We start from the raw sequence: 288,358 nt of genomic DNA, 5'->3' as shown, positions 1-288,358 counted from the left end.
ACATAGCTACCCTTATCGCTACCCTTATAGCTATTTTTCCATAAATGATAAAACCATAGCCAATATTGATGATTTTTTTCTTGTATTTATATATGATTGTTGCAGATTATAAAAGAGGTTTTTAGGATTAAATAGGTTTTTACTTGAAGTTTTCAAGAGTTCACAAAGGCATTGAAATAGGTTATTTGAACTAATTATTTTCGTAACACTTATATCTCTAGGAGAACCTCTATCATTCCTTCTACCACAAAAACTATCTATTGAATTTGACCTTCTTAATGCTGACTACCTTCATTGTTGCTCATTATTTTGATTTTAAATTCAAATGACATACAAATTCAAACACAAAACATAAGTAAATAAATAAAACCCTCTAAAATCTTTGAATCTTTAACATATGAAAAATAAAAAATAATCTATGAAAATGAATAATAGATATTGAAATTGCCTCAAATGATGTATATTTTTTACTATCTTGCCCCCTTCTCAATTTTGGTCTCCTCTTTCCTCATAGTCTTTCTCGTCCATTATTTTTGCTCTTGAAAGTATAAAATAGAAAAATATGTTTCTTTTGTTATTTTAGATATTAGTGTTTTAATTTTATGCTTAGGTTTTGCAAAAAGAAATGTTGTCTCCTTCTAGGCCCCAAACCTTTTATTTTTTATTGATTATATTTTTTTCAAAAAATTGTTTTGAGTGATAAAGCATATGAGCATGTTTAAATGTTCCCAAGCCCTCATAGGGATAACTTTCCATGCCATGTTTCCTAGTATTTTGAAAATCTTGCAATGTTAAGGATATTCCCTACCCATTCTAGTGTCCCTAAAATATCCACTATAAGGGACAGACCCTTTTTTAAAGGTAACACATCTCTAAGATACATAGGTTGTTACCCTTTGAATGGACCAACTAGGATATATATTACTAAAATTAACAAATAAAAAATAAAGATTTCTCTTGAGGGTAGCCACTTTCCAAGGGCTGTGGCAAAACTAGCTCCAAAACTGCACTTTTGTACCATGGAAAGTCAATAACATGAAGTTAGTTGTGCATTACAAATCGTTGATCGTGCAAGCTACAATTGCAATTTTTTGAAGGAGTCAATAACATGAAGTTTATAGTGCGGTTTTGGAGCCAGTTTAGCCGCATCGCTTTCCAAGTAGGGGAATATTTATTGATACAATGCATTGCTATGCTAAAAGACATTCACACAAGGGTTGAAAAATTTATGGTACCACTACACACTTGTCCACCTTGTCATTAGCCTCGAAAATGTCATGACCATGGATGTGTGGGAAACGTACAAATCAATGATGCTACCACATTAAATCCATCTAAAATAGTAAAAAGACAAGTGATGCATGTTTGTTGTGGGCTATAAGAAGCGAAACATGATCAACTAACCCATCTTTCTTGCAAGGCTTATATGTGGCTACATAATTGATATCCGTTATTTTCTTTTAAGTTATTACTTATAGAAATAAATATCTATTATAATTCGATGACAAACTACAATTAAAACACACATATATGGTAGGAAATTTATTAGTTTATATGAAACCATGCAAATACAAAAGGCACTAAATGATTGTAGGTTTGATCGCATCAAATAATTTGCTACACCCAAGGATAAATTAAAGGTTTTCTGACAATTAAACTTTCATCTCTCCTTTAATGTACTAAGATCAATTATCACAAATTGCTCTATCCTGTCATGTAAGATCTAAACTATAAAAGACTTGATGACTTGCACCCTGCATAATAACACCTTGCTGACTTGTATGTTATGGGTTGAATTTGTGGTTCACTAGTTGTTTATGTACATAATTTCTAGGAAAATGACTAAAGGTGAAACTATTGATAATTTGAATTGGAATGCAACTAATCTCTAGGTAAAGATCTCACCGAAGTTGCAATAATAGGTATTTCATATTAATATTAGTGATACATCTCAAAGATTATGAATTTTAAACACTCACAAAATAATAATTTAGTGAAAAGAAGACTGCAAAATATTTACATAAACTGATAGGCAAAACAATGATATTGAAAAACTTGAATGTAAATTACAATAACAAAGAATTGTTTTCATAGATAATTACTTTCTAAGAATAAGAGAAAGAAACATAAACATGAACTTAAACTAAAAGTTGAAAAGTCTAATCCTTCGTGGATCATTCTTATCTTCAATCCTCCTGAATGATCAATGGAGATGAGTCCCAACTGATTTATGAAGGTAATAAAAGTTGCTACTGGAAGATCTTTGGTGAAGATATTAGCAACTCGTTTAGATGAAAAACTGTAACTCCACTTGCTCATCTTGAACCAAGTCACAAATGTAATAATGTTAGATCTCTATGTGCTTTGGTTTGGCATGAAACAAAGAATCCTTTGTCATGGCAATAGTGCTATTGTTATCACAATAAATGGTGGTTGGATGTTCCTGAATCAAATGTACATTTGTCAATATTCGTCTAATCCATATTGCTTGAAAACTTGTTGATGTAGCTGCAATGTATTTTGCTTCTGCTAAAGAATGATCCATTGTTGCTTGTTTCTTACTACTCCAAGAGACAAATGAGAAAACATAACCAGATTTAGATTTTCTATCATCCACTGAACCAGCCCAATCAGAATTTGTATAACCAACTAGATCAAATTTTTCAATGGGAAAATAATGAATATCAAAATTTTGTGTACCACCTTCTAGCAACTTGCCATGAGACTTAAGTGGATCCTTTATGAACCGAGAGATTAGAATCATAACATACATAATATTAGGCCTATTAGTTGTGAGGTACACGAGGCTGCCAACCAAACTTCTATATAGAGTAGCATCAACCTTGGGACTGACATCTTCCTTGGTTAGTGTTTTGCCAAGTGCTATGGGGTTTGTAAGTTTTTTGCATGCCACAATTCTAAACTTCTTCAATAAATCAACTACATACTTAGTTTGGGAAACAAATATGCCTTCTCATCTTTGTTGTACCTCCACACCAAAAAAAAATAGTGAATGAGTCCCAAATCTGACATTTCAAATTCTTGTTTCATTTTGTTCCAGAAACTTCTCTATGAGAGATTTTTTGTTACTTGTATAAATAAAATCATCAACATAAAGGCAAACTATGAGAATATCATTACCAATATGTTTGACATACAAGGTAGGCTTTGAGTGGCTTTTGTTGATTATGTTCTTCATAAAATAGCTGCCAATCCTATCATGCTAGGCACCAAGGGCTTGCTTCAACCCATAAAGGGTTTTCTTCAACTTGTAGACTAAGTGTTATTTTCCTAAAACTTCATAACCTATAGGTTGTTCCACATAAACTTCCTCATCTATAAAACCATTCAAGAATGTTGATTTCACATCCATCTGAAATTTTGACCACTTGTATTGTGTTGCAATAGCCAATATAATCTTGATTGTATCAAATCTAGCCACATGAGATATTTTTTGGATAATCCACTCTAGGAGTTTATACAAATCCCTTGGCAAGTAGTCTTTCCTTATGTCATTCCACTAAACTATCTATATGAAATTTGACTTTATAAATCTATTTCACACCAATCGCCTGCTTATCTTTGAGAAGTTGAACGAATTTCCAAGTATTATTATTATGAATGGAATTCATCTCATCATTCATAGCATTAACCCATATTGGTTCTTTCACTACTTCATACATAGAGGGTTCAACTTGAATTGTACTAAGCAAAGCGAAATTAACAACTAGATTTATATTTGCACTCCTCTGATAAATATCAACCAAACTCCATACCTTTCTTGGTGTTGATGTGGGAGTTGATGTTGAAGGTGAATCTTTACTTGAGTTTGTGCTACTACACGAATTGGGTGAACTTGGAGGACTAGAATTGGAGTTTGAACTTCCACTTGAGCTTGTGGAAAGAGGAGGAACACTATTAACTTCCATGTTTATGATTATTAATGGATTTTGCTGCACAATATCTTTCCACTTTCATACTCCCCCTTCATCAAAATTCACATCCCGACTAATAATCCATTACTTTGTGTAAGGATTATAAAATCCATATCCTTTAGTTGCAATAGAAAATTCCACGAAGATAAAGAGTTGGGATTTGGCATCCAACTTCTTCCACTATTGAATTGTAACATGCACATATGTCGAGGAACAAAAATCTGAAAGATGAGCTACTGAAGACCTGTGACCACTCTCGGCTTCCTTTGGACTGATGTTTTGAACTCATCCCATGGGACTGCAGTTCAAAATATATACTATTGTGGCAACTGCTTCTCTTCAAACACTATGGAAGATTTTTGTCTGCACCATGCTTCGTGCCATTTCTATAATGGTAGGAATCTTTCCTTCAGCAATACCATTTTGTTGAGATGTATATGCAATTGTAAGTTGTTAATTTATGTCATTCTTAATACAAAAATCAGAAAAATCATAAGAAGTGAACTCTCCCCCTCTATCAAGTTTGAGTATCTTGACAGGATACCCACTCTGTTTTTCAGCCACAACTTCAAATTTTTTGTAGCATGTAAAGGCTTCAAACTTTTGCTTAAAAAGACAAACCCAAGTGTAGCGAGAGTAATCATTAATGAAACTAAAAAAAAAAAGGTTTCTACCCAATGATTGCTCTTGCATGTCACCACAAATATCAGCATAAGTTCTAGAAGAGATTTGGCACTCCAAAATTTGTTCACCAAAAAACTGTCTCGTGATGCCATAACTATGAATTATCTGTGCATAATTTTAGTACATGCAACTTACCAGAAACCAATGTGAGAGAAAATAATCTATCTTCTGTCATATAAGTCTTTGCTACAAGATGTTGGTTATCAAATTTATCAAATATTTTGCTGTAGTTACCTTCAAATTCTACTTTATAGTTTTTTTTAAGAAGCTGCCCAATACTTAAAAGATTATGTTGTATCTTTGGTACAAAGAAAGTATTATGAATATGAGTAGTTTATCCTTGCTTTGTCTTTGACTACAAGGGTGCTTTTTCCCAATACATAAACCTCCTTATCATCCCCAAATTTAACTTGACTTCTCATAGAATCATCTAATTTGACAAAGGGATCAGATTTACCTGTCATGTGATTTAAGCAGCCATTGTCCAAGAAACAAACATCCTTTTGGTGTTCTTTTGCCAAGTTGCATGTGAAGAATGTAGAATGTTTTGCTTCAAAAGACTCTTATGTATAATCAAGGCTCTTTACTTATTTAGGTCAAATTTCTTCTTCTTGCACTTTGATTCAAAGTGTCCATATTTTTCACAATATTGTCATTGGATACTCTTGTGATCCACAAAACTTCATCCTCTTCCTTTGTTATTTCTTTTTCATCTTCCTCTACCTCTTCATCTGTTATTACAAGAAGATTCACCTTGAGATTTAGTAGTGTGAGAGGGAGGAGATTTGAATTTTTCTTCAATGTTCACTAAAAATTGGAAAGGTTGCACAAAACTTTTTGTAGAATGCTGCATACGCTCCTCATGAGATTGCAAAGAGCCAACGAACTCTCCAACTTTGAAAGTAGTTAGATCTTTACTTTGTTCAATGGAAATCACCACTCGATGAAATTTAGAAGGACGAGATCTCAAAAAAAAAATTACAATTTTTTTGTTCTATTATAGTTTCTTTGAGTCCTAAGCTAATTCACAATACCTTGAGTACTATTAATAAATTCATGAATGGACTCAGATCGTTAAATTTTCAAGTTCTCTTCAAAAAGTTTGAATTCTTACGAATCTAATTTTGCTTGTACCTTGGTACACAATTTGTAGAGCCTCCCATGCATCATTTAATTTTATCGTAGTGGCAATTTGAGGTAAAATTAAAACATCCAATGTAGATTGAATAGTTTGTTGGTATTAGATTGTAATTGATGATAACAATTGAGAAGATGTAGCAGAGAAATTCGATTAACAGGTTGGCAAAAGTGTTGTTGTAGTATCATATAACACACCGTGCTATACGCATAAGTCGATATAAGAGGAATGCATAGAATGTGTCATTGGGGCATCAAAATGGACTCAGAAAAAAGTTAGTTGCAGTTGTCAATAACATGCTATGTTAGTCGCATGCAGTTAAAGTGAGTATCAGTCACAGTTGTCAATAATACGCAGGTTATTGCTACCTATAAAGATGCAAAACTGTGATAGTAAAATCAATAACATGATGGTTATGCGGCCCCCACTATCTCGTAGCATAAACAATTGAAGATAAGTGACCATGCGGGATAACGCTGCATTGTGGCGGATGAAGTCAATAACACGACGGGTTTGTCGCCCTGCCATCCCACAACAAGAAACACCTAAGGCAAAACACTATGCGGGCTAGTCACTAAACTGTGACTGAAATGTGAATAACACGCAAGTTATGCAACTCGGCTTATCCTACGACATCTTATTCGATGTTAGATAACCTTGCGGGATAATACTTAAGTTAACCTCGTTATCCCGCGACATGTTATTCCCTGTACGATAACCTTGTGGGGTAATGCTAAAGTGTGATGGAAATGTCAATAACACGTAGGTTATACTGCTCGACTTATCCCACGACATATTATTCATTGTAAGATAACCTTGCGGAGTAACGCTAAAGTGTGATGGAGATGTCAATAACATGCAGGTTATGCTACTCGACTTATCTCGCGACATGTTATTCGATGTAAGATAACCTTACGGGGTAACAAAAAACAAAGGCAAATAAGGCACCTCGTTATCTCGTGTCGTGCAAACTTGGAGAGAGATGGTCATGCAAGGTAAAAATACCAAAGGGAATAGATGGATTCCGTTAGCCCACGTGGTAAGAAGACCTAAGAGGCAATGATGTGGGACAAGGAAATCGGTAGAAAGTGTGTTATCCCGCCAACTCACATGAAGGAAGAGTTGTTGATTCACGATGTGTTATATGATCCACAGAACACATTTCAAATCCAACGTGGATTTTTCTTTCACGCATGGACCCTTTGTGAGATGAGGTTTTTGTTAATGGGTCCCACCATTCACCAAGTGGCTGAGTGACAGGTAAATGTTAGGTGGACAATAAAATCTTTTTGATTGGTCGATGAAGCAAGAGAATACGTATCAAATAAGATTTTCTAGTCTGAGTAGCACACAGAAACATAAGTAAATGTTGGGCAGAGTTGCAGTTAAAAATATATTCTCGAAATGAGAATTGTGTACAAATAAAATCTGATCCTGAGATTGCTAAAAATAGAAGGAATGTGAAATTTAATATGGGCAGCTGCAGACAGAGATGAAGTGAGATACATTGTAGAAGGTGGAGTAGCTCCAGAATGATCTGAAGATCTTCAAGTGGGATGCAAAATCCAAGATTACTAAATATAGTAATCTATGCTCAGAGATACAATCTGATTTGAGAAGGATTCCAGGGATCGTTTATTATTGATGGCTAGTTGTCTGGATAGAGTGTTCAGAGGATCAATTCAACAAGTAGAATTGGATTTCTTAGATGTCGAGAAAATTAATTATTTAATTCATCCTTGGAGGGAAAAATGAAATTGGATGTAGATTTCTTCTTAGTGAAGTTTGTGAGCAGTTGAAGATATTGATGTGGAAGAGAGTTGGAGGAGTGAAAAAGTGTAGCTCTACAAAAACTGAGAAGGAGGGAACATAGAGTGAAAAAGGAGACAGCAGAAAAGCGTATTCCGGAGGTGTCAATAACACAAAGCCGGAGCAGTCAATAACATCGCAGAAATTACTGCTAGTAGAATACTCAGAAGGTAAAGAGAACATAAGTGGCAGCAAAAGGTCGATGTAGAGAGCTAAAATAGAGGATTAAGAAGGCAGAGCAAACAAGGCAAAAAGATATAGCAAAGATGTGAAGAAGTTAGAACTAGAAAAGGGAAGAGGTATACAAGAGAAGAGAAATTAGAGTAATAGCATAACACAGTAGCAAAACACGCATAGCTTTCTGTGAGCAAGCAGTTGGAAATCAGTAAGGTGTTACAAAACTCTTTTGTAACAAGGTCTTTCATAGTATCAAATTGCTTTTGAATTATTGTAAATCTCAGAGTGGGTGCTCAGAGCAGAGGTTGGTGCTCCTTTGGGTTGGTTCCCATAAATTACAAGGGTTGGTGCTCTTTAGGTTGGTGCCCTAAAACATATTGTAATCGGTTTCTCATTGTGAGGCTGGATTGGAGCAGTAGACTCCAACAACATTTCTCACCGAGGTTTTTCCCCACTGTGAGTTTTCCTTTTCCTCTTATATGTTTGTGTTATGTGGTTTGCCTCTTGTTTGCAAGTGTTTTAGTCAATTTTTCTTATTTTTGTTGGCACAATTTAATTTAAATTTTTAAATCACTGATTATCACTGATTCACCCCCCTCTGAGTGATCATTTGTGTTCTTCATAATGTAAAGAGCCTTGTTGTCCTTTTTGTCTTCTCTCAGCTGAGTTTTTTTAATTATGTTGTCCATGCATTCAATGCATTCTGATCTGTAGGTTCTGTGTAACCCCCTTCCACTAATTTCGAAAAGTTCTTGGGATAATAGTAGGATCTTTATTTTGATAATCGAATAATCATAGTTGACTTTGGTAAACAACGGAAATGTAAATGATAAATCTTTGCTATTAGTCATTTGAAGATAACCATTTCTCTAACCTACTTTGATACCAATTGAAAGATGAATTTTAAAAATATTTACAATATAATATTTTATTGAAAAAAAGACTGCAAAATATATTTTTTTGTATTAAGTATCATAGAATCACAAATTTATTACAAATACCAGCTCCTTTGGGAGTTGAACTTGGGTTTCCACATTGAGAACTCAATGCTTTAACCAAGCTCAACCCCTTGGACCTGCAAAATATATTTTCATAAACTGATATTCAAAATAATGATATTGAAAAACTTGAATGTAAAGTACAATAATAGATAATTGTTTTATAAATAAAACTTACAAATGAAAACCGAAAAGCATGATCCTCTGTGGATCATTCCTATCTTCAACATGACTCTACAAAAAATTCCCTTAATCTGTTTAAACTATGCAAATTATTTTCTGAATACTTCTCGATTTCGATATTTGTTTTCAGACATTCATAGCAAGATATGTTCTGTCATATTAGAATCTTGTATATTTTGATTATACTAGTTCTGCAATTATAGGATGTGATTCCAACAGTTGTGAAAAGTAGTGGCAATATGTTGGATGTGATTAGAAACTATGCAATTGGCAGCTGTAAAGCCAAATTTTCCCAGCATCCTCCCTGCCTGTGATAAAATAGGCGCTTTGAGTTTGGAACAAGGTATGGACATCCATCAAAGCATGATGAAAGGTTGATTTTTGTCAGATATTATATTTAGAAATGATTTGGTACACATATATGCAAATTTTCTAAGCGTGGACAACATAGTGAACTGTTTGCAAAATGCCTTAAAGAAATATGATCTCAAGGAATGCCTTGACAAGCAAATGCAATTGTCAGGTTTAAAGCCAAATTCCACAGTTTTTGTCAGCATCCTGCCTGCCTGTGTCAAAATGGTAGCTTTGAAACAGGGTATGTACCTCTATCAAAGCATAAAGGAAGGGGTATTGGTGTCATATGTTATAGTTGCAACTGCCCTGGTAGACATGTATGTAAAATGTGGCAGTATAAACAAGGCGCATGAATAAGCAATTGGTAGGTGTAAAGCAAAATTCCATAACCTTACCCAGCATCCTACTTGCCTGAAGCTTTGCCAGAGGGTATGGACTGCTATCAAAGGATAAAGGAAGGAGGATTGTTGTCAAAATGTTTAATTGCAACTGCACTGGTAGACACGTATGCAAAATGTGGAAGCATAGACAAGGTCTGTCAACTATTCGACCAAATGTCTCAAATCATAAAGGAGAGAAATTTCGTTATGCCATTTTTCTTGGTTCCTATTGTTTCTAAAAGCTTTGTGTATTGGTTCTAATGCTATAAAGATAACTAGTCTTAATGGTTGTGGATAAGAATATGGGTATTGTAACGACATTTTATCAACTTTGATAAAAATTCTAAGAACACTTGCAACATTTTTAGAGCAAGTACATAAGTTACATGTTCTAAAAATTCATGACTATGTTCTACCCCCTGTCCTATAAGAAGCCTCCACCCCTTGCAACTTAAGACAACATCCTTATTGTCAGGATTGTACGTTTAACAACCCATTCTTTTTATTGATAAGAATATGAGTGATCAGAGAATGGAATAAGGCGATCTATTGCAGAGGACAACCTCTTAAATTTGAAATCTTTAGAAAAAAACCTAAAAATTCGAGGCATGTGATGTTACCTGCCATGAGCAGAAACAGAAGCATGTAATGCACAAGGAACAAAAAAATATCAGAGATATTTTCTACGTTTCTGTTAATAGACACACCTTTTAAGAGAACCACTTGTCAACGGGCAACAACTGGAGTTCACTAATCATTTTTACTAATAGTTGGAAACTAGACAATTTGCATGCATTGTAATTTGACAGAATCTTTTGGGGTCTTGTTGCTACCATGCTTTGCAGTAGCAGTTGCATACATCAATACAAAATGCAGAAATTGATCATGATATCATGGATGTACATGTTCTGTAGCAATGTTTCAGTTTTGCCATAAACTACAATTATGTGCGGAAATATTGTACTGGCTGGCTTTCATATGTCAATTCCCTTTGCCTGAGAGGTTGGAAAGGCTTTTCTATAGAATTACACACAGTAGTAGCGATGTGTTTAGCTTTTCTGCTAATGACTCGCTGAACAATTTTGATTACATTCAGTCAATTGCAATTGACAAGAGTCAAATCAATTCCAATTGGCACAAGTCAAGTCAATCTCCATAGCTTTATGTAGCGTGTTTTTATCTTTGACAGGATTAAAGCTTTGGAATAGGGTGTGGACGTACATCAGACCATAGTCAAAATAAATTGAGATCAATCCATAATTATACCAAACCACATTGGTTCAGTTTTGCTATAGACTACAATTATGTGGGCAAATATTGTGAAGTCTGGCTTTACACCTTCCAATTGCTTTGCCTGAGTTTTTGTAGGCTTTTATATAGAAGTAGTAAGTTTTAGCATGGGCAACAAATGGTCGTCCTCACAGAAATAGGGAAAATGCCAGTTTCATCAAACTTGTAAAACATGGTATTTTGATAAGGTATTGTTTGGACTACTTATGGGTTTTAACTTTTGTCCCAATCAGAGAAATGAATAAATCTGGCAACCATTTTCTCCATTGGATTTGATAGTAACCAGAGATAGATGATTAGATATGATCAAAATCACAATTTTCCATTCGATTAAGAATTTTAAAACTATGTATCAATACACTCATTTTAGGAGACAAATTCATGCTTCTCCCGTTGCATAACAACGCCTGAGTTGAACGCTTTGGTGTCTACCACATGCATTTATTTCCCTTGATTCAATATTTATATGCAATCACCACGGATTAGTCAACTCCTTATATAGATAGAGGAAGAAAACTGAATTTCCTTGAGGAAGGAGCTGGAGAAGGCTCAACTAAACAAAACTTTGATGTTTGAGAAGAGCACTAATATCCTAGATGATATCCTCAATTACCATTCGTAGAGGGGTCTTGGCTATGAATAAATTCATAAAAGAAGATTAGGATTCAAAAGCTACTAAACCTCCAAAGAAGACATATTCAGGTGCACTCAAGAAGACGGTCAAGAATGAGGGTACCAAGAAGAAAGAATATGATTTTACCAGCAAGCACAATAATGGCTTCAAAAGATCAATTCCTCCAAGACAATCTCATATGACCATGTTTCAATACTCTTTCTCAAGTTATAACTTTTTTATTATTTTTTTTATAATCAATTTGATCATAAGGCAATAGATAGGCAAAATGTAATAATTATTGTATATTTAATAATAACAAAAAAATTATAGGTTTTTTATATAGAAACTACAATTCATTTGCTCTTTAAATGGATTACAATCTCATAAACTATAAATCCAACAATTTTGGTCATATGGCACTATTTTGTAGAATCTCCTAGACAAGACAGGGGAGTGGATATCATTGCTAAATGTAAGAAAGAATCTATAATAGTATGGAAGATGGAAAAAAATAAAGAAGAATTGTAGAAAGAGAATTCTATGCTTGTGAAAAATACCTTTCATGCACAAGATGAAATAAATTAATGGTACATTGGTATTGGATGTTCAGGCCACATAACATAGGATAAGAGTACCTTTCTTAGTTTGAAGAAATTAGTGTTAAGACCTGGAGGCAACTGAGGGGGGGCGAGGGAGGGGGGTGAATAAGTTGTCTATTAATTTCAACCCAAATATAACTTAACCAAACTTAGTGCATAATACTGGTAAACCAAACTTAATGCCGGTAGACAGTTTAACAGTTAATAACAGTACCAGTAAAGTTTAATGCATAAAACAAAAAGACAAATAACATCCACAACACATAACACAGATATTTGTACGTGGAATCCCTGTAAGGGGAAAAACCACGGTGGGAAACCTTACCCACAATTAGATGATACTACTGCAGATAGTATGTGTGTACAAATGGGATCTGCACACGCAGAAAGGCCAATTGCCTAGAGCTCACTGCTCAATCACAAAATGGGAGTCACACTGACTACAATTGGATGGTGAAATCCAATGATAATGTATTGCTTAAAATAGCATCTTCATATGTTGGATTTAGTACCGGTTAAGCTCTGATTGTCTTCTTCATACCTTCCTTGAATCTTCAAATGATGCCTGCGTGTATAGCTCTACTTATATTCACATATACCTTATTACAATCCTCTCACACACCTCACTGTATAATCTCACAAATGAGATCTTACATATATACCAAAACCTAAGACCAAATGTGTAGGTCGGCTCACTAAGAATATTACAATTAAATCAATTACAAATGAATCAATATGTGATGCATCATGTTGACTCAATGCATTTACAACAATAACCAATTGATAAAACATCTCTATAACGTGTTGTGCTGATCTAGAATAGATAACGCTTGTCGGTCTATAACCTAGACCTATTTGCCGGTAACAACAAATATGCAAACTCGATTAGACCAATAACCAAATCGCCAAAACCAAGTGTCCAAACAATGTCTTCGACATAACCAAGTAATCTTCAGATGATAACAGATCATCCTTAGTGCCGGTGAACAATATAACCTATCGGTGAACAAGAAACCGGTGACTGTGCATAAGTCACTGAACATGCCGGTGAACATAAGCAAAGATCTTCAGTGCTGATAAACGTTGACAAGTGTTGACAAGTGTTGACATCAATGACAAAACCAATGCAACACATCCATAATACCAACAATTAGATAGTGTTACTATGAAATTTGGTGATAATGCTAAATCAAGGATAAAGGGTAAGAATATTCTAAGCACTAATAATCGTAAGAAAAATATTAAATGTTTTGTATGTTGAAGGATTGACACACAATATTCTTAGTGTGAATCAAATGTGTGATCAAGGATACAACCTCACATTTTATGCTCAAGGTTATGAGATCAAGAAGTGAATTATAGGAGAATTTGTTGTTGAGGAAATTGAAACAACAAACAACTCATACAACCTCAATTATTTCAAGCGAGAAAAATATTCTATGACACAAATAGATGAAAATTGGTTATGGAATAGAAGAATGGGACATATGAACTTTGATAATCTTGTTAAGATTAGCACCAAGCAAGTTGTAGGTGATGTGTCAAAGATTGTTAAACCCTCAAACGCACTGCAAACAATGCTAGATTAGAAAGCAAATAAGAGAAAGATTCAATACAAATGATTATTTAATAAGAAAGTCGCTAGAACTTGTCCATGTGGACCACTATGCTCCTACAAGAATAAATAGTCTATAAGGTGAAAGGTGCATTATGTTGTATATTGATGATCATTCTAGAATGATATGATTTATCTTCTTGGAAGAAAAAAATTGAGGAATTTGAAAAATTCAAAATTTTAAAAGCTTTGGTTGAGGAGGAAACTAGTCTAAATTTAGGTGCTTGAGATTAGATAGACGAGGTCAGTTTACCTCTAATGAGTTTGAATAAATATGTGATTTTCATGGTATAAAGATACATTACTCATATGCAAGGATGCCACAATTGAATAGAGTTATAGAAAGGAAAAATAGGATTGTCCAAAAGATAGACATGAGTATTTTAAACAAATCAAAGCTTTTAGACATATTTTAGTGAGAAGATGAATATACAATTATTTACAATCTAGACAGAGGGTAGATTAAAGTGAACAACAATAAAATATCTTATGATTTGTGGAATAAAGAATATGCAACAATTAGTAACTTCAAAGTGTTTGGAATTAAGTGCTACATAAGAAGAGTTGATAAAGATTTGGGCAAGTTTGATTTGAGATATGATGAAGGTATTTTTTTAAGAAGTCATTTACCTTAGCTATTCCTCAAGAAGCAAGGCCTATAGATATTACAACAAAAGATTGCAAAAAATCATAGAAAGTGTCAATGTAAACCTGGATGAAACAAGGCATCAAATAGAAAATCAACAGGACAATTATCAATCAGAAGTTTCAAATTATATAGAAGATGATTAAAAACAAGAAATAGAAAGAAAGGATAAAAAGAAACCATCTAAGTATGCTTCGAGGAATCATTCAAAAAGTCAAATTCTTGGGGATAAAGATGTTGGAAGATGAACTAGAAGAAAATTAGCAAGTACGATTGGACAAGAAAATTTGTCCTTGCTATATGTAAGGAAGTTAAATAGCAAAACAACTTCGTACACTAACCTTGAGAGGAGGGTAATGCAAATTTTTTTATAGATCGTTATAGTAGTTACAAAAACTTAACAAAAATAGATAAATAATCATGCATACCAGAACACAACAACACAATGATTTACGTGGGGAAAACCCTTTCCGGAGAAAAATCTCACACTCCAAAAGCAGCTCAATATATTATTCAACAATCAATAACAAATTATAATATACTTACAAAACAAACTCTTTGTAGGAGTACCACTAATCAGAGACTCAGAGGTAACTCAATAGCCATAAGACTCTTACACAACCTCTATCTCATGCACCTCAAATATAAGAGATACAATACAAGAAACCGTCAAACATTATTACAAAACCATGGGCTAAAACCACCCAATAAAGTGGAGCCGACCTTATCTCCATTCTAGATGCCCTATGACGTGTCAAAACACATATCAACACGTGTTCCTTGTTAGGTCCCGAAGACAACTGAGGGGGGGGGGGCGGTGAATCAGTTGTCCAATGAATTTAAACCAAAATCAACTTAACCAAAACTTAATGCTTAATACCGGTAAACCAATCTTTATGCCAGTAGACATTTTATCAGTTAATTGCAGTACCAGTAAAGATTAATGCATGAAACAGAAAGGCAATAACATCTACAACACATAACACAAATATTTGTACGTGGAAACCCTGTAAGGGGAAAAACCACGGTGGGAAACCTTACCCACAATCAGATGATACTATTGCAGATAGTATGTGTGTACAATAGGGGGTCTGCACATGCAGAAAGACCAAGTGCCTAGAGCTCACTGCTTAATCACAAAATGAGAGTCACACTAACTATAATTGGATGGCTAAATCCAATGATAATGTACTGGTCAAAATAGCATCTTCAAATGCTAGCTTCAGTACCGGTTTAGCTTTGATATGCCTTCTTCAAACCTTCTTTCAATCTTGAATGATGTCTGCGTGTATAGCTCTGCTTATATTCACATATACCTTATTACAATCCTTTTCCTTATCCTTGCCTTGCATATCTTGATCTCACAAATGAGATCTTCGATTATATCATAACCTAAGACCAATTGAGTAGGTCAGTTTACTAAAATATATTTCAATAAAATCAATTACAAATGAAACAATATCTGATGCATGATGTCGGCTCAATGCATTTACAATAATAACAAATCATCTCTATGATGTGTCGTGTTGATCTGGAATAGATATGCTTGCCGATGCATAACCTGGACCTATTTGCCAGTAACAATAAATATGCAAACTCGAATATACCAATGAACAAATCACCAAAACAAAGTGTCCAAACAATGTCTTCGAGGTAACCAAGTAGTCTCCAAGTCATTCCAAGTGCCGACGAACAATATAACCTGCCGGTGAACCAAATACCGGTGACTGTGCATAAGTCACTTGCTTGTCGGTGAACATAACCAAATCTCCAAGTGCTAATAAGTGTTGACAAGTGTTGACATCAATGACAAAACCATATAAACATATTCAAAATACCAACAATCTCCCCCTTTGGCATTGATGGCAACACAAGATGACAAAACCATCAAAGTGCCAAAACAAAAATTTCAAAAACCAATCAATCGCCAGAAATCAGAAATTACAGATACAGAGAGTAATCAATCTCTCTCCAAAATAACAATCTCTCCTCCAAAAGATAATGTGTTTTTCCATATCAATCTCTCCCCCTTTGACATCAAATGCCAAAGCAATACAAAAACTAGATTTAAATACAAAATACTAATTCATTACAAAATACCAACTACTCCCCCTGAGAAGTAGCTCTCCTCATCAAAGCCGAAACAAAAGATTTCTCTGTTAATTCTGGCGGTTGATGACAAACATCAACTATCTAAGTCTCTACCGATGGGGGTAGAACTCCAAGCTGCTCTATGAGATATTCAAATGTCTCTTTAGGCAAAGGCTTAGTAAAAATATCTGCAATCTGCTCTTTAGTATTCACATAAACCAATTTCATTTCTTTTGCTTCAACATTTTCTTTTAGAAAATTTAATTTGATAGAAACATGTTTAGTTTTTGAGTGAAGTATCGGGTTCTTAGATATATCAATTGCTGCCATATTATCACAGTAAATTGTTATAGGTTCCTTGCATTTTACCTCTATGTCTTTCAACATTTTCTTAATCCATAATACCTGTGTGCAATTAGTTGTTGTTGCAACATATTTTGATTCTGCTGTTGATAAAGATGTGCAACTTTGTTTCTTGCTCAACCAAGAAATTAATTTGCTACCAAAGAAAAATGCTCCACTGGTGGTGCTTTTTCTGTCATCTACATCTCCTGCCCAATTTGCATCTGTGTATGGACATAATTCAAAGTTTTCATCTCTAGGATACCATAAGCCAAGATTTGTAGTGCTTTGTAAGTACCATAAAAATTTTTTTACAGTTGATTCATGATTTTCTTTAGGATTACTCTGAAATCTTGAAACAATACATACTGCATTCATAATATCAGGTCTTGTTTTTGTCAAATACATTAAACCTCCTATCATAGACTTGTATCTAGTCAGATTAACAGGTGCCAATTCATCCTTCAATGATAATTTATCAGTTGTAGTCATAGGTGTTCTTATCGGTTTAGAGTTTTCTATGCCAAATTTCTTTAGTAATTCCTTCAAATACTTAGATTGACTCGAGAATATACCTTTATCAGTCTATGAAATCTACAATTCTAAGAAGAATTTTATCTCCCGAATCATAGACATTTCAAATTCTTCCTGCATTTCACTAGAAAAGTCTTTACATAATCCATCTTCTCCTCCGAAGATTATATCAACAACAAAAACTTCTATAACCAAGATGTCACTAGTACATTTGGGTCAAAATTTCCACGGCCAATCGTTGAAATTCCGACCACATTTCGTCGCACTACCGACAAAAAAAGGTCGTTGAAAACTTTGTGTCGGAAGTTCCGACTATCCTTGTGGTCATCGCAATTTCCGACATCACCTCCAACCTTTCCGACGGCCACCATGGATGCTCATTCCGCGAAAGAATACCGTCGCCATCTTGGGCTGTCGTCGGAATTCCGACTCCAAAGTATAAAATTCTGACAGAGGAGTGTCGTCGGATGCACAACATCCTTGTCGGGCGTTTCATTAGTTGTCATTGGAATTCCGATGGCGAGAGATGATATGGGTCAAACGGTTTTGTCGTCGGTGCATGAAAGCATTGAACAAGTTCTATTTTTTAAAATTGCATTAAACATTTTAATTTATTTGATTCAGTGTTGTTTGCAAAAAATGATTATCAATGATGTTTCCTTTCTCCAAGAATTGTCTTGGACCTTTCCGTCAGATAATATGTAACATTGAATGACTAAATTTTTTCTTTACAATTGCTTATTTAATTTAATTATTATCTGAGCGTGAATTAAAATTTATATCTGTACGGAAGCAGAACATACAAGTTGAAGACTCTCTTGCAAGCAAATTTCCTAAAAGAAAGCAAGCAGACATTATTTTGAATGACATGGAAACAAGCTCATCAGCTGCTTAGAAGAGAGCAATTGGAGAATGGCAGAGGAAAGTGTTTAAGGGTGATAAATAGATAGATAGTATGCAATACAAACAAACAATGTCTGGAGTGTTTGATGTGACGTCTCTAATTTATGTCCGGAGGGACTAACTGGTTTTGGAGTTCCTGCGAAACCTATTGGGCCACGCTTGGAGGAAATCAATGTGTTCATGCAAGGAGCACCTTTTTTCTATTACGAGAATGATACTTTTGCATTGAGGGATATTTGGAGGTCAATATCCAAAAATTACTATAGTGTGGAACAAGAGTTGGCGGACTCGAAGTATAATTGTCAGCTTTCAGAAGACCAAGAGGTTATGTACACAATCTCCCAATAGAAGAGCGATTTCAAGAATTACCTCCCCCCCCCATGACTATTCAGGAAGCATTTCCTCAAAAAGAGGACTATTGGCTTCCATGGGATCAAAGAAAAAAATTAAAGCATAGACTCTAGATGATGTGGTGGTGTCCTTCGTGAAGAACTCTACACTATAATTGAAAATTCATGAGGGAAACTGCAAGATATTGAGGAGAAATACAATCTTGAAAAGTGGGAAGAATGGATCTTGGTTTGGGTGGGGCCAAGTCAGGTGGCTCCTCTAGAGGTTGACGAGATAGAAATCATATTAGGATTTGAAAAAGATCACACTCGTGGAACTTCGTGTGCGAGTGATCGATTGCGGTGTTTGGGTAATGCATTCCAAATGGGTAATGTCTTGATGGCATGCAACTGTATCTATTTGGAATGCATTACCCAAACACCACAATCGATCACTCGCACACGAAGTTCCACGAATGTGATCTTTTTCAAATCCTAATATGATTTCTATCTCGTCAACCTCTAGAGGAGCCACTTGACTTGGCCCCACCCAAACCAAGATCCATTCTTCCCACTTTTCAAGATTGTATTTCTCTTCACTATCTTGCAGTTTCCCTCGTGAATTTTCAATTATAGTGTAGAGTTTTTCACGAAGGATACCACCACATTGTCTAGAGTCTATGCTTTAATTTTTTTCATTGATCCTATGGAGGCCAATAGTCCTCTGTTTGAGGAAGTGCTTCCTGAATAGTCATGGGGGGAGAGGTAATTCTTGAAATCGCTCTTCTGTTGGGAGATTGTGTACATAACCTCTTGGTCTTCTGAAAGCTGACAATTATACTTCGAGTCCGCCAACTCTTGTTCCACACTATAGAATTTTTTGGATATTGACTTCCAAATATCCCTCGGTGCAAAAGTATCATTCTCATAATAGAAAAAAGGTGCTCCTTGCATGAACACATTGATTTCCTCCAAGCGTGGCCCAATAGGTTTCGCAGGAACTCCAAAACCAGTTAGACCCTCCGGACATAAATTAGAGACGTCACATCAGACACTCCAGACATTGTTTGTTTGTATTGCATATTATCTATCTATTTATCACCCTTAAACACTTTCCTCTGCCATTCTCCAATTGCTCTCTTCTAGGCAGCTGATGAGCTTGTTTCCATGTCATTCAAGATAATGCCTGCTTGCTTTCTTTTAGGAAATTTGCTTGCACATGACTCTTCAACTTGTATGTTCTGCTTCCGTACAGATATAAATTTTAATTCACACTCAGATAATAATTAAATAAAATAAGCATTTGTAATGAAAAGATTTAGTCATTCGATGTTACATATTATCTGATGGAAAGATCCTAGACAATTCTTGGAGAAAGGAAACATCATTGATAATCATTTTTTGCAAATAACACTGAATCAAATAAATTAAAAATGTTTCATGTAATTTTTAAAAGTAGAACTCGTTCAATGCTTTCATGCATCGACAACAAAGCCGTTTGACCCACACCATTATGCATAATAGAACAAATCAATATAATAGGCTATTATAAAGAATATATACAAAAATATGAAAGAACATTAAATTATCATTACAAACCCATAAACCATTAAATAGTGAAAATAGATATAAATTTGCACATGTCTCCCTATAAACACCACAACCATAACCAAAACAAAAAAAATTCTTACCCATAAAAACTTAACTGGTGAGTTGCAAGTCTACAACATCTCTCAGATGATCAAACCGTTTCTTAATTTTGTTCTTCTGTTTAGTCAATGGATTTAGTTGCATGTTCAAGTTTTCTATTTGAAGCCTTTTGTTGCCCTATATTTGAGACATAATAAAATTCTTGTGAGTAGGAAATTGATTCAGGAGTTATGTGTGAAGAATTTGGCAAAGTAAATGATGACAATCAAACTCAAATTTTATCTGTCTTGATTAAAGACTTTTATCCTGATGGCATTAAATTAAAGTTCTTTCTCTATTTTTTGGTGATCTCTGGAGCAGAGGTTGCTTTGCATCGACCTGGGATACATTTAACTTGTGTTGTATCTGCGGAAATATGTATCTTAGGATGATGCAATGCAACCTTTGCTCCACCAATACCAAATAGAAGAGAAAGTACTTTAATTTAAAGCCATCACAATAGAATGCCTACCCTGTCATTTGAAGGGGTTTACCTACAATTCAAGTGATCTCTTAATTATAAAATCAATTCAATTCCAGGTGAACATGCAATCAAACATTCATCAAGAATTGAAGGAGAAATCAAGTTAATAAAGATATTTAATAAATATATCATCTTTTAAATTAAGAAATGGGTAGGAGATTAAGAATACAAACCTTCCATATTGCACACTTCAAGGTATATTAAAATCAGTTTAAAGTGTATTCATTTAGGGACCTTTCATAAAATATTCTCAACTTACATATCATAAAAGGATCTACTCCACCAATATTAGATAGAAGAGAAAGTACTTTAATTTAAAGCCATCGGGATAAAATGCTTTCAAGATATATAAAATCAAGTGATCTCTTAGTTATAAAATCAATTCAATTCCAAGTGAACAGGCAATCAAGCATTGAAGGAGAATTCAAGTTGGTGCAGGTGAATTTTGAAGACAAAAGGACTCAATGAAGCTATTAAAGACTTTTGAAGGTCTTAGGAGTGAAGAGCCAATCAATTATGATGTCTTAATGGGGCAGCCTTAAACAACACACACTAAGCTTTGACTTCTTAGGTGTGTTGTGGGCCCATTCCTTCCCTTGACGTCCCTTCCCGTCTGTTTCCATTAAAAAGACAATCACCGTTAGCATTTGAATTCAAACAGTGTTTTCGTGTTTGACTGCATAGAACAAAGAAAATGGCACAAGAAACTCTCATCTACCTCGCAACTGTCATAGAATACCTCCCCAAGGAGATATTGTCACGTCCTTTCCTGCTTTATGCTGTCGATGAAATACATAAGTGTCCTCACAATGCAGTCAATGCAACAAATAGATTTCCATTTCGATTAGTTTTATTTGCCAACGTACTCTCTACCTATGCCAAAATGGGAGCTTTGGAACAGAGTATGGGCTTCCATCAAAGCAGAAGGTAAGGGCAATTAATATTAGATGCTTACGGTTGGAAATGCTCTGTTTGACATGTTTGGAAAATGTGGAAGTATAGATTGCAGGATATGCACAAGATGTGTTTGAAATGGATTGAGAAACTTCCAACCAAATGTGATTAGTGAGTATAGATGTTGTAGTGCAACTGCCCAGGTACACATGCATGCAAAATATGTAAGCTTAGATAAGGCACATGAACTATTTGACATAATGCCTCAAAGATCACCCAATATCCAATGACGGTTGGGAGAAAGAAAACATCAATTTTTTGATAATCTTAAATATTTATTTATTCAGCACTATAAATCTATTATGAATATAGTCTCAATATTGCAGAAATTTATTCTATTATGAATGCAATATTTAGGGATGTAATCTTTATATATATTTTTTAATTAGGAAAAGGTCCTAATAGAATCCCCAACTAATTAATCTACAGAAAGATACCACTAAAGAAAGAAATTCAATCCTCACCACTATGGTCTTGAAGGCTTTTAAGACACTTGGATTCCTATTTTGGCCCACTTTTCCTTGACCCTATGTTAAGATAGTAAACTAGTTTGAGAGAATATATTGGGTGGGAAATTGTGTATGGTTGCAATTATTTTCATGCATGGAAAGTGATTTAAAGTTTGGACCAATAGAGGATAAGTATTTCTTGAACCTTCAAGGACATGTGTAGAGCACCGCATGGATGTTTCTCCATTATTGAACTCTTTGAATATGTAAGTAAATTATTTTTGGTTGATGACACAGTAAGTGTGGTATTTGTCTTTTCGATATGTTGTGGATAATATTAATCAAATATGGAATTTTTTTGATGCTATATACACTATGTTTTGGATTGAATTTAGGTAAGCGAAGAGGAAATGGAAGAATAAAAGAGGTACACAAAGGAAGAAGAGTGAAATAGGTGGTTTGGGATGGAGGTTACAAGTATATATGATAATTCGTATGGATAATATGGAATGATTACATTTATATTTTATTTGTGTCTCCTAAATATCCACAAAATTTGGAACAATAATACAATTTTTCAATAATACTATGAGCATCACTTTGATGAAATGAGTACTAAGTGATCCATTCTTATGAGGGGTTCATGTAAACTACTCATGAGAATGGGTCAGCTTGACTCTAAAACTATGCAAGTGAATCTTGATATAAATATCATAGTATGAAAGTCTTGTGAAAACACTCATTCTTCTAGCATTGAAAGTTGTGAGAGAGTTATTAAGGGGATTCTCGTGTGTATAGATTCAATGTATAAGTTCAAGATAGATTTTGAGTTGATATTTCTTTCCTTTTGGTACATCTATCTTTAAATTGGATGTTCTTTTGCCTTCATGGTAGGGAGTAAGTAATTTTTATGTGGGTTCCTTTTTTCATTCTTGGATTATTAAGGAAAACATAGTTTGTGAAGAGGAGGTTTTGCTTGTTATCTTATAAAAAAATTGGGTATTAGCTATTATAATAAATGATAGACAAAACAATGTCCTCTAAGGCTGTTGAAAAGAAATATCTATATGATGGATTCTCTTCCCAATTTATCTTCAAAGTTATTTAGTAAATATTTGGGAAACCAAAATAGGGTATGTTGATTTGCAAAGGAAGAACTAAATCTCCCAAGCTTGTTCCAACAACCATAAAATTTTATGATTGGGATGCAAGGGAGATTAGTGGATTTGATGGGTTGGCTTTGACTAGATTCACCTAAGACAATTGATGATTTATTAGGCATTGTTGCCGTCGATGCATTGTTAAGGTTATTATGGTTGATTATCAAAGCTAGTGGGATTCAAATATAGAGGCGTGTTTAAGATAATTCTTATCATTGGTTGGTTAATAAAAATATGGTTTCAAGATTGATGCACAAACATATTAGAAGGGCACTTTTATGATGGATGTGAAATAATCACATTATTAAGCAAAATAATAGGTAATCTATAGGCAAGAATACTCCATATATAGATATTCTATATGAGGGACATGACTAATTCCACAAACTATAAGATTGACTAGGCTTTTCTCATTAGTGGAATCATATAATAGCTAGTGTGTATTGTTGGCTAGATGCTTGAATTTGTAGTTTCCATACAACTAAGAAATGATAATGTTTCTAAGTACAAACCAAGTGGGAACTATGGACCCACTAATCTTATTTGTAACCACTTGCCACGACTATATTATGATAACTCTCTTATTGATAATAGAGAGTATCTAATACATTTATTAAGACCCTAATTATGGTCATGGTAGACAGCACAAAGAATGACTTCCATAGGAGGCTAAGAAGGTGATCCATGAACAAGAGTTTGTTTCATTCAATCCTTAACATTAACTATCATTAAGGTGGAGAAATTTTTGAGGTGAGAAATTTAGTGAAATATTAATTAATATTCTAACTGGAGATATTACATACTAATCATTAAGTGTGAGTTCATATGACTCACTGATATATAATGATAAAGTATTACATAATTAAAATTGTAAAAAACATTACCTACTTGATATTAAATTTATTATTATTCTAATGTGCAAAGAATAAACAAGATTATCTAGGAATTAAATCTGTTACGGTTTCATCATTAATAGATGGATGGATTGAATGAGTGATCGGTGAAGTAGTTGAATTTGTGCCTATAATTCTAGAGGTTGGAGAGTTTAAAAGCATTGCATGTACATCGATCATTGACGGAAGAATTAATGCATCTACTTGTGCACATAAAAGGCCCACATGAATGCATCTTAAAACTTACTCATTGGATATGCTTTCTACTATTGCTTTGTCAATCACATCCACAATATTTCCTCTCGCAAAAGATTTCCATACCTAAACAAGAATGACTAATACTCATCTTGATGAGATATATAATATAAAAAAATTGTTTATCTTGTATTTTCGCCACTAGCTTAACCTCGTTTAGAAATTGCTCCTTTCCTTGCATTGATTGAACGGAAAGTCTCTTTACTGCTATTTGTATTCCATTTGGCATTGTCCCCTGACAGAACGACAACACAATAATTTTATGATTATATCTCACTATTAATTTATAACCGATTCCAGAACTATAAATTGAGTAAAATACTGCTTGAAACTTGTTCTGATAAATTAATCGAGATTAGAAAAGAGGACCACTAAGGAAAACTCATTAATCCTATGTTTATATCTGACTATAAATTATAACCATTTCCGAAACTATAGAAAAGAGGGCCACTAAGGATTATGTTACCTTGTATACAGCGCCAAATCCTCCCTTTCCAAGCTTGTTATTTTCATGGAAATTGTTAGTTGCGGCCTTGATATTTTCCAACTTACATATTATCTCCTGCTCCTGGCCAATCGCTGTGTCTACCTCTCTGTCTAGATTCTCTGGATAAGTATTACACGGGGATATAGATTTATTTTCCGACCATAATGTAACGAAAATGAATCAAAAATTTTCTTGATTCTGTTCTAATACCCTAACTAGCAAGGAATTTTGTTGATACAACTGTAGCACAAGTTCAAGAAAATTTCACCGCAAAAATACCATTCCTCAAGAGCACTCGCATCCATAATTATTTCTCAAAGATGACTTCTTCGTCTGTCCATAGCTCTTATTGCTGTTGACGGAGGCCCGGGCGTCGCTGTTTACACAACCCATTTTGGGCTCCCTTGCGGTCGTCCTCGCTGGTTATGTGCCAGCCCTTGGCACATTGTGCCCGTGGCACTTTGTGCTCGTGGCACTTTGTTCCCCCATTCCCAATACGGCCATGTTTGTCACACCAATGATCACTACAGAGGCGGGACGAATGAGAGGCGACATTTTGTAAAGAGGCGGGATTTTGGTCTTTTCTTTTTTTTTGAAAGTAATGCACGCGGTCGTCGAAATTTCGACGAACACGGGCACTTTTTCAAAAAAAACCCTAATGTCATTGCATTATCGTCGGAATTCAGACGAAATCGGGCATTTTTCCAAAAAAAAATCAAGTTTGATCACAATATACCTTCTCCGTCGGAATTTTAGGCTAAATGTATTAGTGTGTCATCATTAGTAACTTTGTAATATAAGTTGTTGTCAGCATTACCTTTAGTAAAACCAATCTTCAAAAGATATTTATCCAATCTAGCATACCAGGCTCTAGGAGGTTGCTTTAGCCCATACAAAGCTTTCCTTAACCTGCAAACCATATCTTTGTCATCTGTCAAAGAAAATCCATCAAGTTGTTCAATATAAACTTCTTCTTCAAGATCTCCATTTAGAAATGCACATTTAATATCCATCTGATATACTTTGTAGTTCTTGTGTGCTGCAAAAGCCAAGAATAATCTGACCGCCTCAATTCTAGCTACCGGTGCAAAGGTTTCATTATAATCAACTCCTTCTTTCTGTGAATATCCCTTACACACTAATTTTGCTTTATTTCTGATTACCTTACCATCTTCATTAAGTTTGTTTTTGAATACCCATTTAGTTCCAATTACATTTGTCTTTAGGCCGGGGAACTAATGTCCATGTGTTATTTTTTTCAATTTGTTCCAATTAATCTTCCATAGATTTAATCCAAATTTTATCTTTACATGCCTCATTAACTGATGCTGGTTCAATTTGAGAAATAAGACATACCTCTTCATTTGCCAGTCTTCCTTTAGTCATAACTCCTTGATACTTGTTCCCAATTATCTGATCTTCAGAGTGGTTCAATCTTACATATCGGGGTGTCTTTGCTTGCTGATGTTCCTCAGTGACTGTAGAATTTTCAGATGATGCCGGTGTGATTGGATCATCATTCTGTACTGGTGTACTTATTGTAGGTTCATTTGATATTATCTCTATTGCCGGTTCAAAATCTATGTACCTTGAATTTCTTCTAAATTGTTCATCAATCTTCACATTTGTACTTTCAACAATTTTTTGCAATCTTTTGTTAAAACATCTATATGCCTTGCTCTTAGATGAATAACCAAGAAATATTCCTTCATCACTTCTAGAATCAAATTTGCCAATATACTCATCTCTTCTAATATAGCATTTGCTTCCAAATATTCTGAAATATTTAAGAGTATGAGTAATACCAAACCATAGTTCATGAGGGGTCTTACCGGTTTCACCTTTGATGTGAACTTTGTTGAATGTGTAAACCGCTGTACTCACTGCTTCTCTGCAATATACATGAGGTAGATTTGCTTCTGATAACATACTTCTAGCTGCATCTAAGATAGTTATGTTTTTCCTTTCCACAACTCCATTCTGCTGGGGTGTTCGGAGTGCTGATAACTGTCTTCTGATTCCATTCACTTCATAGAATGTATTAAGTTCCTTAGATGTGAACTCACCTCCTTGATCTGATCTCAGACATTTGATTTTCTTACCGGTTTCATTTTCTACCATCACCTTGAATAGCTTGAATTTCCCAAGTGCTTCTGATTTCTCCCTGAGAAAAGTAACCCAACACATTCTAGAATAGTCATCAATGATTAGCATAAAATACCTATCTCCTTGTAAGCTTCTAGTTCTTGCTGGACCACATAAATCAGTATGAATTAAGTCAAGAATATTATTGGACTTTTCTGGAATACTCTTAAAAGATGCTCCAACTTGCTTTCCAAATTGACATTCCTTACATATCGGATTATGAGGTTTGACAATTCTAGGTAAATCTCTTACTGCCTTGATTGTATCGATTTTCACAATGTAATCAAAATTTCCATGACAAAGTCTCTTGTGCCATAACCAACTTTCATCAATATGTGCAATCAAGCATGTTTTTTCATTGTTGTTCAAATGAAAAATATTACCTCTAGTTTGATTACCAGTTGCAATTTCCAAATCAGTTCTATTCATGATTTTGCATTTACCATTCTTGAATTGTAACTGAAATCCCTTTTCAACTAATTGACCAACACTTAAAAGATTATGCTTCAAACCTTCAACATAGTAAGCATTCTTAGTATTGTGCTTACCATAAAAAAATATAGTGCCTTTTCCTTTGATCAAACAAGCTTTATCATCTCCAAATCTCACTAGAACTCCATTGTATTCCTTAAAGGTTAAGAATTTACTTTTATCACCAGTCATATGATGTGAACATCCTGAATCAATGATCCATTCATCCTTATCTTCAATTCTAGCTACCAAAGCCTTTTCTATTGGTTGAACAATAGGTGTCGGTTGATCTTTTGTTATAGCAACAAAAACCCATCCATTGTCTGTCGGATCCTCATCAGAATCATCAGTGACTCCTTCATCAGGAAGATAACAAGATTTGTCTCTATTCTTCTTAAATTTGTATCTTTGATATTTAGGGTTAGGCTTGTAGGTTCTTTTAGCTTCTTCTTTCAATGTTGCATGTCTATCAAGACACCTGGATGCCATATGACCAATCTTATTGCAGTTAAAACATTTAAATGGTGGTTTACTTTCATACTTACTTCCAATTAGACCTTTAAGCATTTTCCTTGCAAATAGTGCTTCAAGTTCTTCCAGTTCTTTATTTTCTCTCTTGCTTTCTTCAAGTTCTCTTGCATAAAGGGCTTTCCAATCAGATTTATCAAATGATGATGATGAGATGATGATGCTTTGAAATATAAATTTGTCTTTATAGTAGCAACAAGACCAAATTCCTCAAGTTCAAAAGCTGAAAGTTTTCCAACCAAGGTGTCTCTAGTTATTGATGTATTAGACATTGTTCTTAATTTATTTATAGTAGTTACTTTCATTTTATATGTCGGTGGAAATGCTCTTAAAACTTTTGAAACAAGGTTTCTCCACAACATTGTATACCCAAAACAATTTCATTTACTCTTTCCATGAAAGCAGAAATCCTTTCATCTTCTTCCATTTTCAGATTTTCATACCTGACCCGGAAGCATTCAAGTTTTGCAATTTTGACTGTGGAATCTCCTTCATTCAATATTTCCAATTTGTCCCAAATAGCTTTAGCAGTAGACCTATCTGATAATTCCATGATTTGCTGATCTGATAATGCTCTCAAAAGTGTTTCTCTTTCTTTGCAATCATTTTCCTCATCTTTACCTAAGGTTGGTGGATTAGGTTGACCTTGAGTAGAGCAACATAACCATTCTTTGTAACTACCCATATGTCATTTCCAATGCAATTCAAATGTATCTCCATCCTGACCTTCCATATGCCATAGTTAATTCGATCAAGTTTAGGATTGTCCTTCCTGAAATAGTTAGAAGACACTGGATCTCCTCAAGTTGTTAAACTTCTGCAAAAAGAGGACTAGGCTCTGGTACCAATTGTTAGGTCCTGGAGACAACTGAAAGGGGGGGGGGGGGGGTGAAACAGTTGTCAAATAAATTTAAACCAAAATCAACTTAACCAAAACTTAATGCTTAATATCGGTAAACCAATCTTTTATGGCAGTAGGCAGTTTATCAATTAATTGCAGTACCGGTAAAGATTAATGCATGAAAGAGAAAGACAATAACATCCACAACACATAACACAAATATTTGTACATGGAAAAACCACGGTGGGAAACCTTACCCACAATCAGATGATACTATTGCAGATAGCATGTGTACAATAGGGGGTATGCACATGCAAAAAGGCCAAGTGCCTAGAGATCACTGCTCAATCACAAAATGGGAGTCACACTGACTACAATTGGATGGTTAAATCCAATGATAATGTACTGCTCAAAATAGCATCTTCATATGCTGGATTCAGTATCGGTTTAGCTCTGATATGCCTTCTTCAAACCTTCCTTCAATCTTGAATGATGTCTGCGTGTATAGCTCTGCTTATATTCGCATATGCCTTATTACAATCCTTTTCCTTTTCCTTGCCTTGCATATCTTGATCTCACAAATGAGATCTTAAATTTATATTATAACCTAAGACCAATTGAGTAGGTCGGCTTACTGCAGAGTATCATCTTACTGTGGGTAGGTTCCCACTGTGGTTTTTTGCTTAACCGAGTTTTTCACGTCAAAAATCTTGGTGTTGTGTGTTGTGTTGTTAATTTGCTTATTTGTTTATTGCTGCACTTTGTTAGATCTATTGTTGTGCTTAAAATTTTATATTTCCGGTGAAGACTGATTCACCCCCCCTCTCCCTCTCAGTCTTCCTTATTTGTTGGTGCTAAGAATTGGTATTAGAGATAGATCCTCTAGTAGAATCTTAAACGCTTGAGGAGATCCGGGATGGAAGCTCAAGTTATTTTCTTTAAGAAGGACAGTCTGAGGTTTGATGGAAGCAACTATACTATATGGAAGAACCGGATGGAGGTGCACTTGAAATGTCTTGGAGAATATTACTATAAGATTACAAAAAATATGAGACATTGAAGATGGGAGATGATGAGAACATATATTCTTTTATGGCCATTGTGAATGACCTTGTCCTAGGTATTAGTTGTGCTGGTAGAAGCATTGAGGAAGATGGAATTGTTGCTAAGGTGTTGAGATCTTTGTCTCCTGCTTATAAACATAAGGCTGTTGCTATTGATGATATCAGGAGTGTGACTACAATGAAAAGAGATGTGTTGGTTGGAAAGCTTGTTGCGTTTGAGTTGAGTGAGTTTGGAGAATCTCATGGAAAGTCTGAGATAACATTTAGAGCATCTGCATCTGTATTTGGTAAGCAAAAGTATGATCTTGATGAGTGCAGAATATCTAGATATGAGAGAGAGAGAGTAAATAGATTGAGGAGACAGAAAGAGAGCTTGATGAGCTTGTAGCATTGATTTCCTAGAGAGTGCCTAAAGGTGCCCGCTAAGTATGATGGAAAGTTTCCTTTAAAATGTTTATGTTGTAATAAGATAAGACATTTTGCTTTTAGATGCCCGAAGAGAATGGATAAGTATGGAAGACATGATAAGTTTGATAAGCATGATAGGAATGATAGATATGAGAAGCATGAGAAGAATGATAAGCCTTATAAGTCTAATTGGAAGTTTAGGAACCAGAAGAACTATTATTATGCTGCAGATGAAGGTGTTACAAATGATGAATCAGAAGGAGATGAAATTGTGTTTATTGCCATTAAAGAAGATAAACCTGTACCTATTGATTCCACTAGCTGTTCTATTGAGGAGAAAGCTTTGGAAGCTAAGGTAGAAGAAAAGGATGAATGGGTGATTGACAACGCTTATTCACATCATATGACCAGTGATAAAAGAAAAATTGTAAGCATGGAAAGGTATGATGGTGAAATAGTTGGATTTGGAGATGACAAATCCTGTGTAATCTGTGGGAGAGGTTCTATTTCTTTTGATGGTAAGCATAATATTGATGATGTCTTATATGTTGAAGGTTTGAAGCATAATATTTTGAGTGTTGGACAGATGGTTGATAAGGGTTATGATCTACAATGCAAGGATAGTAAATGCAAGATCTTGAATGCCTCTGGTATAGAGATTTCATCTAGGACTAAAACTAAAGGTAACATTTTTCATTTGAATGCTGGTGAGAAAAGTTGTTTGATTACTAAGATAGATGAGAGTTGGTTGTGGCATAGGAGAATGTGTCATGTAAACTTTAATTCAATGATTAATCTGTTCTACACAAGTTGTTAGAGATCTGCCTAAGATTGTTAAGCTTGCTAATCCGGTATGTAAGGAATATCAGTTGGGTAAGCAAACAAGAATTTCTTTCAAGAACAAGCAGTATACATCTAATGGACTGCTAGATCTTGTGCATAATGATCTATGTGGACCTGCAAATGTTAGAAGTGTGCAGGGTGATAGATATTTTATGTTTCTAATTGATGATTATTCTAGGATGATGTGGGTTGTTTTTTTTAAGGAGAAATCAGAAGCATTGGAAAAATTCAATATATTCAAAGCTAAGGTGGAAACTGAGTCTGGATTGAAGGTGGAATCTCTGAGATTTGATAGAGGTGGAGAATTTTGTTCCAGTGAGTTCAACTCATTATATGAGATGCATGGAATTAGAAGACAATTATATGCTCCTAGAACCCCTCAGCAAAATGGATTTGTTAAGAGGAAGAATGAAATTGTTTTGGATGATGCAAGAACTATTTTGATTGAAGGAAATTTTCTGAAGATCTACTCGAGAGAAGCCATTAGCACTGTTGTTTACACATTCAACAACATTCACATCAAAGGTGATACCAGTAAGACTCCTTATGAGCTATGGTTTGGTCATGTTCCTACTGTAAGATATTTCAAAGTATTTGGTAGAAAATGTTATATCAAGAAAGATGAGGATATAAGAAAGTTTGATTCTAGAAGTGATGAAGGTATCTTCTTGGGATATTCAACTAAGAGCAAAGCCTACGAGTGCTATAATAAGAGACTGATAAAGATAGTTGAAAGTGCAAATGTGAAGGTGGGTGAGAACCTTGGGAAGGAGATAAGAGAATGTGGTTATGATGATGGATAATATGTTGTTTTGCCTCTGTTTAGCCTGAAGAACCTAAGTAGAATGATTCGATACAGACTATTAATTTGGATGTTGCTGCTGCCGGTGAAGAAGTATAGTAACCAGAGAATCAGAACAAACAAAAGACTCTGAGGTATGTAAGATTGAATCATTCTGAGAATCAGATTATTGGTGATAAGAATAAAGGTGTGATGACTAGAGGAAGGTTAGCTGCTAAAGAAGTATGTTTTATTTTTAAAGTTGAATCTAAAGATGTTGCTGAAGCTTGATGAAAATTGGATGAGAGCTATGGAAGAAGAACTAGATCAGATTGAAAAGAATAATACTTGGGAAATTATGCCTAGACCTAAGGATAAGAATGTTATTCGCACTAAATGGGTATTTAGAAACAAATTGAATGAAGTCGGTGAAGTTGTCAGAAATAAAGATAGATTGGTATGCAAAGGATACTCACAACTAGAAGGAATTGATTATGAGGAGACTTTTTCTTCGGTTGCCAGACTTGAAGCTGTTAGACTATTGCTTGCTTATGTTGCTTATAAAGATTTCAAGGTATATCATATGGATGTTAAATCAACCTTTTTGAATGGTGATATAGAGGAAGAAATTTGCATTGAACAACCTGATGGAATTTCACTGTTGGGTGATGGAGACATGGTATGTAAGTTGAAGAAAGCCCTTTATGGACTGAAACAAGCTCTTAGAACTTGGTGTGCTAGACTAGACAAATACTTATTGAAATTGGGATTTACTAAAGGTGTTGCTGACAGTAATCTGTATTTCAAGATTGAAAATGATAACATCCTGATTGTTGAAGTCTTTGTTGATGATATTATCTTCGGTGGTGATGATGACTTGAGCATGAATTTTTCCGGTGATATGTAGAAATAATTTGAGATGTTTATGATTCGTGAGATGGAATTATTCTTAGGTTTGTAGATTGCACAGACATGAAAAAGGTATATTCATATCTCAAACTAAGTATGTGAAGGAATTGCTAAAGAAGTTTGGGTTAGATGACTGCAAACCGGTTGGAACTCCTATGGTGACTGGTTGTAAATTGTCTAAAAATGATGGATCTCTGAAAGGTAGCAGAGTTTGTATAAATCTATGGTTAGTGGATTGATATATCTTATTCAAACTAGGCTTGACATTATGCATGTTATGTGTATGGCTACTAGATATCAAGTTGATACAAAGGAGAGTCATGCCACTGATGTTAAGAGGATATTCAGATATCTGAAGGGAACTATGGATTAGGGTTTATGGTACCCGAGGAATGATGGTTTCATGTTGTGTGCCTACACTGATGTTGATTGGGTTGGTGATGTAGATGACGGGAAGAGCACTACCGGTGGAGAATTATTTTTGGGTAAGAAGTTGATGTCATGGGCTAGCAAGAAACAAGATTTAGTATCCTTATCTACTGTTGAAGTTGAGTACTTTGCTGCTGCTAGTAATTGCACTCAGGTGGTTTGGATAAAGCAAATGTTGAAAGATATCAGAGGTATTTATGATGAGCCTACTATTATTTACTGTGATAATTCCATTGCTATCAACATGTCAAATAATTTGGTGCAATATTAAAAGACTAAGCATGTGTCAATCAAATATCATTACCTAAGAAAGCAAATCAGTGAAGAGAAGGTGAAGTTGGAGTATGTATCTATAAAGGAATAGATAGTTGTTATTTTCACTAAGCCTTTCCCTACAGATACATTTGTCTATTTGAGAGACAAGTTAGGGGTATCCACCCCTCCTGATGAGAACTAGATGCATTGAGTTGCATCGATCTGGTGGATTTCAGAGCTTTATCTTTTTGTCCAGATTTGTGAATTGGTGTTGCTTCTCTACTGGAGTAGTATGTGTTTTGGGGAGAGAGATTCATGTTTCTATTTTGGGGAGTTTGGTTATCTTTTTTGTGAACTTTGGCATTGCTATCAAAGGGGGAGAAAGATCATGTGAAAAAATACTTTATCTATCTTGACCTTAGCGTTTGCTAGTGACATCTTCTTTCTTTGCATTGATTGTTTTTCACATTCATATGTTGCCATCAATGCCAAAGGGGGAGATTGTTGGATATGGTTGTTCATTGTTGCGTCTAGGATATGTTGTTGTCATTGATGTCAATATATTCCTATGATTTATTCCGGTGTGATTGGGAAGATTTTTTGATCCGGTTTTGTAGTTTGGTTTTGCTAATCACTATTTTGTAGAGGTTGATATTTTCTCTAGTATATTTCGGTGTGATCAAATCTTCTGCCGAGCTTTTGGGATATTGCTTTGGATGTTCTTGTGCATCTTCATTTCAAATGGATCATGATTTGGTGCTCCACAAGTTATCTTTCTCCGTGACAATTGTTGATTGGTTGTGCTCTTGAGTTTCTAGACATTGACAGATCAAGATTTGAAAAGTGGTGTTGGTGCAACTGTTTCGAATGATTCTAACATGCTTGTTGGTGTTTCCTAGTCGTGTCCTATTTGTTTTGGTGATCTGCATTGATCATCATTTGATTTTTTGGTGGTTTTCATCCACCATTTTTTTTTTGTGTGTTATGCGGTATTTTTGGTGGTGTAGCGTGTTGCGGTTGATCTTGGTGTGATTTTCGGTGAAGTTGATCATTTGGAAATTTGAATTAGGTCCATGTTATGCTATGCAAATAATTATATTGGTCTGGTGGTTGATCTTTGTATTGTGTGATATAATTTTATAATTGAGGGTTGAGGGTTTAGACGACCTTGTTATCAAAGTTGATGAAGTGTATATATAGGAGTTATTCATGTAGTTTGGGTGTCGATGTTGTGTCTACATTATCGGAGAGTGGTGTATGTGCGAACAAGTGATTTATCATTCGATGTTGAGGTTGAAGTGATATTGGTGTTACAGAACAAACAACTGTGCTTAATCAGAACTGTAATCAGGCATTTGGAGATGTTATTCCTTCAGTTCATTTCTTTAGGATTGTAGTATGAACCTTGTTGTAAGTCAGTGAGACTTACCTGAGGGTTGTAGCCTTACAGGCAAATATCTTTTGAGCAGTGTTGGTGCAGGAGCACCTAGGACATAGGCAATTTAACTTTCACAATTTTGGCTTGTACTGACCCTAGCCAAGTCAGTGGTGAATAAGGGCTCTAGGACGGTCAAAGAGTGAGTATTTTGTGTCAATGTAGGCCTAGGTTGAGTTCATTTTACTTAGGTTTGCATTTTTCTGTAAATAGTGAGTTTGAGTCTTAGGCATGTTTAATAAGTCATGTGTGATGACTTGGAATAGGTCTTATAGGTTGGTGAGACCAAAAAGTGCAAAAGTGCAAAGTTCCAAAAAGTTGTCATGACAACTTTTGTCCCGAATTTGTTAGTGTTGGAGTTAAGGATTGTTCAACGTCCTAGGAGGCCTCCACATGTGGGAAAGATATATAAACCCTCTCTTTCACATTTACCAAGGTTGGTGAAGTGTGTGTTGTAAGTTCAATAACTGAAACTACTCATTTTCAGTCTTGTTGGCAGTATTTTGGCTTGTTTTTCTCAATTTTACAATAGAATATGGATTGAATCCATTGATCAAGCAATGGATTGAGTTACTCTTGTGTGTTTTTATATTGTTGGTTCATTTTAGAGCTTTGTAGATACTGTACATAGGTGTTTTCTTGTTCAAGTTTGTAAACAACCAGTTTTGGCTTGTAAATAGAAATTTTCTTGCAAATATGGTTGGCCAATGAGTCCCACACGTGTTGCCATCACGGCTAGTTGGGAAATGGTTGGCAACCTCCTGTACATTGTACATATGCAGGTTCAAGTGCTGGAGAAGAGTTTAAACATTACTGCCACCTTATTCTAGGCGAGTCCAGGAGCAACCCGTCTAGAGGAAATAAGGTGAAAATGGAGTGCTAAGTGCAAGGGTGTGTGAAAAACCACCATTTCAAAGTTTGGAGGGGTCCAAGGGGTTGGGGCAGACTTTTCTATGCAAGGAGAAGCTTTGACAAATCCATTTGCTATCAAAACCCCAGCTTGCTCATTCACTGTCGGTTAAAGGCCTTATAAACCCTTCAAAACCCTCATTTTGGGGTTCACACATTGTACGGTCAAACCAGGAACTAAAACCACAAAAATCCTTTAGGGATAGGTGTATCATTGAATAAAATCCGAACTTGTTTGGGGGTCCTTTTATTCATTTTCTCTCAAGCCCTAGAAAACCAGTTTTGGAGGCCTAATTGGGGCTCATTCCTTGTAGCCCTTTTCCAGGCAAGATTGTGAAATCGGTAAGAAACCTTAAGGTTGCAAACCACTAATAAAATCCAAGTGCACTAAAAACATGTTAGAAGACCTCTCTACACCTCTACATCATCTCACAATAGCAAGAGGTCATTTTGACAAGTTGAGGCCAAGAGGCCAGAATTGAGCACTTGAGTAGCACAGTGAATTGATAGGGTTCCTAACCAAAACACCTGAAGAAAACACCTTAGAAAGGTCAAGAATCAGGCCCTAGAAGAGATTGAAAAGGACTTGGAGGTCTAGAGTGCAACTAGGCCTGGTGAGTTCGTGGAATTGAGCAACACCAGCTAGGTGGAGTGTTGAGCAGGCTAGGTAAACCCCATCAAATTGGTATCAAAGCCTATAAGATTTGGGATAGAAGAGTTGATGTCCTCAGTGGAATCTATAGGAGACAAGAACATGGTGACCAATGTAGAGTTGGCCAGGAAAGTGGATGATCAGGAGGAAGAGAATAGGCTCTTGAAAGAGAAGTTGATTGAATTGGAGAGTAAACTTGGTGCAATTGAAACCAAGGCTGATGAAGTGCTAGTAAAGGTTGAAGGAGCAGAAGGGAAGGGTAAAGAAGTGTTAGAGATTGACAAAGTGCCTGAACCAGATCCTGTCTTAGAGCAAGAACCTTTCCTGAAGGCGTTGAAAGTCTTGAGTGGTAAATCACTAGAAGGATTGCCATTGTTCACTAGTAAGATGGAAGCAGAAGTGGTCCTAGAATGGATAGAAGGTATGGAAAACTATTTTGAATGCGAAGACATAACTGAAGCTCAGAGAGTCAGAGTAGCCAATTCCAGGATGAGAGGAGCTTCCCTCACATGGTGGCAATTCGTACAAGAAGAGAGGAAGAAAATGGGCAAAGCACCCATCTCTTCTTGGAAAGGGATGTTAGTCAAAATCAAAGAAGTCTATCTCCCTGATGACTATGATGTGCAAATTCATAGGAAGAGACAAAACCTAAGACAAAAAGACCTTGATGTTAGTAGCTACACGGAGGAGTTTCACAAAATTATCCTCAGATCTCATGTGGTTGAAGAAGAGAGTCTCAAGGTAGCTAGATACCGAAATGGTCTACACTGGAACATCCAAGAAGAAATTAGTCTAATGAGCCCAAAAACAGTCTATCAAACCTTTCAACTTGCCCTTAAGGTGGAGGAAAAATTGAAAAGAAGACATGACTCAAGCAACAATAGGGGCAGAGGTAGAGGAAAAGACAATAGAGGCCATAGGGGAGGCTTTGGAGGAAGAAGTAGTGAGCAAAGAACACAAGGTGAGTCCAAACTCACAGAGAAGCAAGAGTTTGGCACTAGTAGAGGAGGATACAATAGAGGAAGGGGATCAAACAGTGGTTCCAGAGGAAGATCTAGTGGACAAGGTAGAGGTTCCTCATATTTTGCAACAATGAAGTGTTACCATTGCAACCAACTTGACCATCCAACATATAGGTGTCCAGAGAAAGGGTCATCATCAGAAGGTAGTGAAAGAAGAGTGAACTATTTTCAGAAAGAGTCTTCAAGGAGCGAGACTTCAGAAGTTGCCTTAGAGTCAAAAGTGGGTGACAACTTGACGATAAGAAGACCTTTGATCAAAGAACTGGTTAGAGAAGTGCCTAGTCAAAGAAGGTCCTTGTTTAGAATCAAATACAAGATTATGGACAAAGTGTGCAAGGTGATCATTGATTCAAGGTCTACAGACAATATTGTATAAGAAGAGGCAGTAAGTAAGCTCAAATTGCAAACAATACCTCACAACAATCCCTATAGAGTCACTTGGTTGAACAAAGGCCAACATATACTAGTCATTGAGCAAGCATGGGTGGATTTTACCATTGGGAGGTATAAGGACAAGGTGTTGTGTGATTTCCTACCCATGAATGCATGACATCTCCTATTAGGAAGACCATGACAATTTGATAGACAAGCTATCCATGATGGAGCCAAGAATGCATACTCATTCAAGAAAGATGGAGTCACATTCAAGATTCAGTCTATCCTTGAGGAAGGTGAAAAAAGGGCAGCAGGTCCTAATGTTCTTTTGGTAAGTGAAAAATAATTCTTGAAGACACTTGAGGAAGGTGAAGGTGTAGGGTTTGCACTAGTAATGAAGCCTAAAGAGGAAGACAAGAAAGAGCAGAAATATTTGCCAAAAGAGGTGCAAGATTTGTTGAAGAAATTCAAAGGCATAGTAAGTGATGGACAGCCAGCCACATTACCTCCTAAAAGAACCATAAGCCATCAAATAGACTTCATTCCCGGAGTATCCTTGCCTAATAAGGCAGCCTATAAAATGACTCCTCAACAAAATGTTGAAATAGCCAAGAAAATCCAAGAACTCTTAGACCAAGGCCTAATTAGGAAGAGTATTAGCCCTTGTGTTGTACCTATCATGTTGGTACCAAAAAAAGATGGTACTTGGAGATTGTGTACTGATTCTAGAGCCATAAATAGGATCACCATCATATATAGGTTCCTTATTCCTAGAATAGAAGACCTAATGGATTGTTTAGGGGAAGCCAAGTACTTTACCAAGATTGACCTTAAGAGTGGATATCACCAAATTAGGATTAAGGAGGGTGATGAATGGAAAATTGCATTCAAGACTACTGAGGGTCTTTATGAGTGGCTTGTAATGCCATTTGGCTTATCCAATGCTCCAAGAATCTTCATGAGACTCATTAATGAGGTGATGAAGGACTTCATAGGTAAATTTGTGGTAGTATATCTAGATGATATTATCATTTTCAGTAAGGATAGGACAGATCATATTTCTCATTTGCAAGATGTATTACAAAGATTGTATGATGTAAAGCTAACCATGAACTTGGACAAGTGTGAGTTTTTCAAGCAGGAGTTGGTTTACCTTGGGTTTGTGTTGTCTCAAGGAGACCTCAAGATGGATCCCAACAAGGTTGAAGCCATAGTAAATTGGCCTACTCCTAAGTCAGCAATAGAGGTGAGAAACTTTCATGGACTAGCTCAGTACTATAGGAAGTTCATAAGGCAGTTTAGTGCTATATCTGCACCCATGTTAGATACCATAAGAGGTAGAATGAAGGCAAAATTTCAATGGAATGAGGCAGCAAACAAAGGTTTTGAAACTTTGAAGGAGAAGATAGCTACTCAACCGATGCTAGTGTTGCCTAGTTTTGAGAAACTTTTCATTGTAGAATGTGATGCAAACAATGTTGCAGTAGGTGTTGTCCTAAGCCAAGAAGAAAGACCAGTAGCTTTCCATAGTGAGAAGCTAATTGATGCCAAGAAGAAATACTCTTCATATGATCTTGAGTTTTATTCTTTAGTGCAGACATTGAGGAAATGGAGACACTACCTTCTCCCTAAAGAATTTGTAGTCTATACGGACAACCAAGAATTAAGTTTTCTGAATTCACAAGATAAACTCAGTCACAAACACATGAAATGGGTGGAGTATATGCAAGCCTATACATTCACCATTAAGCACAAGAAAGGGCAGCTAAACCGGGTAGCTGATGCATTGAGTAGAAGACTTTTGACAGTCCAAGAAATCCAATTGAGAAGCATAGGTGTGTACAGTTTTAGAGACTTGTACCCAGAGGATGAAGACTTCTCAAGTGCCTACAAGGTGTGTAAGGAGTACCAAAATCACTTTCATAGTGAGTATTCTGATTTTACCTTGCAAAATGAACTATTGTTCAAGGGTGGGCAACTTCGTGTGCCTAGAGATTCAATGAGAGAAAATCTTATTCAAGAGAAGCATAATGGCAACCTTAGTGGACATTTTGGAGTCAATAAGACTCAAGAGTTGGTCCAGAGGTATTACTATTGGCCAAGGATGAATCAAGATGTGAAGAAGTATGTGGAGACTTGCATAGTTTGCCAAAAGGCCAAGGGTACTTCTACAAATGCCGGTTTATACCAACCTCTTCCCATACCAAATAGACCTTGGGAATGCATTAGCATGGACTTTGTAGTAGGTTTACCAAGAACAAAATAGGGATATGACAACATTTAACTCATTGTGGATAGATTTAGCAAAATGGCTCACTTTGTGCCTTGCAAGACTACCCATGATGCATGCCAAATTGCTCAATTGTTCTTCAAAGAGGTAGTGAGGATACATGGTTCACCCATGAGCATTGTTTCAAATAGGGACTCAAAGTTCATGAGTCATTTTTGGAAGACACTATGGCAAAATCTTGGCACTAACTTCTCTTTCGGATCAGCCTACCATCCTCAAACAGATGGGCAGACCAAAGTGGTGAATAGGAGCTTGGGAAACTTATTAAGGTGCCTTACTAAGGAATATGGTCAGACATGGGATCAAGTACTCTCACAAGCTGAATATGCATAAAATGATACCATGAATAGGACTACCTGCAAGAGCCCTTTCGAGGTGGTCTATGGAGTGAATCCAAGAGGCATTTTGGAGTTGAGAGACTTAGGTAGTGCAGCAACAAGAAGTGGATATGTAGAGGACTTTTCTCAATCAATGAAGGAGGTCCATGAATCAGTCAAGCAAGCATTGATGGAAAACACAAGCAAACTCAAGCAAAAAGTGGATGAAAAGAGGAGAAATCTACAATTTCAAGTGGTAGATCTTGTCATGGTACACTTGAACAAAGAAATGCTACAACAACGAGTGCTAGACAAGTTACAAATGAGGAGGATAGGTCCATGTGCCATTCTAGCCAAGTATGGAGAAAATGCATACAAGGTGGATCTACCTAGTGACATAGGCTTGTCATCAGTTTTCAATATAGCAGACTTAGTTGCATACAAGGGACTAGTTCAAGGTTCAGATTGCAGTCACTCAGAGGTTTCAGTTGATATAAACAACCTTCAGTTACCAGCCAAACCAAATCCAAAGGCCGAGAAGGTGTTGAGTTCAAGGATCGCCAAGGAGACAAGGCATCAAGTCTATTGGGAGCACCTGATCAAATGGCAGGGCATGGATGTTGTTGAAGCTACATGGATACTTGAGTTAGAGTTTAACAAGCATGGGATTGATCAGAAACTGATTCCCAAAGAGGTGACATGAACTTCTTTTGTTTGGGAGAATGGTGCAGGAGCACCTAGGATTTAGGCAATTTAACTTTCACAATTTTGCTTGTACCGACCCTAGCCAAGTCAGTGGTGAATAAGGACTCTAGGAGGGTCCAAGAGTGAGTATTTTGTGTCAATGTAGGCCTAGGTTGAGTTCATTTTACTTAGGTTTGCATTTTTGTGTAAATAGTGAGTTTCAGTAGGTATTTGACCTTTTTGTTGGTCAAAGTGTCAAAACCTGGTAAAATAATTAGAGAGGGTTAATTAGGTCTTATAAAAGTTTTAGAAGTCATGTGTGATGACTTGGAATAGGTCTTATAGGTTGGCGAGACCAAAAAGTGCAAAAGTGCAAAGTTGCAAAAAGTTGTCATGACAACTTTTGTCTTGAATTGGTTAGCGGTGGAGTTAGGGATTGTTCAACGCCCTAGGAGGCCTCCACACGTGGGAAATCTATATAAACCCTCTCTTGCATGTTTACCAAGGTTGGTGAAGTGTGTGTTGTAAGTTCAACAACTTAAACTACTCATTTTCAGTCTTGTTGGCAACATTTTGGCTTGTTTTTCTCAATTTTGCAATAGAATATGGATTGAATCCATTGATCCAGCAATGGATTGAGTTACTCTTGTGTGTTTTTGTATTGTTGGTTCATTTTAGAGCTTTGTAAATACTGTACATAGGTGTTTTCTTGTTCAAGTTTGTAAACAACCAGTTTTGGCTTGTAAATAGAAATTTTCTTGCAAATATGGTTGCCCGATGAGTCCCACATGTGCTGCCGTCACGACTAGTTGGGACATGGTTGGTAACCTCTTGTACATTGTACATATGTAGGTTCAAGTGTTGGAGAAGAGTTTAAACATTACTGCCACCTTATTCTAGGCGAGTCTAGGAGCAACCCGTCTAGAGGAAATAAGGTGAAAATGGAGTGCTAAGTGCAGGGGTGTGTGAAAAACCACCATTTCAAAGTTTGGAGGGGTCCATGGGGTTGGGACAGACTTTTCTATGCAGGGAGAAGCTTTGACAAATCCATTTGCTATCAAAACCCTAGCTTGCTCATTCACTGTCGGTTAAAGGCCTTATAAACCCTTCAAAACCCTCATTTTGGGGTTCACACATTGTACGGTCAGACCAGGGCCTAAAACCACAAAAATCCTTTAGGGATAGGTGTATCATTGAATAAAAATCCAGACTTTTTTGGGCGTCCTTTGATTTTTTTTCTCTCAAGCCCTAGAAAACCAATTTTGGAGGCCTAATTGGGGCTCATTCCTTGTAGCCCTTTTCCAGGCAAGATTGTGAAATCGGTAAGAAACCTCAAGGTTGCAAACCACTAATGGACTCCAAGTGCACTAAAAACATGTTTGAAGACCTCTCTACACCTCTGCATCATCTCACAATAGCAAGAGGTCATTTTGACAAGTTGAGGCCAAGAGGCCAGAACTGAGCACCTGAGTAGCACAGTGAATTGATAGGGTTCCTAACCAAAACACCTGAAGCAAACACTTTAGAAAGGTCAATAATCAAGCCCTAGAAGAGATTGAGAAGGACTTGGAGGTCTAGAGTGCAACTAGGCCTGGTGAGTTGGTGGAATTAAGCAACATCAGCTAGGTGGAGTGTTGACCAGGCAAGGTAAACCCCATCAACTGTTCTTGAATGCATGTGCATTCCCCATTGTAATATTTTCACATACTACTACATAGTATCATCTTAGTGTGGGTAGGTTCCCACCATGGTTTTTCCCTTAACCGGGATTTCCACATCAAAAATCTTGGTATTGTGTGTTGTGCTATTAATTTTCTTATCTGTTTATTGTTGCAGTTTGTTAGATCTAGCGTAGTGCTTAAAGTTTTATATTTCTGGTGAATACTGATTCACCCCCCGCCACCCTCTCAATCTTCCTTCTTTGTTGCTGCTAACAAGAAGATGGTGCCATGTTGCTCTTCAATGCTTTCTCTCCATTAGAGAGATTATTTATAGGAGTATTAGCTTTTTCTTCATTCTCATTAGATACCCTAGGAGAGGTACAAGTATTAGGTGTTTCATTAACATCTCTAGGATTGGTATCTACAAAATCCTTAATGTGATCTATATATGCAATGCATTTTCCTAATTATTTCACAATAAAACAACATGCACTATAAATAAAAGCTTTGAGATCTAATTGATTGAATGGAAGAAATTTGGAAAATCTAAGAAAGTAATATGCTAAAGTGCTATGAATGAAAAGAAGCAATGTGAAGTGAAAGAAGTGACTATCCAACACATGGTTATGATAAAATGTAAGTGAAAATAAAAGTAATCATATGATAAATAGCAAATAAATAAGATTTGTTAAGAGACATTATTAACTTTTTAAAATTAGATCTGAAAATTAAAGTGATGAATAATGCCACCCACAAATCTAATTAACCAAAATGAATTAGGCTTTTTATAAATTAAACCTCTAAATTTAATTTAATGTGATTAAAATGAGATCTATGAATATAAGTTTGAAATTTGAAATGTTTCCGAATCAGATCTAAAACAATTAATCCAAATTAGACAACCCACAACCTCAATTTTAGAATTTAAAACTTAGGATTTTTGTGAAATTAACATCTAAATTTTTTAAATTCAATTGGGAATTAAATTTGTAAATGTAAATTTGAATTTTGAGCTGCATAAACACTCAAATTTGAGAAAACAAATAAGAATTATATGTGTAAGGAGTTGGGTTCAACAAAATGTAATGGGTGAAAATATTAGGGTTTCCACCATAGAAGAATGAAAATCACTAATATTTTACTTGGGGACCATTACATTAGGGAAAGATAAGAATTTGATAGATCTAAACCTAAGAGGTCTAAATGCTTATTAGTTTCTAGGGATCTTGGATGATCACCTTCTTTCCCTTGAGTTGAATTGGTTTGTTGAAGATGTTGAAATTAGGTTAAATATGTTGAAATTGATGTAAAAATGAGTAATAGTGAGCTACACTCGTTGGATCGAGCCACGAACCTAGATTTGAGAAATATAAGTATTAGGACCTATTTCCATAAGGGGCTCTTGATTTGTTGGGACTGGGATGGTGGTCGCTTTGGTCCTCCGCACTTTTCACACTCGAATTGGAGATCAGTTCATTACTGTAAATAAAGCTAATTCTGAAGATCATAGCTTCGTACTTGTTCATGATCACACTAGAGAAGGGAAATAGGTTGGTCTGGTTTAGGAATTAACCTTGAATGAAATGTTACAAATACTAAAATAATCAATGGAAAGATATACCTCAGATCTGCAATGATTGATAATGATGCTTTGCTTCCTGAATGTAATCACATATGTTGTATGAAATGGCATGGGCATGACAAAACCCCAATTACACACACATGCTTGCATTTAATGATGTAATTTTCTCCATAATGTTTGAATGAAGGAAATGTAGCCTTGAAGATCTCTGAAAATGCTTGATGATGAACACTTTAATGCTTGAATGGTCGATCGCTTGAGTGTGAAAACTTGATTGAAATGAATTGATCAAATGCTTTCATATATGATGATCCTAGGTTAATTTACCGATTAGGCCAACCTGCAACAGTCGCATAGAGCCACCAAATTCATTTCCCACCGAGGTGATAGGTCTCATCCCTCCCTTGAAAATTGGGTCCTATTGAGGGGGACTAGGGAGTTAGCGCCCTAGTCCTCCTTAATGAGGGATCAGAATTTTGGGCTAGAGAGGAGGACACCCCTCCAAAAAGTCATTTGGTAGGTGTATGCAGCATAAAAACTAGATTTAAGGCACTGAACAAACCCATATAGGAGATAAGGGGGAGACACAGTAAAGTAGGGGAGCAAACATTAGGTGTAAATTGGCTTGGTGACAATTTACGACGCTACAATATGAAATATGAGATACAACATTGAAAACCTAAATAAGGGTCGACCAAAACAAAATAAGCAATATTAAACAAAATAAGCAACTCAAACATAAAAGACTTAGATCAGTTCACTCCAAGAGAAAGAGGGAACCAAAATATTTCACAATACATCCTTCCATGATCTATTGAAGAATCTACACACGCTAACACATACTCCAAAGAGTGTTACAAAGTGTAATGTGTAGACATAATCAACTAGTAGACCACATAGCCACTTCCAACAATGAAAAATACTTCATGTAGATCTCCACACACCAATGTGAGACCCAAATTAACATCTGAATACATTTTTCAACACATATCCAAACAAAAAGAATATGATCCATTAAACCGTAATATAATTTGAAAAATATCTGAAGGGTAGCAAAAGCATTTCAGACCATCTCGAATATAGGATGACACAACAAATACCAAAAGAATAACTCGACCAACGTCCATATAGATAACCAAGGTTTGACAAAGCATATCCAGACCAATATCCATCCAGGTAACCGGGTTTGACATCAATGACAACCATACAAGCTCATGCTATCAACAAACTCCAACAGTGGTGTGTGTTGGTTAGTATATTATGCAACACCATTTGTCTTTGATGTCAAAGAGGGAAAGAGTTGTTGTGAGATTTGTGGAGAGAGTTATTGTGAGATTTGTGAAGAGAGATGTTGTGAGATTTGTTTTGAATATTCAAGTATTGTTGAAGTGTTTCCATCAATGACAAAGGGGGAGATTGTTGGAAGTATGATCTTGTATGGTTGTCATTGATGTCAAAATTGGTTGTCTAGATGGATTTCAATATAGTTTTGCTCCTAATTGTTGCAGATGTGGTTTGTGTTACAGATTGAGTTTGGTATTTTTAGTGTTGGTTGTGGCACTTTGATTCAAATAGTTACTTTTGTTCTTTGTTAGTTAGTGTGTTTGTCATACTGGTCTGAAAAGTCTTTAGTGGCCTCCAGATTTATTACACATTGTGTTGTAGTTTAGTGGATATCATTTCATGGCTCATGCAGTATTCTCAGTTTGCTTCTCTGGTGATTTCTTTGTTCCATAAGAGAACTTTTATTGATTTATGTTTGAAATATTCAGTTGTGTTATGATTCAGTGTGTCTGACTGAGTTATGTTGATTGGATCATATTCCTTTGGTTCGAATATGCATTGGAGGATGTATTAAGAATTTTTTATGGGTCTCACCATGGCATGTGGAGATCCACATGAGGTATTTCACATCCGAAGATGTTATTTGGCCAACTGATTGTTATGTCTACACATTACGTTTGGTAATAAATTTGGATAATTTATTAGTGTGTGTGAATCATTTGATTTATCTTGGAAGGGTGTATTGTGATGTTTTTTGGTTCCCTCTTTCTTCTAGAGTAGACCACTTTGATTATTTTTGGTCTAGGTGGCTTATTTTGTGTAATAATGTTTATTCTATTTTTGGCTGAATCCAAATTAAGATCTCAATGATCTATCACATATTTAAGGAGTGTGTTTGGAGAATTTTTTATGATGGATTGTGTGTGAATTGATGAGAAAATTATGCAAATGATGTGCAAGCAGATTTGAGATTGTAGAAGTGCAAAAGTCAGAGCTTTGAAGGTGATATATTCAGTGAGAGAGTGTGATGTGATAGTGGTGACTATTAGAGATGTTTGTCATTATGTTGGTTGCGTGATCTAGTATTTCAAGGATAATTTCATGTTTAGGAGATCCTTCTCTATTTCAGTTCTATTATTTCCTTCATTGCTAATTGGTGGTGAGTCCTTTAGTAGCAGATTGTATCTTGCTCTAAGGCGGTATGCCTTAGACTTGCAAGTCCATCAAATTTTGTTGCTCCTTGGTAGTGAAACCAAAATTTTGTAATCATTCATATTCACACTGTGAGTTAGATTCTCATCGTGTGTTTTCTACATAAATTTGGTGTCCATGTGTTGATGGTTGATGTTCATGTGTTGATGATTGATGTGTTGCTTGATGTTGTTTATAATTAATTTATTTTAAAGTTTTAGACTGATTCACTCCCCCCTCTTAGTCTTGTCGCATGTTTAACACGTAATGCATAATAAATAATATATTTTTTTCCTTTTATTTTTCAATTTGTTGACTCTAAATGCAATAGACACTATTCACTCATAAAAATTAAAATCCTTAAAATACAATTGCATAGTAATAGGAGTCAAACAACCACCATTAAAATACACATTTATGGGTCTTCTATGACACATAGATACCTATATCACCATTGATTTAGATTTAAAATTATAGGCAAAACATAGACTCATATTACACTCAATCCAGTGTAGTAGTGGCTACAAAATACATAGGCATATAGTGACATCTACGATTAACCATATAGTGGGAAACAAGACATATCTATATAGCTTAGTGGAGAAATAATCTTGTACATCTAGCCACTCAATGAACATGTCAAGCGTACCTACTTATTATATAATAATTGTTAAAGGAAATGAACATTTTCTAATGGGTTTCAACATCATATAAATCATATAACCATGATAAATATAATAATCAATCATGAAATAAATTATTATGATAATTATAAGGCATAATATATGCATCTCAAAAAAAAAAAACAAAAAAAAAAAACATCAATTCCGTACTAATAAATTTGCACAATATCATACAAACATCTCAATACACACAAAACACCAACAACCAATATGTTGAGGAACCACACCCTAAAACACGAAGGTAGTAAAAAACAATATGAAAAAAGAATCAAAGCCACAAAAAAAATCACAATAAAAATGGTGAAGCCAAACCACCGATAAATAGACAAAGAAATAATCACAAGCATGACCTATGAATCCCTTGATACATATTTAAGAACAATGTCAAGATCGAACAACTCAAGGTTGCAAATAAAAAGGGCATTACATATTTCCTTTTGAGAAAATTATCTCCAACACTTATTTTTATCTATTATTTTTTACCCTTTTGAAAATCATGTTTTCATACACCTTGATATTGGCATGCTTGGAAATTTAAGCATCATCTTTTGTAATGTACATTAATTACTCATAATATACTAGAAGCTAACTTGAGCAAGGATTACAGAACTTTCATCACCAATGAGAAGCAATTCACATGGTTTCTTGATTCTAACAGATTTGTACAAAGATATAACTCTTATACTAAGAAGACACATATTTTTTCCTAGGAAAATATGATTTTGTGAGGTCTTCTTCTCTAGACTCAAATATTGTAACGAGATCTATTTGGATAATCTACATACCTTTCCATGCCAAAATGATTCGTTATGCACGGTATTATTTTTACAAGATTTACTATAGCTATAGTTATCACAATTATTATTTCACAAGTAATTATTTAGGTACATCAATATTACATTAGAAAAAACATAAAGTGCAGTGTTTATGATTTGAATACTTATGAATTATTATTATATCTATCATACAGTAACGTAGTTGTGAGATGTACGCTAATTAACACACTGAATGCTACTTAGTATCCAACCTTGTAGAACTTGGACGAACTCCATTGAATGAATGGATGAATGTTTTTAATAATGTCCATGAGTCCGAACAACTTATGGCAGATAGCTAGCAAAGCATGTGAAGCCAAAAACAAATGCAGACTGAAAATTGAGACTGCTAGGCCTCTTTCTCCTTCTGCAACTTGATTCTTTTGTTGTTTATCAAGTGATTGGGAGATCTGCAACTCTTGTTATATTTTCTTTGACAAATAGATTTCTCAAGGTGTCTCCAGTTAATGTCTCAACATAATTGGTCTGAATGTCATTGTAGGATGGACACTCCATGATGTAATGCCATTTTGTCTCCACTACCCCTTGAGTGCAATATCTACATCTTCTATCTTCCCATTCCTCTTTGGGTATCATCCATCTCCTTGTTTTGCATCTAAATTGATGTGAGCTAGTCCTTATCTAAGAAATTAGCATTTTTGTCTTCCATTTTATGTCCATTACTATATATTTTTTTTGTGTATGGTCATGTGTGGGATTGAAATGTTTGATATAGTATTCCTTTTTTCTCCCTATTTGACATGTCCACATGTTTTCTTTGAATTTGTGTTACACATATTTCTTTATTTCTCCATTCTTATTTGGGCAATCGTTTAAATTAATGCCCCATTTATTCATCCACTTAATGTTTTGTTTCATCCATGTGCTCTTTCTTCTATCTAATCTTTCTCCTGCTGCTATTTTTGGGCAGCGATGTACCTCCATGTTTCCTATCCTCCTTAAATAACTTAGCAATCGGAACATAGTTGATGCCTCAATAGGGAAATCCCCTGCCTCCGTTAGGATAATATCCTATGGGATAGATGACTTAATCTTGAGGCTAACTGTAATCAAATACTTTTGTAATCTTTCTATTTGTTTCCATTTCCTTGTTGAAGTGTTGTTGCCCTATACTTCACATCCATATAATAGCATCGGAACCACAAGAAGCCTGAAAAGAGTTTTCTTAGTTTTCCAATCCCTTAACAACTCTTCTACATCTATTTTGAAGTGAGTATAAGGCTTTCCAACCCCCTTGAATCCTTTTTGCCGTACATGTCTCCCAACTAAGTTTGTTGTGGAGGTGTAGGCTAAGGTTATATTCATATATCTTATTAATTCATTTTAAAATCTTCTCCCTAATTTACATGACTTGGAGCAGCTCATTCTTGCTATATTTTAACAACATGTCCCTAATTTACATGTCATGGGCCTTGAGTTTCTCAAACACTATTGTAGCTCTTATTTTTATCTCAATGAGAATATTATACAAACATTTGGATATATAAGGCTCTAGGATATTGTGTAGAATAAGTGGAATAACTTTCTGGTGCACGAGCACCTTGCAGGATTTGAAGACTATTTGAGCAATGAAGGCTCTTAAAGGTTAAGTTCCTTGAATTTTTTTGAGTTGCAATAATGTCTTTCAAGACTATTAATTTTGGTTTGATTATCCATGTAAGGTTGTGATGCCATTTTGTAGTGTGAACTTCTGAGGACCTATTTGGTCAACCATGGTCAAATGACATCCAAAATGCCTAAGTGAGGCAAGCATTGTATTTTGGCTCCAATGTGGCCTATTTTTAAAGTTTATGATGTGTAATAATAGGTTACATAGGCAAAAGTAATAGATTGTTAGGTTTTTGTAAAGTTGTCAAGTTTGGATGACAACTTTTGTTGTCAAATTGTAACTAATCTCCCTCCAATAGCTACCCAAGTCAAATTTCAGTTGGAGTTGGTTGAAGAGGTTGGAGAAACCTTTCTTAAGGCCTTGGAGGTCAAGGGGAAAGGATTGATAAAGTTTTGATGAAGTTCTGATGATGTTTGAAGAATTTTGGATGTAAAACAGTGACCAGATTCAATAAAACACTAAAAAAATTATTGTAATAGTGCCTTGTATGATCATTGTACGGACTCCATGTGAAGAACAAATCATTGATTTGAGTAGGAATATTTGTTTATGTTCATTTGGTTTTGATTTGGCAGGAAAATAGTAAGAAAGAAGTCAAATGTTTGCATTTTGGTAACAGGCGGTCTGAAAACCCTCCAAAACCAAGGTTTTATGAGGAAATGCTTTCTTAACCCCTCATTCCTCTGGCCAAATTGGCTTAAAATATGGGGAATGGTAGGGGAGACAATTTATTTTAATATTTCAAAAGTTTCTGAGTGGGCCGTTGAACTGGTGGATTTTGGGATCAAGCCCTAGGCTAGGCATCCTCATGTGACTAGTCGGTTTTGACTATTAAAAATTGTGTAGCAACATAACCAAGAGTGGTGAACCCTACATAAGGGTGGATTTTGTGTTTTTGGATGTGTGCATACCTTTTCCATCCATTGGTGTCATTGGATCAAGCCATTGGTATGTGGTTGCTTTGTAAAAGTAGCCTAAAAGCCCTATTAGGCCTCCTCTAGCTACAATGTTTGACCCAGTCAATGTAAGAGTTGGGGTCTGAGTTTTGGAAGTGTTTTGTGTCACCAATGTAGGCATCAAAAGGTGTCTAAGAGTTTATGGTGTCATTAGGATAATTTCAAAGTTTTGCCTTAAAAGTCCAAAATAGGGCTACAAGGAATAGGTGTTTTGTAGAGGGCAAGTCACATTGATTGAACCTGTGCAAACAAAAGGGTGTTTGTCTTGGTTGTGGTTAATATCCCTAGGGTTGGAAAAGAGGTTATATAGGGTCCATACTTTCTCTTCAATGGTGGGTGAGTTATAATCCAAGTTGGTCATAGGTGACTACAGGAGAGTTGGTGTCAAGGAGAGACTTGATGTGAGAAGTTGTATCTCAATGAGTTGTGTAGGGATCAAAAAGGGCTCCATTGAATAAAGGGGAGTGTAGAAGTGTCCTAACATGCTTTTGATAGGGTTTCCCAAGACTCTATGAATGTTGAGACCTTAACTGAGGGTCTTGTAGAGTGAGTTTGTGTGAGAAGCCTTTGCTCCTTGGGGCTTTGCATCACTTTAGAAATAGTATGATTCATTCCCATCATCACTACAATAAGTCAAATAACCAAGGTAATATAATTGTAATATTTACAATTTGGTGTCTTAGGTAAATTAAATTTCTTTGATCATATAATGCCTTTGCTATAGGATTGTATGTTTCTTCTAACTCTCTAAAGAGTTGAATACTTAATTATTTATAACTTATATCTTGATAATCAACAAGGAGTAGCACTTCTCTTGTTGTAAATATTTAACCATTATTCACATATATTTGGAATCCATATATATAGGGATTTTTTTTTCCACATTACTTGTCCAAAATAAAGCACATAAAGGGATCTTTTTAAAATATTATCCCCACAACATGTTTCTTGGGCCCTATAAGTTGCTTTAAATGAAGCTTCAACATTATTAAAGTTCTTGTTTCTATCATAATAATAAGATCATATGACCCTTTGGGTTCGTTTATCTCTGGGGTTATTGTACACATTAAGCTAAATCCCTATACATGTTTTGGGATTCATTGCCATGAACATAATTTATTAAGTTTGATCACCATATTCTTTTAGAACATCATACTTATCTTGTTTAAATATTGGCACCATAAATAAATAATATCTATCTATTTGAACATGTTCCCTTTGCTATGAGATTAAGCATTGGTTCATATCCCTCACATAGTTTTGTTTAATTCTTAGTAACATAAGATGATCAACAATGGGCAATAATTTTTCTCTTGCATATCGTTGTTCTACTTTTTGCATTGACTTAGAGTCTAGATTTGTATAGGTACTCAATCAAAGAGATTCTTATATGTCTTCTAGACAGATTGACTAAGATCAAGACCAAAGACAACTCTTAACTTATGAACATTTAAAAAAAAAATACACAAGGCATTGCCATTCCCATTGTACCATCACCCTAATGCTTATTAGAGATGAAGTTTGATAGGGGACTTTACCTACCAAATATTTTTGTGTGTTAGTTTTCTATTCAAAGTTGTCCTTCAAATGTTGATACATTTTATTTAAAATAAATATTGATGAAATAATTCATATAATTGGAGATATATTTTTAATTCAATGCCTATTGTCACTTGGATTTGTGTGAGGATTTGAAAATGATTGAAATGGATTAGGGTAAGTGTAGTGCTTTACCTATGAGATGGAATCAATTGAAAGAGAAGCTGATATTATATGCATAATAAATTAGGGAATTTTTAATCTCAATATTGGTTATTATCATGATAAATATGACATGGTACACATGGAGTAACCTTATAGAAAGTCTTCATAGGGTTTACAAGAAGCTTGAAAGATCTATGTTATTAACCTAGCTAAGTCTTTCTTCTCATTTTATAAATGTTTTTACGGTGTTTGAGCCTTCATTAAATGTTATATTTTCAAGCCACCATTTGATGTGGTTTGGTATTGGATAGGAAATTTCTAAACCAAGTACCATAAAGATTATTTTCCTTAAAATTGTTGTTCTTATCCCATAAGGCCATGTTGGTACATATTCATTATATTTGGGTTTCAACTCCACATCTCATACATGATACATATTGGAATGCTTGGTGGGATGATGATATGAAAACATAAATCTAGTTCATCTACATTTATGGGTGTTGGTTAGCCCATTTTTACCATCTCCCATATAGGGCTACCAACTTGGAACTCCATTAGGACACCACTTTGAAGGCACAACCATTTTATTTGGCTTATGTAGTTGTCTATTTATAAACTTGATCACTAAATGCATGAACTACAGATACTCATTCAACTCGTGGTGCCTATATTAAAGCTAGCTTCATTTTTTGAAAGTGGAGATAATCTATAAAGAATTCTTTTGTGCCCTATGAGTTCATTACATATCCCAAGCCATTAAAAAATAAAGGATGGTCAACAATTTTTATCAATTTTATTGAAACTCTCAAAGATTTTATTTGATCATACGATCTTTTTTTACTACCTAATAAAATTCTTGTAACTGGACCATTTTTCCAGTATAATTCTTGAATATGGTACCTTGTTAAGTATCTAACTCTCAACACATTCTTTGTAAACAAAATTTTATAATTGAATATTTATGCACTATTGAGGTTATGTTCACTTTATCAAATGATTTAAATCTACTAATAAATGTAATGTTAAGTTTATACCTAAAGTTGGTAAGTTGGAAGATATCTACGATTAATATCCCTTTTTAAATACCTCATACAATATCACTATCAAATATTATACCCTCAATCTAGTAGCTATGTTCTCTTCTTGATAAGGTAGTCCACCTTTATAAAATTGGTTTTATTAAGTTATGGTACATTCTCAATAACTTTATTATAGTCTAGGAATGGAGGGAATATGCTTGATTCTCCCAAGAAATTACGATGCTTCTCACTTTTTTTCTTCTTCTAAGGCTTATGACAATATTGGATTCTCTTTTCCTCTTGCTATACTTTAGACATTATGATCTAGGCCAAATTTTATTTATTTTGTTAAATGTTTTTTAAAATGTCTTTTCTTGCATCACCATTAACAAATAATAATCCAATCTTTTGAGATCTTTAATGTTATTTCCCAAGGTTTTCCACTAATCCCTACACTTTATGTACAACTTGCAAGTGAATGATTTGGCTATCCTTTGACCCATGCAATCTCCCAAAAGTTAGTTTAGGGCATTTACTTGTCTAACTCATCTAACTAGTTTGTAAATGGCCACTTTGTGGATAACTCCTTCCCTACTTTAATCGAGGACAAGGATCTTATCAATTAGGCCCTTTGTTGCCATAACATTTTTGTTTAAAGCTTTGGATTCAAGTATTTTTTTTCAAAAGAAACAATAGTTTAAACAATATCTCCTTAATAGATTTCTTAGCTAATGACTTATGGAAAGTTGTTATATCTACAACTGAGAAAAAAGTTTTCCTATTATACTATGAAGCATCTCTATTTAGCTAGTAAGTTTTAGGTGTGAGTCAATATTTTAGCTGCTACTCATATGTATTACTCCTATGTTGTGTTCCTTGTAAGGCTCCCTATTTGAAAATTAAAGAACTTCTTGAAGACTTTCCTTGGGCCTCTTTTAATGTAACAAAGGATTGCACCATACACATGGGTGAGGAATATTTTTATCTTCCTCATGATTTTAGGGGTTCAGGCTTAATCTTAATTTATCATCAAAACTTAGCACTATGTGTTGAATGGATTATTAGGGCCCTAAAAGTAGGGGGTGCTTAGAAGTTCTTCATTTAGTATTGAATTTCATCTAGATTGCCCTTCAAACATCAAACTTGGAATACCTTGGGCTTTATACTCTCCTCATTATGAAGGAATCTATTTAGATATAAGAGCATTTATTATAAAAAACATCTAGAAAGCTTAAGAATTCATTAAGCCATGGATTTTGTGGGCTAGTAGTAAATTCCATAATTATCATTTTATTAATCAATAGTCTAAATTGTAGTCTCTTTTTCTTTCCCAGGAAGACTAACATTTGGCTGAAGCACCTTATGTTTGAGCTTTAAAGTTTTAGAGAAGAAGGATAAAAATGTTGTTAGATCTTTTCAACAAAGTCACCAATAATTTTTTAACTTGGCTTAAGATAGAATTCAAATTAGAGTCGTCAAACTCTAGGATTAAAAGTCTTAACAAATATTTATGTCATTCCTCCTCATGTGGTTTACAAAATTGGGGTTAAAAATTTAAAGCTCCAGTAGAAGGATTACAAATTCTATCTAGATAAACCATATTATAAAATTATAGACCTTGTAAGGAATATTTGTGTCTTATGCCTCATCTCCTCATGGTGGCCTAATTAAATCTCCATTGATGCCTCTATTCCTCTTTAGGCACTTGGTATTATAGATTCTGAATTATTAGGTTGACTATTATTGAAAACAAGTTTGCTCATTTTACTTGGTGCATTGTTTATCAAGGCCTTTCATTAAGACATCACTTGTCTCATTTGGGAGTTTTGAATCTCGGTATCCATTTTATGAACAACTTAGCTTGACTCTTAAGTACCTTTATTGGTTTTGTACCAAATCCTAGGAACCTTGTACTCAGATTTGTGACTTTTGTATTGACCATTCATCTCTAATTCATTTTTATGGAAAAAAAATTTGTTGGGAGATTCCTTAGCTCCCTTTTAAATCTACCCAAAATTTGGCATACTTTTAGGTTGAAGATTTTTCTTAGAATTTGGAAAGACATAAATTCTACTATTTTTACTAGTTGTGTAGTTGATAATCATCTTTTACTTTACACTAATGCTACAATTTTCTCATGTAACATTACGAATAGATTCAAGTGCAAGTGAAAAAAATTACACTTAAAGTTAATCATCTACATGCATTTTTAGATCACTAGGGTAATAACCCTTATGTGATTGCTAGAGTTGTACCATCTCCTTCTACCTCCCATTAGGATCATTACCCTCCACATGGGTGCAAGTATGGATGTAACTAATTTGATAGAAGAGATCATGGCTTCCAACCACATGGTTGTCAATTGCTTTCTAAATAAGCCAATGATTGAGTCACTTAGAACTAGTTGCCCACCATCAACATCTTCACATGGGAGTGGTGCTCTTGGCTAGCTAGATTCTAGCAAGTTTTCTTTCCTAGATTTGACAAATTTTCTTGTTTGTGCCCAACAACCTATAGATAAAGATCAAGAAGGGAAGGGATGCACTCTCTACTTGGGGATTAATCAATATTTGTTTAATCTATGTTGATGTACATGGGGTAACCTAAATAAGTGTGATCTCCCTCGATAATTTAGTTTTGTTTGTTTGGACTAGGTCCTTATAGAATTTAATATGTTGTTTAGACTTAATCAGACATAAACATTAAAGATCCGGTTTCATGAATATAATTTGTTAAGTCTAGCTAATATCTTACCTTTCATATAATACAATCATCCAAGGGGGTAGTAAGGTGGATGCAACTATTTTGGCTCCAAAAACACAGTACGTTTGCATGGAAATTGCATAGCACAGAAATTAGTTGCATGTTATACACCGTTGATTTTGTAAATTACAACTGTGATTTTCCAAGAGGTCAATAATGCGATGTACAATTTTGTTGTTTTTGAGCCAATTTAGCTTCTGTCGTAGTAAGGTATTTATGTCTTGTTTGTACCACAATTAGGTGCCTTCCTCAAAGAGTATGGAATTGTTTGATACTTCTCACAAGAAATATGAGATAATTCGATACTTCTTGAAAAGAGTATGAGGTAATCCCCATATTACTATAAACCATTTATAAAACCATGTAGAGATGGCCTGATATCAAGAATTATAAAAAGCTAAGTGCTATCACATTTAAGCCTTACGTAGCACCTACTTTTAACGCTTTAACTATCACCGACTTTGTAACGCCATTTATTGTTGTGGATTTTTACCTTTCTCGAAACATCCACATTATGTCCTTTTCAGGCGGAGTCACTAGAATGAAGTTGTAGGTTGGTTAATAAAGCACGGGCGAACTTTTCCCTTTGCGGATTCGACCCGACAATGATGGAGTCCTCCCCTCTCTTTTCTCTATTTGGTTAAAAAGCAGCTCATTTCCTCCGTTGCAGGAGAATCCTTATATTTAACTTTCCAACCGAACTACTCTTTCCCCATAAGGGAATCCGGACAAATACCGCATGATTTGTCCCGCTCATCGTTCATCATGTCGAAGCAGGGGAACTTTTACGGATCCATGGCCCACCGCCATTGCGCTTTTACGGAATCAGACCATTAATGGAAATAAGGTAAGGCTTTCAGCCACAACTGGACTGCCGGTCATTTCAAAAGTACTTTTCGTCCAACATTAAATATATGAATGAGCTGTAAGCACGGACCGTTGCCCTATAATTGAAGCATTAAAGAATGCCTTAGTTGCGCAAATTGACTGATGTACTGTGTTCTGTGGAATGGATCTGCACCATACACGTTAGGAAATTTGAGCTAGCTTGGTGAAGGCCGAACTTTTACACAGTTTTTTGTATGCTTTACAGGATATTGTACAGTTTCCTCTGGTGCAATTTTCTGCGTATTTTGAGAGGGAGAGTCTTTGTAGGTTTTGTCGCTTGGTTCTCAGATGGCGCGTGAGAGAATTGAGATAAGGAGAATAGAGAAGGCGGCAGCCAGGCAGGTGACCTTCTGCAAGCGGAGGAGGGGTTTGATCAAGAAAGCGCAGGAGCTTTCAATTTTGTGTGAAGCAGATGTTGGCCTCATTATATTTTCTACATCCGGAAAGCTCTTTGAATACGCCAGTTCCAGGTACTCATTATTTTACTGATTTCAAAGAAAATACATTCAAATTTGATGAAATAACAGACATCTACAAGCGCAGAAAATTTATTATTTTCAGAAGAAAAATCTTTCTTCATTTTATCATAAGAAATAGAAGACATCTACAAGTGCAGAGGCTTTTTTAGAGCAAATTCTTTCTTCATTTTATCATATTTCTTATTACCTTACTGATTTCAAAGAAAATATAATGAAATTTGATGAAATAGAAGACATCTACAAGCACAGAGAGTTTTTTATTTTTGAAAGCAAATTCTTTCTTCTTTTTATCATATTTCTCACAATTGTACGTACTTCAAAGAAAATATAATGAAATTTGGTGAAATAAAAGAATTCTACAAGTATAAGAATTTTTTATTTTTAAAAGCAAATTCTTTTTCCATTTTATCATATTTTAAACCTATTTAAATTGCTTGCCGTAAAATGCACTTTCTGCTATGTGGATGTAATAATTTCAAGTTTCTGTTTGTTTAGTCCCTCCAGTGAACGAATTTTATACAGATTCAGACTTACATTGCTCTACTGAGAGATTTTGCTTTAGTCTCTCCAGTGTAGCAACGCGTAACCTTACCAGTCAGAGATGTCTTTCACCTTTTAATTTGTGCTAGCTTTTTTCAGCAGTATATTTTTCTTTATTATTTAATTTCCTGAATGAGAAGGGTTTAACAGAAATCTATGTTACTAGAAACCCCAAATTTATACCTCATTTCTCTTCTAAACGGATGAAACGCCGTTTTCATTCTAAACGGCCGTTTCAGGCATTTGTGACGGTATTTCTGTCTGCAAGGCAAATCCTGCATCGAAAACTGTGATTTTCAAGCATCTCTCCGTAATGCTTGGTGTCTTGGTAATAATAGCTTAGTAAGGAAAGGCGACAGCATAAGACGAGATATCGTGGAATTCGTTACATGAGTTTTTCTTAATTATTTTAATTTTTTAAGATCAGAATAAATTAAATCAGTAGTGGTAACTGCTTATAGCTATTGTTTTGTAAAGATCAAAAAGTACACATTTCAAAGTGTCATTTGATAAAATGTTTCAAAAAAATCTAAAATTTGAACAGCTATTAAGACATGTGAAATTTATTCATGAGATTTTAGTTATCATTTTTTTGGTTTATTTAAACTTAGTAGTTATCATTTTTTGGTTTATTTAAAGTTAGTAATTGGGAATTGGGTTCACAAAGAGTGTACCATTATTAGAATGTGCAAGGCTACTGGTGCTCTTCCCTGTAGTTATTTAAGTGTGAGATATTTTTGTAGTTTATAATAATAATAGTAAAAGTTTTGAAAACAAAGTCAATAAATGATCATTATAAGAAGAGTTTGAAGCTTTTAATATTTTTATAGTGTATGATAATAATAGTAAGAATGTTAAAAAACAAAGTCAATAATTTGTTATCATAATAGTTTAGGTAGAATTTGAATGTTGTTCGTAACAACAACAATGTTACATTTTAACAAATTTTGTATATATATATATATATATATGATTTTTTTATTCATAGAAGGGATTAAAATATGAGTTGAAATAATTTTTGAAAATTAAATAGATCAGCTAACAATTTTCAAAATGAAGAGTTTTCTTAATAAGAATTTTACAATCTTTAGAAAAAAATTGTTCAAAATTTTGAAGAAACTGAATATTTATGATGAAAAATTCTAGCAAATTATATTTATATAAAAAAAGATCATACAAATTATCATAAGCAGAAATTTTATTAAAAATGATGAATAAACAATTTGAAATTATATATCATATTTCTATTTAACAAAAAGAAATTATTTTTAATCTTATGAATACTTTTTCCAAATTCAAAAGAATTTCTTCAAAGTAAAAATAAGAACTAGACAAATCTCTTTTATGAATATTGGGACCCATTGAAAATAGCTTCTTCAATTTTCCCATCTTTTTTATTCTATTATCAACTAACAACAAATTTCTTATAATTATTTAACTAATTTTGAAATTTTCTAATATGTACCACTAAAACTTCTTAAATAGTTGTTAAAAATCATTAGAATCTCATTTATCATCATCGTCTTCCCTTCCCTTTTTTTTTCATAAATCTCAAATATCAATATAGTTTCCAAATAAGGTGCTTATTATAATTTACACTTTAGATTGTGATTCTATGTAAGAGGCTAGTTAAAATTTCACAAGATTATTTAAAATAAAAATTTATGAATTTTAAAAAGAAATTTTGATAGAAGTGAGATTTTAGATGGAAAATTACAATAATTATGTATAAATTAAAATTAGAATTATATAGAAAACAATAAAAATCATGAAAAAATTAATCGATGAAACTTTTAATATTTTCTTCAATGTTATCTTGTAGCTTTTGATTAAGATAAGTGAGTTTTTGATAGATTTCAAACCCTGTTGCAAAGTAAGATGATTACTGAAGGGATAACCAACACAAACCAAAAGATGAAACAACAAAAAAAACCAAACCGATAGGACAACCATGCTACAATGAGAACAATCTACATGTTAGAAACTATATGGGATTGACTTTTTTGTTTTTGTTTTTTGTTTTGTTTTGACGAGCAATAATCCAAGATGCATCATATTTACTCGTAGAACATTTTGGAGCAGTGGAGGAGGTGTCCTTTGAACAAACAAATGAACCTCCTTGACAAGTGCCTTGTTTTGAGGGAAAACTATACAGTCCGGATATAGACAGTCGAGAACCAACGAAGGAATAGGACAAAACCCAAGTCCCTAGTAGTGGGGGCAACAGAAGCAACAGCTTGGGTGGCTGAACCAACCAAAGTAATAGGAGGAGGGGGCACCGAATCTGTAGAGTACTCTGAATTGTCCTCTGAAGCAACAAGGAAGACAGTGAGATGGCAATGGTCAACATTCTATCACTAGGTGCAAAACATGTGGAAGAGACCCATAGGGACAAGAGGAAGCCAAATGAACCATAGGAAAGCACCATTCATAGTATAAAGTGATCCCCTCGCAGTCAATCATTTATATCTAAGGTCGTTCACACACCTTCAAAATTATCTTGCTTGGCAAAGCCTTTGAAAGATCAATGTCCACTAAGATACGAGCATGGGATTTGTGGGAGAAGTTGCTAGTATTAGAGTGCACCTTTAATGACAATAGCCTCACAGATTGATTTGAACCAAAAATGGAGGGTGAGGTAAGGCAACCTTACCTATACTGGAGAGACATTCGTAGATTCATTTAGAGGCTTGAAGGAGGGCGACCAGCGGTGAAGAGAACAAGGGTAGGGGCCCCATTGCCAATCACCCATGCTCAAAGCATCTTCATGATCTTCAGAGGAGGTAAAACATACGAAACAAAAACCACGAGCACAAGGGTAAATCTTAACCTTACCGCAGGGTTCCAATACTTAGTAATCCAGGTGTGCAGGTTTGACAAGAGACAAAACCTGCAATCCAATCCTTTCAGGCTCACAAAGTAGGAAATATATTCAAGCACCTCTTGACTCAGCACCACCTCCAAAGCAAAGGAGGCACATGCAAGGCACTTTTGAGCAGCACTAGGCGGAGCTTCATGTGAGGGATAATGCAACAGGTTAGCAAAGGAAGCTCTGGGCACTCAAGGAATGGACAAGCAGTTCACTGCAACCATAGGAACAACGTAATTTATAGAAGTGTTGGGGGTTTAGACTTAGTATTTCCAAAGGGCGATACTTAACCCATATTCGAAATATCATCTACTAGGTTGTAGGTAAGGTCGAGCAAGAATATGAAATCTAAAACTTAATTTATAAAGAAACATTCTTTTCAACTTTATAATTAAACATTTTAGTCTAAAAACTTAATTTAATTTCTTAACTTATTTTAAACAATTATCAAACTAAATTTAAAAAAAAATTAACCCCTCTCACTATTCATAATTGAAACATATTTCTTTAGTTTAGGGGTATCAAAATTGAAATATGCTTGGGTAGCAGTATTTCATGGTAGAACTAGAGCTATTAATCATAGCTACCAAACAAGGTTTAGACATTTTTTTTTTTTTTAGAGAACTTAATTTTAAATTAAAGTTTTGTATAAGTTATGAAGTTGGTGGATAAATTTTCTAGTTATCTTGTATTTTACAAGATATAATTCATTTAAATATTTTTATAATTACATTCTTTAATTCTTAAAGACTTTTTTTAGAATAAAATAAGAATCCAAACCTTTTCTATAGAATTAGATTACTTTTTATTATGCTATCAGTTAACAAAAAATCTCATATAATCACCTAGCTATCTGTTTAGTTGCTATTATTAATTTAAAAAAATAATTTAAGTAAAAAATAATTAAGTCTTTTAATCTCATAATTATTTTTGTCTATTTTTTTTTTTGATAGGTAATGGGCTGAAGCCGATAATATGTACATACCCTACCCGCTTGTGGGATTTGAACTTGTGACCTCCCTTTCAAGAGCACAAGTTCTCCACCACTAGGCCAACTCAGGTTGTACTTTTGTCTATTTATCTTTAAATAATCATCAAACTATTAATTCATAATAATTTCAACCCATCTCTATTTATAACTAAAATTTTAAATTCTCAACAATAATAATTTAAGTATTATTTTCTTAGTTTATCCAACAATACAAATGAAAATATGCATTAAAGATGCAATTTTTTGTTGTTACATGGGGACACTTTTGTTGGCAATATGTGTTGGCATTCATGTCAACTCAATATGTGTTGTCATTGATGTCAACTTGAGGTCATTGGTGAAGTTGAAGAGGCTAAGAAATGGTTAGAGATAAATTGGTAAGGCAATGGGCGATTTGAGAGAGATGGTTTGATAAGGATGTTGATCTGCATGTGAAGGATGATGAAGACATAAATGGTTGTTGTCTCTCTTGTACTCAAGTATGATGCATATGAGGGAATAAATGTTTGATGATGTGCTCCAACCTCCTACAGTGACACTATGTCAGTTTAATGCTTCGCATGTAGTAAAAGGTTCAGGATTATTGGCTAAGGCCTATGTAGTGATTTCTTCTTGCAGTTCTGCAAATAGGTTTATATAGTTGTAAACATGCTATTTTTAGAGTATTTAAGTGATGTCTCCCTTAGTTGTAAAAGATACTGTATGCTTAGATTGTGGTACGTGCAAAAGAGACACAAACAACACAAACACATCAATGGGATATTGCATTAGATATTAGAATCAACAAAACAAGTTAATCAATCAGATACTCTCAAAATTGTCTCATTGTCCTCTATCTCCAAGGATCCCTCAGATTCAAGGTGGCTCTCAGCTTGGAAGAGCACTTGATCTTGGGACGACTACTCAAAGAACGAGAGATAGTGTATGATCTAAGATCTAAATGGATGCAACTAAGATCTTAGTGAAAAGATAATGATATGCAAACTATGATATGTTACCAAAATGAGAGGATTTAGTATGAGATTAAGCTAGTATGAGAGTGATATGAAGATGATACGGAACTAGCATGAAATTAAAACTAGCATGATAAAATCTAAGCTATGATGCAATTAAAATGATCAATCCATGTAGGGTTTTCAATCCAATCTCATGTTGACAAGTGTCACCATGAGAAGGGTTGAGAGGAGGCTAAGTAAGCATTAGATGCTTAACAAGCTTTGAAGGTTAACCTCAAGAGGATGATTCATTGGATAAAGCTAATATCCAATGAGGAAGGCTATTATCCATTGGTTTAATTCTTGTGCAAAGTCAAATTTGTACAAAGGGGACAAGCCATTATGGTTGATGTGTTGAAAGGATGATGTCTTATAAGAGCCTTAAAGGCTCTTTGAAGACTTTGGAGGCTTAGCTTGTGTGAAGGGAGAAACCTTCAAGGCTTTTGTAATAGCCTTTAATAGTTTAGAAGACTTTAGAGGCTAATTTGTAAGAGCCTTACAAATTTGGGAGAACTCAACCAGTTAACTTGTTGAAGAAATAAAGTCTTTAATGCATTTAGAAGACTTTCTTCCAAATTTGGAGAAGTGTCTACCCTAAATTTAGGGATGTGACATGATAGAAGGATTAAGCTAGTTAAGTGGGATTTGAGATGTTCTAGAAGAATGCTTAGGAGGTTAATGGAAAATGTAGGAGAATGTAAGTGGGATAAATAGGAATTTTATTTATAATAAAAAGATTTATTTCAACTAAAATTATTGCAACTTGCATTTGTAGGAAGATGCAAGTGGGGAGAATCTATAAACAAATTTGGTTTATTTATATACAAGAAAGAATTTTAATTAAATTTAAATTGAATTAAAATATGGAAAGAGAATTTAATTAAATAAATAGAATTTATTCAATTAATAGAAGAAAGGGGATTTAATCAAATGTTGTATTTAATTAATGGCTAGATAGAAGAAAATGGGATATTAATTAAACTTTAGTTTAACTAATAGCTGAATAAGAAATAATTAAACAAATAAATTCATTTAATTAGATGTGCAAGTTTTAGGTGTCTACATTTTGCCCCTCTTTGAAGTGATGTGTGACCACATGTTGATTCAAAGAAAAATCGCTCGATATGTTGCCAAATTTTTCGATTTTGTTGTTGTCGCCAAAATTTTCGATATGATGCCCCAGATATGAATACTGATACCAATATGATGTTGATATGATGATGATGCCCCCTCGGGAGATCGTTCGTGCATTAAAAGCATGAATGATCTCTCGAAAAAAGAAGAATATTATATGAAAGAGAAGAGTGGATAGTTGATGACATGCATGGGTTTGATTGGATTGATAAGATTGATTGGATTGATTGGAATGAGATCAAGTTTGGTTTTAGAAATGACATCTCTTGTATAAGACAAAGATGATCAAAACGTTTGGTTTCAGGAATGATATATTTTGAATAAGATATGATCAAAACATCTGGTTTCAAGAAAGATACATCCTGTATAAGACATGATAGATGATAGTTGGATGAATGATGAAGAAATGAAAGTGAAGAATGATCCCATGATGATGCGATAGATATGCATATGATGGATGTAATGATGAATGTGACTAAATGATGATGATGATATGCAACTAAATGCCATGATTAAATGATATGCAACTAAATGCAATGATATGCAGCTAAATGCAATTGTAGTCATCTTGTCGATCAAATTTGTTGTGCTCCTTTTATCGTCATTGAGCCTTTGATATGTTGAAACTTGATATAAGCCTCATGGTATAATTGAACCATAATGACCTGAGTATAATTTACATAGATTTTGATATTGCAAGATGACACAAGCATCGAGGTATAATTGAACCAAGACGACCTAAGTGTTGCTTGCGTAAACAGACAAGAGTTAACCTTCGTCCTATACAAAGTGATAATATCCTCAGTGGTATATTTCATGATCACGTCGTAAGACAAATTTGCATAGTAATAGGCTTCGTTCACAAACAACAGACAAAGAAAATATTGCACTCCTTCCTTGCTTCTCTATTTTTAAGACATCCTTGAGTTGCTTAGGAGATATGATAACAAAAATAAAAAAATACCATGATAGACATGCATGGTACCCTATGTATTTTGTCAAATAAAACATCTTGCAAATAGATTTTTGTCTAGTTTGAACTCAGTTCTTGTTTTGATGTTTACCATTGATAGTTATGATCTTCATTTTTTTTTTAGGATGTCTTTGTTTGCGGTTGTTTGTTTGTCTAAATCCAAAAAGGCGAGATGCCCCCAACAAGGTCAAGATTTTGCCCCCAGCTATAGAGACTACTCTTGATATGGATATGTACATTGATCACCAAACCATGGTGAGATTATGATGCGGATAACTGTTCAGATAATCAAGGACAGTGACTACGCTAAGTGTGTCCAAGATAGAGATGCATTAAAAAGCTTTGTGAATCTTTGCCGATGGCTTAGATCAGATGGATGCAAAAGATATGATACATGTACTAATAGATATAAGAGCCGATGTATCACAAATAGTGTCTGGTTCCAGGTTTTCACCACTTGTTTTTATTGCACTTTTTGATTGTTTTTGTTTTTTTTCTTGATTTTTTAATTTTTTTTAATTTTTTGAGAGATGAAACATGTCCTGCCATCAATTGATAAAGACAAGACTAACTAGGACAAAATCCAATAGTCACACTAATCTATGCCATTTTTTTGATTACTCAATGATCGATAGGAATGTCTGGTTTCGAGTGTACCTTTCCCTATATAAGACATGTTGATGTTGATATATTTTGAGTGATGGATTGATTAACTAGACGTGTGATCAGTTTGATTATAGAGTTTGGAGAGTTTTCGTGTTGTTGATTTGATTTGATGGATGGTCCATGTTGTCATGCTTTGATTTTTAACCTTTTATTTGATTTTGTCGATTTTTTTATTTTTATTTTTTGGACATTTTGTGATTTTTAAAGCTTTTTGGATTAGAAGCAAGATGTATTTGTTTGCCCCAATATCTAGCAAGGCAAGGAATGGATGAATGAATTGTTGAGTTGAAGATGGATGGGTGAAAGATAGATGCATCTTATTATGGAACATGAAGGGACATGTCAAAAGCTTTTTGAAATCGTGTTTTTGTCCTTAGTTTTGATCAAGATCAGGGATGGAAAAGGGGATATGGATGGAGATAGGATATGGATAGGAGAAACAAGATCATAGAGAATAATGGATGGTGGGCGCAATGCATAGATAAGATAAGGAATATGGACTAGAGGGTATGGATAAGGTGAAGCAATATCATAGATAGTGCTGGATGATGGAAGCAATGAATAGGTAGGATATATGGTATGGATAAAGTGAAGCAAGATCATAGATAGTGATGAATTTAAATAGGGTAATGAATATTGGAGGAAGGATAATGGGAGATATGGTATGAAGAATAGAGTGGATGAAACTTTACCCCCAAGTACAGAGGTCTCCATTTGCAAAAAGGGCGATATGTAAGATTGTCACAACATCTAGCACCTCTTGAATAAATGTTCCTGAACATTTCAAAGATAGAGACCCAACCCACACTTACAACCTTCAGAAAATTCAACCGAACATGTCTAGTGACTAGGAAACATACTCAAAAGGGAAGAAGAATCCCAAATTGGATCAAGGTACTTAGTCTTTGATTACCCATGTGTGTGCAAGTGGGTTTATTCCAGCCCATATGATCATGGTAATCTTTAGAATCCGACGTGACTAGCTACATGAGTTACTTTGACTTCAAAAGCATCTTGGATAGAGCCTCGCTGCCAACGAGCGTCCATAGCCTCGACGAGATTATCTCTGTAGTCTCACAAATATTGCTCCATTGCCAGCTAGGCATCCATAGCCCCAATGGAGTTATTTGCATATTCCCATAGCCAAGCCTTTTGATATTGCATTTCATTGCATTTTTTTCTTTTCTCACTCATGCTTTTGATCTTTTGATATTGCCTTTTTCTCTTCTTATTTTGCTTGCATTGGCTTGTAAATAATGAAACTTACATGGATCGGATAATTATAGTGGCGTTGAAGTAGGATTTTAGATTTTTCACTAGCCACGTTTTCAACTAAGAGATCACAATGATTTAGAGCAATTGATTAAGTGTATGAAATATAGTAATCAAAAGATGTCGGTACCAAGATAGGACAAGTGGTTCTTTTTTGGATTGAGTGTGCATCCCAACCAAAAGAAAATGTTAAAAGAGGAACAACCTCGGATTCTGAAGAGTTTCATGAATAGATATCTAGGAAATGGACTGAACATGAGATTCGAGAATGGGTGAGCATGTGACAAAATGACAACAATGCCTATTTCACAGATGAAGGATTTATGCAAAGAATTGAATGAAAGGGATGGAAGGATAGAAAATAGGTGTTGGATAATAGATAGGATGTTGGAAGATTTGCGCTAAGGATAGATGAAGATGTCTTCAAGACAAGCATTGGTACACAACTTGAAAGGTGATGAAGTGATGGAGGAAAATTGAATTTTGGGACATAAGGACCCAAAATAGATAGAGGAAACGATGGAAGAATAGATTTGGAAAGTGGGAGATGTTTAGATAGATAGTTGAAGGAAGCTTTTGGAACAAGTCTAGATGCCGATTTTGATTGTTCTTTGGATTGTAATGCTTTTATGGGCATCCACATCGATTTTAATTTTTCTTTTTTCTTTTTTCTTAAAGGGTTTTTGTAGCCTTTTGGATATTGCTTTTTGCTTTTGGATCAGATTTTTCTTTGATTTGACATGTCTTTTAGATTGAACATGTAGATCTTTGGATGCATGTGGATATTTAGACTTATGGATTTTATTCTCAACATCCAAATTTCTTCCAAAAGGAATGGGATTTCATGGATGGGTAGGAATGATATGGAGGTATTTTGGATGGATGGATGTAAGGTCCTAAGATGGATAGAAGGAAGGAAGGCTTTGACTTTGGAATGAAAGGACCTAAAATGGATTTGGAGGATGAAGGGATACCTTGATCTTGACTTGGAATAGGATCATTTGAGTTTGCACTTTTCTCTTGATTTTCAATTAGATCTGTGGAGGATGTGGAAAGGATATCATGCTCTTGCTTAGGAGATGGATGTTGAATGGGACTCTGCTCTTGAGATGAAGGGGATCATCGTGGATGGAATACCAAAAGCTTAGGGTATCATCATAAGATTCTTGACAGGTGGGATCTTGATCGAAAATGGGATTAGATTGGATAGTCATGATATCTTGATTTTGATTTATGCTATGACTCATTTCATTTGACTAAGCTTCTTCTTTTCAAGCGACGAGGTATGGTCATATGAGTGATCAATGTTGTAGTTTTTGATAGGCTGACTTGATAACAAATACCTTATTTTGGACACCCAAGCTTACTAAGTCGAATAGAGGGTTCAATATTCCCATATATTGATGTGATTAAGTACGTCAAATGATATGATAAAGCTCCCCGATAATGGAAACTAGATAGATTTGACTAACTTGGATGCCTAGACTAAGTATTTGATATTGATACTTGTTGAAATTAGTGTAACTTAGATCACTAGTTGATAACCCTCTGATTTTTCTTGAAGAAATCTTGTTAGTGACAATTGAATCTTAGAGAAGACCTAAAAGGGTGTCCGAATCAATTTTTGGATCTTTGAAATTTGGTCTAGATTCTCTCTCATATGCGCTAAAAGATTGGTCATATGTGTTAAAAGATTTGTCATATGCGCTACAAGATTTGTCATATGTGCTAAAAGATTTGTCATATGCGTTAAAAGATTTGTCATATGCGCTACTCTGTGAATTTTCTGACTTTTACAAATTTTGACATGATTTTTGACTTTGTTGAGATTTTTGCAAGATGTTTTAGGATCTTTGACAAAAGACACAATAAACATTCATGAATACAATGGTCATTTTGCTTGTAAATCTAAACATTGAGTGTATGTTCTTTTGAGGATCTTTTCAAATCCTCGATGTTTTCATTGGTTTGGTACACAAAATACACATCAAGTAGACTCTTTATTCAAGGGTCATCAATAATATCATAGCCCACGCTTGATACTCCTTCAGCTCAAACAGCCGTGTCACCCCCTAAAGGGCGCCCGTTTTATTGCCTTTCCATAAATTGAAGCAAAAAGGATTGCTCCTCAATTGGATCGTTATTTTGGGAGATGTATGGTGAGTGTCTTGGGGGCGGATTCTTCCCCACTCTTGCACTATGATATTATCAATGTTTGGATACTGACTCGGCAAAAAACTTCTACTTTTAAGGGTCTTTTAGTAAAGGTTCCATTCAACGCAGCGAAAGATAAAATCCCTCAAGAGGCTTCCCAACCTTTAGAACAAAAACTTTTCATATCTCAAGGATATTGGAGGAAGGCTATCAATGCACACTGCTGTTGGAGGGGTTTTTCATCATCCTCCACATTTGATTATAGTGGGTTGGTAAACTTGGCGATAGAGACGTTCCCCACTTAGGTTGTTCCCCTCTCACCGGCCTTATGGGCTTCTCGGGAGGGCAAACCTGGTAAAGGTTGTATCTTACTTGCATGAAATGAAAGAAAGCTTGAAATAGTGAGTTTGGATTTTTGATCACCCAATTAAGGGACAACATATACCTATCACTTTCGAGACAAAGCAATCAATGGTTTATTTTAATCTTTCATAGCATTGGTTTTCTAACCTCTGTTTGGAGATGCTGCTCCGACAAGCATGTTGTTCAATTTTAATCCCACATAGCAATTTGTTTGAACTTGAAATAAATCTTGGTCAATAAAAGCAAATCGGGTGGTCAACAAAAGTAAATCGCTTGTTTGAAACAAAGGATGGCTTGTTCTTTTTAACTTGCAACAAAAAGGTGGATTGTTCTTTTTAACCTTTGCAAAAATTGAAATTTGTTGGTTCTTTTTAAAGCCCAAATGAAGATGATCCTAACTTAGAGAAAAACAATTGTGAAATTTGTTGTTCTTTTTATACTTTGCAAGAAAAGACAAATGTCGTTCTTTTTAGAACCCAAGTAAAGGTGAGGTTCTTTTTAGGTTCACTGAATAGCAATGAGATTCTTTTTAACTTTGCAAAAATAGAAGGTGAATTCTTTTTAAACCAACTTTGAAGAAAGCAAGTAAAAAAGTTAACCGATCTCCTCTACAACCTACAAACAACTGTCAAACCTGCAAAACCATGTTAGTAACAACCACAAATCAAGGTGGGCTAGACAAGCCTAGATTTTTCCAACCTCTGTTACAAACTTTTCTTGTTTTTTTATATGCGCTAGAACAGAGCAAATATGCGCTAAAACAACTTACAAATGCGCCACAAAACCTTTCATATGTGCCTCAGAATTCAGTAAATGCGCCACATAATGGTTTGTATGCGCCTCAAGAAACGGTATATGCGCTAGATGAAAGGTTAAATGCGCCAAGATAGTGGTCGTATGTGCCAAAACAGATGTTCTATGCACCAAACATAGTGTTGTATGCGCCAAACAGTGTGTTCAGAATCCTGTGCGTGAACCTGCGGAAAAACGTTAGAAGTGGGCGCCATAAATGCATGCTCACATTGTGGTACTTGCAAAACAGACACAAACAACACAAACACACCAATGGGACATTGCATTAGAGATTAGAATTAACAAAACAAGTTAGTCAATCACACTCTCAAAATCATCTCATTGTCCTCTATCTCCAAGGATCCCTCAGATTCAAGGTGGCTCTCAACTTGGAAGAGCACTTGATCTTGGGATGACTACTCAAAGAACAAGAGATAGTGTATGATCTAATATCTAAATGTATGCAACTAAGATCTTAGTGAAAAGAAAATGATATACAAACTATGATGTGTTACCAAAATGAGAGGATTTAGTATGAGATTAAGCTAATATGAGAGTGATATGAAGATGATATGGAACTAGCATGAGGGTGGCTGCAAGAAGTTGAGTCTCACTTTTGGGCAAAAAGTGGAAGTGTTTTCCCTATTTTTAATTTTTTTTGTTGATTGATGTCAAAATTTGAGGCACTTAGAGATTGAATCTGAAAAAACTTTAGTAATAGAAAATGTAGTGCTCAGAGTTAAATATTCAAATATGTAATTTATTTCAATACCCACATGCTATAAATTGCTTTTTAATAGGCATGTTTAAAAACCACTTTTTCAAAATGCCTGGTTCACGACCATACCATACGTGTACGACCACCATATTTTGACGTAAATAAATGAATTTTTGCAAATCCTTCTGGGAAAAGATACCTAAGACACCAAATATTTATGAGAATATTTTTTTATTTTTTTATTGAATATATTTTTTTTTATTAATTTTTAATTGACTATAAAGTACATTTTCAAAACATTTGGTGTACGACCACCATAATTTGATGAAAATTTCATATTTTTTAATTTTTTTTTTTAATCTTTAAAAGAATTGTATGTAGATTGATGTCATATAATTTATTTTCCAAAAACCTAAAAACAAAAAGTTATTAAAGTTTTATTGAACCTTACTATTTTACATTTAGGTGCCACTTTTGATTAATAAATAGTACAAAAATAGTAAAAAAATAATATCACTATGAAATTTACATTTTTTAAATCAGGAAAGTGAAAACTCTAATGGGTTTTCGTTTCATCAAAAAATATGATCAGGAAGACCTTCAAAAAATTACGGCAAGGCAGAAATGTGGTATTCTAGTGCCTTAGCCATTTTTTGGAGGTCCAAGCATAGGCTTGGTCCCACCAAGCTTAACCCGAAGCCAAAACCAAGGCATAGGTGTGTTTCCTGCTCCATCTTTTATGAAACGGGCACCCATTTTGAAATTTTTAGTATTTTAAGAAACGTGTGTTGGTTTCTAAAAATCGTGCACTCGTTTCTATATGGTGGCCCGATCCTAAACGGGCACCCGTTTTTCAAAACATGCACCTGTTTTATTTTTATGGTTTGGGGATCCAAAGCTAAACGGGTGTCTGTTTCTTAAAAAACGAGCATTCGTTTCTAGCGGGAAACTTTTATGCTCGCAGACTTCCATGGAATTGGGACCAAAACGGGTGCCCGTTTAGTTTTTATGGGTTGGGGATCCAAAGCTAAACGGGTGTCTGTTTCTTAAAAAACGGGCACTCGTTTCTAGCTGGAAACTTTTATGCTCGCAGACTTCCATGGAATTGGGACCCAACTTCTTGCACCCACCCATGAAATTTAAACTAGCATGATACTCTAAGCATGATAAAATCTAAGCTATGATGCAATTAAAATGATCTAAATGCTTGAAGATAACAAAATGAGCTCCTTGATAACTTGCACAAGACAAATTAACTATAACTTGGATGCAAAATAAAGATGGGATCTTTGGATTGAAGAAATGGGCTCTATTTATAGAGGAATTGGTCAAATGAATGACCAAGATTGAATAATCTTAACAAGGGCTAGGATTGAAAGTTATCAATCCATGTAGGGTTTTCAATCCAATCTCATCTTGACAAGTGTCACCATGAGAAGGGTTGAGAGGAGGCTAAGTAAGCATTAGATGATTAACAAGCTTTGAAGTTTAACCTCAAGAGGATGATTCATTGGATAAAGCTAATATCCAATGAGGAAGGCTATTATCCATTGGTTTAATTCTTGTGCAAAGTCAAATTTGTACAAAGGGGACATGCCATTAAGGTTGATTTGTTGAAAGGATGATGTCTTGTAAGAGCCTTAAAGGCTCTTTGAAGACTTTGGAGGCTTAGCTTGTATGAAGGGAGAAACCTTTAAGGATTTTGTAATAGCCTTTAATGGTTTAGAAGATTTTAGAGGCTAATTTGTAAGAGCCTTACAAATTTGGGAGAACTCAACAAGTTAACTTATTGAAGAAATAAAGTCTTTAATGCATTTAGAAGACTTTCTTCCAAATTTGGAGAAGTGACTTCCCCAAATTTAGGGATGTGACATGATAGAAGGATTAAGCTAGTTAAGTGGGATTTGAGATGTTTTAGAAGAATGCTTAGGAGGTTAATGGAAAATGTAAGTGGGATAAATCGGAATTTTATTTAAAATAAAAAGATTTATTTCAACTAAAATTAATGCAACTTGCATTTGTGGGAAGATGCAAGTGGGGGGAATTTATAAATAAATTTGATTTATTTATATGGAGAAAAGAATTTTAATTAAAATGTGGAAAGATAATTTAATTAAATAAATAGAATTTATTCAATTAATGGAAGAAAGGGGATTTAATCAAATGTTGTATTTAATTAATGGCTAGATAGAAGAAAATGGGATATTAATTAAACCTTAGTTTAACTTATAGGTGAATAAGAAATAATTAAACAAATAAAATTCATTTAATTAGACGTGCAAGTTTTAGGTGTCTACATATACAAGTTTCTATATACCGGATAGTGTTGTGGCGGTGTTATGTAGTTAGCAGTCTATTGAAATGCTTTGCATTCTTCTAGTTGGATGGTTGTTGTAATGTTTGACTAGAGGTAATACGTTCAGGAGGGTATCAGGGTTAAGAAATGTGGGTTTCACTTATTTTGGTACTTCGAAATGGAATATTCAATGTGTTGAAGTGTAACAGTATGATTGGATTGCTTGTTTTTTGTCAATTCAGTGGGTTTCTTCGCTAGTGCCAACACTTAATATTAATTACTTAAGGAGAAGGTTGCAAAGATGTTATAGATGGTCTACATTGATTTCATCTTGGTGTGCATGATGATTTTGGTTTCTACCCAGTGGTGTAAAGGTAAATAGTTAATAGTTTTGACAGTGATGATGATGTTTGAGTCAACAGGTTGAGTTCCTTCATTTGCGGTTGATCTTGACCTATCTTATTGGCTCTAAAAGATGTGCTGAGATGTGTTTGAGGTTCAGCTATGTCTTGCGTTCATCCACAACCTAATTTTATTTATGATAGATATGTTCAAAGTTGACATGTATTGTATCAAATGTTTCATATAAATGGTTCTTTTTGGAGCTCAAAAGCGAGAGATGCAATGAAATGAAAAAGGTACTTCATATGACTAAGATTAAGGACTCCAAGTGGCCCCCAAGTATTAAATCGGTCACATAAGTGCAATCCAGATTCTCCTTATAGGAGAGAAAAGAAGAGACAATGTATCCTCTCCATAATTAAGAAGCTGCAATACCGAAGATGAAGGCTTGACGACATATGCTGATGAAGATCCAAGAGTGGCAAACCACGTTCCTCTCCTTAGGAAGAAATAAATCAAGTTTCCAAGGCTGAAACAATTCCATGGAAGGAGATGGAAGGAAAAATCGCATGATGTGTGCCATGGAAGATTGCTCAAATGTCCAATTGTTTGCATCAAAAGACACCAAATCAACTAAAAAAAATCTAAACTGCTGCACGAAGATACCTACTGAACAACCTCTGAAGGCACTAAAGATGGGATGAAAAGGATGCTCAAGCTGCAATCAAGGAGGAATAGAATATCCTTAGTCATGTCCCCAATGTCTGGAGTGTGTGATGTATCAAATAACCCTACAATATCTAGCACGTACTCATCCCATTTTGCTAAAATTGGAAGAGACAATCAACTTGCTGAATCGAACTAATCTATGAAGGAGTAGGAGGTTGAGCCTGAGGATTAACACAAGTCTCAGGAACCACTGTGGATGACTAAAGCACACATAGGTTCAAGTGACGAAACCAGATGCATGCTCAATGGGAGCAACATTTGAGAACTCAAGCAATCATGATGTATGATCAACATTGCCAACTGCAACAAGCTCTCAACTATGTAGATCTCTAATAAGCACTGAATTAGTGGTGAACTCAATTGTCTTGCATGTCCCACTATTTTCCCACTGTGAATAATTTGGTAGATGGAAAGAAGGTTGGAAGATAATGTAGGGACACAAAGAACATTATTAAATGTGCCACCATCAACCTCAGTAGAACCACTCCCATTAACACTAATGTAAGTTTTATTATCCATCAAAATCAATGGAAACGTATGATGCTCAAAAGAAGAGAACATACCCTCTGATGATGCCATATGATGTGAAACTCTTGAATCTAGAATCCACTTGGAGGATTGAGAACATGTCAATGCAAAGAGAGCATGGCCTTTCATCTTATCTTCAACACGTGTCATAGATGAAGACCCAAAATGTCTAGGTCTTGAAGTGGTGGAAGAGGATGCAATAGATGAAGGCGGTTGAATATTATTCTTTTAAAGAAGTTCTTTCAGCTCATCAATCTGCTTCGCATAACACTGATGCTCATCATGTCTTGACTTGGTGTAATAAGCACACTTAGGCTTGTTCTTCCTGGATGAAGACCTCTTGGAAGAAGTGGAAAAATCTGAATTATGTCTATGGGACTTTGAAGTTAGAGGTGGTTGAGTAGATGTTTACCTCTGTTCTTTTGATTCTTTTGTTTCCTTGTAGATGTAGGAGTCTAAGCAACTAAGTTGAAACTAGAAACTGAATCAAGTTGTGATAGCTTGGCTTGATTACATGTCAAGTTCTCATAAAACACCTCAAATGAAAGCATAGTGAATGTAGTACCCAAAGCATTCATGGTGGAATAAAATGATGAAGCATAGAGTTGAAATTGGCCTTGAAGCTTGGACAAAATTAGGAAGATGCGGTCCTTATCAGTCCTCTACTTGCCACAACCTTGTAACTGTGATCTAATAGATTTGAACTTCACTAGAAAGTCCTCAACGAAATAAAATGAATCGGGTGTCAATAATGTCAAATTTATGTCAAGCTGAAGTGCACAAAACTCATGAATACCCCAAAAATTTGCTCAAATTTGAGCCACATAGCCCTAGGAGTGGTGCAAGAATCAATATAGAACTGAAGATTGTCTGAAACATGTAGGGCAATCAAACCCATAGCCTGTTCCATCATGTCCCTATGTTGAATGATCTCATACTCTCTAGTCAAGTTGGGTTGGGTTTGATCTAAACAAGACCATAAACCCCCAAACCAAAGCGATTTGATCATTGTAGTCTTCCAGCTATGATAGTTATGAGGGGTGAGTTTCTCAATAGAGGATTTGCCATTAGGATAGGGTTAGAGAAATATAAGAATCTTAAAGATGATTTGTTTACCCCTCATAGCAAGAAAAACAAACCCTTTTGCACTTGTATAGGCTCAAAAATCACAAAATTTAGAAATGACAAAAATTGAGATCACTAAGTACTTGGTGAATATTTTAGAAAAATTGACTACAAATATGCATCGAGGAGTCTAAGAACTTTCCAATGATATGTGGAAGTAAAAAAATGAAGTTTGTTTGTGCAAGTTATGGCCCTAGAAGTGCGAAACTAAAGGCTGAATTTGGAGATTTAGTATGAAAAATTGATGCCGAATTTGATCAAACCACCTATAGAATTGGATAGCCCTCTGAACCAGCGTTCCAACGATACCTTATTTGACTAATTTCAACTTTGCATGACGTAGTTATGAGAAAAACAGTGAAGGTTTCTTTTTAGGGCTTGGAAAGCTTGAAGGGACCCCAAAATGAAAACTTTCCAAAAATAGAAAGTTTCCAAAATAGGAACTTTCCAAAAACTATAAAGTTTTTCAAAAATAGAAACTTGTCAAAAAAAGAAACTTTTTGAAAATAGAAATTTGTTAAAATGGAAACTTGCTAAAAACGAAAAACTTTTTGAAAATGAAAACTTTCCAAAAATATTACTTTTCGAAAATGAAAATTTCGGAAATTTTTTGCAATGAGTTCTCCAATCTTCGATTTCAACAAATTGACAAGCGATTTTAAGGTTTCTGAGCCTCTTGAGCATGATGGTGAAGTCCATTTTTCCTCAAATTGATGATTTTTTTTAGCTACCCACAAAACTTCCCTCGAAAAAACATGCCCTCAGCGAATTTGACCCCAAATTTCAGTTGCTTGGATTTCGACAAAACGATAGTCAATCGTAAGATGTTTTGATACTGCGGATGCAATGGTGATATGCTCGTTTTGCTCTAAATCTAATAAAAAATTTGCCCACCTCCATATCCACAAAAAGCAAATTTGGGAGCTTGCAACGCTTTTGAGTAAAGAAACCCTCAAAACTTGAGAAGGGGCTTGCTGAACCCATGGTTTGATGCCATGTAGAAGTTTCAAAGCACTGATACCATGTTGAATTTTGCAATACAAGCACTTGCAAGATCAAACGATAAACAAGAACACTTTCCACAAAGAAGAGTTGCACAATTGAATGCTAAATTACTCAAAAGAAAAGAATACAAAATTGTAGGATGAATTACAATTGCACAATGATGTGTTTTTAAAGAAAGCGTAAAGCTAAATTTAGGAGAACTAAAGTGCAAGCATGAGGAGCTAAATAGAGCTCAACTCTAGCTAATCTAGATACATAAAAGCTAAACTAGGTGCACAACTAAAATAAGCACTCCTAAGTGAACTTAAACAAAAAAGAATTATTAGTTGTAAAAAACAACTAATAGCTAAATATGCTCTAACATGAGTTAATGCTCATTGTAGTTTTTTAGTCATTGGATTTTCCACATTAAAATCTTGGTGTTCATGTGTATTCATAGTTACTAGGAGACCCGACTCCTACCCCTAGAGACCCGTACTAGAATCGGAGATGCGTCTTTGGAAACTTGTTGATGCATAAGGTGCTTTTGGCTTCCGTCTCCCAAATCTCTTGACCAAAAATTGGTCTCCTCCTAGAAAACTTAGGGCAAAATGTAGTAAAAAGGCAAAAAAAATAAAGCAAACAAATAAGATAAGATTGCAGCAAAGCAAAGTCGTAAGGAAAAGACTAATAAGGATTTAACTGTTTCGCAGGAAGACAAAAATCTATGCAAAGTTATAGTGATTAAATCTATTGACATTGTAGACTTTTTGAGAGGGTTGATTTCTTTTCTTTCTTTATGTAGATCTGATTTAATGTTTAAATTGTGAATGGATGGTTAAGTTTAAGTTTATGCTAATTAACCAGGCCCTCTCAACATCCAGGTGTGTTCAACAATTGGTATCAGAGCAAGATTCTTAATTTAACAGTCTTACAACTGAGGTGGATCTTGCTTTTGAACACAGAGGAACTGGAGCAATGTCTAATAGTGAATTTCTTCTGGAAGTAGATCTAAAGGCAATTTAATCTAATGGCAGTTGGGACGTTGATCCAAATGATTGTGAAGTAGATTTTGAAGGAGAACTTCGTTCTTCTCTTGATGACTTGGATGCTGCAAGGGCAAAGTATGAAGAATACAAGACCAAATTCAATAAGGCAGAAAAGATAATTGTCAAAGAAAAGGCTCAAATTGAAGAAAGCAAGGAACGCAAAGACTAACTCAAAGAGGTAGAAGATTAATTTGTCAAATTGGAAACTAAGAATAAAGGAAGCAAAGGATGTGATGATAAACTCAAGAAGGCAGAAGATGACATTGTTAATCTAAATATTCAAGTTGAAAAAGGAAAGAAGATTGTTGATTGTTTGGAGACCAAGCTTCATGACAAAACTATTAAATGCAGTAAGCTTGAGGAAGAGATTGTTCCCCTGAGGAAAGAATTGGAAAATGCAAAGGAGTGGATAGACAAAAGTCTAAAAATCAAAGGTGGCAATGACCTCCTTGATGAGGTACTCTATTCTCAAAAACCACAAAAAGACGAGGGTAGCCTTGGTTTGAGAAAGGAGAACCTTCTAATACCGAAGGCAAGAATGAGAAGGGAAAAGAAAAGTCACTAGATGAATCCAAGAAGATAGAAGGGAATAGAAACAATTTCACACAAGTTCGGAACAAGAAGAACTTCAGAAAGCCAACTCCTAATCAAATTGCTCAAATCAGGTACTCTCAATCTTTGAATGGTAATTGCTATTCTTGTAATAAGGTTGGCAATAAGGGTGTTGAATATAGAAGTAGAATGAGCATGAATTCATTTAGACCTCCAAGGTACAATTCTTTAAACTCTCAACTATTTAATGGTCAGTTCTATGCTTGCAATAAATTGGGTCATAAAGATGCAGAAATAAAGTGATGAGAAATACGTTTATGAATAAGAACAATGCAATGACTGCTCAATCCTTCTATGGTTACTGCTACACATGCAACAAGTTTGATCATAGGGCTGCTGATTGTAGATATAATATGAGAAGTGAAATGCTCTGCAACATGGTATCACATGCTATAACTGAAATTAACTAGGACACATTGCTAGGTTATGCAAGGGAAAGAATGTGAGACCTTTTGCTCTACAAAAGAAGGTTGATCTAGTTGAGACAAGGAAGGAAACGAGCAAAATTTGGAAGAAGGAAGCAAGTGGGATGAGTACCTTTGGATGTTGTAGATGGATCTTTTGAAAACTAAAAAGATAGTATTGGTTCAGGTGGAGTTACAATAGCAGACTTTTCAAACCCTTGTGAATCAAATGATACTGAAATCTTCAGCATGCTCGTTAGAGGTGACATGGACATAATTGATTAGTAATATTTTGATGTTTGATCAAATTTTCAGAGTAGATTCTCTCTTTGCAGAGATTTGCGAAATGTTTTAAAGAGCCTTGACATCACAAAATAGTTTAAAGTTGCTGAAACCTAAGTGCATCCAATGCAGATTTGCTAGGGCAGATAGGAGTGGTGCTTAAAAGACACTTGATCATTTTTTATCTCATTCCATGCTTTCAAGAGTGATAAAGAGATAAGAAGCGAAGAAGGTTTTTCGAAGAGAAACTGCATGCAAACGTTAACGGCTATATTTCAAGTATTTCTCAATTTTCCTGCAAAACTCTTTCACAAATATGGCTACACCTTGGGTAATTGATATTGTAGAGAAGCCTAGACCTAAGTCCAGTAAGCAACTGTACAAACCTATTGAGACACATAAGAATGGGGCGTTTTCCTATATTCCCGTTAACGTTATTCACACTGAGGATTTTCTGTTGTTTAATGAAGAATGGATTATGATTGTTAACTGCATGCAAACGTTACTCATGTTGAAGCTAGAGTATGCTAGTATAGAGGAGAAGAAATTGGACATACGAAAGGGTTTTCTGTTGTTTAATGAAGAATGGATTATGATTGTTTTGAGCTGCATTCATGAAAAATTCATCTGCCTTGACCAATCCTACAGAATCACAAAAGAAGCCATCATACAAGTAACTGAGTTGTGCTCCACCAGAACAGTACTGACATTGAAGTCTGTGAATAATGATGTGACAAGACTTATTGAAGCCAAGTTTGACAGGAGGACACTTACAATGGATGATATCATTGACCTAGGGGTTAGGTATGCAACCATGGGCATTGCATATAAGATCTATTACACCAATAGAGAAGGTTCTGCTACTGCCACAACAATTCACACCACATATCAAATGGTGAAGGAAGGGAAAGATTTTGATAATATTTTGATCTTTGTGAGCTCTTGCAGCTGCAACTGATGGATAACTTGGAGAGGACAAAGGAGATAATATACAACTTCTAGTATGTTTTTTTCATTATCTATTTAATGCTCTATTTATGAAAGAATTGTCTGCAATACAGAATGCCGTTTGGAGAAGGGATATTCTGGTAGTGTTTCAAATTAGAGAACATATGCATAGCTTTGCAAATAGTAAAACATGTGATGCAACATATTTGGGATTCTTTAAGACCTTTTTGAGTGAAATGCAAAATAGGTATAGAATACCATCACAAGTTGTGGAGAGATATAAGGAAGTTATTACATTAATGGTAGACAAAGACAATTGTTACATGGAGGCAGTTGAACCTTGAACTGCATGGATTCCAAAATTGCCCTATGAGGTCTTTAGACATGACTGGATAACTTATCCTGATATTTTGGTTAGAAAGCCTAAAGATCTTGGTGCTGAAAAGTTTGGTACATATGAAGAAATAACAAGAAAACTAACCAAGAAGAAGGTAGATGAGAGATTTGAGAAAACCAATGTAGATTTGGAGAAAAAATTGGGAATACCATCTAAGAGTACTGTTAAGGTATCACAGGCTCCTATTGATGCTTTGCAATCTCCTCCGAGAACAAGAAGATCAGGTAGGTCTGCCTCTACCATTTTTACACTTATTAAGCCTTTTGGAATTGCTCAAACTCCCAGCAGAAGAAGAACTGCTACTGAGGTTCCGGTACAACCAGAGGCTCCTATTGAGAAAAAGAAACAAAGAACACAGCAATAGGCTAAGAGAAAAGATTGAGCCAGTGAATATTGATGATAATGATGATGACGATGATGAATAAGAAGAATAAAAGGAAGCCTTTATATAGAAGAGAAGATAGAAGAGAACAAGGCAAGGGAAAAGAAAAGAGAAAGGAGAAGGAGAAGGAGAAGGTAAAGAAGACCAAGAAGACTCCTTTAGAGACACCTGAACATGAACCTTTTAAACTAGATGTAATTCTCAATACAATTGAGTGTCATGGAGCCTTGAAACAAACTGTTGACCTCTATCCAGAGGCGCCTTTATACAATCGGGAAACTATTGAGCAAGCTATAATCATTTTAATGATGAATTGTAATTTGACTTTGAGTCATATTTTATATCAGCTTTCAGAAAGCCTTTCTAATGCCTTGATAGAGAAAAAAGATAAAGCTATCAAGCTAGAAGTAGAATTGGGAGAACAAGCTCTTATACAGGTCTGATCCACACTATCTAAGGATGATAAAACCAAGGTACTTTAGATGCAAGCTCTGGAATTAAGGACAAATCAAAGGGTAAACACCCTCATGAGCATGAGAGAGGATGACAAGGATGAAGTGCAGAAGAAAATAGAGGAGACCACTACAAAAAGCTTGAAGGAAATGAAGGAGGGTGAAGTGATGATTGAAGAACAAACCCCTCCAGGTGATTAAGATTTAGAAGAGATACCTGATGTATCCACCATTGATGTATCATCTTTTGAAGTTCGTTTGATAGGAGGTGATGGTGGAAAGAATGATGAGAAAAATAAGGAGACTCGGAGAAGACTATTGCAAGTGAATAAGGTGATGTGGGTGTCCCTCCTCTAGGGAACCCTAATTTTGCTGATGATTTAAATACCTCCCTTCTGGAGAATGTAGAGAATGTTGCAGCTAAGGAGAATATTGTGCGTAGTGGATATCAGCAGAAAGAGGATGACAATCCTAAGAAAGTTCAGGATGCTAGAGAAAAGGTAGATGAAAAGGATGATAATTCTAAGGGTACTCATGAAATAGGTTAGGAATAATCTTCAATAGACTCATTTAAGGACCTACTAGGGACTGCAAATGCAGTTTTAACTTGTGGTAACAGTACAGTTGCTGCAAATTCCAATGCATAAGGGACAAGTTGACTTGTCAAACATTTCCCCCCTTCATAAGTTACAACTTCATGATATCTTGCATTCTTTTGCAATGAAAGAGATTTTGCAGGAACATTTGAAGAGGACAATTTAATTGATGATGTAGTGAAGGTGATATAGGAGGGTTTACTAGAGGTAAACATTGATTCCTCTCTGGCTCGAGAGCAGAAATTGAAATTGTTAATGAATTGTGTTGGTTGAAAATTTTGTACACCCGGGGGATGTGTAAAATTGTGGTTTCAGCCAGAATGTGTGAATATGATACTCTCCTAATTAAGGGAAGGTTCCCCCTATCTATAAACTATTCTTAAATTAAAAATGGATGAGACAACAGTCTTTCTTCTTCTTTCAAGAAAAACTATATCCTTTTCTCTTCACGGAAAAGTGATAGCAATTGAAAATAACAATAGCAACAACCTATAGAACAAAGTGAGAGAAAGGAAATGTATTTTGTACACCTGGGGGATGTGTAAAATTGTGGTTTCAGCCACAATGTGTGAGTATGATACTCTCCTAATTAAGGGAAGGCTCGCCCTATCTATAAACTATTTTTAACAAAGTGAGAGAAAGGAAATGAAGTTTCTTGAAAGTACAAAGACTTCCGTCACTTCCTTCGGGACGTGACAGCAATATCAAGCTTAAAGTCTTGAATATGTGAAATCCTATCTACCGTTTTCTATATTAATGATAACAAGAACAAAGTATGGCAGCACAAAGTTTGAAATATCTTATTCTTCTCTACATAAAACAGTAAGAACTATTGTGAGCTCAAAGTCTCACAGCTATTCCTTATCACAAAATCTACTTCTAATTTCTTTCAAGAACTAGTGTAGGCACAAAGTCCTACAACTTCTCTCAACAAAATATCTACTCTAATGGATATTAGTCTCCAATGATTGCAACACAAAGTCTGCAAATCAAATTTTATTAAGCTCTTAAAGAAACACTAGCAAGAAAGATAATATTGAACACAAACTTAAATATTTAGCACAAAGTCTCAATCCTTGAGCAATCTTCTTCTATTTCTTTCTACTTCAATTTACATATAAAAAGCACAAAGTCTTTCATGCTGTAAATTTAGTAGAGTATACTTGCTTGCTTTCCAAAAGATAAAAGATACAATAGACCCCCTCAAGCATTTATAGGAGAGAGGTCTTGAGAAAAAGGTGGGAGGGTCCTAACTAATTTGAGAAAATCTCTCAACCATCATGACTTATTCAAACTACAAACGAAGACTTATTCAAGATTACAAGTCCTATTTTAAATTGACTTGTAATTAGCTTACTTGTAATTACTAAAGTGCAAGTTATCAACTTGCAATTACAAAAGTGTTTATACAAGTAAACTTGTGAAAAGAAAAAACTACAATTCTGAAATTACAATTCTGAATATAAACTAAGTTTTGAAAACACTTATATGGAAGCGTGTTTGGCCATATATCCTTGGAATTCTTGGATGATCTTTTGCAGCTCATCAGGATCCAGTTCATGAGTATTCTTTGCAACAATTGGTTTTTAAACAATAACATCAATGCAATAAAGAATTGTAGGGCTGTGCTTCTTAAGAATGGACTAGATTTCCTGCAAGAAGATTTGGTATTTCATCAAAGCTTGAATCGATGCAGCTGAAAATTGTTCATCCTCCCATTCCTGCTAAATCTTCTTTCTCAAATTTGAAAGGACCTCTTAATTTGACATCAACTACATATTCTGATTTACAATTCTACAAGAGACCTTCTCACAATGAGAAATAATATCTTGAAGCACTTCCATGCGCAATCCCAATGCGTCATCAATTTCTTCAATAAGTGCTTTTAGAACAAGGGATTTGTTTTCTAGCAGCTCTCCAAATTCAAGATACATAGTTCTAGTAGGTAGCCATTCTCCTGAATAACACTCAACTTCTCTTGGGGCATCCTATGCCAAACTCTCAAGTCACTTTCAACTTTCTCCAGATTTTGTTTGAAAGTTGCAAAAGTCTGATTCAATTTTTCTTTGATCATTTCCAGCTTGACTACTACTTGGAAAACTTCCTCCAAAACCCCAACACATGAATCAATAGTTTGACTTACCCAAGAATCTAGTGCTTGTACTTTTTGAGCAGCGCTTTCAACTCCTCGAACTGATTCATTGGCATTGAAAGAAGTTGATGGATTGGTCCCTTCTTCAGAAGACTTGGTGATCTTCTGAATGACTGAGATAAGCCGCAAATTTTCCTCCTCTAGTTGTCTTTTTTTGTTAGGAGTTCATCATATCGCTGCACTAATGAAGTCATTGAATGCTAAGTATCATGCATGATAACTGCATGTGTTCGCTTACCAAGCTCCACTCTGGTAATCTTGTAATCAGAAGCTTGCATCTCTTCATGTGGGTTGTTTACCATTGGCTCAACCATTTTTGCAATTTTCATTCTGTTGCTGTCAAATATCACTATTGAGACTGTCTTAGCTCTTTTTGCAACCTTGGGTTTAATTTGTTTGAGCTGCTGAAAATCAAAGAAGTCAGCAGAAATCTCTTGCTTCTTTCTTTTAGGAGTAAAAGAGCTTAGCCATGGAGGTAAAGCCATGGAATTTGTCTCAGAAGCAGCTGGAGGTGGGGAAGAAGCAGTTTCTGTTTGAACTATAGTGGTCACCCTGGGAAAAGTTTATGTTTGAACTGCAACTATAGTCCATTCAGTCACTGGAGGATGTGATGCTTGCATCATGAATCTTTCAAAACCAGAAGTAGAAGTATCAATTTCTGATAATGACAACCCAGGCAAGGAGACGTGTAGGATTATCCTAAAAAATATTCAGCAAATCCTCTTGCGTGTGATCAAGAGACGACTCTGTTGTTTAAATTGAAATAACACTTTCTGCATTTACACACAATGGAATGATCAATGTGGATGGTGGAAAAAGAATCCACATCTGTGTCAAAAGGAGACATAGGCAAATCCAAAGGGATTTGAGGAGGAACTTCGTGTGGTGACTCTGAAGTTGTGGACCTAGGGACATCCTCTTCTTGCTACCCTTCTTCTAGATCTTCATGATCAATGACACTAATATGGAGCTCAGGTTTCTCTTTCCCTTTCACTGTCACTTCTTCAGGAGGAATTACCATTGCTCTGCTAACTTTCAATTTGATCCTTGTGGAAGAAGAGGAAGCACCTTCCTTGTTATCAACTCTAATTTCAAACTTGCGTCCAATAGGCCCCATAGAATCATCTTCCTTTCCAATCATCTTCCTTTCCAATCTTGATTTTGATAAGTCTAACACCATTGCTTTTGAGCCAAGCATTAGTATTAACTAAGACAAGCTGAAATTATCAATAATGGAAGTACATTACTTGTGTGACCATTGAATCGATGGAAGTGGTGCTTCATCGACTCTTTTCTCAACATACTCGGAATCGAGTACATGCCCATCATCAACCATTCCTTCAGATTTGCTAGCGAGGTTCAAATCAACAATTTGCTCAAGAGTGAGCCTGCAATAGTCCATCCTACAAATCTCCTCTTCTGTGCGAAGATCAACCTAGATGTCTTCTATGCGATTCACATGGACGAATGATCTTTTAATCCTTTCTTTCATGCCTCTGTAATCAAAATTAACTCTTGCCTTGAACCTCTTGAGTTTAATCTCTTGCATCTCAATCTCCATTGCTCTGATCTTCCTGGATGTCATGAGAGAATATCGACCAATCTACAATGGGTTATTAGAAGATATTCCAATTCCAGCCTTATGTCGAATTGATTGCTGTGCATGAACTGCCATGAGTTGTCTATCCAATTCCATAAGAATGATTTTGTCAGTTGGATATCTTGGAAGCATGTATGGCTGTCCACTATAGCATCCAACTCTCAAGTAAGTAAATGGTGGGAATTGAAGGAAAAGACACCCATAATATTTACTTTCTCCCATGCAGCATGTGACACTCTTCTATTCTTCAATGTCTTGTCAAATAGACACATGTAGTGGCCATAGAAAGCATCTTGAACTCTTCTATAATGCAAGCTGCTAGGTCTCAAAGGCAGCTGATCATAGTAATCCCACATTGGTACAAGAGAGTGATCACCCTTGGTAGAGAGACCAGGAAAGTGTCTGAGTGATGCCGCTATGTACACTAAGTATGAGTTCATGTAGAATGTCAAAGTTGTGGAGACTTTGGCAAGCTGTCACACAAAGTATCACTAATAATTTTGCCCCAGAGGATGTGCTGCGATTGTCTAATGAGTACAATAAACTGGTTCATCCATGGTTCAAAAACATTGTAATGTTCTAAACCTATGATTCTGCTCAAAAGGGTAATTGTATCACCAATTTCCTCTTTGAAATCACAGTGGTACAGCTTTGCTCACCGGGTAAGGCATTTTCTAGGTTCCTGAATCCGCTTGTTGATATGACGTTTACATTCTTTCTCCCACTTCATGTAGCATTCTATTGCACTTTCCTTTGAAATCTCTACATAAACAGGAGTTGTGGGTATTTTGAAAATCTTTTCAATAGTCTCAACATCGAGACAAATAACTACTTCACCCTCATCATCCCTTATAGTTTTGGTTTCTTGATCAAAGTGCAAGGTGCAAGCAAGCACAAACTCTGGCTCTAGGGCAGGCACTGGAAAAGAAGAAGCAAGGTGGAGATGACTATTTAGGAAGAGTTGCATACTATGATCCATGGGATTTTTAATCCCTTTAAGAAAATTTGACATATCCACGTGTCCAATCTCTGTATCCTTAATCTCATCTAGTGAAGAAGAAACTTGGGAAGGAGAGATCTCATTCTGGTACTTGTCATATTTGTACTTCATCTTCTTTTTGGAAGATGATGTCGAGAAATCGGTCATTGAACAAGAACCTTTGACCAGTTTCAGATTTTGAGAGACGTATTACAAGTATGCAAATGGGAAAAGATATAATTCCAATCGGATTTTTAAATCCTGACTGCAAGTAAACTTGTAATGAATGAATGTGTGATAAGTGGTGAAAATGGGATTTTGGCATGTTGGAATTGAAGTTTATGACCAAGGACAATAAGTGCGGATGATTAGGAATGGAGTTTAGAAGAAAATTTTCATCTTGACCACATAAAAAATGGGAAAAACTTTCACTTGTAATCAAGTTTGAAAAACCTGAAATTGAATGGATAAGTTTCATAACAACTTTGAACTTTGAAATTTTGGCAAAAGAGGATAAAGTCTTTTCAACCAAAGGGAAAAATTGACATTTCCAACTTACATGCAATCTGGTTTGAAAAACCCGATTTTGAATGGGTAGGTATTTTCAACATCTTTTTAAAAAAAAAATGTTTGGTAAAAAGAATGTTAAGTCTTTTCTACAAAAACGGGGGAAAAACCAACATCTTCAACATACTTGCAGTCGGATTTTAAAAACCCAGATGCATGTAGATGAACAAAGAACAAAGGGGAAAAACAATGCAATCTCCAAAATGCAACCATGATATGGGTAAAATGGGAAGAACTCTCACATATCCGAATTGTAACAAGAGCAAAACACATATCTATCATATCATTCAAATAAATCAAAACAACAAAAACAAAGATAAAACAAAAACAAAATTTGAAAATAAAACATACCTTGCTTGGAGATTGCCATAGACCAAAGGAAATGAACTTGCAAGAAACATAAATGCTCCTTAAATAGGGAAGTAAGCTCTCATGTCTTGATTGCAACCAGAAAACCAAATTGGTTTTGCTTTTAAAGCTTTCGAGCAAAAACATTTTCTGAAGATCACCACGTTTTTTTGAAGAAGAAAGATACTTGGCTCCAATCACTTGCTAATGAAAGACGTGTTTACAATCAGCAAGAAACCGAAATGCAAGCCCCAAAACATGGTAACAATCAACAAATCCGTCTATAAAAATGTCTATAAAAACGCCTCCAATAATGCCTCCAACAATGCAAACCATTTTTACCCTAGCCGATTTTGGGAAAAAACGTGGCAAGAATCATTAACTTCCAACAATTTCGCATGTATCTAGGGCATTTTGGGGAAGAAAAGCTACCAATAATGGATTTGGAAGAAGAAAGATGCAGGTCGGGTTCTTGGCTTGCAACATCAAGTGATAAAATGCCTCCAAGGAGATGCAATCGGGTTTTAGAAACGCCTCTACAAGTTTTAAAAAAAACTTCACTTTTCCTCACACTTGGGCAAATTCGGGTTTTAGATGAGGAAGAGCATAAAAATACGGAGCATTTCGACTTGCAATGGGGAAATAAAACCCCTACAACTACTAGAAAATAACTTAAAAACTTGTGAAAGGGAAATAAAATTACCTTTACAAGTAAACATAACACTAAAACAAAAGAAAAAGAACTTGCAATAGGGAAATAAAATCCCTACAACAACTTAAAAGACATAAAGTAGGAACTTTTAGAAGAAGTTACAAGTTTTATTAAACTTGTATTTTTAAATTAACTTGCATTTTGTCCAAAAAGTTCTTACAAATGACTTAAAATGCAAAAAGAAAAAAAAACGAAAACAAAAAGCAAGTTACAAATTACGTATTTTAAATAAAGTGCACTTGTAACTAGAAAAAAACGCCTACAACACTAAAACAAAAGGAAAACACAAAAATGCAAAGGAAGGAAAATTCCCCACCTGCAGTCTAGTGAATAAAACCCGATTTTGAAGGAAGACATAGCAAACGAACTCGAAACGCGATGAAATTTGAAACGCGGATCAAGAATGTACCGAAGATTAGTCCAGTTTAACCAGAAGCAAAAATTTTACATCGGGAAGTGTGCCTTAGAGTAATTTTTTTAAATTTTTGGACAGTTTTTAAAGAGGTTGTCTATTTTTGTGAATGCAAAAATACGAACAACAAATTGTTTGAAGGAACAATCCTCTAATATTGAGCAGAAGGTAGAACAAGAGTCATTGATGAAGTTGAATGATAAGAGGTTGGTGGAGGCATTAGACAGGTGTCTTAATGCACACAATAAATTATAGCAAAATTTGAAGATGTTTAAAGATTGTGTTGATGAGGTGATTGTCTTGTACCAGTTTTGTTTGAGATCATCTAATTCAACAAATAACATTAAAGAATAGATTGACTCAATCGAGTCACAAATCTTTCAGATGGTAGGGGCATATAATTTATCAATAGACAAGGATGGATCTGTTGGCAAGAAACATTGTTTTGAAAGAGATTAATGCTTGAGGATTATTTAGGGGTTGTCATTGATGGCAACTCAGATTGGATGTGTTATTCGGTAAATGCAAATTCATTCTACCGGAAGTCCTAAGCCTATTTTACATAACTCTGGAAGGTGGAACACAGTGTTCGACAGAGTATGAGTACATTGAGCAGAACTCAATCTTGGGTGCACATTTTTGTTTGCGGTGGAAGAGATAGTTGATTTGTTGGTTGGAATTGCTTAGTCCACAATCCTAGCTTTCCGTGATGATTCTAGTGAAAGTTTGATGATCCAGTATTCGGTATTTCAGGAAGATCAAGGTTATTTTGGTATAGCGTGTTATGCGGAATCTTCGAGATGATTTTGTTGATTGGTACTGTGTTTGAGGTTGTTGTGCCGACTTGTTTGAAGCATATTATCAATTTGTTTTGGTTCGCATGAGCATTGGTGATCGGATTGAGCCAACTTCTTGTTATACGTTTCATATTTTGTGAATATGTTTGAAGCCGACATGTTGGTGACCTAACCAAGTGTTGCAGATATATAAGACCGATCTATTTAAGCATTTTTGTGATCGATGTGAGTGTGCGAAGATTGTATGAGTGTTGGTGCGCAGTTTCACGTGCACTATCCTAATATTTATGCTCCGGTATGTAACAGAACAGAGCAGAACAAAGCAGAACATAGCAGTGTGATAGAACAGTGGAAGAAGACTTTTTTGTGCTAAACCAAAATTGCATTTTGGTATTTGTACATGCTACTTCATCAGTTCAGACAATCAGTTATCATTTGTAATCAATTGTAGGACAATGAGTCCTCTGGGGCTTGTAGCCCTCTATTGTAATTGAGCAGTGAGTTCTAGGAAGTGTGCCTGAATGCATGTGCATTCCCCTTGTAATATTATTATACTCCTGATCATAGTATTATGATATTGTGAGTTTCAATCCCACCTTAGTTTTTCCTTTTTCGGGGTTCCTCGTTTTAATTCTTGTGTTATGGTTTTGTGCTTGTGTGTGTTGAGTTTCTGCATTTTACTTTTATTCTTTTGTATCCAGTGGTTTAAGAATAAGTTAAAGAAAATTATAAATTGCAGAACACTGATTCACCCCCCCCTCTCAGTGTTCATTGATTCCAACAATTGGTATCAGAGCCTAGTTCCTTCGAGGAAGCCTAACAACTTGAGGAAGATCTGGGAGAGTGAATCAATGGACTTCGGTTTACAAAAGCAACTCACTGTGGCACTTGAAGATCTAGATACAACTAGAAATAAAGTAAATAGCCTGAGAAGAAATCTAAGCGATGCTGAAGACTTCATTGAATCTTTGAAGGAGAAAGTGAACACATCTAGAGAAAACAGAAAGGAGCTTATGGACAAAATTAAGGAGAAAGAACATTGAAGCATTGATGACCAAGCCTTAAAAGACAAGACAGATGAATGTGAAAAACTTGCTAGAGATAATGCAGTCTTGAAGATTGAAATACAATCCATTATGATGAAGCTAGCAACGGAGATTGAAGACATGAAGAAGAATGAGGAAGGCTTGAATCAGTCACTAAAGGATAGTTTTGATGAATGTTGTAGACAATCATGAAAATGACCTGCTGAAACTTGAGTTGATACAATCTAGGAATAATGAGCAATAGCTTGAAAGACAAATCATAATTCTGAGAGATGAACTTACCACTGCCAATGAGTACAAAGAAAAATTCAATGCTAGCTCAGCTAAGCTGGATGAGATGCTACAAAGTCAGAAGAATAAAGGTGATATGGGGGGACTTGGATTTGAGAAAGGAGAAAGCTCTGGATCTAGTCAAAGCAATCATCAGAAGAACAAGAGATCTTCAGTAAGGAAGCCTAATGCTTATAAATTCAATGGTAAATGCTTTGTTTGCAATAAATTTGGTCATATGGCAAGTCAATGTAAAAATAGGGTAAATAAGAATAATTCATCATTCTCTGGACAATGTTTCAATTGCAATAAACATGGTCATAAATCAGTTGAATGCAAAAGTATGGTAAATAGGAGAATGTAAAATGCTATGCTTGTTGAAGATTTGGACATATTTCTCACCAATGAAAATCAAAGGGAAATCAAGGAAATTTCAGGCCTAATCAAAGAAACAACATTGTTTGCTTTGCTTCAAACAAATCTAGTCATATCGCAAAATACTGTAGAAGCAAGAATGTGAACAAGAATGCTCTGGCAGACAAGAACAAATCAGATGATAAGGGCAAAGCGAAGGTTGAAGAAATCAAAGAGTAGTACAAGAGGAAATAGGTCAAGAAGGGTGATTCAGATGCAATAGATGAGTCTACCCCTGATTTCGCTGTTGGATCCTCATCCGTTAACTAAGGCACTCGGCCTCAGGGGGAACCTTTCCATGCAGATCCTGAAAACCCCTTTTCTGAGATCTGTACCTTTTTACGGGAGGTTGCAAAGATTGATAACACCTGGTTATGGCATAAAAGGTTTTGTCATGTTAATTTTGATAATCTGATCAAGATAAGTAAGAAGCATAGAGTAAGAGGTCTACCGAATCTTGAAAAACCTGAGAATGCTATGTGTCGAGGATGCCAAATGGGCAAGATGACAAGATCCAGCTTTACAAGTAAGTCCTACACTTCTAAGGGAATTTTAGATCTTGTACACACTGATCTTTGTGGTCCTATGAAAGTTCAAAGTTATTATGGTGATAAGTATTTCATATTATTTGTGGATGATTATTCAAGGATGATGTCAGTAATGTTTTTAAAGGAAAAATCAGAAGGTTTTCAAATGTTTAAGTGGTACAAGGCTAGAGTTAAAAATGAAATAGGAAGACAACTGAAATGTCTTAGATCAGATAGAGGAGGAGAGTTCACTTCTAATGAGTTCAACCTATTTTGCAATGATCATCGTATTAAAAGACAAGTCTCTGCACCGAGGACTCCACAGCAGAATGGAATAGTTGAAAGAAGAAACAGATCTATTGTGGATTGTGCTAGAACACTGATGATTGAGAAGAAGGTTCCACAAAAGTTTTGGAGAGAAGCAATAAGCACAACTGTTTACACCTTGAACCGAGTTCAATTGAAGAAAGGTACTTTGAAGACACCTTATGAAATCTGGTATGGCAAGAAACCTAATGTAAGTTATTTTAAGATCTTTGGAAGCAAATGCTATGTTCATAAAGATGATAGAAATAGCAAGTTTGATCAGAAAAGTGAAGAAGGAACATTTCTAGGATATTCTTCTAGAAGCAAAGCATTTAAATGTCTGATCAAATCATCTAACAAAATAGTAGAAAGTGCAAATCTAAAAATTGATGAATTTGCAGAAAGAACTTATGACAGGAATCCCAAAGAACCAGAAGACTATGATGAATTTGTCTATGTGCAATCGAAAAGTCCTGCCGAGATAACTGTTGAAGGAAATGAGGAAGATATCCAGTTACTGAGTGATGAAGAGGATCATAGAGAGCCTACCGAGCCTGTATTAGCCAAATATGTCAGAAGACATCATGCACCAAGTCAGATTATAGGAGATAAGGATGATTTAGTGATGACAAGGAACAAACTGAGACATAACACATGTTTGATATCTGAATTTGAACCAAGAATAGTAAAAGAGGCATTCAACAGTGAAGATTGGATAAATGCTATGACTGAAGAGATTGATCAAATCAAGAAAAATGACACATGGACACTAGTCCCAAGACCTAAGGACAAAAATGTAATCGGTACAAAGTGGATCTTCAAAAACAAACTAAATGAGAAAGGAGAGGTCATTCGGAACAAAGCAAGATTGGTTTGCAAAGGTTATGCCCAAGAGAAGGAATTGATTATGGTGAGACTTTTGCACCTGTTGCCAGACTTGAAGGAGTTAGAACATTGTTGGCATATGCTGCTTTCAAAAACTTAAAGGTATATCAAATGGATGGCAAATCTGCATTTCTGAATGGAATATTAGAAGAAGAAGTTTTCATTGAACAACCTGAAGGATTTGTTGAAGACAATAATAAAGATTAGGTATGTAAATTGAACAAAGCTTTATATGGTCTGAAACAAGCACCTAGAGCATGGTATGAAAGACTGCACTCTTATTTGATTAAGATTGGTTTTATAAGGAAAAGTGAGAACAACAACATGTACATGAAGAATGATGAAAATGGAATACTAATCTTAGCCATATTTGTTGATGATATTATATTTTGTGGAAATCACTCTTTATGCAAGAACTTTGGTAATGAAATGAGCAAAGAATTTGAGATGTCATTAATCGGTGAGATAAAGTATTTTATAGGCTTACAGATACTGCAAATAAAAAATGAAATTTTCATTACTCAATCCAAATACATAAAGGAAATCTTGAAGAAATTTGGAATGGAGGATTCAAAGCCAGTAAGTACTCCTATGACTACAAACTGCAAACTATCAAAGAATGATGAATCTGCATCTGTTGATGAGACACTCTACAGATCCATGATTGGAAAACTACAATATGTTGTTCATAGCATGCCTAATATAGCACATGCAGTAGGTATTGTTGCAAGATTCTCTGCAGATCCTAAGGAAATACACATGACAACAATCAAAAGAATTTTCAGATACTTGAAAGACACTGAAGATTATGGCTTAGTATATCAGAAAGGAAATGATTTTGATTTAAAAGTCTATACTGATGCTGATTGGGCAGGCAACATTGATGACAGGAAAAGCACAAGTGGAGGAGCTTTCTTCTTAGGAGAAAGACTAGTGAGTTGGCTTAGCAAGAAACAAGGATGTGTTTCTCAGTCAACAGCCGAAGCTGAATATGTTGTTGCAGCACTGAATTGTACCAACATTGCATGGATCAAACAATTGTTGGAAGGTATAAATGAGAGAGAACCGAGCCAGTAACTATAGTCTGTGACAATACTAGTGCCATTAATATTTCAAATAACCCTGTTATGCACTCTAAGACAAAGCACATATCTATCAAATATCATTATCTTAGAGAAGAAGCTCATGAAAAGAAAGTGGTGTTGGAATATGTTAACACAAAAGAACAAATAGTTGATATCTTCGCCAAGCCACTACCAAAGGATACTTTTGAATATCTCAGAAGTAAGTTAGGGGTCCTACCCCTATCTCCTACTCATTGACCGTGTTCGGTGAAAGCATCACTTCGATGAATCTATTGAATATCTTTTAGGGAGCTGATGTTGGAGTGATACACTTTAAGAATGCTTTTCTAAAAGTGTACTGAAACAATATTGGGATAAAACAGAAAATGATACAGGGAACAGGAATTGTAAACAATTGCTCTAACCGAGACTCACATGATACACATCAGCAGAAAATAACTTCTTACAGAAACAACTTATGTTTTAGTTCTTTTCTTATTTTTATTTTTTGGCATTGTTGTCAAAGGGGGAGAAGACTACCAGGAGGAGAAGACTTACCCATGGGGGAGAAGACTACCAGGAGGAGAAGAAGACTTGAGAAGATTGAGAGAAAACCAGAAGAGAAGTTTGATGTATGGGGGAGAGCATTTCAGCGTTTCAGAATCACAGTAATCCGAATTCTTAACGATCAAATCAATTGGTTTTGCCATCAATGCCAAAGGGGGAGATTGTTGGCAATATAACAAGGATATTGAGAAGGTTGTTGATGATTCGGAACATAACTGATTAAAGATGTTTTACTGTCTTGATATTATTATTTTGTCATTGATGTCAAGAAATTGATTTTCTAATTCAGTATGATGTTGCCATATCTTAAGAAATATGATATGAAGATTATAAAGAAGTCGGTAAAAACATAGGAAAGAATATGATAAGTTATTGAATGGGCAACTCTACCGAGTCAGCCAATGATGAGATCTTGATGTTTTAGATTGTTTTAACATCATACATATGTTGTAAAATGTAAAGGTTAATACTACACTATGTTATCAGCCAAAGAACCTAGTCGGTAAACCCTAAGGTTATCGCGGTTGGTTAATGAAGACAGAATGTCTACCGAGTAAAGTTTAGTATTCACCAAGTTGTAACTGAGCTATAACAGAATGCATTAAATGGTTACATGTGATATCTAATGAAAGAAGCTGATGGGCTGAAGCGGATCAATGATTGGCAAGTCGTGGAAGAAGTTTGTTAACAAATCTAAGGCAATGGAAAGTCGGCAAGAAGATCTACAGCTCAGATTGAACAGCATTACCCTAACACAAGTTCCAAGATGATTGTGCAAAGTTCCGAGGCAGGGTAAATGTTTTTCAGATCGTAAGATACAATGAACCTGGACAAATTTGAAGATCTGATGGCTATGATTGATCATGGAAAATGTGATCAAGGAGATTAAGCGGTTAGATGATTGTTTATAAATAGGAAACTGTTGATAAACAATGCATGCGGGCAAGTGTATGCACAAGGATACTACATAGTGATCACCGAGCACAGAAGCTTGAAGACCTGTTGGACTAACAGAGTATTGATGCCTAGCAGATAGACAAGAATAGTTCTATGTCTAGATTGTGTTGAACAAATAAGAATCTGCTTTAGCATTTTAGATGTAAAGTTGCAGATAGATTGTATTACTGTTAGCTTGTGAAAGTAACATTAAATCTCTTAACCGAGTGGACTTAACAGTCTTATAAGTAAATCCTCTAACAAGGTGACATTCTAAATGAGTGTTTGAAATCCTTTGACAAGGTCACTTCTAACAAAGTGAAGATCCTAACAGATCTGAGGGAAATCCCTTAACCGGGTCACATCTAGCAATGTGTTTTGTAACCTTTAACAGGATTGGCTTTTAACCGAGCATACTCTAGAAGAGTATATTTCTTAGTGGGTCCGAAATCCCACAGTAGTTTTTCCCTATTTGGGTTTCCACGTTAAATCTGGTGTGAAGAGGTTTATATTGTTCATATGCTTTTGAGTTTGCATGTTTGACAGTTTTTATACTATGACTGATATATGTTACCGAGGTTGAATTTGATGTTTTCATTAGTGATTAAGTTTGTATGATTCACCTCCCCCCCCCTCTCATCTTGTTAGCTATTAGATCTGTACTTATATGAAGTATCAGAACTATCAGTTAGTGGTGATATTTTTGACGCATATGCTCAACACCTCTTGAGAAAGCCAGTAGACACAAATGAGGAAAGGTTTGGAACTTATAAGGAGAAAAGTTTGAGCTTGCACTCTCAATTTACCAATCTCAGAATGCAGAGGAGAGTAAGGAAAGAAGTGGAACAACTAGCAAAAGATATGGGAATTACAAAGGAGGCAGTTCAAAGACCCGGGGAGAAGAACATCCTGAAGGAAGAGGATATGGTGAAACCTAAGAAGACCAAATCGAAATCTCCTTCCTCAAAGACAAGGCAAACAAGGAAGCGAACACCTTCCTCCGGTGCTCAAAAGTCTATCCCTCCACCTAAGCCTCAATCCTAACCATCCGGTGGAGCTGAGAAGAGGAAGAAAGGGAAGCCTGAAAGAGTTTATGGAGTAGCCACTGCGGAAGAAGAGACTGAATCAGATGAAGCAGTGAGGGAAGTGAAGAAGAGTGCTACTGCTACTAGGGTTGTGAAGATGCAAGCCTCCGGTGGAAGTCAAACCAGTAAGAAGCCAAGAGTTCAAGTTGATCCATCCTGCATAACTCTTAAGCAAGTCAAGGAAGAAATCATAGAAGAAGGTAACCTTATATTGCTTTCTAAATTTTATGATCGTTTGAATGAGCAAGGGAAAAATTTTCTAGAAGAAGCTACTATTGTATATTTGAATAAGTATAGCAAGGCGCTTCTATAGATTGCTTCTGAAATCCCTAAGAGTCTATATGATATTTTGGATACTCTTAGTTTGATACTTAATGAGATGGTAAGGCGCTTCTAGAGAAAGGGTGCTTAATGATACTTGATTGTTTGATATTAGGTTAGAAAATTTTATTTTATGATAATATGATTTGACTTCATTTTTATTTTTAAATTTTACTTTGAAATCTGAAACCGAGGAAGGGATCTCATCCATACTTACCTCCTGCATATTAGCATCACTGTCAATGGCTAAATTAGCCAAGAAATCTGCAATCTTATTCACTTCCCTATAACAGTGGGAAATCAAGAAAGAATAAAAAAAGTCTAATTTTTGCAAAATATGATCAAGTATAGATTGTAATTGCCAACAATTCGACTTCTTTTTCATGACACTTTGAATAATAACCATAGAATCACCCTCAATTATCAAGTCCTTAATTCCCAAAGATATAGCCATATCGAAACCAAAGGACAAAGCAAAGAAATCTGCACAATTGTTAGACTTGAAACCAATCGCATGACAACGAGCCTGAATAAATCTTACCTTATGATCATAAATTACCATACCTGCCCCTGCCAGGCCAGGGTTCCCACGAGAAGCACCATCAAAATTCAATTTAAAGTGCCCTTGCGGAGGAGGTTTCTAGCAAGCAAAATTTCTCTTACTTTTAGTACTAGTCTTATTTAAAATAGATCCATGAGAAGGTAAGACTGGTAACATTCTCCAAACTCGAGTTACCCTACCATCCCAATGGGAAAAAGAGGTAATGGTTTCCAAATTCTTATACATAAAAGACAAAGCAACTTCAGAGATGGAAGATTCAATCCTCAATAAAACCTCAGCCAAGGAAGAACTTGTTTGTTTAAAAATCCTATTATTACGCTCTAACCAAATATTCCATATCACAATAGATGGAGAAATAATCCAAAGACATGCATAGAAAGATGAGCAAACAGGAGAGGCCAGGCTCTAAAGTGGGAAAGGAGATCCTTACCAATAACAAAGGAAAGATTAAGCTTTTCAAACAACCACTGCCAGCAAGCATAGGCAAAATTACAAAAGACGCAAGAGAATACTACAGTAATACCCAACCTGTCCAACCTCATTCCTGTAAGGACCTTGTCCTGCACTGCTAACCAAGCAAAAGCACCAGCCTTTGGGAGGCAAGCCATATGCCAAAACAGCTTGTATGGCCAAGTAGATAAATCTTTAGCAACCAAGAGAGAATTATAGCCATCCTTAACTGTGTACTTACCAGAGATATTCCTTGTCCAGATAAGCTCATTGTCAGCATCAGAAAGAATTATTACTCTCTCCCCCAACATCTTTTCATATTCCAATTTCACATTTTGATCAACTAAAAACTCAATTGATTTCCATTTTGCCACCTTAAGATTCCCACTATACTCAATTTCAAAATAATCAGCCACAAAGACACCCCAAAGGGAAGAAAGAGTGGAAATTAAAGGAGACCAATCCCTCGAGTTCACCAGAGAGGGATGTCCATTCCAAATTTCCTCCCAAAACCTGACTTTTCTACCATTATGAATAATCCATGAGAGATGAGGCAAAATCACTGATCTACATTTACATAGAAAATTCCAAATAGCTGAACCAGACGGTAAATTAGAAACTTGAAAAACATATTCTCTTGGTCTGTTATTTAAATATTTAGCAAACATAATTTGTGCCCAAAAGGAGAATGGTCTCTCATACAATTTCCAAACGAACTTAGCAAAAATGCTTGTGCCCCCAAGGTTTTTAGGCAAACAAACTTTATCCCATGCTACCAGAGGGAGTTTCTTCTTACCATCTTTATTATTACTCCAAAGGAAGGACCTAAGAATATCATTTACCATGTTTATTTATTGTTTTTCTACTTGAATTATTTTATTAGCAACATTTGGTTGTCAATGATTGTGTGCATGATAAAGAAGAGAAACATTGAGCTAAATGTGAAACTTACCCAAAATTATTTTTACTTCTTTATTTTTAAATGATGCTCTTGTTGTTATTTCATGCCCCCATTGCCCACCCATTATAGTTGAACTGAGAAATTCTAAATAGTTGATCTTATTTAAAATTGTGCATATAGATGTTGTATTGACAACTCTATTTCATGTTTTATTAATATACCCATGTTGAAAAACTAAAATTTTGTAAAAACCTTAAATTTCTCAGAATTATACCTTTGTCACCTATTCGAACTCCACACTCTAATCCTTTCAAATTTGGCTAAGTGGTGTGTTGTCCAAAGTTTCAGAAGCATCTATGCTTGCATTCCCTTCCTTTCAATCTTGAAAACATGCTTAGAAACCTTGTAAAAGTGACCAGATTTTTCACCATTCAAATTGCTGCGATTTCCCTTACATTCGTGCTTCCTTCAAAAGCATCCCCGACCCTTCAAGTCTGAGAAGTAAAATATTGCCTAAGTGTCGATTTGTCAGAGTTTTCTATTTTTCGTTACCCCAATACCTTTTCTTTGTAATTCTCGATCCTCGAAGCTCAAATGTCTTAAAGAGCGTAAGTCTTTGCATTCGTCAGGATTTTGGACTTCTTCATACCTTCAATCCCCGTTAGGCTTTTTATCTTGGTTGTGCTATCTGTTAGCAAGAAATTTGAGGGAGAGATTTGAGGGAGAGAGATAGGAGTTTTGTTTCTAAAGGATTTCTGCAGTTGTTGTCTTAAAACCTTGGACTCAGTGTTATTGGGCAGCAAAATAGAGCATTCCAGATCCTAGTTTAGTACTTAACTAGAAAGAAACATCACTCACATATATCAAACCTAAAATCGGATGTATTCATATTCATATATTAACATATCAAGTATATTCCTTATATCTCTTTTATATCTTACATCTTTTATCTCTATATCTTATCTATCTATCTATCTGTTTATCTATCTATCCATCTATATATCTATGTATCTATCTATTTATGATCTACTCTGACGAATAGATCTATCATCTATACTCTATACTTATATCTCCTAATAAGAGTACAACCCTTGGACAATATCCCTAACTAACATCCTATCTTCCAAATTATAAATTTTGAAACCTTGTTTTTGGATTATACCCTTATATATTTGGACCAGTATCATCCCCTCAATAAAACCTTGACTTGTCCTCATGACAACTTCCCTATGGCAAAATATCCTTGTAAATGACTAGAACTGATCATACCACTGCTTCTTTGTTGTTTGCAACTGCTTAATATGCATATGTAGTTGTAACAGTTGAGTTTTGGCTTCTAAAAGTGAGGTGGGTATCTCTATGTTTCGAAGGAAAGGTTTGCGTGTCGTTGACCAAGCTGATGATGTGGGCCAGCTGAAGACTAATCGAATCCGTCAATTGTCAGAATTTCCTCTTCGCCTTGTCATAAAGGTCTTGGACTTGTTGGAGTTGATCATGAAGGTCTTTGATCTTCACCCATTCTGCTCCATTCAGGTCTTTCATTGCATCATATTGCTTGAGGTTCTGTGAGATCTTTGTTTCTGGCTACACCATCTATTTCCACATAGGTTTCGAAAAGTTGGGCCATTGCAGTCAATATTGATACAATTCATTAATTTCTACCTCAGTTTTCTTAGTGGTGGCCAGTTTTGCTTCTAAGGCAGTCTATGTTGTTGCACACTCGTGTCTAGCCTCATCCTCCTTTGTTTTCTCAAACTCGCTCTGCACCTTTTATTTTAGACTCTTTACAGGGTCGAATTTTGAAAAAAGTTCATCAATGAGTAGTCGAAGGTGTAGTGAGGCCAGCTGAGAAGGGTTTTCCTTGACATGTGGATATTTCTCTTGCATCTCCTTGATGATTTTCTCTACCTTTTCGGTTGTTTGTACATGTTCTTTTAGAACCTCCTCCTCGGTTGATTGTTGTAAGAAGTATCCTAGCTGAAACTTCTAGATAGGAGTGACGATAACAATGTCTACCTGGTCCCCAGTATTGGGATCTTAAATATGTGGGTAGAGGCCTCAGGTTCTTGATGTATTTGGGTGAGAAAGGCCTAAATGGGCGTGTCTCCTAATAATGTGCTAGATGTTGAGGCCCCATTGTTAGTCTAAGGAGTTGGGGAAATTATGGTAGCCTTCAAAATTTTATGACTTCTCTTCCTCACATAGGTCTTCGTAGGCTTTGGTGGTAGCCTCGTTAATCTCCATTTGAACCCGTTGGATGAGCTAAGGTTTATCCAACATGAGTATATCTAGCCTTTGCTTTGTTCAAAGTTTAGTGCTCTATTTCTCATTAAGCTTTTGTATTTGTGGTGGTGTGAGATCTGAGACAATGGTGTCAATGGCAATCTTCTTGAGATTTTCTTCCTTTTGTTGTGTATTTTCTCTCAGGTCCCTTATATATGGAGGTCTCCTTCTGTCACTGTCTTGTCTGGCAATGATGGGGGCTAAACCGCCTATTGTTTTCATTGGGGTTTCCTTTCTGCGCTCATTTGGAGTAGAGTCTCTGACTCTTCCTTCTCTTGCTACTCTATCTTCACCAGTGTTGTCTCAAGCTTCCTCTTGATTAGTTGGCTTCGTTCATCTTTTGCAGGTGCAGTTAGAGGAATTGGGGTTTGCAACCGTCCAGATATCCTTTTTGGGGTAGGTTCAATTTATTGTTCTCCTTGTTCCTCTCTTTTTTCTATCTCCTTTTTCTCGACCTTAGCGTACGCTTTCTCCTTGGCTAGGGAGTTGAGGAACTCCTTTGATGTCTGATTTCGTGGTACCTCCAGATATTTTAGCAGCTTTAGGAGGCTCTATATATATACGTTGATCTATGTATCCGAGACTTCATATGGAAGTCGTGGAAGCTAGGATGTGCGTGTTAGACAGTTCAGATAACCAGAAGACAACTGAGAGGGGGGGGGGGTGAATCAGTTGTCACAGATTACAGGAACCATTAGCAATTTAAATTTTAATACCGAAACCCAAAACATTAATACCAGAAGAGCAGATAAACCAATTAAGCATAAACAATAATCATAGAATAAAAGCCATCCACATAACACCAAGATTTGTACGTGGAAAACCCGATTAAGGGAAAAACCATGGTGGGAAGCCTACCCACAGTCAGATAATACTTCTGCAGTAAGTATGTGAATTACAATGAAGTGGCCTGCACTTGCAGGAAGGCCAACAGCCTAGAGTGCACTGCTCATCACAAAAGGAGCCTCACTGACTACATACAAATCCAGACTACAATCCAAAGAAGTGTTGAACTGCAAAAGATAGCATCTCCTATGCTTGAGTACAGTTCTGGTTAAGCTCAATACCAAAGGTCTAATTCCTTTTACATAAACCCAATTCGATCTCCAATGATCGACCAACTCCTCTGCTTGAATGATTTACATTATTCGCACATTACATTCCTTGACCATGACCTCTTACATTATCCATGATGATCTACAAAACTTTAGACCATAAACAATTAGGTCGACCACCAGATAATAAACCAATTATATAATTACAAACCATGTCGGCCTTAGACCCAACAAATAATATCAACACATAAGACATCCCGGAAATACATCCATAGGTCTTATCCACACGTTACATTAAAGCTTGTCCATAACCTAGATCAACTGGGACCCCGTATAGGTCCGCATGATACAACAATGATCTCCAATCACCAAGTCTCGAACACGATCACCAACATCATTCTGAAACTCCACAAGAAGCTGCACCAACATCACTTATGCAATTCACCAAAGATCTCTATCAAAAGCTCTGTCGGTGAAACCCTCACTGGAACCAGAAACCAATCTTCTAAGCAAGCTGGATATCATCCAATCTCCACACCAAAACCAACCAACCAAATATGAGTATAAGTATCATGAACAAGCCAATTCCATCATCAGACTATACCGGAGCCTACCGGATCATGCCGGAACCAAGTTAACCAAAAACCACTCAACCTATCGGGACCGAAAGGGTGATGGTAAAGCATCCAAACAGCTAGTGTTTGCATCAATGACAAAACATCAATGCAACACATAATCAATTCCACCAAATGGCCAACAGTCCGAGGCTCCAAAGCATCCATGATGATGGAATATTTGTCTACCTAGAACACAATGCTATTTGTGTACTTTTGCACAATCTAGTTGGAGATCCGAGATCGGTCCTACATATTTTTCTCAATCCCTTTGAAGTATTTGTCAAAGACTTGGATGTAGGCATTGGGTTCCCAGGATCTATAAGTATCACTCCGACCACCATCTGGTATGCAGTATGTATTGCCACTATTATTGTTGATCCTTTTCGGTTTATAAATTAGATTGTGTAGGCAATGACTTTGGTTGCATATTAGATCCCTTTGTTTGTGATGTTTTCGATCAAAAGGCTCCAGAAATCAAATGTTGCTCCTGTGCGCTTCTCTACCTCTGTTCTTCATGCCCTTGTTGGGTGGCAAAGCTCCTTCTCCTAGGAGTCTATTAACTGCTTTGATTGCTTCTTTTGTGATCCAGTAGGGCTGATCGAGGCAGAGGAATTCATGGTTTATCCTACTTAGCACCAGTCAGACCCAATCCTTCTCCTTAGTGACGTCCAAAAAGTTTTTGAATATACCTAGTTTCTTCTTGCCTATCTGGGAAAAGTCCGCCTTGTACTTATTTTTGTTTTTATTCAGCGTCTCTTTTTTTAGCTCCTCGAAAGTGGTATGGTATGTTTCTTTAAAGGGAAGTGTATGCATGTGCTAACGTCTTTGGTGTAAATCACGTCTACTGGCACAGGCTTTCGATGGGTCAGTTCGCATGGCTTTATTAGGGAATTCGGAGGAATAGGTTAGTTACTGCTTTGATTGCTTCTTTTATGATCCAGTGAGGCTGGTCAAGGTAGAGGAATCCATCGTGTATGTTGCTCAGCACCAGTCAGACCCAGTCTTTCTCCCGAGTGAAAAAGTTTTTGAATACAAATAGTATCTTCTCGCCTATCCAGGAAAACTCTTCCTTGTACTCATTTTTGTTTTTCTTCAGTAACTCTTTTTTCAGCTCCTCGAAAGTGGTATGGCATGTTTCTTCAAGGGAAAGTATATGTATCTACTAACATCTTAGGTGTAAATCACATCTACTGTCACTCTTGGGAAGGCTCCTAATGGGTCAGTTCACATGGCTTTATTAAGGAATTTGGAGTAAAACGGTTGTGGTTTGGCCGCAACAGAAATTAGGGTAGGAGTAGCCATGGCGATTATTTGCATCTAAAGTAGCGGTATGCAAGTCTAGGGTTTGTGACGGAGATGCACAGAGTTGTTAGTGTGGGCGTATAGCAAGTGTCACAATGTGATATGAGATGTAAAGGATAGGTAAATGGTCTAGTGATAGCATGACCTTATGGCTTTTGTCGTGGTGGTCTCCTTAGCTCCTATAGCTGTTGCATAGACTTTTCCACTGTATTGTGCTCATTAACTGCTACGACAAGTATTTTTTGGTTGTTAATACCTGCTTTTCCTAAGCATTTAATGTACGATATGTTTCAATATGTTATGTCAGGTTATAATGGTGTACTTTACATCAATGTGTACTTTTATAACTTTTTCTAATGTCATTTTGAAGTTTCTTAGAGTTTTTGTGTCAATGTTAGGGTTTTATGCGTTCACCTTTCAATTTGTATCTTGTTAGTATGGTCCTTATGTTTTTGTGGATTATGCATCTAGACATATATTTTGTAGGTCACCCAAAATTGCCATGGTCCGGTGTGACATTGTTTAGTTAATGTGCATGTTGTTATTTTTTTTAGATTAAATGTGATGCCCTCTTAGTTTGTTTTGTGTTTATGGCTTGATTTTGTGCGAACTAAGAATGCTCTCTGGAAGCCATATACGCTCTCAGATGTGACTTCAGGTTCACTTTGCATCCATGCTTTTAAAACTTAATCGTTTTAGTACTGCCATCATCACTTTCTAGTTCCAATTTTCCTTCACTATTCAAGTTTGTTTCTTCTCATCCATTTGAAAGTCTAGAAATAATGCAAAAAATCTCAACATCTTATCTAACCTGCTCTTGTGCAATTTCTTGAATATAACTTGCATCATCCAGATCACCTAGAAGGATTCTGACTATTTAGGTCTTATCAACAAAAGATAATTGGCTTTTTCTTCCTATAATATTGTTCTTATTCTTTAATTTTTATTTTTCATTTTTTATTTTTTATTTTTCTTTCCTGTTATCAATTCCTCTTTGGAGTTGTCTTCTTGTGATGTGTATGAGGTCCACACATCCATCGTATGAGAGCCTTCTTTGGAGTTGTCTCCTTGTGATGTGTATGAGGTCCACACATCCATCTTATGAGAGCGTTCTCTGGAGTTGTCTCCTTGTGATGTGTATGAGGTCCACACATCCATCATATGAGAGCCTCTCTCCTTGCTGTGGCACTTTCCAAATCACATTGGCTCCTCTATGTTGCTCATCGCTCCAGGATGGTTGGTTATTGTCTTGATTAGTGTAAAAGATCTTGGCCTTTTTATTGGTAACATTGTATGATCTTATCTACGGAATGTGCATTTCCAGCTCTTATTTGCCTAACATTGTGATGCATTGTGGCCACTTTTACCATAATTAAAACATGTTTTGTCATTTCTTCTTCTATTACCTCGACCTCTTTTGTAGTTTGAGTTCTAGTTATCATCTGAGTATTCTTGATTATTATGCATGGCACATGCATTTCGGTTGTCTTGCTAGGAGGGAATTTGTTTGCTTGCTTTATCTCTCTCTTTTAAGTAAAATTGTGGTTTGAACAACATGAATTTCTTGCATTTCAGATTGAAGGTCTATTTTAAGGACAATTTTCACTGAGATGTAGATCTCACTCTTGATAGTAAGCACAATACATAGATTTTGGTTTGAATTCCCTTGTTGTTCCGAGTGTCTTCTCTTCTGTATCTTTCAAACAATCATTTTGGATATGTCCTTTTGTATTATAGTATGTACAACATATATGTTCTAGTATTTTAGGCTCAGTGAACCTTATTTCTTGTTGTATCACCAATCTCTAAACGTCCTCTTGCAGATCCTCCAAAATTTATGCATTCTTCTCTTTCTTTGATATCCTCCATAGTTGGGCCTCTATTTGATAGGCCATTGTCATTAGGTTAGCATACTTTTGAAAATCTCTTCCATCTAGTTCGACTTTTCAACATATCTATCTAGTCAAGAAATCAACCGCTCAATCTTTGATTTCTCAGTTAAGGGTTCTTCCAACGTTCTACAAACCTCCTTGAAATCTAGTCGTACTCCTTGATCGATTCTGTGCCTTTTGTCAGGTTTCTCAGCTTAGTCACACTCTCTATATGGACTATTGGTGTCCCAAAGTTTATTAAGAATTTTGCTTTCACAACATCCCATGTGGTTGCATGATTGGGGTAATGTTTGACATATCACTGTAGTTCATCATTCCTTAGGGACCCCACAAAGTCTAATAATCTAATCTTATCTACAAATTTCCCAATCTTTTCCCATATGATTGCAAAATAAAGTAGTGTTCTATTGCTTAATTGGTGTCAGTACCAAATAATGGGATTCTAATTACTATATCCATTTGAGAATGTACCTCAGGATACTATGTTGCTTTGTATACTTTTACTAGTTTATTTTTGGTTTTGGGATTGCTGGTTTCTTCTCCTTTTTATTATTATTTTGAGGCTCATCTTCTCTACCCTTGTCTATTGCTAACTTTATGTCAAAATATTCTTCTGCTAATATCTCACTCCAAGGTATCTCTTGTTCGTTGGTTGGTTTTGTTTGCTCTTGCTCTTCTCTCTTTTATTACTTATTCTATTCTTGATTTGGTATTTTCTTCATCTCATTTCTTCTACTTTTATATCTGGTGAGGTATGGGTCCTAGTTCAAGGGATGTGCCACTTCGAAACTTCTTTTCATTGCTTGGTTTGTAAATGACATTGCATTTGGCCAGACCTCTTCATTTAACCCTTGATTATTTCCTTCTTCTCTTAATCTTATTATACTTAACTATTTTCTCCAAATATTCATCAGAGTAAAGTAGTGGCAATATGGCTCCTACCCTACTACAACTCCCTAGGAAAGATTTTACCAATATTACAATCAGGCTAGACGAAAGATTCCAAGAGTTCTTACAAACTCCAGAACAACAATATCCTCTTTCCTTCATTTTCTTCTATTGTTGTTTGTATCTCGTTGACTAATCCTTGTACTTATTAAATTGCGAATCTATTTTTTTTGGGATTTCCTCTTACCCGATTCTGCTTCTTTTCTCCCTTCTTCCAACAACACCCACAATGGCGTGCTCAACAACACCCTCATTGACATGCTCATTTCTTCTCCCATGTGTTTCTTCTCTTCCCATTGTTTGTCTCAATCATCTTTCTTCTCCATTAGGTTTAGCCATTTTCTTTACCTTTATTGCTTCAATTTTCTCAAGATCTCTCTTGGGTTCTTTTCATCAGTATTTTCCATGGTTGTTTAGGATTTGGCATTACATTACTCCCTATTTGCATCCCATTGTGGTTATTCATTTGGTTATTCTAGTAGTCACATCTTTTCATAGGTCTCTCTGGACATTTTTATTGTTTCCACTTCACATCCCCTTGATGCCTAACCCGCTTTGATAGGGTAGACGTCAAGAAAATAGAATTTTACTGGTCATAATGTTATTTTTTATTTATTTATTTCTTTCTTTTTGATCCAATAGTGGATTGAAGTTTACAATTTCTTCCCAGCAAAAAACCAAGATAACCTAACTAGGGTCTTGACAACGAAGCTAATGTTAGGGAGATATTTAAGTGAGATAGGCCAAAGTTCTGTTCCCAAAGGATTTTTGTAGTTGTAGTCTTGAAGCCCCAAACTCATTCATATTGCGACGGCAAAAAGAGTATTCTGGATCCTAAGTGTACTTAATCAGAAAGAAACATCGCACACATAGATTAGACCCAAAATCAAATGTATTCATATTCATATATCAACATATCAAGTACATTGGACCTATATCTCATTTATATCTTATATCTTATATCTTTTATCTTTTTATCTCTATATCTTATCTATCAATCTATATATGATGTATTTTGGTAAATAGATCTATCACCTATACTTATATCTCCTAATAGGGATGTAGCCCTTAGATAGTATCCCCAACTAACATTCTATCTTCCAAGCTATATATTTTGGAACCTTGTTTCCGGTTTATACCCTCAAATCTCTAGAGCAATGTCTGCATACTGATTTCTACTCAACAATATCCTCAAAAGTTTGATTCTTCAACATTTCCTTTTTTTTTTCAGTACAAATTCTTCTAAGTATTTTGAGCTTTCAACCTTCCTTTGTTTCGACTTTTTGTTTACATCCATCTCTAAAAGTTTGAAACTCTATTAAAGTTCTTGAAATCTGCGTGAGTATTAATCCGCTTTTCATAGTGTTGGGTTTTTTCCTGTCTTCTCGTGTTCCCTTACTTCCTTGATTCTCCAAAAGTTTCTCTGTGTTTTAGACTTGTTCATCCATTCATTCTCTTTGGACTTGATATCTAAGTCATGCCTTCCCTAAAAGTTTGATCCCTCGAATGATTAAAAATTCACTAAATCCTCTATAACGCCTCTTGTAGTTAGATTTTTCTCTTTTCTCATCTCATGGTACCATATCTATCTTCCCCATCATATGACAAATTTTCCAATGGATTAATGATTTGTCAAGATATTGAAGGTTGACATGCCCACATCCTAGGCCTAATAGATATATGCAAATGAAATGGGGCCTAATGACCCGGTAGTCTAATAAAGTATTAGCATAAAAGGTTTATGTTGGGACATTATAGGATTTTATATTCCTCTTATATGGCTATGAAGGTGAGGATAGGTTCGATGGTCCATTGGCATCGACTATTGATAGAAGGTCGCTCTAGATGACATGATAATTATGTCTAGACCCAAATTAATATTCTTGCAATACCCACCAATTGCCATATTTTTTGAGGCCACAATATTGATTATTGTATGCTCGACTATAACTCATTTAATGCTATGAACATCCCTTCTCTAAAACATCATTCCCTAGGCCATATTTTTTGGCACACTTCTTAGATAGATTTGATTTTTTGACTATTCATTAATGAATAGAATGTTCTTACATGCCTTAGTTGATCAAATCATTGCACACAGGCTTGATGTTCATTTGCTTCTTTGTGGTGGCGAGGACTTCTCTTTGGCTTGCCTCATGCTTAGACAACTTCTAGCAACTATTCAAGAATAAAAGCACACAAAGCTCATTTGTAGGAGGTTACTAATCAACTTCTCTTAAGAGACTTGTATCCTTTGTAACTCTACTATTTTCATTAGGATTAATGTCTCCGTGTTAATAAAATCGCATTTTTCATCTCTTCTTACTTTTGGTGTGTTTTGTAGATTTTGCTTACATTAATGTTCAAGTAAGTTATATTACATTTTTTTTGAGAGAAAAACCATGTAAGAATGGTTTACAAGAACTATTTGTGGATTCCCTCTTTTCTACTAGTGACTGTTGAATCCCTTACCTCCATATCTTGTTATAGATATTACTAAATAGAGACTCATATGAGTTTAGGCATTTTTGTTCATTTTCTGTGATATTGTGAGCAAGGGGGAAACCCAATTAAATCTTGGTGCATCACCTATTTTCCTGTTTTGCATTATTTTCTCCCTTTTCCTTGACAAATTAGTAGAATAGGATTAGGCCTTAGAGTTAATTTGTGTTGGGTTGTATTGACATGTGCTTCTAGATTGAGAAAGGAAACAACCTTCTCTAGAGGTTTGATCTCATTTCAAGGTTTCCACACCTTTTGATAATTCTCATTTGTGTGATTGGAATGGTGAATTGTGTTCAACAAAAGGTGCAATTTCAAGTGATATTATTTCTATTATTAGTAACAAGAATAATTGACAATATAAGTTTAGTTATTAGTATCAATAGTAAATGGAAGCATAAATTTAGAAATTATATTTTGCATGGGAAGAAGACATATATTGGAAGTGGTAAATTAGACATAAGGAGATAACCTCAACTCATTTTATCAAATAATTTGTAGCAATGGGGTGGAAACATAATAGTTTGTCCAATTAGTGTGAGACATGGAGATTTATCAATTTATGCAAAATTATGTTTTAACTTTTAATATTAGGACACAAAAAAAGTAGATTAAATTTATTGTAGATATTATTTTTAAATATTATAGTACTCGCTATTTTAAAGTCAACTAGGTGTTGAAAATGATGACTTGTAGTTGAAAAAATGACAAACTGTCAAAAACTATTTGAATTTTGAACTATACTTCATATCGATATTTTCATTTAAAAGCAACAAAAAATCATATCTATATAAGAAGAAATATATACTAGGGGAAATTCTAGGTCTAAATTTTAGTTACCATGAATTAAAAGTAAATAGTAATAAAATTAATTAAAATTTACCAAAACATATCCATGCATTAGATATTGGAGTTAATAATTTATGTCAAAAAAGTGAGTTCAAATTATATAATGTCAAAAAAATGTTACACATTAAAAAAATATAAGAATGTATATGCCATATTTTAATGATAATTTTAAAGTAAAAAATTAGTTATAAATTTTTAAAATACTATTTTTTATAAATAATCTTACTAAAAATAAAATTCACTTAAAAAAACTATTTAAAATTTCTAAATATATTTTAATATATATTTAATAATTTATGTTAATATAGGAAAAAAATAATAACCATTGTAATAGGGCATTATAAACTTGGTAGAGCACAAGTCTAAACAGATATGAAGAATTGAGATACATTTTACCAACGTTAAGTTTACAAATGGGTGAAAGAAATTTAGAGGTATATTTTATTTATAGAGACAATAATAGTTATTTTTGTAAGATAAGAACTATTAAAATGTTAACAGTTTTGTAGTTATTTTTCTTTGTTAATGAAATTTAATTGTGTAAAGACAGATTTCAAGAATTGAAATGCATTTCATCAACTTTTATTTAAAATGAATAAAATAAATTTAAAGATATATTATATTTATAAAGACAATTATAGCTATTTCTTTTAAGATAAGAACATTGACAATCTTAAGTTCATTTCTTTTGTTAATAGAATAATGTACTCAATTTTAACTTAATGAAATTATGAATAATGTACTCAATTTTAACTTAATGTCAATTTCAACTATAAAATAAAACAATGATTGATTATCTTTTATATGAATATTATTATTTCAAATATTTATTTAAAAAAATAAATTATGTTGTTTACTTCATTCGATTTTTTTTTTATTGCAGTATGAAAATGATTTTGGAGAAGTTCTTGGAGAGTGATAAACAACCTAAACTCGAGGTATGTTTAGGATGCGTAAATTCCAACGTGTCATACACGTCATGGTAATGATTGTGTGTTTATTTTCTTTTTAATTTTAATTTAAATAAGATATTTTTTCTGCATTTTAACTTCTTGAATGAAGAAAGTACTCCACTAAAATTTTTCTTTTAAGCTAAGATATAAAGTAAATCCAATTAGAATATTGGAGAACGTTACACAGTTCTTGATATATCTTTTTCCACGCTAAATATTTGAGTAATATAGTTTAATTAACAATGACAATTAAATATCGCCTGTGTGTCTGATTATATAAAGTGTTGAACTGTTCTTTTGTAAGCGTTGTTGTCTGGTTGTGAGGTCTGTTTTTCTCACTTTTTTTTAGGTTCTTTTGTTGTTATTTGAGATCAGGGCCTAAAACAAGGACAATTAAGTATTTTTAGATATAAGAATTGAAAAAAATACTAAATAAACATTTTCTTAAATGCTTATTTAAACTGATTAATAAATTAAGATATTGACTTTTAGATTTGATATTGAATATATTTTAATAGATGATATTTTGCATTATGTGGTTGTGTTGGTCTTTAAAATTTTGCTAGATGGTTAATGTCATTTTATTAATCTCACTTTTTCAATATTTTGGATTATTTTTATATTTGGTAGGTTAAATTTAGGATGTACATATTCAATTTTTATTTGTAAAATAGATTTGTCTTCTTTTGTACAACAAATTCATATTTGTTTTGATATCTAGATTTGTGTCTAAAATTGGTTTTGTTGATGTCCAAGTGTTTGAACTTGTCATGTGAAGATCTTCTCTATAATAAAACCCATTAATAGTCTTGGATGAAATGATTTTGAATGAAATGGTTTTGAGTGAAATTGTTTTAATCAAACTTTTTTGAAACTGTTTTTATCCAAATAGTTAAATACAAAATATAGATTTTTTTTTTTGCATGCCACTTGTTATCAGTTTCAATTTTGATGTCCATTAGTTTTAGACGAAGAACTTTTTTAATCTGAAATTGCCAAAGTAGTAGCCCATGTGGCACCCTAGCACCTGTGTTTAAGCAAATTCAACAAAAGCCTATTAACTTTATATTTCTCCAACTAAAAATGTTGATAAAAATTATAAAATCTCTCTGTAAAGATTTGAAAACTGGAATTTTAGAATTCTTTATTATTTTAATAATTTATTGTAATGTTTTTAGCTTCAAGTTTGTCATCATAATTGAATATAAGAGCAATTAGAAAGTTAAAAAATATTCTAATGTTTACTCAAAACTTTTAAGAAAATATAGTGTACTATAATAGAGAATTCTCTCCGGAAGTGTGTTATTGTTTTTTGTTTATATGATATATAATTTTATTTTGGTTAAATTAATTATATTTTGAAGAAACATTACTTCTAAAACTAGATATGTATAATAAATTTAATCTTTTTATTCATGCATTTGATATTTAACTTAACTTGGTGAAAAAAATTAAAGAAAAATTGCTCTATTAAAAGTTTTGTCCCATTGACCTTATTTTTTAGATTTCTTTTAGCTACTAAAATATTTTGTTAAATGTATAAAAAATTATATTCTATTAATTTTAAAAATTAGAAACATAAACTACATTAAGTGTTTCACATTTCATTAATTTATATCTTTTTAAACTTAAAAAATATTATTTTCACTTGTTTTAAATTGAAAATTTTATTTATGTTATCCCTTCCTTTTATAAATAAAAGACATAATTGTAAATTTTCATAAAATCTTTATTTTATATAATAATTGAAAAGACAAAATAATCATACAATGGCTTTATAACGATGATGTAATATGCAATTGAATGAGCTTTCTAGCGATGATTGTATTGTATTTGCAACGGAGTAAGCTCGCTTGATTTTTCATTTTTATGTTTCAGATGAATTAGGTTTTTTATACAACACCGTATTATACAGTTTTAAATATTTTAGGCTCAAGTTCGCAAAAAAAATATATTTTGAAGGAATTATCTTGGGCCAACAGTTAGGTTAACTTTGCAAATGTGGTTTGTTTTCATGTTGTAAATTTGACCTGAGCTAATGAATGGGTAAATGTAGATCAAGATTGATCTGTGGAGACGTGTCAAAGTGAGATTAGCTTAATTGTTCACGTTTATTCAAAAGTGTGCAGCATTCGTATACAATTTATTACATTCAATACAAACAAGTCAAACTGACTCCAAAATATAGGAAAAATGTGTGATGTAATTTTTACAAGCAGTCACCATTAAACTAAACATTCAGACTCAAAAAGGATATAGATAAAGGTGACATACATATTCCTCATAATGGATACTGTCTATAACTGCAAGCACAAAGAAGTTTCAATACGAGGAATTCGAGTGTCTATATATAAGAATTAATAGCGGAAAGCTATTTGTTTGTAATAGTAAGTCATTTAAGGAAAATGATATCTATTAAGCATAGTAGGGGATATATTTGTTAGGTTATCAGGGAGTGATAAAAGGAAACTAATATATGTTGGGCATGGCAAGGCGATCATAAAGAAATTGATATCTGTCATGCATGGTATGCCTATAGGAGGCATTACAAAGAAAGTAATATAGGTTAGGAATGGTAGGAGCTATATCCCTTTATTATAATAGGATCTATCATAAACAAATTAATATATGTTATGCATGGTAGAAGTTTTATAATAGTTTAAATTAATATCGGTTGATGATGAATCATTATAACTATACAATAATTATAATCATTTTAAAGAATGTTAATGATATTAATTCTTCTTCCAATTGTTTACACATTAGATTCAAAGAATTGAAGGAGAGGATAAAATGTGAGATGAACAATATTACTATGTAGCTCAAGAAACAACTATAATGCACAATGTTAGGTGAGAATCAATAAATGAAATACCAAGATGTAAGAACATGTATTCAATGGAAAGAAGATTGGTGAAATTATTATTTTCATTGATGTGAAAGAGGGAACATGATTGCTGACGTTATATTGTTGTATTGTTGTAGTAAAAGGACATAAGGTGAGAGTCAGAAAAGCAAGCTATTCAGTGAGCATAAATCTGTTAAGAAGAATTGTGTGAAAATGTTATATCACTATACCCAAAATCGTGGTAAATATTTATTGCTTCTAAAGTCAGAATTTTTATTCCTAATGCTGGCCGACGTCCTCCATTTTGGCTCCCTAGTTAGAATTCAAAAGTTTTAAAAATAGACAAATTAATATTTATTTCAAAGGGGCTGACCCCTTAAGATGAGCGCCCAAATTTGAAAGGGTGTATATAAATGGATAGTTGTCCTCCTTTATAAATGACAGGTATTTTCTACGAGTCACCTCTCGTCAAGAATGTATAAATAAATTTTCTCGTTTTCGGTGAAGATTAGTGTGGTAGATAAAAAGATATATCATATATTCACCAGCATATTTGAGTGGTTAGAAAATTTAGAAGGTTATCAAGGCGGATTTTGTAAAGGAGTTATAGCCGAACTAAGAATTAATGCAGATTTGGAGTAGACATCTTAAAAATTCATAGCAGAACTAGGAAGAGAGTATTACAGATTTGGAGCAGATATTTTAAGGTGATTATAGGAGATCTAAGAGGAGAATTATTGCATATTTGAAGCAAATACTTTAAGGTGATTATAGTAGATTAATTTAGAGCAGATATAAGAGCCATTTTAGTAATAGATTTGAAGAAGATTTTGTGAAATAATTTATATAAGTAACGTTCATTAAAGGTGCAAGATTCAAGAAGACATACAAGATTAAAGAAGGAGATTGAATTGCCTATCTTTCGTTGAAATATCTAAGGTGGGACTTTTTTTTTTGGAGTTTGTGCTTCGCAAAGAAGAGATTGGTATATCTTGCTAAGTTGGTGCTAGCTAGGGGAGTTGGTGTCGTTGGTAGGTTGGTACTTGTAGTGTCATAAGTTGTAACTGTTGGCAAGAGACGTTGCATAGATGATCAAATGTTGTCATTGATGGCAACTAGAGTGAGATATTCCATTTGCAGTTCTTACCGAAAGACATATTGAGTTATGGTGAGGTCCGGTGAGTTTGAACAGGAGATCCAGTAGTGTACAGTGTTTTGGCTGGTACTTCATTTATGTTGGATATTTTGTGTTGCAGAACTCTGGGAAGCATTGTGGATGTGTAATCTATCTTATTCCAGGTTTGTGGCCTCCAGTGGTGATTCTTGAGTAAGTTGGAAGGTCTGGTATTCAGGTTTTTGAGTGAAACAATGTTCATCAACAGTAACGTGTGGATATTCGTTGCACGGATCGTGCGAAGTAATTTTGATGGTTGTAGTTGTATTAAGTTCGGATTGAGTCAATTTGGTATACACGTTTTATTTGTGTCTTATGCCTTTTGGGACCAACATTTAAAAGATCTAATTTGATGTTGTGGATATATAAGAGCGATTGATATTGTCAGTTTTGATATCGGTGATTGTATGAAAAGTGTTTATGAGCGATTGTGCACAGTTTCATGTGTGCATGTGAAGAATTTGTGTTCGGGAATATAGTAGAACAGTAGAACAGAGTAGTATAGCAGATCAGAGTAAGATTATGTGTTTTCTGCTTAACGGGAACTATACTTGGGGATTTGTTGATGCTATTCAATAGTTCAAACCTTCTTCTAATCTTTTATAATCATTTTGTAAGGTAGTGAGCCTTCCGGGGTTGTAGCCCTTATTGTAATTTGATCAGTGAGCTCTAGGTAGTGTGCCTGAATGCATGTGCATTCCCTATTGTAATATTTTATTTACTCCTAATTGGGTATTATCTCATTGTGGGTAGGTTCCCATCGTGGTTTTTTCCAAGTAATCAGGGTTTCCACGTATAAATCCTGGTGTTATGGTGTTGTGGGTAATTGCTTTATGTGTTTTCATCTTTTTTTTATTAATTTGCATTAAGTGATTGAAGAATCAGATTAATAATGTCAAAGATTGCAGAACATTGATTCACTCCCACCCCCCAACCCCCCCCTCCCTTCCCCCTCCTCTTAGTGTTCCTTGATTCCAACAATTGGTATAAGAGCCTTGTTCCTCAAAAGAAGCCTAATAGCTTGAGGAAGATCTAGGAAAGTGAATCAATGGATTCCGGTAGTCTCAAACATCAGCTTGTTGTGGCACTTGAGGATCTTGATCAAGCCCAAGTTGAGGTGCGACAAATAAAAGAAAACCTTAAAGATGCTAAAAACTTCATCGAATCATTGAAAGATCAGCTGAACAAGTCAAGGGAGAAGAGAAAGGAAGTTGTTGATAAATTGAAAGAAAAAGAAAGTCAAAGCATTGATGAAATAGCCCTAAAGGAAAAGAGAGAAGAATGCGAGAGACTTGCTAGAGCTAATGTAGTCCAGAAGAATGAGATGGAATCTATAGTGATGAGATTAACAAAGGAGATTGAGGAAAGGAAGAAGAATGAGGAAAATATTGCTCAGCTACTGAAAGACAAATCTGATAAATGTTGCAGACTTGATTGTGAGAATGGCCAACTAAACCTTGACCTGCAAGACTCTAGACAACATGAGGAAGATCTTGAAAGGCAGATCATTCTTCTTAGATATGATCTTGAAGTTGCAAATGAGTACGAGGAGAAGTTCAGAATCAGCTCAGCCAAGCTTGATGAGATGCTTGAAAGCTAGAAGAATGCTAATGACACAAGAGGTCTTGGATTTGAGAAAGGTGAAAGTTTTGGATCTTGTCAAGGCAATACCAAAGCAGCACAACAGAAGAAAAATTCAGGAAGGCATCCGGTAAGGCAATCTAATGCTCATAAGTTCAATGGTAACTGTTTTGTTTGCAATAAATTTGGTCATATGGCTAGTCAATGCTAAAATAGAATGAATAAGATCAGTCCATCTTTCTCTAGTCAATTGATGCAGGGGCATCTGGGAAATTTATCCGCTTGGAGTAGTTGACCATGGAGTTTCTGGTTATTGAGGATGTGACCTTGGAGATTGTTGCATTTCTTCATATTTATGAATTTAAAGCTACGAATCTTGATTTAGCATCTAGAGATACTTGACTTAAACATATTCGAAATTCATGGCATTTGGAATTGATTTTGGTGACATATCGATTCTGGTATTGGTCTGGTGTTGGTGTGTTCTTACCGGTTGTTCTTACAGTGTGTGGGGCGAAGGAGAATTGGGTTGCAGATGGTTTCCGTGACTTGTAGATCATATGGGAGTGTTGTTTTGGACCTTGCCGATGGTCGTGGGGGTCCGCTCGAAGTTATAAGAATTTTTGGAGGTGTTCTTGGTGATTTGGCTGACGTGTTTGTGTTTACACATTTCATCATAAACCGATACATTTTGGTCGGCTTGATTAAGTTGTCGAGGCTTGCAAATGGTATATAGGGGAAGTGAAGAGATTGATTTAAGGGGGCAGAGATTCGCGAAAAGATAAGATTTAGAAGAGATGTAGATTTCAGAGGCACTGAGGTGTTTTGGTACAGCAGACTGGGGTCCGAATCAGCAGACAGAGTAGAAGACAGAGTTAAAGGCATATGACCTACCGGATCAGGAAATTAAGTTGTTTGAATCATTTTGTTATCCTGGGCTGCGGTCTAGCATTTGTAAAGGTTGAGGGCATATGTAATTCAATAAATTATTACAAGGATTGCTCTTTTTCTGTTTTCCTTGGTTATATCTTGTGTTGTGTGAATTGGTTTCTGGTGTTATTTATGGTGTTATTGTTTCAGGCTGCAAGGTGGGGCGACCCTTCATTGGACCTCCCTACCTTGACTGCATCATCAATGTTTCAAATGTAATAAGTATGGTCATAAGTCAAATGAATGCAGAAGTGTGATGAACAATTTTCAAAATAGGAGAAATGTCAAATGTTATGCATGTGGTATGTTTGGACATGTTGCTAATCAGTGTAGATCAAGAGGAAATCAACTGAATTTTATGCCTACAAAAGGAAATGTTGTTTCCTATGCTTGCAACAAATCCGGTCATACTGCAAAATACTATAGAAGCATAAATATGAATAAGAAGGGTTCGGAAGATAAGAACAAGAGTGTGAAGGAAGATTATAAGGGCAAAGCAAAAATTGAAGAGATCAGAGATTAGATGAAGAAGACATGGGTTAAGAACACTGATTCAGAAGCAGGAAGTGGATCCGCACTTGATTCCGGTGCTGGACCAGGTCATCCGGTTATGAAAATCTTATAAATCCCCTATTTGAGATCTGTGCCTGTTTTCGGCAGGTTGTAGAAGTTGCATTTGGTGATGACAGATGTTTTTGAAGGATTTTTGGAAGAGTATGAGCAGATTTGAAGATCCGGAAAGGAATTCTTGAAGATGCAGAGTATCCCGAAGTATTAGGGCAAAGTGCATTTATAACAATAAAAAAGTTAGGTATGCAGAAGACAAAAGTGACTTAATCACTTAATTTTCATTCGAGGCGATAGTGTTTGAAGAGCTCTGAGAGAATATTGACAAGCGAGATCAAGCATCAAAGCGACTTCCAAAGCGAAAACCGAATCTGGTGGTAAAGGTATTTATCGGTGAAACTCCTCGGTTTGAAAATTGAAATTGCTAAAATGGATGCATCTGGTACTGCTACCCAATTGGTTGTTGATATCACAGAGAGAGCCTGGCCTGATTTCAAAAGCCATTCATTTATCTCCATTGAGAATGATCCAAAGAGTGTGTTTTTATCGGTCCCCTACGGTGTATTGCATATTGAGAATGTTAGGGTTTACATTCATTGCTATATCAAGGAATTGGGAAGCTCTAATTTGTTAAATCTCTATAACAACTAGTTATCCGACGGAAGTTCAACACTTAAACTAGAATTCTAGTTGTTGGAAGATAAGGGTTTCGCGCACTTTGTCCGATTCCACATGTTCGATGAACCCGAGTGGGTCCAGTACATGTTGAGCCGAATGCATGACGAGTTCATATGGTTGAACAAGCTCTACAAGATCACAACGAATGTTATTAAGGTTGTGATAGGGTTATGTTCATCCAGAGAGTTGCCCTCATTGAAGGCGGTAAAGAATGAGATTGTTACAAATGCAACCCGATCTAAGTTCGACTGTAGAGAGATGACTATCAATGATATCTTGGAGCATGATGTCAAATTTGCGTCAATGATAATTGGATATAAGGTCTACTATTTTGTCAGAGAGAATTATGTTTCCGAAACAGTTGTTTATGTTGCATATGAAATGATAAGGGAAGATAAAAAGTGTGACCTCTATGAACTGCTTCAGAGTGAGCTATTGAAAAACATGAAGAAGATAAAGGAGAACAAGAAACATCCGTTAAAGTATGGTACTCTGATCCTATGTTTATTCTTCTACTTTATGAATGAAGTTGCGGGAGTTGGTCTGGTACAGTGGGCCTTTGACAGACCTGTAGGTGTTCAATTCAGAGAATATTTATATAACTTCGGTGACTCTAAAATTTGAAATGCTAACCTGTGGGGATACTTTAAGAATTTTTAGAAAGAGATGCATGAGAGGGAAAGAATGCCCAACTCAATTATAGAGAAATATCAAGACACAATCTGTTTCATGGTAGACACTGACCAGTGCTTGATGGAGGGAGTTGAACGAAGAACTTCATGGATCGTGCCTATGGGATATGAAGTTTATGAGCAGATTTTGGAACTATATGCACAACACTTGCTAAGAAAGCCGATAGATCCCTCGGAAGATAGATTTGGTACATATACAGAGAAGAGCTTGAAGCTGCACTAGCAATTCATGAAGTCGATGATTCAGAAGAAGGTGAGGAAAGAAGTAGAAGCCTATGTGGAGAGCATTGGAATTTCTAAAGAGGCGGTTCGGAAGGTAAGAGAGAGGAACATCCTTTCTGAAGAGCAGATTGTTAAGAAGTAAGCTAAACCAGAAGCATCAACACCTAAATCAACACTATCAAGGAGCTCTGCTCCCTCCTGCGGTTCTGCAAAAATAGCTAAATCATCGGTCAAATTATCCAGTAAGGGAGAGAAGAGAAAGACAGTAAGATTTGTTACTATGGATGATGAAGAAACTGAGTCAGATGAAGCGGTGAAGGAGGTAAAGGCCTCTAAAGTCACAAAGGAGAAACCATCTGGTGGAGCAAAATCCTGTAAGAAACCAAAATCATCTGGAATTGATAAGATATCGAAGCAAGAAAAATTTGAAGTTAAACCTCCTATGTCCTTGAATGAAATTGTAAATGAGGTAGTAAAAGAATGGTAATTTGAAGCCTCTGACAGGATGGTATGACAATTTTGATGTGAATTGTAAAATATCATTAGAGGAAGCTATTGTTGAATATCTGAACGTATATAGCAAAGCTCTAATTGAATTAATATTTGAAATACCAAAGAGTCTGTATGATGTATTGGGTATGAGGAGAGTAACTGCAAAAGCGAGAGAAGAGAGATTAAGAGAGTATGTATTAGTAAATTTATGCTCCGTCATATCCAAGGAGGAGACTGAAAGAATAGTTAAGTTAGCTAAGAATGAATTCCCAAGTAAAACTAGAGTAAATAAGATAATGATAGGGAAACTAGGAGAAGTCATAAAAGACAAAGCAATTTTGAGAAAAGTTTTGTTACAGAACCAGTCTGAAGTTAATTCGGAAAAAGGACAAGATGATACTCATCCAGGAACACAGAGCATGCAATCACAAGATGAGCAGACATAGGATGGTACTTCTATTCTGGAAGTGCAGACAGCTGATCAGACAGAGATGAATGATTTGGAAGGTGCTGGAGATGTGGATGCTGCTGATAAGGGACACGGAAAAGCAGATGAGGTTGGGGATATTCAAAATCCTCCAACTGAAGCAAAAACAGAGAAGGATGCAGTGAAGGAAAAGGTTGAGGTCAAATAAGAATATATTCCGGAAGTAAGAGACATTGCAAAGGCAGTGAAGGGCAAGTTGATAGTAGATTATCCAGAATTTGTGGAAGGTCTGATTAACCTCACCTCTCTATTGCCTATCCAGAAGCTTCAACTAGCGTCATTTGGTCAAGCTAAGGCCAGTGAGGATCTCTTGAAGTCTAACACTGAAGACAGTATGCTGGTAACCTTGGCATCCGGTGTTCTGGAGAAACTTATGCCCACATTTCTAAAGGATATATCAGACACCCCATCCGGTCAGTTGAAGAGTTTAATTAACTCTGTGGACAATCACTTAGAGTCTTTTGAGAAATCTGCTAAAGTGAAGGTTCGGAATGAGTCCAATGCTAAGAGGCTTCGGACTTTCAAGAGGATGATAATTGATGGTAGAGCCACATTTGATACTTGTGTAAAGAGTATGTATGATGCATTATTACTCTCTGTCGATTGATCCACTGGCAGTTTCTGTGGCTAGCCATGGGGATAAAGTGATATCATTATTTGAGAAGATTAGGAATTTGAGCCATGATAAGGAAATAATCATTCCGAGAGTTTGTGATCTTCGGAGTTGCATAACTCCAAAGTTGGATATCATGCCTAGTGCTTTGCAAGATGCATTGATAGATCTCACACCGGTTGAAACTCAAGCCTATCTTTTCAGTGGCCTTATAACTGTTTTGGAGTGTCTGAAGAAAGGCTGGGACAACCATTTGAATTCATTGAAGAATGCTTATGTAGATATCTTTAAGTTTTTTATGAGTACGGATTGTGTACATATGTAAATAGAATTTTGGCTCGAATTTTGGTTTCTAGAACCCTACCGTTGCCATTGATGTCAAAGGGGGAGTATAGATTAGTGAAAAATGCTGATCTTAGGGGGAGTTTTTGAATTTTGGATTCTGACTGTTAGATTTTTTGAGTATTGCAGTGTATATAGTATTTTGGTTTTGGTCCGACACTTGGTCATTTTTCACTAAGTGTTGCCATCAATGCCAAAGGGAGAGATTGTTGGCAAGAGACACTGCATAGATGATCAGATGTTTTCATTGATGGCAATTGGAGTTAGATATTCCATCCGCAATTCTTACCGGAAGACAGATTGAGTTATGGTGAGGTCGAGTGAGTTTGAACAGGACATCTGACAGTGTACATTGTTTTGGTTGGTACTTCATTTCTGTTGGATAATTTTCTTTGCGGATCTTTGGGAAGCATTGTGAATGTGTAATCTACCTTATTCTAGGTTTGTGGCCTTCGATGGTGATTCTTGAGTAAGTTGGAAGGTCCGGTATATAGGTTTTTGAGTAGAATAGTGTTCATCAGCAGTAAGGTGTGGATATTCGTTGTGCGGATCGTGTAGAGTAATTTTGATGGTTGTAATTGTGTTTGAGGATAATTAGCCGACATATGGGAAGTGTGTGGACAATTCTTTTTTCTCCGTATATGCATTTGAGTTCGGATTGAGCTGACTTGGTATACACATTTCATTTCTATGTTATGCGTTTTTGGGCCAACATATAAAAGATCTAATTTCATGTTGCGGATACATAATAGTGATTGATATTGTCATTTTTGATATCGGTGATTGTATGAAAAGTGTTTATGAGTGATTATGCACAGTTTCATGTGAAGGATTTGTGCTCCGAAATATAGCAGAACAATAAAACAGAGCAACATAGCATCTAGCAGAGTAAGATTGTGTTTTGTGCTTAACCGGAACTATACTTTGGCATTTGTTGATGCTATTCAATAGTTCAAACCTTCTTGTAATCTTTTGTAATCATTTTGTAAGGTAGTGAGCCTTCCGGGGTTGTAGCCCTTATTGTAATTTGAGCAGTGAGTTCTAGGTAGTGTGCTTGAATGAATTTGCATCCCCCATTGAAATATTTCATTTACTCCTAACATGGTATTATCTCATTGTGGGTAGGTTCCCACTGTGGTTTTTCACTTAACCGGGTTTTCCACGTATAAATGTTGGTGTTATGGTGTTGTGGATATTTTCTTTATGTGTTTTCATCTTTCTTTTATTGATTTGTATTAAGTGGTTGAAGAATCAGATTAATAATCTCAAAGATTGCAGAACACTGATTCACACCCCCCCCTCTCAGTGTTCCTTGATTCCAATAGTAACCCCTTACAGTAATCAATCCTTCTTTTTCGGCCATTGCTTTAGTGTGCCTGCTTTTGGGTTTTTTTTTTAGCCTATTTTGGCCTTATAACATCCAAATTGTCATCATATGCTTATGAGGTGACCCGATCTTATGTCCTGAGCTTGTGCACTTTGCAACCACCTTTAGTTTTCCCTTTTTTGGGTGGACTAGTCCTTCCAAAAGGGGTCCAAATTTGAATATGTCAGAGTGTTGATTGTTGCCATTTGTGATCCCATCCTAATATTTTGATATGACTATTGGAAGTTGGCTTAAAAGTGAAAACATCTTGAGAAACTTATATAAAGGGATCATTTCTAGTTAATTTTCATCCTATCACAATCAAATCACAACCATTCCTAATTCATTGAAAAACAAATTTGTGGATAGGGATGGACAAGCTACAACAAGTTATCCTCAAGTATGTTTTGATGATGAATTTTTTTATGATTTATCATGTTATTGCATCAATTTTTTAGGTCTAATTTTGTCCATTCAGTTTTTCAATTTAGATTTACCCTTTGCACTACCAAGGGTAAGCTCTTATCTAATCATCCTTTGTTGTAGTAGAGGTTAATTCCTACCTAGGGTTTGACTTAGGCAAACTCCTATACAAAATAACATTTCTCTCTTTTTTGTGTCCATGTTATATATTCAACAGTTGAAAGTTATAGATTTGCAAAGAGTGGACTGAGACATAGTTCTAGATTCTGATTAGGTGAAAACTTATGGACTATGTCGATTAGCACATTTGTTTGTCACGTTTTGTGCCGAATTTCAGAGAGTAATCTACGAAGCATCTCGATCTAGACTCTGGAATTTTAGCTAATGGAAATACATCCAGGACTAATGCTCCTAGCACATTTCCAATATTTTTAGGCTTAGATGTCAATCATAGGTTCCTTTCAGCATCTCATTTATAGATCTAAGTTTACATTTTGATAAACTATTCTGTATTTGTTTGTTTATGATGTTTCTTGTCAATTTTATGCCATTTCTTACCGTAATCATATCTTATCACAATTCAAAATAGAACAATCAGTCATAGTGCTCAACTCTTCTATAGCATTGAAGTTTAGCCTAATTGATTTTTCCCCAATAAAAGGGTTCGGAAATAGTTCTTAGTTTGCATTTCTAAGGTAAAGACTATTTTCATCATTTCAATGCCTACGAAATGTGTAAGTGAGTTTCATATAAACAATATTTTGTTGTGGTTTTCTCCCATATAGGGGTTTGAACATAAATCATTTGTTCTTCCCATTTTGCATAATTGTTAGATCTTATGTGAATGACATTGCAAAATTGATATTATTATGGTTGTTAGTTTGAAAAATAAAATGTTTGTATTATATTGATTAGCCCCCCTCCTCTCTTTGTACAAATGTGTTCATAATTTGGTATCGAACCTGGTTCCTTCAAAGTATATAGCTTAATCGCTAGAAGAAAGATCTCAAGAGCACTAATTTGGCCTTCCAAGAAGGTTTCTTCTCTAATAGGGCTACACTTTTTTATGGAATAAACTAAGCTTTTTGGAGAATAAGAATGCATGCGTACTTAATGCTAGTTGGATTTGATATTTGGCAGTTGGTGTTAGGTGGATATTTTTCTTTGAATTCTCTAGTAATGGATCGAGTTGGAAAGAGGACTAACAAAGATAATGTCAAAACTATGAATACAGTTTTGTGTATACTATTGGAATTAAAAAAAATTCAAATTTATGCAATTTGTGCCAGTGAAGGAAATGTGGCCCAACAAACTTAATTTTATTTTTGGAGATGATAAGGTAAAGAAAGCCAATCTTCAAACACATATCTAAGGAAATTTTATAGTTTAAATATAAAGGAATAAATATATTGCAACCTATCTACTTAATGTAGGTATAAAATTATTAATATAATTAGAGACCTTGGAGAAAAAGTTGAGGATGTAATTATTGTGCAAAAAGTTGTAAAATCTCTTCCTTTGAGGTTTGATGTCCAAGTATTTGTTAGCAAAGAGATGGAAGATCTTGATATACTCAAAATGGATGAGTTTCATGGGATTCTCATTGTTGGATATTGTTAGCATATGATGAACCGGTATGTTGATATGATGATAATGTATGTTGTCATTGATGTCAATAAAGTTCAAGTGAACTGGTATGAAGAGGTATGAAGAAATGTAGTGAACTGGTGTCAGGGTTTCACTAAGTGTGACTACAGATTGGCAGTCTCAGCTCTATGGTTATCGGTTTGGTGATCCAGCTTGTGCGATGCAACCGGTGATACTCTTTGATGAGTTAGCTAAGAGATATGAATGAGATCGAGGTGCCACGTGAGCCCTATGCGCGTGAAGGATTGAGATATGAGAAGATCGACTGCGTTTGAAGTCTACCTCGAGAATGATCATTCTTCTTAGTGGTATGAGAAGAAAGTGTGATGGGTTACTGATTCCCATGAGCGGTGATGAATGAACGATGCAGATTGTCTTGTGATCTGTTTGAAATTGTAATACTCTATGCAATGTGTTTGGATGGTCATGACTGGACCGCCTGTGTTGTAAACCTAAGATGCTTAGGGTTTAGGGTTTATGCTACCGACCTATGTGTTGTCTAGAAGGTCGATGATGTTTGTTATTGAAAAGTTGTTGGCAAATAAGTGTATGTGTATCCGAGTGATGAGATACTTGCCAGACTAGTAAGAGGAAAACTGCAGAGTGTGATTGCAGAGTAGAGGAAATGAAAAGGATTTGCCTTGGCATGTAGTGCTGTTATCAGATCAAAAGTCTTTTCCTGTTGTCTTCTAATCATTTCAATAGATGGAAAATCCCTTTACAGGATAGCTTTAACAGGCTCATTGTAAAACCTGTAACCAGGTGACTCAAGATCATCGAGTTCTTCAAATCCTCTAGCGAAGTAACCTCTAAAAGGGTTTCAACCTTTAACAGGGTAAATAGCCATCCCTTAGGTTGGTGATCTCTAACAGGATTGGTTCCTAGCAGAACCTTATTGTAAAGTCTTTAACCGAACTAGGCTCCTAACAGAGCAAGCTTCAAAAGAGTTCAAAAACAAGCTTATGGGTATTCATCCCCACTGTGGTTTTTTCCATTTGGGTTTCCACGTGAAAAGTCTGTGTTATGTGTTATGCATTTTTCATGTGATGTTTATGAAGTATTTGGTTGAAAGACTATGCATGCAGAGTTAATAGGTTATGGTATTTCTAGTATACCACATGCATATATTTATCGGTGAAGTTGATATCTAGTATTGATCGTATTTGAAATGATCAGACTTATCAATTTATGGTATCTGATGTCTTACTGTGTTTAACCAGTTTGCCATTGTTAAGTTCAGTAATGGTGACAACCAATTGGTATTGCGTTAACTAGATAAGTTGTTGAGAAAGTTTTTTTGCTCGTACTAATTCACCCCCCTTCTCAGTACCGGTTGGGGTATTTGCTGTTCATCAATAGTCATCACTCACAACCTTTGAAATGAGTACTGAAGAAGAAAAACCATGTAAGCAAGAGGGAACCTTTAAAGCCTCCAAGAAGATGAAGAATAAAAAATCTAATCTAAGTGATAGCTCTAGTGATGAATTGGATACAAAGGAAGATCATTTTGTAAGGAAACTTTGTAAACAACTAGACAAGTATAAAGGTAAGTTACCTTTCAAATGCTTTTATTGTGGAAAGGTAAGACATCTTGTTGCCAAATACCCATATGCAAATAGTGAGGATGAATAATATTATAGTAGTAAGAAATATAACAAACATTATAATTATAAAAAGAGCCATAAGCATGGTAAAAATGAGAAGAAGAATTTTCACAAACATAAGAGAAGCCTCCACTCCATTGAACAAAGTAGTTCATGTGAAGAGAGTAGCTCATTAGGAGAACTTTGAATTTAGGGGGAGCTAATCATTGCAATATCTTTCAAGCTTCGTGGATAAGATATTCTAGAGGTTGATGAACTTGTCCATATCCAATATGAGGGTTTAATGAGCATCTCATTGACATTTATTTCAAAAAGGGGGAGAATTATTGAAAAGGGAAAAATGATGCCATTGTTGTCAAGAGGAAGTATTACAAAAAGAGGGACTTTTCTTTTTGAAATTATTAAATTTTCCTTTTCCATTATGTCAAAGGGGGCGTTTAAGAGTAAGAGGGAGCATTAGAGTAAGGGAGAGGATTATACATTCACATATTATTTCTCTATAGGGTTGCCATCAATGACAAAGGGGGAGATTGTTGGAAATATTTTTGTCGTCGATGTCAAAGAGAGAACATGATTGCTACCATTAAATTGTTTTTGCAAAATGACATAAAGTAGGAGTTAAAAATGAAAGCAATACAATAATAATCATTTTCTTTTGAATAGACCTGGAGGAGAAATACTTGAAGGAAAATTATGTGGAAATGTTACATCATATATATGTACAATTATGGGGAATATTTATTGCATAAAGTCATCATTTTATTCCTTATGCATGCCGACCCATGGGAAATATAGGAGCAACATTTATTAATTATTTTGAGCTCTTAACGCTTTCCGACCTCCTCCATTTTGGTGCCCAAGTTTGAAAGGGTGCATATAAATGTAAAGTTGCCCTTCTTTGTTAATGACATGTCTTTATAAGGAGTCACCCCTCTCTAAGCATATATAAATGAAGTTTGGGGTTTGTGAAGAGTACTGTAGAAGATAAAAATATACATCATATGTTCATCAACATATTTGAGTGAGAAGGAAGTTTAGACGGTTATCAAGGCAGAATTTGTGAGGGAGTTATAGAATAACTATGCAGAAAATTATTGCAGATTTGGAGTAGATATTTAAGGAGTTATAGCAGAACTAAGAAGAGAATTATTGTAGATTTGGAACAGATATTTTCAGTTCATTATAGCAGATCTAAGAGGAGAATTATTGCAGATTTGAATCAAACATTTTAAGGTGATTATAGAATTTAGAGCAGATATAAGAGCCAATTCAAAAGTAGATCTAAAAGTAGATCTAAGGAAGATTTTGTGAAGAAGTTTATACAACACTCATCAAAGGTGCAAGATTCAAGGTGGTGTACAAGATCAAAAAGAGTTTTAATTATCCATCATTCATTGAAGAAGCAACATCTAAGAAGGTGAAATTTTATTTTGGAAGTTGGTGCTTCCTAATGAGGAGATTGATGTCTCTTGCTAAGTTGGTGTTGAGATATGGGGGTTGGCTTCTATGAATTATGGGGATTGGTGTGTCTAGTAGGTTGGTGCCTCAAAATTTTGTAAGAGAGCTTCATATAAGTAATATTTGGTTGTGGTTTTCTCTTGTAAGGGTTTCCACATAAATATTGTGTTCTTCTTGTGTTGCATAATTGTTAGATTTTATGTGAGTGATATTGTATGTAATTGATATTATTGTGGTTGTTAATTTGAAAAACATTTTTTTTATATTATATTGATTAACCCCCCAAGTATAAGAGTATGCCATCAAAGATTCCACAAATTGTTCTCTCAATGGTGAGGGTGAAGAAGAAATAACTTGAATGCTAGATAGACGATTTAAGAATAAAGTAAAGCCATCTAAGAAGCAAACATGGTAAGCATACATGTATTTTATATAGGTTATAAAAATATAAGCATGTGAAAATATGGACATGGAATTGTAAAATATGTATGCATGATAATCGTTATGAACAATAAGATGAGCATCATAAAATATAACTAATATGAGTTTGTAAAATTTATAAGATAATATCTTGTGTGTATATAACTATCATAAAATAAGATCATGTCATAAGATAAATGTAAGACACCAGATATATAAACATGAAGGAGATTCCCCGTGTAAATAAAGATGTCACATAATCAAATAAGATAATTAAAGATACAAGTATGAAAGTTTGAGATAGGTAATTATAAAGGAGATGCGCTCAAGTAGGAAAACATAATACATTACATGTGTAAAGACACAAGGTATACTCTAAAAGATGAAAAAAAATGAAAGATATGAGAAAAATACACTTTACAACAAAATGGCTTAATAAAAACGCTAAACAAATTTAGAAGATAAGATAATAGAATATATGATAAATGAGGAGCACGAAAATTAAGGATAATCAAAACATCCAATGATGTTGAACTCAAGGAAAATAAAGAAATATTCTTTATAGACATAATGAGAAGGGTCATAGTCACTCCCTATTTTGTACTATTCTCAAATTCCATAAGGAAAATGTAAAAGTAAATGCAATCACAACATGAAAATTGTGACATGAACCACATATCGTATGTTCAAAGTCACATGTTGATATGCAGTACCAAAGGTATCTTATCATAAGTCATATCTAACTAAGGACATGAAAACAATACAAATATACAAATAAAGCTAATAAAATATAAGATATGATCGTTAACAAGATCATGTTAAATTAAGCAACAAGAAAAAAGTCTTTTTTTTTAATCTTAAATATTTTGACAAGTACTCCTTGTTTTGCCCCCTGAGTTAGGGGTTTCCAAAGGGAAACATAAATTCTAGTGTGTATGCTTGTTTTTTCCTTTAATTTATAGTTTAATTAGATATTGTTCAACTTCAAAAAGATAGGATAATGGTTCAAATTTGAGCATATAAATATTCTAGCGATTCAATCATTTATAAAACAAGAGCTGCAAGGCAGCGAAGTTCCTGCCAATCCTGGAAGAACAATTTTGATTAGTTTTGATTTGTTTTTGTTTGTGAATACATGACATTCGCTTTGGCAGAACAATTTTGTTTTGTTTTTATCTTTTTTATTTGTGAACAAATGGCATTCGTTTTGGCAGAACAATTTTGTTTTGTTTTTATAATACATAGGTAGTGGCTACAGTTTCTTTTTGGTTTTCAGTTATTGCCTTATTCAAATCTCTGGTTGCTCTTCCCTTTGAAGTTGTATATATGCACTCATCTTTCCAACCGAATTTACAAGCGGATACCAGCAGTATAACAGCAGACATATTGATCAGGTTAGAAGATTTTTGAACAAAATACATAAAATATCAGACAAAAAATGGCTCAGAGCCGAATAAATCGGAATATATCTGTTAAAAGCAGTTTTGACATTCAAAACAACATCAGAAATATTTCAGAAGTGACAATTGCGTCAAAACATGAGGGAAGAGTAATCCAACACACTCCACCTCTCTTTGCATGCATCAAACAAAAAACCCTTATTGCCAACTGTTCATTTGGTCTGCAGCCTCCTGTGTTTGTTATCTGCAACCTCATCACCTTGAAATGTCTGCAGTCCTGCAAAGCCCAGAGCAGGCTCTTGAGAGATGTGCGTTCTCTGGCACTCGCATTGGGAGCATGTAAAGCTTGTCTGACATCCCCCACCCCCAAACACAGCGGAAACCTGCTCCCTTCTGCAATCTTGCAGTGACGAGATAACTAGCCAATAAGCAGCTTAGGCATTTAAGATAATTCTCGTTTCACGTGAAGGAGTTATATCGCTCAAATAATTTGAGCCAATCAGGATACATAAAATTCTTTTAGTAATCCATTATGGTTAAAAATTGATTAGTTTCAATAATCTAAACATTGCAAAAAAGGAGACTGCATTTGATGAAATTTCTTGTATGAAACAGGATTGGTTGGAACAGCAAAAAAATTATTCGGAAGTTAAATCTAGCCCTCGTCAATAGTTTCTAGAAAGGCAGGAACTAATAAGGCTTGTAGATGATTACTAGTCATTTTTGAAATAAAGAAGTACAAAATACACCTCCTACTCTAATCTATGAGAGGAGGTATGTGCAAGAATTAAAATAATCACATAATTGTAATGAAATAAATATAAAAGAGATAGTACCGTAACACAATTACTTATTGGGGAAAACCCTTTCACGAGAAAAATCCTAAACAAACAAAAATCAATATCAAAATAATTAAAATAAAAAGGCATAATAGGTTACAAAGCATGAGCAAATTTTAAGTCATTATCAAAGTATGACCAACTACAAATTCAGAGAAATTTTGCCAACATATTAATGCCTAAAAAACTCACATCAAAACCTCTAACTCAAGCACCGATAAATAGGAGATGTAATAATTGTAGTTATATCAAATGATAATTATGGAACCATGGGCCAACCACCCAAAATATGGTAGCCAAATATCTAATTAAAAATCCAATACCAATATTCATAGGTGAGTCCACAATCAAAAAATGACAGATTTCTTGCACTTACCATATGCTCATCATAATCAGCCCACCAACTTAGATGTTCACTTTTAGATCCATTATCTCTAATCAATGATGCCTTGTGATGTAACACACCATGTCATAACTTGGTCAAGTGCAACTTTGTCTTAAAAATCTTTTATGCATCATGAATGTTTTTATATTTTCAATATATGAAACCCAAATTTTGGAGGGCATAACTTTTGATCCAAGAAATTATTCTATCTCTTCTTAAAAAAATTATAGAGCTTGAAAAATATATGTATTGATCGTCATGATTTGATTCTGAATAAATCAAATTATTTAATTTATCCAAAAATGACCTCAATAGCCCACAAATTGATTTTTTCCTATTTTGTACTCTAAAAATCATATTGATATAATCTTACTATTTGGAGCAAGATTGAGATAACTTTCAAATATTCTCCAAATTTTGAATAACTTGTAAGAGAAAAGGGTTTGCCAAAACTATGAATTAGTTGTTAGGGGCCAATAGGCCCATAGACTAATACAATCACCTAAACTTTTCAATGCTCACTAGCTTCGTCAATGCATCTGGAATATTTTATGAAGTGTCAATTTCCCCCTCCATCTCCCTCTAATACTGTGTCATACTATCAAAAAATGATAATATACATTGATATGTAGCATTCTCATATAAAGGGTTGAGTTGTTTGCTGGATATATGGCACGTTGATTCTCATGGAGAATTATGATAGCTACTAGTGACAACCTTGCATTTGATCACAAACATTTAACTTTGATGGTTTCCTTACAAGCATCAATAGCTACCATTTCATCTACTAATATAATGATAAAGCGACCACAACATGTCACTTGATCATTTAAATAATTGTTCCACCAAACATAGTGAAAACATATCCATTAGTGGATCTTTTGTTGTTAACATCCTCAACCTAATTTGAATTCATGAGTCTATGACTAGTTACTAGGATCAAATTTCTTGTAAAATTTCATGATGGCAAATGGAGTTCTCAAATGCACATTCTAAATGTTCGAAGACCTTCATTGCATTCCAATGTATTCTGCTAGGGTTCCTCATGAATTAGCTTAAGGCTCCCACTATGAAGGCAATATTTTGTCTAGTGCAAACCATAGCTTACATTAAGCTCCCACTAGAACTAGCATAAAGTACTTGGCCTTTATCTTCTATCTCACTAGAAGGTGGACACTTGTTTATTGATCTTAGTTAGAACACATAAAGGTCTACAAGCTATCACATTGAAGCTGTCCAACGTTATTTTCACATACTTGCATTCACCCAACTAAATCTTTTTATTTGTTCTATATCTTTTGATATTCATAAAAAAGATGTACCTAACAACCTTTTAGTATTTTCTATCAAATTATGCTAGCATTTGATACTCCAATTCATAAATTATGTACTCACCATTATTGAAAATAATATGTCATGAACGTATTAATGTGATGACAAGGAAACAATCATTACTCATCTTATACTAGATGTAATGATTCTATTTATATATCAAAAACCATAATCCCAATATAAAAGAATCAAACTTATGGCACCGTATCCTAGTGATTGCTTAAGAACATATAATGATTAAGCAATAGGTTGTGGGCACTTTATCTACTACATATGTATAACATGTCGGCTACTTAATCTCATAGGGAAGCCATTTGAGCTAAATTTCCATAATGGGGCATGTAGTCCTTACTATTACTGAAAAATATATCACGAATATAATATAATATAATAGAAAAATTATCACTATTGATCTTAGAATAAATATAGTGATTTGATGTAGATCTCAAAAACTTCAATTCCAACACAAAAGAATCAATTTTTTGGCACAACATCCTAGGTGATTACTTAAGATGATACAAAGATTTCTTCTTCTGACAAACTAAATTTTTCTTATCTGTTTTAATATACTACTTTGATTATATGGATTAAATTTCTTTCTCCAAATCACTATGAAGGAAAGTTATCTTCACATCCATCTATTGAGTCTTAATGTCAAAATTGTTATAATAGATAATAAGAACATTATAGTGGAGGTTATCTATGAAACCAGAGATAAAATCTCACCATAACCAATTCCCTTGACCTAGGAATAGCCCTTTGCAATTAATATTTGCTTGTACTCATCAACACTCCTATACAATTCAATCATTCTTTTGAACAACCATTCACATCCTACGGGTTTTTTCAATCAGGAAAACATAGAAAGTCCCATATGGCATTTTTCTTCAATGGAACCCTCTCCTCATCCATCATCACTTTGTAGAACATTGCATCACTTCTATTCTAGTAATTAGGACGTTTATCTAATTATTTATTAGTTAGGCCCTTTAATTAGTTTTTCACTTAAGCTAAACTTAGGTACTTTTGTATTATCTAGAGCTTTTTTGTCTATCACTAGTTTTAGTTGTAGTTGAGCTTAATTTAGATCCTACTTTCTATTGCTTTATTTCTCCTAATTTGAGCATTAGGGTTTGCACCTAGAGTTTCATTCATCCTTTATAAGGATTCATTCATTTATTGTAATTGTATCTCCAATATTGTTTTGTGCAATAATATAGAATTCTCTAGTTTTATTGAGCATACAATCTTTTGCTTGATCTCTTTTGTGTGACGGGTATTTTGCTTGTTGATGAATCTTAGATCCTGTGGTTGATCATCAACTTATACATAGTATTAGAGCTTCTCTATCAAGTTCTTATCTGCATGTTCAAGGGATGCAATCTAGGGTGAATTTTTTGTGCACTTTGGGCTCAAACAAAGTTTGCCATCACGTCTGTAACTACAAAAAAGCCTAAGATCAGTAATTATTTTTAAATCTAAGTAGTTGAAAAATTTGGTCAAATTGGGTGTGGGCACAAAAAACAAGGCGACATATGGGAGTAGTTAAAAAGTTAGGGCACTTTGGTGCAAAACAGAGGTCACCAACATGCTTGGAAGGCCCAAAAACCTTAAAATTGCCTTGCAAATGGTCAAAATCAAAGGTGAAATTTTTTCTGCAATGTTTTTGGGGTTTTGTGATTGCACACAGAAATCCATACCCTCGTACGGATCCGTATGCTAGTAGATTGCGCAGACATAAGGTCAAAAATTCGTTGAACTTTTGTGTGGACGTTAATTTATTTTTACAAATTTTTTGCCAATGTTTTGTTTGGACTCTTTTTTTTAATGTTTCACGTGGGTACCTTTTTAAAAAAAAGTGGGGTTCGGAATTTTATGAAAAGTCAAACTTGTTGGAGTAAATTAGATTTATTCGATTTACTCTAATTAAATTTACTTATGATAGTTAACACAGGAAACAATCATATAATGTTGTTCATGTTAGCTATCTTAGGTGTCATTCTAGATAGAGATGAGTCAGCATTATGCATTTAATGTTGTCATAGGGTAGTTGTAACTACTCCATCTCTTCCCTATATAAGCGAGCTCATTCGTACATTGTACCATATCAATTGATCATCAATACATAGCAATTCATTGCAGGTTCCACTCAAACTTTGCTCTTCAATCTTCTTGTTCATCATTGCTCAAGTTGCAACAATCTCATGTGTGGTTGGACAGTTTCTTGGTTCGATCCCTTGATTTTTGGTCAACTTTATGATGGGCTTCTAATATCTTTAACAAAAACAACTTTCAAAACCTGCGAACTAGGATGTCACATCCACCTACATCAGCGGAATTGGGCAATCCTACTAAATTTGGGGGTTTTCCTATATTTAGCACCCCTCAACTAATTATTGTTGTGTCTACTTTTAGCTCAAAACCCAAAATGACCTAGTCTCAGTTTTTTGCTCTAACTTCTTCATACAAAGTCAAAATTGGGAAGACGATATCATCAAGAATTTGATTTTGACGCCAATTTGAATCTGGTGGTGGTTTTTGTGGATTCTACACCACTTTTCCGTAGCAGGCCTCCAAAGTAAGCCTTCATTTTTCGCACTTTCGGGGCCATATCTTGCATATCCAAACTCTGTTTTTCAAAATTCAGATATCGTCAGAAATCTCTTCCTTTTCATCCTTCTCTACATATTATCCTATGGAAGAAGGTTTAATTCTCTAAAGCTACAACTTCTGCTATACACAAAGTTTCAACCATAGTTAACCAAATCTTTTTCTTTCACTTGATGCTATAGTCAATGAAAATACATTATATAGCTTTATAAAACTCTAAACATCAATTGCTTCTCCCTAGGCACATGTATATATGCCTTATAAAAAGTCTTAAAAAGTCCTCTATGAATATTTTTTGATTGATGACATCTTCATAGGTATCTTCTCAACAAAAGATGATATAGGTGATCTGCAAAGTAGGTAACAAGTTGTGGCAAGTGCTTCTACCCAAATTTGTCTGTATAGCGAAGTCCATTGAATGTACTCCTAGTCCTCTCTATCAACGTCATGTTCATTCCTTTTACAACTCTATAGAGCTAAGAAGTGTATGGAGCTGTCTTATGTTTCTTCATTTAATGATCTTTACAAAAATTGTTGAAATTTTTCAAACAAAGCTCATCACCATTACTAGGATTTAAATTATTAATATTAGTAGTAGGTTGATTCTTAGCAAGAACCTTAAACTCTTTGAAATGATTGAAGAATTCAAATTTATTTATGAGAAAATATAGCCATCTCCTTTTACTATAGTCATCAATGCAAGATAGATAATATAAAAATTTATAATTTAAGGAACATTACCATAACTAAATAAATTTGTGTATATAAAGTCCAACACCCTAAAGGATCTATGAGAACTTGACTTAAACAAAATGTGATTTTATTTTCTATAAGAATACAGCTCACAAAAATTAATATGAATATTATAGAATCATATAATCCCTCTACAAGGTATTTATTTATCAAGGCCCTTAGACCTTATTACTTGTGTGGTCAATCCTTTGGTTGCATAACATTGTCTTCTTAGTTAGTAGCTTAGTCTCCAAAGCATTAGCATCGTTAGGTATCTATAAAGTGTGACAATCATAAGTGGAGGCACCACTTGTATTATCTGTTAGTTCTAATGGTGAAGTTGTAGAATTTCCAGATCTCTTCATTATAGGTATTGTAAAAGAGCTATTAGATTGAACCATCTATGCAACCAAATAAAAAGAGTGCCTATTTGGATACTCTTATCAAGCATGATATCCCCTCTAACCATTTTGTACCCTTCACTAGAAAAAATATCCTACACGCTTGAAATCATTAAGTGTACTCATAGAATGTAGGTTTTGTACCAAACTAAGATAAGTAGTACATAATTTATGCCCTTCACTTATCCATTAGTGAATTTGATCCGAATTATTCCATGACAAATAGTCTTCACATAAGAGTCATATCGAAGGTACCCTTTCCCATCATCATACTATTTAAATATTTTGAGAACTAACCTTGTTGGAGACCATCTAGAAAGAGGTATTGGAGTCTATAAGCCACACATTGTCTTATGGGTGTAGATAAAGCCATAAAAAATGTGTCACTATCATTGGAGTACTTTTCAAACTCATCATCAAAATCACTCTTATTCTTCTTCTCTTTCAATCTCTTTTTAAATAGCTAGGATTGCCACAATTGAAATATTTTTCTTTGAACTTACCAAGATTGAAATCTCCTGTGGTATTTGGATATAGACTTATTTTTTTCATAGCCTTTTTGTTAAATTTTCTATGAATACCTAGGGCCTCCTTGCCTGATTCAAAATTGATTCTCCATATATTCTTTAGGAGTAATGGTGAATCTACAACACATATTTTGAATATAGAGGTAGCACTCCTGGTTGTCATCACCAAGTGGTTCTTAGTGTCTAGAAAAGAACATAAAAAGTTCACGAAACAATCCTCCTCCATATTTACTCCAATGGAGTGTAATTAGATTATAATCATGTAAAAGCATTTAGATGCTTAGCCATAGAAGCAACATCCTTTACCTTAAATAGGTCATGTATATGCATGACCAAATTATTTAGAAGGACATGGAAGCCGTCAAGATTCTAAAAGATTTATAGTAGGTTGGTTCGCTATTTTGCCCTATTTTGTTGCTTGGCTGCGTGTTTTGTTTTTTGTTGTTATTGTTGGTTTTAGTATGTTTATCTTTTGTTAGCAATTGGTGGTCGTTGTAGAAGGTTTTGGGGCCCCTTCAAAATCTATTTTATCTTTTATAATCTCATGTTTAATATCATCTCAAAGAGTTAGTCTTTCCTTTAGGTGCTTCTTTATATGATGTAAATCAACCTCCCTTAAGTGTCATATTGCATTGAGTTTGATGACCAACACTTTGGAACACTATATTTTAGAGATTTTGTTAGGAAAATGGTTTTCGAATCTTTTATTTACATAAGGTTACTATTATAGTAAGTTTTCATATGAGCATGAATTGGTCTCTAAACTTCCTTAAAACTTCAAATTGGATAGATAAGCATGCCGGTAAATTTTTGTTCCAAGATTATGTCTAGATTTGAAGATATTAAAGTCTTTGTTTTTAAAAAAATTGAAAAGTCAATTTTGAAGGCCTTAGAGGCTCCAAAATGGCTTTAAAGTGTCCAAAACTGATGTAGCAAGTTATGGCTTGATAGAGCATACCACAAGCTTTTCGACGCTTCAAACGATGTGTCAATCAGACACTTGATTCAAAAATTATGGCCTCTAGAAGTTGGGTCTTCTAAACTAGGAAATGTAAAAATGTGTTGGACACATGAATGAGTTGTAAAAGGGAGGTACACATGTTGATGTGTGGCTTGACACATCATAGGGCATCTTCGATTGGAGATAAGATGGGTGCCACTTTATTGGGTGGTTTTAACCCATGGTTTTGTAATACTGTTTGACAATTTCATATATTGTATCTCCTATATATTAGCTAGATGAGATGGAGGTTGTGTGTAAGAGTCTTTTATCTATTGAGTTACCTTCAAATCTGTGGTTGGTGACACTCCTGTGAGAAACTCTCTCTACAAGTATATTGTAATATGTTATTGATTTTTTGATAATATATTGGGCAGGTTTTGGAGTGTGAAGTTTTTCTCCCGATAGGGTTTTCCCTAGGTAAATCGCTGCGTTATGGAATGAATGCTATTGTGTTATTTCTATTTAATTTTTGTAAGTATTGTAAAGATATTGAATTCTTTTGCACTACCTTCCTCTCAAGATTAGTGTAGAAAGTTGTTTTGCGACCTTAACTTCCTTACAGATTTGGTAGCCATAAACAAATGTTCTCCGTCATTGGTTGTAGCTATATTAGCTTTAGTTTCCTTTTTCTTTACCTCTTCTATCTATACCGATAATTTTAATCAAAATGACCTAGAGCCTCACAATGAAAGCACTTGGCTTGAACTTTGCCTTCATTTTTTTTCTTTATTTTGCTCCTATCTCGTGTTGAAAGAGAACTGTTTGAACCGCATTATTCAAACAAGTGCAAATCCAAGTTAGCCTCAAGAGTGGTCAATGTACAAGCCAATCTAGAATATTACTTCGGCTAACTACTAAGAAGTGATAGTCTCATCTTCTTTTGAAATCACTGATACACATGGTTCCAATTAGGTTTTAAGAGACCTAACTTTTTACATAGATATAGTCTTGTACTCACATCTTTTGATTCATACAGATTATTCATACATATTATTCAATTGATCCCAATCCTTAGTTGTTGTTTGATTCATATGCAAAGCCACATTATCATTTAAATGTGTACAAGGAGCCCTACCTTCCTTTGCCTCCTACTTACTAATCAAATCTACATCATAAGTAGATTTAGTTTCAATCCCTTAAACTACTTTGAACATGTTCTTATTTAGCAAAAATATTTTCATTCTGAGCTTCTAGAGATTGAATCGAGTGCCATCAAATTGCTCTACTCTCCTTGGAGGATCTTTTGATACATTGCTTCAAACTCTATACCTCTACTAACTTCAACTGATCTATATTCCAATTGGATTGTTTAGAGTTGTTTTGATACCATGAATTAAAATAAATATAAAAAATCTGAATTGAAATGAATCAAAATAAATATGAAGAATCTCACTTCTTATTATTTATTTAACTACCAATATTTTATAAGAAAATTATTAAAAAAAATTGTAATTAATTCAATCCAAACTATCGTTGATTTATTGTTTAATTAATCTACAACTAACCTGTTTTTAATAAAATTGTTAATTAAAAGAATTCTCCTAAATTGGCTCAATCAAACTGCCCCTAATTTACTCATTTACCTACAACTCACCTATTCCTAAGAACACTTAAACATTTATTATGATAGACTGTTTTGTAATATATCTTGAATACTACTATTTTTACATGTCTAAAACTTGCTTACTCATCTGCTCAATGAAAGACACTGGAAAACTTCAATAATAAACAAAAGTAGAAAGATACTCAAAATTGTTAAATATATTTTCATACTCAAATCTAGATATAAATATACATTAAATATTAAACTTTTTATAATAAATTACTAATATTCTAACACGTCTTAAAATAAGAGAAAGGAACAACTCTAAACTGCCGGTTGATTATTAGATGGTATGTAATGGAAACAGTAAGAAATGCAGTATTTTGCTTAGGATTTTGAAAGAGGTACTGACAGTCAATGTCAGACTAACAATTTTTTCATAGTCCACCGAGTGTGAGAATCAGGACGTGAGAAGAATGAATCAACAGATTGAAGACATGAAGCAGTCTGTAAGGTAAGACATGGATGCACGTTATTTTATGTGTGAATATATTAATTACCTGAGTTTTTTATTTTGTAGATTCAGAGCTTGGTTAATTTTTGTAGGCGCATGCACGGAGAAGACCTGCAAACGTTAACGCTAACAGAGTTAAAACAGTTAGAATTTAAGTTGGAAGTTGGATTAAAACAAATTCGAGCTGAAAAGGTACAAATTTAAGATGTAAATATTAACACAACTATCGCTTTTCCTAAACATTTAGAGTGTTTTTGAAATAAAAATGCAGTAGGATTGACATTGTTTTTCCTTGGTATCTTGTTTCAGAAAGAACAGTTATTTAAGGAGGCATTTGATCTTGAGGAAAAGGTGAAGTTGATTTTTACTTTTTAATTTATATATTTCTTTTGATGTTCATTTATTTATTATTTTCTTTGTTACTAGTTTTTAAGTTTATGTTTATAGGTATTATTTCTTTATAAAGAGGAAATAAAATTTGATTTTTATATTATTTTTATTTTGAAAATATATTTTTTAACAAATTTAATAACCATTTTGATATTGATATCTTTAGGTATCTATAGTGATATTTCAAATATAATATAGTTATATTAAATACGTATATCAAAAAGTTATATTTTAAAGGAATATAGATACAGTTTTTGGTAGAAGTAGCAAGAACAATAGTTTATATATGCAATAGATGTCTTTCATACTCTGCACTTAGTGACTCAATATGAAGGTGAGTTTGGTTATCTTTCATCTATTTTGATATATTTAGATTTTTAGTTCCACGTTAATTATGCTTCAATTCGCAAGGAGAAAATAACTAAGTTGGATCATTAAAGTTATATATGAATTTTTCTAGGGTATTCTAAATCTTCAAAAGTATCTAGATTGTATGATGAGGCCAATGAGAAATTTCTTATTGTCTGTATTGTTATATTTTGTTGACCCTCAAAAAATATTGTCAATGTTAATGTTAGTTACAATACCTTTAAAAAATTTACAAGTTTGTCCCTTTAAAAGAACATTATTGTCAAATTGCTCGCTTTATTGCGGAGAAGTCATTTAGAACTACATTTGGCATCTCTAACTATGAATGTCTAAGATGAAATCCCTCTCATGAAGGATTTTAGTCATATAATGAATAATTTTAGGAAACCACATAAAAATTGGATCATCATGGAGTTTTTATAAGGAAAGGGAAGCACCAATAGTTCAACTTGAACCTTCACAGAAGTGGGGAAAAAAGTCCACCAAATTCTTCAAAATTTGATACTCGATGAAATTGGCAAGACAAGAACAAGAGGTTCATACAAAACAAGGAAACATGCTCAATCTTATAAAAAGGTAACTTGGAGCTTATTGATGGAATCAATATTATAGTAGATTCAAAACGAACTTGCTTTAAAGAAGTAAAAAATATAGCAGCGTGGAGGAAGCCTATGCAAATCGAGTATGACACTCTTCTAAAAAAATTTGATAATCCACTAGGTTGTAAACCTATTGGTTGCAAGTATTTTTTTTAAAACAAGTGTAAGGCGGATGGATCAATTGATAAAGATAAAGTATGACAATCTATAATAGGATATGCTCAAAAATATTGGGCGCATATTATGGAGAATCCTTTGCACATACAATGGAGTGGACTAGTATTCGATAATATAGTGGATAAACTATTAAGATATGTTTCTCAGATATTAATATGCCTTCTTTATTAATCAATAGAATCCAAAAAGAAAAGCCAAGAGAATTAGCATAACTACTAGAGGAGTCTACTAAAGGAATGTTGTTGATATTAGGAATGCCTTGTTTGATATGTAGAGAGATAGAAAGAGGTAAGTAGGAGTGTATAGGAAGTGAAAGTGAATTAAAAGGGGGAGTCAAGGAGAGCCTTGCCATTTTATAATGATTTTTGTAGTGATGTTGGAACAAATGAATAATTTCTCTAGGTGCTAACCATTTAAGAAAAGCGGTAGTTAGTAAACTATACTTAGTTTGTTCTTATCTTGAGTTTTTTTGTTTGATATAATTAATTTTGATCTTGTAAAAGGCTCTATGCATGAAATTTTATAGAAGAAAAATATTGTTAATAATGCTCTATATATAAACCATATATAATGCTTTCCTAATATAAAAAATAAATGAAGAGCATAGTAGTGTCATTAAAGTTTTATCCATAATATTTAAGTGTTGGTTTTATGTTATATTAGTTTGCATAAATTTTGTAGTAGTTTGATTGTGGCTAACATTATAGTAGTAGATCAAATCAAAAGAATGACAACGAGAAACAATCTCTCTCAACTCAAATTCTCATATTCATGAGGAAAGAATATACTTTTTGGTCTATTTAAGATCAATAATTTATTTTGTTCACAAGAAGTTTGGGATCTTTGAGAGAATGGGTTCATACAACCCCAAGATCAGGCAGCCTATCACACTGTGTCACAAGTTGGAAAAGACTATCTTAGAGATAATAAAGATAAATGTAAAAGCCCAATTTTTTATCTAACAAGCAATGGATGAGTCTATTTTCCTTAGAGTTGTAACAGCAACTAGATCCTAAGAGGGCATGCAATATTTTAGGAAGTACTTATCAAGGAACATCAAAGGTGAAGGCAGTTAAATTAATAGACTCTTAAGAGAAGTTTTAGGAATTTTCATGTGAAAGATTCTAAGTCCGTACAGTAGTTTTTGAGTTAAGTTATGAATATAGATAAATAAAACAGATCATATGAAGAGTAGATAATTGATCAAAAGATTTTAATTTAAAAGGTTAATTAGAGCTTACTTGACAAGTTTTATGTTATTGTAGTTGCTATTGAAGAGTACAAAGATCTAGCATAGCTATTTGTAGATGAATTGATATGATCTTTCTGGTCCCATGGATCGAGCTTGAATAGGAACAATAATAGGAGATTATAGAAAAGGTCATTTGGAGCTTACTTTGTAAGTTTGAAGTTATTGTAGTTGCTATTAAAAATACAAATGTCAAGAATATCTATCTGTAGATGAGTTGGTGAGATCTTTGTTATCACATGGATCTAGGATTCCAAACTGAGTACGAACAATAATTCCTTTTTAAAGAATGTATTTAAATCTTAGATTTCATTCAACATAAGTGTAGAGGGAGGTTAACCTTTAGAGGCAAGGGAAGAAATAATTACCATAGAGATGAAATGAGAAGTCTAGATTAAGATGGAAAGACAAGTTAGAATTTCAATTCTTATTGTTTTAGAGAATGGAACACCAACCAATACCCAAGAAAACCCGAGTTATGATAAATCTATTATATAATATCATTGTTGCAAGAAGTTTGGTATTATACAAAGAATTCTAGGAGAAAATAAGTAGATGTCAACAATCAAAATGAATGTTTTCCAAATATGTCAAATGGTAATTTTTGGTCATTATTTAGTGCATGTGATAGTACTCAAGGGAGCACTAAGAATGCCTTGTTTTTAGACAGTAGGTGCAATAACAATGTGATTGGAAATAGAGATTTATTTACAAGATTAGACACATTTGTGAGGTCAAAAGTGAGGTTGACTTATGGTAATAAAGTGTTAGTTATGGGTAAACGGATGATTAATATTTTTCAAAAAATGTTAAAAGAAAATATATCCCAAATATGTATTTTTTGCTATGATTGAAGCATAACCTCATTCATAGTATTGGGAAACTTATGTAAAATGGTTACAAATTTTTTTAAGAGTGTGTATTATGTTGGACAAAACTACTAGTGAAAGGCTGATTGCAAAGGTTGAGATGATTGGGAAATATATGTGTTCCTGCAATATAAATCATTGAATTAAATCATTGAATAGAAATCATGACATAACTTATAAGTTAGAAGGTAGCCTAAGGAAAATCAATGAGAGTGATATTTCAAGGAGAAGTGAAAATTTAAAAAATTTCAATTGCATTCAAGATGTTGTATTTAGAATAGAATAGGATCTAAAGTATGTGCACCTTAATTTTAGAGGTTTGAATTTATTGTAGAACTATCAGATGGTGAGAGGATTACCATTGTAGACATCTAAAATTATCCTCTAATTAAACAAATATTTATTATTTATAATTATTTAATTCTGATATTTTCTATTAATTAAATAAATATTTTTTATTTTTATAATTCATTCATTAGCCTCTTCTTTCCAATTTAAATAAATATTTATTATTTATTTAAATTTATTTAAATCCCTCCTTCCTAAATTAAATAAATATTATTTATTTAATTTATCTAGACCTTTCCTCTATTAATTAATTATTTAATTAATTCATTGTCCACTTCTTTCTAATGCTAGCCCTCCAACTTGTTCACATGGATCATAATCTAAATTTGTAAACATGTGACAAGTGTCAATTGTCTCACCTCTTAATTTCCTCCCTTCATTCTTTACCTACCCTCAAATCTTATTCATCCATTAGAACTTCTTCACATTGATTTTTTTTGACCCATAAAAACTCTATTATTAGGAGGATGTTTTTTAATTTTTTAACCTTTATTGATGATTTTAATAGGAAAAACAAATTGTTTTATCAAGAGAAAGACTAAAGTCTTCACTATTTTTAAGAATATCAATTTTTTTTTGAATGGGCTCCGCAAAAGGTGGTTGGGTGGCAACGACCAATTTTTAAAAATTTGGGTTTCAGGGCTGGAAAATTTATTTTGCACAGATTTAGAGTGGTAGGGACCAACCTCAAGGGCTCACATGGCGTTCTCCACACATGAGAGATTCAGACAAGAGTTTTCACATACCAAAATTTTTCTTTCAGTTCCAAATTCGATCCCTCTTCGTGTTCCTGGGGTGATTTCAAGCCCAAATAACATTCCCTTGGAGTGAGGCCCCTTCAATCGAAAGCAACATTATCCTCAACACAAACTATTTAATCGATCGCTTGGGTATAAACTTGGTCATTGTTTTAATTATTTGCCTAAAAAAAAAAAGTTTCGAAAAACAACACGGGCCTTTGAATTATGGTCAGCAAATGGTTTTGAAGAAATGGGTTCGGAAAAATGCATTCAAACCAGTGATTGTTGAAGGTTTACCAACCCTTGCTAATGCTGGAAGATAGGATAGGGATGGGGTAATCAAGATTTCATTCTGATTAGAAGACCATCTTCGCCCTCAGATAATCTAGTTGCAAAATAGGGCTCTAATATGTAAGTTTTGGAATTATACCCTTGACTTTGAGCATTTTATGTCATGGGTTCATACGTATTGGTCCATGGTTCTTCGAGATAGAAACCCAGTAGCGTAGGAGGCAGGAGCAGTACCAATTTCAATAGCATTACCAGTAGCAGGAAAGGCAAAGGCACCTAAAGCAGCACCACCGCCTATTGAACCAGCATAACTTTCTATAATTGGGGTCACAACTGTAGCTTCTCCAGTTCCTGGTCCGGCAGTAGCACCACAATTAGAGTTATAGTTGCAGCCATTGATGTATATAAAGCATAAGTCTACTTTGATGGTGGACTTTACTGTTTTATTGCTATATTTTCTGATAAAGAGGTAAGAGACTTGGTGCATAAATGTAAGTCATGGTTTCTTGATGGATATGGCCTATATACTCAGGACCCCAAACTTTGATCCATCTTGTTTTTCTTTGAAGTTTGTTCCTTTTTTGGCCCAAACTCCCTTTCTCCCATTGGAGTATTGGGACCCTAAAATTATTCAAACAATAGCTAATCAAATGGGGATTTTTCAAAAACATGATTTGCGATCGTTTGAATTTACGGAATTACCTATTCGGGATTATGTTTTGCTTGGTTTGGCCAAGCCTCTTCCAAAATCTTTACACATTTAGTCTTGATTTGGATCATGATTTGAGGAAATTGTCATTGAGGACCCTTTGGTTGTTGATAAAAATATTTCTATTCTCAAACATTTCAACACATAATGACAACGAAGTGGGGTAATGGATATAAAAGTTTGTGAAGATTTGGCATCTAACTTTAACCATGTTCTATAGCTTAAAAACAAGACAATATCTTGTTTCCAAAGAAATTATTTTGATTGGGGGTTTGTGGGAACCCCTTTTGAGTTGGTGTACTTCTCCTATTGTCAAAATTTGTCATCCAAGCTTGGGAGATTTTTACATAGTCTTGGAATGAGGAAATGGCACCTAGCCGCTATTCATAAATATTTCTCGGAGAGCTGATAGAAATGTTGATAGTATTATGGTTTCAAAAATTTTGAGGAATGATGTGCCAAGACTGGCTGTGGGTTTTTGACTCAGCATTACAGATTGAATGTTGCAATATGGTTGATAGAATAGTTGGTTCAGTAGGAGACTTCAGAGAAGCATCTAGAAGGTATTTTTCAGAATTTAAGATGCCTTTTCTATCTGGTCATTTGGATCATGTTGTGGAGAAAATGATTCACAAGGCTTGCCTTCAGAAATCATAAGAGATTGTAGAGGAAGTAGCAGAGGAGGATTAAAATCTATTTGAAGAGGATAGTAAAGAAGTGTTAGGTGATTTTCCTAAATCGGAAGGGGAAGGATTTTTTAAAGAAGTTTTATTGCAATTGGAAAATGAATTAGTATTTGATCCTCGGGGAGCTTGATTTGACTGTAACATGAAAACACTTCATCTTGAAGTTTTTATTCAAGATCTAGATCACGATTCCATAAAATCTGCAATTGATCAAACTCCATTAGCTTCCTCAACACGATGTCTGCAAAAGAAATCTAGAGGTAAGGGAGGTAGATTCTTCAAAAGCAAACAAATGAAAGAAGAGATTAAGGTAGGTACCTAGACAACTCTTGATGATAAAATTAGGCCGTCGAGAGCATGCTGCTCTCCATTGCAATTATGAGGATCTTAACTTGGAATGTTAGGGGATTGAGTGTTCCTAACAAGAAATGTGGAGTCTTGTGGGACGGATATAAGTTTACTCCAAGAGACAGTTTATTGATGATGAAAGTTCACAGCCTTTCAAAAATTGGAAAAAATGTAATTTTATTGCTTGTACCTCACTTAAGGCATATGGAGGATTGGCTTATACTATATGGTGCAAAATTTATCGATGTATGTAAAATTCAAGATAAGATAAGTTATATTCATGCCAAATTAATGTATTCTAGTCATAATTTTTATTTGATCAACGTATATGGTCCAAACTACCTGGTTGGAAAACAACTTTTATGGTCCTCCCTTTCATTTGTAATGTCTATGTATCCAAAAGATCCCTTTATTCTTGGATGGGACTTTAATACACTCCTCTCTGTTAATGACCAATTGGGTGGAATTTTCCCTCCTCTAAAGGTAGTGTAGTATTTTAAAGAATTTGTGTCTAATAATGGTCTAAAGGATTCCATGCCTTTCAATGGTTGGTAAAAGTACAAAGTTGTATCACACTTTTATAAAGGAAATGGTCAATGCTGATTCATCTTTTTAAATTGAATCAATAGAAAGTGAAATATATGTTTTGAATTTTGAAATGATGTAAACTAATAAAATGTATATTCTTTTGTGTATTTTATGTTTGTAATTTTTATAAAAATTTAAAAAAGAATATAGTTTTGTATAAAGTAAGCACTATAATTTAGTTGCTGATAAAACGCTAAAATGTAAGTTTCAAAAGCTACCACACTTTATTTAATAAATTTTATTTTTTTACCTCATTTTTTTGTGTATATTGATAACTTGAAACTTTAATGCATGGATATATTTTTTACTATTTTTTAAAAATATATATTTTTCAATAAATTTGAAAGGTTGCGTATATTTAAATATAACTCTTTCCATTCGCCGCCATCGTTTTTATTCATTATTTATCCAAATTAGAAAAGAATTATATCATCTTGACATAGATTCTTTTGACTAGTGCATCATATTTTTTTCAAAATTTTTAAATAAATTTAAGTTTTTTTCTTGTGAAGATGGTCAATCTTATATTTAAATGTTGATGACCTACTTCAAATAAAAATAAAATGTAAAATACAGAAAATACTTAAAATATTAAAAGAGATATATTTTGGAATATTCACTTGTAGATCTATAAAAGGGTATTTTTACAGTTCAAAAAAAAAATTATTTATAAGAATAGGAGTTGTAAAATATACATTTAGTACACACTTCTAATTGGAAAAGTTGTAGTCCATATATAACTTATCTATAATGAGTCTATATAGACCATATGTTTGACTAAAATTAATTTTTAGTTAGACAAATTTAAATTCACATTTCTTGATAAGTTGGTGTGAAACGTAACAGTATTGTACTTTTACATTGGTACTACTACATGGACAAAGAGAAGTAATTTTTTCTTACATATTTCTGAAAGGTTAGATATGTTTTTCTCAAATCTTGGTTGGATTTCTAAGTTTGGTTGGAGTACTTCTCAAATTCTTGCTTTGACTTGATCTGATCATTGTGGGCTACAAGTGGACATTTCTTTCATTTCTACCGTAAGCAAACCTAAGTCAATATTCAAATCCAAACAAATGTGGCTTAGGGATCCTTCTGTTTTTCTTGTCCTACAGGTTTGGTGGCAGTCTACTCTTTTCACTATAGGATCAAGGATGTTTGAATTATCTAAAACGTTGCAGCATTTAAAAGTCAAGATCAGAGAGTGGAATTCCAAGGTTTTTATGAATATTTTGGTTTGAAAATTTGACATTGAAATGGAGTTGTTTAAAGTAATCAAAGATATTATTTCTAATGACTTAACTACTTCCTTATACTACATCCAAAAGAGGCTTCAAAGTCAACTTGAGGAAGTTCTTAAAAAGGAGAAAATATATTGCAGAGAAAAGTCTAGGGAGTTATGGCCGAGGGAGGGTGATAGGAACACAAAATTCTTTTGCTCTTAAGCTAAAATGAGAAAGGCTAGAAAATTGAAGATGAAGTTGTTAACTTCTTTTTTTAGTTATTTTCGTCATCTATTGATCAGAATGAAGAGGACAAAGAATTTTTGTTTTTTTGAATATCTGGACAAATGAGAGGGGAGGGGGTGAATCAATATTCCCATTGATTTTAAAAACTTTCTTTGAACTTTAATTCACAGATCTAGAATGATTAATAGAATTAACAAAACATGAGAGCACATGCACGAAACAGATCAAATACAAGAAACACTAGAATTTACATGGAAAACCCAAGAATGGAAAAACCATGGAGAATGCTAGTTCATAATATATAAACATCGGTTAAGGTGATTTTTATAAAGATGGCTCACTGTCAAGGTGCTCACTACAGATGGAGTCACTATCGGTGGGCTTACTGCCTTCAAAGGCTCATTGTCAAAGAAGAAAGAAAGATAAAGAGAATCCACCACAAAAACACAGTCTGCACTGTCAAAATTGCTTTTGGTAATAGTCTGTAACACTATACTCACACAACATTTGGATTCCTTCAATCTCGCATTTCTTCAACACAAAAAGTCGTATATCATCTCATCAATCTATACTCCTACATATATTGTCTCCGGAAAATAATAATTCTCAATGTTAGCTAAGACAAAGATTTAAAATAGGTCTCCACTAAACATTCTGGTGGTGGGAAGAAATGAGAAGTGGACCATATTATACCGTTCCTCACAGAACATGTCAACACGTTTCATACATCACCAAAGCAAGACCCAAAACACATCTACAAGCTATGTTACACATCTTCAATATATGGTCCAAAACCTTGAGCTCCAGACCAATTTGGACCCAAAGATAGTACTGAGTCACATCTTCCGAAACACCAAAGTCATCAGGGAAGGCAGGGAAACATCCAAATGCACAACATGCATTAATCAAACACGTTTGCTCAACATACCACATCCAGACTACATGATTTGACATCAATGACAACACATGATATAATTCTAACAATCTCCTCCTTTGTCATTGATGACAACATCCATCAAGATAATAAACAAACATTTCACTCTTTCTCTCCCCCTTTGACAACAATGACAAAGGCGGGCAAAACTCTCCCTATGAAACTCACTCCTACTCCCCCTAAGAGGAAGCACTCAAGCATCAGTTTGAAAAAAAATACATAAGCTGGTCACTGGACCAATGCATATCAAAATGCACATTAGTGCAAATTGGAAAGGGGTAATACCCCTAACTTCTGTCGGAGATACTCAAAAGTATCTTTGCACAATGCCTTAGTGAATATATCTACAATTTTCTCTTTTGCGGGTGCATACTCAAGTTTGACCTCATTATCTAGAACTTTTCCCCTCAAGAAGTGAAAGCTAATAGATATATGTTTTTTTATGTAATATTGTACCAAATTGTTTGAAATATTTATTGCACTAGTATTATCACACATGATTGAGATAGGGTCATCAAACTTTACACCAATGTCCTTCAAAGTCTTCTTCATCCATAGAATTTGAGTGCAACAAGAAAATGTTGCAATGTATTCTGCTTCTGTTGTAGATAGAGGCATAGAGTCTTGCTTCTTACTCAACCAAGCAGCTAACTGAGAGCCAAGGAAGAATGCTCCACTTGTGCTTTTTCTATCATCAATGCTTCCGACCCAGTCTGCATTTGTGTAAGGTGTGAGGGTAAAATCTAAGCTCTTGGGATATTACAAACCAAACTCTTCTATGCCTTGAAGATATTTGAAAATCCTTTCTACTGCCACAACATGAGATTCTTTCGATTCTTGCTGAAATTTGATTGCCAAACATACTACATACATGATATCCGGTGTGGAAGCAGTCAAATATAACAATCCTCCAATCATTGATCTATATTGACTTGCATCTGCCTTAGGTGATTTATCATCTTTAGTTAACTTGCATCCGGTAGTCATTTGTGTACATATTGGTTCGGAATTCTCCAACCCAAACTTCTTTAATAGTTCTTTGACATACTTAGATTGAGATATGAAAATTCCTTTGTCATTCTGATTAACTTGTAGTCAAAGGATGAAATTTAACTCACCAAGCATGGACATTTTAAATTCTTTCTACATCTCATTAGCAGATCTTCTGAACATGTCTTCATTTCGTCCAAAGATTATATTATCAACATATACTACCACAATTAAAATTTTACCTAATTGTTTTGAAATACAAATTATTGTCCGTTGAACCCATGTGGAATCCTTGATTGGTTAGATACTTGTCTAACTTCCCATACCAAGCTCTAGGAGCTTGTTTCAATCCATGCAAAGCCTTTTTCAGTCTGCAAACAATGTTCAGAACATCTCTCAACTTGAAACCTTCCGATTGTTCAATGTAAACTTCTTCTTTCAATTCTCAATTCAGGAATGGTGATTTTATATCCATTTGGTAAACTTTGAAGTCCTTAAATGTTGCAAATGCCAGGAACATCCGGATTGCCTACATTCTTGCAACCGAGGCATATGTTTCATCAAAGTTAATGCCTTCAATCTGTATGTATCCTTTGCAAACCAATCTTGCCTTATTTCTTATAAACTTTTCATCTTCATCTAGCTCTTCCAGAATGCCCATTTAGTTCCAATCACATTCTTTTCTTTTGGTATGTTGACTAATTCCCATGTTTGGTTTTTATCAATCGATCCAGTTCCTCTTTCATTGTCTTCATCCAGTTCTGATCATTACAAGCTTCTTCCACTATCTTTGGCTTAGTTTCAGATAGTAAACACATCAAGACTTGTTCTTTTGCAGCTTTGCTTCTTGTGATAACACCTTTGCTCGTCTTTGATGATATGTTCTTTTGAGTGATTCTTCTGGACATCTGTTGGATGCAGATGCTCGAGCATCTTGATCATTATTTTCTTCACTCCCACTTTCTTCTTTCTTTTCCTTTTTTCTGGACTCATTTGATTCATATCCTGTTGCTATTTCTGAATCTTTGAAGTGGTCTCATCAACTTTTACACTTTCACTTTCAACAATCATATTCAGCTTTTTGTTGCAGCACAACCCAAACCTGGGGACGGTCCCGCCATTTATCTATTTTTTGTAGCCTCCGTGCGCTTACGATTTTCCCCCATCTTATTAGTATTAACAAAATGTAAATTCCAGCAAATACCACTCTTCTCCGCAAACTTTCTTTGTTTTAGAAACAAGGAAGAAGCCTCTAGAAGCAAATAGATATTTCTCAAGCTTCCACTCCAAATAGAAAGAAGAACCCACAAAGCATGCGAGATGCTATGGTAATTAATGGTGTACCTCCCTCTTGGTTTATTACAAAACCGTTTCATGATGCCACTTGAGGGAGCTCACCCTATCCATACCAAATCATTATCTGCCCACTCCGTACTGCGTCGTTGGCAGCGCATTCAGTACTCTTGTTGGACTCTCTTGTTGGTCGAATCCCTCAAGCAAATCCATGGCCATGTCGATAATATTTTTAATCATCCACGAGGGTTGTTGCTTACCAAGGAGGCAATTAATTATATCATTAGAGTCTCCCTCCAGCCATATTGTTTTGGCTCCCAATTGATGCGCTAATTTTATGGCTAGGAGGGGGCCCATGGCTTCAACCAAGTGATTAGTTTGGTTTCCCAAGGGGAAGGCAACCGCCCCCATGCAAAAGCCAGCACTATTCCAGATAACTCCACCACAACCAGCTGGCCTTAGGTTCCCTTTAGCAGCCCCATCGAAGTTAGCCTTAATCCAATCATTAGGAGGAGAAGACCAACAACACATTCTTCTTTTGAGTTGGTCCGTATTATTGTCCATTCAGGATGGGATATTCCGGCTCCTTAAAACTTCATACTCTTCCTTACTTGTGCAATAATGAGATCCAATAGCCATCACATTCTGAACAAGATTTTGTTTTATCTTAGCCCACACCACTTCAGGGGAGTTAATGGCGTTCCTGAAAATTCTGTTATTCCTTTCTTTCCAGATACCCCATAGGATATATGGAAAAGAAAAGTCCCACAATTTTCTTATAGTATTTTTTTGTTGTACAAGACCAGCTCTTGAAATAGTCTTGAATCTCCTCAGGAAACACCGAATTTAAACCCCATAACTGAAAAAGCATCGACCAGATAGGTTGGACAAAAGGACAGTGAATAAAAATATGGTTCACGGATTCTTCATCATTAAGGCATAAGTAGCATCTGTTGGGGATGCAAAATCCCCTTTTTCTTAGGTTATCTGTGGTTAGGATTTTATTTTGAAGAACACATAAAAAATATTTATTTTAGGAGTCAAACCTGTACACCAAGCTTTGGCCCAGCAGGGGATAGAGTCTTGAGACTGAGCCAGCATAAGGACAGCAGAAGCCACCAAATAATTCCCTGAAGGGGTACCTCCCCACACCTAATGTTGTGACGTCTCAGGTCAGAAAATTAATGCTTCAAAATCTAAGGTTTTCTTCTTGAATTGTTCTCCTCTCTTTATAGGTAACATCACAAGTTTTTTGTGACTCTTAAATACATTTTATCACCATGTATGATCAAAAAATCATAAGGCACAAAACAATGAGCGACATGAAGCGGGAGCGGGAGAAGGGAGCGACTTTGAATTTGAACTCAGGACAGGGCGGGAAACCCTGTATTGGACAGGTGAACCAGGAAGTGGGTGGAAAGGAGGAATCTCAGGACTGCCCTAACTCCTTTGAGCCGAATGGAAAGGATTCGGTGGATGGGGACCCACAAGGTGGCGACAAGCCTCTCGATCCTGATGGGGGGAGGGGAGAATCACGTGCTGGAGAAAGCCGAAGGCAAGGACCCGTTCGTAGGGACATTGGTCGGTCGTGGACGTCTCTGTTTAGTGTCAAACTAAGTGGAAAGTCTTCGCTCCCTGTAGTGCGTAATATCTCAGAACCGGAAAGGGGTAGATTTGCTATTGAAGTTCCAGATCCATTGATTGAGCATAACATTAACCTTATGACTCTGACTCTGGTTGGTATATTTTTGGGCCCTAGACCGAATATTGATGTGTTAGGGCGTTTGCTAAACGTAAATGGGTACTCAAAGGTCAAGTGGAGATCACAGCCATGTCCAAAGGTGCATTGTCTATGTCCTTTTCTTGTGAGGAATACATGTCGAGGGTGCTTTGTGATGGCCCTTGGTTGATTGGAAAATCTACGCTTGCTCTGCAAAAATGGTCGCCTAAGATGGACCTTAATGAATTTTTTTTTTGTAAAAGCTCCCATTTAGGTCAAATTACTGGGCCTTCCATTGGAGTTCTGGGTTGAAGATGTTTTCAAAGGAATTGCTAGTTCCTTTGGGGAACTCTTATCTATGGACCCTATCAGAGCAGCTAGAAGAAGACTCACCTTTGCAAGGATTTGTGTGGGAGTTATGCAAGGAACGATTATGCTTTTATCTATTGAGATTAACTCCAAATTGGGGAAGTGGGTCCAACCTATGGAATATGAAAGTCTCCCTTTTGCATGTTTTCACTGCTAAAAATTGAGACATACTGCTAAAAGTTACCCTCTACAAGTTGTCAAAGAGAAAGAGAAGAAAGACAAGACAACACAATGGAGAGCCAAAAATCTTGCCAAGCAACCGGTGATTGCTGAAGAAAAGAAAACGGTAGAAGAAGCCAGAGTGTAATCATCCCTGACACATTCGAGCAATAGGGGAACATTAATTTGGAAAACCCAGAAAACCATGTGTTTGAACATGGGAAAGAGGATCAAGTAGGCAAAGACGAGAGAGAAGGGCAAAACACCATTCAGGATGAACAATGAAGTGATAATTTGGAAGATGGAGAAATATAGGTAATTTTGCAGACCAAGGAGGAAGCGGATTTGAACTACACTATGGAAAACACTAACAGTGATTGCTCTAGATTTGACTATGAGGATGCCCAGAGGTGTTTGATCCTTGGTGGGATGTCATCATCAGAATCACAATAGTCGGTGGATATGGTGAAATCTACCGTCCAGCTATCCCGAACGACTTCATTGCTTAACATAAGTGCTAAGTGGGCTAAGGATGATGCTTCAAGTAGAAAACAACCACCCAGAATAACCAAGAGGATGATATCCAGAATAATGAAGCTGCGGAACGAAAGAAAGTTGGAAAAAAGGGGCCGAAATCAACCCCTCAAGCTACTCCAGTCAAGACAAGAAATAGGACTAAGGCCGATACGGGTTTTACCCCCTCTCCTCCTTGAAGAAAATCAGCAAGCCAGATCAGAGATCAAGAGGCAAGCAAGAATATAGCGGATGGTACTCAGATGACCATCCTTGAGGTATGTTCCTAAAAGAGAAAATGAAAATTGTCTCATGGAATATTTGTGGATTGAATAGTCTACATAAACAGGACGTTCTTAGAAATTTAGTTAGAGAGCATAAACTAGATATTGTTCTTATCCAAGAAACCAAAATGACTAAAGAGAGTTGAGAAGATTAAGCTTTTTAAGGATGGTGTAGTTTTAGGAGGTAGCTCTGATGGTGCTTTTGGGGGCATTACCATTTTCTGGATTCTTAGGCGTGTTACTAGAGTGCCTGTTAAGCAAGATAGTAATTTGGCTTTTGTTAGGTTTCATCATTTAGGGGATGGTACCTCTTAGCTCTTGACTAACATTTATGCCCCTAATAATAGACTAGGTAGATGTAAATTTTGGAAGAAGTTGGAGGTCATTCAGTCTCCTCTTAAGGATGAATGGTGGATGGTCATGGGGGACTTCAATACCCTTCTTCGTGATAATGAGAAGTTTGGGGGCGTCGCATCTCAGTTAGAAAGCAGAATGGCCCTGCTGAACTTTATTAATAACCAGGGTTTGCATGAAATAGATCTCCAAGGTGCCAATTTTACTTGGACCAACCGAAGAGCACGGGGAGATCTTATTCAAGTCAGATTAGACAGGGCCCTTATCTCTAATGACTGGTTTAGCCATTATCTGTGCTCCATGTCGGCTATTTCATGGATTGGTTCAGACCACTTTCCTGTGGTTTTTGTGGCAGAGAATATAATTGTAAAAAGAAACTTCCTGTTTAGATTTGAAAGGACGTGGTTGGACCATGCTAATCTTGAGAAGGCCATTGAGGAGTGGTGGTCGATTGATGTCAAAGGTACTGCTATGTATAGAATGACGAAAAAATTAAGGCACGTGAGATAATATTAAGAAATGGAACACGAAAGTTTTTGGGGATCTTTTTGTTGGCAAGTCGAAAACCCAGCTTGAGCTAAAGGAAATACAAGATAAAATCCAAACCAACGGATATAATGAGGTGTCTATCAGAGAGGAAAATGAAGTGCTTGTCAAGTATCATAAGATCATCAGAAGAGAAGAAGAATTTTGGAAACATCGGTCTAGATCTCTTTGGCTTAAAGCTGGGGACAGAAATACCAGGTTCTTTCATATGACTGTTGTGAAACATGAGGCTGTTGATAGGATCTCTAAATTGAGAATTAGTGGAATTGAAACAAGGAAGGATGACGAGATTGGGAATAAAGCCAGAAATTTTTTCAAATCTTTTCTCTTAGCGGATAGCGGACTGGATGATCTTTCTCAGAGGGCCCTCTTAGAGACCATTCCTTCCATTATTAATAATATTCAGAACAAGGCTTTGGTTGCCATTCCCTCTGAGGAGGAAGTTAAGAAAGCGGTGTTTTTCTTTGATGGCAATAAAGCCCCAAGACCGGATGGGTTCCCGTTGTAATTCTTTCAATCATTTTTGTACGTTCTTAAAACTGATCTGGTTAAGGGAGTGCAAGAATTTGTTGGGGCTACGATTGTCTTAAAGGAAGTCAATGCCACATTTCTGGATTTGATTCCCAAATGTCCAGGGGCTGATTTGATGGATGAGTTTGGACCGATAAGTTTATGCAATTCTTTCTATAAAATTACCTCGAAGGTAGTATTGGTAGATTGCTCATGATTCTCCCTTCTATTAGCTCGCCCCAACAGAGTGGCTTCGTACCTGACAGACAAATCATTGACTATATCATCACTATTCATGAAAATATTCACTCGCTGTGGAATTGAAGAAAGAAGGCTTTTTGATGAAATCAGATTGTTCTAAAGCTTATGATCGTGTGGATTGGGGGTTTTTGGACAAGGTGCTTAGAGCTTTTGGTTTTTGTGATAAGTTTATTCAGTTGGTTGATCAACTTATCTCGACTCCCTCTTTCTCTGTCATTGTGAATGGTGTGCCTTCCCCCTTCTTTAAAACTTCTAGGGGCATTAGGCAGGGGGATCCCATCTCCCCTATTCTCTTCATTATTCACGATGAATGTTTGTGTAGATTTATTAGCAGTTTTGTCTGTCAAGGTCTTCTGCTGGTAGTGTCTCCCTCTTCTGGATTCAAAGCCTGTTCCCACCAACAATTTGTTGATGATGCTATTTTAATGGGTACTTCATCGATCGAAGAAGCATCTATTATGAAGAACCTTCTCAATACTTATAGTTTTGCTTTGGATCAAGCGATTAATTTGGAGAAAAGCTCTTTATTCTTCTTCAACACCCCGAAGGACAGACAAAACAGGATAGCCTGGATCCTTAGATGCCAAATTGGCCAGCCCCCATCTATTTATCTGAGTCTTCCTTTGGACTCGAAACCTATGGATTTTTTTTGGAATAGTCTTGTTGATAGATTCAGCAAGAAGTTGGCTGGGTGGAAAGGAACCCTTCTTAGCGAAGCAGGTAAAATCTAGCTTTTAAAATCTTCTCTCCAGAGTCTTCCGGTTTATGCTTTTAGCCTCTTCAAAATACCTGGTAAATTTGCAGATGCTATTGAGAAAATTCAGAAAGCTTTTCTCTGGTCCGCAGTTGAGGAGAAGAAGAGAGTTGCCCGCATTGCCTGGGATAATGTCTGCAAAGCAAAAATGGTGGGGGGACTGGGCCTGAGGAATATTAGAACCTTGAACAAAACCCTTCTGGCCAAACAAATTTGGAGAATCTATCAGGGAATTGGTGAGTGGAATGAAATTTGGAAGGCTAAATACTTACGCGTGATTCCTACCATGGAAGATTTCCTTGCCTCTGATCAGATTTCAAGTGGCTCTACTATTTGGAACAGTGTTACTCATGCTAAAGGTATTGTGAGTTTGGGCAAAGTTTCGGCCATTGGTAATGGTAGAAAGGTGGATTTCTGGGATGATGCCTTGATTGGAGGAGCTCCTCTCAATGATCATTGTGTTTTCTAGATGATCATCCAAGTAAGGATAAGTTTGGTGTTAAAGTTGCTGACTACTGGAGAGATCATAAGTGGGTGGACCTCAGCTCTATTGATACTAACTTAAAGCAGGTTAAGTTAATGCTCAACCAAGCAGTTATTAATCCAAGAAGGGTGGACCACCAGGTGTGGTGCGGTACCCCTTCAAGGATTTATTCTGTGGTGTCTGTTGTCCTTATACTGGCTCAGTCTCAAGACTCTAGTTCCTGCTGGGCTAAGACTTGGTGTTCAGGTTTGACTCCTAAAATTAATATTTTTTTGATGGATTCTTTTGCAAAATAAAACTCTAACCACAGATAACCTGAGAAAGAGGGGATTCTGCATCCCCAACGGATGCTATTTATGTCTCAATGATGAGGAATCCATGAACCATATTTTTATCCGCTGTCCTTTTGTCCAACCTATCTGGTCGATTTTTTCCAGCTTTGGGGTTTAAATTGGGTGTTCCCTGAGGAGATTCAAGATTGTTTTAGGAGTTGGTCTTGCAATACTAAAAATCTGACCATAAGAATTTATGGAAGTTTTCTTTTCCACATATCCTATGGGGTATCTGGAAAGAAACGAATAACAAAATTTTCAGGAATGACATTAACCCCTCCAAGGTGGTTTGGGCTATAAGATAAAATACAATCTTGGTGAGAATGTGATGGCTAGTTGATCTCATTATTGCAATAGTAAGGAAGATTATGATGTTCTAAGGAGCTGGAACATCCCAGCCCACATGGACATTAATGCCAATCAACTCAAAAGAAGGATATGTTGCTGGTCTTTTCCTCCCAATGATTGGATTAAGGCTAACTTCAATGGGGCTGCTAAAGGGAACCCTGGGCCAGCTGGCTGTGGTGGAGTTATCCGTAATTGTGCTGGCTTTTGCATGGGGGTGGTGGCCTTCCCCTTGGGGAACAAAACAAATCATTTGGTTGAATCAATGGGCACCCTCCAACCTATTAAATTAGCTCATCCTTTGGGATTCAAATTCTTATGGCTGGAGGGGGATTCTAAAAATATTATCAATTGCCTCCTTGGTAAGCATCAACCCTCGTAAATGATTAAAAATATCATTGACATGGCCAGGGAGATGCTTGAGGGATTCGACCAGTGTTACATTTCTCATGATTATAGAGAGGCCAACAAGAGCGCTGATTGGGCTGCCAATGACGCAGTACAGAGCGGACAAATTAAGATTTGGTATGGCGAGGGGGAGCTCCCTTGTATGGCACATGACATTTTAAATTATGAAAGATATCATGGTAAACAAGGCAAGATTTGATATCATTTCTCGAGATGGTAGGGGTGCTCGTGGCATCATGAAACAGTATCGTAAGCAATCGAGAGGGAGGTACGTTATTAATTATCATATCATCTCGCATGCTTTGTGGGTGCTTCTTTCCTTTTGGAGCAGAACCTTAAGAAATATCCATTTGCTTCTAGAGGCTTCTTCCCTGCTAAAAAGAAAGTCTGCAAAGAATAGTGGTATTTGCTGGAAATTACAATCGACTGATATCGATAAGAAGATGGGGGGAAATCGCAATCGCACGGAGGTAACATAAATTGATAAATGGCGGGACGGTCTCCACGTTTGGGCTTTGCTGCAAGGAGCAAAAATGACGGATTACATGGAGAGAACGCAAGAAAGAAGGCCGGAAATCACTAGGATTTTCAAAAAGGGGTGGAATAACAACACCTGGATCATTGGTAGTAGGAAGGTTAGGTGAATGAGACCATGATCGCTAAGGCTACGGGTCTACCGATGGATGGAATCAAATTCTATAGGGACCGGAAGCTGTCGGATGCTGCTATGAAGATATTCTCTAAGGACGAGGAGCAGAAAGCAAAACTGGTGAAGGGAAGCCACACTTACTACTCCCCTAAGGTAATTGAGATGATCTGACGACGGATTTTGTTTGCTATTATGGAATTCATAACTTTAGATGGTAGATATACCAGAGTTTATAGCTACCATTTTGTTATTCTCAACCATTTCCGATACAAGAAGAAAATTTTTCTCCCCTACTACTTGTTCTGGGCCCTAAATGCAGGGATTATGGATGCTATCTCTAATCCCAAACTTAATCCAGCTCTGCATGAGGGTCTTATGGTGGTTTTTTACAACCATATCAAGAATACCACTGTTCAACTGAATATTGCTGAGGTTTCTGAGTTGGACGAGGAATTGGATGATTCAGATGATGATGATAGTGAGGGTTATGACACAAAGGTGGATGTTGAGGTGGACCCCCATATCACTAGGTCGAGCAAGCGTAAAAGGAAAACTGGGCAAGAGGATCAATCATCAAGGTAAAGGGTCGGTCAGAAGGAAGCAGAAGGGGGAAGATGATGACATTTGGTATGAGGAAGAAGACGAGACTGAAGATGATATGGAGACAGACAGCGAGGAGGTTCAAATTCTTTCTAGCCAAAAGAAAAAGGGGAAGATGCTGAGAGGTAAGGATTTGGGAGCTAAGAACCATTCTCCCCTTCTTACTTGTTCCAAGGACTGTAGTAAGGGCTTGGCTGGGGAGGACACCTCTATGAAGGAAGCGAAGATTGCTGAGTGGAAGGAGGTGGGTCTGGAGGTGAACTTGGATCCCGCGGGAGACAAGGCCCAAGATGGCTCTCATTTGGATATTGACCTTTATTTCAAAAACGGCACAGACTGCTTCAATAAGGTCTTGCTCTGGGTTCAGAAGGAAATAAAAAACATAAAAGCCAAATAGGTCTAGGAAGCCAGCAAAATTGAAGCTTTAGAAGCTATTGGCACTGGTAAATTCAGTTCCCTCCCCGACTGCTTAGGTGAGCTTACCAAAGCTACCAACATTGTGGAGGAAATTATAAACGCCCAACGCAATTGCTTTCAAACCTTGGAAGACAGAGTTGGAGCTACTGAAAAGAGGATGGAAGGGGTTGAGAAGACTCTCAAAAGGAAGAGTCACAAGATTTTAAATGCCCCCTCTGACAGCATTAAGGTCCTTATCAATAAACTTGAAAATGTCCAAGGGGAAAAGGCCTTAGAGGACACCATTGAGATGAATGAAGACACCCCTAAAGATAAGGAGACGGGTCCTCGAAGACACCGAAGCAGGGATATTGAAGAGATCAACTGGATTGCTGAGAACATGGAGCAACTGGCGCTGGAAGCTGCCGAGTTGCTAAAGAACTTTACCTAGACTTGGCTTTTCTTTTCTGCTTTTTTTGCTGTCTTGTCTTTTGTTCCTATGTGTTGTGTCTTTTTGCTGCTGGGTTTTTGTTATCCGGCTAGCTGTCTTTTCTATGTTTGTTGTCTCTAGCTTTTTCAGTGCTCTCTAATGGCTATCTTTTGGGATAATGTTGTATAGCGTTTCAGGGTCCCTTCAAAACCTATTTTCCCCTAATCAAAAACATCACTAGATTTTTAGGCTTTAAGCATGAAGCATTGCCATGTAAATACTTGGGAATCCCACTTTTTTCTGGTAGAAACAAGAGCATTTTTTGAAATTCAGTGGCTGCATCGATTTAAAGTAGTCTTTATGCAAAAACACTTAGTTATCCTTGGTTGTTAGATTGCTGATGATGAAGAGAATTCTTGCAACAATTCCTAATTATATCATGTTAGTCCTTCCTATTGCTAAGGGGGTTCTATCTAAGATAGAATACAAGTTGACAACTTTTCTTTGGAATGGAAATAAGGAATCTAAGACAAAACCACATTTAATGTCGTGGGATAAAATATGTTCTTTGAAGGCTTCTATAGGAGCAGGTATCCACATTCTAGAGCAGAGAGATTTGGCACTAGTGGACAAGTTGGTTTAGAAGTTTTTTTCCAATAATAAACCCAAATGGGCTTCAATTTTATCAGCCAAATACTTGGATTTAGAGGATCAGGAAATATTGGATCTCAAATGTGGAACTTTATAGTGAGGTGTAGGAAAGTTTTTTTACCTTTTCTATCATAGATGATTAATAATGGGAAAAAGGCTTTTTTTGGAAAGACTCACGGAATGGTTTCCCCCTTTTGAACAATATTCCAAATATTCAGGATATCAAATTTTTTTTGAAAACATTGGGGATTGAAAGTTTTTGATTACTTTTCTATCTCAATGTGGGGAGGAAGTGCTCAGGCCAAATGGAAGGACTTTTCAAGCTACCCTGTTTTGGACTGTTAGAAACAGATCGTGCAAAATAAATTCAAACTTAGAAGTATTCGTTTCAAAGATACTCAATACAAATTGATTCAGACCCCATCCCAAACAGGGAAATATTTAGTGAAGTAGGGATATCACACTCTTAATAAGAATGTCAATGTTAGTCAACCTAAAAGATGTTTTAGGTTCCCTTGATCAGACGCTGGGCTTCCCAAAGAAGGAGTGTTTGCATGGTTAGCCCTTAGAGGGAAAATCCTTCCTAGTAATAGATTGACTTCCTTGGGAGTTTCTCAAATCTTTCCCTGTGTACTATGTGGGAAGGAAGTGGAAACTAGAGACAACTTAGTACTTAACTGTGAATTTGCTTATGAATGTTGGTCATGGCTTTGTAATAAACTTAATTGGTATGCTCCACTTCAGTTTGAACTTTCTTTTGTTGGCATTATGGATGAATTGATTATGTGTTGCATTGATGTTTTGTCATTGATGTCAATACTATCTGTTATGGATGGTTATCGGCAGATAGGTTACCGATAGAAGTTCTAGTGTTACCGGCAAAAGAGATTGTCTTTTGGACACTTCTGACATGTTTGGATCAATGAAGTATATTGGATTTCATGTGTTATATGCTCCATGAGCATGTTTTGGTCAGTTGGTATTGGCTTGGTAATTGGATGTCATCATACACTCTGGTAAACCCTTACCAACACTGGTTTAAGGCTTTACCAGCAGAGCTTTCATTGACGAATTGTGACAGGATGCATAGTTGTTGGTGCAGCTTCTTCGAGGATTTCAGGATGTTGAAGATGTTCGTTGATCGTGCTTCAAATGCTTGAAGACTTTGCTTTGGTGTGGTGGACCGAGAATAGGTCCGGTACCTATCTAGGTTATGGACCGGTATCATGCTAACGTGTACTCTACACGTTACCGGGATGATTGGAGATGATTTATGGATTTGTTATTATTGTTTTGGTCTTAAGCCGACATGGCATATCATTGTAAATGGAATTATGTAATGATATTATTGTAATATCTTTAGGTGGCCGACCTAATTGGTTTAGGCCTTAGGGTTTGTATAAATAAGAGGTAGAAACTCTTTGTAAAACATCATGGTTATTGGAAAGTTCATGGTGAAGGAATGTAGTGTGCGAATATTGTAATATCATTCAGGCAGAGGAGTTGGTCGATCATTGGTGATCGAATTGGATTCAGAAGAGGATTTAGTCCTCCGACATTGAGCTTAGCTAGGACTGTAATCAAGCATAGTAGATGCTATTTCCAGCAATTCACTCTATTGGATTGTTGTCCATTTATTTTGAGAAAGTTGTAGCCTCTCCGTAGTCAGTGAGATTCTTTTGTAATGAGCAGTACGCTCTAGGTAGTGTGCCTTCCTGCAAGTGCAGGCCCCTCATTGTAACACATACTTTATGCATAAGTATCATCTGACTGTGGGTAGGCTTCCCACCATGGTTTTTCTCTTTCCGGGTTTTCCACATATAAATCACGGTGTTATGTGGTATGGTTGCTTTGCATTGATTATCTGGTTAATTATAAAGTTGTATTGTTTATCGGTATCTGTTCCTACCGGCATCTGTCTGTGCTTTATCGATACTTGATTTGTTTAAGGTCATATTTTGGATTAAAAGTTATAATCTGTTAACAACTGATTCACCCCCTCATCCCCCCCCCGGCGCCTTCTCAGTTGTTCACCGGTTATCCTAACATGTTTAGTATTTGAATCTTTGCCCAAATTATATAATGATTCTTTATTTGCCATAATTTGGGAATTTTCTCCAGCAATTGTGATTTGGAAATTGTGGTGGGAGAGGAATCAGAGAATTTTTAGGAAAGATGTTAACAAGGTTGAGGTAATTTTATATGAGACATCTAATTTAGAATTAGTCAGGGCTTATGCCACTAAATATAAAAGGATGGATTCCATGTTTACTTCATGGGATGATCTTGTTGGATTGGTTCAAGGATTGTAATACTGAGAGGGGGGGTGGGTGAATCAGAATTCCCACAGATTCTAAAACTTTCTCAAACCTTGAACCTTTGTTGATATTAAACTCATCAATTAACCATATCAAACATGAGATAATAAATGCAGAATAAACATGAAACACAACCACAAAAAGATCACCGGATTTTTCTACATAGGAAACCCAAATAGGAAAAACCACGGAGTGTGTTAACTCTCAAAAGAATATAACTAGTTATATGGTGTTTACAAAGGGGTGGCTCACTGTCAAATGCTTGAGAAGAAATTTGTATCTCCAAATGCTTGAGATCAGTTCCAAGTTAAGCTCAGATCATAATTCACAAACCCTACAGAAGATCCGGTGAAAGATCTTTGTACAACTGTCCTTAAGTACTTGCAACATATCTAATGAAGGTTTACTGCAATACCGTCTACACTTTGATTCTGCACCAATTGCCTTCACTGTCCGCAGCTTGCACTTCACACTTTGTTACTTGCTTCTCTGCTATCTCTCAACCATATCACATACTTCCATATATATACTGAAAGACTCACACCAGGATAATGTGCCGGCGTAGCTTAACACATTATCCAATAAAGCTTTGAATATAAACATGACAACCAAGTCAGCCTCCGCAATACATTACACAATACATTCACTGATGCATATAGCTTAATTATTGGAATGGGAAAAGGTCATCCAGACCCATAGAAGTTGACCCATAAATGTAAAACTCAAACATGACAACTCCAAACTCCAAGAACACGCATACCATAGATACCAAACGGCGAGACATAAAAGATACATCTGCCATAACCAAAATAGCTGATATCTAAACACATAACTGATACTGAGAACAATGTAGGCACATCTCACAATTCTGGAGATAAGGATCTTCCGAAAATTACTCCATTAGATCAACCACATCTTACAACATCACTTCCCGAAGCAATACCAAAATTCGCATCACTTGCTCATAGCAAAAACTGCACACACCAATTGCACACATCCGGGTCAATCCGAATAACTTGCTTGACATCAATATATTGTATATACCATCCGGAGCAAAACTGGATAAGTAGTTTGACATCAATGACAACATTATTCACACAAGTCTAACAGATTTCATTCTTAAAAGTTGGAAGGAGATAAAGTTTCCTTTCAAATGTAGTCTTCTAACGAATATGAATTCTAAACCTAATAGAAAACATATCACATGGGAGCCTCCAAATATCAATAAGGTCAAATTAAATTTTGATGGAGCGACTAAGGGAGACCAAGGTATTTTTGGTATTGGGCTTCTTAGAAGAGATAGTAGAGGATCTGTTTTAATGGCAGGAGCAGCAATGATAGCCAATGGAACAAACAATGTAGCTGAAACCATGGCTGTAGTTTTTTGGTCTCAGATAGGTAATATCTACTAGGGCAAAAAGTTTGAGTATAAAAGGGGATTCGATGGAAATTGTATCGGCAATAACTAAGTCTGAGTTCCCAAGCTAGAAAATTAGTTATATTCTGCAGGAGGAAGGCAAATGGGTTGGTGGATGCTCTGGCTCTGGCTAACTTTGGTTGCTCTCTAGATGAAGGGGAAAATAAATTAAGTCAGAGGAGTTTGATGGGTATAAGGAGTTGGTGTAGATAGCTTGACAAGATGCAATCTGGGAGGGATAGGACTAGCTTGGCAGAAAATTGAAGATGGCGCACAATGTCAAATTCACTTGCCTATTTCCAAGTGGGGAAGACAAAAATATGATGTCAGGGCCTCCTTTTTCTGCAATTCGAAGGATGTTATTGTAATGATGCTATTATGCTTATCCCAAAAAGGTGATATCATGAAAAATAGTGTCACAAATCCTTATGTTGCTGACACTTATCCATTCTTGATCTTGATCACACGTGCGACATGTTTGTTCTGATGTAGTATGTGTACTGGTCATGTTCTTTCCTTAGGCATATTGCATACCTTTTAATGTTGGAAGTGCAGAGTAAATCTTGCCAAGGAATTCGTACCAGCTGCGGATTTATCGTACCACAGCTTACATGCAGGAGCCCCTTCAAGTGGTAATTGCTATTTCATTCCTCTTGTACGATGGAGATGAAGGGTTATAAAGGTCAAGATTTCTGTTATTGTTCTCTCATTAAGCAATTGGGCTCACTAGAGCATAAACGTCTGAGCAAAGTGTACGGAATGGAGTATAGGCTGCTTAACGAAAGAATTCATCTTTCCTTCAAGAAATCGGATTTCAAGATTTTTGGTGAATTCTCTAGGCATCATCTCAGGAGGCTGTTTAAATGGGACTGTTCAAAGGTGGAGAAAGCCATAGTTACCATCATTGGCAGAGAATTGTTGAATCCGAAGGTCCTACGAATCCTTTATTCCTCTCACGTTGCCTCTATTTATCTTTCCAATTGAAATTGACCTGGAATCCAATAACTACAAATACTTTGAAGGGGAATTAGGTTTGTTTACAGAGTTTGTTTCTCAGGTCGAAGTGGAAAGAGTTTCGGCGGTCTTCTATGTTGTGCACCGTCTAATTGTGCACAAACTCTAGCTAGTGAAAGTGGTACATTTCTCGGATGCAGATAATGTTCGTGCTGAGAATCAGGAAGCGGCGGCGGTTCTGGTGGCTTCGGCTAGAGAAGTCAATGTATGAGAAGGTTGGGGAAAATCCCCCAAAATAATTATGTGTTTTAAAGTTTGTTGTTTTTCGGTCCTTCTGGTATATTCCCAGAAATGGTCTTTTTGGTGGGCTCTGTAATTTGATACTCCGATCTTGCGTTCGTAGTATATGATTAGGCATCCACTATGGTGGTTTAGGGGGCTGCATAGGTGATTTTTTCCTTTCTGTTTTAGAAACTCTTGCATATGTATTGAAGTTTTATATAATCTTAATATATTTCAAGCTTCATGCCTTTCATATTAGAAAAAAAAATCAAAATTCAGTACATCAAGGTTAGGTTAGAAGGAGGTGGAGGATACAAGTCCAGTGAAATTTTGGTAGATAGGATGGAAATTTTGAATAAATTTACTGAAAGGTATACACCATAATAGAATGTTGTTGCAAAGTGGAAGAACATAATAATAATGAGTATGTCCAAGTGCATAGTAAAGGCCAAGCACTTGCCTAATCAATATTGGGTAGAAGTAATAGCATGCATATCATATATTTTAAACAGATATGCTTTCAAGAGTTTCAAGGAAAAAAATTGATAGGAAGCATGAGACTAAATGAAATAAAGTGTATTTCGCTTACGAATTTTAGGTTGTTTAGAACATACATGTGGTAAAGGAAAAGAGAAGAAAACTAGATGATATAGGAAAAAATATACTTTTGTTGGTAACAATGAGGAATCAAATGTCTACAATCCCATTACCAAGAATGTAGTCATCAATAGGGATGCTGAAATAAAGGAAGAAGAAGTATGGTATGGAAGTGTTGATAGAAAAATTACAAATGTACCAGCACTGCCTCAAGATAAGGGTGAATCAAGATAAAAAAGTTTTCATGGTGGTTAGCTAAGTCCACTAGTATGGGTATTAGTAATAGTGTACTTCAATAAGGTATCTATAAGGATACCACTTACAAGAGTTGACAAACCCAATGAATCTTACAGAAATTTGTATTTTCGTAAATTGTTTACCTTAACAATTTTACACTATTTGGCACCCAATCTAGTGTGATTTTTTCTAATTCATTTTAACTCATTTATTCTCTTGCTACCCTAAAACTTCATGGTTAATCTCATACCTAATTTGTCATCAAGCACCAACATTAAGATCACATCATATGTCACGGGCCTCGACACTTGTGTTTCCCTATTAGAGAGATGATTTTGGGTGGACTAGGGTGCCCATCTCCTTAGCCCTGCCAAAATCTCCCAAGAAAGTTTGAATTTCAAGTGTCAAACTTTACATTTTGAAATTTGGTCCAAATATTTATATTTGATTGTTATACGTTGGCCTTTTATAAAAAATTAACTTTGTGATCCCTATGTATATAACATCTTCTATCATTCATAAGGTCTACATTCTACATTCTCAAGCAAGCATTCTAAATTCATTCTATAGAAATTAAATTATGGAGCAACATATTACCAACATTCTACATTTAAGTATGGATTCATATTTATCATTTGTTATCATTATGTTATTGCATTAAGACTTGGAGGACTTCTAAAGGGCATTTCATCACATGTCGAATTCTTTGAGATGATTTCATTCCTACATTAATCTTGTCATTTCAGCGTTTCATTATTTTCTTAGTCTCTATCTTTATGAAGATAAGTTCTCTTTGAAAATAATTGTTGTTGTGGAGGTGCGAACACTGACATGGATTTTGACTTAAGGCAAGGCCCTAACAACAAAACCCTTTTCCCTTGTTTCTATGTGTATGTTCAAATTCGACTGTGAGATAGGTATGGACGAGAAGAGGAGAAAGTGATAGACTATGACAAAGTTTGAATGGATGAAAACTCTTGGACTAAATAACCTAGTGCGCCTATCATACTATTTTGGCCCATATTTTTGGGACATTGTTTTGTAGAGTTTTCAGATCCCATTTCCAACTGTCTTCTGCAATTTTAGACACATCCAATTTAGGGTCAGGTCTTTTGTGCGACACAAATAGCTCCATGTTTGAGCATTGGGTTCCCTTTCTATCTCCTTTTCAGATATATACCTTTCTTCTATATTTTTGTTCTAGATTTTCTATAATTTGTCAATCTTGTGTTATTTAGTTTTATTTAGCCCTATTCTTCACACACACAATCAATATAAGGTGCGAGTCCAGTAGAGTGTGGCTCTTCCTTGTTGATAGGAATCCAAGTGCACTCACACCTCCAATGTTGTATGGGTAAAAAGAAGTGATACTACGTTAATGCACTACGATTATTTTTCATGTATTATATTTGGTGAAGCCGACCCAAATTACACTAGAAATTATTCTGATTCATTTAAATTGCATTCAAGTTTAATTACTTAGATCTGATCTGATTTATTGATTAGGTAGCACCAATATGCATTGATTAGACATTTCTATTGCATATATGGCATATGTTATTGTTTATAAAGAAAAATTATTTTATTGAATATATCCTTGTATCATTAGTTAGTTGGCTTTACAACGAAGACATTTCATGCATATGATACTGCTTAGCTGCTGTTATATGATCCTATCCCTCTCCAAAAATTCCTCCTTTCCATGAGGATATTTTTGCACAAGATGATATCATTGAAACTTGAACCTTAATGTCACTTTACCCTCTATTCACTTAAATGATATCTCTTTTAGAGATGAAATATTCATGAATCGTTCTAATCCCTTTCCCAAAATTAATCCTATGCAGGAGGATATTAATGTGCAAGTGAATGATATTAATGCTCTCCCTTATAGAGAAGAGGCGTTGTTGAATAAAGAGCTTAGTCAAAGTCTAATCAACACAATTTATGTGTTTGGTCGTACAAATGAAATTGTGAAACCTCCAATTGTTGTTCATCTTCATCTTAATGTTCCTCAACCTCAAACTAAAGTTGTTACTGTGATAGGAATCTAAAACCCCTAACCACAAGCGAAACCAATGATTATTGCTAAAGGTGTTAAAAACCCATCTCCACACCCTAGTTACTCAAAAGAATAAACTTAATCAAAGTGCATCTTGGCCATGTTATTATCATGCAGTTGCTCAAACATATAACACTTGTAACAATAAATAGTATCTAATAGTTCTTCCTCCTTCACAACTTTTTCTTCCCCCATTGTCTTCCTCAACATTTTGGTAATGACTATGATTTTATTGAGTAGCTTCGTGGTACTCCAACCTAAGTTCTCCCTTTATGAGTTTATTAAAATTTCTCTTATATATCACAAGATGCTCCAAGGAACTTTGTAGAAGATAGTTGTTCCACTTTCCATGGGACCAAATGATGTAGTAGCCTTGTTAGAGTGTATGCATGCAACAAAGTCAGATATTATGTTCTCGTAACATGAATTGTCTTCTTTGGAAATTCAAAATTAATATGATCATCTCATGATTGTGGTTCTCATTAACCAATAGGGAATGAAGAATACTGTAGTTAACAATGGATGATGTCTTAACGTTTGCAGTATAACTTGTTAAATCAAATCAATATAAATACCTCTTCTATTCAACCAGATTCTCTATCTCTACTCATGGCTTTGACAATGTTGGTAGATAGTCATTAAGTACAATCACACTACATGTTTAGGTAGAACCTGCGACTTTACCCACACCCTGATACTCTCACATACAATCTTCTTCTAAATAGACCACGGATTCATGTATGCAAGAAGTTTCATCTACTCTTTGTCGTACAATAAAATTATTATCCAACAATAAACTATACGCAATAGAAGGTGATAAAAATATGTAATATTATTTACAAGTTGAAGTAGGATCTTAATCTCCTCTTAACTGTATGATTGCATCTTCAACAAAACTAGACACATTGTCTCCTATTCATAGTTCTAGATTAGTTGAGGACACCTTCTTACATGATAATTTGGGTTCATTAGACTTTAAACCCTCATTTTTTGGAGAATACAAAGTCCCACAATTAAACTCTCAGTGATACCACCAAGACCAATAGAAGTAAAGAAATTGATAGCAAACCGTGAATTTTTGGGATTGCCCTTTGGAGAAATTGAATCAAAAGACTCCTGCATTGTTGGATCGTTCTACCTTTCATTAAGCAACAATATACCAAGCTGCTCTGCCAGCTCCTGCAAGAGAATCTTTATAAAAATACGGGAAGAGGAAGTAGTATCTTCCTTTGTCAAACGTATATAAGCAAGACAATTCCATGGAAGAGCATCTGTGCCAAGTAAGTGGGCAAAAAACTTTGCAACATTACGCAATTTATTTGTTTCCAGTCTGTGTATCATAGAATACTGTTGTACAAAACACTTATCAAAAAATTCCTCATAAATTTTATTGATCATACAAAATCTTTGCCCAAGAAGACCATAATAACGAAGGTATGTTCTCTCTTGACCAGGTTCAAGCTTGATCTTTAGTAGCTTATGACCAGCTTCCTAAAAATCAACACTTGACATGATTGTCAAATAAATTGTATGTCTTAAATTGACCAAGTTTGTCTCTGTCTCATCCTGTATTCTCAGTGCTTCCTCACCTTCCTCTTCATCATCATCATCATCATCATCATCATCACCTGAATCATTCTCCCCTTCTGCTTCATCTGAAGAAGCATCTCCAAGGATATCTTTTTCAGTTTTTCATAGGTTGCCTCATGCTCTAAGAAATCAGGATCTAGCTTGAAAACATCCTAACAAGCTTCTTGATCAAGTTCATCTTCTAGGAAAACTTCATGTGTTAACTGATCTGGATGCACAACTGGATGACCCTCGAACTTAGCTTTGCGAATTGCAAAAAGGCCTTCAATTAAAAACTGTACTTGTTTGTCAATTTCCCCCTCATGGAGAATACCTCTAAATCTTTCAAAAATCCCATAGAGACCTTTGGGTGAAAGGTCTTGCAACAAAGAACCACATTCTTTCACGAACCCAACCGCAACCTCTACACTGTCATTTGTGGGGTTCTCTAGTAAACGGGTGAGAAGTTCCAAGGCAATGATCTCATGTGCAACTTGTTGATTCACTAAATGAGCTATGAATTTGGCTGCTGCTATCAACATGTGCTTGTCATTGCGTTTGTATGCCCTCTTAAGTTGCAAAATAATTCTTTGCAAAAGCAGATTGCCAACTTCAGGAAATTTTGTATTTACCACAGCAACCAACGCAGCAAAAACATCTGTAAATCTAGGGGATGCCATTTGGGATTTCATACAAGACCTACAAAATAGACCCCTCCCACGGATGAGATTCTCTGCAAACAACTTTGGAATGATGTTCTTGATGTTAGATGCATTTACCTTGTTTACTAACCCATTGATACTCTTTCGAAGGGCATCCCATGTCATGCGCTGGTATTCCACACTTATCTCGTCTTCCACATCTTTCATCATTTGAGCCAGCTTAAATGGGGGAATGTACACACCCCCACTTCTTCCAACACCCTTCTCAGCTCCTCTTACAACACCTTCGCCATTCCCATTCTGAGATGGAGCAGACACAACACCAGAAGTTTTCACTTCCACTGCCTCTCTCTCCCTCTTGTTTCCAGAAGCCCCTTTACCACTTAATTTGTGCTTATTTCTGTACATAAACGCATCAGGAAGCATGAGTTTTTGCATATAAGCTTGCCCAAATATTTTACAATTATTTTTCATCAAGATTCCCTCGGGAGCTGGCAGATCCTGCTTCCATACTTTAATTCTGTTTTCTCAAAGGACAATCCTAAAAATCCATGCATCGCAAACTACTTTTTACACCTTTGTTGGTTGTGGTGGCGTCACAGAGAGTTTACATCAATAAATGAAGAACATGACAATGCTTTTAATGCAGTAGTAGAAGTCTATCTCTTATTCAATATCTCTAGTGAAACCCCCATGATCTTTTGTTGGAGTAGAATTTGTTATATTCTAGAAAGGGTCTTGTCCTTTGTTGATGGGATATTCATCTACCTCAAGAAATAACTGTTCTTTTCTCCAACAAGAAGTGGAACTAAATGAAGATCTAGCACCATGAAATGAATCCTCAAAAGGATTACTATAGTTAGTTTTGGTAGATAATGATTTGGGTAAAATACTAATGTGGCTTTAGGAAACATTATGTACTAGCTTAGCATACTCTAACAACTTTGGTGCGACATGCTACATCCAATTAAGTCTCCATCGGTATCTCTATTGTGTTTATGGATTGGGATTCAATGTACTCTTTTTATACACATATTTTACTTTCAACTGAGGAGGTTTGTATGTACTTACTTGTCTTTCGATTGTATCCCTATTTCAAGAATTTCTTCTATCAACAAATCATTTGTTGTAAGTTGTACAAGTGGAAGCTTGAACATCCCTTCCATGCTAGCCTTGTTGATACGTTCAACACCATCTTGTGCAACAAATCTTTAGAACTCCACTATTTCATTGAAGAGAGATAATCAGACCTAAATATTATGGCTTAGTAATGATCAATAGGTAAACAGATAAGAAACTCTCAATATCAAAATGACTTTCTCAATTGTCTTTACTAGAAATGGATAGATCTGCTAATAATGGCTTTATGACTGAATGTCAACTTTATACTCAATCCAAGAAGAGCTAGAACTAATATGCGATATCTAGATTTATGATCTCTATAATATAACAATCCCATAATTATGTTTCCACGCATCTATACCACAACACAAACATCATGCTAGTGTTCAGCCATAGCAATTGATATCCTAATTATAGAACGTTAAATATGCACATAACTATGAATAAAGATTAAGAAAAACAAAGAAAGATGCTTATTGCAAAGATAAATGACAAATGGACAAGAATTGAATTCATTGTAGATAGTTTTGAATATCAAATTCACTTATTTGTGTGCATTTAGTAACTCATGTACTTGTGGCCAACCATTTATCTCTTTCATAAATTAAACACTTATTAATAACATTAAATGGCTGAGTAATTATGTTTTAGTTGAAATTGAAAATAAAATATTTTATTTCAGGACAGCTCACACTATTCCCTATCATATTTTAGACTCTCGGTTTTGTTAGTAGTGGTTTGATGTCTTTGGAGCTGATCATTGCATTTATTTAGTTACGTTTGCCAGCGTACTCCCAGCCTGTGCCAAAATGGGAGCTTTGCAACAGGGTATGGACATCCATCAAAGCATAAAAGATAGAGGAATTTTGTCAGATGTAGTTGCAACTACTCTGTTAGCATGTATGCAAAATGTGGAAGCATAGACAAGGCACGGGAACTGTTTGACGGATTGCCTCAAAGAAATGTGGTTTCCTGGATTGCAATGATTGCCGGATATGCACAAAATGGATTTGTTGAGAAGGCTTTAGAAACTTTCAAGCAAATGCAATCGGCAGGTGTAAAGCCAAATTCCACGACCATTTTTACTATCCTCCCTGCCTGTGCCAAAAGGGGAGATTTGGAACAGGGTATGGACATTCATCGAAGCATAAAGGATAGAGGAATTTTGTCAGATGTAGTAGTTGCAACTGCCCTGGTAGACATGTCTGCAAAATGTGGAAGCATAGACAAGGCACGTGAACTATTTTATAGAATGCCTGAAAGAAATGTTGTCTCGTGGACTGCAACGATTGCTGGATATGCACAAAATGGATTTGCCGAAAAGGCTTTAGACACTTTCAAGCAAATGAAATTGGAAGGCATAAAACCAAATTCCACAACCTTTGCCAGCATCCTTCCTGCCTATGCAAAAATGGGAGCTTTGGAACAGGGTATGGACATCCATCAAAGCATAACGGATAGAGGAATTTTGTTAGGTGTTGTACTTGCAAATGCCTTGCTCGACATGAATGCAAAATGTGGAAACATGGACAAGGCTCGTTTATTGTTTGATACGATGCCCCAAAGAGATGTGATCTCATGTGAACAATCAACACGCGCATATACGGGAGGAAGGGATTGCTGCTACAAAATTGAACGCTCACTCCTCAATCACAGTTCTATAGTTTTACGAGATTAAACTAGGGCAATTAACCACCACATGTATATTTTTTGCAACATGAAATTAAAAACTAGGGCAATTTGAATATACCTGCTACGTGGGATTGCAAGCAATGCCACAAATGCCTTCGACGTGGGTTTGATGTTCTTGGGGGTTGAAGTTGCCACAGACACCTACGCGGGATTGAAATGCACAAATGAATTCCCGTCTCCTTTTTTTTTTTAAATAATGGTCGTTGTCGTCGGAATTACGACGAACTCGAGCACTTTTTTGAAAAAAAGAAAATTCTCATTGCTAATGCCTTCTTCATCGAAACCAAATGGGAAATTGCCGTCGGAATTACAACGAATGCGGACATTTTTTCAAAAAAAATCAAATTTGGCCATAATATACCTTCTCCGTCAGAAATCTAGTCCAAATGTATTACTGCATCCTGAATGAAGTAATCCAACCACTTTCTTCTATCTACCATAACCAGTTCTCTACATGCTCTCCAAGGTTTTGCAAAATCCGGGTCATCATCATTCAAGGTCTTCAACTCCTCAAATCCTAATACTGTCACTCTCATTTCTGTCAACAAATTCCTTTTTCTACTCAATGCATCAGCAACTTTGTTAGATTTACCACTTCTATGCTTCGACACAAAGGTGTAACTCTGCAAAAATTCTACCCATCTCATATGTCTCTAATTCAACTTACTCTGATTGTTCAAATACTACAAATCTAGATGATCTGTATACAACACAAACTCCTTAGGCAACAGGTAATGTCTTCACTTCTCCAAGGCTTGAACTATGGCATAAAATTCTTGATCATACACTGAATATCTCCTCCGGGCATCATTCAACTTCTCACTGAAATATGCTACTACTCTCCCTTCCTGACTCAATACGGCTGCATCTGTTGTTCCACTTGAAATACTTTATTGAAATCCGGTAAAGCTTAATACAAGTTGCTCAGTCACTTTCTGCTTCAACAGTTCAAAACTTTTGTTTGCTCTGGTGGTCCACTTGAACTCCTTCCTATCTCCCCTCATTGTCTCAGTCATAGGATTACAAACTGAACTGAAATTTTTGATGAACTTCTAGTAGAAACTAGCCAATCCATGAAATGATTTTACCTCTCCAATGCTTTCCGGTGTAGGCCATTTAACAATTACTTTTACCTTCTCAGGGTCCATCTTCAAACCATCCTCAAATATCACAAATCCCAAATAAACTTAAATGCAACAAATGCTCCTCTTTTGTCTTATTGAAAATTAGAATGTCGTCCAAATATACAATAAGAAACTTACCCAATAATTTTTTCAATACCTCATTCATCAACCTCATGAAAGTACTTGGTGCATTAGTTAACCCAAAAGGCATCACCAACCACTCATACAGTACTTCATTTGTCTTGAATGTTGTCTTCCACTCATCTCCTTCTCTGATCCTGATTTGATGATATCGACTCTTCAAGTCTATCTTTGTAAAGTATTTGGCTCCACTCAAACAGTCCATTATGTCATCCATCTTAGCCAAAGGAAACCGGTATTTCACTATGATCTTGTTTATTGCTTTGGAATCAGTACACATCCTCCATTCTTCATTCTTCTTAGGTGATAATAGTGTTGGTATTGTACAAGGACTCAGACTTTCTCTAATCAAACCTTTCTTCAACAGCTCTTGCACTTGTCTATTCAACTCTTCATTCTCTGTCGGTGTCATCCGGTATGTAGCTTTGTTAGGCAAACTAGCTCCGGGAACCAAGTCCATGCAATGACTGATACTTCTCACAGGTGGTAATCCATCAGGGACATTATCTAATATGATGTCTTCATACTCTGGCAACAACTCTTTTATCTCTTTTGGTTGTTCTTCATGCTCCGGATTCTCAGTGTAATGCCGCCATAACTAGTGAATCCTCAAAAGAGAACTGACCGGCTTATGCAACAAGAGTAACACAACGAAAGCAGCAATAAAACATAGAAATACTACAGAAACAGATTATATTATTGTCTTATAACCTTCGGCAACCAACCAATTATCATCATACGGTCATCATAGAACATCCGATAGTCAATCGGTTACATGTAGGCTACAAGCCAGATACAATCCATCCCGTTTTCTCAGAATCAACGGAATCTCTAATCACTAATCTAAATCCTTATTCTTATCTCTACTTGCTCTACTACAAATGATTACATAATATCCTATATATACCCTTCGGAACATATCCGGGTCGGCCACAAAAGATTACATTTACCAATGCAGGAAAAATGAAATGCGTAACTACGTCGGCCTTAAGAATGAAAGAAATTCCTCCAAAAAATAACATTCAAGAAGTGCGGATCAACAAGAAAGTCGGCCACAGGCCAAAGAATATCGGACAAGACCCCATATAGATCCACACGCCAAGAAACCGCTTCAGAAATGAAGGAAAACCAACCGGTAAGCTCAAGAACTGTCCCGGAACCCAGAAACAGTAAAACCGGGAGCGATAACTAGCCGGAAAAGAATTCAAATGGACTAAAAATCTGGAATTAAGCACATGAACTAGCCTAGAAACCGAAAAGAGGATCTGTAATGAAAAACAAGCAACTACCAGCACCTATCAACAGGAACACAAAAGATTGCACACTGAACTAAACAAAGAACTAAATTGAAAGGAAATATTTTTGGTTGATGCAAGATTACTTACAGACCGAGGATGCTCTTGCGTCACAGTCTTCTTAGGAACCAAGGCAAAACACACATTCTCATGTCTCATTCCATTCAGGAATTTCCTTCCATCCACCAAATAGATTCTAGCATTCGTACAAACTTCACTCTTCAAAGGCTCCTCTGAGGGAAACAAGGTTTGCTTCATCCCATTGGCCACAATGGTGTATGTATTCTTCCTCCCATCCTGTATTGCCTATCTATCGAACTGCCAAGGTCTAACCAACAAAAGGTGACAAATATCTATAGGCATAATATCACACAAGACTTCATCATGATCATTCCCAATTTTCAATTTCACCAAACATTGCTCACTTACAACTTATGATCATCCTGAATCCATGCTATCTGATAAGGCTTAGGGTGTTTCAATCTTTCCAAATTCAACTTATTCACTATCTCTTCTGAAACAAGATTATTCGAACTACCACTATCAATAACAACTTTATAGAACTTACGGGATACCTTACATCTGGTCTTGAACAAATTCTTCCTCTACAAGGGCTCTTCATTTGCTCCGGTATGATACAAAACTCTTCTTATCATCAACAGTTCTCCATCTTTTGGTTTATTAGCTGATCTAGTGGGGTTTTCTTCCACCACTGTTTTTCTTCCGGTATTCTATGTCTTCTTACATTCAAAAGCACGATGTCCTTCTCCTCCACACTTATAGCAAGTTCCTCTAAACACTCTCTTGTCTTGTCTTGTCTTCTGTCATCTTTTCCAAAATTCTCATTCTGATAGCCATCCGGTTCTCTCCTCCAGGAGAAATTTCTATCATCTTTCCGATATGAATTACCTTCTTTGCTTACTTCCTTGTCCTTGTTCTGGTCCGTATCCTCTTCCTCCTTGAAATCTTTCTCCAGAAAACCTTCCGCCTCTACCTCTCTGTCTCTTCTCATGTCTTTTGTTCAGCTTCTCTTATGCTTTCAGGGCATATTGGTAACCTTCTTCAACAATTTGCAATTTGATCAAACTGAGTTCATCTTGTATAGACATCCGAAATCCTTTCAAATATCTTGCAACTTGTTCAACTTCATCAGCAACATGTCTGGATCTGATATTCAACTTGTAAAATGCTACGGTGTACTCCTTCACACTAGATTCCTCTGCCTTAAATTTTGCAACTTCCGGATCAGATTCACTTGATAATCGGCTGGCATGAATTTTGATTTCAACTTAGCAACCATCCGATCCCATGTCTTGATCTTCTCGTTGCCTCTTCTCTATCTATCAACCTGCAAATGTTCCCACCAAAGAGATGCATGACCTTTCAACTGGGTACAAGCATATTTCACCTTTCTTTCTTCTGCGGTGTTCTCAAAATCAAAATATTTCTCCATCTCCGAGATCCAATCCATCAATTCATTTGAATCCAACTTTCCATCATTTTTTGGTGGTGTAAAATGAGATTTAGTATTCGCCCTACTTAAAACCCTCAAAAACCTTTCTTCGTCAGGATCAATCACCGGTGGGTTTACTTGTTCTATCGGGGCTTCTTCTCCTTCATCTTCACTCACATCTTCAATATGTCGGCCTCTTCTCTGGGTTGTCTAAACGGCTTCCAACCGGGCTGCAATTCCTCACAACATTTCCATCACAGCAGGGTCCGCATTCCCACACACTCCACCATTCTTATTTCCTCTTCGCGCCATCTTCACGCTAGTCCTCCGCAGTCCGCCACCCTACAACAAAATTCCTCAAGACAACACAATCTCTGGAACGAAATCTCGCTCTAATACCACTTGGTGCAGTCACCGGCTAGGAGGGACCTCAAAGAGATCAATCCGCACCGGTCAGCAAGTGTAAACAAAACGGAAACACAAGGATATGATGAAGGCAATGCAGAATTGAATGAATTATATCATAAAAACTTATTACAATCAAACGGTAACAACCGAGTTACAGAAACCGGCTAACTGGCCTACTAAAACATGCTTAATTACAGAATAGGTCACCACCGGGACCTCAAATCTTAAGATCTATGTTCTATATCTTAACTGATCTACATTCTAATGCTCAATTACAATGATTTATACAATCCAAGGGGATCTGGTCAGCCCAAAAATGAACCAAATGTCGAAGAACAAGACCTAACATGTAAAAACAACAAGGTCGGCATCCGCCAAAGAAATTCCTTCGGAAAATCCAAAGGATGAAGTGCGGATCAAGAGGAAGGTCGGCTATGCGCCAAGGAACATCGGAATCAACGCTCAAGGCTCTGCAAGCTACGGAAGGGATTCGGTAGATTCCGATAGATTACAAATGCAAATAGGTCCAGGCAACCGGTACCAGAAAACTGTCTCAGAAACCAGTAGCGATAACTTACCGGAAAATGATCCAAATGCTCCGCGGTTTGGGAATAAGGTAGCTGATCAAGTCTTCAAGTAAAAATCCAACTCCTCAAGATCCGATGAGCCAATGTCAGAAAATGCAGAATGAAATGTTGAAACTGGAAAACAGAAAGCAAAACAGAAAGGAAATATTTTTGGTTGATGCAAGATTGCCACGAATCGGGGATTCTCTTGCATCAAATTCAATGAACCAAGCTCATCCATGGGGGCACAAACTCCAATGTACCTACCCCCACTATCTATTGCTCAACTATTCTAAAAAAGACGTGTCCAAATTTTATAATTATTCCATTGGCCAGAATAAGAGTTTGTTGTAACAAACCCTAATTAGGGTTTTATTGTAAAATCTTGGCCATTGATCTCAAATCAATCTAAGCCTTTGAATTGCAATGAGCTCTCTATATAAGGCTCAAACTATTCATTTGTAAAGGTTAATAGAGAGTGGATAGTTAATACTGAATAGAGGTGAATAGTGAATAGTTGATAGGTGTTAAATAGTTAGATTATTAGAATAGATGTTAGATTAGGAGAAGACAAAGATTGTTGCTAAAAAATTGTTGTAAAGAGAATTTGATTTCATTGAAGCTATGGTGAATTAATGTGTCATTTAAAAAAGTTGCATGGTCTTTACTTCTCAATTCGTTTGCTTTCATGTTGATTAGTTGAATGATGGAGCGTTGTGTATGATTCATGGTGAAACTCTTAATCCATACCACTAGCAATTTGTTGATTGCAAATTTTCTTTGTGTGGTCAACTGGAATACTTGAATAAGCTTAAATTCAATTGTTATTAAATCATTGATATGCATTCAATTAATGGTGTATGTTTGATAATGATTTGAAAATCATTTGATTTCCTTAGAAGATTGCACTAAGCTTTGTGGAGTTGTTTCTCTGCATGTCAAAGCAAGACTTAGTCAAGTTTCACCAAAGATTGTACATCATTCCTACATTCTTACACTTCCTAAACCCTATGTCTTTTGCCCTTTTTTATTCTCCAAGCAAGTAATTAGGATCTAAGTTCCAGCAATTCAAGCATTCATATACAATGTAAGTCCCCTTGTGATTCTAGCATAATCAAACTAAACATGTAAGTCCACGCGTCATGACCCGACATTTAAGAACCTTGGAGTTATCTCAAGTGATCCTTATGCGAATTTTTAACATTTGAGAGACTTTGATCAAGATAGAATAAGATGCTTTTGGGTATTTTATTCTATGTTTGCATGTGCATAAAAAACACATCAACAGGTAACAGCTATGTTCAAAAGGTTTTATAAACCCAAATGTTCACTTGTTGATCAAAGTTATGGTAAATCAAGGTTTCCAGGTTTGAGTCAAATGGTTGATAATCGCTTGCTCTAATGGGCACATTGAAGTGTTGTGAGTTTTCTCTTTGTTAAAGAAAGGAGGGGAAAACCTTGTGATATCTCTTATGAAGGAGAGAGATGAGAGATGGGTACTTTTATAACAAGTATATAGAGTGGGTCTATAAGGTCAGGTACAGTAATTATGGCAATACTACATAATGAGTTGCTGAAAATTCAGTGTTTGATGCTATGAGATCGTATTGTGTCTCTTCTTCGCATAAGGGGGAGTATATTGGAAATTGACTACAACTGATGTGTGTTGAGAAATGTTTCTATGTTTTCATTTCTATGATTACATCCCTTCTACAGTTTCGATTTCAGTTTAAGTTTTTTTTTTAGAATTTGTCAAATAAACTCTTCTATTGCCATAGTAAGTTCCCTACAGTGAAAAGGAAATTGTCCATTATTGGTAATGTTGTATTGAGCACTGCTTATATAACAAGTTGTTCTATTCTCGTGTAATCAATTTTTATTAAATAATAAAAAAAAAATTATTTTTTTCAGCATTTAAACTATGTTGAATATTTGTTTTGTGTAAAATAGCATTGCTGCAAATGTTTATTATTCTTGTTTAGCTTTTTTATATCTGTTATTTTCATTCTGCAACTGTTTTACAATTTTTCACCCATTGCGAGGGCCCTTGTGTTGTTTGTGTGACCCTCTTGTGTGATCAAATCCATTTTGAACATGACGAGGGTTTGGATTGAAAGGTACTTTACCCAGAGGAATATTGTTTGACGATGAGACAGATTGAGGCACATGTAGAGGTATAGAGTTGGGAAACGAGGCCAAGTTTACCGCATCTCTTCTCCGCCAGGTAGTCCCTTGATACAAGTGTCTTGAATACTGACCTCCTGACCAACGAGCATATTATCTTGCAAGCTATGTTGCAGAAGGAAAGGTATTCCGATCAGGGAATCCACTGGAAATTTGAAATTGTTTCGGTGGCAGCAAACCGGGAAAAGCGGATGCCATCGCCACCACTTATTGCTTATAAATAACACTATAACTTGAAAAAAGAATTTGTACATGAGCCAACTTGAATGTTTTGAGAAAGAAGGTGAAGATAATTTGGTTTACAGACTGAACCAAAGTTTGTATGGGCTGAAACAAGCTACAAAATAATGGTATTTAAAATTCTATTCATTATGACTAAGAAGTTTTTTCTAGATGTAAATTTGGTCATTGCGTGTATTATAAGTCTTTGGAGAATGGTGAACATGTACATGGTTGTGGTAAACCAGTTAAAACAATAATTGACTAATAAAATTTCAATGAAGGATTTAGGTGCTGCCAAGCAAGCTTTTGGAGCTAAAATTATTACACATAGGAAGGACGAGGAAATTAAGCTATCACGGGAGAAATATATTGAAAAGATACTGAAGAGGTTTAGTGAGCAAACTTCTTGTTGGTCACTTCAAATTTTCTAAAGAAAATGAATAAATGGAAAGAGTCCCCTACTTGCTATTTGGTGTCTTATGTATGCAATGATTTGCACAAGGAACAACATTTCTCATGCAATGGCAGCGGTTAGTAAGTATGAGTAACCTAAAAAAAATATTTTGGTAGGCTATATTATGAATTTTGAGATATTTGAAAGATGCATCAAATCATGTATTCAGGTCTAGAGAAGGATGTACAATTACAAGGGTATGTTGATTTAGACATGGTGACTTGGATAAAAGTTGATCTACCACAGTCTATGTGTTCACATTTGAAAGGGTAGCGATCAACTCTATTACTAGGTTGTAGAAGTTGGTGGCTCTTTCTATCATGGAAAGAAAATATATTACTATCACAAAAGGAGCAAAGGAGATGTGGTTGCAATGGTTACTATTTGTGTTAGACAGTTCAAATAACCGGAAGACAACTGAGAGGGGAGGGGGGTGAATCAGTTGTCATAGATTATCGGAACCTTAAGCAATTAAAACTTTAATACTGGAATAGCAGTTAAACCAATTAAGCATGAACAATAATCACATAATAAATACCATCCACATGACACCAAGATTTATATGTGGAAAACCCGGTAAAGGGAAAAACCACGGTGGGAAGCCTACCCACAGTCAGATAATACTTCTGCAGTAAGTAAGTGAATTACAATTGAGAGGCCTACACTTACAGGAAAGCCAACAGCCTAGAGCACACTTCTCATCACAAAAGGAGCCTCACTGACTACATAGAAATCCAGACTACAATTCGAAGAAGTGTTTGAACTGCAAAGATAGCATCTCCTATGCCTAAGTACAGTTTCAGTTAAGCTCAATACCAGAGGATTAAATCCTCTTACATAAACCCAATTTAATCTCCAATGATTGACCAAATCCTCTGCCTAAATGATATTACATTATTTGCACATTACATATCCATATCTCATACCATTATGATCTACAATGAGATCTTACACCTATATATACAAACCCTCGACCATAAACAATCAGGTCGGCCACCAGACAATAAACCAATTACATAACTACAAAACATGTCGGCCTTAGACCAAACAAATAATATCCAACACATAAGACATCCCGGAAACACATCGAGAGGTCCAATCCACACATTACATTAAACTGGTCCATAACCTAGATCAATCAGGACCAAATATAGGTCCACGCGCTAAAGCAATGATCTCCATCTGCCAAGTCTCGAACATGATCACCAACAACATTCTGAAACTCTATCAGAAACTGCACCAACACCACTTATGTATATCATCAAAGATCTTCATCAAAAGCTTTGTCGGTGAAACCCTCGCCGGAACCACAAGCCAAGCTTCCAAGCAAACAAGATCTCATCCGATCACCAGACCAAAACCAACTGACTAAATATGAACATGAGTATCATGAATAAACCAATTCCATAACCAAACCATACCAAATCATGCCGGATCCAAACCAACAAGAAACTACTCAACCTACCGGGACCAGAAGGGTGCCAGTAAAGCATCCAAACAACTAGTGTTGGCATCAATGACAAAACATCAATGCAACACATAATCAATTCAACCAAATGGCCAACAATCTCCCCCTTTGGCATTAATGGCAACACTAGATGTGAAAAACATCTAAGTACCAAGAAATGCCAAACATGTCTCCCCCAATGGAAGACAACCAACAATCTCCGCTCAAAGATATAGCAATGAAGTTCAGAAACAAAGACCAAACTCCTCCTATAAATAATATCTTTGTAAAGCTCTGAATTGTACATATATCTCTCCCCCTAATGTATACAACACCTTAAGTTTTTCTTTTTCACATCAATATCTCTCCCCCTTTGACATCAATGCTAGAAACCTAACGAAAATATCAAAGCAAAAACATAAACCATTGAATCACAACGCTGACTACTCTCCCTAAGAAGTAGCATCTCCACATGAGTGCCAGAATGAATAGTATCTCTGATAATACATATCAGACTGATGTCAAACCGCATCAACCAAGTCTATTCCGGAGGGGCAGAAACTTCCAATCTGTCTCTCGGGTACTCAAATAATTCCTTAGGCAAAGGGTTAGTGAAGATATCTGCTATCTGCTCTTTAGTGTTCACATAAACTAGTCTAACTTCATTTGCTTCCACCTTTTCCTTCAAAAAGTTGTACTTGATAGATATGTGCTTTGTCTTAGAATGAAATATCAGATTCTTTGATATGTCAATAGCAGCAGAGTTATCACAGTGAATAACTACCGATCCATCACAATCCACCGTTATATCCTTCAATGTTTGCTTCATCCATAGAACCTGTGTACAGTTAGTAGCAGTAGCAATATACTCAGCTTCAGCAGTAGATAAAGAAGTACATGATTGTTTCTTGCTGATCCATGAAACCAACTTCTTTCCAAGAAAGAAAGCTCCGCCAAAAGTACTTTTTCGGTCATCAACATCTCCAACCCAATCAGCATCTGTGTATGCACATAAAGTAAAGTTATCATCCTTAGGGTACCATAAACCATATTCTAATGTACCTTGCAAGTATCTAAAAATCCTTTTCACCGCACTCTCATGATTTTCTCTAGGATCACTGAAATTTTGATACAATACAAACAACATTCATTATGTCAGGCCTAGTCTGAGTCAAATAAAGCAGACCTCCAATCATAGATTTGTATCTTGTAGGATTTACCAGTGCAGAAACATCTTTTCTTGTCAATTTCTCACTTGTAACCATAGGAGTACTTACCAGTTTAGAATCTCCCATACCAAATTTTTTGAATAACTCTCTAGCATACTTAGTTTGATAGATGAAAATACCTTTGTTAGTTTGAGTAATCTGTAAATCTAAGAAAATTTTCATTTCCCCAATCATAGGCATCTCAAATTCTTCTCCATATTCTTACAAAATTCTATGAACAACTTATCTTCACCTCCAAAAATAATGTCATCAACAAATACCTCAATAATCAGTATATCATCATCAGTGATCTTATAATATAAATTACTGTCAGCATTACTCTTAGTAAAACCAACTTCAAAAGATATTTATCCAACCTTGCATACCAAGCTTTAGGTGCTTTTTTCAATCCATATAAAGCTTTCCTTAACCTGCAACCATGTTTGTATCATCTGATAGTGAAAAACCATCAAGTTGCTCAATATAAACTTCCTCATCAAGATCCCCATTCTAAAATGCACATTTAACATCCATCTGATAAGCCTTATAATCCTTATGAGCAACATAGGCAAGAAATAATCTTACAGCTTCAATCCTAGCTACAGGTGCAAAAGTCCCTCCATAATCAATTCCTTCCCTTCTAAGAATATCCTTTACAAACCAATCTAGCCTTATTCATTATAACTTGACCATCCTCATTCAATTTATTTCTAAAAACACATTTAGTTCCAATAACATTCTTATTTTCAGGTCGGGAAACCAAAGTCCATATGTTATTTTTTTCAATCTGATCTAATTCTTCTTCCTTTCAACCAATATTCATCTTTACATGCCTCAATTAGTGATACCGGATCAACTTGTGAAATTAAACATACCTCATTAGTTGCCAGTCTTATTCTTGTCATTACTCCATTGTTCTTATCCCCAATGATCTGATCTTCTGAATGATTCAATCTCACATACCTAGGAGTCTTCTGACTCTTTGTTTCTCTTCCCGGTTCTTCAGTTACTGTAGAATTTTCTAATACTGCCGAAGTAACTGGTTCCACACTCTGTTCTGGTAAAGGTGCTACCGGTTCAGATATAATCCTTTCCACCGCTGGTTCCTTCTCATAAACTTTGATTTGAGCTCTACTCAGCTCATCTACTTTGACATTAGCACTCTCCACAATTCTCTACAATCTCTTGTTATAACATATATATGTTTTTCTTTCATTAGAGTAACCAAGAAATATGTCTTCATCACATCTAGGATCAAATTTCCCAATAGTATCATCTCTCTTGATATAACATTTACTACCAAAAATTCTGAAATACTTAACTGTAGGTGTATTGCCAAACCATAATTCATAAGGTGTCTCACCAATTTCTCCTTTGATATGTACTTTTTTGAATGTATAAACCACTGTGCTTACTGCTTCTCTCCAATAGATATGAGCTAGACTAGATTCCATCATCATTGTTCTAGAAGCATCCAAGATAGTTATGTTCTTTCTTTCCACAACTCCATTCTGTTGAGGTGTTCGAGGAGCAGGAAATTGTCGTCTTATACCATGCTTCTCACAAAAATTATTAAACTCATCAGATGTGAATTCTCCACCATGATCTGACCTCAAACATGTAATCTTCAATCCTGTCTCAGTTTCCACTTTAGCCTTAAAGATTTTAAACTTTTAAATGCTTCAGATTTTTCCTTTAGAAAAGTAACCCACATCATTCTAGAATAATCATCAATATGAATAAGATCAAGAACATCATTAGATTTATCTTGTATACTCCTAAAAGAGGTTCTGACCTGTTTACCCATTTGACATTCTTTACATACCGAATTATAGGGCTTCACAATCTTAGGTATTTCTCTAACTGCCTTAGTTGAAATGATCTTCACAATGCAATCAAACATGTCTTCTCAACGGAATTTAAATGAAATATATTACTTTTTGTCTGTGTACCAGTTGCAATCTCCAATCCAGATCTCTTAATGATTTTGCATTTTCCATCCTTGAACTGTAATTGAAATCCCTTATCCACCAATTGTCCTACACTCAAAAGATTATGTTTTAAACCTTCAACATAATAAACATTGTCAGTATTGTTCTTACCATCCAATGATAAAGTTCATTTTCCTTTGATCATATATGCTTTGTCATCTCCAAATCTTACTAGACCGCCATCAAATTCTTGCAAAGATAGAAACTTCCCTTTATCTCCAATCATATGACATGAACAACCACTATCAATTACCCATTCATCCTTGTCTTCAATTTTAGCAGCAAGTGTCTTCTCTTCAGGTACATTCTCTTCCAGTGCCAGAACATCTTCTTTGATAGACAAGACCACCCATTCCTTCCCATTGTCAGAACCACTAGCAGAGTCTTCTGTCGGTTCATCATCAGAATCACTAATGCCTTCCTCATCCGCTATGTAGCATAATTTGTCTATGTTTTTCTTGTACTTATACTTGTTTTGATATCCAAGGTTAGGCTTATAAGATCTTCTAACTCTTTTTTCAAATCTTGAATTCCTTTTAGGACATCTAGATGCAAAATGGTCAATCTTATTACATGCAAAATATTTAAAAGGTGTTTATCCTTCATACTTACTTCCTACCGGTCCTTTAGGTACTCTTATAGCAAATAGTGCTTCAAGTTGCTCAAACTCATCATCTTCTCTCTTCATATCATCCAATTCCTTTGCATACAAAGCTTTCCAATTTTGCTTACCGGTTGTTGATGCAGATGCATGAAAAGTAGGTTCAGTCTTCACAACTCCAAAAGGTTCGAATTCTTCAAGCTCAAAAGCAGATAATTTCCCAACCAAAGTATCTCTGTTGATAGATGTATTAGCCATTGTTGTCAACTCATAAATAGCAGTAGCCTTCATCTTGTAAGTCGGTGGTAGGGCTCTCAAAACTTTAGAAACAATTTCATCTTCATTCAGAATTCCACCACAACATTGAATTCCCACAACAATCTCATTTACCCTTTCCATGAATGCAGTAATCCTTTCATCTTCTTTCATCTCATATCTCATCCGGTAACCATCAAGTTTAGCAATCTTCACAATAGGGGCACCTTCATTAAGAGCCTCCAAATTATCCCATATAGCCTTTCCAGATGATTTGTCAGTTAATCCCATTATTTGCTGATCAGAAAATGCACACAAGAGGGCTTCTCTTGCTCTACAATTGTTCTCAAGCTCCTTATCCAGGTTTGGTGGAGGAGGATTTCCAAATGCCGGATTATAAGGTGTGACACCATTCTGTGTGATCTCCCAAATCTCCTTGCCAAGACATCTCAGATGAGTCTCCATTTGAATCTTCCATACTGTGTAATTTGTTCAATCAAGCTTAGAAATATCCCTTCGAAAGATAGCTCCAGATGAATTGGATGAGTTTGAACTGTTAGCCGCCATAGGATCTTCCTCAAGCGGTTAAGCTTTCTGCAGAGAGGACTAAAGCTCTGATACCAATTGTTAGACAATTCAAATAACCGAAAGACAACTGAGAGGGGGGGGGGGGGGTGAATCAGTTGTCACAGATTACTAGAACCTTAAGCAATTAAAACTTTAATACCGTAACCCAAAACATTAATACCGAAATAGCAGCTAAACCAATTAAGCATGAACAATAATCACAGAATAAATACCATCCACATGACATGAAGATTTATACGTGAAAAACCCAGTAAAAGAAAAAACCACGGTGGGAAGCCTATCCACAGTTAGATAATACTTTAAAAGTAAGTATGTGAATTACAATTGAGGGGCCTGCAGTTGCAGGAAGGCCAACAGCCTAGAGCGCACTGCTCATCACAAAAGGAGTATCACTGACTACATAGAGATCCAGACTACAATCAGCAGAAGTGTTTGAACTGCAAAGATAGCATCTCCTATGTCTGAGTACAGTTTCGGTTAAACTCAATACCGGAGGACTAAATCCTTTTATACATAAACCCAATTTGATCTTCAATGATCGACCAAATCCTCTGCCTGAATGATATTACATTATTCGCACATTACATATCCATATCCCATACCATTATGATCTACAATGAGATCTTACATCTATATATACAAACCCTCGACCATAAACAATCAAGTCGGCCACCAGAAAATAAACCAATTACATAATTACAAATAATATCCAACATATAAGACATCCCGGAAACACATCGAGAGGTCCAATCCACACATTACATTAAACCGGTCCATAACCTAGATCAACTGGGACCCAATATAGGTCAACACACTAAAGCAATGATCTTCATCCGCTAAATCTCGAACATGATCAAGAATAACATCCTGAAACTCTATCAGAAACTGCACCAACACCTCTTATGCATATCATCAAAGATCTTCATCAAAAGCTCTGCCGGTGAAACCCTCGCCGGAACGTCAAGCCAGGCTTCCAAGCAAACAGGATAGCATCCGATCACCAGACCAAAACCAACTGACTGAATATGAACATGAGTATCATGAATAAGCCAATTCCATAACCAAAGCATATCGGAGTCTACCGGATCATGCCGGATCCAAACCAACCAGAAACTACTCAACCTACTGGGACCAGAAGGGTGCCGGTAAAGCATCCAAACAGCTAGTGTTGGCATCAATGACAAAACATCTATGCAACACATAATCAATTCAACCAAATGACCAACAATTTGAACTGAATAGCAGACAACAACAGTACAATTCACTTAGATAAAACTCCATCTTTTCATTAACGAATGAAGCACAACATAGAGTTTCAATATAATTTTATTTTATTCAAAGTTTTGTTGGACATAGTAAGCCGATGTTGGAGAAGGATCGTTTTAGCTTGAATCTAGATGCATTTACCAAAGTTGTTTGAAAAGAGAAGTTAGAGTTCTGTAGAGCTTGTCTTGGTCTAATAAAAAGGTGACAAAGAAGCTTGAAAACGTAGTTGAGATTACTGGGCATGGCTATTCCTACCATGGATTAGACTTGAATTTTTTGGAAGTGTGAAGTCCAACAGTCAAACCTGGATGTATGTTTCACAACAGTGAAGCCTTTCATCTCTGTTTTGATGTCTTCATCTGCCTTGATGAGTTCACTGTCTATTTATTTTTTGGGGGGATATTGAAACATTTATATAATTTCAGTCATTATCCACGCATTTTGTTTTTACATACACAACCTTTGAATCTCTATTTTCTGCCATTGATAAATGCCTCTTGATAGAAATGAGTTTTGAATCTGAAGTCATTTTGGAGCCCCTTTTTCGCTTTTGCTGTATCTCAAGTGATTCGAGAAGTTTGTACCCTAAGTGATTCGAGAAGTTTGGATATGAAACCTGCCTTAATTTAGTACAGATCACAGGTTAAATTCGAGCCTCACAATCATAGATTTGTTGGATTAAATCAGACATAATCATATGTCAAATTTGATGTGGCAAGATTTAGAGAAGTGGGTTCCAAATACTTTTTGTCAAAAGGCTTTCTTTGAAAGCGTCAAATCTTTGAAACATGGTAAGTAGCTTCCAATGGAAAGTCACACATTCAAATATGGAGTAGAATAGTCATGGAGTTCTCTAGTCAGACACTCAGCTGAATTCTTAGTTAACACACATTCAAATATCGAGTAGAATAGTCATGGAGTTCTCTAGTCAGACACTCAGAGCCGAATTCTTAGTTAATTAGATTGTAATAGATTTTGCATCCGAAATCTCTTCGAAACATTTCACCTCAGAGAATTGCCAAAAGTTCCCCGAAAGAAAATGGAGCCAAAATAGTTATTAAACTTGATGAAGATCCTCTAGGATTTTCAACCCTAAATCATTATGCCTCGGCTAATTTCTTGGCATAACCAGATTAAATATTAGGTAAGTTCAGAGTTTTTGGCTGTGAGATATTACCTCGTGTCTGCCCAATTACTGCGAGATTAAGACACTTATCAGTACCCCCACACCTTTTCATATAGATCAACCTTATTTCTATTGTTACGGATGTTAATTCCCTATGAATTCTAATGAAAAGCATTTGTAGTCTTGATGTTAGGCTAAGTATTTAGAAGACAGTTTTTCTCCAAAACACAAGAAAAGCTGAACAATGTAAAGTGTCCTTGGCCATTGTAGAGCTCGGATCTTAATTAAATTATGGGACTAGTAAGTGAGTGCCACGTGTCTAGTGGGCTTGGGAATTCTTAGAAATCTTATGTAGGAAAAGAAACTGATCTTAAGCTAGTTGAACTCGAGAGAAATTCCTTTTGTATCTGGAATAACTTTGGAGAAAAAGAAAATTCTAAGGGAGTTTTCAGTTTATTTATTTATTTTTGATCGATAAAAGACAGAGTCGAGATTTATATTAATAATAAAAAATTGTTTTTTACAAAATTTAAATAAGAAAGGTTCTTGCTGGCCAGGATGATGGCTAAACCACAAAAAATACAGTTATAGCCATCATGAGCAAACTGACTTGGAGCTCTAATCTTATCTTCATCATTAGACATTTTCAGATTCACATTATCCCGAACATCATCAACTGTAGAAAATTACATATGATTGCTCAACCCAGAGGGTTCCAAGCAATAAACCAAAACTTAATCATATAATTATAGATAAAATGATATAGAAAACTCAAAAACCTCAAATAGAGTTTGAAATTTCCAAAATTGGCTTGATCCAACTTGAAAAAATGGCAGGGTCGGTCAGCTATCCAGCCAAAGCTGAAGCCGTCCCAGAAAATTGTGTCAATTCCGAAACTGGACTAGAAAGAATCACATTTGGAACCTTCCTTTCTTTCTTTCTTTTAACTTCCTGCCATTCTCCCTCCTGGGAGGAAGCCGCCTGTGTAGAGCAAAGGGAGACCCCTAAAAGTCCCATGCTCAAAACCCCATCATTGATGGTCTCCTCACTCCTGCTTGAAGAACCTATCCCGGTTTTAGCCTTTGGGCTCAATGCTTCTTGTTGATTTGTCTCTACTACCCTTCTAGGGTTTCGAGGAGAGGAGTCTGAAAACTATTTATCCTTTTTGCCTTTGCCAATCTCCTGGTTCAAGGCATTTAAATATGGTTTCTCCTGTCCATCCACAGAAGATTCATTGTCTATGATCATTTTTTGGATGTTCCCTACATCCTTCTCCACTGAATAATGATGAAGGGAGACATCCTTCCACCAAGAGGCCCTCCTATTGTTATTCTGCTTTTCACATTTGGCTGCCATATGCCCAATTTGGAAGCATTTCCTGCATCTAAATGGAATACCTTTATAATTTATTGACTCCACCCAAGTCCCATTTACAGACTTTAAAACGAGTTCTGCAGGTGGGATTTTGGATGAATCCATTTCCAGTAAGATGCATGCATAAGTAGTATGAAGATAATCCAAGGAGCCCTTATCAACCCCTAAAAATTTTCCCAAAGAATCACCTACAACTTTAAAGCAAGATTCAAGCCAAAACTGAAGTGTTAGATTAGGAAGTCTTGCCCAAATCGGAATCCGATCAAAAGATTCAGTGACTGGGTTAGATGTTGGATACCAGGGTTTGAGCAGCAGAGTATGTTTCCCCTCCCAGCTCCAGAGAGATGAGTAGAAGATTTTATTCCAATCTTTCACCTTGTCAAAGATAACCACAAAGAAGCCTCGAGCTCTTTCTTGGATAGGATCTGCACATTACTCACCATAATAGGCCCCAAGTCTCTAAGATCCACTTGTGAAGATCACCAAGACTTGGCCAAAATTCTTGAAACCTCCCTATCAAACCCCTTCTAACAAAATGTTTTTCATTTTCCAAAACCTCCTTAATTGCATCTGCATCCAAATTTACTATTGCCCTAGCAGCAACTTCCTCTTCCCCACACCCACGAGCGTCCCTGTTGTGGCCATCCCCAATACCAGAGGCCAATCGAATAGCCCTCTGTTTTCGACCTGACGAATCTTTAATCATGGTTTAGATTGTTTCCGGTCTGAATCGTCCTAAGGCACTAGAAATGAATTAAAATTACCCTGGATCACTAGAAGTAGTTTGTTTGTGCCATGTGGTATGCCATTATTGGATAAACATGACGGCCAACTGAAAGTTTGAAAACAGATTATTCTGAAGCCGAAGGCTGAAGGAGAAAGAATTAGCCTGATAATCAAAGATTGCTTACCTGCAAACTAGGTAACATGAATAATCCCATGGTTGCAATCATTATAACTAATATGCAACCTGATGAGTTAAATCCAAATAATTAAAAAGAAAAATCTCCAGAGTGGCTTTTCGATTGTTGTTGGGATGTACATACCAGACACATCATAGCCTAAAAATTCTCTACTTAAACCCAAGTTGTGAACAAATTTGGCATGTTTGGTCAAAAATTGGTATATCCGAGCTGATTCATCTAGTAATATAATGGTCAATGAGCTGCAGTGTTTGGAATGAAGGAATTGTGGTAATTGTATCTCAGGTTTTCAACTTCTATACAGTGTGTCACTGTGCAACTTATAGGGAAAAATTCTGACAAATTGAGAGGAATTTAACTGTTTTTGTTTGAAAAATTAGTCAATAAGGTATTATAAAAAAGTCATACGTCGACTTGTTTTTAAGTATTTATAAATCATCCCAAACTGATCGTCTCGCCTTGTTGATCAGTTTACTAGAAGTTTCCAGTAACCCCTCCAGCAACCCAGGATGATCAAAATGTGTAGTGGTCACAGATTGGAGGAACTGTAGGATCTATATTTACAAAGGTTGGAACTAGAAAAAAATATTTAGTTAGTATAATCCACTACATTTCAATAATTCCAAGTTGGACAGCTTATATTGAATTGATGATCTTAACTCCTTGTCTATTAGATGCTCGTTTGATTCCTTCACGATGGTTAATCAATTGTTGATTCATTTGGCAAATAAAATCTAAATGTGGTTTGATGTTTGAGTTTCAAGATCTTAAGGTTATCTTAGTCATCTTAGTTTACAGGTCATCGATGTAATGGTGAATTTGCATATTATATTGAATTGGAATCTATGAGCTATTTAGTTTTGTGGGTTCACCACCTTTTAGTTGCAGTGGGCTAACTTGGATGTGGACTCTCTAAATTTATAGGTCTTTTTAAGTGTTGATGCAAATTCAGTTGGTCTTATCTATGGTCATTTGTATATTGGTATGTTGCTTTGGGATGAGAAGATGGATATTGACTGCCTAAATAATTATTAGCAGAATTTGTAGCACGTTGTTTACCACAATTTCATGGATAGCTTGGCTACATGGTTAAGTGGGAGCTTTTGACAATAATGTTTTGGTGGTGGTTTATTTTCATGGTTTGAAAATTTGATCAATTATTTTATTTTTTTGAAGCTTTTAGTATTGTAATTGATTGTGTGGACCATGGGTGATCCATTTAAGAGATGGTTTTTTTCATGTGATTTGAGATGTTCGCATATTGGTTAGCAATGGAGGACTCTTGGAGTATTTGAATGAGGTATCAGTTTATGATTTTCTCTTTTGACAAGGGATGGTTGAGAGGATGTTTGGTATTGTGCCATGGTGGAGGCTACATGGTTAAGCGGGGGCTTTTGATAGTGATGTTTTGGTGGTCGTATGTTTTCATGGTTTGGAAATTTGGTTGTACTTTATTCCCTTAAGCTTTTAGCATTTTAATTAATTGTGTGGATCATGGGTGATTTTCATTTAAGAGATGGTTTTATTCATGTGATTGGAGATGTCGACATATTGGCTAGCTATGGAGGATTTTTGGAATATTTCAATGAGGTAAATTAGTTGATGACTTTTCTCTTTTGACAAGTCATAGTTGGTTGAGAGGATGTTTGGTATTGTGCCATGGTGGACTCTTGATTGGGCATTAGAGTATTGACGTGATATAGGTGCTCTTGAAGTAAGATATGTTAATTGGAGCATATAATCTTTTGAGGAGATGCTAGATCACGATGTCATGATGTGTTTGTGGATTTTTGTAGATTTGTAGTGGGAGATTTGACAATGATCTAAATACATATTTTAGTATTTAGTACATTGGGCATGTGATTAGGAGCTTCACGAGAGTGTGGTGTTGTATTTAGATTTTAACATGGATTAATTGGTTAGAAGTACTCATGGATGCTTGGACACTTGGGTGAGGTAAGAGTTCGAGTTTTGAGACATTTTTGAGTTGATTACTCTTTTGAGGTTTCAACTAGGAACTTCCAAGGAGCCTTCACCTAGATATTGACATACTTCATGATAGACTTATAGAGGAGATTGTTCTTGGAGGGAGTAAGTGTGGCGTAGCATATCCGAGAGGAGCATTCTCATTCCCACTCTTGGTCTACTTGACTGATAATCATCTAATAGGTATTACTCATTTTTCTTTTAAGATTCAACTTGTTTTATGTTTTATTATCTTATGGATATGAACTTTAAGCTCTAGTTGTTTACTTTTGGAGGGTTCCCTTTGATGAGTGTTTGGCATGCTCATCTCCTTATACATGTGTTTGATTTGTTACGTCATTTATGAAGAGTTTAAGAGATTTTATTGGTGTAGTTTTCTAATTCTAGGAATGGATTTGGGTTTGTTCCTTATTTAGGGAGGCTTGCATCCATGGCTGGTTATATAAGGTATATGTTTTATTTGATCTATGGGATTGAATGGTTGGGTGTTTTTAAGGATTTTTGATTGGGGTTGTGAAAGAGATCTAACTTGATACAACTTACCACTTGGAGGTGTTGATGGAAGGACATGTTATGTGATGTTCATAGGTTTTCTCTATTTGTTCCATTACTACTTTTTGAAGGTTCATGTTCACATGGTTTAGTGTGTTGGACTTGTGAGAATTATGACTTTTTGTTGCATATGTGGAATATAGTGATTATTCTTTGTTACTACGTGGTTTTTTTATGATCTTGGCATTGGTTTTGATTCATAGACTTTTACGCTTTGATTGATTTTCATATTCAACTCTATGATCTTCATTGACAAGTTCCAAACAAAGATATTGTGATTATGGTTTATGGGTTGGATATGTTGTTAGCATGGGTTCTATTCATGGTTCTAGATATTTTTATAGGTACGGATGATTGGATGTATACCATTGGTTTTGGCTGTTATTTCTAATCATGTGAGTTTTTCTTTTTCAAAATTAGTATATCGTCACATTTTGTGCACTCAAAAACTTACAGTTGCATAAATATTTTACACTTTTGCCATATATTATCTTTGTCATAAAATATTCCCTTTCATGATCAAATTTACGTACCAGTAACTACTTCCCTACCAGTAAATGTTAAGTTTTCATGAACCAACTGAAACTCAAACGTAAGACCTTCCATGTGCTGTTGGAGTGCTCTACCACTGAACTACTGACCCCTATAGATTACAGCTTTGTAACATTATTCTCCAACTGATCGAAACTGGCAGATAAATATGCAAAATTGAGTCTGTTAACACTTATCTGAAATGCAAACAATAGCTAAACTAGGTGCCAAAAAAAATAGAACTAAGCATGGCACCACAGGCACCTGCAGTATGGCGGTGAAGCTGATAAATATTGAGCTTCGTGTATATATTTTTTTCGAAAGTATTTTAGCAAGTTTATTTTGGGCTTTGAAAAAATGGCCCTTCCTATATCTAGTGATTGCCTTGCCTTGATCTTTTAGACGGATAGAAATTATTAGCTGCAATTAATAATATGCATGGTGCTTTCCTAAACTTTTTATTTTTTAAGCAGATAGCTCAATTAACGGAGGGAAATACCAAACTCGATGTTCAGGTAAGCTACGATCCTATTAAATGGGCTTGTATAATTCTTCCTTATAGTGTACAAGACTAATATTGAAATACATATATATGTTGAGCAGTTAAACGCAACACACTGTTGCACCTCTGCACAAAATAGCAATGAAGAGGAAACGATGTTTTTTGAGCTTTTGGACAGACAAGATCATCCTAAGTCATCTGTTTCCACGATTTGTTCCGCACACAATTCCAGCGAGCATAACGAAAGCATTAAAGAAAATGGGGTTCCAGACACATTCTTGCATTTGGGGTAGACCATTCATCATGCAAATTGAAGTTTTATGTTCTGTTTGCTTCTATTTTGTGTCCATTGAAAATAATCTTGTGAAATTTTGCGTGCTTTTCAGGTTGTCTACAGGCTATTGTCTTGGTGGGGTGGGGTAAATAAAGAGCACTGGAATTGAGAGTTTTTTATGTTGAAACTTTATTCTCGATCCATGAACATAAGGTTTTTATTCCTTCGTCAACTAAGATATTCATCTACGTTCCATGTAAGAACATCGCGTGAGGAGTATGAAAATGATGCATGATCAATGCAGTTATCAACGGTCATGCAACATCAACAGTTCAAAGCAATCATCTCAGTCATCAACAGAATGCAACTTCAGTTTTTTCTGTCTTTTAATAATGCTTCGTAACGCATTGTAAAAACCGCATCTATACGCCGTGTACATGTATGCACATTTCAGTTTTAATTTAGTTTGCATAAAGTGGCAGCAGCACAGTTAAGTTTTATTTTGGTGATAGGCTGTAATAATTCTTAGTAAAATTTCTTTTGTTTTGCTGTTTTTGATGTTAGAAAACCAGCCCACTTCATTAATAAGAATAGTCTTTCTTTTCATTTTGGCTGATTGCTTAGTTCATGGCAGAGATTTTAGTAATTGCATTATATTTTCAGCTCTCTATTTGTAAAATATTTTTTTAGTATGATGTTAAGAGTTTTAAATTTATATGCTGTAGAAATTTTATTGTACAGGTAGAGGTCACGCTAACAGTCATCTCTAAATAGCTGAGGACAGTAGCTTTTCATTTCCAACTTCAATTATTTACAGGCTACAACAATGAATATTAGAGTACCAAAATGAAAATCTTATTTTATTTCAAGATCTCTGGGAATTAGTGGAATTAGTGGAAGTAGGATATAATCAACATGTAGATACGAATATTTTGATATCAAATCAACGAACTTAGTCAAAAGAAGATAAAAAGGACAATTGAGCTCTATTAATTCAACCTTTTAAAGAGATTTGGAAAATTTAAGGATGAAAGAAGTTAAGTTAATTCAAGAATTTGTTACAAAGACTCGAGGTATTAAACCAATTTTCAAAGTCAAGGGGAAGCTATAATAGAGTAGGAAATTGTAAAAAAAAATTAGAGGTGTCTTTTCTTCCTAAAGTTGACCAATGGCAACAGTCATGTTGAAGAAAGCAAAGATCCAACCACATTCATAGTGGTAGAGTTGGTAGATATTTTGCAACCTTATAAGGAATGTATGCAACATTCTACAAATAACTTTGTTGAAATTTTGTAGTCTATTGTAAGTAATGAAGAACAACCTCTCCTTACTTAAATATCTAGGGTAGTCTTCTACTAATAGACGATGTGGTAAGAGGAAGAGGAAGTGGAAGAGCATATAATAAAGGAAGCGAGAGAAGTTATTTGGATTGCAAAAGCATCTAATGTTTGTATTGTGAATGATATGAATATGATGAGTCTAAACACATATAAAGATGGAAGTATAACTTGAATAAGTCAAGAGCCAACTATGAAGAGTCTTGAAGATGCACAACACTTGACATGCAATTTGGCATAAAAACCTCAAAAAGATGTGATTCCTAGAAAGTGGTTGGTCAAATCATGTGACAAGTAAACCTGATCTCTTCGTCAAATAAGATGAAATTGTGAAAAGTAAAATTTGGTGATATAAAGGGATTGATTTAATGGGAAAATGTACCCTTGCAATGGAGACTAATAAAGGAGAAGCTATTTATATTCATGATATTTTGCTTGTCCCAAACATAATCTTTTAAGTATTGGGCAACATATATCAAAATAAATATAAAGCAATGCTTGAAGATAACTATTGTAAAATATTTTGTAAATCATTTAATTACCATCTCCTAGTAATAGTTTGTATGATAGAGAATAGATTATTTCCACTAAAATGCATGTCCTAAAAGCAACCATAGATGATTCATGGTTGTAACAACCACATTATAATCATATAAAATTTCAATATAATATTTGCCTCAAAAGAAGAATATGGTGAGAGAATCAAACAAAACAAGAATTATCTTTAAGGTGTCCACTTAGAAAGCATCATCAAGATAGTTTTATATCGAACAAATCACAAAGGGCGAAATTGCCTCAAGAGCGTGTGCATGCGCACAAATACAAGAGGAATATTTTGGTAAGAATTTTTATTTTTTCGACTTCCATGGATAATTTCTCTTGCCATACTTTTTAAACCAAAAATTAGAGATTTTTGGATGTTCAAAATTTTTAAGGCTATGGTTGAAAAGCAAAGTGGGTACTATCTTAAAATACTCAAAAAAAAAGTAAGAGGAGAATTCATTTCTTATTTTTTTTATGAATTTTATAAGAATAATGGCATCAAGAGACAACTTATACTCCCCATCAAAATGGGATTACAAGAGGAAAGAACCATACCATTATGGAAATGAAATGAAGTACGTGACATTATTTTATGTTGTTGAAATTGTTGATAACTCAATGATGAACGGATAGTACCAAACTGGTACCGAGAGGGGGAGGGGTGTGAATCAGTACAGACAAAAACACATTCCTAAAACCAGTTTGTCAGCAGACATTGCGCTTTGGTAAACAAACAGTAACATCGGTCTTAAACAGAGTTCAACCGGCAAAACCTAGAATAATTGAGACAAGCATAAACCGGTTGACATTTATCTTGTCATACAATCTAATACTTCATTTCCATTTCACCCTAGTGCATAAACAGGTAATCTATCATCAAAAATATAAACAGCTAGATCAACATGATTTACCTTCAGACACAAATCACTTAAACCATCACATGAATAACACCACACATGACACAGATTTTTCACGTGAAAACCCAACTGGGAAAAACAACGATGGGGATGAATACCCACATGCTGTTTTTGAACTCTTTAGAAGTTCGCTTTGTTAGGAGCCTTGTCCAGTTAAAGACTGATACAATAGGTTCTGTTAGGAACCGATCCTGTTAGGGATCACTCGGTTAAGGGTTAAACCCTGTTAAAGGTTACCTTGTTAGAGGATTTCAAGAACTCAATGGTTTTGAGTCACCGTGTTAAAGGATTTACAGTAAGCTGGTTAAAGTTACCATGTTAAAGGATTTTCCAACTGTTGAAGTGGTTAGAGATCAACAGATATTACAATGATTTGGTAATAGCACTCAATGCTAATGCAGATCCGCTTTAGCTCTTTTTCACCTTTTGGACTTACACTGTACACGCATCACTTCTCTCTTCTGGTCTGGCAAGAATCACGTATCTCTTCACTTGGATACACACACACTTTTGTCAACAACCTCATAAAGAAACACAACATCGACCTTATAGGAAACAGATAGGTCGGTAGCATAAACCCTAAACCCTAAACCTATTAGGTTAAGCAATTCAAACGGTTCAATCCTGACCGTTGAGCACATTGCATTGAATGCAACAGTCTTGAACCGATCTCAAGACGTTCTCCATCGTTCGTATTCCACCGCTTTCATGGCGGCTGATAACCCATCATGTGTTTTCACCATTTACAGACTTCACACATTCCCGAGGTAGATAAGAACAATCTCCTTCATGCAAGATCCTTCACGCGCACAAGGCTAACGTGGCAACACGATCTGTTCTTCGTTACAATGCTAACTCATCACACAAAGTCACTGGTTGAGTCACACAGGCTTGAAGCACTTCAACCGGAAACCTTGAAGTTGAGACTACCAATCGGTAGTCATACACAGGTTCCATGTACTAGTTCTCATATCAACATGCCGGTTCACCTTGAACAAACATACCGCTTCACTTTGGCACATATATCGGTTCACAATGTTATACCGGTTCTTGGTAACATACCAGTTCTCTCTTCTTCAGCATATTGACATCAATGACAACATACAATGTCATCATGTTTTCATATCGGTTCACATAATGCCAACAATTGTTATTGGGGAGAAGAAATGACAACAATGGTATACATTTTGAATCGAAGCCCAACAAAATCAATTTTGATTATCACACCAATGAAAGATTGGAGTGGTTATAAGCTCCAAATGGCTCATTTTTGTGTATTTAGCTATCTAGCATATATTCATATTCCAGTTTAGAAGTGGAAGAAGTTGGATCTGCAAAGTCTCAACTTTGTATCTTTCCAAATATTTTGATGCAACTCAAAGATATATAATAATTTTGACACAAAGTAATGTATTTTTAGTTGGGATATGTTTTTGATGGAATGTGGCAATGTAAAAAATATGTTAAAGAAAACTCATCGATAATCATGGACATGGAAGATGGTAGTGTTCCTCCTCTCCCTAGATACTCAAGTGGATGTTCAAGGTCCAATAGGAACTCAAGTTTGAGTCCTCCAAGCTCAAGTTCACCAAGTTCTTTTGATATCACAAATTCAAGTGATGATTCAAGTCCAAGCTCTTTAAGAAAGGTGTGAAGCTTAAATAAAATTTATTAGAGGAGTATTAATATGAATATAGCTGTCAATGTTGCTTTGCTTAGTATAATTCAAGTTAAACTCTCTATAAGTAAAGAAACAATAAAATAAATCGTATGGATTGATGCTATGAATGAAAATATAGATGCAATTGACAAAAATAATACATGGGAATTAATGCAACTTCCAAAAATTAAATTGATTGGTGTCAAATGGATTTATAAAGTGAAATACTATGTTGATGGTTATATGAAACGACGCAAGATTAGTTTTCAATGGATTTGCACAAACACTTGAAGTAGATTATTTAAAAACTTTCATTCTAGTTGTCAAATTGATACAATCAACATTATATTAACTATTGTATTATCATATTAGATGGATGTAAAATCAGCCTTACATAATGGTTATATAGAGTGAGGAAGCCTACGTGGATCAATTTATTGGTTATAAAATTCCATGCAAAGAACAATTAGTTTACAAGTTAAAGAAAACTCTATAGGGTTTGGAGCAAGCTCTTTACGCCTCATACTTAAGGATTTATAATTATATTGTAAAGAAAAGACTCATCAAAATCCATTAAAAGCCAACCTTGTATAACAATAATACTATTGCATTGATAAAAATATTTGTGTTTCATGTTGGATTGGAATAGATACAAATTTGACATTATTTCATTGATAATTGATTCAAGATGGATAAGTATAAAATTGTAATTTGGCCCAAATTAGAGCAAGTTGTTGGTATATTCACCAAAACTCTTCCTATAGTCAGTTTTGTTACTTTGAGACACCAATTGGGACTCACCCTATTGATCATTCAAGAGATGGAAGATGATTTATGTCAAAGCAATCATCAATGGTCATGTAATATCAATAGTCCAATGCAACTATCAGAGTCATCAATTGTGTGAAACTTTAATTTTTCTCTTAATGGTTCTTTGTAATGCATAATAAAAACTCCATGTATGTGTAGTGTACATGTATGCACAATTCATTTTAAATTTAATTTGCATGAATTGATAGCAATACAATTAAACTGTGTTGTGATTTATATGAGTATAAAACACTAGGTGATATGCTATAATATTTTTTATTTTTTACATTAAAAAGTAATTAACTTCTTTAGGAAGAATACAACCTTTATTTTAATGTTTGGCTGGTCACTTATGTCTTGGCAAAGATTCTAGTGATTATATTATATTTTCAACTGCATATTTTTTAAAATAGCTTTTTAGCATAGCATTGACCTTTATATTCATCTTTAGAGTTGTCTAATTTGATAAATACATACTAAAGATGTTTTAATAAATAAAGACGTTAAAATGTGGGGTTTGCGACTTAATTAGAGAAGCATACCTCAATAAAGCATGTGGAGAAAATCAATGTCTATAAGCATTGAAAATGCATTGATAAGAAAATACAAGATTAGTAGGGATATATGAAATTTTGGACAACACATGATTTTGTAAATTCTGAAAATCCTAGATGATAAACAAAAAATTACTATAACAAACCTAGAATGTTTTTGTAACATTTCAATATTCTATTTTTTACATCTTGCCTCAATGTAGAGGTCTTCCTAATGAATTTGTAAACTATATTTCAAATAGCAAAATTAAAGCATAATTTATGGAGTGTTGGACAATTGTGTTAGAATAATTACAAGGTGGTATTTAAAAATCAATAATGCATAATTTATAATAAGAATCAAGGAAATAGGGTGGTTTCAGTTGTGCATGTCAAAGAATAAGATGTTCACATTGCAATTTGGAGAACATACCAATATTCCCGTCAATATTGAATATGAGAGTAAAAGTTAATTGTGGCATCTCAAGTATGGACATTTGAGTTTTCATAGTTTGAAGCTTATAACATCAAAAGAATTAATTTATGATTTTCTTGAGGTTGAAGAACACAAGGAGGTTTGTGAAGGATGTGCTAAAGGATAACATGCAAAAGAAAAAATTTCTAAAAGGCAATGCATGGAGGCCTAATTATCAACTTCAATAAGTTCACTCAAACAATTTGGGTCCTACATAGACTAAAAGTTTGGGTAAGTCATCATATTTTATTACCTTTATTGATGATTACTGACAAAAGTGTTGGGTTTATTTTTTGAGGATTAAATATGAATCCTTTGATACATTGAAGAGATTTAAAACCCTTGTGGAAAATGAAAAAAGGTACAAAATCAAATGCTTAAGGATTGATTGTGTGGAGAATTTTGTTCAAGAGGTTTTTCATATTTATTTTGGTATGAATGAGATTAAAAGACAACTCACCATTTCTTATACGCCTCAACAAGATGTGATAGTTGAAAGAAATAAATGTACAAAGTTGGAAATGGCATGACATATCTTTAAAATTAAAGGATCCAACAATTAGTTTTAGAGTAATGAAGTTGCTACAACAATCTACATTCTTAATCAAAGCCCCACGAGTGCACTTGACATGATGACTGCTTATGAAGCATGGTATGAGAGAAAACCTAATGTGAATCATTTCAAAGTATTTGGTTGTTTAGCCTGTGTTGAAGTAGTTGATTAAAAAGAAACAAGCTAGATTTGAAAAATGAATTGTGCATTATTGTTAGGTATAGTAAGAAAATTAAGACTTATAGGTTGTATAATCCTCTCACTAATAGGCTTATTGTGTTAAGAGATATGAATTTTTATGAAGGGGGAGTTTATGGTCATCAAAAAGACCATGTTGAGATGTCAAAATCTATTTTTCATTGTGGTACTATTGATGATCTTGAGGAGAAGTGTATTGAGAATCCCATTAATATTTTATTCCAAATGCTACAAATCTACCAAGTAGATTGTCAACTTGTTAGTTCCAAATGCAAGTCCAACTTCATGTCCAATTCCCACAAGGAATGTAAAAAAATTAAGTAACATTTATCACACGAGTATAAGACAAACACATGAAGATAATCCACTTGACGAGATACTAATTTTTTCTTCACATACACAAATCGATTTTGAGCCATTATGTTAGGAAGATGCATATATTGAGGTTTGAGTGCAAGGAAAGCAAGAAGAGTTGGATTTATTCACAAGAATGATACTTGGAAGTTTACAAAGCTTCTGCATGACAAGAAAACTAATCATGCTAAATGGGTGTACAAGACTAAGTACAAAAATAATAGGAGTGTTGAGAAAACACCATACATAGTTTATTGCAAAGGTTCAATTTTAAAGCTTCAAGTTAATATTGTGATCCCTCTTTTAGCATCAAGAAGTATGTTGATTCTAATCACCCAATTTTACATGCCATGCACTACCATTTTGTGTACCTTGATCACCATCTTGTCTTTAATTTCACTATAATCTAGTTATATTTTTAGGCACTATGTTTAAGTATAGTTTGTATTTTATTCAATTTTGGATAATAGACAATAAACTTTGTTTTCATGAGATCTTCTACCAACCATCATGGTAAGGTAATAATGCATGTAATGCATTCTAAGTTTTCTTCTAAATGCTATGATATGTTTCTTGAGGCTACAACCACTGTAAAATATTGCTTTTTTGTATTGCTTATGAAGGCCAAAAAAGAGTATGTATGCTTTAATAAAGATATTGTGTAACAAATATACAATCTAGAAATAAATCATAGATTTATATCTTAGTGGTAATCATTGAATGATATAATTTGTATCTACTTTGAGTGGTATCACTTAAAATAATAAGTCATAGTTTGGCAATTTTTTGCATTTCGGGCTCCTAAAAGACTACATCAATATAGTGCAGATTGGAATGGTCAAGATAGTTGGGGTGCGAAAGAGTGCCTTTCCTAACATTCACCGACCCACATGGACATGTTAGTGCAATCCATTAAGCCCCATAATACAGGAAACACAAAATATGCTTGCCTATAACTTTTCACTAAACACAAATGACACTTCTGCAATTTTTGAAAAGTATTGTGAGATATATTGTGTAATAGTTTAACAATTTTTTGCACATAGAGCTCTTAAGAGATTGCATTAGTATAGTTTATCCTAAAATGATTGAGCATAATAAACATATCCCTTCCTTGATGTTCACCCACCCACCTATACATTTTGGCATGGTCAATTTGTCTTACAATGCATGAAACAAAAAATATGTCTACGTACAACTTTTGATTGAACAAAAATGATGCTTTTATATCTTTTGAAAATTTACTACTACTACCAAACGGTTTGAATATTTAAAAATTTGTGGGAGGTTATTATGGAGGGACCCTACATGAAATTGATTTTTAGATATAATATTTGTAGGTGCTACAAATTGTGATAAATGGTCTATCATAATTTGGTAGTTTCTTGTACTTAGGATTGTTAAGAGATTTTGTTGATAAAGTGTAGAGTTTAATAATCGGGTGTCTTGGGGAATGAATAAATACCTTCTTTAAAATTCATCAACCCGCTTAGATGTGTTGAAACCAAAGTTCCCAGACTCGAACTCGGCTCTGACTCAGCAAGGTTGACTCGACTCGTGACTCGTCTCGGACTCGGCAATGACTCGGCAACGACTTGGCAAAATAAGAAAACCCTTGAAATTTAGAGATTTTTAATGATTTAAAACTTGTTTCATACACCCATTATTGAATTAAGCTTAAAGACACTATATCATCATCAAATAGAAGCTAATTTGATCACATACATAAACATACATCCATCACATGCGTAGAAATGTAAATTGTAGCTGAAGGAATTAGAAAACATAGATATATAGAGTTATAAATGTTGTCCAATGTATATAAAATCCATGACTTCAAATGTTCCCAAACATATATCTAACTGTAAAGTGTAAATAAAAACAAGTCTATGGCTCAGGCTCTGGCTCAGCCTCGGCTATCTGCCTTCTAGAAAGGCGTCTAAGGTAGGTCCTGGATGACTGAGTAGCCATAGTCTCTGCCTGTGATGTGCCAGTCTGAGTAGCCATAGGTGTTGTGCCTGATCGTGCTCTATCCTCCTCCTCTGCCATAGCCACAGCCTCAACCTCTCTGTCTGCCTGGTCAGCCCACTCATGGTCCTCATCAGTGAAGACTAGATCTGTGGACTCAGTGAGCCAATCGGACTTGGGGTCGACTTCCTATAAAGTGATCGGAGAGGAGTCAGCGTCCAAAATCTGTCTGGTCCTTAGACGGAGGTTGTAATGAACAAAGATTAGATCATTCAACCTCTCCATAGACAATCTATTTTGCCTCTTCGAGTGGATGTGCTCGAACATGCTCTAGTTGCACTCACATCCAGAAGCGCTGCACGACTAGCTCAATATGCAGATGGCAATTTTTTGAAGGTTTGAGGTTGAAGGCCCAAACATTTGCCACCATCTATCTGAGATAAGGAAAAGAAAAAACATTAGTCTCATTTCCAACTTTAAAGGTAGATTATAAAATTAAAAATTAAAATGCATAAGTCATAAACTTTAGAATTTTCTACCTGGCTGCAATTTTGTCTGACCCTCTTTGCACAATTGGCTGGCAAAGATCGCCCCTACTGCATTATTAAATGCATCCATCTTGAGAAGTGTAGTTGTGGTATCAATGCCCATTCGTTGTACTACTGAATATAGCCCGCTAAGAACCTCCTCATCCGCTTTGAAATCAGCACGAAAACGAAATGATGGATTGAGGTAATAAGTTGTTGCATGGATGGGCCTATGAAGTTGGTTATCCCATCTTCTATCATTTATGTCCCAAATGGGCCTATACTTATCCTCAAATCCAGCATATATAGATCTAATGACCTCCTTGGCCCTATCCATGCCCTCATATATGTAACCCATAGCGGGCTTCTCCCCATCAACAACTCGTAGGAGAACTACTAGGGGCTCATGACTTGCAAATAATGTTAAACAAAAATAGTTAAGTCACAAGTGTGCATGAAAATAAGAAAAATTGCAAAGTTGCACAATGCAAACAAAACAAAAATATGCATATAAATTTATAAAATTACCTGCACGATCTCTGCACAAGGGGTCCAAAAACCTGTCTCATCAAAAATGCAATCTGCTACATCCATCCCTGCAGTGGTCGTAGCATAGGATGAGGAAGTCCACTCCTCACCAACAAACATGCGCCTCAAAGATGCCTTTGATTTTAACAAGGATTTAAATGTGAGGAAATTTGAGGCGAATCTCGTTATACCAGGACGAGCCAACTCCCTTTCCCCCATGTATTGCCTCATAATGCTAAGGACCAATGCATGATTGTAAATAAATTTGCATATATTCTTGGCCCTTTCAACGCATTCTTTCACCCATCCAAGCTTACCTATATCCTCCAGCATGAGGTCAAGGCAATGAGCGGCACATGGAGACCAAAAGATTTTTGGGTGCCTCTCCATCAAAAGTTTTCCTGCAACAATTTTAAATTAGTTAAAGAATTAGATGTGATAAGTATCAAGAAATTTTGCCATTAATATTTAAAAGTTAAAAACTTAAAACTTAAAACTTAAAAGAAAACTTTTAAAGTTTACCTGCAGTAACATAACTTGCTGCATTATCCATCACCACTTGCACCACATTTTCTTCCCCCACCTCATCTATAACTTCCTCAATAGCCTCACATAAGTATGCCGCATTTTTGACATGTGAGGAAGCATCGATGGACTTCAAAAACATGGTGGATCCTGAAAATAAAACAAATTAATTATCAATAAATTAGAATGTAAATTATTCAATTTCAATCACAATGCATATAGAGAAGTAAAATGATCAATCACCTTCGCTGGAAACAAGAAAATTTAAGAGTGTTCTATTCCTCCTATCCGTCCAACCATCTGTCATGATGGTGCAACCCTTGTGGCTCCAAGATTGGCAGTGGTCCTCTAGGTCAACTTTCATATCTTCCACCATTTCCAACAAGATAGGGCCACTCAACTCAGTATCACTAGGGGCTTTAAACCCTGCCCCACAAATGGTTACTGCATCAATCATGCCTTGCCAATAAGGAGACCTGTCACAAATTGAAATAGATTAAATAAGAAAAGTTTAATTTCAATTTCAATTTTCAACTTCAAACCATAAAATTTTAAATTTTAATTTAAAACAATCAAATAAAAAAGTACCTGGCTGCAATAAATGGAATGTTGCAGAAGTACCAAAACATGCAAATTGCTTTTCTTCCTGCATCATGGACCTCCTTGTTCCAAGACATGCTCTCAAGTGAGGGTTGTGCGCCAGGAGTAGTGCGTGGTACAAAAAAAATTGTCTATCTTGGATTTTTGCACTTTAGGACCAAAAGTGTGACTAGTAGGAGCAGAAATAGAAGTACTAGCACTAGCAGAAGCACTAAGACGAAAGGGAGGCATAGAAGAACCCTCTCCAACACAACCTATGGATGCAGTTGTGGATGCGGATGTGGGTGGAGGGGAACCAATATGACATAACTCCTATCTTTGTCTTTTTTTTGTTTGCTTATGTATTTCAAAATTTTCTAATTGGACGTAACAAAAACGGACTGCTTCGGTGGTGCCTCAGTACAAGGCTCAGTATCATGACCACGTATGCCAGCAATATGATATTTCAATCTATTTATCCCTTCATGGTTAATTTCCTTACAAAAAATACACTTGGTTTGATTTTTTTGTCTACCAGAGAATTCTTTAGTGTATTTCCATGCCTCATCTTTTTTACCATGTTTCCTAGGCTTAGGTTGTGGAGGATTAGGATTAGCCATTAGGAAAAAAAAAATTTCAAAACGTGAGGGCTATTGCAATAAGACAATTTTACAAATCACCATTTCAGCATTGTGTTTGACAAAGTTTTAAATTTTAAATTTTAAGCTAATTAAAAAAAATCAGCAAAGACTAATTTGTGCATTGTGTTTTTTCTTGAAAATTTTCAAATTTCAAAGAAAGAAATTAAGAACTGAGAAAAATCAGCAAACCCTAGATTTTTTTTAGAAAAATTGTAAATACATGTATACAATTTTTCAAAAAAAAAAATCTAGGGTTTGCTATGCTATTGTTCTATTTATCTCATTGTGATTGAAGTATGCAAGCAACAATATAGATTTGGAAAGTTGAACTTAAAAAAAAATAACAACAAAACAAAAAATCCATAAATATAGAAAAAAAACCAACATAATCAATAAAAATTAACACTTACCTCTTTCAAATTTGTTGAGAAGTGTTTGAAATGAGCTTCTATGGACTCCTTGATGCTCTCAATGGAACTGTAGTGTTGCCCCAATGTGATTTGTGCAAGCTTTTCACCTCTTCCTCTCAGCTGGTTGCAAAACTATGGCTTCCTATTTTTCTCTCTTCCTCTCTTTTTTCGTCTCTTCCACTCATAAAAGTGATTGCCAATCCCTTTTAGGGTTATAAGAAAGGGAAATGGCAAAAAAAATAATAAAAATATGTTATGATTTTTTTGTTTTTGCGTCCACACTTTTCAAGTTGCGTCGGTCGGGTCATGACCCTCGGACTCAGCGAGTCAGAGGGTGACTCGCTGACTTGGCGAGTCAGGCGAGTCACACCCTGTGACCCATCCGGGCCCGGGTCAGGGTCACCGTGACCCAGCGGAGGTCACCCGGCCCGCCGACTCGCGTGACTCACCGCGAGTCACGGAAATCTGGTTGAAACAATCACTTTTTCATCATGGCATGTGAAACACAATTTATATGCATGCCTACAACTCTTCATCGAATAAAAATGATGCTTTTTGTAACTTTTGGAAAATTATTGCCATGGTCAAATGTCTTGGAGATTTGAAAATATGAGAGTTTATTGTGGAGGTAGCCTTTGTGACCCTATAGATCTAGACAAAAAATTTGTATGTTCCATAGATTTCAAAAAATATTTTATCATAGTTTGGCAGTTTTTTGCACTTAAAGGTCTTAAGAGATTGTGTTGGTATAATATAACCCAAAATTATCAACTATCTTAGGGAATAAAATGAGGCCTTCCTTAATGTACACCCACCCACCCATATGTGTTGCTTTAATCATTTTTTCGCATGATACATGTAGAACAATATATGTTAATTCCCCACAACACATGAAGACAATCAATCCTTAACAAAATGACTGTCATAATCATTTTAGGATAATACTACCTCAAATACTATTACACAATAATTACACTCTAGGTGATATTGTGGAAACATTTCACAATGATATTAGTGGCATGTAATTATCCTCGATAAGTTTTATGAGTTTCTCACACTTTGGATATGTAAATTACATCTGCATGTTATAATCTTAGTGATTAGTTTTAGGGAGTTGTCATTATTGAGGTAAGTTAATTTAGGAGTTAAAGTTTAATATTTTATTTCTTTAATTTTACTATCAAATAACCTTCTTGAAGTTGTAATGTTTGTCATAAGCATCAATGTTTAAATGTTTCCCTTCTCCATCTCTCACATGCGCTTCTTGAGATTAACTTTTGTTCTCTGATAATCCATTGCTTCAATATGCACCTACTTGATGATATGTCTCCCCCTGAGTGGCCATATTATCAATAATTATAGCTAAAATTCTTTTAAAAGTGTGTTGATGGAGAGGCCTTTGAAAGCGGATAGAATAAATGATACCTTTCTAATGTACAAAATTTATCTTCTACAAGGATTGTAAACCATTTTGATCGAATATGATAACCAAAAAAAGATTACCTTTTTATTCTACCTAAATTTTATCCTACCACGTGTCTCATTTAGAGTCATGCATTCCAATGTGTTGGTGGTCGAGGCATGCAAATTAGAATAGGAATAGGCACACCACTATCATTTTCCATGTAAGAAGCATGTAGTGTTGGCATATGGACACTCCAATGAGACATTGTGTGTGATTGAAGGTTTTGTCATTGATGGCAACCTTGCAATCCTATGGCACCGGCAAAGCATTACTCAGGCAACCTTGCAATCCTATGGCACTGGCCAGACATTATACTGGCAAAGCATTACTCAAACAAAATAGTGCTCTGGCATCAACAAAATCAATCTACACCGGCACCGGCACATAAGATGTACACCGGCACAGAAGGAAATATGTATACCGGCACAGAGGCCGACAAGATTTTGATATGTAATATTTTGTTTATCATTGTAAGTTGACTTGGGAAATTGTAAAATGACTCTTGTATATAAAAGAGATCATTGTAGGCATTTGTAGGATATGGATAGAAAGCAATAAATAAATTATAAGGAAGACCTAATGTGTGAATTGTAGGTCAAGGGTATATGTAAAGAACAGAGCAAGAACCGGTACTAAATCTGGCATTGAAGATGCTATTGTAAAGCAGTACAGAATATTGGATTTGTGTAAATCCTCATTGTAAGTCAGTGTGACTTCTTATTGAGCAGTGAGCTCTAGGCAGTTGGCCTTCCTGCATGTGCAGGCCCCTATTGTAAGTAATATTCTCTTATTGGCCAGTAAGTGAATATTGTGGGTCACAAATCCCACCGAGGTTTTTCCCACACTGGGTTTCCTCATTAAACATCTTGTGTTATGGTGTTCTTTTCATGTGGATGCTTTTGATTCTGTTATTTGCATTAATTCTTGCATATCGGTATACTGTTACTTTATATTCTGCATATTCAGTTTTAAGAAAATTTCATTACCAGTCAAATACCGATTCACCCCCCCCCCTCTCAGTATCTGTGGGAACCCTAACAATTGGTATCAAAGCCTAGTCCTCTATTTTCAGAAGCCTAACAGCTTGAGGAAGATCTTGACACCAGTAAAGATGGAAAATCTGATGAAGCAACTTGAAGGAGCTCTTACTGACTATGATGCAGAGAAGTTAAAAAATATCAAATTAGAAGATGATTTAAAAGCAGCTCAGGACATTATTCAGGCACTTCAAGAAAATCTTACTGTTACAAGAAACAAGAGAAGAGAACTTTGTGAAAAATTGCAAAATGAAAATGATGAAAAGGAATCACTAAATGATATGATAAGCAAATTGAAACAAGAGATCATGACAACAAAAAATGAAATGCAGGATATGACTATGAGATTCTGCATAGAGATTGAGGACAGAAAGAAGAATGAAGAGGAATTGACCAGAAGACTAAGTGAATCAGCAAATGAGAACACAAGACTTAGCTATGAAAATGACATGTTGAAGACAGATCTGATGCATACTCAAAATGACTCGAATGAACTAATGAGACAAAAAGAGATCTTGGAAAGGGAATTGGAAACTGCAAATCAACACAAAGAAAAATTCAAGAAAAGCTCAAAAGAAATTGGTACCTTATTGAAGAATCAAAAACCCAAAGGTGACACTTCTGGAGTTGGATTTGAAGTTAGAGAAAGCTCTGGTACTGCAAATACCCAGGATCAAAGAAAATCGGTAAGACCCTCTAATACTTACAAATTCAATGGAAAATGCTTTAACTGTAATAAATATGGTCATAGGGCAAATGAATGTAGATCTAGGAATTATCAGAACATCAATCCTCCCACCGATCAATGCACCAAATGCAACAAAATTGGTCATAACTCTGAAAATTGTAGAATGAATGTAAGATGTTATGTTTGTGGAAGATTTGGTCATTTATCAAATAAATGCAGAACACAAACCGGCATAGGTTATGGGAAAGCTATTCAGAAAAATAATGTAACTTGTTATGCATGTAACAAGATTGGTCATATTGCTAAATTCTGTAGAAGTAAAGGTACACCGGTAGATAACAAAAGTACTAGCTTGAAAGGTAAAGAAAAGGTTGAAGAGGTTAAGCAAGAATTTTCAAAGCAATGGATTAGAAAAGGTGATCTAAATATTGGGGTTAATCCTCCACTGGTAGAACCAACAAATGCTTCACCGGCAAGACAATATGATGCTCCACCGACAGGATAGAGCAATGCTCCACCGGCAGGATGTTCTTCATCAAATTGAAGAAAATTATCTTGAGGGTTTGGCAATTTAATGACACATGTGCTATTATTCCCTCGGTTAGAGAAAAGAAGTTGAAAATCCTTCATTATCGGCAAATAAAATTGAGTTAATACATTGCTGGCAATCAATTAATGTGGTAGGTAGCAGAAAAGACTTTATAAAATAAGGTTTTTGGCTCCATTTCATTTCACCGTGAATTCAAACTTTCAGAGAGCGCGAAGATTTTCGAGCTAAGGCATTCCGAGCAAAGAGGCAAAGCACTTCAGCAATCAATCCATCCAAAGGCAGAAAAAGGTATTTATCATCATGGCATCCTCCTCTGCACCTGAATTCATAGCAAACCCTACAGTAGTCAAGGTTATAAAACGACCTAGGCTCATGTTTCAGCTAGTTCTCGAGGTAGCTAAGAAAGATGACAACACAGGTGCTTTTTCCCAAATTCCAAAGGGTGTTGTTTATGCAGAAGACCCTAGAATGTATATTCATTGCAACATAGAGGAATTAGGTGATGAAGAAATCAAAAACATGTATAAATCTGTTATATGTGACAATGCTGGAAATGTGAAACCTGAACATAAAATTGTTGAAACCCTAGGATTCACTGAAATCCTCTGCATTCCTGAATTTCCCCAGGAAGTGGTTAGGATAGTTCTTAGCAGGGTACATGGCTCATTCTTTTGGCTTGACTCAGTGCATAAAATTACAAAGGTAGCTGTGAAAGCAGTAATAGGGTTACCTTCCACCGGTACCAGACCCGACAAAACCAAGAAGGTCTCCAATGACCTAGTAATGAAATTAACTGGTGCAACATTCGACAAAAGATCATTGAGGGTTAATGATGTGACCGATACAAATGTGAGATTCATTAGCATGATTCTAGGTTACAAAGCAACTCATGCAAATAGGCTTAACTCTGTTTCCAGTTTATGCATAAAAAGTGCTTATGACATGGTTAAGGACAATGTAAAAATTGATATCTGTGAATGGTTAAAAGATGAGTTAATTGACAATTTGGCAAAAATCAAGAAGGATAAGAAAGGAACCTTTAGATTTGGAAATTTGCTTGTATGCTTAATGTTACATATAACCAAACAGGCTCCCGGTATAGGCTATAAGGAGTTTGGATTCGACATACCGATAGGAAGACAATTGTCTGACTTATTCAACAACATGGGTGAAAATAGAGAAAAGAATATCAATGAGTATTTTCAAGCACTAAAGGTCAGAATGAATAAAAGAATCAGACTATCACAAGAAATTGTCAACAAATACAAGGATGATATATGCTTTGTAATAAAAAAGGATGAGATCTGGATGGAAGCAGTCATCCCAAGAACAATCTGGGTTACAGAGATGGGGTATGAAACAGATGACCACATAGTGGAAACTTATGCCAAAGCACTTCTAGAAGCCCCCAATGAACCAAAGGAAGAAGTATTTGGTAGTGCTGAGACCATCGAAAGTCAAATTCAATCTAAAAAGAGAGTAAAGAAAGTTGAGGCATTTGTGAGGAAAGGAACCAGGCAAGCAAAAGCCATAAAAGATGATGTATTAAAGAAAACTTGCATAACAGAAGAAGAGTTGGCAACCCAATAGCCTGAAACTTATCTATCACCGGTAGATACCTCCTCAGAAGGAGATATGCCAGCAACTTTAAAAAGAGTTGTTACGAAAAGAGACCCCTCACCGGTATCCACTCCTTCACCTAGAAGGACAAGACAGAAGCAACAAGTTGTGAGGTCTCCAGTCAAGAAAGCCACATGTAAGAGAAAGCTGACCCCCAAAAAGAAGAAGAAGACAAACACTGACTTGGCCCCTTTTGACATATTAATTAATGAGATCATAGAGGAAGGTAAATTGAAAAACATAGGGAAAATCTATGACACCCTATCAAATGATGAGAAAGGACAAGTCGAGGAAAGTGTTATATTACACATGGACATGTATAAAAAGTTTTTGATGCAAGTCCTAAATGAAATTCCTGATGAATTATATAAAAGACTTGAGGCCAGAAGGCAAGGAATAGTTGAGTTGGATAAGAAAATTAAAATAGAAAAATTACTTGCAGTATACTCGGTCAACTCACCTAAGGAAATTGATGATTTGATAGCTTAGGCCAACCGGACAGTTTTTTCCACTACACACCGGCAAATATCACTAATGACAAGTAGAGTTACTGAAGTTTCAAATGAAACAGAAGATGGTTGGGATACATTCTTGATTGAAAAAGAAAAACAAGAAGAATATAGGAATCCCAAGCCCATTTTGGTATATCAAAAGGACAAAGGGAAAGGTATAGTTGGTGGACCACCAAGTATCAATATTAGAGACAACTTACCCCCACCTCCTTTAAATACTCCACCGGTAAAAACAACAACTGCAGAAGATCAACCGACAGCTGAGAGCATGGACACAGAGGATAATAATCCTAATCCTGAAGTCCTATATACTGTGAATGTTGATACTCAAAAAATCAACATAGTGGTAGATAAGGATACCACAGATAAATCTGATAACAAAGAGCAACCAGCAATAGGAAACAAAGAGCAACCGACAACAGGAAACAAAGAGTAACTGGCAACAGGAAACAAAGAGCAACCGGCAGCAGATTCAGAGAAAAAGATGGAATCTGGAACATAAATAGAGAAACCAACAGAGCTAAAGGCTCCAGAACAGATGCCACCGGTAAGAAATGATGCAGGAAAAATTGTGCTTAAAGAGATGGAGACACAAACAGACCTACCAGAGGTCAATACCAGCATGGTCACTTCCACCGGCACTCAGTTTATTGGGTCACCATCAAATGTAACAGAGGTATTGCTCGAATCTATCAAGAAAATAACTGATTATAGCTCACAAGCCTATAAAGCGATAGATGATTCAATTCCAGTTTTGAAATCAATAGCTCCCAATTGTAATATAGCCAACAAAGATTCTTTAGGCCAGTTGGATACACTTTGTAAATATATTTCTGCAAATTTTGGGCAAACAAAGGTAGAAACTGTAAAGGAAAGTGTAGAAAAAGAGAAACAGAAATTCTTTGAGGAAGAAATAAAGAAGTGTAACAGGGAATTTGACACACTTCTACCGGAACTATGCAATTTATTGAAAGAGTACAAAACTCTGTACAAAGACACCTATAAGATAAACTTTTTGACCACAGATGTAGACAAAAAGATGAGCAAGGTATAGGTAGAGATCAATAAACTTGCTGATAATTTTGTTAACTCACCCGATACATTATCAGTTTTTGAGAAAAAGATAACAAATTTTGAGGAAGAATTGCTCAAATTAGAAAGAGAAAAAGAGAAAATAATAAACAAGGCAAAAATTTTGAGATCTAAACTAAGTCCAAGATTGGACTATTTAGCATCTCTGCGTAAGGAAATCTCAAAGGCACTAACACAGGGTAGCAAAACACCGGTAGAACACTTGCAGCATTTCATCGGTACAGTATACAGAACTGAGATAGCAATAAAGGAGAGCAAGAAGTTTATGGATGGCATAAACTTAATTTTGGGAGATATTCTTCAGATAATAACTACCCAACTACAAGGTTGAGGTTATGAATTGGTACAACTACAAAATCTACTAACCTTTGTCATTGATGCCAAAGGGGGAGTAGTAGATGAGAAAATTCAAAAATTCAAAACACAGGGATCACATGCTCAGGGGGAGCTCTCACATTTTTGGTAACATTTTTTGGTCTACACATTTTTGGATATCTTTTTGAAATTTCTCATGAGTGTTGCCATCAATGCCAAAGGGGGAGATTGTTGGCATATGGACACTCCAATGAGACATTGTGTGTGATTGAAGGTTTTGTCATTGATGGCAACCTTGCAATCCTATGGCACCGGCAAAGCATTACTCAGGCAACCTTGCAATCCTATGGCACCGGCAAGACATTATACCGGCAAAGCATTACTCAAACAAAACAATGCTCCGACATCAACAAAATCAATATACACCGGCACTGGCACAAAAGGAAATATGTATATCGGCACAGAGGCCGATAGGATTTTTGATATGTAATATTTTGTTTATCATTGTAAGCCGACTTGGCAAATTGTAAAATGACTCTTGTATATAAAAGAGATCATTGTAGGCATTTGTAGGATATGGATAGAAAGTGTTGGTGTAAATAATTATTCATCATGGATATTATTACACTTACTTAAGTTTACTTAGGATAATGCATTTCATAGTAGTTTGGATATGAGACACTTGGGTGTTTGTGCCTCATTGGGATAGTGTGTGTAGGAGAAATTCCACCTCTTATGGTGTTGATCTTGTTATTACACTATCATATCCACTTATTGTGGAGTGATAATTCCACCTTCGGTGGGTGATCCACCTCATGTGGAATATTATATTATTTCTCCTACCTACCCACACCTATTTCCTACCTACCCTTGTTTCTCATTGAGCCACTTGTCATATTTGTGTGCTCATACATCCATATGGCCTTGCCTATATAAGCAGGCCTCTATTCATTGTATTGGTTAATCCAGTTGATCATTTTTATATTGATGAGAATACAGTTTGTTCTTGTCATTCTATTGTCTCTTTTATGCTTTTCATTGTGCCCTTGATTTTGGCAAAATCCAACATGGTATCAGAGCCATTGGGGCTTCGTTGATCAGTTTTTGGAGACATCGTGGAAGGCTTCTATTTTCGGATTTGGGGATCTTCATTTTTTGGAGGCATCGTACAGTGATTTGGACATCACCATTGAATCCGGGAGGCCATTTCCATAAATTTTGACTATAAAGTCGACCTATTTTGGTGAGGAAAAATTTTTTCCCCAATTTTGCTACATAGTACGGATTTTCGGATTTATTACTATTTTTTCAAAAAAAAAAAATTTCATTTTCTGAAAAATCTTTTTCAAAAGTTAAAAAAAAAAAAAAAAAAAATCGGAAAAATCCGAAATCGGAAAAAAAAAAGGGGAAAATTATTGGGTCCGCAGACCCCCGTACCTGGCAGTACCTTCGGTGCAGGTTTTGCAGGTTTTCGTATCACTGTACCTGCTCTGCGCAGTGTACGCTCTGTCCCGCATGTACCGATCCCGCCGCGCCGCCCGAGCTCCGGTTCCTGCGCCATCGCCCGTCTGCACTGTCCTCGTGCCGCAGACCCGGACTCCGTGCACCTCCCGCCGCTCAGCCTCGGGCACCGCCGACGCCGTCCTTGCTCCCCAGCCTCGGCTCCTCCTCCGGCGCCGCTCCCCGAGCACTGCTCGCCTCGGCTTCTGGTTCCGCCGCCTCCACGCCACCCTCGGTCTCCGCCCGGCAACCTCCGCTCTGGCCTCAGCTCCGCTCCACACAGGCCAGTTCGACCCAGCCACGTGGACCGCCAACAGCAATCCGTACACCGCCACGCGTTCATTCCATACTACACAGTCACACAGCCACGAAACATCCGTACGGTGACACGTCAACAGTACGGACTGTACAGTCAGCAGGCCGAGTCATTCGTCCGTACAGTACGAACGCCCAATCAGCCAGAGAGGCGAAGTTTTGGCGACGGTCATACGGCCGTCAAATTTAACCCAGTGTTTTGCTAACATCAGCACCACATCAGCACTTTTTGAAAATTTTTAAACCCCTCTCCATTGGGCTTTTCAGTTTTGCAGTCCAACTTTGGAAGGCCATATCTTGCTCATTTTTGCTCCTTTTTTGGTGCAATTTTTTTTGAAATGGGCTAAAATTTCGTGATCTTCGCAGTGGTGTGGTTATTTTCTGATTTTGATGCACAGGTTTTTCGGAATTTTTGGATTCTCTCAGCAGTACCTGTCCAATCCTCAATTCTGCAACTTCAAAGGCCTCGTTTGAGCTCATACGACCTCCTTTTCAGGTGCCTTTTTTTTGAAAGTGCTTATTTTTTCGTCTACTTTCAGAATCTATGATCAGATTTCAGAGATTTTGAGTGAAAATTGTACTTTCAGATATTGGTCTTATTTGGCCTATTTGGTACTTGTAAATTGCTTGGATCTTAGTTAGATCTCTTGCATTATCAGTTTGAGTCTCTTTTGGCCTTCTTGAGGCAGTTGTAAAATTGTAAATCAGAAGTCCACTTTGCCATTTTTTGCAAGTGGCCCATTGTATACGCACTACTTATAAAGTGTCAAAATCATCACATTTGGGGGGGGTTCTTTGATTGAGTGAATTTGGGGGGGTGTCTTGTGTGATTGTGCCTCTTTTGTGCTCTTTCCATTCTTGTTGCAATGAGTCCTAATAAGTTTCCACCATTAACTCCACATAATTATGCATCATGGAAAATTAAAGTATGGAGTAAACTAATGGAAAAGGGTCTCACACACTACATAGATGGAACAATAACAGCACCACCTGATCCTAAGGCTGATCCAAATGCTCAATTAGAATGGCTCACTAAGAATTGCATGGCTCTTGGAACCTTACGCAAGTATGTATCAGATGACCTCATTTTCCACATTGAGAAGTGTAAAACAATTAAAGAGGCTTGGGATATGTTTTAGAAATTGTATGGACAAGTTGATGAAATCAGAGGCTATCAGATTGATAATGAGCTCACCAATTTAGATCCCAAGAATTTTGATACAATCCAAGATTATGTAACCAAAGCAAATGAGCTAAGAGCAAAGCTAAAGGATTGTGGAATAGACAAAAAGGATGCTCAATTGATATTCAACTTGTTGGACAAGCTTGCACCAGAATATGCAGCATTTGTATCTAGCTTCCAAACTCATCGTTTGACAATGGGGAGTTCTTATGTTATGCCTTCTTTTGAAGCTTTCACAGAAATGTTGATATTGGAACAATCCAAGTTGTTGAACATGGGGTTTCTCAAGACTTCAAAGTCCAAGGCTTTGGTAGCAAATCAAGGAAATCAAGGAAATCAAGGAAGTCAAGGCAAAAATTCCAACAAGAAGAAGAAGCAATCAAAGTCTCAACCACAACAGGAAAAGGGACAATCTTCCTCTCCATCACAAGGCAATCTTCAATCCTCTTTCAAGAAGGGGACACCACCTAAGAAGGATAAACCAACTTGTGCATATTGCAAAAAGTATGGTCATGATGAGCATCGATGCCACGCAAAGCAAGTTGATGAGTTAACCAATCTTCTCAAGAAAAACAACATCAACTTGCCATCCGCCTACACAAAGAAGGATTCATCTTCTTCTTCTTCCTCACAGTCTAAGGGAAAAGGGCAAGCATTTTTGGCTACAACAGGTTCTTCACAGCAATGGATACTTGACTCGGGTGCCTCCTATCACATGGGTTCTACAAAGGAGCAGTTTTCTTCATTAGAGCCATCTAAGGTACCTCACATTTACATAGGTGATGATACACAAGTAGAGGTTGAAGGGAAAGGTTCAGTTGACATGGATGATGGAACATTTGAGAATGTTCTCTATGTTCCTAACTTGTCTACCAACCTTCTCTCCATCTACAAAATCACTCACTATGGGAATGGGAAAAAGGTTGAGTTTACACCAGATTCAGTTGTGGTAAAGGAACTTGATGATGATGCCTTGGTAGCAGTGGGACAAGTCAATGACAACTCAAGGCTTTACTCATTTTCCCACTTTGTGCCACGTTCACCTTCTAGGGCCTTGCTTACTCATTCAAATTCAGAAAGTAAGCTATGGCATGAGCGGTTTGGTCACCTCAACTACCGCTATCTTCAGCAGCTTAGCACTAAAGACATGGTCACAGGTCTTCCTCGAATCAGCTTTTTAGAGGGTGTATGTTCAGGTTGTTCCATGGGCAAGCATCCCGAAGAGAAATTTGATAAAGAGAAAACTTGGAGAGCTTTGGAAGTTCTTCAACTTGTTCACAGTGATGTAGCGGGTCCATTTCCAGCACCTTCATTTAGTAAGGCCCGCTATGTTCTTACCTTATTTGATGACTACTCCTGCTTCACTTGGGTCTACTTTCTCATTCATAAGAGTGAAGTATTTGACAGATTTCAGGACTTCAAGACTCGTGTGGAGAAGCAATCAGGGAAAGTGGTCAAGATTCTTCGTACAGATAATGGCAGGGAATATGTGAACAAGAGACTTGAGGATTTTTGTACAATTGAGGGGATTGATCTTCAGCATTCTGTTGCATACACTCCACAGCAGAACGGGGTTGCAGAACGCAAGAATCGAACTCTCAAAGAAATGGCTAGCTGTATGATTCATGCACGTTCTCTTGATCCCGCCTTTTGGGCAGAGGCTATCAGTTGTGCCACACACATCCCGAATCGGGTTCCTCACAAAGCTTTACAAGGTATTACTCCTTTTGAAGCTTGGGTTGGTAGGAAACCGATTGTGAGACATTTCAGAGTCTTTGGGTGTCCAGCATGGGCTCGCATACCTCCACAGAAACACAAGGCATTGGAACCACAGAGTCGGCCTTGCATATTTGTTGGATATCCTGAGGGTGTTAAGGCATACAAATTGATGGATCCAGAGACACATGAGGTATTCATTGAGAGGAGTGTTCACTTTGAGGAAAGCTCTCCTAGCTTAGCCTCTCTCCCTCCTCCACCTTCCTTCATTATGGATAGTGATGTTAGTGATTCAGATGATGAGACTCCCTCAACTCCGACTCACAGGGTTACACCTCCGCAGGGTCCATTTGTAGTTGAGGTGCCTCATTCTCCACCTCCACCTAGACCTCGTTGGGCTCGACAGACACTTGAGTCCGTGGGTTCTCTTGTTGGGGATCCTTCGGATACACAAAGAACTCGATCACAACATCAGGATCATCCACATGCATTTATTGCTACCGCTTCCGAGCCACAAACATTTAGGGAAGCATCAGGGGTTCCTGAGTGGGACCAAGCTATGGAGGAAGAGTATAGTTCCTTGATAAGGAACAACACATGGGATCTAGTCCATCTCCCTAAGGGGAGAAAGATGGTTCGATGTAAGTGGATCTATCGGACCAAGTTTGCAGCGGATGGTAGTGTGGATAAGTATAAAGCTCGGCTTGTTGCCAAAGGTTTCTTGTAGGTTGTAGGTGTTGACTATACTGAGACCTTTGCACCCGTAGCTAAGATGAACTCCATTCGTTTGACACTTGCTATAGCTGCAGCTCATGGTTGGGCTGTACATCAGATGGATGTGAAGAGTGCCTTTCTTCATGGTGATCTTGATGAGGAGATTTATATGGAGCAGCCACAGGGTTTCATCCAGGATACTTCCTTGGTTTGCCGACTAAGGAAATCTATCTATGGCCTTAAGCAGGCCCCCAGGGCTTGGTATGCCAAGATGGATTCCTTTCTTCTCTCTGCAGGTTTCACCAAGTGTCATTCCGATTCGAATGTCTACATTTTGCGATAGGATGACTCTCACTTGATACTCGTGCTCTATGTTGATGACTTGATCATTACAGGGAGTACTTCATCCATCATTAGCAGGGTCAAATCTACTTTGCATGACAGATTTTCTATGACTGACTTGGGTCTTTTGCACTACTTTCTCGGGATAGAGATTTCATAGTCACCTTCCGGGATTACTCTATCGCAGCCCAAGTATGCTCTTGATCTACTTGCACGCTTTCATATGGCTGATTGCAAGCCTGCCCCGACTCCCTTTCTTTCAGGAGTCAAGCTTGAGGCTCAGTGTTCTTCTCCACTAGTTGATGCCACTTTGTATCGTCAGCTTGTGGGTAGTCTCATCTACTTGACTCATACACGCCCTGATATTTCTTTTGCAGTTGGCATGGTTTCCCGCTTCATGCAGGAACCACATGAGCTTCATTGGAAAGCCGCCAAACGCATTCTACATTACATCCAGGGTACACATCACTATGGGATTCACTATGCAGCAGGCACAGGACTTCGCTTGGTTAGTTACACAGACTCCGATTGGGCTGGCGATCTTGTTGATCGTAAGTCTACTTCTGGTTACAGTTTTCACCTTGGTTCGGGCCCCATTTGTTGGCAGAGCAAGAAGCAACATGCTATTGCTCTCTCTTCGACTGAGACTGAGTATCGAGGTGTTGTTAACGCAGCGACTGAGACCATTTGGCTCCAGCAGATTCTCACAGAGTTTGGATTCACTACTCCACGGCCGACAGTCCTATATTGCGACAATCAGAGTGCCATTGCCATCTCGAAGAACCCCGTCCAGCACCAGCGGACCAAACACATCGAGATTCATATGCACTATATCCGAGAGCTCATCCAGGAGCAGGTCATTGATTTGCAGTATTGTTCTACAGCAGAGCAGGTTGCTGACATATTCACCAAAACTTTCACCGAGAGTAAGTTCCAGCAGTTGCGAGCTCTCTTGGGGGTGCGGGATGTGTCATTAGGGGGGGTCAGCTGACTTCTCCTTCCTCTCTTATGGGGGGGACTTTTTCCTCTTTGAGGTTTTGTCCTTCTTCCTTGAGATTCTTTTGTACATTCATCTCTCTTTTGGGGGGGAGTTTTTTTTCCCACTGGGTTTTCTCCCTTTCTCCGTTTGTGAGAGATTGCATTGCATTGTTTTGCTTGCATTTGCATGTTGTACATGGGTACCTATCATGGCCTCGTAGCCGGGACCCATCTTGCATTGCTTAGTTACATTGTAGACTTAAGTGCATTCCCCTAAGTTGCACTTAAGGGGGGGTGTTGGTGTAAATAATTATTCATCATGGATATTATTACACTTACTTAAGTTTACTTAGGATAATGCATTTCATAGTAGTTTGGATATGAGACACTTGGGTGTTTGTGCCTCATTGGGATAGTGTGTGTAGGAGAAATTCCACCTCTTATGGTGTTGATCTTGTTATTACACTATCATATCCACTTATTGTGGAGTGATAATTCCACCTTCGGTGGGTGATCCACCTCATGTGGAATATTATATTATTTCTCCTACCTACCCACACCTATTTCCTACCTACCCTTGTTTCTCATTGAGCCACTTGTCATATTTGTGTGCTCATACATCCATATGGCCTTGCCTATATAAGCAGGCCTCTATTCATTGTATTGGTTAATCCAGTTGATCATTTTTATATTGATGAGAATACAGTTTGTTCTTGTCATTCTATTGTCTCTTTTATGCTTTTCATTGTGCCCTTGATCTTGGCAAAATCCAACAGAAAGCAATAAATAAATTATAAGGCAGACCTAATGTGCGGATTGTAGGTCAAGGGTATATGTAAAGAGCATAGCAAGAACCGGTACTGAATCTGGCATTGAAGATGCTATTGTAAAGTAGTACAGAATATTGGATTTGTGTAAATCCTCATTGTAAGTCAGTGTGACTTCTTATTGAGCAGTGAGCTCTAGGCAGTTGGCCTTCCTGCATGTGCAGGGCCCTATTGTAAGTAATATTCTCTTATTGGCCAGTAAGTGAATATTGTGGGTCACAAATCCCATCGAGGTTTTTCCCACACCGGGTTTCCTCATTAAACATCTTGTGTTATGGTGTTCTTTTCATGTGGATGCTTTTGATTCTGTTATTTGCATTAATTCTTGCATACTGGTATACTGTTACTTTATATTCTGCATATTCAGTTTTAAGAAAATTTCATTACCGGTCAGCTACTGATTCACCCCCCCTCTCAGTATTTGTGGGAACCCAAGCATGTAGTATATATAATGATCATGGAGAAGTCAAGCACGTGTATCTCCTCTAATGTGCATATAAGGTATATCACTAGTAATTCTATAATAAAGATGACTAACATAATTCTTAAAAATATATGATAGTAATTAGAAATAGGAAAATCCTAAATTAATACATTTATCACTAGGAATTGTACAATGTGTAGCAAGTGAATTATAATGATAAGATGGCATGCACAAAACATATAAAGACAAAGAGAACATATCTTAAACATTGAGAATGAATTTCACCATTTGCAGAATTATGTTTTCTTCATTTTTGGCTTCAACTAATATTAGAAATTTTTGCCAACTTCTTTGGTATTCAATGCTCAATTTTATATCAATCTAGGTAGTGTTAGTAAAATTATGAAATAATTGATTCTATATTATCAAATTCAAACAAAGAACATGATAATTAATATTCTAACAATTATTAGTTCATGCAATCAAATTTGGTCTGAAAACATGTAATTTACTACACCTACATTGACAAAACAAAAAAAGAATGGTTGAATATAAAAACAATGATTGATATATCCTCAACACCATGAAAAATTATTTCTTTCACATAATACAGAAAAAATTGAAAAGAGAAAAGCATGTGGCTCCTAAATCACATGGAGCACATACCTTTTTACCTTTTTGTCTTCTTAAAATATGAGTGCATTATAATACACTCACATTTTGGCATCCATGGATAAATCCATGAACCCTAGTGAGAGATAGAGAGAGGAAGAGAGGGATTAAATAATTATAAAAGATAGGAGGTAAGGAGAGGTAGATTCTCAAATACCCATCATCAACCATAAACTCTAAACCTTGAGCCCTACACCTTGAACCTTGAACCTTGAACCTTGAGACCTAAACCCTAAATACTATACACTTAACCTTAAAGCCTACCTCTAAATCCTAAACCCTAAATAATATACACTTAACCTTAAATCCTACCTCTAAATCCTAAACCCTAAACCCTAGGCCTTCAACACTAAACACTAAACTCTATACCCTAGCCATAAAACCTAAACCATGAATAATTTAGAGAGAGAAAGATAGGGCGGGGGAGGGAGGCAGAGGTGGAGAGGGAATGAGGCTACATGAGACCTAGATAGGGGGTAGAGAGAGGTATGAGAGAGATAGGATAAGATAGGGAGGGAGAAGGGGAGAGAGGGAGAGGGAGAGGATGGGAGGGAGTGGTAAAGAGGAGACAGGGTGAGGTGAGATAAAGAGAAAAAGAGAGGGAGAAAGATAAATTAAGGTAGGGAAGTAGGGGATAATCAATGGAGAGGGATTTAGGGAGGAAGGGAGAGGAAGACACTTGACCCTCCATTGTCAATAATAACCTGTATACCTTAGGTCCTAAATTATAAACCCTATACATTAAATCCTAAATAAACTCTAGGCTCAAAGCTAAAAATCCTAGGTCATTAACCATAAGCAATAGAACCTAAGTCCTAAAGTTTAATCCATAAATCCTATTCCTTAAAACCTACATAGTAAAAGATAAACCCTAAATCCTATGTCCTAAACATTAAAGCATGCATAATTTAGAGAGAAGGGAGAGTGGCAGGGAGATATAATGATGGTAGAGAGATAGATAGGTGAGATATAGAAGAGAGGGAGAAAGGTATGAAGGGGGGAAGGATTGATAGAGAAGGAGGAATGGAGGGAGGGAAAGGTGGACCATCAACCCTACATCATTAATTGTAAACTCTAAATCATAAGATCCAAATATTAAACCCTATGTAAAACTCTATGAATTAAATACTGAATAGTAATTGCTAAGCCCTAAACTATAGATGATAAACACTAAACAATATACACTAAACCATGAATAATTCACAAAGAGAGAGGAAGACATGGAGAGGTAGAGAGGGGGAGAGAGGAGGTAAAGAGGGATGGAGGGAGAGAGACTTAAGGTGGGGAGAGAGAGGTGAGTGATAGCATGAGTGGGAGAGGTAATGAGGGGAGAGAGATAGAGGGAAGAAGACAATGAGAGATATAGAAAGGCAAGGTGGAAGGAATGGAGAGGTATACCATAAATCCTCCATCATCAATCATAAACCCTAAACCATAGGCCATAAACCCAATATCTAAACAACATAATTCAAACTCTAAACCTTAAAACCTACACCAAAGGATTTAAACCCTAAACCTAAATACTAGACCTTAAACCCTAAACTTTATCTCTTAAACCCTAAGCCAAATTATTTAGAGAAGGTGAGGGATAGGGGTGGATGGATAGAGAGGTATGGAAAGGTAGATATTGTGGGAGGTAGGGGAAGACCTAGAAAGGGGAGAGAGAGGTGAGAGAGGTAGGTAAATTATCAACCATCCCTCATCAACCATAAACCCTAAGACCTAAATCCTAAGCCTTATGTCCTAAACCTAAAAACTATACACTAAAACCTAAAACCTAACATTAATAACTTAACACTAAAACCTTAAAAATGAAGTGTAAGGGACAAGGGTGGGAGGGAGAGGTAAAAGGGTAAGATATATAGAGTAGATAGATAGAGTGGGAGGGAGAAGAGTTAGTTAGAGAGAGAGGGAAGGAGGGAGGGATAAAGAGGTTGAGAGGGTATAGAGAGAGAGGTAGGTAGACCCTTAGTCCTCAATCTTTAATTATGAAACCTAGGCCTTAAACCCTAAACAATACAATAAAATTTAAAAATTGATATTACTAAGGTAACACTAAAACCTTAAATTTAATATTTAATCCCTAAACCCTTAATCTTGAAACATCCATCATAAACCATTAACTCTCAACCCTAAATTCAAGGCCTTGAACTCTAAACTAAAAATAAGAGAGAGAAAAGGGAGAGGTAGAGGGAGGGATGGAGGGAGTGGTATAGAGAAGAGAGAGAGCTAAGAGAAAGAGTAGATAGAGATTAGATAGAGGGGAGGGGGGAGAGGAGAGGTAGTTACAAATAGAGATAGAGAGAGCCTCAATCTTCCATCATCAATAATAAACTCTAAACCCTAGGCATCAACCTTAAACACTATATGAAAAATCCTAACAACTGATATTAATGATTTAATATGAATACCTAAAAGAATATTCAATCCCTAAACCCTCAATTCTCAACCCTCCATCATAAAACAACAACCCTAATCACTTAACCCTCTGCTTTAATACCTAGACCTTAAACCATGAGTAAGAGAGAGGGAATATGGAGGGAGCAAGTGATAAGTAGAGGGAAAGAGTGAGGGAGGGAGATGTGTTAGATAGTTCAAATAACCAGAAGACAACTGAGAGGGGAGGGGGAGGGGTGAATCGTTGTTCACATATTATCGGAAGCATTAGCAATTTAAACTTTAATACTGGAACCCAAAACATTAATACCGGAATAGCAGATAAACCAATTAAGCATAAATAATAATCACATAATAAATACCATCCACATGACACCAAGATTTGGATGTGGAAAACATGGTAAAGGGAAAAACAACGGTGGGAAGCCTACCCACAGTCAGATAATACTTTTGCAGAAACTATGTGAATTACAATAAAAGGGCATGCACTTGCAAGAAGGCCAACAACACAGAGCACATTGCTCATCACAAAAGGAGCCTCACTGACTACATATAAATCCAGACTACAATCCAGAGAAGTGTTGAACTGAAAAAGATAGCATCTCCTATGGCAGAGTACAGTTTTGGTTAAGCTCAATACCGGGGGACTAAATCCTCTTACACAAACCCAATTAGATCTCCAATGATTGACCAACTCCTCTGCCTGAATGATATTACATTCTTCGCACTTTACATTCCTTTACGATGACCTCTTACATTAACCATGATGATCTACAATGAGATCTTACATCTATTTATACAAACCCTCGACCATAAACAATCAGGTCGGCCACCAGACAATAAACCAATTACATAATTACCAACTATGTTGACCTTAGACCAAACAATTAATATCAACACATAAGACATCTCGGAAATACATCAATAGATCCTATCCACACATTACATTAATGTCGGTCCATAACCCATATCAACTTGGACCAAGTATAGGTCCACACGCTTCAACAATGACATCCAACCGCCAAGTCTTGAATATGATCACCAACAACATCCTGAAACTGCATCAGAAGCTGCATCAACACCACTTATATAATTCATCAAAGATCTCCATCAAAATCTCTACCGGTGATACCTTCGTTGGAACCAGAAACCAATCTTCGAATCAGGCAGGATAGTATCCCATCACCAGAACAAAACCAACTGATCAAGTATGAGTATAAGCATTATGAACAAACCAATTCCATCACCAGATTATACCAAAGCCTTCCGGATCAAGCTAGATCCAAGTCAACTAGAAACCACTCAACCTACCGGGACCAGAAGGGTGTCAGTAAAGCATCCAAACAGCTATTGTTGACATCAATGACAAAACATCAATATAACACATAATCAATTCCACCAAATGGCCAACAATCTCCCCCTTTGGCATTGATGGCAACACTAGATGTGAAAAACATCTAAGTACCAAGAAATGTCAAACAAGTCTCCCCTTGTGGAAGACAACCAACAATCTCCTGCAGATAGCTCTGGATATCAATATCTCTCCCCCTTTGACATTTTTACTTTTTCATATCTCTATCTCTCCCCCTTTGACATCAATGCCAGAAATCTGACAGAAATACCAAAGCAAAAAAAAGCATAAGCCTTTGAATCACAAAGATGACTACTCCCCCTGAGCAGTAGCATCCCACATTAGTGCCAAAATGAATAGTATCTCTGATAATGTATTTCGGACTGATGCAATACTGCATCAATCAAGTCTCTATCGGAGGGGCAAAAACCTCCAATCTGTCTCTCATTTACTCAGATGATTCCTTAGATAAAGGTTTAGTGAAAATATCTGCAATCGGTTCTTTAGTGTTCACATAAACCAGTCTAACTTCATTTGCTTCCACCTTCTCCTTCAAAAAGTTATACTTGATAGATATGTGCTTTATCTTAGAATGAAATACCGAATTCTTTGATATATCAATAGCAGCAAAGTTATCACAGTGAATAACTATTGGTGCATCACAACCCACCTTTATATCCTTCAACATTTCCTTCATCCATAAAACTTGTGTATAGTTAGTAGCAGCAACAACATACTCAGCTTTAGTAGTAGATAGAGAAGTACATGACTGTTTCTTGTTGATCCATGAAACCAACTTCTTTCCAAGAAAGAAAGCTCCACCAAAAGTACTTTTCTAGTCATCAACATCTCCAGCCCAATCAGCATCTGTATATGCACATAAACTAAAGTTATCATCCTTAGGATACCATAAGCCATATTTTGATGTACCTTGCAAGTATCTAAAACTCCTTTTCACTGCCACCTCATGATTTTCTCTAGTATCGCTCTGAAATCTTGAAACAATACAAACAACATTCATAATGTGAGGCCTAGTCTGAGTCAAATAAAGCAGACCTCCAATCATAGATTTGTATCTTGTAGGATTTACCAGTGTAGAAATATCTTTTCTTGTCAATTTCTCACTTGTAACCATAGGTGCACTTACCGGTTTAGAATCTCTTCAACAATTCCTTAGCATATTTAGTTTGGAAGATAAAAATACCTTTGTCAGTCTGAGCAATCTGCAAACCTAAGAAAAATTTCATCTCACCAATCATAGACATCTCAAATTATTTCTCCATATTCTCAGAAAATTCTATGCATAATTTATCTTCACCTCCAAAAATAATGTCATCAACAAATACTTCAACAATCAGTATATCATCATCAGTGATTTTATAATATAAATTACTGTCAGCACTGCCCTTAGTAAAACCAAGCTTCAAAAGATATTTATCCAACCTTGCATACCAAACTCTAGGTGCTTTTTTCAATCCATATAAAGCTTTCCTTAACCTGCAAACCATGTCAGTATCATCTGATACTGAAAAACCATTAGGTTGCTCAATCTAAAATTCCTCATCAAGATCCCCATTCAAGAATGCACATTTAAAATCCATTTGATAAACCTTGTAGTTTTAATAAGAAGCACATGCGAGAAATAATCTTACAACTTCAATCCTAGCTACCGGTGTAAAAGTCTTTCCATAATCAATTCCTTCCTTCTGAGAATATCCTTGACAAACCAATCTAGCCTTATTCTTTATAACTTTACCATCCTCATTCAATTTATTCCTAAAAACCCATTTAGTTCCAATAACATTTTTATTTTTAGGTCGGGGAACCAAACTCCATGTGTTATTTTTCTCAATCTGATCTAATTCTTCTTCCATAGCTTTTAACCAAAATTCATCTTTACATGCATGCCTCAATTACTGATATCGATTCAACTTGTGAAATCAAACATACCTTATTAGTTGCCAATCTTCTTCTTGTCATCACTCCATTGCTCTTATCCCCAATGATTTGATCTTCAGAGTGATTCAATCTCACATGCCTAGGAGTCTTCTGACTCTTTCTTCCTCTTCCATGTTCTTCAATTACTGTATGAATTCTCTGATGTTTCCAGAGTAACTGGTTCAACTCTTTGTTCCGATAAAGGTGCTACCGGTTCATATATAATCATTTTCATTGTGGTTCCTTCTCATAAACTCTAATTTGACTTTTGTTTAGCTCGTCTACTTTGACATTAGCACTCTCCACAATTCTCTGCAATCTCTTGTTATAACATCTATATGTTTTTCTTTCATTAGAGTAACCAATAAATATGCCTTCATCACATCTAGGATCAAATTTCCCAATAGTATCATCTCTCTTGATATAACATTTACTACCAAAAAATTTGAAATACTTAACTATAGGTGTATTTCCAAACCATAATTCATAAGGTGTCTCACCAGTTTCTCCTTTGATATGTACTTTGTTGAATGTATAAACCATCGTACTCACTGCTTCTCTCTAGTAAATATGAGGTAGATTAGCTTCCATCATCATTGTTCTAGAAGCATCCAAGATAGTTCCTTTTCCTTTAATCATACATGCCTTGTCATCTCCAAATCTAACTAGTCCACCATCAAATTCTTGCAAAGACAGAAACTTCCCTTTATCTCCAGTCATATGATGTGAACAACCACTGTCAATTACCCATTCATCCTTGTCCTCAATTTTAGCAGCAAGTGCCTTCTCCTCAGGTACATTCTCTTCCAATGTCAGATCATCTTCCTTGATAGCCAAGAACACCCATTCCTTCCCATTACTTAATCCACTAGCAGAGTCTTCTGTCATATCATCATCTTAATCAGTAATGCCTTCCTCATCCACTATGTAGCATGATTTGTCTTTATTTTTCTTGAATCTATACTTGTTTTGATATCCAAGGTTAGGTTTAAATGATCTTTTAACTCTTTCTTCAAATCTCGAATTCCTTTTAGGACATCTAGATGCAAAATGACCAATCTTATTGTATGCAAAATATTTAAAACGTGCTTTTCCTTCATACTTACTTCCTACTGGTCCTTTCGGTACTCTTCTAGCAAATAGTCCTTCAAGTTGCTCAAACTCATCATCTTCTCTTTTCATATCTTCTAATTCTTTTGTATATAAATCTTTCTAATCTTTCTTACCGTTTGCAGATGTAGATGCATGAAAAGAAGGTTTAGTCTTGACTGCTCCAGAAGGTCCAAATTCCTCAAGCTCAAAAGAAGATAGTTTCCCAGCCAAAGTATCTATGTTGACAGATGTATTAGCCATTGTTCTCAATTCATTAATAGTAGTAGCCTTCATTTTTTAAGCCGGTGGTAGGGCTCTCAGGACTTTAGAAACAATTTCATCTTCGCTCAGAATTCCACCACAACATTGAATTCCCATAACAATCTCATTTACCCTTTACATGAATGCAGTAATCCTTTTATCTTCTTCCATCTTCAGGTTTTCATATCTCACCCAGTAACCATCAAGTTTAGTACTGTAGGGTCACCTACATTAAGAGTCAGCAACTTATCCCATATAGCCTTTCCAAGTTATTTGTTTGTTAATCCCATTATTTGTTTATCAGAAAGTGCACACAAGAGGGCTTCTCTTTTTCTACAATCATTCTCAAGCTCCTTGTCCAGGTTTGCTGGAGGAGGCTTGCTAGATCCCAGATTAAAGGGTGTGACACAATTCTGTGTGATCTCCCAAATTTCCTTGCCATTACATCTCAGATGAGTCTCCATCTGAATCTTCCATACTGTATAATTTATTCCTTCAAGCCTCGGTATATAACTTCGAAAGATAGCTCCAGAAGAACTAAATGAACTTGAACTGTTCATCGCCATAGGATCTTCCTCAAGCGGTAAAGCTTTATGTAGAGAGGACCAAAGCTTTGATACCAATTGTTAGACAGTTCAGATAATCGAAAGACAACTGAGAGGGGGGGGTGAATCAGTTGTCATAGATTACCGGAAGCATTAACAATTTAAACTTTAATACTGGAACCCAAAACATTAATACTAGAATAGCAGATAAACCAATTAAGCATAAACAATAATCACAGAATAAATACAATATTTGTACGTAGAAAACCCGATAAAGGGAAAAACCACAATGGGAAGCCTACCCACAGTCAGATAATACTTCTATAGAAAGTATGTGAATTACAATGAAGGGGCTTGCACTTGCAGGAAGGCCAACAGCCTAGAGCACACTGCTTATCGCAAAAGGAGCCTCACTGACTACATATAAATCCAGACTGCAATCCAGAGAAGTGTTGAACTGCAAAAGATAGCATCTCCTATGCCAGAGTTCAGTTTCGGTTAAGCTCAATACCAGACGACTAAATCCTCTTACACAAACCCAATTCGATCTCCAATGATCGACCAACTCCTCTGCCTGAATGATATTACATTATTTGCACTTTACATTCCTTGACCATGACCTCTTACATTAACCATGATGACCTACAATGAGATCTTACATCTATTTATACAAACCCTTGACCATAAACAATCAAGTTGGCCACCAGACAATAAACCAATTACATAATTACAAACCATGTCAGCCTTAGACCAAACAAGTAATATCAACACATAAGACATCCCAGAAATACATAAATAGGTCCTATCCACATGTTACATTAATGTCGGTCCATAACCTAGATCAATCAGTACCAGGTATAGGTCCACACACTTCAACAATGATCTCCAACTGCCAAGTCTCGAATATGATCACCAACAACATCCTAAAACTCCATTAGAAGCTGCACCAACACCACTTATTCAATTCATCAAAGATCTCCATCAAATGATCTACCAATGAAACCCTTGCCAGAACCAGAAACCAATCTTCTAAGCAGGCAGGATAACATGCAATCACCAGACCAAAACCAACTGATCAAGTATGAGTATAAGCATTATGAACAAACTAATTCCATCACCAGATTATACCAGAGGCTGTCGGATCAAGATGGATCCAAGTCAACCAGAAACCACTCAACCTACAGGGACCAGAAGGGTGTCGGTAAAACATCCAAACAGCTAGTGTTGACATCAATGACAAAACATCAATGTAACACATAATCAATTCCATCAAATGGCCAACAAGAGGTAGAGAGGTGTAAGAGAGAGAGAGGTTATATATAAAGTATATTGAGAGGAGTGGAGTGAGGTGTAGAACTATATGGGGAGAGACAGGGATAAAGACAGAAAGCTAATTGATGTAGATAGACCCTCAACCCAACATCATCCATCATAAATACTAAACCATAAACTATAAACCGTAAAACTTAAACCAAATCAAATTAAATCCCTAAATCCTCAACACTCGACTCTCCCAAGGTCAATTATAAACTCTAAACCCTATGCCCTAAATTTTAAGCCCTATAAAATAAACCATAAAACTTGACATTAATATTTTAACACTAAAATATAAATAATTCAGTTCAATCCCTAAGCATGAGCAATGTGTTTGAAAAATGGTGTTTCAAAATGGCATTTACATGAGGTTACTATTTATAACCTAAGTTTCCATTTGAGCACGAAATTGTGCAAAATTCTCCCCAAAGCTTCTCATTCGCTAGATAAGCATTCCAGTAAAGTTATGTCGCAAGATCACAACTAGTTTTGAAGATATTAATTTTCCATTTTGGAGGGATCCAAAATGAAAGGTTTAAATTTGATTTTGAGGACTTTAGAGGCCTCACAATGCTCTGAAAAGTGGGTGTGTATGGCGTAGCATTTTACAAGGCAATAGAGCACTTCTCGAGCTTTTTCGACGCTTCAAACAGTTCGTCAATAGGACACACGGTTCTCAAGTTATGGCCTCCAAAAGTTTGTACTTCTGAAATAGGAAATATAAAATACATCAGACACATAAATGAGCTATAAAAAGGGAGGGACATGCCATAGGGAATCTAGAAGGGAGATAAGGTTGGCTACACCTTATTGGGTGGTTTTAGCCCATGGTTTTGTAATACCGTTTGATGGTTTCTTGTATTGTATCTCCTATATATGAGGTGCATGAGATAGAGGTTGTGTGTAAGAGTCTTATAGCTATTGAGTTACATCTGAATCTCTGATTAGTAGTAATCCTGCGAAGAGTTTGCTCTGCAAGTATATTGTAATCTATTTTTTATTGTGGAATAATATATTGAGCGGCTTTTGGAGTGTGGGTTTTTTCTCCTAAAAGGTTTTTCCCCACGTAAATCACCGTGTTATGGTTTGAATATTATTATATCTATTTCTATTTTTGGTAACTGTTGTGATGATCTGTAAAAGTTTTTGCATTACCCTCCTCTCAAGGTTAATGTAGGAAGTTGCTCCGCTACTTAACTTCCATACAAGTGATATTAGAGCTTGATCACCTTTGGTTTTAGTTGTGGGTTGTTGGGTTTTTTGAATTAATCCATATTTGAGTGGGAGCTTTTGTAGTAGACACTTTTTTATCTTGTTGTAGGAATTTTCAAATGGCAAGTTCGTCAAGGAAAATAGAGGTGGAGAAATTTAATGGAATAAATTTTGAGACGTGGAAGCTGAAGATGTAAGATCTGCTAATAGTTCAAGATCTATGGTATGTTGTTGATGCAAATGTCCAAAGGCCCTCAGATCCTACTGTGGCGGTTCAATATGATGTTATGGACTGAAAAGCCAAGGTTCCAATCAGATTGTGCCTGTCAAACTCTGTTCTAATAAATGTCCATGAAGAAAATACTACAAAGAAGCTATGGACTAATCTTGGTGAAATATATCAAGCGAAATCTTTAATAAATCAGATTTTTCTTGAGGAAGAAATTATATTCCTTGAAGATGGAAGAGGGTGGATGAGTTGTAGACCACCTGGAAGCATTAAATATGTTGGTGGCTCAATTAGTATATGTCGGTGTTAAAATGAAAGAAGAGGAGAAATGTCAAATCTTGCTTTGTTCTTTGCCTGATTCGTGGGATTCTCTTGTTATGGCTATCGGTAGTACTTATGTTGTTTTGAAGTGTGAAGATGTAGTGGGTGCCCTACTTTGTAAAGAGATGCAAAGGAAGGTATCTCGTAGTTCGAAGAAAGACCTAAGGAGAAAGGCAAGAAGAATGAGAAGCGTGATAAGTTCAAATCAAGAGGCAGATCGAAATCTCCTGGAAAGTCCAAAGTCATTTGTAGGAATTGCGGTAAACCAGGTCACATCCGTAAGGAGTGCAAAGAAGAAAAGAAGAAGAAAAAGAAGAAGATTGATTCTGATTCTAATTCTGAGAAGGAAGATGGTGATGTATTTATTGCAGCTTTGGCGACTCATGCAGGTAATGATGTCTGGTTAATTGACTCAGGTGCATCTTTTCATATGACTACCAATAGAGATTGGTTTTCTGAATATGAAGAATTTAATGGAGGTAAGGTGTACCTGGGTGATGATTCACATTTAGACATTGTTGGTTAAGGTAAAGTTAGAATCAATTTTTCTGATGGTAAAATAAAAAGGTTTAATGGTGTGTTGCATACCCCTGGTTTAAAATGAAATCTATTATCTGTAAGTAAACTGATAGACGCGGATGTGCAGGTAGTCTATTCTAAAGCAGTATGTAAGATGATTAAGGGTGATATGGTAATTGCTAGAGGTGTCAGGTTCGACACTTTGTATAAGCTAGACGCATACACTATTGAGTGTAATAGCACTTCTATAAAAAGTAAATCTATGGAAGATTTGAGGGTTTCAACTTCAGTAGATAGAAATGGATTTTGGGTACCTAAGGGTGCTCTTTCTTTTGAAGAAAAGTTACTAATAGAGAAGACTATGTTATGGCACCATAGGCTTGGCCACATTGGAGAAAAGGGTCTAAGGACCTTGAAAAATAAAAACCTTGTTGAAGGTTTGAATGATTGTAATCTTGACTTTGATTTCTATGAGCATTGCATTTATGGAAAACAAAACCAAGTTCAGTTTTAATTGAGTTCTCATAAAACTTGTGGTGTTTTGGATCTTATTCATTCTGATGTGTTTGGTCCTGTTGGTGTAAATAAATATTCATTTTGGATATTATTACACTTACTTAAGTTAACTTAGGATAATGCATCTCTTCGTAGTTTGGATTTGAGACACTTAGGGAAGTGTGCACATAGGGATAGTGCTTGTAGGAGAAATTCCACCTTTTGTGGTCTTATTTTGTTGTTACACTCCACATTCGGTGGGTCATCCACCTCTTGTGGAATATTATATTATTTCTCCTACCTACCCTTAGTATTTCTTACCTACCCTTGTTTCTCATTGAGCCACATGTCATATTTGTGTGCTCATACATCCATATGGCCTTGCCTATATAAGCAGGCCTATATTCATTGTATTGGTTAATCCAGTTGATCATTTTGCATATTGATGAGAATACAGTTTGTTCTTGTCATTCTATTGTCTCTTTTATGTTTTTCATTGTGCCCTTGATCTTGGCAAAATCCTATATGGTATCTGATGCCCTCCTAAATGGCACAATGGTTTTAGTCTAAGATCAAACAACACAAAAACACACAAAGTATTAGCGTTAGTCAATCAAAAACTAAAACATATGAAGGCATTACAAGAGAGACACTAAAAACATGCTAATGAATTTAACTAAAGAAGTAAAGACAATGAGACATCTCCAACTATCTCTTAGCATGATATTAGCTCCTTCTCCCTTGTTCCTCTCCTCTCCAAGTTCCAAAATAGTGTAGCTCTCAGCAGCTTTTTGCACTATGGATGCTTATGGAGGATTGAGATTGTAGTATAGCTCTAAATGTGAAATAAAAAGTTAATACTAATGCTAAAATGATGTATTTTAACCAAAAAGACAAGATGTTAGATTGCTTATGCTAAAATGCTCTCTAAAATATCTATAGCTTAGATGCATACAAGTTTTCAGGATCTGGATTATGAAGGAATGGGCTCTATTTATAGGAAAAATGGAGCAATGGATGGCCAGGATTGAAGGGTTTAATCAAGGGTCAAGCTTGAAAGTTGGGGATCCATGTGCACAATTGGCACCAATGAAATGATGACAAATGTCCACATAGGGTTGGGTTGAAAGAAGAGGTTGGAGGCATTAAAGGCCTGAGAAGACCTCATGTTTATCTAAAGGCTAAGGGTCAAATCCAAATTAAGATTACCCATTGGATTAAGAGTTAATCCAAGGATAAACCTTTGTGCAAATGTTTAAGAGATAATCCTGGTCAAAGCATTAAAGGCTTGATGAGACCCTTGGGTTGGGTAGAGGTTGAGTCAAAACAAATGTTTTAACCATGTGGGAAGGTTTGGGTTAACCATTAATGGTTTTTGAAGACTTTAGGGATTAAGTGGTTGAAAGTTGGAAGCCTTTAATGGCTATCAAAGACTTTGAGGATTTAAGTGGTTGAAGGTTGAAAACCTTTAATGGTTATCCAAGACTTTGAGGATTTTGAGAAGTGACTTCCCTTTGCTTAGGAATGTGACAATATTTAGGGGATGGATTAGGCTAATTAGGAAGGGGTTAGAAGAATCTAGAAGGGGATTAGATTTTGCAAGTGGATTTGGTGGGTGAGGGAAAATAGGATTTTATTAAAATAAAAATTCATTTATTCCAATAAATGTGTGTAAGTTGCATTTGTAGGAAAATGCAAGTGGGGTGGGGATAATGATTTAAATAAATGTTTTATTTAATTTATTTAAAAGAGGAATAGGGGGATTTAATTAAATAAATAGATTTTATTTATTTAATTGATTTGTATTGGATTTAATGAATTAATTAAAATAAATTGAATAATTTATTTAATTAATAGAAGAATGTTTGGGGATGAATTAATTAAATATTAATTTAATTAACTGGTGGCTAGTGGATTTTTAATCAAATAAATACGAAATATTCATTTAATTAAAATGGATAGATTTATGTGACTACATTTGCCCCTCTTTGAGACAGTGCAGTTTATCGCATCGTTTCAAAGAAAGAAAAAAAGGTGTGAAGAAATGCCCCATAAAATGTAAATTTAATGGGTGGTATGCCCCCTCGAGAGATGGGCCGAAAAATTTCGAAAAATCGGGCGATCTCTCGAAAAAGAATGAAAATTGGCGAGGTGATAGAAAAGAATAAGTTAGCAACGTGGGTGAAAAATAGAAGAAAACGGGGATAAAATGGAGAAACATCAAGCCAATGAGTACCCTTAGGTCATGCAGGAGATACAGTGAAAATGTGGTGGTTGTTCTTTCGAGTGATGCTATACAAGTGATCAAAATTGGTTGAACAATCTGGTGCAATCGGTTTAATTGCCCCGGTCAAGTCAAAGCATGACAGTTGATGCCAGTTGTTTGCTTGGACAAGATAAAGTCTGAGTAAGTGAATCAAAGTGACCTGATGAGACTTAGGCAATTGATGCAATTACCCAATGAAGTCAAGGTATATGAAACAAAAATACTCGTTGAGACTTAGACAATTGATGTAATTGTCCGATGTGATTGTGTTTGATTGGTTGATCAATTGATGGTGTGTGCATGTGATGGATGGTTGTGGGGAATCATGGCAACCCCGTTGAGACTAGGTCATTATGATAAATGCCTGATGTAGTCTAGGATTACCATAATCGATTACCTGTTGAGACCCGAAGATACTTGATCAGAGTATCTGTTGATAGTCTAGGTGTGTGTGAGTCGATGTATCTGTGCAGATAGAGTGACTTTCTTGACTTATTGGATGACTTAGGATAGGAAACACAATCCCTCCTATTTAGAGATGGATGGTGATGAACGTGGCTTGATTGGGTTGATTGAGAAATGATGTAGGGTATGGGATGCTGATTATCAAGATGGGGAGGGTGAGGGGGGGGTTCAATGTTAGATAGAAGAAATGGAGAACCTATGACTCATTCCTATGGAAGAAGAGGAAAATAGAGTATGCATTATTATGACTATGTATGCATGATATGCAACTATTATGAATGTATTGATGGGTGGAATGCAATGAAATGCAATATATACAGATGAGATGAGATGACGATCCATAGTGCTCTATTTTCATCATTGAGCTTTAAAATGTTGGAAGAGAATACAAGCATCTTGACATAATGATTCAAGATGACCTGAGTATTCCTTTCATGGATTTTATATAGCAAGTTAATACAAGCAACTTGATATAATGGATCAAGTTGACCTGAGTATTGCTTGCGGAACAGACAAGGATTATCACCGTTCATGCACGACTTGGATCGTCCTCCTTGATCTTAGGCTGATCATATCCTGAGACAAGTGCATACCGTACTAAGAGATAACACCTTTATCCAGTTTGGATGAGGTAGGAGGAACCAAAGGAAGAGCATTGTACCTGCAAACAAACAATATATACATAAAGAATAAAGAATAAGGATCCTTGGTAATGGTTCATGTCCATATGGTCGAGGTATACGCTGTAGTCAGCAAGCCGTAGTGATCTATGACTGCATTTTGCATAAGATCACGTAGCTTGGTGAACTTCCCACGTAGACACCATTAGTACATGCCCCAGAACTTCATCGGAAATAATGTGCAAATGATACAAAACAATGCTAAAAGATTCCGATACAGATAAACAAACGATTGTACTCACAAATCAACCAAGTATTTGATAGCCTAACAGAATTTTCATGTCAAAGAAAATGTCATCTTGTCTTTGTTTTGGTAAGGAAGGATGCATCCTTGTTTAAAGACAGGTTTGGATTGTTGAAGTCGATTGTGTTGGTTTGATTGGTAAATGGTCAGTGTGTGAGTAGTTGTCAATGTTTATTTTGTATCTGATCGGATAAATATGTACAAGGTGTTGCCATGTTTTTGTGTGATTTTTGATGGGTTTTCCGATGTTTTTTGGATTTTGTGAAACAATTTTGAATGTTTTTGGTATTTTGAGAGTCATTTTTGAATGTTTTTGATATTTTCTGATGATTGCCTAAATGAAGAGCGTAATGATATATAAGACAATGTAGAATCCACTTCCATCACTAGGGTAAGGGTATTGCCCCCAGTTTGTAGACCTGACTATGAAAAGGTGGGATGCTAGACGCATGGAGTACTTTCTTAATTGTAGATCAAATAACAAGCCACGGTTGGGATGGATGGATGTATGTGTGCATGAATGTGATATCAACGAGCCTGAAAGATACTGGAGCCATAGCCTTTACGAGTGGCGCCTGTTTGCCAGGTTTTCACCACCGTACTTACCCAAGGTGCCACTGGAGTGTTTGTTCACCGTTTGGATGCATGATTTTTCTTTACTTTTTAAAATGTTTTTGTATTTTCTTCAGGACATTTTCTGAATGTTTTTGGTATTTTCTGGTATGTAGGGGAGCCTGATGCTCTATACACCTTAGGTATAAAACCGTTTGAGGTGCATGCTATTGATTGGATCTGCGAGTGGTTCTCCGTCTGATGTAGCCAACTGATATGCCCCGGACCCGAATACAGCAGTGACAACATATGGGCCCAACCAGTTTAATTCAAACTTGCCTTGATGTTCTTTGTTTGGTTGGTTGTGAGGATTCTCTCGTAGAACAAGATCACCTACCTCAAATGTACGAGATCTAACTCGGTGATTGTAACTTCTGCTCATGCGCTGCTAATAGGCTTTGAGGTGATTGTATGCAGCTTGTCGCTTCTCATCAAGTAACTCTAAGTCCTGAAGACGGGATACTCTGTATGCTTCATCATCGATGAGATTATGCAAGGAAACTCATAATGATGGTATCTCGACCTCAATAGGCAAGATAGCTTCTGCACCATAGACCAATGAATAAGGAGTTGCACTTGTAGGGGTTCAAATGCTAGTTCGATATGCCCATAGCGCTGGATTCAATTGAACATGCCAATCACGACCGGCATCATTGACTGTCTTCTTTAGGATCCTCAGTATGTTTTTATTGGATGCTTCAGCCTGACCATTGCCTTGTGGGTAATAGGGGGTGGAAAAGCGATGTTGGATATGAAATTTCTCACAAAGCTCACGGACATCCTGATTTTTGAAAGGAAGACCGTTATCTGTGATGATGGACATGGGTACACCATACCGGCAGATGATGTAGTTGAGGATGAATGAGGCGATCTACTTGCCGGTGACTTGGGTAAGTGGAACAGCTTCGATCCACTTGGTGAAATATTCGGTGGCGGTAATAATGAATTTATGGTCGTTGGATGAAGATGGATGAATCTTACCCACAAGGTCAAGGCCCCATTGACAAAAAGGCCATGGTGTTGTGATTGGTTGCAGTTCTTGTGCGGGTGCATGTATCAGGTCACCATGAATTTGACATTTCTTGCATTTCCTGACAAAGTAGTAGGAATCCTTTTCCATAGATGGCCAATAGTATCCAGCTCGCATGATCTTCTTGGCTAGTGATGGACCACTTGAGTGAGTCCCGCAAATTCCTTCATGTACCTCTTCCAAAACCTTTTTTATCTCACCTTGTTCTAGACATCGAAGGAGAGTACCACCAAGACTACGTCGGTATAGGGTTTCGGCAATAATGGTATATCGAGCAGTTTGGCGAATGAAGGTTTTACGTTGGTTATTTGATTGGTTGGGAGGAAGGGTATGATCGCGGAGATAGGTGTAGAACTCACCGTACCATGGGGATTCAAGACCGACAAGGTGACATATCATCTTGGATTCAGGGATATCATAAGCGGGGATCCAAAGTTGTTCGACCAAGAACTCATAACGTGTTGAATTCTGTGGAAGATCTAGGAGAGATGCGATGGTAGCCATAGCATCAGCAGCTCGATTCTGATCTCTTGGTATCTGCTCAAAAGTGATAGTAGTAAATGATGTCTTTAGATTGTCCACCATTTGCTTATATGGCATGAGTTTATCATCTTTGGTCTGATATTCATCTGTTGCTTGTCGAATGACTAGTTGGGAGTCGCCATATACTTGCAGTCCTTGTAATTTCCATTGTATGGCTAGCCTGAGTCCTGTGATCAAGGCCTCATACTCTGCTATGTTGTTTGTGCATGGAAATGTGAGCCTGTAAGACTTCGGGATGCTATCACCTTGAGGTGTGATAAACAAAATGCCTGCCCCCGAGCCGTGCCTAGTGTATGAACCATCAAAATATAGTTTCCATGGTTGTACTTCTGTGAGCATGAATATCTCTTCATCTGGAAAATTGGAAATGAGGGGATGATCGCCTATGAGTGGTGCATCGGCCAACTGATCTACAATGACCTGCCCTTTGATAGCTTTACGGTCCACATACTCGATGTCAAATTCACTTAGAATCATTACCCATTTGGACAAGCGACCTGTCAATGCTGCTTTGCTAAGTAAGTACTTGAGTGGATCAATCTTTGCGATGAGTTGTACCTTGTGTGTCAACAGATAGTGCCACAATTTAGTGGCTGCTAAGATCATTGCTAGGCAAGCTCGCTCAATAGGTGTGTAATTGAGTTCATAGCCAACCAGTGTACGAGAGATGTAGTAAATGCACACTCTTTGCCTTCTGCATTATGTTGTGCCAGTAGCACACCCAGTGCTGTACTTGTTGCTGAGATATAAAGTAACAACGGTCTACTTGGATTTGGTGGTGTCAGCAATGGTGGATTCATGAGATAGTCTTTGAGTGCCTGAAATGCTTGCTGGCATCTATCATCCCACTGAAAGCGGATGTTCTTGTGTAGCAGGTGTGTGAACGGGTGACACTTATCAGCCAATTGTGCAATGAATCTTCGGATGGATTGAAGCTGCCCTTGTAATGTCCTTAGCTGACTGATATTCTTTGGAGGTGGCATGTCCATGATAGCTTTTACCTTTGTTGGATCGACCTCAATGCCTTTGCTTGAGACAATGTATCCTAGAAGCTTCCCGGAGGTCACTCCAAAGACACATTTCTTTGGGTTGAGTCGAACATGGTATTGTTCCAGTCTATCAAAGATTTTATCTAAGATGCAGAGATGTCCTTCTCTAGTAAGTGATTTTGCTAGTAAGTCATCCACATAATCTTCCATCATAGTATGCATCATGTCATGGAAGATGGTGGTCATTGCTCTTTGATAGGTTGCTCCTGCATTCTTTAGACCAAAAGGCATTACATTCCAGCAGTATGTGCCCCATGGACATGTGAAGGCTGTCTTATGTTGATCTTCCGGTGTGATCTTTATTTGATTGTATCCTGAAAAGCCATCCATGAGTGAAAGCATGGCATGTCCTGCTGTCAAATCCACTATGATGTCAATATTTGGTAAGGGGAAGTCATCCTTAGGACATGCTTTATTTAGATCTCTGAAGTCTGTACAAATGCGGATGCCCCCTTTTGGTTTGCCAACTGGCACAATATTGGAGATCCATTCTGCATAATCAATTGGTCTAATGAAACCAACATCTAGGAGTTTCTTGAGTTCTGTTTTGACTAGCACGGCAATCTGAGGATGCATCTTACGAAGCTTCTGCTTGACAGGTTTGGCTCCTTTTGCTACTGTGAGATGATGCATAACTAAATCCGGATCAAGCCCAGGCATGTCTGCATATGACCATGCAAAGTTGATCTGACGCTGCTGGAAGAACTCGATAAATTTAGGTTGTTCCTCTGGAGTGAGAAGAGATGCCAGATGTATGATATGAGGGTTTTCAGGAGTCCCCACATTGTATTCTTTAGTCTCCTCAATGAGGATCGTTGATCATTCCTGTTGTGTGCTTGCAGGGAGAATGTCAAACCCTTCATCCTCAAGTGCCTCAGAGAGGTTTTCACCGTTGGATACGCTCTTTCTTTTTACTGTTGTCGGATCAAATAGTGCCACAGTGTGGTTTTCACTAGAAGATCCATGTTTTATTGTTATATTTTTGCAGCTGAAGGGTTTGGCATCCGCCCCGAAGTATGCTGCGCTATTAAGTTGAATGGCGAATCCAGCTTTGTGATCCCTGCTTGGTAGATTATCCCTTAATTCCAAAAAGTCAATGATAGCCTCATCGTTTTGGAAGAGGTCAAGACATGGGGGATTTGGTTGGTTCCATTCGATGAGTTCAGGGTGGATAATGGGCATTACGTCATCGATTAGATTAAGTTCGTTAGAGGTATCAGTGAGGGTTAAGACAGTATGGTGAAGGTCGTTGATGGTACTTTCCCTGTCAGAATCAGGCGTAGGATGAGACGTAGGGTCTGTGGAAGATGTTTCCAGCTCAGGTACCCAAGTGGTCTTTATCTGTGCTTCTCCGTAAATAGGAATGTCTTTGCGTGGTGGAGGTGGTGATGTGTCTTCCTCATCTGAAGTATTAAGCTGTACAGAATCAAATTCCCACTCATGTGAGTCGGTCTCTGAATCACTCTCCAGCATCCGATTGCTATACCATACTGGGATGTCTTTGGAGTTAAATACTGCAGGCGTGATTGGTTTATGTACCTTTGTAGTGATCGGTGCTGCAGGAACCGTGATGGGGTTTTAAAGGATCTGGCACAGGAAGTATCGGTAGTGTTGCCTCAGTGGTTTCTGTTGGAATGGCTAGTGCCATAGATGTTGCTGTAGGTTTCCATACAGCTGTTGCTACAAATGGTGTTGCTGATGGGATTACTGGTTCGTTTGGTGGGATGATTGGTATTGTAGATGGTTGTGGTGGGTTTGTGAGCCTCGATGGGGCAGTGGGGATAGTGCTTGATGGTGCTTTGATTATGAAAGGTGTCCTCTTTGCAGTAGGTGGGCAAAATGGTTTGCTGGGTTTTCCTTTGAATTTGAGTTTAGGAAGGATCTCTTTTTCAAAGCCTAGGCCTGTATTACCTTTGGGCTTGAATTCTGGTAGTAGAGGTTCATGTCATCCTTGTTTGCAGTATCCCAAAGCACTTTGACCATCATATCCCATTCTTTGCATAATGAGGAGGCCTTTGCCATATTGTTCCGTAGGAAGTGTAACTTGCGGTTCATCAGTGGTGATGGGATCTTTATAGATCCATTCCGCCAGGTCCTCATCTTGTGTTTCTTCCTCTTGACTCTTTCCAAGGATGAAAGGCATTAAGGCACATGCAGGCGTGATTAGTGGTTGCTGGAGTAACTGTTGTGGTTTACCATGTGTTCTAGGAGAAGTGGGCATTTGTCCCACACAAAAGAGCTGACTCAAGTTGTATTCTCCAGGACCTTCCTCTGCGACTTTCATCTTAAGCTTTTCTTGCTTCGGTATAGTGGTGTTTGAACTGGAAAGAGAGGCGGGATTTATATATGATGTGGAGGAAATGGCTTCTCTATTATTAGGAACAGTAATTTCTGGTTGATGGCTGATATTATGGCAAAATGCAAAAGGATTTGCATCACCCAGGATTGTGATCTCTGCACCATTATGTGGGAACTTGATACATTGATGGTAGGTAGATGGAATGGCTTGCATGGCATGTATCCAAGGTCTCCCTAATAATAGATTATATGGCAGAGGAAGGTCCAGAACCTGACAGATGAAGTGCTTTACCACAAGGCCCACTCGGATTGGTAGTACCACAGCTCCTTTGGATGAACGCTCTGCATCATCATAGGCCTTGATGGTGATCTTCTTGCGAGGATCCACTAATTCTATTGCATATTCCAATGCTGAGACCAACTGTAGTGTGCAAATGTTTAGGCCTGCTCCATTATCGATCAAGACTCGCTTGATCCTGTGTTGGTTGACAAAGCCTTCAATGTGGAGTGAGGCGTTATGAGGTTGTTGGAACGAAGAGTTGTCACTTTCGGAAAAAGTGAGACAAGGTGATGACTTTAGATTTCCAACCATGGCTTGAAATTGGTCCGTGTTCAGGTTTGCAGGGACTGACGCCTCTTGGAGTGCTTGATCCAAGATAGTTTTATGAGAGGGTGATAGACGCAAAAGCTCCAAAATGGATATAAGTGCAGGGGTTTTGTCTAATTGTTCCACAAGATTGTACTGCTTTGGGACGGAGGTGGTGCCTTGTGGAGCTGCCTTGATGGTGACCTTGCCACGACGTGTAACAACATTGCAATTTGAGGTGGGATTTTTGAAGGTTATGGTTGCAATTTGTTCACTGGCATCATACAGGTGATTTACAGTATAATTATACGCAGCCTGCGTATAACCAGTGGTATCAGTGCCTCGTCGGGAAGTGGAAGGACCCCTTTGATCTTGTGATGGAAGTGGATTTTTGAACATCAGGTGATCATTATTTGTCGTTTTTGGATCATGTCCTTCAACTTCAATTTCTCCTCGATCAATAAGATCCTGAATGAGATCTTTCAATCGGTGACAATTACTTGTCTTGTGTCCTCTTCCTTGATGGAATTCACAGTGTTCAGTATCTCTCCACCATGCTGGTTTGACTTGAGGCTCATAGTTTGATAGCTTAGGTAGAGTGACCAAATTTTGAGAGAGGAGTTGTCGCAACATTGTTTCAATGGGTTCCCCTAAGGGAGTGTATGTTCGTTTTTGTTTTTGCTGATGAGGTCTTGGTTCATCATGAGACGTGATGCGACCTTGATTGGAAGGAACATTTGTGTTATTCTGAGGTGGAGGATTTTGTCCTACAAACCGAACCACAGGTTGTGCATTTTGGATAGTTCGAGCATCCATAACCCCATCGTTGACGATATTCTTATTCTTGTTCCAGAAGTTTGGTTTATCACTATTGAAGCGCGGGCGAGGACCATCTTTTGGTTCATTAAAGATTTTGATGAGTCCTTTCTTGATGAGTGCCCGTTCACACTTTAAACCCTTGGTGATCATATCATTAAAAGAGTCTATGTCTTTGACATCCAGGTGAAATTCCATTTCTTCGTTTAAGTTGGAAATGAATATTTCCACTAGTTCTCGTTCAGGTAACTGAAGAGAACGTCTGCTAGACATTTGGCGCCATCATTGCAGGAATACTGAGAATAGTTCACCTGGTTTTTGTTTGGTATTGCACAGATCAGCCATGGTGATGTCGCGTTCAATATTATAAGAGTAATGAGATAGGAACTTCTGGATGAGTTCCTCAAATGTTCTAATGCCACCTGGAAGTCGGGAAAACCATGATGTAGTTGTTCCTCCCAAGCTTTGGGGAAAGAGGCGCATTAGGTATGTGTCTTCATATGCCACTTCAAGACAAGCGGAATGAAATTCTCGGACATGATCACGGGGATCTCCCTTTCCTCTATATTTTTCGAATTTGGGTGTTTCGAACCCGCGTGGAAAGGGTGGCATATAAAGATTCCTATCAAAAGGATAGGGACAGATGTCATTGAGTGAGAATTGGTTAATCTTGACACCACTATGAAGTTGTTGGGCGAGATTCTCGACTTGTTGCCGCAACATCTCCATTTCATTTGGAGGAGGAGGTGGTGGGTTACCTCGAGGGATGTTATATCTGATGGGATCTCTACGCCTTTCCTCCTCATGGCGAGTTTGTCTTTCTGATACTTGTCTTAATTGGGCAAGATCAAAGTCTGAGGGGAGTTTGGCTCCTTCTTGAGCAAGTCTTAAGAAGTGAGCATCCGCATTGCTCCTGAGAATTTCATCAAATAATTTGTTAAAATGAGGGTTATGCTGAACCCTTTCGATTGTTGAAGGAGTCGGACTACTTGGGTTTTCATCATTTACATTTCCTCCAAGTGCTTCTTGAAATTCATTGAGGTTGTCCTCTTCTTCCTCAATTTCTATTTCTCGTTGCCTTGATCGCGATCGGGTTTGAGCCATTTTGTTTGCAAGTTTGTGTTGAAGTTGATTGAAGATGATGATGAGTTGTTCGATGAAAGATGGATGATTAGTGGATTGTAGATCTCTAGCACTCTAAAGGTAAATGTAACCAGAATTCTTTCTTTGAATTGCTTGTTTGTTTTGATGATTTTGGATGTGATAAGGTGTAGAGAAATCTGAGATGTGTTACAGATTTTGACTACCTAGTAATGAGAGGATTCACTCATGAACTAGTTTTAACCTGCGTAGATGTGTCTCTTAGGATGAGCTTATCCTAGATGTAGAAACAATCTAAAAAGTGATGCGATGTGTTTGATTTCAAGCAATATCTAAAAGAGAATTTGGGACAAGAACCTCTTAATGTTTTGAGAGTTTTGGGATGGATTGATGATGGAATAATGATGTATGAATGAGATGATGGATGAAAATGTTTTCAACTTCAATAAAAACTTTGTGTTACAAATGGAACAAATGCTACCTCTTCCCTTTCAGGCGTTGGTGGCACTTCTCGAGGTGTGTTGTAGGTGATACAGATGTTGGGGAAAAAGTTGGGATTAATCTTTCCTCCTTGATTTTTGTGATAACTCAGAGCTCTATATTGCATAAAAGCTCTATTGTTCAATGATTCTGAATCAAACTCGTTTGTTTTACCTTGAAGGTATAGACGCATGTGATGTAGAAAGACTCTATGGGAGACAAATATTTGTCGATTGATATAGAAGAATTTCCTCCTTTTGATTAAAGCCTTTGAGCTCAATGGTCTCCTTTTCAAGTTGATATTCTGATGACACTTCTTCTTTCGCAAGATGTGAAGAATGGTCATAAAAGTTATGACTCTGTATTGTTTGCACTTTGTTTTTGGTATTTTTGGTTGTGTTGATAGATGTTGGATGAATACTTTGTTTTTGGGATTGATTTTTTTGATTTTTCTTTGACAAGAAAACAAAGCAAGCACACAAACACAAGAATGTTGCCTCAAAGGCACAAATGAGCATGGGTCTAGATCAACCCAATTCTTGGACTTGTTTTTGACCCTTCCTTTAGATTTATTTTAAGGTGTAATTCCAAAGCCTGAAGTCGGCTCAATTTGCACTAGGTCTGTAAAACGAACACACTTCAAACACTTTTTATCCCTATGGTCAAATGGCCAGTTGTGATAAATTTAGCCCACATCTTGATATTTCTTCGACTTTGGTACTACATACCTTATGAATCCCGCCATGGCAGGTAAGGATGTGATATACTAAGTCTTGCACGAGTATAACAAATAGATGATCCCTATGATGGGGGAGTCACCACTTTTATCAGGCCACAAGTGACTTTTCAAAAAGCTATGTTTCTACTCAAGGAAATATGTATGGTGAGTATCTTGGGAGCAAAACCATCTATGCTCTTGCACTAAATTATATCTCAAATATCCTCAATCAATAGAACGGGTGGGCTACTACTTAAAAGTGTTTAGTCATGTTCGATGTTTTTGGACATAAGTTCATTCTGCAGTGACTCACTTAAGAGCCTTGTAACTGGTGGTGGGGCCCATTTGTGCTTTCGGCTAGTTACACTGTAGGAACAGCTATACCCAAGGCTACAGCTTTCGCTCTCACCTGATTTCTATAGCGGCTCGAAGGATTTACCGCTCGAGGTCGTTCTCAAGAGTATCGATCCCTTGGCAGGCCTCTCTTAAAAAGATAAAATTTTGAGTGTTACTAACACTTTTCTCTTGCACCTAGGACCACGAGAGCCAAGGGAGAGGATAGTGTGTGTTAGAAGTAGGTCCACTCGACTGACTTTTGTGCACAAGCGTGCCAGATACGTAAAACACTTGTTCTTTTTAATCCAGCATTTGCAAATGTGATCTAACTATTTGGAGATGTTGCTCCAACAGTCATGGTGTTCTTTTTAACTTCAAAAAGCAATGTGTTTTTGTATTCTAGAATTTGAAATCCTGGTCAACTTAATGGAAAACACGTTTGCATGAAGTAAAAATCGCTTGCAAAAAATCAAAATAAGTGGATTGTGTATTTTACTACACCAAATTTTTGAAGTGTGGATTGTAAATTTTAGGTCCCAATTGATGCAAGGAAATCAAATTTGTGTTGTTGATTTTAAGCACCAAAAATAAAGATGAGTCCTAACTAGAAAACAATGAAACTTCTCTTTTTTTTTGTTTTGTAGTTTTAAGTTCTTTTTAAGCATTAAATGAAAATTTTGTGATTTTTATGTTGGGTTGTTAACCTACATGAACAAAAAAACAAGTTAGTAAAAACCAATGTTCAAGGGGGGCTTCCACAAGCCTAAGATACTCAATTTTTCGGTTACAAATTTTACAAATCCTGATTCTGAAATGCTTTGAAATTTGACTAAGTCTGAAATTTGGAGGATCTTCCAAAAACTAGATTTTGCATTACAACTCCTAGAGGTCTGAAACCCCTCTCAAACATCCTGAAAGTATATATGGAATATAACTTAAAGTATAAAAAAGAGAAAAGAGAAGAGGAAATGTCACTCAAAAACACACAATGTATTAGCGTTAGTCAATCAAAAACTAAAACATATGAAGGCATTCCAAGAGAGACACTAAAAACATGCTAATGAATTTAACTAAAGAAGTAAAGACAATGAGACATCTCCAACTATCTCTTAGCATGATTTTAGCTCCTTCTCCCTTGTTCCTCTCCTCTCCAAGTTCCAATATAGTGTAGCTCTCAGCAGCTTTTTGCACTATGGATGCTTATGGAGGATTGAGATTGTAGTATAGCTCTAAATGTGAAATAAAAAGTTAATACTAATGCTAAAATGATGTATTTTAACCAAAAAGACAAGATGTTAGATTGCTTATGCTAAAATGCTCTCTAAAATATCTATAGCTTAGATGCATACAAGTTTTCAGGATCTGGATTATGAAGGAATGGGCTCTATTTATAGGAAAAATGGAGCAATGGATGGCCAGGATTGAAGGGTTTAATCAAGGGTCAAGCTTGAAAGTTGGGGATCCATGTGCACAATTGGCACCAATGAAACGATGACAAATGTCCACATAGGGTTGGGTTGAAAGAAGAGGTTGGAGGCATTAAAGGCCTGAGAAGACCTCATGTTTATCTAAAGGCTAAGGGTCAAGTCCAAATTAAGATTACCCATTGGATTAAGAGTTAATCCAAGGATAAACCTTTGTGCAAATGTTTAAGAGATAATCCTGGTCAAAGCATTAAAGGCTTGATGAGACCCTTGGGTTGGGTAGAGGTTGAGTCAAAACAAATGTTTTAACCATGTGGGAAGGTTTGGGTTAACCATTAATGGTTTTTGAAGACTTTAGGGATTAAGTGGTTGAAAGTTGGAAGCCTTTAATGGCTATCAAAGACTTTGAGGATTTAAGTGGTTGAAGGTTGAAAACCTTTAATGGTTATCCAAGACTTTGAGGATTTTGAGAAGTGACTTCCCTTTGCTTAGGAATGTGACAATATTTAGGGGATGGATTAGGCTAATTAGGAAGGGGTTAGACGAATCTTGAAGGGGATTAGATTTTGCAAGTGGATTTGGTGGGTGAGGGAAAATAGGATTTTATTAAAATAAAAATTCATTTATTCCAATAAATGTGTGCAAGTTGCATTTGTAGGAAAATGCAAGTGGGGTGGGGATAATGATTTAAATAAATGTTTTATTTAATTTATTTAAAAGAAGAATAGGGGGATTTAATTAAATAAATAGATTTTATTTATTTAATTGATTTGTATTGGATTTAATGAATTAATTAAAATAAATTGAATAATTTATTTAATTAATAGAAGAATGTTTGGGGATGAATTAATTAAATATTAATTTAATTAACTGGTGGCTAGTGGATTTTTAATCAAATAAATACGAAATATTCATTTAATTAAAATGGATAGATTTATGTGACTACAGTATCAGAGCTATTGGGGCTTCATTGATTGGTTTTTGGAGACATCGTGGAAGGCTTCTATTTTCGGATTTGGGGATCTTCATTTTTTAGGGGCGTCATACAGCGATTTGGACATCACCGTTGAATCCGGGAGGCCGTTTCCATAAATTTCAACTATAAAGTCGACCTATTTTGGTGAGAAATTTTTTTTCCCCATTTTGGCTATTATCGTATGGATTTCGAAAAAAAAATTTAAAAAAATTATTTAAAAAAAAAAAAAAAAAAATTCGAAATTCTGAAAAATAGCGATAAAAAAATTTTAAAAAGTGTTTTTTTGGGGGTTCGTAGACCCCCCTCCCCGTGATTACCATACTTGCAGGTCTGCACAACTGTGCCACAGTACCTACACCGACGGTACCTTTTTTTTTAGGCCGTCACTGTCATCGCCGCCGCCGCAGATTACCTCCCGCCACCGCCGAGGAACTCCCGCCACTGCCGCTGCTCTCCCGCCACCTCACCAACGCTGTGTACCTCGTCGTCACCACCGGCTGCAAGACCACTCGCTGGCAGCATCCCGCTGGCCGCCTCGGCTACCAGCCCACCGCCGGCGACCTCGGCTCCCAGCGACCTCAGCTCCTGGCCCATCGGGATATTCTTCTCCAGCAATGCCTCCCTCCCCGGTGGTCCACTAAACCAGCGAACCTGCGTCCGCCACGTGGCAGGCGGCCACTGGCCCGCGGTAGACCTCCGTACTGCACAGTCATCTGCACAATGCCACGTCACCATCTGTACTGCACAGTCATCTGCATAGTCACCTGCTCAGTCAGCAGGGGAGGCAAAGTTTTCGTGATGGTCATACGGCCGTCAAATTTAACACAGTGAATTGCTGACATCAGCACCACATCAGCAGTGTTTTGAAATTTTTTTAACCCCTCTCCATTGGGCTTTTCAGTTTTGCAGTTCAACTTTGAAAGGTCATATCTTGCTCATTTTTGCTCCTTTTTTGGTGCAATTTTTTTTGAAATGGGCTAAAATTTCATGATCTTCACAGTGGTGTGGTTATTTTCTGATTTTGGTGCACAAGTTTTTTGAAATTTTTGGATTCTCTAAGCTGTACCTGTCCAATCCTCAATTCTGCAACTCTAAAGGCCTCGTTTGAGCTCATACGACCTCCTTTTCAGGTGCCGTTTTTTTTTAAAGTGCTTATTTTTTTGTCTACTTTCATAATCTATGATTATATTTTATATATTTTGAGTGGAAATTGTACTTTCAGATATTGGTCTTATTTGGCCTATTAGGTACTTGTAAATTGCTTGGATCTTAGTTAGATCTCTTGCATTATCAGTTTGAGTCTCTTTTGGCCTTATTAAGGCAGTTGTAAAATTGTAAATCAGAAGTCCACTTTGCCATTTTTTGCAAGTGGTCCATTGTATACGCACTAATTATAAAGTGCCAAATCATCACATTTGGGGGGGGTTCTTTGATTGAGTGAATTTGGGGGGGGTGTCTTGTGTGATTGTGCCTCTCTTTGTGCTCTTTCCATTTTTGTTGCAATGAGTCCTAATAAATTTCCACCTTTAACTCCACATAATTATGCATCATGGAAAATTAAAGTATGGAGTAAATTAATGTAAAAGGGTCTCACACATTACATAGATGGAACAATAACAGCACCACCTGATCCTAAGGCTGATCCAAATGCTCAATTAGAATGGCTCACAAATAATTGCATGGCTCTTGGAACCTTGTGCAAGTATGTATCAGATGAACTCATTTTTCACATTGAGAAATGTAAAACAATCAAAGAGGCTTGGGATATGTTTCATAAATTGTATGGTCAAGTTGATGAAATCAGAGGCTATCAAATTGACAATGAACTCACCAACTTGGATCCCAAGAGTTTTGATACAATCCAAGATTATGTCACCAAAGCAAATGAGCTAAGAGCAAAGCTTAAGGATTGTGGAATTGACAAAAAGGATGCTCAGTTGATATTCAACTTGTTGGACAAGCTTGCATAAGAATATGCAGCATTTGTGTGTAGCTTCCAAACTCATCATTTGATAGTGGGGATTTCTTATTGTATAAGGGAAAAAGCGAGACTAGGCTAACATGTCCTAATCCTACCTTTTGACACACATTGTGGAATACAAAAGAGCCTAAAGGTATCACACAATTGGCTACTTCTTTTTGTGGAAGAGAGAGCCATGGGATACCTATTAGGATTTCTATTCCTTTGTTGTAATTGAAAGATAAAAAGATACAAGTTCAACTCCTAATCCCAAAGTGCAAGTATGAACTAATAACAAGATTGCAGAATTAAGATTAAATAATGGAAAGTTGTAAACACAAGGACAAGACAAGAATGCAAATGCATACCCGGAGTTAAAATCTGAGTGAAAATGTTTGGGACAGGGGCGCGGGCACCACTGTCCTGATACTGCCCCTGAAACTGCTCCTGAAACTGTTGTTCTGCAACCTGAAAAGCTGTCTGAAACTTGCTGTCTGACAGAAGGACAAGGGTGCCCAGCGCCCCTATCCCAGGGACCAGGGCGCCCAGTGCCCCTGTCCTGGCAGGACCAGGGTGCCCCACGCCCCTGTCTTGGTCTTTTGCTCTGAAATTTGGTGTGTTGTTCTGTCTCAGTCCGCTTCTGTCGGATCTGCAACTTGCGGCGTCGTTCGAATCCCGAAACCTGCACTTATATCTGAAAAGGTATGGTGGGCAGCTATATAGGGTTTTGCCTTAGTCAAACCCCCGCTTTGGTGATTTCCACCTCCACGAATAGCCAAGTTGTATTGTAAAAGTAGTGTGTACAAACCTTGTGTGTGTGCAAGATCCTAAAATGCAAGTAAGCAAACTAGAGCAACCTAGAAAGTAAACCCTAATTGCTTGTACATGATAATGTAAATGCTCCAAATCAAGATGCAAAGTGATCTAAAGCATGAATACAAATGATATGATGAAGCTTATGCATAGACATGAAAACAACATGAAATCATACCCAACCCCAAGGGAGGGGTACAGGCCAATCTTCAGTCGGTGATCCCTTATTGTTCTTCAATGCCTTCAAAGCCCTAAATGGATGAATGAAATTGATGAATGCTTGATGGATGGATGTTGAATGTTGTTGAAGTTTTCAAAGATCTGCTCTTTCACTGCATAGAAGGTCCCTGGAAACCAAAATTCGTATCCTTTCAAATGAAGAAAGAGAGCTCTTATATATGAAACCCTAGGTCTTAATTTCAACTTTTGGCTGACCTAGAGATTGAATCTCCCACCAATTTCTTGGGGTTAAGCTTTATTTTATGATTGGGTCGTGCTCCTAAAATTTCGGGAAAAATGTCTGGGACCATGTGCACGCCGGGCGCCATGGTCCCGACAACTTTTCACCAAATTTTCAGGGCCGTCGGATATGATGATTTTAGAGCGAATCTCAAAGTTACAGCTGATTTCGAGATGTTTTGACCCCCGAAATCAAGCCCCCAAGTTCAAAATAGGACCCTGATTAGGGTTTTAGATTAAATGATGTATTGGAAGAATAAAATGAAAGGGGCACACTTTAATGAAAAGGGCCCAACTTTATGATATAGATGATGATGAAATAGAACCTTAGACTTAATTAAATTAATTAATTAAGTGCTAAAGGGGAAATGCAAAAAATGCGCCAAGGCGGGTGCTAAACTAGGTGTGAAATTGTACCACCCTAGCAAGTACGTACAATTTACGATGCTACATTTAGCCCCCACTTTAGCGGTCATATGAACACTACGTGCATATGCAAGCTAAAGTACAGAAAAGTAAACATTATTTGAAAAAGGATATATCCATAAGTCTGTCGAACGAAGCCCCCAGCGGTATCTGCAGTACACAGTTAGGAACCGCACCCTACAAAACACACGTTAGATCACAAAATCACCTAATGCTTACTAAGGAAGATGATGAAAATTCGAGGGTAGCTATATGCCCCCCCTGTTTCGGCTTGCTAATTTTAGTGAGTTGAAACAAGGTATCATGTTTACAACTTCAAATTGTTAAAGAATATTGATGACAAATGCTCACAAGAAGATTTGATATGAGATCAAAAACTAATGGAGAATCATTTGGTAAGAAAGCGGACCAAATCTCAATTCCAATACAACAAAGAGTGTGAGGATTTGAGGGTTCTCTAACACAAGATGAAGGATGTGAATGGAAACAAAATGCAAAGAGAAGAAAAGAAAGGAAAAAAGCATGAATACACACATTGGTGATCCATGAGAAGAATAGTGAGAGAGAAAACATGGACTTCTCGCCCCTAGATCATGTCTAGGTGATCCATGGGACAAAGGACATGGAAAACTAGCCCGTAGAGTTTGTCTAGGTGATCCATGTAAGGGAGGAGAGTGAGAAAGTCTAGCCTTATGCCACTAGTTCCACTCAACCTCGTGCATGTGTGTGGAAGGGAGGTTAGAAGCACCTCATAGGAGTCTATGCCCGAGTATGCTACAACCTGTATATGTATAGTACAAAAGCATGACATCTTTCTCTAAGAGTCTGTGCTCTGGTTTCGAGAATAATCACCTTGCATAAAAGAAAATGGAGACATCTCGCTCTAAGAGTCTATGCTCTGGTTCCGAGAATGACCCATTGCTCAAAAAGTGTAATGTTTATGTCATAAGCAAAGTAGAACAAGGATACCTACCTTCATCACAAAAGAAGATACCCCAAAGATGCAACAATGTCATAGATCCAAGCAAGAGAGTTTTGCACTCTTTAAGCAAGGATAAGATAATTGAAAAGGGATATCTTGTAGTATGTGTAAAGGAGATCCTTAGAGGAGAAGAGATCTTTGTACAAAAGACACCTATCCTCGAGAGGAATTGTCTTAGACAAATATAACATCTTCTAAAATAAGGCAAAGAAGAGAATAAGAATGCAATACTTCCTTCTTTTGCGAGGTGAAAGTGATTCTTAATGAAGGATGACGCTCTTTTTAACCCGATTGGGAGAGTGAATTCATTATGGATGTATTTTACCAAGTGCAAAAGAGGTTGTAGTCAAGGACTTACACCTCTTGTAAGAGAGAATCCTTGAACAAACAACAACAAATGCATACAAGGAATAACATCAAGTAATAAAGTTCACACCATCCACGAAATAGGAAAAAGTGGATCCTTAGATAAAAATAAGGAAAGATCATTGCCCGAGAAGAACTTACACAATCTTCTAGGGAGAGATTTAGACATAAGCAAAATGTACTACATACTCACATGAGTTCATGCAAGAAAGACATTAGTGTATGTAAAATGCTCCTCACAAGAAGTGGGTAGGATATGAAAGAGAATACACATCTTCTCCCATATCTAGGAAAAGAGAATTCTAAAGAAAAGATGATCAATATTTCCACACTATTACCCCAAGAGATAACATAGAAAAATTAGGCTATTATGTTGCTTCAAAAAATATGATTGCACTTGAAATTGTACCATCATGAATGACAATGAGCCCCCAGTAAATGAGCTACCAATGTCACATAATGATGAGCAACATAATAGCCATTAATGTTATTTAAAGACATGATAGATTGAATGAGGTATTTGAATATGACATGCTGAATGCTCAACTATAAGTGAGATCAAAAAAATGATAAAAAATGAAGAAGGAAAGTTACGAGAAATCTTAGAAGAGAGATGAGTGTAATTTGTTAGAGCCTTATCCCTGGAGGAAAGGACTTTATGATGAATAGGAGATAAAGATTCATAAGTGGATTTAGAAATTTGAGGGGAGTCATAAAGAGATTTTTTCATCGCCAAGATTTCCTTATGAGGGGAATGAGAGTTGATAGAAGTAGAAGATGATTTAGTTGAAGTGAGATCATCATCACTACTAAATATAGCATTCACACTGAGAGATGGTCTTTTAGATGCTTTGGTGGGCTTAGAAAGATTATATCCAAGTCCAAATGAATATTCATGCATGTTATGTTCTAAAGGAACTTTAATTCCTTGTTCATGTGCGCCACAACCATTTCCACTATAGCCACTCTTAGCCAAAATATGAAAACCACGACCATAACGATTAGCCATTTCAGAAAGAAAAGGTGGTTTTTCATAAGACAAGGAATCAAATTCTTCAAAATTAGAGGTGTGAGGAGAAGAAGTTTGAGAAGCGGCCACAAAATTATTGCTCATAGGTTCAGGTAAGGCTGATTGATCTCTAGTTTCTTCCTTCTTTTTAACTTTAAGCTCTCTAGGAGGAACCCTATACTCACCTACAAAGGTGGGATTAAAATCAAGAGATCCCCAATCATCTTCTGCGAGAACCTTCTCAGGATCAAAAGCCTTTTCATGTGTAGATTCAAGTTGAGAAGAATCTTCTTCAAGAACTTCAGACTCATCCAAAGAATTTTGATTATCAGAGGGTAATGATTCATCCATAGGTATCTTGTTTAACGAGTCATCACTAGAAGAGGAAGGCTTAGAAGAACTCCCTTTGGAAGTAGATGTTTGCAAACAAGATTGAAAATTAGTATCACCTATCAAGGTATATGTCTTATTATTATAAATAAATTTAACTTGTCTATGCAATGTAGAGGGGACAGCTTGCATATTGTGAATCCAAGGTCTCCCTAATAACAAGTTGTATGTTAGATTTCCCGACATAACATGGATAGGAGTAGGCAAAGTAACAGGTCCCACTGTGATGGGTAAGGTGATAATACCTAATGAAGACTTAGCCACATTATCAAAGCCTCGAATGGGACGAGAGTCAGGCTCAATAAGGGATGTATCCACATTCATCTTATGCAATAGATTAATGCTACACACATTAAGGCCAGAACCATTATCTACCAGTGTTCATCTTATAGCAGTGTCATTTATGATAACCACAATCATCAAGGGATCATATTGATGTTGAATTTCACTTGTAGGAAACTCATCTTGAGTAAACACAATTTGAGCTTTAGGATTCATCACAGAGTTAACCAAAGACACTATATTACTAGATGTATTAGGTGGAGGAACATTCAAATCTTTCAAGGCATCTTGTAACATTCCATGATGAGCGGAAGAAGTTTGGATCAAATCCCAAAGGGATATCTTAGCAGGAGTAGTTTTAAGTTGTTCTATGAGATCATAGTCCTTACTAAGCATTTGTGAAATACGAGGAGCTTGAGGAAGAATAGGTTGGGAAGGAGGAAGTGAAGTTGGGATAACTGGAGGAGGATTAGGTTGCCTATTATTTCTAGTATTATAAGTATGGGCAACCGCATGATAACTCTCTCTAGTGAGTTGCTTAGCATACTCATAAGGGCTCTTGGTAGAATAACCTCCTTGCACAGTAATAATAGGTTTCTTAGGAGTGCAAAAAGAATCATCAGCATAACCACCTTGGACCACTAAGATAGGCTTATTTAAAGGTTGAGAATTTTGAGAAGGACAAGCACCTTGGACAGTGAAGAGAGGTTTGTTAGGTGTTTCATTCACACGTATCAAATTAATTGAGGATGGTTTAGAGGAATGAACAAAAGTGTTGGAATAATTGTTGATAGTCTTCTCTTGCACTAAAATCTCATCACGGATTAAATCAATTTTAGGAGAGAGAAAAGGGGTAGGCATTGATGTTCCAGTAGGAAGAGTAATACTAGGAAAGGTCATATCATCCTCTATCATCAAAGGATCTACATGGGGAATAAACTCTCTAGGAGAAGGATCAACATTACTCTCTAAAGTCTCACTTTTGAGATGGAGATCTTTGAAAGAGATGTTAACCATCTTGTTTTGAACTAGGGTTTCCTTATGAGTAGAACCAAGTTGAGGAGAGGGAGATGCTTTATTTTTAGAGGGAGAATGATTGAGATTCAAGGAAGGTGAGAAACTATCAAGGGAGTTTTCAATCTTGATTGCATCCCCTTTGGCTAGGGTTCTCTCATGGGGAAGAGAATAATCTACACCTTCTTCTAATGGTTCATCCCAAATAGTGAGGTTGTTGAAAGGAGTGTTTGAAGTATTGTCAATTTCGGGAGAGGAGATAACATTGTTTATTAATTCCTCATCCTTAGGAGGGAGAGCATCAATAGATGTGTTAAACTCATCCTCTTTCCTCAAAATATGTTCAATATGATCTTTAGGGGAGAGAGAATTAAGGAAATTGCTTTTTATTTCATCTTCTTTCTCTAAGGGATGCTTATGGGTAAGACAAACTTTAGGAGAAGGGTAAGCATTTATCATTAATTCATCATCTCTAGTGGGAATTTTGTTGGAAAAGGAAATGCCATCACTAGGAAATGTAGGGATAATGTCATCTTCTCGCACAAAAGGATCCTCGTGAAGGGAGCGTTTTTTAGGAGCCACAAAGTCATCAAGGGCATCATCCAACAAAGCATGATCATATCTATTAAAAGGTTTATCTTTTGATTCAAAAGGAGATATATCTTCATAGAGGGGATCATTGAAAACAACCATGTTACTAGATTTAGTGGAAGAGTTGATGGGAATGTACCCTTGAGAGGAATCATTCGACTTACCTTTCTCATCACAACGAAATGGCATAGTAACAATGTTTATGAGTTTTTGGTAAAATGAAGGTTTGGTATCTTTAGGGTTCAAAAACTCATCTAAAGCTTCATCTAACTCATAATCATCACAAATATGAACATCTTGCAAATAAAAATCTGACATTTTGAAAAAAAAATTGCACACAATGCAAAGAAACAAAACACGCTCTTTCTTTTCCTTCTTTTTTTTTTTCTTTTTTTTTTTTATGAAAATGAAACTTAAATGAAACACGCTAAATCTAGATTTAGATCTAACAAATCTAATGCAAGAGAAAGCAATAATAAGATTCATGTCAGGTTCACCAAAATGTGTAAGGGAAAAAGTGAGACTGGGCTAACATGTCCTAATCCTACCTTTTGACACACATTGTGGAATACGAAAGAGCCTAGAGGTATCACACAATTGGCTACTTCTTTTTGTGGAAGAGAGAGCCACGGGATACCTATTAGGATTTCTATTCCTTTGTTGTAATTGAAAGATAAAATGATACAAGTTCAATTCCTAATCCCAAAGTGCAAGTATGAACTAATAACAAGATTGCAGAATTAAGATTAAACAATGGAAAGCTGTAAACACAAGGACAAGAGAAGAATGCAAATGCGTACCCAAAGTTAAAATCTGAGTGAAAATGTTCGGGATGGGGGCGCGGGCGCCACTGTCCTGATACTACCCCTGAAACTGATCCTGAAACTGTTGTTCTACAACCTGAAAAGCTGTTTGAAACTTGCTGTCTGACAGAAGGACTGGGGCGCCCAGCGCCCCTGTCCCAGGGACCAAGGCGCCCAATGCCCCTGTCCTGGCAGGACCAGGGCGCCCCATGCCCCTGTCCTGGTCTTTTGCTCTGAAATTTGGTGTGTTGTTCTGTCTCAGTCCGCTTCCGTTGGATCTGCAACTTGTGGCGTCGTCCGAATCCCGAAACCTACACTTATATCTGAAAAGGTATGGTGGGCGGCTATATAGGGTTTTACCTTAGTCAAACCCCCGCTTTGGTGATTTCCACCTCCATGAATAGCCAAGTTGTATTGTAAAAGTAGTGTGTGCAGACCTTGTGTGTGTGCAAGATCCTAAAATGCAAGTAAGCAAACTAGAGCAACCTAGAAAGTAAACCCTAATTGCTTGTACATGATAATGTAAATGCTCCAAATCAAGATGCAAAGTGATCTAAAGCATGAGTACAAATGATATGATGAAGCTTATGCATAGACATGAAAACAACATGAAATCATACCCAACCCCAAGGGAGGGGTACAGGCCAATCTTCAGTCGGTGATCCCTTATTGTTCTTCAATGCCTTCAAAGCCCTAAATGGATGAATGAAATTGATGAATGCTTGATGGGTGGATGTTGAATGTTGTTGAAGTTTTCAAAGATCTACTCTTTCACTGCATAGAAGGTCCCTGGAAACCAAAATTCGTATCCTTTCAAATGAAGAAAGAGAGCTCTTATATATGAAACCCTAGGTCTTAATTTCAACTTTTGGCTGACCTAGAGATTGAATCTCCCGCAATTTCTTGGGGTTAAGCTTTATTTTATGATTGGGTCGTGCTCCTAAAATTTCGGGAAAAATGTCCGGGACCATGTGCACGCCGGGCGCCATGGTCCCGACAACTTTTCACCAAATTTTCAGGGCCGTCGGATATGATGATTTTAGAGCGAATCCTGAAGTTACAGCTGATTTTGAGATGTTTTGACCCTCGAAATCAAGCCCCCAAGTTCAAAATAGGACCCTGATTAGGGTTTTAGATTAAATGATGTATTGGAAGAATAAAATGAAAGGGCACACTTTAATGAAAAGGGCCCAACTTTATGATATAGATGATGATGAAATAGAACCTTAGACTTAATTAAATTAATTAACTAAGTGCTAAAGGGGAAATGCAAAAAATGCGCCAAAGCGGGTGCTAAACTAGGTGTGAAATTGTACCACCCTAGCAAGTGCGTACAATTTACGACGCTACACTTATGTTATGCCTTCATTTGATGCTTTCACAGAAATGTTAATATTGGAACAATCTAAGCTATTGAACATGGGGTTTCTCAAGTCTTCAAAGTCCAAGGCTTTGGTGGCCAATCAAGGGAATCAAGGAAGTCAAGGAAAAGATTCCAACAAGAAGAAGAAGCAATCTAAGTCTAAGCCACACTAGGAAAAAAGACAATCATCCTCTCCATCACAAGGCGATTTTTCATCCTCTTCCAAGAAGGGGACACCACCTAAGAAGGATAAACCAACTTGTGCATATTGCAAGAAGTATGGTCATGATGAGCATTGATGCCACGCAAAGCAAGTTGATGAGTTAACCAATCTTCTCAAGAAAAACAACATCAACTTGCCATCCGCCTACACAAAGAAGGATTCATCTCCTTCCTCTTCCTCACAGTCTAAGGGAAAAGGGCAAGCATTTGTGGCTACAACAGGTTCTTCACAGCAATGGATACTTGACTCGAGTGCCTCATATCACATGGGTTCTACAAAGGAGCAATTTTCTTCATTGGAGCCATCTAAGGTACCTCACATTTACATAGGTGATGACACACAAGTAGAGGTTGAAGGGAAAGGTTCAGTTGACATGGATGATGGAACATTTGAGAATGTTCTCTATGTTCCTAACTTGTCTACCAACCTTCTCTCCATCTACCAAATCACTCACTATGGGAATGGGAAAAAGGTTGAGTTTACACCAAATTCAGTTGTGGTAAAGGAACTTGATGATGATGCCTTGGTAGCAGTGGGACAAGTCAATGACAACTCAAGGCTTTACTCATTTTCCCACTTTGTGCCAAGTTCACCTTCTAGGGACTTGCTTACTCATTCAAATTCAGAAAGTAAGCTATGGCATGAGCGGTTTGGTCACCTCAACTACCGCTATCTTCAACAGCTAAGCACTAAAGACATGGTCACAGGTCTACCTCGAATCAGTTTTTCAGAGGGTGTATGTTCAGGTTGTTCCATGGGCAAGCATCCTGAAGAGAAGTTTGATAAAGGGAAAACTTGGAGAGCTTTGGAAGTTCTTCAACTTGTTCACAGCGATGTAGCAGGTCCATTTCCAGCACCTTCATTTAGTAAGGCCCACTATGTTCTCACCTTCATTGATGACTACTCCCGCTTCACTTGGGTCTACTTTCTCATTCATAAGAGTGAAGTATTTGACAGATTTTAGGACTTCAAGACTCGTGTGGAGAAGCAATCAGGGAAAGTGGTCAAGATTCTTCGCATAGGTAATGGAAGGGAATATGTGAACAAAAGACTTGAGGATTTTTGTACATTTGAGGGGATTGATCTTCAACATTCTATAGAATACACTCCACAACAGAACGGGGTTGCAGAACATAAGAATAGAACTCTCAAAGAAATGGCTAGTTGTATGATACATGCACGTTCTCTTGATCCCACCTTTTGGGCAGAGGCTATCAGTTGTGCCACACACATCCAGAATCGTGTTCCTCACAAAGCTTTGCAAGGTATTACTCCTTTTGAAGCTTGGGCTGGCAAGAAACCGATTGTGAGACATTTCAGAGTCTTTGGGTGTCTAGCATGGGCTCGCATACCTCCATAGAAATGCAAGGCATTGGAACCTCGAAGTTGACCTTGCATATTTGTTGGATATCCTGAGGGTGTTAAGGCATACAAATTGATGGATCCAGAGACACATGAGGTGTTCATTGAGAGGAGTGTTCACTTTGAGGAAAGCTCTCCTAGCTTAGCCTCTCTACCTCCTCCACCTTCCTCCATTGTGGATAGTGATGTTAGTGATTCAGATGATGAGACTCCTTCAACTCCGACTCGCAGGATTACACCTCCGCAGGGTCCACTTGAAGTTGAGGAGCCTCATTCTCCACCTCCACCTAGACCTCGTTGGGCTTGACAGACACTTGAGTCCGCAGGTTCTCTTGTTGGGGATCCTTTAGATACACGGAGAACTCGATCACAACATCAGGATCTTCCACATGCATTCATTGCTAGCACTTCCAATCCATAGACATTTAGGGAAGCATCAGGGGTTCCTGAGTGGGACCACGCTATGGAGGAAGAGTATAGTTCCTTGATGAGGAACAACACATGGGATCTAGTCCATCTCCCTAAGGGGAGAAAGATGGTTCGATGTAAGTGGATCTATTGGACCAAGTTTGCAGCGGATGGTAGTGTGGATAAGTATAAGGCTCGGCTTGTTGCGAAATGTTTTTCTCAGGTTGCAGGTGTTGACTATACTGAGACCTTTGCACCCGTAGCCAAGATGAACTCCATTCGTTTGACACTTTCTATTGTTGCAGCTCATGGTTGGGCTGTACATCAGATGGATGTGAAGAGTGCTTTTCTTCATGGTGATCTTGATGAGGAGATTTATATGGAGCAGCCACAGGGTTTCATCCAGGATACTTCCTTGGTTTGCAGACTATGGAAATCTCTCTATGGCCTTAAGCAGGCCCCCAGGGCTTGGTACGCCAAGATGGATTCCTTTCTTCTCTCCGCAGGGTTCACCAGGTGTCATTCCGATCCGAATTTCTACATTTTGCGATAGGATGACTCTCACTTGATACTTGTGCTCTATGTTGATGACTTGATCATTACAGGGAGTACTTCATCCATCATTAGCAGGGTCAAATCTGCTTTGCATGATAGATTTGCTATGACTGACTTGGGTCTTTTGCAGTACTTTCTTGGGATAGAGATTTCACAGTCACCTTCCAGGATTACACTATCACAGCCCAAGTATGCTCTTGATCTACTTGCACGCTTTCATATGGCTGATTGTAAGCCTGCCCCGACTCCCTTTCTTTCAGGAGTCAAGCTTGAGGCTCAGTGTTCTTCTCCACCAGTTGATGCCACTTTGTATCGTCAGCTTGTGGGTAGTCTCATCTACTTGACTCATACACACCCTGATATTTCATTTGCAGTTGGCATGGTTTCCTGCTTCATGCAGGAACCACATGAGCTTCATTGGAAAGCCGCCAAACACATCCTTCATTACATCTAGGGTACACATCACTATGGGATTCACTATGCAGCAGGCACAGGACTTCGCTTGGTTGGTTACACAGACTCTGATTGGGCTGGCGATCTAGTTGATCGTAAGTCTACTTCTGGTTACAGTTTTCACCTTGGTTCGGGCCCCATTTGTTGGCAGAGCAAGAAGCAACATGCTATTGCTCTCTCTTCGACTGAGGCTGAGTATCGAGGTGTTGTTAATGCAGTGATTGAGACCATTTGGCTCCAGCAGATTCTCATAGAGTTTGGATTCACCACTCCACGGCCGACAATTCTACATTGTGACAATCAGAGTGCTATTGCGATCTCGAAGAACCCGGTCCAGCACCAACGGACCAAACATATCAAGATTCATATGCACTATATCCAAGAGCTCATCCAAGAGCAGGTCATTGATTTGCAGTATTGTCCTACAGCAGAGCAGGTTGCTGACATATTCACCAAACTTTTCACCGAGAGTAAGTTCCAGTAGTTGCGAGCTCTCTTGGGGGTGCGGGATGTGTCATTAGGGGGGGTCAGCTGACTTCTCCTTCCTCTCTTATGGGGGGGACTTTTTCCTCTTTGAGGTTTTGTCCTTCTTCTTTGAGAGTCTTTTGTACATTCATCTCTCTTTTGGGGGGGAGTTTTTTCCCACTGGGTTTTCTCCCTTTCTCTGTTTGTGAGAGATTGCATTGCATAGTTTTGCTTGCATTTGCATATTGTACATGGGTACCTATCATGGCCTAGTAGCCGAGACCCATCTTGCATTGTTGACTTGAGTCCTCATTCCCCTAAGTTGCACTTAAGGGGGGGTGTTGGTGTAAATAAATATTCATTTTGGATATTATTACACTTACTTAAGTTAACTTAGGATAATGCATCTCTTCGTAGTTTGGATTTGAGACACTTAGGGAAGTGTGCACATAGAGATAGTGCTTGTAGGAGAAATTCCACCTTTTGTGGTCTTATTTTGTTGTTACACTCCACATTCAGTGGGTCATCCACCTCTTGTGGAATATTATATTATTTCTCCTACCTACCCTTAGTATTTCTTACCTACCCTTGTTTCTCATTGAGCCACATGTCATATTTGTGTGCTCATACATCCATATGGCCTTTCCTATATAAGCAAGCCTATATTCATTGTATTGGTTAATCCAGTTGATCATTTTGCATATTGATGAGAATACAGTTTGTTCTTGTCATTCTATTATCTCTTTTATGCTTTTCATTGTGCCCTTGATGTTGGCAAAATCCTACAGGTCTTGTAGATGTTCCTTCGATTGGAAAATCCACATATTATGTTTCATTTATTGGTGATTTTAACAGAAGGACATGGGTATATTTTCTAAAGAGTAAATCTAAAGTTTTCAATCGATTTAAAGAATTTAAAGCAATGGTTGAGTTGCAGACTGGAAAGAAAACTAAAAGTTTGAGGACTAATAATGGTGGTGAATTTTTCTATTATGATTTTGATAGATTATCTAAAGATTGGCATTAACAAACAGAAGACAACTCTGTATTCTCCATAGCAGAATGGAGTTGCAGAAAGAATGAATAGGACACTGATGGAGAAGGCTAGGAGTATACTGAGTGGTGTTGGTCTAGAACAATTTTTTTGGGTTGAATCTATTGCCACGACTTGCTACCTAATTAACAGGTCTCCTACATCAGCCCTTGTTGATAAAACACTTATGGTAGCATGGTTGGGTCACAAGCCTTCATTGAGACATCTTAGAGTTTTTGGTTGTAAGGCATATGCACATGTGCCAAAGGAGAAGCGAACAAAGTTGGAGAACAAGGTTGTGAAATGTATCTTCATCGAGTATAGTTATGGTGTGAAAGGATACAAGCTTTGGGACCCTGTTGCACAAAAGGTAATTCATAGTAGAAGTGTTATTTTTAGAGAAATTAAGTCTCCTTCTGTTGCATTGCAGCTAGAACAGACTAAAAAGGAAGATGTGATTCAATTTCCTTCTACACCTGAAAGAGTTGAATCGAGACCCTTAGATAGGCAAGAAGTTGAGGAGAGCTCGTCTAGCTCTTAATCTTCAGAAGGTGAGGAAGAACCTCTAACTCATCTTGTTCGAAGGTCTACAAGACAAAGACAACCACCTTAAAGGTATTCACCTGATGATTGGAGATGTATTTTTGCTTTGAATACCAATGTGGATGAACCAAAATCTGTAGAAGAGGCATTAGGTATGAATGATGAAGAATCCTGGAAGATTGCTATGGAAGAAGAAATGGCAGCTTTTAAAAAGAATGATATGTGGGATCTTGTACTAGTGCCTGAAGGACGAAAGCCTATTGGTTGCAAATGGGTGTTCAAGAAAAGGATTGGTTCAGATAGAAGTATTGAGAAGTATAAAGCAAGGCTGGTTGCAAAAGGCTACTCTCAGGTTGAGGGTGTTGATTATGGTGAGATATTTTATCTTGTTGCCAAAATGACATCCATTAGCTTTTTGTTTTTTATTGTTGCTGCTTATGATTTAGAGGTTGAGAAAATGGATGTGAAAACTACTTTGCTTCATGGTGATTTGGAGGAGGATATTTCTATGACACAGACGGAGCACTATGTGGTGAAAGGTAAAATTAATTTGGTCTGTAAATTAAAGAAATCTTTGTATGGCATCAAACAGAGTCCTAAGATGTGGTACTAGAAATTTGATACATATGTGTTGAGTTTAGGATTTGAGTGTTCTAAATCAGATCACTATGTTTATTATAAAACTGGTGGTGATCATTTCCTGTACATTACATTCTATGTTGACGATATGTTATTCATTGGTAAAGGGAAAGGTATGATTTCAGAACTAAAGCCTCATCTCGCTACTAAATTGAAAATGAAAGATCTTGGTGCAGCGTTCGAAACACATTCTTGGGATGGAAATTAGAAGAGATAGAGTGAACAGAAAGCTATGGCTAGGCTAGAGTAAGTATGTGAACGCAATGTTACAGAGGTTCAACATGCAGGATTGTAGACCATTGTGTGTTCCTTTTATAGTTGGAAGGAAATTATCTGTTGCAGATTGTCCTACATCCCCATCGAAGATGGAAGACATGAGCAAAGTGCCTTACCAAAGTGCAATTGGAAGTTTGATGTATGCTATGGTTTGTACTAGACCAAACATTGCCCAAGCAATGGGAGTTTTGTCTAGATATATGTCTAATCCTGGTAGAGTTTATTGGGATGCAGTCAAAAGAGTCTTTAGATATTTGAAGGGTACCTTAGAGTATTCTTTGTGTTATCATGGTAATTCAGTTGGAGACGTGATTTCCCTTGATATTCATGGTTATGTGGATTCAAACTGGGCAAGTGATAGTGATAGCAGAATATCCACCAGTGCTTATATGTTTACTTTATTTAGTGGTGTAATTAGTTGGATGAGTAAGCGACAAGTTGTGGTTGCTTTGTCCACTACTGAATCATAATATATGGCAGCTACTCATGCTTGTAAAGAGGCCATTTGGCTTAAGAGACTATGTTTAGATATTCGAATAAAACAAGGAGCCATGACAGTTTATTGTGATAGTCAGAGTGCGATCTACCTAGCTAAGAACCTAAAATTTTATGCCCAGACGAAGCACATTGATGTTTAGTATCATTTTGTCAGAGATATTGTCGAACATGGCAGGGCAAAGCTGGTCAAGGTACAAACTTTGATGAATGTTGAAGATTCTTTAACTAAGGTTGTGAGCACAAAGAAGTTTAGATGGTGCTCAAAGTCTATGGGCCTCATGGCCCCTAGCAATTGATTTATTGTGTTGATACTTTCTTTTCTCTTGCAAGGTGTTCGACAAGGAGATTTGCTAGAAAAATGGTGTCTCAACCTTGCATTTACATGAGGTTACTATTTATAGTAATTTTTCATTTGAGCACGAAATGGTACAAAATTCTCCCTGAATCTTTTGGCTAGCTAGATAAGCATTCTGATAAAGTTACATTGCAAGATCACAGCTAGTTTTAAAGGTATTAAATTTTTTGTTTTGGAGGGGTCCAATGAAAGGTTTAAATTTGATTTTGAGGACTTTAGAGGCCCCAAAACTCCCTAAAAAGTGGGTGTAAAAGGCATAGTAGTTTACAAGGCAATAGATAACTTCACGACCTGTCTGGTGCTTCAAACGGTTCATCAATAGGACACACGGTTCTCAAGTTATGGCCTCCGAAAGTTTGTACTCCTAAAATAGGAAATATTAAATACATTGGACACATAAATGAGCTCTAAAAAGGGAGGGACACGTCATAGGGCATCTAGAAGGGAGATAAGGTCGGTTACACCTTATTGGGTGGTTTTAGCCCATGGTTTTGTAATACCGTTTGATGGTTTCTTGTATTGTATCTCCTATATATGAGGTGTGTGAGATAGAGGTTGTGTGTAAGAGTCTTATAGCTATTGAGTTACCTCTGAATCTTTGATTAGTGGTACTCCTGCAAAGAGCTTTCTCTGCAAGTATATTGCAATTTGTTTTTTATTGCGGAATTATATATTGGGTGGCTTTTGGAGTGTGGGGTTTTTCTCCCGAAAGGTTTTTCCCCACGTAAATCAATGTATTATGGTTTGAATGTTATTATATCTATTTCTATTTTTTATAACTGTTGTGACGATCTGTAAAAAAATTTGCATTACCCTCCTCTCAAGGTTAGTGTAGGAAGTTGCTCTGCTACTTAACTTCCTTACACAATGCTCACTATATTATCAATATAAACTCTATATGTCAAACCTTAAAAACTTGACATTAACAATATAACACTAAAACCTAAAAAAAGTCCCAAAACCCTCAATGTTGAAACCTAACATTAGAGAGAGAGAGAGATCGGGTTTGATGGAGTGGTAGGTAGAGAGAGATGGAGGGGAGATAGAGAGTATATAGAAAAAAGAGAGACAAGGAGACAAAGAGAGAAATATTGAGGAAGAAGTAGAGAGATAGATGGTGGGAGGGATAGAGTGAGAGAAGGTGGGATCTATGGAGGTATACGTAGGTAGAGAGAGGGAGATGAGCGATAGATAGAAGTAGAGAGATTTAAGAGGGAGGGAAAGGTAAGGATAGGGGAGTGATAGATAGAGATAAAGAGAGAGGGAGAGAGAGGGAGAGGAGAGGATAGAGAGGTAGAGATATAGGTCTGGAGAGAGATGGATATCTAAAGAGGTATAAAGAGTGTACTGGTGAAAATATTAGGGTTTCACCTAATAATGTAGTAAAACCACTAATATTTTGCTTAAGGACCACCACATTAAAGAGGGGTGAACCCAATAGATCTAGCCACAAATTAGCAAGGAGAGAATTGAGAATTCTTATTGGATTCACTGGATTAGGATTTGATACCCTCTTTTAAGTTGAATTGTGAAAATGTTGAAATTAGGGTAAATGTGTTGAAATTGAAGTAAATATGCATGAACAGTGAGCTATGATCATCAAACGGAGCCACGAACCTAGATCTGAGCAATATATGAGTATTTGGATCTATTCCCAAAAGCTCATCTTGATTTTTTAGGACCATAATGCTCGTCACTCTGGTCCTCTGCACTTTTCGTCATCCAAAAGAGAACCTGTTGGTCTCTATGAATTATGTCAATCTTCAGAATCGCAACTTCACACTTGTTTCCTATACATAGAAAGAAGGGGGAAATTGTTGGGAATAGGGGTTTGCCTAAGTCAAACCCCAGTTTGGAAAGGTATATGTCAGATCTACAATTGTTGATAATGATGCTTCACTTCTTGAATGTAATGACATATATTGTATGAAATTACATGAACGTGAAAAAAACATAATCACACACACATGCTTGGATATGAATGATGTATTTTTTCTCCACAATGGTTGAATGAAGAATATGCAGCCTTGAAGATCTTTGAAAATGTTTGATGATAAATGCTTCACGGATGCATGATTGCTTGATTGCTTGGAGACTTGGTTAAGATGAAATTAGGTTGATCAAATGTCTTTATCTCGGGGTATCTAGGTCATTTACCGATTAGGCTAACCTCCAACAATCATGCAAAGTCACAAAGTTAATTTATCATCAGAGAGATAGGGCCCATCTTCCACTTCAAAATAGCACCCAACTAATGGGGACCAGGGTCCTCCTTAGTCAGGGACCATGCTTTAGCCCTAGGGAGAAGGATATCCCTCCGGTAAATCAGTTGGTGGGTGTACATGGCATCAGAATTGGAGTTAAGACACTGAACTGAACCAGATAAGAGATGAGAGGGAGACACGCTAAAGTAGGGTCACAAAAATGAGGTGTAAATTGGCCCAGTGACAATTTATGACACTACAAAGAGAGAGGTGAAAGGAAGGTCAGGGAGAGAAGATGTTTTTTTCTTCACAAAAAAGTGAGCCTATTATAAAATTCTTATATTATGGGAGGCCTAAGAAAAAATAATAAAGCATGCATCTTGTAATGAGCTCACATTATTATTTGCCTTAGGATTTTCCAACCCTTAGGGTTGGAATTTCTTTGAGAATCCAACTCGAAGGGTTGGATTGACATTTCAATGCTTAAAGATACATTTTTCAAATTGTAAATAAATTGACACAATCTCAAGATTGCTCTCCATTAGGTTAGCATGTGTTTCAATTCCAAGTCAAAAAAATGATATAGTAACATTGAGCTCTTTCTTAGTTTTTTAACCATGTAATTTTTTTACATTTTAATTATATTAATGTTTTGGTCTTTAGTTTCCTTTTTTAGTGTCGTCATTTTTATCAAAAACCTATGTACTTTTGGTCCCATTTCTTACTCATTCATCATGATTTAAACAAATATTATATTTTTAGAAATTACTCTTGTACACACATTAAAAAAATGATTTTTTATTTGTTTCTAAAAATTTAGGGGAGAGCACTCTCAATTTTTTATTTTTTTAGGATGTTTCCACTTTGAAAATTAATAAAAAATTCATATAAATATTGATAAACTAGAAGAGAAACCAAGTATAAACTACATCATGTTGGATAATTTTTTACCAAAGCAAATTTTGAAATACAAAAAAAGAATTAAAATTTTAGGGGTCGTGCACAAACTACTATGTTATGATTTTTTATAGAAATAGGAACACTTTGTGTGTTGCCCCTTTTTGGATCCCTTAGTATCCACCATTTTCAAAAAAAAAATTAGAAGTTTAGGAAGTAGATTTATATCACTACAACTCTTGTTATTTTTGCATCTCCAAATTTTGAGTGTAACTATCTTCAATTTCTCAACCAAGGTCAATCTTTTTTTTATTTTAGAAAAAAATTGGCCACTTAAGACATTTTTCTAGCCCCCCATTTTCATACACTTACTTAGCAAGAGAAGGTTACAGTAGGTTTCTAACAAATAGAAGGATTATGTAGAAAAACAATAAGGGCACTCAACAACTTGTTGTAGGAGACAAGGTCTTTTTGAGCTTTTCAAACCTTAAAAAAAATTTCAATTTCTTTTCGTAAGTCAACTAAACTAGCTCCTAGATATATGGTGTCAATAGAACTATTGAGATTTATAAACCATGTTACCTATATAGTAACTATATCTCTATGACTCTATTGAATCCATATTATATCTCATGTTTTATTCATTAAACCTTAACATTCTAATGCTACTTACATTATTTATTTGTGGAATTCACAAGTTCAGGATCTAATAAAGGTTCAAGAGAACCTTTGTGAATTCTTGATGTGCACAAAATTTATTGGTGCAACAGAGAAGTGGTTTAGTGCATGGTCTATGGGACAAATAGTTTGAGGAGAATGCTACTTGGGAGGGTTATAAATAAATTCAACACTTGTTTCTATATTTATTTTAATATTTTATTTTGTGTTTTTGTACTAAGGTCATCAAGACAACAAATATTCTTAGAGAGGATGAATGTCACATCTTATTTGATATGATAAATAATTAAAAATATTACATAATTGAGACTACAAATAGAATTTAATGTTTTTATTCATTAATTGATGGTTGATATGAATTGTCTTGGAATTATTACATTGTGATTAATATTTTGATTGCTTTAATTGAAAAGTTACTCAAGGTCATGAAATAAATTAATATTGATATTTTATTATTCAATTTTATGTTGAAATGCTAGATATTGATGGCAACTAACTGCCTTTTCATTGTTTGTGAGTGCTACAAGAATCACCATAAAAGACATATCATTGAGGAGAAGGCACCTGGCTTTCAAGATGGTGAAGTTTAAGGGGATCTAATGCACATACCATGACAAAAATCATGCACATAAATCATCATTATAAGTTTGCATATGTGAATTGTTTTAAACATAAATCAGTTTAGTTAGTTTTAAATTAATTATATTTTAAAATATTATTTAATTTATAAAATTATACATACAATTTGAATTATATGTATTATTAAATTGTTTTAGTTATTACTTATATAAATATATATACACAACAAAAAATTTATATGATTCCATCCATGCATTGGGCATATACATGTTTGACACAATATGTGCATCTATGAAAATAAAGAGTAACATAGTTCATAAGTATAGGAAATGAAAGTTCTAAATTGCAAATCGATGATTAGGCAACCATAATTGCTAGCCATTTCCACATCTACTTCATTGTTGTCCTTATTATCTTTCTAAGTACTCTATGTCAAAAAGGTCAGAAGGTTGTCTCTATAATGATCTTGTTTGCAAGAGTTAGGTTCTGCACTTTTTGTTTAAATTGTGAGTTAGATAAATATATTAATGGATTTAGATTAATATATGTATTTAGTTAGGTTTGCATGCATGAGAATTCATATATGAATGCTTAGGTGTTTAGGACACATTTTGTACTAGATTCTTTCGTGCTCTTCAATTTTAGACAACTAGATCTTTTTTGAAGGGTTGAGCTTCTCTAGTTGGGAGAAGACCGATGTATCATTTAGCTTTGTGGTTGGGTGGAAAACAACATCAATGCTGCTCTCTTTGTCTCACTCTCTTGCAATTCAGATTGTGTACTTCATTCCTTTCTAGGATTTTAGGATTTGAATATTTTGTTATGTAATTGAAGAGTAATCAAGTCTATTGTAAGATACTATATGTTGTAAATTTGCATTTAATCAATGGGAGTGTATGTGATGAGTTTACACATTTCATAGTGAACTTATTGATGATTCATATAGTTTTATCTAGTTATCATAACTTTAATTGATCAAATGACTTGATTATATTGTTAAATAGGGTCATCTTATGGATGAATGTGTTGTTATTTAGTATAATTCGGATTATATTGATTTGAATAGATGACTATTAATGAAATTGAAGCAACAAAATTCCATCTCTCATTTAAACATTTTTTGTGTTTATTAAGTTTGTTTATAAAGCAGGTATTTACATACTATTTTTGCATTGAACTGCAATATTAGGAACATATGTGTGATGTTTAATAAATATTGTTTGGCTTTTGAAGTTTTCAAATTTGTTGTATGAATTTCAACTTTAACAAAGGAGAAGCAACTACAAAAATAATGTGATATTATTAAATAGTTATAAAAACAAAATAGTAAAATATGACACATTGAAATCTATGTTTGTCATTTCTTTAACATCAAGCAATAAAATAAAACATAAATATATATTATGATTATTTATAAAAACAAGAATAAAGAATTACTCAAAAAAAATTATTAATCTTTCAAATAGAAAATATATAATTTGTCCATTCACTAGAGTTTCCATGTTAGGGTAGGGATTGGTAAGTGAGAACAATACCAAGTAAAAACAATATATAGTAATTTACTAATTTTCTTAGGATTATTTATGATTTAATTTTAGGGTATACACCTTATTCAAGTCATATATTTAAGCTAGAACACATCCATCACAAAACTATTAATTCGTTCATTATTTACTAAAGATCTATGTAAGTTACCAACTCATAAATGTCCACCTAGAGTCAACTACTTAACTACCATTTAAGATTACAACATCCATCATAAAACTTTTGATTCAATTCATTGTTCAATAAGAACTTATATCACATATAATCTCATACATGTCTACTAAGAATCAACTATAGAACTATTGCTTGGACCGTATAGTATAATAAATTAAAATACTAATTTGAAAATTAAACTTAAATCTCTTTAATAAAAACCCCAATAACTTAACCATTTACACACTATAAGATAAAGATCTTGCCTAAACTTGTAGGACATATTTTAAGTAGTTTGTCAAAGAGTAATGATCTTATTTCATGGTATTCAATCCATCTCATCACATCAATCTTTGTGTAAGAAAAAAATGTCACTTCGTATGCAGATAATCAAAACTTTGGGCAATCTCATGTATTTTTCGATTTTCAAAACGTCTAAAATGCAGCTTATCAAAATCTTATCATCTCGAGATTTTAATTAAGGTTTCACGATTTAAATTATCTTTAGTTTGTAAAATCGGAAGAATTTTCTTACGGGGAAAACCTTTTTAATTAAAAATTAATCAAGGGTTAAAGTACATTTGTTTTCGAAATCATTTGAATGCAAGACAAAGGAGATGGAAATGGTTAGAATTATTGAGTGATTGAGACTTTCAGATTGCTTATATTAAAATAAATAGTATAGAGTGGTTGATGCTCTAACCAAGTGGAGAAACATTTACTATCCCTATTCATTGTAAACAAGTAAATAAAAAGTCATTTTTTTTTCATTATCAATCCCTTTTCTCTCAAATATCTCATACGCTTTTATATTCTGACATCTAGCATTTTTTTTATCAAAACCCTGTGGCCTCAAATCAAAGATTAGATATTGGTAATTATCATTTGTGTATCCACATATCACTCTCCATGATTATCACTAGTTAGTTATTTTGAGGATCCTACCTCATAGACTCCCTATGGTTCCTCAAAGCTTCATCATCATCTTTTTATTATAAGAGGAATAAATATGTATGAACCGGTTTATATGCCAAAGTGAAGCGGCATATTTGTTCAAGATGAATCGGCATGCAGTTATGGGAACTGGCACATGGAAGCATTGTGTTACTACCGGTTGGTAGGTAGTTTCCACTTCAGGATTTTCGGTTGGAGTATCTCAAGCCTGTGTGACTCAATCGGTGATCTTTGTGTGATGAGTTAGCAGTATAATGGAGAACAGATCATGTTGCCACGTAAGCTCTATGTGTGTGAAGGATCTTGCATGAAGAAGACTATTCCTATCTACCTCGGGAATGTGTGAAGTCTGTCAAACGGTGATAACGCGTGATGGGTTATCAGCCGCCATGAAATCGGTGGAAAATGGACGATGGAGAATGTCTTGAGATCGATTCAAGATTGTTGCATTTAATGCAGTATGATTCAACGGTCAGGATTGAACCGCTTGAATTGCTTAACCTAACAAGTTTAGGGTTTAGGGTTTTTGCTATCAACCTATATGTTTCCTATAAGGTCGATGTTGTGTTTCTTTCTAAGGTTGTTGGCAAAAGTTGTGAATGAGTATCCAAGGGAAGTGATACGTGATTCTTTCCAGACCAAAGGAGAGAAGAGATACCTGCAAAGTGAATGTGCAAAAGGAGAAGAGGAGCCAAAACGGATCTACATTAGCATTGAGTGTTGTTAACAGATCATTGTAATTCCTGTTGATCTCTAACCACTTCAACAGTTGTGAAATCTCTTAACAGGGTAGCCTTAACTAGGCTTGATGCAAAATCCCCTAACAGGGTAAGCTTTAACCGGCTTGATTCAAATCCCTTAACAGGGTAACTCGAAGTTAATGAGTTCTGAGAAGCTATAGAGCTCTGGAGATCCTTTAGCTATTGAGTTCTTGAAATCCTCTAACAAGGTAACCCTACCGAGTTTAACCCTTAACCGGGTGATCCCTAACAGGATCAGTTCCTAGCAGAACCTATTGTAATGTCTTTAACTGGACAAGTCTCCTAACAGAGCGGACTTCAAAAGAGTTCAAAAGCAACTTGTGGGTATTCATCCCCACCGTGGTTTTTTTCAGTGGGGTTTCCATGTGAAAAATTTGTGTGTCATGTGTAATGTTTTTATCTTGTGATGCTTTGTTATTACTTGTTGAGCATATGTTGGTTCTGTGTTTTATGCCTGTGTATAAAACATATTGAACTAACGGTTATGAAGATCTGATGTTAGATTACCTGTTTATGCATAAGGGTGAAATGATAGTGTTGCTTTGAGTTTAGTGAAAAGCTAAGTGTTCAACCGGTTAATGTTTGTATTTGACACTTTAGGCTTTACCGGTTGCAGTCTGTGTTGAACCGGTATCATTGTTTATCAGTCATTTGAAGTATCTGTTATCAAACTGGTTTAAGACTGTGTTTTTGTTTGTACTAATTCACCCCCCCCCCTCTCAGTACCGGTTTGGTACTATTCGTTCATCATTGAGTTATCAATTGGTATCAGAGCACCTCCAGGTCCTCTATGTTGTAAGCTTAACCGCTTGAGGAAAAGATCCTAGTCAAATGATGAAGAGGGAAGGTCCAAAGTTTAACAGGGAAAACTTCAGTATATGGAAAGACAGGATGAAGATATTCATCAGAAGCATGGGTGTTCAATGGAGTTATGTTGAAAATATATATGTTGTTCCTACTGGTACTCTCACCGATGACCAAAAGAGAGAGATATAAGAAAATGGGCAAGTCATGGAAGCCCTCATCAGTAGTCCGTCTGACATTGAGTTTATTGATGTTCAGGACAAGTCAAATCCCAAAGAAGTATGGGATGCTCTTGAAAATATCTATGGTGGTGATGAGCATGTAAAACAGGCTAAGGAAGAAAGCCTGAGAGGGAAGTTTGAAGACATGCGGATGGTTGAAGGTGAGACCATTCAGCAATATGGAATAAGAATCAAAACGGTTGTTGGAGAAATCAAGAGTGCAGGTGGCAAAATAGAAGATTCCACTGTGGTAAGTAAAGTCCTGAGATCCCTGTTGTCGGTCTATGCAATAAGGGTCGCTGCTATTCAAGAGCTGAGATCAATAGACAAGTCTAAAGTATCCTTGGACTCCATCATAGCCAAGTTGATAGCCTACGAGCTAAATAGTTTTGATGGCAGTGTTCAAAAAACTGAATCAGCATTTAAAGCCTCTGCTATACCATCCAGTAAAGGGAAAGAGGCTAGCACTAGTGGGGAACCTAGTCAGAGCAGAGAAATGAATGATGAGGAGATTCTAATGGCATTTGAAGCTCTCCTTGCCAGGAAGCTTCCAAAAGGAACCGGTAAATACAAAGGTAAGCTACCTTTGAAATGTTTTTCTTGTAACTGGATAGGACATATTGCTATAAACTGTCCTAATGGAAATAACAAGGACAAACCAGAAAGGTTCAAGAAATTCAAAGGAGGAAATCGGAGAAACTGTTTTGTGGTAGTTGATGAAGGTGTCACAGATGAAGAATCAGAAGATGAAGAAAATGAAGACATTGTGTTTGTTGTTGTAAAAGAAGATGTGGCAGACAAGAAGGGCTCTTGTCTCCTGATTTGATAATTCCAATGAGTGGATCATTGATAGTGGCTATTCTCACCATATGATTGGTGACCGGAGCAAGTTTCTATCCTTGGAGGAGTATGATGGTGGTGTGGTTCGCTTTGGCAATGATGTACCATGCATGGTCAAAGGCAGAGGGTCCATCTCTCTGAATGGAAAGAGCAGTGCTGACAATGTGTATTGGGTTGATGGTCTCAGACACAACCTTCTAAGTGTTGCCCAGCTAAATGATAGTGGCCTCACTCTGGAATTCAAGAATGGGGTTTGCAGAATCAATGGAAAAAATGGTAAATTGGTGGCCACCGGCATGCAGACCAAAGGAAACCTATTTCATCTGAATGCAAATGTAAGTATATGTCTTATGGCTAAGCTTGATGATAGTTGGATATGACATAGGAGACTCTGCCATGTAAACTTTGATAACATTGTGAAGGCTAGTAAGATCAAGGCAGATAGAGTATTGTCGGTGCTAAGCAAACCGGATAATACCTTGTGTAGAGAGTGTCAATTGGGGAAAATGTCTTCCTCAACCTTTAAAGGTAAATGTTTCACTGCTGACAACTTGCTTGATCTTGTGCATACTGATTTGTGTGGTCCTATGAAAACTAGAAGTGTGCAGGGTGATAGGTACTTCATGATCCTCACTAATGACTGCTCAAGAATGATGTGGGTCACATTCTTGAAAGACAAGTCTGAAGCTTTTGGGAAATTCAAAGCTTTCAGAGCATTAGTGGAGAAGGAAAGCGGTAAAAGGATCAAGTGTCTCAGAACTGATCAAGGAGGGGAATTCACTTCCGGTGAATTCAACAAGTATTGTGAAGAATTTGGCATCAAGAGACAGTTGTCTACCCCCCGGACTCCACAACAAAATGGCCTAGCAGAGAGGAATAACCGGACTATGGTTGAAGCAACTAGAACCATGTTGATTCAAGGGAAGGTAGCTCACACCTTTTGGAGAGAAGCGGTGAGCACTGCAGTCTACACTATGAACCGGGTACTCATCAAGAAAGGTAAGGACAGAACTCCTTATGAGTATTGGACTGGTAAGACACCTGTGGTTAGCTACTTCAAGGTATTTGGTAGAAAATGTTACATCAAGAGGAGTGAACATCAGGGCAAATTTGAAGCTAAATGTGATGAGGGAATATTTCTAGGATATTCCACCAAGAGTAAATATTTCAAGTGCTATAACAATAGGACTCAGAGAATTATGGAAAGTATCAATGTAAGAGTTGATGAATCCTCTAAGAAAGCTGAGGAAACCGGCAGTGAGCAAGCTGTAAATGAACCAGTTTCAACCTTCTGGGAACCGGTTGTTAGTCAACCAAGTACCAGTAACAGTGTCCCTGAACCGGTGAATGCTGATACTGATGAAGATGAGGATGAAGAGGAAAAGCAAGAGGAACCAGTTAAGACCATTCCTCGGTATGTCAAGTTGAATCATGATCCTAAGCAGATCATAGGAGATAAGGATGCAAGAATCCTTACAAGAAGAAAGATCAGAGAAAACTCATGTATGATCTCTGAATTTGAGCCTAAATCATTCAAAGAGGCTCATAAAGATGAAGACCGGAACAAGGCAATGGAAGAGGAACTTGACCAGATAGAGAAAAATGGTACATGGTCCTTGGTATCCAGGCCAAAGCATAAAAATGTCATTGGCACCAAATGGGTGTTCAGAAACAAGTTGAATGAGGATGGTACAATGATTAGGAATAAAGCCAGATTGGTGTGCAAAGGATATGCTCAAGAAGAAGGAGAAGACTATGGAGAAACCTTTGCTCCTGTAGCCAGATTGGAAGGAGTTCGTATGCTTCTTGCTTATGCAGCTTTTAAAAGGTTCAAAGTATACCAAATGGATGTAAAATCTGCATTCCTAAATGGTGTACTTGAAGAGGAGGTATATATAGAGCAACCAGATGGGTTTTCCCTATCTGAAGACATTGATATGGTGTGCAGGCTACATAAAGCCTTATATGGTCTAAAGCAAGCACCTAGGGCATGGTATGAGGTCCTACATTCCCATCTTGTGAAGATTGGATTTGAGAGAACAAGTGAAGATAGCAATATCTACCTGAAGGCTAAAGGAGATCAGATCCTGATCTGTGAGGTTTTTGTTGATGACATTATCTTTGGAGGAGATGACAAGATGAGTCATGAGTTTGCTGATGAGATGAAGAAAGAGTTTGAGATGTCACTCATAGGGGAGATTAAGTTCTTCATTGGACTGCAGATCCAGCAGATGGAAGATGGAATCTTTATCACTCGGTCCAAATATGTCAAAAAGGTATTGAAGACATTTGGCATGGAAGATAGCAAACCGGTTGGTACACCGATGGTGACCGGTTGCAAATTGACAAAAGAGGATGATTCTGCACTGCTTGATGAGAAGGAATACCGATCAGAGAATCCCACTTGATTGTAGTCAAGTAGATTCTTAGGTATCTAAAGGGAACAGTTGACTATGGATTGCGGTACCCATACAACAATGATTTCAATCTGGAAGTGTTCACAGATGCTGATTGGGCAGGTAATGTGGATAATCGGAAAAGCACAACCGGTGGTGCATTCTTTCTCGGTGGTAGACTGGTCTCATGGATGAGTAAAAAGCAGAGTTGTATCTCTCAGTCTACAGTAGAAGCGGAGTATGTTTTAGCTTTCATGAATTGCACTCAGACAATTTGGATGAAGCATGTACTAGAAGGCTTCAAGATCCCTGTATCTGAACTGGTAAGTATATTTTGTGATAACACAAGTGCTATAAATATATCAAAGAATCCGGTTTTACATTATAGAACCAAGCATTTTGAGCTTAAGTATCATTTCTTGAGGGAAAAGGTTCAAAATAAGGAGATTGCACTCGAACATGTTTCCAGTAATGAGCAGTTAGCAGACATATTCACCAAGCCTCTCCCAAAGACTACATTTGTGCATTTGAGAGGTGAATTAGGGGTATTGCCCCTTTAGGAGGTGAACTAAAAGTAATTGTTCCACACCAGTCAGCTATTGCAAAGTCAATTTTTTGTTGATTGATGTGTTGAAGGATGCTACACCTTAGGGGGAGCAGCATGATGGAACAAAGATGCTTGGGCCTCCACTTTGGCATTGTTGTCAAAGCGGGAGAAGGAGTGAAGCGAAAAGATATCTACAGCAAATGGGGTAGAAGATGTGAAGCGGAGAAGATATCTTTGTATATTGCCATCAATGCAAAAGGGGGAGATTGTTGGCATTACGTGAACCGACATGAAGACATAATGATATTGTATGTTGTCATTGATGTCAATATGGGACATGGTGTGAATCGGCACATGTGATAGGTGAAAAGAGAAAGGAACCGGCATATGTATGAACCGGTTTATATGCCAAAGTGAAGCGGCATATTTGTTCAAGATGAACCGGCATGCAGTTATGGGAACCGGCACATGGAAGCATTGTGTTACTACCGGTTGGTAGGTAGTTTCCACTTCAGGATTTCCAGTTGGAGTATCTCAAGCCTGTGTGACTCAATTGGTGATCTTTGTGTGATGAGTTATCAATATAATGGAGAACAGATCGTGTTGCCATGTAAGCTCTGTGCGCGTGAAGGATCTTGCATGAAGAAGACTATTCCTATCTACCTCAGGAATGTGTGAAGTCTGTCAAACGGTGATAACGCGTGATGGGTTATCAGCCGCCATAAAATAGGTGGAAAATGGACGATGGAGAATGTCTTGAGATTGATTCAAGATTGTTGCATTTAATGCAGTATGATTCAACGGTCAGGATTGAACCGCTTGAATTGTTTAACCTAACAAGTTTAGGGTTTAGGGTTTTCGCTATCGACCTGTCTATTTCCTATAAGGTCGATGTTGTGTTTCTTTCTAAGGTTGTTGGCAAAAGTTTTGAATGAGTATCCAAGGGAAGTGATACGTGATTCTTTCCAGACCAAAGGAGAGAAGAGATACCTGCAAAGTGAATGTGCAGAAGGAGAAGAGGAGCCAAAACGGATCTGCATTAGCATTGAGTGTTTTTAACAGATCATTGTAATTCCTGTTGATCTCTAACCACTTCAACAGTTGTGAAATCCCTTAATAGGGTAGCCTTAACTAGGCTTGATGCAAAATCCCCTAACAGGGTAAGCTTTAACCGGCTTGATTCAAATCCCTTAATAGGGTAACTCGAAGTTAATGAGTTCTGAGAAGCTATAGAGCTCTGGAGATCCTTTAGCTATTGAGTTCTTGAAATCCTCTAACAAGGTAACCCTACCAGGTTTAACCCTTAACTAGGTATTATAGCCATCCCTTAACCAGGTGATCCCTAACAAGATCAGTTCCTAGTAGAACCTATTGTAATGTCTTTAACCGGACAAGGTTCCTAACAGAGCGGACTTCAAAAGAGTTCAAAAGCAACTTGTGGGTATTCATCCCCACCGTGGTTTTTCCCAATTGGGTTTCCACGTCAAAAATATGCGTGTCATGTGTAATGTTTTTATCTTGTGATGCTTTGTTTTTACTTGTTGAGCATATGTTGGTTCTGTGTTTTATGCCTGTGTATAAAACATATTGAACTAACGGTTATGAAGATCTGATGTTAGATTACTTGTTTATGCATAAGGGTGAAATGATAGTGTTGCTTTGATTTTAGTGAAAAGCTAAGTGTTCAACTGGTTAATGTTTGTATTTGACACTTTAGGCTTTACCGGTTGCAGTCTGTGTTGAACCGGTATCACTGTTTATCAGTCATTTGAAGTATCTGTTATCAAACCGGTTTAAGACTGTGTTTTTGTCTGTACTGATTCACCCCCCCCCTCTCAGTACCAGTTTGGTACTATTTGTTCATCATTGAGTTATCAATTAGGCCTTCACCCACTTTCTTAGATCTTATTAGAATAATGGAAGTTCACCCCCAATCATTTCAAGAGTGACTTACTAATCCCACCATATCATTTTGTAATTCCTACATGCCCATCACTAATGGTGCCATCTTATGAGAGATTACAAATATATCCAACATGATAAGACTAGAGAGTTGACTACCATAGAGGTTCCTAATATAGAACATCCCCCTCCTATGTAAATGCCTCCTAACTTGTTCATTATCCCCTATCCCTCTTCTCCCCCTCATAGTTTGATTGATGTGACCACTTCTTTCTCATGACATGATCTAGACATAAGAAATCCTAAAAAGGTTCGTGTGGTTTTGACTATATCAATGGACCCTTATCTTCTTCATGTGACATTAAATATGCCTCTTTTTTGGTGTCATTGATTATGAGTAATATCAAAACCATATCTAATTATACACTCACCTCTATTATCCCTTTGAAGGACACCCAACATCAGGTGTTTCCTAATATCCTCTACCTTAGAACTATCAACATTGATACACCCACCCACCACCCAAGAATAAGCTAGGATTTTTCTATGTTTCATCTTATTGTGAGACTATGCTAAATCTACCTTTTCGCCACCTTTACACCATTCTTTATCTACTCTTCTAATAATAAAATTCTAACATTTCCTTCTACACACATTATCTCTCCCGTTGAGGTTGTTAATAGTAAAACATATACCGAGTAGTACTATAGCATATTCTAATAGTGACTCATAGACTTCCTCTTATGGGGATTGCATGCATGATTCCATCATGGGTATTCCAACTATTTCATGGATCTTTAAAAGATCATCAACACCTCATGGGATATTCAAGATAATCATCTACTTATATCTACCTCCTTGTTTATTACTATAGGTGAGATACTTGGTACAAATTTGCTTAAATTATTCATCTTATATATTGTCCTCAATCCCCTTATGATATAGATGGTGGTTTATCTATTTGAGGAAAATCATTATATATGTACTTAAATTTCATTAGCCCGGATGTGTGTTTGCGTGTTTATATTTTATCCCTATACTTTCTGATGCTCTGCAAAAAGGATTAGAAAATCTGTTTGATGGCAACACACACAAGAGCACAAGAAACAAACGTTAGTGTTAGCAACAAAAGATTATCCTAAACAGGCATATCAAGAGAGATATTAAGCATGAAATAGAAAGCATACAAACATAGAATAGATAAACTATACTCCTCCAAATGCTAATCAAGATGCTCATAGTTGCTCCTCCCTTGTTCATCTCCTCTCCAAGTTCCACATGAGTGTAGCTCTCAGCTTTTAGCACTAGCCATGGATGCCATATGGAGATTCAAGATGGTTGAAAATGATAAATAAATGCTATGCAAGTGTAGATAGTGATGCTATGAAAAAGCTCTATGCTAAAGAAATAAATGCTTTGAAGAGACCCATGAGTCTAAAGGATGGTAAAGTTAGAGGAAAGTCTCTAACCAAAGGTAAAAGGTGAGTTAACCATAAATGGTTATGTAAGAGCCTTTAATGGTTTGGAAGACTTTAGAGGTTAACTATTTGAAGACATAAAATCTTTAATGGTTATTGAAGACTTTGGAGGTTTTTGAGAAGTGACTTCCTTTTATTTAGGAATGTGACAATGATTAGGATAGGATTAGGATAATTAGAAAGAGTTAGAAGAATCTAGAAGGGATTTAGGCATGCAAGTGGATTTTGTAGGAGAATGCAAGTGGGAGGAATTTACGATTTTCAATTGAAATAAAATCATTCATTTCAATTAAATGGTGTAATTTGCATTTCAAATAAATATTAATTTATTTAAATGAGAAAAAGGAAGATAAAGCATTAAATGCTTGAAGACTTTAAGGGAAACCATTAAAGGTTTCAAGTGGGTGAGGATAAATAGGATTTTAAATAAATAATTTATTTAAAATAGTTGTGCAACTTGCATTTGTAGGAAAATACAAGTGGGTGGAGGATAAAGGTGATTTAAATAAATGTTAATTTATTTAAATGTGAGAGATGGGATTTTGTGGGTTTTAAATAAATATTAATTTATTTAAATGTGAGAGAAGATTTAATTAAACAAATATGATTTATTTATTTATTTAATGGTCTGAATTTGGTTAAGTGAATTAAATCAAATAAATTGAATAATTTATTTAATTAATAGGAGAAGAGGGTTAAGATGATATTTAATTAATTATTGATTGATGGTTAAATAATCAAATAAATACTAAATATTCATTTAATTAAGCGGATAGATTTATGTGACTACATTTGCCCCTCTTTGAGATGGTGCAGTTTTATCGCGTCATTTCAAAGAAAGAAAAATAGGTGTGAAGAAATGTGCCCCATAAATGTTAATTTAGTGGGTGGTATGCCCCCTTGAGAGATGGGCCAAAAAATTTCAAAAAATTGGGCGATCTCTCGAAAAAGAACAAGAAGTGGAGGGGAAGTAGAATAGAAGAAATTAGCAATAACGGTGAAAGAATGGAAGAAAATAGATTGAATACAGAGAAATAGCAAGCCAGTGAGTACCCGTAGGTTATGCAGGAGATACGATGCAAATGTGGTGTTGTGCTTTTGATTGATACTATACAATTGATCAAAATGGTTGGACAATTTGGTGCAATTGGTTAAATTGCCCTGGTCAAGTCAAAGCATGATAGTTGATGTCAGTTGGTCTCTTGGACAGGATAAAGTCTGAGTAAGTGAATCAAAGTGACCTGATGGTGACTTAGACAATTGATGTAATTGCCCGATGAAGTCAAGGTATATGAAGCAAAATACTTGTTGAGACGTAGACAATTGATGTAATTGTCCATTAGATTGTGTTTGGATTGGTCGATCAATTGATAGTGTGTGTGTGGGATGGATGGTT

The 288,358-nt window shown here is 36.1% G+C and overlaps 1 protein-coding gene across 1 annotated transcript; it reads left to right on the top strand.

The window, feature by feature from the left end:
• Window positions 1-57,524: 57,524 nt before the first annotated feature.
• LOC131035504 (MADS-box transcription factor 23) lies at window positions 57,525-198,535 on the top strand. The gene is made up of 8 exons (XM_057967217.2): window positions 57,525-57,998; window positions 111,833-111,887; window positions 140,662-140,732; window positions 140,825-140,924; window positions 141,042-141,083; window positions 197,627-197,668; window positions 197,757-197,944; window positions 198,042-198,535. Exons 1-8 carry the CDS (start codon window positions 57,817-57,819, stop codon window positions 198,076-198,078), a joined length of 717 nt encoding a protein of 238 aa, XP_057823200.2. The 5' UTR covers window positions 57,525-57,816; the 3' UTR covers window positions 198,079-198,535.
• Window positions 198,536-288,358: the final 89,823 nt, after the last annotated feature.

The sequence above is a fragment of the Cryptomeria japonica genome, chromosome 10, assembly GCF_030272615.1.
Source record: "Cryptomeria japonica chromosome 10, Sugi_1.0, whole genome shotgun sequence".
Taxonomy (NCBI): Eukaryota; Viridiplantae; Streptophyta; class Pinopsida; order Cupressales; family Cupressaceae; genus Cryptomeria; species Cryptomeria japonica.
This window is presented reverse-complemented; position numbering and strand designations above follow the sequence as displayed.

Bases quoted from the DNA above. Each gene is read 5' to 3' on its own strand.
- LOC131035504 (XM_057967217.2), top strand. From the start codon at position 57,817: ATGGCGCGTGAGAGAATTGAGATAAGGAGAATAGAGAAGGCGGCAGCC. The intron at 111,888-140,661 runs GTATGTTTAGGA...ATTTTTTCATAG, and splicing joins ATAAACAACCTAAACTCGAG to TCCACCGAGTGTGAGAATCA. The intron at 140,733-140,824 runs GTAAGACATGGA...TAATTTTTGTAG, and splicing joins GACATGAAGCAGTCTGTAAG to GCGCATGCACGGAGAAGACC.